At 40.1% G+C, this 245679-nt stretch overlaps 10 protein-coding genes and 1 non-coding gene across 23 annotated transcripts; 6 read left to right on the top strand and 5 right to left on the bottom strand.

The window, feature by feature from the left end:
* Window positions 1–7469: 7469 nt before the first annotated feature.
* Window positions 7470–9374, top strand: LOC134204963 (protein Peter pan). The gene is made up of 2 exons (XM_062679785.1): window positions 7470–7932; window positions 8157–9374. The coding sequence occupies exons 1-2, from the start codon at window positions 7591–7593 to the stop codon at window positions 9318–9320; spliced, it is 1506 nt and encodes a 501-aa protein (XP_062535769.1). The 5' UTR covers window positions 7470–7590; the 3' UTR covers window positions 9321–9374.
* Window positions 9375–9506: 132 nt separating this feature from the next.
* On the bottom strand, window positions 9507–12853 carry LOC134204962 (WD repeat-containing protein 36). The gene is made up of 2 exons (XM_062679784.1): window positions 11151–12853; window positions 9507–10749 (listed from the first exon to the last, which is right to left on the bottom strand). Exons 1-2 carry the CDS (start codon window positions 12685–12687, stop codon window positions 9560–9562), a joined length of 2727 nt encoding a protein of 908 aa, XP_062535768.1. The 5' UTR covers window positions 12688–12853; the 3' UTR covers window positions 9507–9559.
* Window positions 12854–13029: 176 nt separating this feature from the next.
* On the top strand, window positions 13030–30137 carry LOC134204964 (probable elongation factor 1-delta). 9 transcript variants are annotated; one of them, XM_062679786.1, is made up of 5 exons: window positions 13030–13217; window positions 13505–13615; window positions 27971–28492; window positions 29165–29245; window positions 29323–30137. In XM_062679786.1, the coding sequence occupies exons 2-5, from the start codon at window positions 13526–13528 to the stop codon at window positions 29935–29937; spliced, it is 1308 nt and encodes a 435-aa protein (XP_062535770.1). In that variant the 5' UTR covers window positions 13030–13217; window positions 13505–13525; the 3' UTR covers window positions 29938–30137. The 9 variants fall into 9 exon arrangements, with proteins under 9 accessions (XP_062535770.1, XP_062535773.1, XP_062535772.1 ...); XM_062679789.1 differs by having other exon boundaries at window positions 13034–13217; window positions 28019–28309; XM_062679788.1 differs by having other exon boundaries at window positions 13034–13217; window positions 27971–28309.
* Window positions 30138–34702: 4565 nt separating this feature from the next.
* LOC134206430 (uncharacterized) lies at window positions 34703–36147 on the bottom strand. Its single transcript, XM_062682146.1, has 2 exons — window positions 35982–36147; window positions 34703–35763 (listed from the first exon to the last, which is right to left on the bottom strand). The coding sequence occupies exons 1-2, from the start codon at window positions 36145–36147 to the stop codon at window positions 34703–34705; spliced, it is 1227 nt and encodes a 408-aa protein (XP_062538130.1).
* A 3981-nt stretch (window positions 36148–40128) lies between these two features.
* Window positions 40129–45369, bottom strand: LOC134206429 (uncharacterized). The gene has a single exon (XM_062682145.1). The coding sequence runs from the start codon at window positions 45367–45369 to the stop codon at window positions 40129–40131; it is 5241 nt and encodes a 1746-aa protein (XP_062538129.1).
* Window positions 45370–50948: 5579 nt separating this feature from the next.
* Window positions 50949–52657, top strand: LOC134206427 (uncharacterized). Its single transcript, XM_062682144.1, has 2 exons — window positions 50949–51098; window positions 51158–52657. The coding sequence occupies exons 1-2, from the start codon at window positions 50949–50951 to the stop codon at window positions 52655–52657; spliced, it is 1650 nt and encodes a 549-aa protein (XP_062538128.1).
* Window positions 52658–54224: 1567 nt separating this feature from the next.
* Window positions 54225–57202, bottom strand: LOC134204960 (T-complex protein 1 subunit alpha). The gene is made up of 3 exons (XM_062679781.1): window positions 56994–57202; window positions 55744–56432; window positions 54225–55623 (listed from the first exon to the last, which is right to left on the bottom strand). The coding sequence occupies exons 1-3, from the start codon at window positions 57064–57066 to the stop codon at window positions 54712–54714; spliced, it is 1674 nt and encodes a 557-aa protein (XP_062535765.1). The 5' UTR covers window positions 57067–57202; the 3' UTR covers window positions 54225–54711.
* A 520-nt stretch (window positions 57203–57722) lies between these two features.
* LOC134204961 (protein lin-37 homolog) lies at window positions 57723–59064 on the top strand. The gene is made up of 2 exons (XM_062679782.1): window positions 57723–57906; window positions 58238–59064. Exons 1-2 carry the CDS (start codon window positions 57867–57869, stop codon window positions 58849–58851), a joined length of 654 nt encoding a protein of 217 aa, XP_062535766.1. The 5' UTR covers window positions 57723–57866; the 3' UTR covers window positions 58852–59064.
* Window positions 59065–65007: 5943 nt separating this feature from the next.
* Window positions 65008–229961, bottom strand: LOC134204958 (3-hydroxy-3-methylglutaryl-coenzyme A reductase). 5 transcript variants are annotated; one of them, XM_062679779.1, is made up of 7 exons: window positions 228878–229961; window positions 228740–228758; window positions 141555–142260; window positions 96482–96569; window positions 95705–96277; window positions 66163–67818; window positions 65008–66019 (listed from the first exon to the last, which is right to left on the bottom strand). In XM_062679779.1, the coding sequence occupies exons 3-7, from the start codon at window positions 141886–141888 to the stop codon at window positions 65893–65895; spliced, it is 2778 nt and encodes a 925-aa protein (XP_062535763.1). In that variant the 5' UTR covers window positions 141889–142260; window positions 228740–228758; window positions 228878–229961; the 3' UTR covers window positions 65008–65892. The 5 variants fall into 5 exon arrangements, with proteins under 5 accessions (XP_062535763.1, XP_062535760.1, XP_062535761.1 ...); XM_062679776.1 differs by lacking the exon at window positions 228740–228758 and having other exon boundaries at window positions 228878–229339; window positions 229568–229961; XM_062679777.1 differs by lacking the exon at window positions 228740–228758 and having other exon boundaries at window positions 228878–229339; window positions 229641–229961.
* Trnaa-agc (transfer RNA alanine (anticodon AGC)) lies at window positions 170882–170956 on the top strand. Its single transcript has one exon. It is a non-coding gene; the product is annotated as a tRNA-Ala (tRNA).
* Window positions 229962–231832: 1871 nt separating the features above from the next.
* On the top strand, window positions 231833–236257 carry LOC134204957 (protein O-GlcNAcase). Its single transcript, XM_062679775.1, has 5 exons — window positions 231833–233214; window positions 233470–234344; window positions 234413–234486; window positions 234556–235079; window positions 235145–236257. The coding sequence occupies exons 1-5, from the start codon at window positions 232065–232067 to the stop codon at window positions 235969–235971; spliced, it is 3450 nt and encodes a 1149-aa protein (XP_062535759.1). The 5' UTR covers window positions 231833–232064; the 3' UTR covers window positions 235972–236257.
* Window positions 236258–245679: the final 9422 nt, after the last annotated feature.

Raw genomic sequence — 245679 nt, 5'->3', positions numbered from 1 at the left:
TTAAAAAAGGTGTAAAACACCTTCGTTTTCAACAATAATCTTGTATTCAACAAAAAAAATGCAATTTGTCTTTCACAATCCTCATGATGCATCAAAGAGTTGTGACGATGGAAATTTGATACACAGTTACACATTATATTCATATGAGGTTTAGGTTCGGTAAAGATTTTTTTTTCTAAATTTCATCCGTATTCTTTACGGACGAACTATACTTTCAAACGTTAACAAGAATATGGATTTCCGATTAATAGAACATTGTACACATGTTCTTAGAAAATTAGGTTTATCATCATTGTGAAATGGTTTAAATAAATACGATACAGCGGAGATGTTTAAAAAATTTACGTAGAAATCGTAATTTTTCTGCACCTTTACAAGGCCTTGTTTACAATTCCTTCCAGAGATTTGAAATGAGATATAAGTTTTGGATTAAAATATGTTCACAAGTTGTATAGCAAATTCAGTCTTGAAAGGCCCTGTTTCTGATAGCGCATTGGTTGACACAAATAAATATAAATTTGAATAATCTATTAATAGAAGTATTCATGACAAGTTTCCCAAAGCAATCAAACTATACCTAAGCTTTGTGGCTTTTTTGAAAAAGTGTATATAATTCTTTTTAAAATGTTTAATACAAATTTGTTACTATATTATCTATATTTCAATTATGTATAAAAAATCCAACCAAGATAATTTGAAAAAAAAAACTCATAACTTAGAACGCATGCCCGATTTAAACGAAATTATGTAGGGCATGGGTTCCCAAACTGTGGGTCGCGACCCCCAGGGGGGTCGTAGGCTGATCAAAGGTGGGTCGCGAAAGACAATGCTTGATTCATACCTTTGTCACTATTTTGTCCCACAAATCTATACCAGTTTTTAGATTACGATCCAGGTAATGATTCGATGATTAGAGAATATCAAACTTGACGAGGTCAATGGCCTTCTTTTGTTGCGCGATATTTGTGCAAATAGTTCAAGTTCAATACAATCCACATCTAATCAAAATCCAATCCAGAACTAATCCAAATCAAATCCAATCTAAATCCAAATCATATCCAAATCCATATCAAATCAAAACCCAATTCAATTTCATATCAAATTGAAATACAATCTAAATACAATCCAAATCTAATCCAAATCTAATTTAAATCTAAATCTAATTCTCATCCAATCCAAATCTAATTCATATCCAAATCCAATTCAAATATAATTGAAATCAAATTCAAATCCAATCCAAATACAATCCTAATTAATCTAAAACCTATCCAAATCTCAAATCCAATCAAATTCTATATCCAATTCAAAAAGAAAAAAATGCAGTGATGGGATATGAAGCTATTTATTATGATTTGTTCAATGTAACGCGTACTCATTTTTATCCAATTTATATAAATCAATGCATTTGTACCTGGTGGGTCGCAGCCAATTTGGGATTCTGCTAGGTGGGTCGCATATCCAAAAAGTTTGGGAACCGCTGGTAGGGGAACTGTTCCATTTTCCATCTCACTGAACATATCTAGACCAACATTTGAAAAGGGCGTAACAGCCAAAATTTATTCCTTCTGATTCCTCGTCTACATATATAGCTATATATGTGGACGAAGAATCAGAAGGAATAAATTTTGGCTGTTACGCCCTTTTCAAATGTTGGTCTAGATATATTCATCTCATCGTAAAACAAAGAAATACAGCACCAATCTTGTCGCTTCTTTTTGCTACCATACGTGCTCACTGCTAAAAAAAGATCACAATATGAAAAACAAATAAAATTCCTTTTCATTGCTTTGTTTTTGATGGGATGGAAATGGGAGCTATGAGATGAAGTGCCGAACCGTTCTCCTAGATACGATCAACCGTTTTGATTTGTGTTATTCGTTGCTTAATGCAGGAATTTTACGTTCTTGGCATAGCATATGTGATAATATTAAATATGTGAAAAAAAAGTGCTTATTTGTTAGTTTTAAAAGCTTGTTAAAAGAGTTTTTGTTATGACAAATAATTGAAATGATAACATTTTGCATGAAAAAATTCAACCGCGATATTTTTGCAATGTCTGAATAATTTGTCATGAGCTCATATTTACTTGAATAAAAAATCAAACTAATAAAGCTAAAAAAAAGTATTGTTTAGGCTAGCAAAAATCACTCTTCTGCATTTAAATTTTGGCAGTTGCAGTATAATTGTTTATATGGAATTTTTTTTTCTATTTTTAATATCTATAAATCCGTGGGTTATTTCATTTTTTCTATAATAGTTATATATTTTTTGTATCGGGAAATTTTCCATAATACCGGGAGAAAACCGGGAAATAACCGGGAATTTGAAATTCAAAATCCACTGGGCACCCTGATTGAAGTATTAAAATGATTTTTTGTATTTTTTGGGTATTTTTTAAGGTATTTTTAGATGCATGTATTTATAATTCAATTGATTTATACAGTTGATCGCCCCTCGTCTTTTCCTATGTCGATGGTTTCCTTGGCCCCTTCAATCTACATACATTTGTGTGTTCTACATCTCGATAACCTCCCTATCTCGATGTGTTCTGATCATATTTTGTTCTGGATTCACTCTCCTTATGTCGATGTTTTCAAATTTTTAGGCTACTAGACCATCTTTTGGATAAAAACAAACAGATCAACAACAAGAAATGGCATTTGTTTTGTTGTCATTTTTCATAGCAACGAGCTCGATCTCTCCTTATCTCGATGGTCCCTTCAATATCGAGATGTAGAGAGGCAACTGTATCTTCAACAGTATCTCACTGAACTGGAATTCTTAACTAATACTAAGGACACACCTATGGGATTTGTACCACGGTCAAGGAGTGTTATTGATCTTTCCCGTCAAAAATTTGTATTCGCTTAATCGATTATTTGGCTTATTTAAGGTCAACTCGATCAACTTTCCTAAAGAACCCATATTTTTTTAAGCCTCTAACTATTTGTAAAATCAAAAACAAAAACCGAAAAAGTGCTGCACGTATGAACCGGCCTGCCCGATTCTTATGGATCCTGTACACCTCCGGTGGTGCAAAGGGCTGACTTGAAAGATCTTCATCCTGAGCGTTGCCCGGCTATCGCTTTAACCTGTTGCCAGGTTAGATTTCGGTCGACTTCTTTAATTTCTTTATAGAGGCTTCGCCGCCATGAGCCTCTGGGTCTGCCTCTGCTGCGATGTCCCGCTGGGTTCCAGTCTAATGCTTGTTTACAGATTTCGTTTCCGCCCCTACGTAGAGTGTGGCCGACCCAGCCCCACGTCCGATCCCGAATTTCTGTTGCTATCGGCCTCTGGTGACAACGACGATAGAGCTCGTTGTTTGAGATCCAGTTGTGAGGCCACCAGGCCCGAATTATATACCGCAGGCATCTGTTAATGAACACCTGCAGCCGTTGAGTGTTCTCCACTGATACACACCATGTTTCGCTAGCGTATAACAGCACAGATTTCACGTTAGAGTTGAAAATTCGTATTTTGGTGCGTTCACTTATCTGCCTGTTTTTCCAGATATTTCTTAAACTCGCAAAGGCAGCCCTTGCTTTCTTGATCCGTGCGCCTATGTCGATCTTGGTACCGCCGTCTGACGCCATTTGGCTACCAAGATATTGGAAGCTTTCAACATTCTCCACTGGTGCTCGATCATAACTTTTTCTCGGAAGAAACAACCGATTACCTTCAACTACTGCCTGTTCGGAACGACTATTGAAAGAGTGCACTGTGTGAAAGATCTCGGTGTTCTATTGGACTCCAAACTGACATACTCGGATCACATTTCATATGTTGTTGATAAAGCATCTAGGTCTCTTGGATTTGTGATCAAAGTGACAAAGACTTTCACAGACATCTACTGTCTGAAAACACTGTATTGCTCTCTCGTGCGATCTACGTTAGAATACTGCTCTGCGGTCTGGAGTCCAAACTATAATAATGGTGTCGAACGCATCGAATCCGTTCAACGTCGATTTATACGGTACGCACTCCGCAACCTTCCCTGGAGAGATCCGCTACGACTTCCTCGCTACGAGAGCCGTTGTCGGCTGATCAGCTTAGAACCTCTGTGTATCCGAAGGAATGTATGCAGAGCATTAACCGTCGCTGATATTTTGCAAGGAAGAATAGATTGTGACACTCTTCTGCGGCAAATAAACATCAACGCACAACCCCGACAACTGCGGAGTAACCTAATGCTAAGACTTCCTTTTCGTCGCACAAACTATGGGCTGCGTAGTGCTCTCCATGGTTTGCAGCGTGTCTTCAATAGAGTGGCGTCGGTGTTTGATTTCCACTTGACACGAGATGTCCTCCACCGGTTCTTCACATCATTTTTTACCGACCAGAACAATTGACGCACATAGACTATAGTTAATGTATTTGTGATTCCCACGTGACCTTGTGAACCGGTCGATGAGGGAAGAGCGATCCCCCGATCAGCATGTCGTTATTACCACAAAATTCTGCGAACAGCTCTCCGTTTTCGCTCATTTCTCCGATACCATGGCGTCCCATAATGCGCTCATGGTTCGAGTTGTCGGATCCGATCTTCGCATTGAAGTCGCCCAAACAGATCTTGATATCACCCTTCGGAATTCTATCTACGACGGCATTAAGTTGACTGTAGAAGTTCTCTTTGTCTTGCAGATCGGCAGCATCGGTTGGTGCATAACATTGGATTATAGTAAGGTTTCGGACCCGTGTTCTAAATCTGGCAACGATTATCCTTTCACTTATAGGTTCCCACTTCATTAGCGCAGAGTGTGCCTGAGCGCTTAGAAGGAAGCCAACTCCGCGATGCCGGGGAGCGTGTTCACCTCGTAAACCAGAGTATAGCAGAACTTGTCCCGACGGCGTTCTGCTAGGGTTAAAACGTTCCATGTTCCTATTCGTGTCCGTTGTTTCGCACTAAGAGTCGTCGCCGTAAAATCAGTCCGTATTCTTTCATTATCGGATTCTCGAACAAATTGATGTTTCGGGAACAGTAGGTTGTTGGCCCAAGGTTCCCTATCCACCGGGATGGGGCTGCCATCTTAGGTATAGCTTCCGGGGAATAGCATTTCATACACAGCCGCTGGATGCCAGAACAGACGCTGTTGGAGCCGCACCTCCTTGGTGGACAGACGCTCGATCAGTCGGGTCAAATTTGTTTAAAGTCCCACCCAACACCAGGACTAGGCTAGTGCGCTTTGAGCGGCACACGGTCGCTTTGATAGGGCTTGCTTGGGGACACATGCAGCTTTTTATAGAAGTTCAACAGAGCCCACTGTCGAACCCCACCACATCCTAGGTAGACCCCACGTGAATGAAAATTTCATTAACCATTGCATCATGACGTCATATGACTTCTTTTTCACTCGTGTTCAAATGGCGAGGTAAGTTTCATGAGGGCAATGTTTACATTTTTTATATGGAGTTTTTGGCTCGTGCAATCGTCTATGATAGAACAAGTTACTACACTCCGAGTCAGTGACGGGAAATGTCATTTCGATGTCATGGGACTAATTTGCTAATAACTTTTTTCACACATTATTTACAATTGTTTTTTATATAAACATGTAGCCCTCAAAAGACCCTATAACTTTTTCTAATAGGTCATTTTTCTAAATCTGATATTGGCGGAGTGAGAGCCGAATTAGTGTCAAATGACATTCCGTGATATTTTTTTAGTTTCGTTCTCATGGCTTAAGGTTGGTATCGTGTTCAAAAGAAATTTCTTTTTCTATCTCAATCACATGTTAAATTCCGTTTACTGAATCGGAAAAGTAAAGAATCGAAACAAAATTCTTTCAACAGTATCCACCTGACAAGAACAAAAAATAAAATTGGAATTTGTAAGGTTCCCACGCAAAGTAATGGGAGCTGTCACTTTACTTTCGGAAAAATATTCTGCTCGATTATTCCGTAAGTACAAGTGACATTTTGCTCCATGCAGATCAGTTGTCAAAATTCCGCTTGGTAATATTGAACAAAATTCCGTAACCTCTCTACTTTTCAAGTCGATACTGGCCTTTAGACTTTGTATTTAGAACATTGATCTGTTCGACAAGATCTTGAGCATTATATGTTCATCGAAAAATCCGAATTTATGAAAACTCATATGTGAATATGTACGTTATATGTGGAAGATATTGATTTGGAAAATGTATTGGAAGTAACCACTTTCCCTTCGATGGGACTCGAACCCATGAGCCTAAAGTACGCTAGACTGGTGCTTTAACCAACTAAGCTACGAAGGACCTCCGTCGGCCTTCGCAACCTAGCGGCTACTGAACGAGCTCGAGATTCCCAAATTGGACGCATAGTCAAATCACTCGCAATCCATTTCTCAAGCCAACACTTCCAACAAGCACCAGTCTAGCGTACTGTAGGGTCATGGGTTCGAGTCCCATCGAAGGTAAAGTGGTTACCTCCAATACATTTTCCAAATCAATATCTTCCACATAACGTACATATTCACATATGAGTTTTCATAACTTTGTAAATTAACGTCCAAGTCGGGTGGTTTAATCCCCGGAAATAGGCAATTAACTTTGATTGAACTGAAATCCGAATTGTTAATAACCTCTGAAAAAAGTTATTAGCAAATTAGTAATTGCAATCCCATACGACTTTTTTGACATTTCCCGTCACTGCTCCGAGTAAATAAAACTGAGCTAAAAAATTTTGTCAATAGGCCTTTTTATGTGACACTGCTGAGACTGCACTTGTTTACAACTTATTTATAACCGCTGGACAGGCCCGCAAACTCAAAGCTGTCATTTTCATATTGTCGGGCCACCACCAAACCGGACCGCGCGATTGAGCACTCGCGCTGCGACGCGAGTCGCGACAATTTGAAATATCTCATTAGTAGTGCGCATCATGCACGCACGGATGTACTATCATGCGCACTAATCAGAAATGAGTTGCGACGTCTGATAACTGCAGATATTTCATTTTATTGAAAACAAATTTTCGATTTTCTACTATACACGGAATAGAAGCTGATGATTGTAAACGTCTCGTGAAAAGGGCTATAGGCCCGTCGGTTTATTGGGTTTACCTGTGTAGAAAACATCACGGTTAGAAAAAAGTACCTAATATTAGGTACTTTTCACTCAAATCGGGGGTTCACTGAAGGAACCCAAAATTAAGTTATTTTTTCACGAAATTAAGTAAAATTCACTTAATATTAAGTAAAATATACTAAATTTTAAATACAAACTAACCAAAAGTTAAGTAAATTTCACTCAACTTTTGTAAACATGAGATTACTCAACGTTGGGTTCCCGCACTTTAATGCCCTTGTTGAGTGGTTTTGCTCTTCATTTTATGACAACAAAGGGAAGAGGGAGGAAGATGCAAGAGAAAAAAAGTACCTAAAATTAGGTACTTTTTTCTAACCGTGTAGACGTAGTGCCACGCCAATAAACTCGAGTTTGGTGTCGAATTATTTATTTTACACAGGGTACAGAAACTTCACAACAAACGCGTGTGTTTTCGATCATCAGTCAGTTCGGTCCGGTCAGTTCTTTTTGTTTTCAGTTTACAGAAAAACGCGTGTTCCTTATTTTGTTGGGAGAAGTCTGCAGTTTGATTTTAATTTAAAGTAAAATGCGTGGCAAGGGACGTCGACATAAAAGAGCTCTCAAAGTAAAAGTAGATGCTCCGGATGCTTTCGAAGAACCGACAGCGGTCAAAAATGCCCCACACACGTTCGTGATCCATCGAGGTGAAAAGTGCTCCTCGGTGGTAGCATTGTCGCGAGATTTCCGTCGCATGATGGAACCGTTTACCGCTAGTGCGCTGAGGGAGCGACGCGTCAATAAGGTCAAGGATTTCGTTCATCTGTCCGGATTCTTCCACGTTTCTCACATGTGCCTATTTTCGCTGTCCCCGCAAACGCTGTCGCTGAAAATAATTCGGATGCCTAAGGGGCCGACGTTGACCTTTCGGGTAAGTTGCGCTTTGCGCGTTTATTGCCTTCTACACCGGTGAGACGGACAAACATTTAGAATGGGCTGAGCTTAGGCGCTAAGTAAGCCGAATCCCATCTAACAATGAATATTTGATACAAAAAACACTAACTAAGACTTTGATTAATTTGATTCCAATGAAACTATTCCACATGCTCTAATAATTTGAACACTGAACTAAAGCTTATTTTTTATGATCCACAGGTGACACAATACACTCTTGCCAAAGACGTAATTAGTATGACGAAAAAGCAGTTTGTCGATGAGGAGTGCTTCAACACTGCCCCGCTTGTCATTTTGAATAGTTTCAGCGGCGAAGGAAGACATCTCAAACTGATGGCATCAACCTTCCAGAACATGTTTCCTCCCATAAATCTTTCGACGGTAAAGCTTTCAAGCCTGAAACGTTGCGTTCTCCTGTCGTACAATCCGGTTTCGAAACTGATCGATCTGCGCCACTATTCCGTCACCGTAGTACCGGTTAATTTAAACAAGGGCGTCAAAAAGGTCGTCACTCGAAACATACCCAACATGTCCAAGTTTGACGACATTGCCGATTTCGTCGAGAAGGGTCATTTGCTCTCCGACTCCGAGTTTGACGATGAGGAAACCCATGTTGTGTTACCGCAGAATCTAAGGCGCGGCAATCTGGCGGACAACAAATCTTCGCTGCGACTGCATGAAATTGGACCCCGTGTAACGATGCGTTTGATGAAGATCGAAGAAGATTTGCTCACTGGGGAGGTCCTTTATCATGACTACATTCAGAAAAACGCCATCGAAGTGGAAGAAATGCGTAAGAAGCGCGCCGCCAAGAAGCGTCTCAAGGAGCAACGTAAGGAGAAGCAGGAGGAGAATAAGAAAAAGAAGGAAGTTAAAAAGGTGGAACACAAGGCCAAGACGTCCGGTGGAACCGGACTAACCGAAAGGGATAAGCAACTGCTCAAGGATGCGGAGGAAGCAATTGGTGAGCAATCGGACGAGGATGACACGCACTACTACGAAGATGCCATCGGCGAGGCTCCCGATAAGGAATTATTCGAGGGTCAAAGCGGTACCAGGAAAAGACCTTTCATTCCAAAAGGATCGAACTATTCGTTGAAACCGAAGAGGCCCAAATTGGACAAGAAAAAGGAATATGATGAAGACGAGAGGGATGATCGCCGGGGCCGTGGAGCAGCAGGCAAGAAAGGTAAGGGTGGCTTCAAAGGAAAGCCGAAGGGCGGAGCGACTAATAAAAGTGGTGGTAGGATATCTGGCAAGAAAATAGGCGGAGAGTATAAGGGAAAATCAAAGTATGCCGGTAAGAAAGTGGAGGGCAAAGGTGGGAAAGGTCAGAAGAAGTTCAAGGGGAATAAGAAAAAATAGTGGAAAAAAAACTATTTTTTAAATAACACATAGAAATATATGATACTATACAAACTTATTGTTTTCATTGGAGTTTAGTGAAATCCCTTATCATACTCTTATCTTTAGCACGTCGACAGTTATTCATTATTGGAACATTTTACATATTTATCGCATGATTTCTTTCGAAATAACTTTGGCTCAATATCGAGAATTTTAGTGGAAATCTCTGTCATCCATATATTTTGGATAAAATATCTTCAAACATTGAAATTTCTTAAACTACTTACCACTCCCATCCCGTAGAGTAATCGTTCTTCCAGCAAGTTCCAGCCTTTGGCCTGCGCATGTTGCACTTCATCCAGTAGCCCCCTAAGTTCCTCGTTCTCAACAATGGTACGACCATGGCTCTTCAAAAACACACTTAACCAACTTTGTCCTAGCTCAAATCCCTGGTTACTCTCCAAAAGCGCCACGATCATACGCATAAATGCAAACATTAACGAAACGCTTCCGCTACCACCGTCCAGCGGACTGAGGCTTCGAATCTCAAAATCTACCATAGAAGGACCCAGCTTCTTGAGGAACTCAATCGCCTTGCTGAATTCTTCGTTGCCGTTCAACGCAGCATCCTTCAACAACTTACCAAAGTTTGTCAACTGCTCGACTTGATTCGGCTTCACAATCTTCGATGTATCTTCCGTTGATGGGTTTTGTGCGTTTTCCAAATCGAATTGAAAATCCAAACCCGACACTGTCGGCAGAAAGAATGGTGCCGACTTGGGCTTTTCCGGTGCTTGCCTCGGTCGATTCCGCTTCTTGATGATGTCCAAGTCGAGTAGGTTCTGCCAGCGCGAAGCTGCCAAACTGGACATGGTGATTAATTCTTGTGAAAGCTGTGGCGGACTTTCGTAGCTTAGATTGATATCTTCCATTGCATCTTCCAAGTCGTCAATTTCATTTTCGGACACGAGAAGCGCTGTCGCGTTTTCATCGCAAACCGTCGATGGAAGATTAATCAACGGTGCTTCGGCATCAGATTTGATCGCTCGGAAGGATATGTGGGAAAACAGGCTTTTGTTCGCCCACAGATAAATCCCGTTGTTGTCCACATAAGTCGTCGCGAGGAAATCTCCCGTTGGAGACATACTCAATGAGGTGCAAATCTGAGGCATTCGGAAGTGATCGACTAGGTAGGCCGAAGGTATGTCCCACACTTTAACTGAACAATCTCTACTTGCCGTCAACAGCCATCGACTGTCCGGCGAGAAACACGCATCCGTTATAGATCCTTTGTGGCCAACAAATTTTCTTACAACTGCTCGACTGTCGATATCCACAATAAGTACAGTGAAGTCCTCTAGTGCGACCGCAATCATGGCACTTTCCCGGTGGGTGCTAAATAGGGACACCGGTTCATCCAGTTGTACGCTGTGGACGGACTTATTAACTGGAAATAGGAGAAAATTGAAATAACGATAAGTTTAGAATCAAACCAGTTTTGCACCGAGAAAATTCTTTATATTGAATATATTTGTCGCAAACATAAATTTTTGCAATTTGGCGACCCAAATATATGCAATTTGTACCCACACATAAATTCAATAACTGCATATTAGAGACCACACATACATTTTATTTGATTATAGATTATATTTGTACTTCGCGTGGAGAGACGTTATGTGTGCACTAATTAGAATCATGAATTAAATTAATGGATTTTTGCCAATAAAAATGTGTGGAATTTTTGCAGTGTGGGTATTTCAGCTATTTTAAAATCATACAGTGACAAAGCAATTACAAAACATTACTTGAAACTGAAAAATTAATTTGAATTTAAATCTAACTTACCATTTTGCTTGAAGTTCCACCATTTTAGTTTTCCTTCAGCTCCACCCGACACCACAAATTGGTTCAAATTGTCGAGGGCTATTCCACGTACCGCTACTCCATCATGCGCCGGTGGCTTCCCATAACTGGCTCGATGTATCCCACTTTGAATGTTGAACCGCTCCAAATGGCCACTGGTGTAGCCAATAACAACGAAGTTTCCACAATGACTCAAACAAAGGGCGCTGACGGTTACTCCAAAATCTGTGCGATTCTTATTATGGAATACCTCCGGTACCAATTTCAATTCGCCCATTCTACACTTGTCGAAAGACCATGTAGTGACCTGAACCAATCCACTGTGGGATGCTGCAATGCTGTCCCATTCTTTATCACGAGTGGTCTCGGATGTGAAACAGCTAATCGCTGGCATTCGGAACGGATCATCTTTCTTTCGGTGTTTCTTCGAGGCTTTACGATTGTAACTGGCTTTTCCCAAACTTTTGTTTAACGTCTCCGATACGGTGCTGAAAATTCTTAGCGAGGAATCCTCCCCTGCCGACAGAATATTTCGACCGGAGGAACCGTGGTAGCGAATATAAGTTGGAGGAGCAGCATGGCCTTCCCGAATTCTCAACAGGCGAGCCCCACCGTCTGGTAAATCGAATATCCAAAGCTTCATAGAGTTATCAGGAGAGGTTGTCAACAGCAATGGTTCGTCAGGAAAGCACTGAAGCGTGGTAATTGAATCGTCATGCGCTTGCAAAGTTGACACAATCACCTGCTCTTCCAAATTCCAGAACGTTATTTGTCCATTTGTACTAGCCGTTGCCATAATAGGGTGTCCATCCGTGCGGAATGTGATTCCTGTAACAGGTCCCCAGTCCTGCGTTAATTCCATGATAGTCTCCTCATATTTTATGTTCATTACTACGATCCTGCCATTCTGCAGGCCAACCGCTACCACGTCTATAGCTGGTGCCTGCGATAGAACCATCACCTTACTGTCGAACCCTTCGAATGTATGAACCAATTTGGAACTTTTTATATTCCAAAGCTGCAGACCACCCTGACTGCTTCCCAGCAGAATTTTGTTCTTGTATGAAGCCGGGTGCATTAAAGCCGAAATTTCGAACTGCTCATTATTGAACAGAATTTCCAAATACACTTCCTCTGTTCCAACATGCCAAATCTTCAACAAGCTGGTCTCGTCGACCGACAGCAAATGTTTTCCAAAGGCCAACAGCAGGTGCACTTTCTTCGTGTGGCCCCGATAGGTTTTGCGCAGCTGGGTACTTGACCTCCAACCGTAAATCACGTTCCCGCTAGCAGCATAGGTTAAGAATCCGTCCGCCGCCAGGCAAGTTATGTCCTCCGGGTGTAGCCCTCCAACTCGGATCAAACGGAAACTGTTGGCCCCGTAAACATGGAACGAGTTCCCAACGCAGGTCGTAATAACATTCTCATTGCGTTTGTCAATGAATCGCACGTTGGCCGGTACGTGATTGCTCACGTAACCCAGGGCTCGGTTCTGCTGAAAGATAACACTTCCGCGCATGTTCTGTTCACAGTTACGAAGCAAATGAACTTTTTAGGAACGTTCCGAAATAATATTGTCTGTAAAGTTTGCAATTAAGTTTAAACAAATTTTCGTTCCATTCACCAAAAATGTTGAGCGCGTGCCACTGACTGATCAAAAACAAAAACACGTTTCGTTCATCTCTAATCACAAAAGTCCTTTCCTCTCTAACAGGGTGACCAAACCACTTATGAAAATAGGGCTTTTCAGTCAACCCAACAACTGAGTTGATCCAGGTTAGCGTGTGTAAATTTGTCATCATCCATTTTCCTTTCTTTTTGTTTTCCAAGACTTCCACACTTCGTTTCCCATCGCCACCGCAACAGAAAATCTCTCTTGCTCAGCCAACACGGCACGCGCGACCTCGTGTGTTTCTCTGTAGGGACTAAAATCAGTGATTTTTATCGATTTTTCCCAAAGCCTAGTGTGAAACAGCCGCCATTCTGTAGTTACTCGCTAACTTCATCTAAAGAATCTATTGGTTTTCGCTTACGATCGCAGTTTTCCAGGTAAGTTTCATTGTGAACGTTCGCGTTAAAAGCCGAGCAAAGTTCATCAACCCTGCCGCACCGACTGCTGAGTCTGCATATCCTGACAGAGGAAAATGGACACTGCGGAAAGCCAGGATTCCTTTCATTCCATCATCGCCGTTACTTTTGGGTATTTTTGTCAAGGTTCCAAGGTCGCGAACAGCGAGCAATAAGTGTCGGCACGGGTGTTCAAAAATAAACCATTATCTGTATATGCTTCAATATTGCTATCTAGAAAATGACTCAATCCAACTTTTCATTGCCAGATCAAAGCCCCATAGCGAAATATGGCTTCCTCACTGGCGTACGAGAAACACTGGGCGGATAAATCCAACCTTGACGGTGCCGAGAAGAAGTACTACGAGTACTTGGCTCAGGTGAGTTCCGTGGAACGGGTTTGCTTGATTATATGCTTTTATTATAAACCTTTTGAGAGCCAGAGTGGTAGATAGGGACACAATATTATACCTGGTGGAGGAGGGCTTGGAGTATTCCTACTCTAAGTGAACTTAACTAGGTCTCGTAATTAGGAAACTTGTATTCTGTATCGACTTTTTTTCCCATACTCAGAGGTCCTGTACACCCCGAGTAGGACAAGGGGTCGACTTGAAAGATCTCCATCCTGGGCGATAGCCCACTATCGTCTTAACCTGTTGCCAGGCTAGAATTTGGTCGACTTTTTTTACGATCAGCCATTGCTTTCAAAAGTTATGAAGCAAAATTTGCTCTCATTTAATGGTACCGTGACATGCCCTATTACCGTGGGGTTAAGGACGTGTCCACAATAAATTCGCTATATAAAATTCAATTTGTAACAATCACCCTTGAAAACTATGTCGCTTTAATCAATATTAAATACATTTGAAGGGAAAAATATGTTTTGTACTTCAACTCATAAAAAAATGAAGAAAATAGTATTCGACATTTGACTTATGAATATGCCTAATACCGCGTACATTCCGAAGAAGATTCCAAATACCGCGCAGAAAATTGCCTAATACCGTGCCCTGTCAAACAAGCTCAAATGATGAGCATAAGAGCACATTTACAATAAAATATGTAAATAATTGAATCATATACAAATTTCAATTAAATTATTAGGTCATACATACTAAAAAACGTCATAAAAATTTACTATTTTACACAGATACCTACTGGGAAAAGAATCATTTCCTTGGGAAGTTAGCAATTTCTCAATATTGACGGTTTAAAAGCGTTTAATTAATTTTTCAAATAATTTATTTCACATTTATTTAGGTTTTAAATAGATGATATCCAATCGAGTGTCTAAGTAGATTTGAAGACAATGGGAGGATTTGTATTCAGATGAAAAATACTCTACCTTCATTTCTAGAGGAAACTGCATAGGGAAAATATTTACGCTTATAGTCTGTGGTAAATATCGCATAAATGATATTGTATTCGTATGTGCTAAACGACACAATAAAGACGATTTGTATGTTCATTAGATGTATACCATCTTCAAGTTTTCCAACAGAAGTTTCTCTTTGGGGAAGTATTAGAATAATACATATTGCAATATGTAATTCATCTGAATGATGCTTCCCAGTAATCCTACACATAAAATGTCGTAGATATTTAATATGAATATTTCAATACCTAAACGATATTGTCTAGTGGTCTATGTATTCAATGTGATGGTTACGTTTTATTTTTCTGAGTATCAACTTCAAGGTATAGCCTAGTCACGGTATTAGGCACTACTGGCGAAGAAGATGGCCTAATACCGCACCAATTGTTTTGATCAATAAAAATGCAAAAACAAGAAATTTAAATACCATTTCAGTACCCAGCTCATTTTTTATAGCTGTAAAACTGGGCTCAATGAGATATTGGAAGTAAATATCATTTAAAAATCAAGTTACATGACTTGGACATATAAACATAATTTTAATCGTTTTGCTAAGCGGATGCAAATTTTGGCTGGTCGAGCCATACATTTTCACATTTATTTTTTAGCGCCTAATTTACGTCACAAATACCCACAATAATAATTGGCTAACATTTCCTGATATATATTTGTGTATTTCACCAAATAATGTGATGTGTATGACAGACAGTACCTCTATATTCATAAATTTGGATAAAATCCACGGTATTAGGCAATGCGCGGAATTAGGGCAGGTCACGGTATATCGAACCACTAAGCTTAGTGTCTTGGGTAAATGCGAGAAAGGCAGTATTACTACTAAGTGAAAATATAGGAAAAACATCTATTAGGCTGAACCCACTTTTCTAATCCCGGCCGGTCCTATTTTCTTATTCCCATTCCAATCTAATAATCTAATTTTTGTACATCGTTTCAGATCTATATACATATACTTACTATCTTGTTGGTGATAGAAAACAATTTATTCTTCTTAGTTCGTGAAAACTTTTTTATCCGCTAATGAAAGGTTTACAAATTCCTACAATTGAGTAAATATTGAATTAGGGTTCTTACACAGACAAACAGACATAACACATTGAACATTTACTCATCAAATTCATCGTCGTTCAAACACTAACGACATCTGTGGATTTCAGTTAGTTGAGCAAATCACGAACCAGATGGCGATAGTGAGCAAACGTCAAACTCGAGCAAATCCGATGAGCGCGCCACGAGTGATCGATTGGCCAACTAATGATTATTTGAATTGACCAGTAAATCAGTGAACGATGGAATTTTGACGAGTGTTATGTCTGTTTGTCTGTGGTTCTTACTTACCCCCTGAACTTAGTATTCACATTAGTATAGCTCTCTGCTATCCCTCAACAATTTGAAATGAAATCAATTAGGGATTGCTTTGTAAATTTTTTTGAGTATTCCCTCGTAAATTCTTTAGGAATATATTAAAAAATACTAAATTAGTTAGGATTTTCAAAGCAATTCCTGGAGGAACATCCGAAAGAATTTCGGGATCAGTTTTCCAAGGAATATCCGGAGGATTTTTCATAGAAATCATCTGAAGGGATTTTTGAGAAAAAAAAAGTGTAAGTGATTTGTGAAGAATTTTTGCTAAAGGAATTCTTGATAGCCGAAGGAGTTTCTAAAGGTATTCTCGACGAATTTCCAAAGAATTCTTAAAAGCAAAATATCCGGAAATACTCCTCCAGGTCTTTTCTAAATTTTTCCTCGAGATACTTCCGCATGAGTTCCCAAAAAATTCCAAAAAAAAAAATCAAAAGAATACCCGAATCATTTTCCGAAGGCTTTTACAGTAAAGCCATAAGCACTAAAACCCAGCAATCTTATATTTTTGCATCAACACATTTTCTGATGGAGTTTTTGCTAGAAGTTCTGAAGGAATTCCTGAGGCAGGCCTGGTAGCGGGTCACTTTTTAGTGATTTGGTCACTTTTTTCAAACAAGTCACTAAAAAGTCTCTTTTCGATCTCAAGTCACTAAAGTCACTTTTTCTCGCAAAAAGTCACTATTTTGAAACTATTGACTATTACTACTATTGAATGAAGCTTTATATAAGTCGGATGATGCTTTGTTCATGGCGGAAATGAAATTACGGATCTAGGAAAAATGATCGCTCTGAGCCAGCCATTTTACTCGCTGCTCTTATTGGCATTTCACCAGTAGCTAAATGACCTTTCCCGTCAAAAATTTGCTCAATCGATTCTTTATTTTATTTAACCCTTTATAAGGCAGTGGCAACTATATTGCCACCAACAAATTATATGTTTTGCTATTTATTAACAAGAGATCTGCTTACTATTTCCCATGTAGTGGCTTTATTTGCTTCCTAGTAACACCCCAGATGAATCTGAGCCATAAAAAAAATGAAATGTCAATTTGAGAACAGTTTTTTTTACGTACAGATCGTAAGTTTCGAGTGGAAGAAGGAGTTTCAGTTATAATTAGTTAAAAAGACGACATAGATATATTTTTTCCTGTGTTAGATTATTACATGATTAGCGTGAAAAAAGCTTTGCCTTTCTGCATATTTGGTTTTTGGATTTTTTACGAAATTGTATTTTTTTCCCAAGGGAACAAAAGCGCAGAAAATTTGTTCTCACTTATAATGCGTTTTTCGACTAGGACTCTTCACCAAAAAATGTAACGTGCCTTGATTTGACTGGTTTTACGTAAAACCTAATTTTTAAAAATCTTTTATTTATTTTTGTTGTTGCCTGTTTTCCCGCTTGCCAGGCAGTGGCAACTATATTGCCACCAATGTTGTCCCGCTTAACGGGCAGTGTCAACTTTTTCATTGTTTCTGAACTGTTTAATGTATAAAAAAACATACATTTGAGTTTAATACCATGTCAGCATTGTGTCCTATTGTTGTTTTTGCTAATTTATTGTTTAGATTCGTCTGCCCAATAAAGGGTTAAAGTCAACTTTCCCAAAGAACCCATATTTTTTGACGCCTTCAAAACCTTTAAAACCGCCTTTAAATTTAAAACAAAATATTTAAAAAGTTGTTTTTCAAGATTGGGCTAACATTCACCCGATTTTGAACGAACAGCGGGTGAATTTATCAGACCGGTTCAAACGTGCAGCATTTTTTCAACTTTTGTTTTAGATTTTTAAAATAGTTAGAGGCTTGAGAGACAGTTGAAAGAAAGAGAAAGTTGACCTTAAGTAAGCCAAGGATATAGATATTATGGGGATAAAGTCTCCCCAATTTTGAAGATTGCATGCGCTGAGATACATCGAAAATGAGAAAAGTGGATCAAGTCTGCCCAGTCTCCCCTATCAATTGCACTATTGGCGGTTAGGATAAATCTTTTCAATTTTAGATATCCATCCTGGTGCTTCAGGGAAACAAACATGCTTTTCAATTTTTTTATAACAGAAAATTGTTTTATCACAAATCTCGTGCTTAGAATCATAGGGGCGTAACTGCATTAATCCATTGCTCTTCGTCGATGTTTTCTTTTTATCATTGTAGCGAATTGCGGTAGTTTGCCGAAGATTTAATGGTTTGATGTTTTTTTTCTTCCTAAGCAATGGAGGCGGAATCTGCTCAACAGACATCCTGGGTTGTCCAGGAAGTGCGGGGTTAGGGGCCACCTCCAACAGCAAACGAGGGAGGCAGGACTGCATCCCCGACCCGCTAAACCGTTTCCATTGCCGCCAAGCCCATCGTCCCTTCGGTACAACCAGAAAGTAATGCTTCAAAGGGGGGCCAGTGCATAACGCACCCTCGAGGTTAGCTGCGTGTCCTTGCAGCATCGAACATCGTGACTCGCTTTTTTAGAAGAAGCGTGCCAGCGCATTGCCGGCTTTCCAGGTGGCTTTACCACGCCCTACAGTGACCTGCATAATAAAAAGCCCACTAGCCGTTTTTCATACAAAATGGTCAACTTTGGAGATCTAGATCTCGATTGCGTGTGTACGAATTTTGCTGAAAATTTGACCAGAGCTCAGATATAACTTGAATTTTACCACACCTGAATTTCGACCATATTGATTCATAGGGTAAAACATTATCGCGGTAAAACCAAAACGATTTTTTTGGCAGAAAATTGATTTTATAATATCTTGAAAACTACAACTCTTAGTGTACAAGTATATTCCGCAAACTTTTTTGTATTGCCAAAATACGCGTTTTTGCTGAATAAGTCATCAGTTTACAACCTATAGAATTCAAGATATTTAAAAAATAATTTTTTGCCAAGAAATTCATTTTGGTATTACCGCAATAATTTTTTACCCTATGAATCAATATGATCGAAATTCAGTTGTGGTAAAATTCAAGTTATATCTCAGCTCTGGTCAAATTTTCAGCAAAATTCGTTCACACGCAATCGAGATCTAGATCTCCAAAGTTGACCATTTTGTATGACAAACAGCTAGTGGGATTTTTATTATGCCGGTTACTGTATGTCCTCGGAAGGTGGGAAAGGTCGATTTCGCGCCTGCTTCCCTCTGCACGACTGGTATCAAGAATGATGATGGCGCGTACACCCCGAATTGACCTCCCTGCGACAGGGTCTATTCGCCAGTACACAGAGGGACTTGCCGACGAGGTGCCTACGCCTGCCCCAGCCTTGACGAGGACCCCTTTCCGTCCTCGGGCTCGGAACCCGCCCGGTTGACCGACGCCGCGAAAGCGACGATACCATGTTGTTCTTCGCGCGGCCACTTGTTCGGTAAAAGGATCGAGTTCGACCACAGAGCATGACCACCGGTATGACCCATGAAGCCGACTCCGATCCCTTGGACCACCTCTTATTTGCGCCTGAACTAGCCATCCTTGAGTCCACGCGCCACCTTCTGTGTAGCTTCGAGACGATTTGGGCGATAGCCGATAAAACGGCGTTCCAGCCAACTTCATCTTTACACATCCTCCGAACTAGGTTGTCCGGGGTAGTGTCCAGACCACATGTGGCAAGCAAAACGTGAGCACACGAACAACACGTGTTCCGCCGTTTCCTCTAAACCTGCGCACACCAAACACTCGGGCGAGGCCGAGCAAGCCAGCTGCGTTACCTGCACTTTGATTTTGCAGCACGCTTAAACGCCGGGCTCATCGAACCCCCCATGGGGTGCTTGCTGTTCACAGCTTTGCTGGAACAAATCAAACAATTGGGAGGGTTCGTGCAGCATTGTGCCTTATGTCCCTCCAATCCGCAGCGTCGGCAGAGATTGCTTCTGTCAGGGCCTTTGCAGTCCCATTGCTTGTGCCCTGGTTCCAGGCACTTGAAGCAAACTTCGGGTTGCTCGTATATGCGCACAGGGCATACCGACCATCCCACCTTGACGCTCCCTAACTTAACTACCTTGGAGGCGTCCGCTGCAGATAGCCGAACCAATGCTACCTGCGTCCCTGCCCGACCTTTCCGTAGCCGAACGGCTGCGGTGGGCGTCTCCACTTCACACTGTCGCCGCAGTGCCGTGACGAGCTCTTCGACTTCAGTGATCTCGTCCAGGTCTTTAACCCTTAGATTCACCTCCGTCGTGAGTGGCCTTACCTTGACCGTCTCGCCTAGGACCTCCTCCGCCAACTTCTTGTAGGCGGCGCCCTTTTGCGAGACGCCCCGCTTCAGTTCGAGTATCATCTCGCCCATCCGGGTACGTCTTATTCGACGTACATCGGCGCCGAGTTCACCGAGCTTGACGTCACTCCTCATCGCCTTCAAAACATCCGAGTACTTAGCCTCGTCCGCCGTGATGACTAGGGCATCGCCCCTGGAGCGATTGGTGCCTACCCTAGACTTCTTGCTACCCTCATTCGCCTGGGCCTTCTTTTCGGCCCTTGACGTCTTCAGTTTCCTCTTGTTCTTGACCAGGGTCCAGGAGGCGTCACCCCCCTCTATTTCCCTGGTCTGGTGCGGCTGAGAACTTTCAGCCTGCCGTAACCCCTTACCACCGTCTTTCCTGAGTGGACGGACCTTTCCAGGTCCTTCCTCCCATGGTTTTGGAGGTACACCCGATTCTTTTTTTACACGGATTATTTTCACACGGATTTTTTTACACGGCTTTTTTTACACGGATTCTCGAAATAACACGGATTTTTTTTTGCACGGTTTCTCGAAATAGCACGGATTATTTTTACACGGTTTCTCGAAATAACACGGATTATTTTTACACGGATTTTTTTCACACGGCACGCATCCCCCGTGTAAAAAAAGAATCGGGTGTATACCTGACCGGGGTTCAGCTTCCCAGCCCCACTACCCTTGTTCCGGGTAGTAACCCTCCGCGTTTTGGAGCGGCCCCCAGGGAGCTCATCCTCTGGAGACTGTCTCCCCCGTTTTTGTGTCTGCTCCGTTGGAGCAGTCACCCCCGACGTACCCGCAAATACTTAAGCCTCAGTCTGGGTAGACTTTGGCACCACCGTCTTCGCTGGCACGCCTTCGGTCGATTCGACCTTGCCCGAGTCCGCGAATCCTTGGGCCTCAGTCTGGGTAGACCTCGACTCCACCGATTTCACGGGTTTACACTTGGCCGTCCCGACCGCCCTCTCCAGCTTGGCGTCCTGCATCGACTTTCGAAGTTTCTGCAAGCTCCTCTTGAGGTCCTTGCTGATATTATGCTTCGATGACGCAATTCGGTGATGGCGTCTAGCTGTTCCGTCGCCACCTCGAAGGCCGAAAGCCCATCGCGTTTGCGGTTCATCGCCTCCACAAGCCATGGGCCGTCAATAACCCCTACCGGCGTTTTTCTAGCCGAGAGGAAGGTTGAGTGACCCACGCTGGCGCTGCGCACTGAGCTGCCGACTATTGCCTCTGGCCTCCTAGGCGGAGACCTGAACAACCCACCTCTTGCGAAGGGGTTGTCGCCTACACTACTACCACTAATTGAAGAATTGACTTGGTTTTCCATTTTGGTCCCACGAGTTGCTCGGGAAAAGAGGTCCACCACGCCAGAGCCCAGCATGACGCGGTAAGGGAAAATTACTGTGGAGGGTGCCCAGGTACCCCACATGCTCCGTTAAAGGCCTAGCTTATTATTTCACCCCCCTGGCAATGCATCCCCTCGGCAGGGGTCGCTTGACGCCTTGGGATTAGGGGTTAGGGACGATGGTCCCGGTCTAACTCGCAGTGGCCATGGGGAGGGGTCGTCAAGCCCTTGGACAAAGTCCCTGCTGCCTGCCGAAATGGTGTGGTCGTACTCATGGCCAGGAATAAGCACAATTTAAGGAAACAGTTATTGAATTCTATTTACACATTTACAATTTATTTACACATCTGACGATATTTATAAATGTACACAATTCTGCACCTTTACCCATACCGATCCATGGGTTAAAGGTACGAGGGACGAGCGAGCGCGCGCGGCGCGAGGTTCGCCTATGCGAATGGACCGTACTGGCCGGCGGTCAACTATAGTACTGCTGTTGTTTCTACTGCTACCAGGACTGTTGCTTGCGAGGAAAGGTTGGTGGGGAGAGGGGCACAATGTCTCTGCAGACGATCGGCCAGAAGTAGGCATCTAACTATTCTGCCTCATATATCCATATATGATTGGTGTGAATAATGAATACAGTGGAAAAGTAATAAACGCACAAAACTATTGTCTCGTTGTGGCCGGTGTCCTATAGATTCGATGCCTCATCCTGAGAGGTAATAATGATGGATTGCACATTGCACTATGGGCTATGTCGGGATTCCAGTGTGATTAAAAAATGGTTTACGTTTGGCGTGAACAGGCCGTTTTTTTTAACTAAAGCGAAATACAACCAAATGAAGCATCCACCGGATATAGTAATGTCTTCGCTATTGGATGATATAGTTTTGAAACAAAAATACTTCCCCCATCCAGCTGGAGACTGCTTTTTCTCCTCGGTGGGTGGTTTTATTACTGGCTGTCTTTCTCGGCAATTACTGGTAGACCTGTGCGCCGCCGCGCCACGCCGCCGCCGCCGACACTTATTGACGTACGCCGGCGCCGATCAAGGTGTCGGCGGCGCACCATACGCCGGTTGGCTCACGCCGCCGAAATTCGTTGTTCACGCCGATGATTGGCCAACACAAAAATCACAGTATGCAGTGCGTTTGCATCTGCCGAACTAAAGGAACTTATCAGGCAATAATTAAATAGCTATTAATACCTTTAGCAAATTTGCTTGCTTTTATTTCTGTTACTTTTACCCGCATTGGCGTGTTAAATATTAGATTATCCAAGATCTTCTTGGCTACAGAATACAATAATGGTAACTTGGCTTCTGAAGCTGGAGCACGATGGGGTACGTGACCCATCAAATTGAACATTTTCTCCACTCTCCTTGTACTTAAATAGCAAGAATTGTTCTAAAAATAACGGTTTCGATTTATTTTTTGGAATTTCTGAATGTATCTCCGTCTGGAAGATTTTCTGAAGGAATCCCTGGAATTCTTGGAGGAATGTCCAAAGAAATTCTTTAAGAAATTTAAGCATATTGGTAATTCCTTTAGGAGTTCTTTTGGAAATCTCTATAGGAATTCGTACGGAGATATCTGAAAATTCGTCCTAGCATTTTGGAAGGAAATAGCGGAGGAAAGAACTACTAGATGAATTTCCGAGGGAATGGAATGTCTTAACTGGAAAAATTCCAGTGGAATTGTTAAAATAATGTACGAAGGAATTTTGTAGAAAATTTTCAAAAGTTGGTATGTATGTATGTATGTAGTTATGCACCATCCTGACTTGAGTCTTGCTCTGCATACGGCTCCATCCAATATTACAGTCGAATTTAATTGCCATTCTGCTTTCAATGCACTGCTGTGTGAAAAAATGCCAAAAAGGCCAAAAATGGGGGTGGCGGACCCGTAAGCAGAGATACTTACGCGAAACCCGAGGGATAGAGAGAATCTCCTTCCAACAATGTAATCCAACAGACTAATAAATAGATTCGCAATCTTTTTTGAGCTGTTCAATAGATGGCTTTTTTGAGGAAGGGTGCGTTAAATCCATTACAACTGTGGGGAAGTGTACCCATCTACATGGGTAGAAATTTTTAAAGGTGTTCCAGAAAACAGTTTCTGAAGAAATTCGTGATGGAATTGTTAGAATTAATACTAGGATAGTTTTTGAAGAATCTCCAGAAAAATTGGTTTCATTTGTGGAGGTTTTTTATAGGAATTCCTGGAGAAATTCCCGATCGAATTCTTGACGGCATTTTTAAAGGTATACCATAATGAGTTTCTTTATGACTTACCGAATAAATTCCTAAATGTATTTCCTAACGAATTATTTAAGGTATTTACAAAAAAATCTGTAGAAATTTTCGAAGGAACTCCTGCAGTAAGTTCCCAAGAAATTCTTGCGAATATTCGAATATCCGCAATCACGATATTTTGGGAGTTTTTCTTGGCATGTAGTTTTGCTTCTAGAGTCATAACTGAGTTTGTTTTACTATTGTCCGGATTTTTTTTAGAAATTCCTGGAGAAAATGAAAATTTACATAGGTAAATTCCAATAGCTATTTGGAAAATCTTTTCAAAATTCCATTGTAAAGTACTTTAGGATTTCCTTCGAAGGAAAAGGAATATCATTTAAAATAATTTAAAAATCGAACATCTTTTCAGGTTCTTTTCCGGTTTTTCCTTCAACAATAGAGTCGGCAATTCCTCCAGGAATTTATTCAAAAATCTCCTTAAAAAAGCCACCAAAAATTAATTTGGACATTGATCCAAGGATTTCTTCAGAAATCCCTCAGGAAAGGCATTTGTAATATTTCCAGAAATTCTTCTGGAGCTTCCTCTAGAAAGTCTTTAGAAAATTCATTCAGTAAACCATACACAATTTCTGCAGGAATAGTTTCGGAAAGAATTCGAATTAGGGGAAATTTCTAATGGGTATTAAACTTATTTTCAATTAAAAAACCCTTTAACAACGGTTGAATAAAATGTAGGAATTTACAAACTAAATTTCCGAAGATTTTCCAATAGAATTTCTGAAGAGATTCCCGAAAGAATTCTTAAAGTAATTGAAAATGGAAATTTTCGAAGGTCTACAGGAAGTTGCCAAAGGAATATCCGAAGGGATTCCTAAAAGAAATTCGGAAACAAGTCCTGAAGAAAGTTCTAAATAAATTCCAGAGGGAAATTTCGAAGAAATACCGAAAATACCTTCCTAGAGTTTTCAAAGATTTTTTTTTTGTGGAATTACTGGAAGATTTTCTTTTAGAAATTCCTGAAAAAATTCGAAAAAAAATCCTAAATCAAATTCTGAAGGTTTTCTCCTAAATGGATTTTCGAATGTATTCCTAAAACTCTTAAAGGAATTTTCAAAGGAATCCTTAAAAATAGTTTCGAATGAATTACTTAAGAAATTCCCAAAAGACTCCGTAAAGGAATTTCCGAAGCAATCCCTTAAAGTAGAAGGAAATTCATGAAGAAACTTTTGAAGAAATTGCGGAAAGATTTTTCAAGGGCATTCTTGGCGGAAGTTCTGGAGAAATTCGTTGGGGAAATTCTAAATTAATTCTTAGAATTCCTTTCTCGAATTTTCTGAGGAATATCTTGAGGAACTTCCACACGAATTTCTGGATATACATCCGAAGTACTTTCCAATGAACTCATGTGCTGTAAATGCGGAAATGTCCTAGTGGATGATGTAATAATGTACACTTTTGCTGTGGAGATACAGGCTATAGCTATTAGGATGTTCCCCCCATAAGTATGACTGTAGCTAGCAATTGTACAAAAAACCCTAAAATTTATTCTCAGCTCAAAATTCTCCATGCCGATTCACACCGCCGCCGCCGCCGCCGCCGAACATTGCTTACGGCGTGACGCCGCCGCCGCCGAAGTAAAAATAGCCTTACGCCGCCGCCGTTCACAAATACTTCGGCGCACAGGTCTTATTACTGGATGATGGTAATTTGAGCCTTAAAGACATAGTTGGAAGAGTACCACGATGGCAGTCAATATGGCCTTCCACGGGTGAATCCCACCCTCCCGCACTCCTCTCCTACCAGCATTCGAATGCATCGAATAGCATCGAACAAAAGTTTAATATTCAAATTACTAACCTGTTCACAGCATATTTATTTACTTCCCCTGATAATGAACATATTTCTTCAAAGAGTCCTTTGTACTTCGACTCGAATTATAGCAACAATTTAATGGTCGTTCGCGATTTGGTCGTTTTATCGCTGCACTTCACTTCTTCTCAATTTTTATATTTATTACCAGACTAAGGCCGGAATGGCCTGTGCAATACATAAAAGTCTTCTCCATTCGGCTCGGTCCATGGCACTTCGCCAGCCACGCAGTTTGCGGAGGGTCCGTAATCGTCCTCCACCTGATCGATCCACCTTGTCCGCCGTGCACCTCGCCTTCTTGTTCCCGTCGGATCGTTGTCGAGAACGACTCGATACAATCGGCAACGACCTAGGCGACGAATAAAGATTCACGATTGGAAGCACTTCTTCTCAAAGGGCATTCAAAAAATCAAGTTTTCACACACTGTTACTGTTCATTTTATTTTACTTAAAAGTGACAAATGTTTGAGTGGATTTGTGTATGTCTCACTCCTGAATGTTCTGTGTTTGGGCCTGAAGATAGGAAATTCAAATTATAGATAGAGAAATCCCCAGACTTTGTATTGCTGGTGCCACATGGCACAAATTACTTAAAGGGGCCCAAATAGGATCAGAATCCTAAACGAAAACAAGCTATGAATACAGCAACAGGTTGTTGTAGACAAGAGCACAAAATGCGATAAAAATATATTTTGCGGGATTTGACTGATGGACCAAAATATTTAAGGAAACCTCGTCATATCTCGCAATGGGCAACACATTGGACATTTCTGTCGAAGCACGGAAAGATCGTCAGTTATTTTAATTTGTCAATTGTTGTGTTAACTGTTTAATTTGTAAAATCAAATAATTTTATGTTACATGGCTCCCAGACGAAAACATTGTAACTCAGGTGTTGAGGACAGGATTCTTCACTTACGTAGTTGCAAGTTAAGTAATTTCAAGTTCTGTCACCAAGTGTGATGTTTCTTTCCTGTTTTCTGGCATCTGTATGTAATGCGTCAGGAAAAAAAATCGTTTATCGCTTTTTGTTATCGTTACCGTACCGTTAGCAATGCTCGAAGTTCCATCATTGTATGGATTGATTTGTTTGAGATTGCGTAATTTAAGTTAGATTAGGAAGTAATCGTCCTCATCACCTCCCAAATAGGATCGGAACCCTAGACGAAATCAAGCTGCAGCAACCAAATTGCTGTAGACAAAAGGCAATACGCTAATCAAATACATTTGCGGGATTCGACTGATGGATGAAAACCTTTAATGAAACCTCGTCATATTTCGCAATGGGCAACATGGGCAAATTGGACGTCTCTCTCGAGCCCTAGAGAGATCGTCAATCATTTTAATTTGTTGATTGTTGTGTTAAGTGTTTATTTTTGTATGTTTGTAAAATAAGGTTAAAATTGATTACCGATTGTTGGAACGATTGATTGAGGGAACATCCTTAAATAAGGTATCGCTTAGAAGGGAGAGGGTGGTTCGGTTGAAGTTTGACGATCCATACAGAACTTCCTTCGGAATGTTGTTTTCAGCTATGTGGGTTCTCTTTTCGCCAGTGTTTGGAGGGGAGGTGCTGTAGTCAGTGTAATGAAAGGTTTAGTTTCCCATACTAGTTTTCATGTATGTGTGTGTGTGCAAAAAAAATGTGAGACACACTTTTTTGTACTTAGTCTTATCCAATTTGCTTGCAACAGATTGCATTCGACGCGGAATCCTTCCTAATTTTTTGCTATTGAAAATTGGTCTAATCGTTCCGAAGTTATTAAAAAAAAACATTGTTTTTGTCCTAATTTATCCCAAGGGTCCCTCCTCCTTGTAAAAAAATACAAAATCGATTTTTTTTTCAAAAACTGCTGCAATGCATGCAAATGAACGCAATTGATGGAAATAACTGAATATCTATCTCCCTAAAGTGCAATTTTGACCTCTCTTATATGCTTTTTTTGTTACTCTAATGTGTTTTCTTGTTTTATTATACACGATAAAGGCACCGTCACCGCTAGGTGCATTATTCTGGGTTTTTTATAAATACGACACTAATGCTACTACCAGTATTCTGCCGTGTATCGCATATTTGTCCCATATGAATAGGAAACCCAGCATATGACAGTTTTTATTGTACCAATACTTTCAAAGCTTTGTTTGGGTACTCAACCCACCTTCACCTTAAAAGTAATCCACTCTGGTTCCATTAGGCTTATAGAAAAAATAAAGATCGCTACAATAGACTCCTATAATATTAATCTTAAGAACAAAACTTCACCACATTGTCAATGTCCCCATTTTGTCCCAAATGTACAAGCTTTCACAAGGAAAACAACCTACATGTCCTAACGTATTTTCGTCGAAGGCTGTTGTTCCGGTCATCCAGCCCAAACCGGCTGCTGTTTCCAACAAAAGGGAACAAGCTCCAACCAAAGCAGTTGTTCCTCCCGCAGCAGCAATTTCAGAGGCCGACCAAAACAAGGCAAAGAAAGATAAGAGGAAGAATAAGAAAAACAAGAAAGATGCTTCCCAATCGCCGGATCCCGCAAGCTCTTCTAGCGTTAGCGAATCGGTAAAGGTACACCCAGAGGCAATAACACGACATAACACAGATTCTGCACTCGATGATGCTTCCAAGGATCAATCCAAAAAGAAGGCAAAGAAAAACAAGAAGAACAAGGCCGGCCAGGAAACTGCAGGCGCTGCTAACGAAGCGACTGCCCTTGTGCATCGTACTAACAAAAAGTTACTAACCCAAAAGGAGAACACCAAAAATCTTAAGGAGAAGGAGAATCTGGCACATAAGCTGTGCGATAACATAACCGAGGAATTGAGCAAGGTTAACCGGAAGTCCCATTGGTTCAGGGCGTACACTTTATGTTGTGATATTCTCCTTTTCTTCGACTTTTCTGAGGAGAAATGCTTTGTTTTGGCAACTATCTCCTAATTTATCCGCAAAGGATCTCTTTGAATAGAGTGTGCTCTAGGCATAAGCTTGCATTTTTGTTTCTGTTTTGAGTAGTGGTTTCCTGGCTGTAGGTTTTTGGATATTTGTGTGACATATTTATTAAAGTCAGAAATTCTTACTTTCCATGGTTATGCTACTTTTTCAATTTGTCGTTTCATAATTACAAGTTCAAATCACTCCTTCCTTATCATTATTCTGCAATGTTTCTTGCATTTGAGCCATCCTTCTTTATCCTGTATTACTTATTAATAAACTAACTGTTTTATCGTTTACACTATCCTATAATATTAACTTCTTTGTGTCGAGCAACATTCAGGAGAAGTGGCATAATCGTTACAGATGAATTCCATTGTATATAACTCATATCTATCAATTTCCAGAAATTGAATCTTATCAAAGCAGATAAGTGTTTTAGTGTTACCTTTCATTTGCAATGAAGCCCACATTTGTTTGTATTCTTGTGCACTTTTTGTTTTAGATATTTCATAATTACGTGAGTCACTAACATGAACACTTTTCTGTTCTAACCCATCCACTTTTTAGATGAGTTCCTTCCCGGCACAGTGCACCCTGGCATCGGAAATCTCCAAGGCCAGACAACACATCAAGAATTCTCTTGAACGAGTATGTGACCACTCTGTTGTGAAAAAAAAAACCGTCCATCACATTTCAATGATATCATTTTTCCTCTCACTTCCCAGATGGATGGAATTGCCGCCCTAGCGGCCAGCCCCGGTGCCGAATTGCTGGATCGTCTATCCACCGTTGAGAAAGAGAACGACAAGCTTCGTTCCGTTATCGATGGCCTCAACAATCTGGTAATCGATCTGCATGCTCGTGTCAAGGCACTGGAATCCGGTGCTGCCGCACCTGCCACGAAGTCCGCCGCAACCTCTGCCCCCGCTCCAGTCGCTGACGACGACGAAGATGACGACGATGTCGACCTTTTCGGATCGGAGGACGAAGACGAGGACAAGGCAGCCGCTGAGTTGCGTGAGAAGCGCCTTGCCGAATACGCCGCCAAGAAGTCCAAGAAACCTGCCCTCATCGCCAAGTCGAATGTCATCTTGGACATTAAGCCTTGGGATGACGAAACCGACATGAAGCAGATGGAGGCAGAAGTTAGGAAGATCACCATGGATGGACTTCTGTTGGGAGCTTCGAAGCTGGTGCCATTGGCTTACGGAATCCATAAGCTGCAACTGAGCTGCGTCATCGAAGACGACAAGGTGTCCGTCGATGAACTGCAGGAGAAGATTGAACTGATTGAAGACTACGTCCAGAGTGTGGATATTGCTGCGTTCAACAAGATCTAAATTTCTTTGCGGCGCAACATCAGTCTCAACAAATAACCAACACGTACCAACTGCGTATTCATCTATCACACCTCTTCCTTTCAAATTGAAAGTTTTACAGCATAATAGAACGCGTTTAACTTGAACAAGAATAAAAGATCTATGTACTCAGCAAGACTAAGGGCATCATGAATGTTCAAAATAAAGTAAAGAAGAATTTATGAACTGTGTGATTTTTTTATCTTTTGAGAAACTCATTCCGTTTCCTTTGTTCCATTGGCTCTTTCTGATACTTATTTGAAAATTGTACTCTAATCGCCTCACCAACGTTTCCAACGTAATACAAGAATCAGGTTTTTAGTTACCCTTTGGATGGCTATTTAGATCTCTAGCAGAGAATGAGCTTCGGTATTGACGCGTGTTATTCGCCACACTGTAAGCAGAATCATGCCGAGGTGCTTAGTGATGAACTTCTACACATCAACTCAGAAGTAGACAGCTATCGTCTAGCAACATCAGCTCAGTGCTACGATGTTATTGTCTTGATCGAAACTTGGCTTGATGATCGCACACTCTCGAGTCAAGTGTTTGGTACTGAATACAAAGCGTATCGGTGTGACCGAAATACTGAAAATAGTAGGAAATCTACTGGTGGCGGTGTCATCATTGCTGTACGGCGTGGTTTGAAGGCAAGGCTAATTGAGAAATCCACGTGGCAATGTTTGGAGCAAGTCTGGATATCCATCCAATTGAAGAAGAGCGCAATTTTCCTTTGTGCCGTGTACATACCTCCAGATAGAACACGTGACGTTGACTACTTAGATGCCCAATACCGTTCCGTCTTCACCGTAGTCGAGGGTATGGCAGCGGCGGATGAGCTTCTTGTCATTGGCGACTTTAATCTTTCCGGTGTTTCGTGGAGACCGTCTCACAATGGTTTCCTCTATCCCGATGGACATCGGTCAGTATTTCACTCGGGTGCTTTGCATCTTCTCGATGACTACAGCACGGCGATGCTATCTCAAATCAATCATGTAGCGAATGAGAATCAACGTTGCTTGGACTTATGTTTTGTGAGCAAGCAAGATGTCGCCCCGTTCATCGCCGCAGCTCCAGCTCCCATGGTTAAGCTCGTCCCTCATCACCCTCCTTTAGTTGTCCGAATTCCGGTGAGCCTGGCCAACGAGTTCAATGTATTTCCCGCTTCCGTATCATACAATTTTCAGAAGGCCGATCATCAAAGCATTGTCGACGTACTATCTGATATGCCTTGGGACGCTATACTTGCCGATAATGTCGAAAATGCTGCGTCGACTTTCTCGCATATCTTGGCATACGTTATTGACCGACATGTTCCCAAAAAAGTACACAAGAATAGCACTCATCCGTCCTGGTACACTCGGGAATTAAGAGAACTTAAAACTGCCAAGAGAGCCGCCTTAAGGAAATACATTAAATACCGCACGTTTTCCTTAAAGGATCACTACGTCAGACTCAACAACGCCTATAAACGGGTCAGTCGTATATGCTATTCCCGATATCAAAGTAAGATCCAAACCAATCTCAAAACGCATCCTAAACTGTTTTGGAATCATGTCAACAAGCAACGCGGGGAATCTGGCCTACCTTCCTCTATGACATTTAAGGGCGAAACTGTATCATCACTGCTGCAGGAGATCTGCAGACTGTTTTCGCTAAAGTTTGCTGACGTTTTTACCGATGAACAGCTTACCGACAACGAAGTACATCACGCAGCAGACAATGTTCCCCTATATGGCCATGTACTAGGTGTTATCGACATCAGCGAAGAAATGATCTCCTCTGCTGCATCAAAACTAAAGTCATCGATCAAACCTGGTCCCGATGGTATTCCATCCAATTTCCTGAAAAGACACATTTCCAGTTTGCAGTATCCGTTGCTCCTCCTGTTTCGGCTTTCCTTATCCAGTGGCATCTTTCCTTCATGTTGGAAGATTGCACAAATGTTTCCTGTGCACAAGAAAGGGAACAAACGTGACGTGGACAATTATCGAGGAATAACTTCGCTGAGTGCAATATCAAAACTGTTCGAACTCGTTGTGATGGATCCTCTGCTTTCCCACAGCAAGCAGTATCTGTCTGAAACTCAGCATGGATTCATAGCCGGTCGCTCCACTAGTACTAATTTATTGTGCCTTACATCTTTCATCACGAACAGCATGACGAAAAGAGCTCAAACAGATGTCATCTACACAGATCTGTCAGCTGCTTTTGATAAGTTAAACCACTGCATCGCTATCGCCAAATTAGACAAGTTAGGAGTAAATGGCACTCTATTGGAATGGTTCCGATCATGTCTATCCGGCCGCCAACTAACGGTTGCTATCGGCGACTGCAGGTCTGATTCCTTCGTGGCTACATCGGGAATACCCCAAGGAAGTCATTTGGGTCCGTTAGTCTTCCTACTATATTTCAATGACGTGAATTTTGTACTCGAAGTTCCCCGCCTATCGTATGCTGATGACCTGAAAATGTTCTTGCAAATCCAATCCATCGAAGATTGCTATTTCCTTCAACGTCAGTTAGAATCCTTTGCCAATTGGTGTAACGTCAACCGTATGATAGTCAATCCGGCAAAATGCTCGATGATCACCTTTTCTCGGATTAAAAATCCCGTTAGATTCGACTACACGCTTTTGAATACCAGCATAGAACGTCTGAGTCATGTCAAAGACTTGGGCGTAATTTTGGATTCCCAGCTGACGTACAAAATGCATATCTCATACGTTGTAGGTAAGGCTTCCAAAACCCTGGGCTTCATCTTTCGGATGGGTAAAGAATTTTCTGACATTTACTGTCTAAAGTCTTTGTATTGCTCACTGGTGCGGTCGATACTGGAGTATTGCTCCGCCGTTTGGAATCCCAATTATACGAACGGTGCCGAACGAATTGTGCCGAACGGTGCCGAACGTGCAACGACGCTTCCTACGATTTGCTCTGCGTAGACTACCGTGGAGAGATCCATTACGCCTGCCAAGTTATGAAAGCCGCTGTCGGCTTATCGATCTGGAGCCGCTAAGAGAACGCCGTAACACCGCTCGAGCTGTACTTGTTGCAGACGTTTTGCAAGCCCGAATAGATTGTAGTGACATTTTGGAACAGATTAATATTAACGTACAGCCGAGAACACTTCGCAATAACGCTATGTTAAGAATGCCATTTCGTCGGACTAACTACAGTATGAACGGTAGTATTGAAGGATTACAGCGTATATTCAACAGGGTTTCTACAATATTCGACTTCAACCTGCCTCGTCAGACGCTGCGTCGAAGATTCAAAGAATTTTTCACTTCGCAATAGATAGCTGTTTTAGTGTTTGTGTCCATTTTTTTAAAAGTTTTTGACGATATGTATACTTATATCTCATATCTTTTTTTTATTACCATCATTAGGACATAAGTAGTCTGTTGATGTAGGCCTTAAATAAATAAATAAATAAATGAACAAATCACTATAATAACAATAAAAACGGATTTTTTTTGTGGCATGTGGTGGTGGCCTGGCTAAAATTGGCTAATATTCCAGGTCGTTCGTTCTTGAGCTGCCAATCGTCAATCACAGGCCGCAAGCGCATCTTCCTCGATAGCTGTTCAGGCCCTCCGGGAGTAAATGAAAAACAATTTCCCAGTATGTTGTTCCAAACGATACTCAACGAAAAATATATGTACAGTATTACAATTAACATTACGTTACATTACAAACTACAGACAAACGAGCTTACAATCTATTTTTCTTTCCGGCTACAAACAGACAACCATCTATCTCCGGGCTCGCGGCGACCTAATTAGCTAATTAAATTGAACAAATTATCACAAACGTTCATTTACGATTTAAACTTAAACTCACAGTTAGCAACAACAGTGAACAAACACACGTACTGTGCGGGAGACGGGCGACTAACGGCAAACTGGAAATAATATTCAACTTTCGATCACGAACAAATTACGATGGACGTTGATCGACCATCCATTTCGACCTTCTGTTCAAGTCAAGGTAGGCAGATACTCCAACGGTCCCAAAAACTATTCGCCAAAAACTGCGCTCATTTATAGCTGCTCCGCAGCGTATCAGCTAACTCCACCGAGTTCCTCAGAAACCGGACGCCCGCGTCAGAAGTGATTTGACGTCAAAGCTTCTTGGTCCTCTTTCACGTTCGTTAACACGTATGTGAGGGGACGAGAGTTCACCAGATTCTACGCTTCCATCAGCACGGTGTGTAATATTTCGTCCGTCAACTTTCTGCTATCGATGAACGCCTTCATTGCCTCCTTCACCAAGCATACCATTGTCTCCCAAGCTCCGGCCATGTGTGGATTGAACGTCCTCCTGGTCTTCGCACTGGTAAATGTGTCTGCACATCCCGCATTCAGCTCTCTTATCAGGTCTCGATTGGCTCCCACGAAATTCGTGCCGTTGTCGGAGAAGATTTCGGACGGACTGCCGCGTTGCTCCACAAACCTCCTCATCGCTATTTACACGACTCCGTCGTAAAGCTGTACGCCACCTCCAGATGTACCGCACGCGTTGTAATACATGTGAAAAGTGCTACCCAGCTTGTCTCCTTCCTTCGTCCAATGGACACTTCCAGCGGCCTGAAGTAGTCGATACCTACGTAGGCAAACGGATCGACCCTCTTGTTAAGCGCTGCCTCGGCAGGGGTACCATTCGCGGCACAGATGGCTTCGACTTCCGAATACTGCACCAAGTACATGCTTGCATAACTTGTCGATTTGTACCCGTAGCCTGGTTATGTAGAACTACTGCGAACTTCGTTCACAACACTCTCCCTGCTGCTGTGGCCATATTCTCGATGGTAGTGCTCCAGCAAGCTCGTCGTCACTACATGGTCCTTAGGTAGAACGATCGGGAACCTGACGTCGAACGATGCATATTCCGCCGCTTCGGTCCTACCTTCCATGCGAATAACTCCATCTTCATCCAGGAATGGTGCCAGACAATATAACGCACTCGATCTTTCAAGCGGAATTGCTTGCGAGGTCGACAGCTCCTTATTCCTCCACAAGGTCTTCACTTCATCGGCGAACTGGTCCGCTTGCACAGCTTTCCCCAAAAGATTCTCCGCCGCCAGATATTGTTTCTGTTGTAACGGCACTTCAACACTCGGGAACCCTCGTACTCCGGATCGCTTGCTACTCCTCCATAAAGCTTCAATCAGCTTTTTCTGTACACGGCGACGGCAGTTCACCACGAAACGGAATACCGTAGCAATCGTTCGTACCACCACTGGCCAACGCGATATATGGCACATCCTCTCGATCAGACTATCGGGCAACACAATATGGTGTAGTAGCAGGCTCGCTCGGAGCTCTTTGGCTACTTCTATTCGTAGACGATCCTGCTTCGGCCACTCTTCTGCTCCTCGGTATAGGAAATCAGGTCCACGGTACCATCGGCTCTCCGATTTGATCTCCGTTCCGTTCCCCCACTTCATCAAGTCGACGGCAGGATTACACTTCGTTCCCACCCAATACCACTCTTCTGGATTTGTGATGCTGACTGACCAGTGAGCGACAAAGGGTTTGTACCTTTGTTGGTCGGACTTTATCCAGGAAACCACCGTATCGGAGTCACACCACAGGAATCTTCTCTTCACCGGAAAAAAATGGTTTTCGCAAATCGAATTGACCAATTGTGCACCCAGGACCGCAGCTTCCAACTCCTTCCTCGGAGTGGACAAGTACTGCAACGGTACCACCTTCGCCTTCGCTTCGACGAATGTGCAGTGAATGACTTCGCCGTAGTCGAACCTAAAGTAGGCGACGCACTCATACGCTACATCTCCAGCATCTGTGAAAACGTGAAGTTGCACCCCTTTGTATGCCTTCGAATCCAATCCTCCGAGATAACATCGAGGAACTCGTATTTCGTCGATAAGATAGAACAACTTTGTCCACTGCTGCCACCGCTTGTAGTGTTCTTCTTTCAGCCTTTCATCCCAGCCGATTTCGCTACGCCTATGATTCTCCCGTGAATCAACAATGGAGCGAGAAACATGCTAGCTATACATCTCAATGCAATCATCTTCGTTGGCCAGGCGAGAAGGTGAATATACGGCTGCAGATCTTCTCGAATCTCGGTAGAAAAATCGAAAGCATCTTCTTCAGGATCCCAGAGCACTCCGAGGATTCTCTCCGCTTGACAACTCTTGTCCACTTCTAGCGACTTCACCATACTATTCGCCTCTCCGAGCTGCCACAAAACTTCCTTCGAGTTACTGACTGTTTCCAACACTGCAGCAGCGAGAACATCTGTGACGTCATAGGCGTCCGAGATAAAAGTTGCCACGGCGTCGACGTCTGCCGCATCCACGTGTCGTCATGGTAATCAAATCAACAACCATCGAAGTATGCCATGCATGAAAATCTAGAAAAATCTACACTTTTATCAAGAACTTCAAGCCATCCAGATGCAAATTAAATGTACTTAATCTAACTTATTCTAAAATAAAATAGTATAGTAAAACTTATAAGTTAGTAATTATTAGCGAAAAGGTGAGAAATTGCCAATAGTAAAGTGCCTGTCTGTTAGCTTTGTGGTATTGTACTTTGAGGTTTGTGAGTGTCCGGTGTCGTTGGCGGGATCCTGAAAATGGCCAAACCTGAGGCTCCACCCTCCGACGCGCAACATCCTGAAATCGTACAGTCTTCCCCCACAGACAGGTGAGTTGGTGTGACGGTGCTTCTGCTGTGCCCGTTAGCTCACTGAACGCGTAATTTACATTGGTCCTTCTCCCCCGACAGGTGAGTTGGTGTGACGGTGCTTCTGCTGTGCCCGTTAGCTCACTGAACGCGTAATTTACATTGGTCCTTCGAAAGCCACCGACCGGCTTATATGGAAAAACAGGTACGTTGCTCTAGTCGTAAGAATCGTGGTATTGCACCCAAACGGTTAGACAATTACGTCGTCGAGATACCGAAACTCGGTGAGATGCTTCGTACTCCACCAAACCAGCAGAATCTGAATACCCACCGGAACATGGACGTCGCTGCCACCACGACCATTACAGGAGATCAGGTCGATGTGCCGGAGAACAAATCGGTCGTATCCGATGCCGCAAAGATGATGCTAAAACTGGGTTAATATCAAACCGATCCGGAACCTCGCGAAGCAGCAAACTGACAGTCAAATCAAGATCTTGGAGTTGGAAGAGCAAAATGAGGTGGCTGAGCTGCGAGCTTCTATCGAACGAGACAGAATCGAAGCAGAAAAACGACTAGCGGAGCTGCAGATTCAACATGATCTGGCATTGAAGACGGAACAACGGAAGGCTGAATTCCAAAAGCGGAAGATGGAACGTGATATAAGAAAGATTGAGCTGCAGTCGACCTCCAGTCATCGATCGAACACCACTTACGGAACGAGTATGTATAGCAATGCATCGCGACGTATTGTGGATTGGCTTGCTGATACAAAGAGGGACAAACCATTGGACGTTGATGAGTCACCCTATCGAATGGATCCACCGTTTCATGGAACACGTGGTGCATCTGGTGCGCCACCTGGAGCGAGGAACGTATCAGTAGTCGGCGCTAATCAAGCACAAGTCGCCATACCTGACGTGAATGGCGTTTTGTCCCAAGCTTTCAAAGCACTACAAAGCAGAAATATGAAAGATTTGCCATTCTTTACAGGCGATGTTATGGAGTGGACGGTATTTGAGAATGAATTTAAAACGTCTACCGAGGAGTTCCAGCTTACTGATCGTTACAATCTGAGACGATTGAATAAAGCGTTGCAGGGAAAAGCACGTAAGACCGTAGAAGCCCTGCTCTCGTCTCCCGACAATGTGAATCAAATCTTGAGAATGCTGAAGTCCAATTTCGGTCGCACCGAATGGGTAGTTGCGAATAGACTGGAAGCGTTGAGAAATCTGAAGAACGTTAAAGAGGGAAGCAAAGAATCCTTTCGTACCTTTTACAACGCGGTAATCGGTACCAAGATTGCGATGGCAAACGCGAAGGCGGATAACTATTTGATGAATCCCGAGCTCATCTGTCACCTGGCTGATAAACTGCCTGCTTTCAGCAAACAGATGTGGGTTCGACACAAGGCCGCTTTGATGAAAGAAGGCGAAGTCATCGAGTTCAAAACTTTCTCTCGTTGGTTGGAGGATGAGATGGACAACCAACTTGCAAGTCTCAACCCTGTGTTCAACGCCAAAAAGTCCAGCTACCAACCGAAGCAAAAACCGATGGTACTAAACATTACCAATCGCAACAGCGAAGAAACCATAAAATGTCCCTTGTGCTCAGCAAGTTCTCACTGTGGTCTGGAGAAGTGTGAACAGTTTCGTAAACTGTCGGTTGCTCAGCGTCGATCGACTGCAAATTCCAGCAAGGTTTGCTATATATGTCTGAAGTCGGACCATGCCAGACGGAACTGCAAGTCCGATAAGAAGTGTTCGATCTGTAAGAAGAATCATCACGAGCTAGTACATTCCGACGAATCCACAAGAAGTCCGAGGTACCATCGCACCGAACATCAAGAGAACGTATGTAACGTGAATGGGAAGAATATGAACACACTGCTCCGCGTCGGCAAGGTAAAAATTCGAGGACCAAAAGGTGTAGAGGAAGTGTTCGCGCTTTTCGATGAAGGCTCTTCGCTATCAATGATGGATGCTGCTGTTGCTGAGACTATCGGACTACGAGGACCGATTGCACCCGTAACGTACAGATGGACGAACGGAATATTGCACAAGGAGGAGCAATCGATGCTGCTTTCATTCCGTATATCTGGACCATCGGAACAAGCGAAGTGGTACGAAGTGAAGAATATTCAAACTGTTAACAATATAGCTTTACCTCCGCTGAAATTCGACATGGCAAAAGTAAAACGAATGTATCCAATGCTGGATGAGGACAAATTAGCTGCAATTCAAGGTGATCGTCCCTGTATGCTGATTGGGTCGAACAACGCGGGTCTGATCGTACCTCTGAAGACTGTGCAATACTTGCTCAACGGTTTACAGTTGACACGATGCCACCTGGGATGGACTGTACATGGAGTAATTGACTCTGCCGTTGCTGGATCGGGCGTAGAGTTTCCATCCCGGGACAAAAAATCCCGGGATGTAGGAAATTTCGGGATTTCCCGATTCCCGGGATATTATTTTTGAAATCCCGAAAATCCCGGGATACCCGGGACAAAAGGTGGTGTTTCATTTCAAACAGTGTAATTTTTCTTCTTACAAAAGTTATTTGTTTTGAAAGCGAAACCCAACTAAGGTGATAAACTCATATCATATTTTTATACCTCCCATCAGACATGATTTTTTTCCAAGTTCATTTATTTGGTAGGCTCAGGCATGTATACGGAGCCAATGTTCTTTGTGTTCTTTGTGTTCAATGTGTGATGCACAATCGATATCATCTTATTATTAAATTAGTGAGAGAGGAACAGACATGAAAATATCGGAGATAGTTAATAGAACACCTTCACAAAAAATATTAGATTCGTCTATACCACTCAATGGAGGGCTACTGACTGATACTTTTTCCAGCAGCTACTAGCCTTCTATTAATTAAACGACAAGTATCTACAGTACAAGATCAGCTACATCTACCCATCTCCTGTCTACAACGAGGTTGTGCACACTAGCTGATATTCGTCTTGCTAATCTCCGCGCGCCGCCCAAAATTGAGTCAGTCTTTCTGAGCTTCATGCCTACAAAACAATTCTTGATCCAATTCATGTCCTTCCAATCGACGTTCGTACAACAAACTTTCCAGCACATGCGCAAGTATAAGTGGTCCGACCCTGTTCGTGAGTGGACTGTATGGGAAACCTCAACATAGGCGGACCGACGGAACTCTCCGAGAAAAACCAAACCACGGAAATCGGATACCGGATAAAGAAGTCCTTTTCTTAATTTAACTTCAACGATAATTTATTTACAACTAATTTACATTACTTCGTGATATTCAACTTCACTTCTTAAATTTGCAACACGTCTCAACGAGTGGGAAGCACGGCGTACAATGATGGTGTCTCTCTTCTCGGGTCCTTTTTTCCATTCCCTTTTGGCGCGCTCCTTGCGCGCTCATTTCGCGCTGTTGCGTTGTGGCTGCGTCAAATTCTGCTTCCTTCGTGCAGCTGCGTGTGGTTGTGGAATGTATCGCAGGCTGCGGTTGAGCGATACGCTGTATCATCTTATTCAGCAGGGACGGCTCGAACATCCTCCCCCGCGGATTCCTTGCACTCATTGTCCAGTATAGGCAAAGGGGCCAGTTTGTGGATTGGACGCTTTAATAAACCACCTTTGGTTCGAATATCCACAACCCGGACGAATCCATCTGATCCCAAATACGAGTTTTCCACCTTGCCCATTTTCCAATATTGTGGTGGTAAGTTGTCATCCTTGATCAGGACAACCATTCCTGGTTTAATGTTTCCTTGCCTCTTATTCCACTTATTCCGTTTTTGAAGCTCCAATAGGTACTCTTGTGACCATCGCTTCCAGAAATCTTCTCGCAGACGCTGGACATACTGCCAACGAGACAGACGATTGACTGGAATACCCTCGCAGCTTGGCTCCGGAATAGCCGTCAAAGGTCGATCGATCATGAAGTGACCTGGCGTCAACGGCTCAAGCTCCGATGGATCCTCGGAAGGAGCATACAAAGGCCGCGAGTTTAGCTGAGCTTCGATTTGGCAAAGCAAGGTTGAAAACTCCGACGTGTTTAAAAGACTCGATTGACATTTCTTCTTCAAGATAGTCTTAGTGCTCTTGACTCCTGCTTCCCAGATACCACCCATGTGCGGCGCATTTGGTGGAATCATCTTCCATTCAATCTGCCGAGGCTGACAGAACTCAAAAATCTTGAGAGTTGTTGCTTGCTCCTTAAAAAGCTTATATAGCACGTTAAGCTCGTTGCGAGCCCCGACGAAATTTGTCCCATTGTCGGAGAAAATCTGTTCAGGGACACCACGTCGAGAGACGAACCGCAGCAAGGCAGCAACGAAGGCATCGGCTGACAGGTCTTCCACTAATTCCAGGTGAATGCCCTTCGTTACCATACAAACAAAGACACTAATGTATCCCTTTACAGGTGCTGCTTTTCTTCCAGTCTGCTTAATAAGGATGGGGCCCGCAAAATCAACGCCAACCTTCACGAAAGCGGGAGCTTTATCACACCTTGCAACCGGAAGATCCCCCATGAATTGAGTGGCACACGGAGGATTTAACTTGAAACATCGCACGCAATTTCGGGTTACCTTGCGCACAGCAGAACGAGCTCCCACAATCCAAAATTGGCGACGTAATTGAGCCAGCAAAGCCGAAGGTCCAATATGCAAATTCTCACGATGAATGGCTTCAATCAGACGCTGGACCATTTTATCTTGATTAGGCAAGATCCACTGGTGTTTAACGCCATAGGGCAAACTCGAATTTCGCAGTCGGCCACCAACACGAATCATTCCATCGTCAAGAAAGGGGTTCAATGTAGAGAATCTTTTGCAGTACTCACCAGACTCGATGATGCCAACTTCCTTACCAAAATGCTGCAACTGAACCACCCTGACGATGAGTTTCAAGGCGGTACGCATCTCTATCACTGTTGGAAACCGCTGTGTGATTCTCTGCTGCTTAACCTTTTGTTTCGCGTTCTGGCAGAAACGCAAAACATATGCCAAAACTCGCTGCATCTTCCTGAAGGACTCGAACTTAGAAAATACAGGCAACTTCTCCAACAATACCACCGCAGAAGAAATAGTGGCACGCCGTAACTCTGGAACCTCTTCATCGGAAAGTGGACCTGGTACCACCACCTGATATTCTTCACTGCGCAGGAACAAAGGACCATTCCACCAAAGATCATTCTTCTCAAGACTACTAGCAGATTGGCCACGCGACACTATATCGGCTGGATTATCCAGCGTATTCACATATCTCCACTTATGTCCAGTAGCGGTAATTTCACTTACCCGGTTTCTCACAAACACTTCCAAGCGTTCCGGGTTTTTCGCTAGCCAAGCTAGCACCACTTGATTGTCTGACCACATAGTAACATCCCGGAAGGGCAGCGCTAATGCTGCCAACACCTTTTTCACCAAACGGTTCAGCAAAAGCGCTGCTAAAAGTTCCTTTCTTGGAATCGTCAGCACAGTCTTAGGGACGATTTTGGACTTTGCACACAACAACTTCATCACCGCAGGTTGTCCAGGTAGAATTGATCTTATGTACACACAGGCGCCGTATGCTTCCAATGTTGCGTCACCAAACCTATGCAGCTCAAAAGCAATGGCCCCAGTGACCACCACGTGACGAGAAATTCGCAGATTCGTAACACCACTTAACGCATTCAGGAAATTATCATAATGTTTCTTCAGTTCACCTGTGAGCTCGTCATCCCACTCTAGCTCTTCCTTCCAGATATTCTTCATTAGAAGTTTGCCAATTAGAATAACCGGCGCCACCAGACCCAAAGGGTCAAACATTCTGGACACGAGCGACAGCACTTGTCGCTTCGTTGTATTACTTTTACTTACTGTTGAGAGAGACACAAACTGCAGAGCGTCCAAATCTGGGTTCCACATAAGGCCCAACGTTTTAATCACTGCACTACCACCTTCGTCGATGCTGACCAATTCGTCCCGCTCATTCTCAGGAATCCGCTCCAACAGCGTAGGATTATTGGAAGCCCACTTATGCAGAGGAAATCCACCAGTTCCAAGCATATCAATTAACTGCGTCTGGGCTTTGCTTGCTTCACCCAAATCATCGAAACCGAACAAAGCGTTGTCCACGTAAAAACTATTCTTAACGATGTCAGCAGCCAGAGGATACTTTGCGCCTTCGTCGATGGCCAGTTGCAGTAGTGCCCGTGTCGCCAAGAATGGGGCAGACGCCGTACCATAAGTTACGGTTGTCAGCTCAAGGACACGGAGTGGATCGGTGGAACTATTTCTCCAGAACACACGAGTAAGCGGTGTATGTCGCTGATCCACGAGAACTTGTCGGTACATTTTGGCCACATCAGTAGCCAGCACGAATAACGGGAAACGAAACCGAAGAGCAATGGATTGCAAATCACTTTGGATTATGGCACCAATTTTCATTACGTCATTGAGTGACCGACCAGCTACCTTGGCAGACGCATCAAACACAACACGACACTTAGTGGTTGTATTTGAAGGCCGCAAAACAGCATGATGTGGTAAGTACCACTTGAGGATATCATGCGAATCCTTGCGTACATCAACCTCCTTGCAGTGGTCAAGACTCTCGTACTCAGCCATAAAATCCTGATACTGCTGTTTCAAGTCTGGATGCAACGAAAGTCTTCGTTCAAGTGCATAAAATCTCTTCAGCGCCAACGACCTAGAATCAGCCAATTCGCTGACGGATTCCTTAAGCGGCAGCTCCACGATGTATCGCCCAGATGCATCTCTTCGATGAGTCTCTCGGAAATGTTCTTCACATTCTGCTTCTTCACTACCACATTCTTCTGTATCTGCAACGTCTTCGACTTCCCAAAACCGTTGAATGGAATGGCTTAATTCATCCATGGTGACTGTGTGCGTGTGAACCGCTTCATCTGGAAACGCACCGTCATCGAACACACCACCCACGACCCAGCCAAATTGGGTCTCACGCAAAATTGGCAGACTGTCACCCATTGCTATTTCACCAGGCAACAACAACTTAAGGAACCATTCGTTGCCCAGTAGCATATCTACCTTACTTGAGTTGGAAAATGTCGGATCAGCTAGCTGAACATTAACGGGAAGCTCCAACGCGCTGACATTGATGACCGATGTTGGCAAATCCGATGTCACCTTGTCAGTTACCAGACACTTAACGTTTGCATGGAAATCATTGTACCTCGACGACAGATTGACCACACCACAGTTGGATGAATGAGTCTTCGTGTTATTCACCCCCAAGACCGTGATGTTCGACGAACCCAGCTTCAAACCCAACAAATTTACTGCTGCTCGAGATATCAAATTAACTTGGGAACCACTATCCAGTAAAATTCTGCATGGGTGGGGGTGGTAGTTTCTATCCAAGATGTCCACTACCGCTGTAAGCAGCAACACTTGCTGCGTACGAGATGCCAAACTGGAACACAATGCAGTCGTCGGTGTTGCTGATGTTGACGGGCCCTCTTGATCTGTTGCTAGCTTCGGAGTCGGCTTAATTGATGATTCCAAAACTTGCTTGGGTTTTTCCTCAGCATGAAGGAGAGTATGGTGCCGACGTTTGCATCTTTGGCACGATTTTTCCGACGAACAATCGACACTCCGATGACCTCTGCGTAGACAATTGAAACAAACATTTCGTTCTCGAACCTTGACCAATCTTTGCGGGACAGTGAGGGATTTAAAGTCGGCGCAGCTATGATTAGCATGTGATTTTCCGCAAAATTCACATTTCGTTTCTGTCTCGCTCGAAGACACAACTGCATGAGATTTCTGCACCGACGACTTGTTCGTTACAGAAACAGCCCTAACTGAAGCCGAATATGACTTCTGACTGCTAGCCTCGACTCTTTCCAGGATGAAGGTCTGTTCCTTCAGGAACACCAGCATGTCTTCGTAGTCGGGCAGCTCTCCATGCTTAACGGTTGACTCCCAAAGATGACGCACATCGTTGTGCAATGCAGCTGCCAGTAGATGGATGACGAAATCCTCTCCTACTCCTTCGAACTCTCGCTCCAGGAACTTAAGACCTTCAACATGTTTGCTGCACTCATCCACTAGAGCCCGTAACTCAAAATGGCTCTTCTTCACCATACGCTTCAGATTCAGCAGACCGTTCACATGAGAGTCGATGGCATGGCGCTTATTCTCGAACCTCTCTTCCAAGATTTGCCACGCGTGGGCGTAGTTGCCCTCGTTAATGGTCTTGGCATCAATCAGACCAGCTGCACTTCCGACCAAGGATTTATCCAGATGGTATAGCTTCACTGCTGGCGGATCTGGACCCTTATCCACGAGATCCTTGAACATGGCCTTGAACTTCGGCCAACTTTCATACCGGCCATCGAATGTGGGCACCGGCATGCGAAGCGGTTGATGGATAACAACCGGTGCTTGTTGGTTCTGGTTACCTATCCTTGCGACGACGTTTGCGGCCATCTTGTTAGCATCGAGCTTAGTGAGCTGTTCCTCCAACAAAATGGAAACAGTATCGTGAATGATGTCAAACTCCTCATACTGTTGCTCATGCTGTTCGCAGTCATCAGTCAAAACTACATCCATGATTTGGTCGTGAGCAACGTTGTACTCCTTATAGGCTGCTTCCAACTTCGTCATATAGACCTTTACCTCAGCTTCCGTCAGCTGAACCACTTCATCCCCATCTGGGCGGATAGTATTGAGGATGCGAGACACCTTACCTTTTGCTGCGCCACGACGGCGGACGAGTCGTTGGATGTTCTCCATGACTGTTAACTTTTCCGTCAACTTCAGTTTTCTCTTCTGCTTCTTGCTTAACGGAGTGGAGGAATCTAGAGTAGACTGCCCAAGTGCAGAACTAGCTCCAGAGTCTCCGGTTTTTGCTGCTTCGAAACACTTTCTTCCGGCATGCCACTGTAGACACTACATCCAGCCAAGCCTTATGCTCGACGTTGGTTGGGAACACAGCCAAGTCTATGCTCACGCAACCGGTCACTTGGGAATCCAAGTGGCCAAACCAGAACACTAGCTTCAAAGCAACTATCTTCACTTACTTCGGGGTACCCTACCCCACGTGTTGAGCACTTAATTACTCGCTTAATTAGTTTTTTCGATGGATAAGATCCATCAGCACTTTCAAAATGGCGACCGCACACCAGTTTTTCTTCACAAAATGGCGGCGTCGCACAATCACTGTACTTCTTCGATGGCGGCCATTTTGCTCACACCATCACTGTTTGAATTTTCCGACTTTTTCGGAATCCACTTTCAGTTTTGCACTTTACGGTTCTTCATCCGGTTCCGGAACAGTCGGAGAGACACTACACTATACTCGATCCGGATCGACTGGACCAAATTTATGTTCGTGAGTGGACTGTATGGGAAACCTCAACATAGGCGGACCGACGGAACTCTCCGAGAAAAACCAAACCACGGAAATCGGATACCGGATAAAGAAGTCCTTTTCTTAATTTAACTTCAACGATAATTTATTTACAACTAATTTACATTACTTCGTGATATTCAACTTCACTTCTTAAATTTGCAACACGTCTCAACGAGTGGGAAGCACGGCGTACAATGATGGTGTCTTCCTTCTCGGCTGGAAAAACATCCTTTTTTCCATTCCCTTTTGGCGCGCTCCTTGCGCGCTCATTTCGCGCTGTTGCGTTGTGGCTGCGTCAAATTCTGCTTCCTTCGTGCAGCTGCGTGTGGTTGTGGAATGTATCGCAGGCTGCGGTTGAGCGATACGCTGTATCATCTTATTCAGCAGGGACGGCTCGAACAGACCCCGATGCTCTGCCTATTTTTTTTGCTACTGGGCAGCTCCTGACCAAAGCTTCGCTTGGACTCCTACTGACCAACTAGCATGCTACCGAAAGCTCAAACCTCCCACTAAATTCTGTACGGCGCTACCCATGACTTTCGCAGCCAATGCATTATCCCACGATGCCAAGAGACTTATGCGCCCGATCCATGGATCACGGACTGCGATTACGTTTCTGTGGATAATCCATCGACACTATGTTTAAGGTCACTCCTGACAGAATCCAAGTTGCGTCGCAGCATGCGTGAAAAAATAAAAATGACAGTTGTGCGTTGCTTCCGTATCGAGTGGTGTGCCCCCGAAAACGCGAGCAGTTTTTGGGGGCACACCACTCGATACGGAAGCAACACACAACTGTCATTTTTATGTTTTCACGCATGCTGCGACGCAGCAAAGCCGAATCAACAAAAATGACAGTTGTCCGCCGCCTAAGTACCGAAATCTTCCAGGACCATAATCTGTTCCAGGGTCGATAATCAAAAAAATATTTATCGTCGTTAATTTAACGCCAACTTCGATAACGATAACGGTACGATGATGTTTGATTGATGTTGATTTATCGATAATTATCAAGTTAACTGTAACAGACTGTAACGCATACTACAGTTAAAAGTAGGTACAAATATTCTCAAGTTGGTTTTGCAAAACCTATTTCAAGCATTGGATCGCCTTCAAATATTCAAAATCGCGTTTAAATCATGGATTTAATTGGAATTCGAGAAGGTCACCGAATTTACCAATCTTTAAACTTCTTACAGTCTTAGTTTTCCATAGTAAATAATCAGAGAATATTTTTAATGTCTTAACTGTTTAGTTTAGTATTATTAACAAAACTTCTATTTTGAAGATGCAAAATACCCAGTTAAACGATTATTGTATGACCAACAGTGAGGACAAAATTCCTCAGCCTAACCGAATCATACTGAATACGGGATGAGGTTAGTTCTCCAATTTATTGAGAATATTTTTACTCGGTGCCAGTATGCTAGATGCCAGTAATGCAGGTCGCTGCATCAAATATTGTTTTAGAGCTTTCTAAAATATGAACTTTACTCCTGAACATTAAATAAAATCGTCCTTAAATAAAAAAATAAGTTTTCTAAGGAAACATCGAAAAATCCCGGGATCCCGGGATTTCCCGGGATATACGAACAAGTTCATCCCGAATCCCGGGTCAACGGAAATGGCCGGGAAATGGAAATTCTAATCGGGCGGTCAACATGCGTTGCTGTGTACCGATAACGATAACATCGAGCTTACAGACCTGGTGAAGCAGATATATAAGGTAGAAGACTTTGGTATCTCTGGTCAGTCGACGGTAATGGCTGATGAAGATCAACGTGCACTAGATATCATGAATCGCACAATCACACGCCGAGGGGAACGCTTCGAGGTAGGGCAGATTTACAGATACAACAATTTCGTCTTCCCGGATAGTAAACCTCTAGCTCTGCGCCGGCTTCAAACCATTGAGAAGAAGATGGACTCGAACCCTGAATTTGCAGAAGAATACTGTAGCAAGATTCAAGACTACCTCGATAAGGGTTATGCCAGGAAACTCGAGCCTGAAGAACTGTCAGAAAAATTTAACACCTGGTATCTGCCTCACTTCAGCGTGGTGAGTGGAGAGAAGTTTCGTTTGGTCATGGACGCGGAAGCAAAGTCGCATGGATTCTCTTTGAACGATCTGCTCTTGAAGGGTCCGGATTTCGTTCCTCCGCTGATTGCAATCTTGGTACCGTGCTGTGCCCTTATTCCGTTCACCTAAGACAATGCGCTATGTCTAAAAGCTCTAAAAAATAGCCGATTAGTATTTTGAAGCTGTAATTTCGCTACATAGTGTCATTTGCTATATACAATTGAAAATAAAATATGTTGGGATGCATTCATAGACTTAGGCTCCACTAGCGAAAAAAACATTGACAAATTATGTGGTCCTAACTCCAATCATCTGAAATGGCATTGTTCCTAATTCCGTTCATTCGTGTTCCTAATTCCAATCACCCGAAAAACATTTGATTTCTTGAAGATGCTGATACCAGGCATCATTTTTCTCAAAAATCCATCTTTTCATTTATTATAATATTGCAAATAAAAAGCTTAAAATGTAATTTCCTTCCAAATTTGAAATACAATGAATGATTTTCCTTAGTATAGCCAAGTTGAGTGTTTTTTCGTTTGTTTCACTTACCATTCGAGATATATTCAACATGAACATTGATGCTAGCTGCCCAGTTGCATCAGGTACCACAGAGAAGGCCAGATACTATTCCTTATCAAAGTCTTACACCTTATCCTCAACGTAATTTTGACTAGAGCCTGGATACTAGGCCTTTAATTCTGACCTGAACCTTCCAAAACATTGTCTCTGTTTGTTTGGAATTGTTCGTACCACTGTTTTGTTGAAATTGAATATTCTTTAAAGTTCCGGTTCTTTATAGTACCGGATAACCCTACTTCTACGAAGTATTCACGAATTTCGGTAAAACATAAGCTCAGAGAGGGCAGTGTTTTTTTTTATAGAAATTCGCCAAGAAATTTCCGGAAAAAGCTTTTAAACAAGAATGCCACAATTATGAATTGTGCTGTTTAAAACTGTCCGTATTCTCCGGAAACCCTTTCTTAACATTGTCCAGCATTCACTTTATAAATCATCATTAAATCATTAACTGAAAAAACTGTATTTTCCCGGCACGAGTTGAAAAAGGTACCATAACCTGTCGTTAACGGAATTCCTTTCGGTCTGCCTGCTTGCGGGATAGAATTTCAAATGTTCACCATTCACCACTCATATGGCTTCATGTACGATGTACCTTTTCTTGCTCATAGATTAGATTCTCAAACACAAAACTTTCGGAATCCATCCTCCAAACCCAATGAACGGAATAAGGAACGAGTAGATTTAGATGTACCCTTATTCCGGTCAAGATATTTTTCACTTTTCAGCATTTTCTATCGGGAAAATACAGGCAACAATTTGGTAATACGCTATAATGTTACCTGTTTTGTCTTGTTATGCTGCTGTGTTTGAAATCCAGGACAAATTTTCACTTAAAAATGCTTAAATATTATGACAGACGTTCTTAGCAAGTGGGTTAATGAAAACAGTCAAAATGGCGCTCGTAGTGACGACCAACAAATTTTGTTTAAATTTTCACTATTAATCGCTAAAAATGACGCTGGTTTTCATTTCATTTCATGCATACATAACCATAGAAAAGTATAAGGAAATTTTTTATGCTGTTTGTAGACAAAAACTCTTTATTATTTATCATTTTGTCTTGCGTGAACGGAATTAGGCGCTGATTGGAATAAGGGCACAGCACGGTACGAGCAAGGATGAAGAAGATAGCTTTTGTAGCTGACATCCGGGAAATGTTTCACCAAGTGCGCATCCGTCCTGAAGATCAAAATTCCCAACGTTTTCTATGGCGTGGTATGAACCGCACGGTTGCACCAGATGTATACGTGATGAAGGTTATGATATTTGGCGCGGTTTCGTCCCCATCGATGGCACAATTCATAAAGAATTTCAATGCAAAGGAACTGGAAGAAAAGCATCCTGACGAGCAGTTGTTAAACAACATTATGTCGACGATTATTTCGACTGCGCTGACACTGAAGAAGCGGCAATCGAACTGATCCAACGCGTGATAAATGTTCACGAGCAAGGCGGATTCAAGCTGGCGAAGTTCTCTTCGAATTCCAAAACTGTGATCGACTCGCTTGATCCTGAAATTGTGGCCGGCTGTAGAGAAGGTGAGGTCCGCGTTCTCGGAATTAGATGGGATCTGCAGTCCGATGAATTTGTTTTTCTATTGACTTTCTCAAACCTGGATGAGCGCTTCCAAAGTGGCGAAGCCATTCCAACAAAACGGCAGCTGTTGAGGTTCATGATGAGTATCTTTGACCCACTTAGTTTTCTCAGTCCAATAACGATACAACTGAAGATTATCTTCCAAGAGCTGTGGCGGTTACAATCCGGTTGGGACGATGAAATTCCCGACGGACTAGTTCCCAGATGGACGGATTGGTTGGTCAAAACTAGGAAGTTAAACGAAATTCGTTTCTCAAGGTACTATTACCCTGCGGTTTCGTCTTTTTCCAATGTGGAATTACATGCCTTCTGTGATGCGAGTGACAAGGCGTTTGCTTGCGTGGTATATATGGTTCATCGTAGTCAAGGTAAAGTTCATGTGGCCCTGGTATATGCCAAGTCAAGAGTGGCGCCCCTAAAGTCACAAACTGTACCACGCCTGGAACTACAAGGATGTGTTCTCGCAAGTCAGATGGTGAGCGTACTACAAACGGAGATGATGGTGGATATTACCAGGGTGTACTTCTGGACCGACTCTAAGATCTGCTTGAGTTGGCTGAAGACAGGTCAAAAACTGACCGCGTACGTTGGCGCACGTGTGATGCGGATTAAAGAAAATGGACACGGAACCGATTTGTGGCGCTGGGTTCCATCACAGCTGAATGTGGCGGTTTGGCCATGAAATGTTCAAAGTTTGGCAATATGCATGAGTGGTTGCGAGGTCCAGACTTCCTTCATCGCGACAGTATGTACTGGCCTACTGAGGAACCATTGGCGATGTCTACTGCAGAGCTGGTAAATTTTCAATCTGAAATCATCGTCGATAGTAGCACCAATCTGTTGGGTTACACTGTACACGAAGAAGCATCGATTGAGCTGCCCGACATTTCAAGGTTCTCAGATTTCAATAGGCTGATCAGATCAACCGCATACTACCTGAAAATGAGAAAACTGTTAGTATTGCCAAGATCCAAAAACCTGATCGTTTGACGATATCTGTTCAAGAAATATCCGACGCTAGAAATAATTGGTACAAGAAAGTACAAGCTGAAGTCTTTGGGTCAGAGCTGTTTAATCTGAAGAAGACAGGATATGTGAAAGCTAACAGCCGATTAAGAACGTATTCTCCATTTCTCCACAATGGAATCATCCGCATGCGAGGTCGTGTTCAAGATAACAACCAGTCGTTCGAAGTAAACAACCCCGTGATTCTACCTGACAATCATCCGTTTTCAACATTGATTATTCGTATGTATCACATTGCGAACGCGCATCAGGGGTTGGAGGCTATCATCAATAACGTCAAGGAACGCCACCGTATACTGAAGATCCGTTCGCAAGTAAAGAAGTATGCACTGTCTTGTGTGAGGTGTCGAGAACTGAGAGCGAAACCAACTGTTCCGCAAATGGGAAATTTACCACCGGAAAGAACGACTCCGTTCGCGTATCCGTTCACCTGTACCGGAATCGATTATTTCGGACCGCTATCTGTGAAGGTCGGCCGTCATCTAGAGAAGAGATGGATAGTGCTGTTTACCTGTATGACATCAAGAGCAGTACACCTGGAGATTGTGCCGTCACTCGATACGAATAGCTATTTAATGGCCATACGATGTTTTATGGCTATCCGTGGTCTATCGCAGTTCATCATGACCGATAATGGGACTAACTTCACCGGTGCTGACCAAGAGTTGAAGACACTGGTAAAAACACTCGATCAGCCGCAGATCGAAAGTTCCTTGAGCGTTAGAGGTGTGCAGTGGAAATTTATACCGCCTGGCGCTCCGCATTTCGGAGGTTGCTGGGAGCGACTAGTGCGTTCAATCAAAACCGCTCTTCGTGCGATGCTGCGGGAACAACACCCTACGGATTTAGTGCTTCGAACAGCATTGTGCGAAGCAATGAATATTGTCAATAATCGACCGCTAACGTACGTTGCCGATGACCCCCTGGATCCGGAACCGTTAACGCCAAACATGTTACTACTGGGACGTAACAATATAATTCAGTTTGATCACGATTTCGACGAAAGGGATCTGAACTGTCGTGCTGCCTACAAACATTCGCAGATATTTGCTGACCTTTTCTGGCGCAGATGGGTATCAGCGTACCGTCCGGAGCTCATCCGGAGTCGCAAGTGGCCCGACAACAGATTGTATCACGAATACAAAGTTGGCGACCTTGTGATGATTGTGGACGAATCATTACATCGTGGCAATTGGCCAAAGGGTGTAGTGGAAAAAATCTATCGTGGACCAGATGGAAATATAAGAACTATTGAAATCAAAACGTCCAAATCAACCTATAAGCGACCTATCAGCAAAATCGTGTTGCTTGAAGCCATCACCTCGGTTCCTGGGCCGGAGAATGTTTCCAACACTGCAGCAGCGAGAACATCTGTGACGTCATAGGCGTCCGAGATAAAAGTTGCCATGGCGTCGACGTCTGCCGCATCCACGTGTCGTCATGGTAATCAAATCAACAACCATCGAAGTATGCCATGCATGAAAATCTAGAAAAATCTACACTTTTATCAATCAATCAAGCCATCCAGAAGCAAATTAAATGTACGTAATCTAACTTATTCTAAAATAAAATAGTATAGTAAAACTTATAAGTTAGTAATTATTAGCGAAAAGGTGAGAAATTGCCAATAGTAAAGTGCCTGTCTGTTAGCTTTGTGGTATTGTACTGTGAGGTTTGTGAGTGTCCGGTGTCGTTGGCGGGATCCTGAATGTGGCCAAACCTGAGGCTCCACCCTTCGACGCGCAACATCCTGAAATCGTACAGTCTTCCCCGCAGACAGGTGAGTTGGTGTGACGGTGCTTCTGCTGTGCCCGTTAGCTCACTGAACGCGTAATTTACATTGGTCCTTCTCCCCCGACAGGTGAGTTGGTATGACGGTGCTTCTGCTGTGCCCGTTAGCTCACTGAACGCGTAATTAACACTGACCCAGTTCCTGATCTCAAAACCTCCTTTGGCATGTACATTCCGCTCATCGGTAGCTCTTCTCACTGCTTCCGCTTCAGTATCCGCGCAATCGAAGTAATCTTCGACGTAATGTTTCCGGATGATAGTCGCTTCAGGAAACTCACCAGCATGCTATTGGGCATTCAGATTCTTCACAAATTGTGACGAACAGTGTAAGAAATTATATCCAAAAATCACGACGTCCATCACGAAGATTTACACTTCTCCATTTGAACCTGGGAAAAGGAACCGCTGTGCCTGCCGATCCTCCGGACGAACTAGGGCCTGGTGAAACAATTCCCTTATGTCATCTCCGAACACGATTCTTCGCTTACGGTAACTGTTAATCACGGCCGATAATGCTGCAACCATGTCCGGTCCTTTCAGCAACTTCATCCACCAAGCGATGCGATGGGTGATTGCATCGATTGCAACCGACACCACTGCATCCGACCTTTATCAAGCATAGAATGACAAAAAATACTTCCTCTTTTTTCATGCATATTCGCATACTCTTCCGCTGGCGACTGCATGCTGTGTACGTAAACACAGCGAACGAATGAGAAAAAAATGCGCGAACGAAAAGCGCTGCTGTCACAAACTGGAATGACTCGCACACGGCAAGCACTGATTCTTTACACAAAGATAATCTTGCGGTGGACCAGAAGGCCCGTGACTTACATCATTCTGATGTCCGTGTTAGGAATGCACGGGATTAAATACATATAACTTTTTTGGCTTTGACAAGAATTGAATTTTTAATAGTAACGCTCACGATTTTCAAAAATTTAAATGACACCCAGTATAGTAAATAAATATATAAGTCCTACGTTCAAAAACTCGTATAAAACTGCGGAGGAAAATGCGTCTAAATCCCAATCTTTGGGTAAAAATAAACACGCGTTAAAAAGCCAGACTCCAGTATAATAATTCAAATAGGCTGATACACTACGTAAAACAGTTTGGCTTTCGGTATGCTTTTATTAAAAACAAATTCTTGGGGGCGCATTTACCATTAGGTATTAAATTATATTAGAGGTGAATATGATTCTTTAGATGTAGACGAATGAATCAGATGAATCCGCATGTAATTTGCCGTTCTGCCTTGCGATTTTTTTCTAAATGTGTTATGCAAATACGCTGCGGCACATACCGGTTAACCAGGGTAGGGTATTCTCTACTTCTAAAGCCGCTCTAATGAGACTTTTGTGCATACACACTGTGATCATAAAAAGGGTCAAGTAGCAACACTGTCGAGTAATTCTGGAATAACAATGGAGCTATTTCCTCTTTTAGGGAATCAAAAGTCTCACCCTACCCAGCTATTAGTTGAGTTACAAAAATTAGAAATCAAAGTGACTGTTTGGTGTGCTGAGAACTGGGGAAACAATGCCATTGTTGGGTCGACTTTGTGAGTAACAAGCGATAGAGTCAGCAAATACGAGCAAAAAGACTTATTTAAAACGAATCTAATACAAGAATAATGAGATGCTTCTTAACCGTCCAACTCACCCGCGGCACACGCATCTCCGTAGCTTTTACCTTGTTTCTCCTCGGGATTCAACTTGATCATATCGTCGATACGCAGAATAGTAATGGCGGCTTCGGTCGCGAATTTCAGTGATTTGATTTTGGACATAGCCGGTTCCAGCACACCGGCTTTCTTGTTGTCTTTTACTACTCCTTCGATCAAATCCAGTCCGCACCACTTCAGGTGGGCGTGATCCACCTTAGTCTGGCTAGAGTTGTGATAGGCACGGAGTTTTGCCACCAAATCGGTTGCGTCCTTTGCAGCATTCACGGCCAGCGTTTTGGGGATTACAAGCAACGACTTAGCAAACTCAGCAATTGCAAGCTGTTCCCGAGAGCTCAACGAGGTAGCAAAGTTCTCCAGATAGATCGAAAGGGCAGCTTCCACGCAACCACCTCCAGCAACAACCTTCTTGCCTTCCAACACTCTTTTAGATACGCACAGCGCATCATGAATGGAGCGTTCCATTTCATCACAGTAGAAATCGTTAGGGCCACGTAAAATGATCGAAGCGGCAGTTCGGGCCTTGGGTCCACGAATCATGATCAACTCGTCATCGCAGATAAACTCCTGCACGACTTCAGCTGCTTCTCCGACGTAGCTAGCCTCAAAGCTCTCCTCACCGTCCATGTTGGTGAGCGAGGTCAAAAAGGCAGCACCGGTGGCCTTGGCGATTCGCCTCAGGTCGGACTTTTTAACGCGGCGGACTGCCATGGCACCAGCCTCGACGAAGTACTTCAAGCAAAGATCATCAATTCCGCCACTGCAAAGTACGACATTGACGCCGGTCGCCAGGATCTTTTCGATCTTCTCCTTGGTGATGTCCAACTCGCGCGAACGGATGCCTTCCAGCTTTTCAGGATCGGTGATCAAAACCTGTAAAATTGTGAGAGAATTAGTTTAGAATTTTTATACGTCCTGAAATTTATTATTTTTAATTGATATATTGACATCGCCCATTCTCAATCAAGTCCAACTTAAGTCTACGTTTCTTACCTGCACTCCCATTTTCATTTTGGTCTTTTGCAGCGAAAAGTCCAGACATGCCACCTTTGCGTTGGTTACTTTCTTCGGCATTTGTTGAGATGCAATCGTGCAGTTTAGAGCATAGCCTTGCACAAGAACGCTTTCACGCGCTGATTTGCCGTGCGCCTTCAACACATTCACCGCCTTGATAGGGTACATCGGATTACCCTTTGGGTCAATAATCTTAACGGCCTGCGCTGCATCAACCACCATAGCCGAAAAGAAATCTGCATCGGCTCCGATAATTTTAGAACTCATCGAAGTCTTCGCCACATTGACCAGCGATTCACGACCCAACTCATCAACTGGGGCTGTCAGGTGCTCCGAAATGTACTTGCAGGCTTCCTTACAAGCTAAACGGTAGCCAGCAATGATTGAGGTCGGGTGGATCTTCTGTTTGACCAGCTCGTCGGCGTTCTTCAGAAGCTCAGCCGCAATAATCACCACGGAAGTGGTACCATCCCCAACTTCCTCGTCTTGCAATTGAGCCAGTTCACAAAGAACTTTGGCGGCTGGATGTTCCACTTCGAGCATTCGCAGGATGGTTGCACCGTCGTTGGTGACTGTCACATCTCCAATGTCGTCGACCAACATTTTATCGAGTCCCACTGGACCGAGAGACGATTTGACAATATTGGCGATGGAGGATGCTGCCATAACTAGGAATGAACAAAAAAATGTCGATGTCTTGTTAGTCTGATGCGACGTCTGCACTAGGGTCAATTATTTGCTTGGAATAGTTACTACCACAGGGACCATGTCACCCTATAATCCCTTATTTTGTTATGATCTGCAAATCTAACCTCAAATCTAGGTGAGTCATTGAAAGGTACGAGAACATTCTTTTCTGGAAGTTTTTCAAAGTAACAAAAGTTACTAATTCACGGCTTAACATATAAAACTAACAAAATCTAAATTCTTTTAAATAATTCAATCTACAAATAAGGAAAAAAAATCAACAAGCGGGTGTCACAGGAGACTAACAATTGAATATTTACATCGCTATGTAAACATTTAGGATAATTTGTAGTTTATTGTTTAAGTTTACAATTTAATAATAGGTCTAAACTCATAAAATCATCAATTCTTCACTAAAAATCTTGTTAAACGATCAAATTCGTAGCATGTGACGGTAAGCCACTGAAGGAAGCATTTCCATAAACATTCGAACATAAATTTGCTGGTCCCATGCCGCATGTTTCATCGGAAGGAAAACTTACCATTTTGAGTACGAACCGGAGCACCGGATGTCCGGGTTCCTGCCAGAGAAAGGGCGCTTGCTACGGTGGACATTTTTTCACGTTTTTCTGTGGGTTATACACAATTTATTAGAAACAAGATAATACAAATGAAGCACCAAAAAGCGAACTCCGTTTCTTCACTGCTCGAACAAGGAACGAACCGAACCGACGAAAGTCATTTTTCGTTTTTGACAGTTTGCATCGTGATTCGCACGGGCCTTTTCATTTGACAGCCGCTACAGCTAGGGGTGTTCAACAAATTTTCAACCAAAATATAATATAGGCCTTTTCATGTGACACTGCCGCGGGACTGCACTTGTTTACAACCGCTGAAGAGGCCCGCAAGTCCAAAGCTGTCACTTTCATAGAAGAAATGTCAATTGACGGTAAAACCAGCTGATTTTAAACGTCTCGTGAAAAGGCCTATAGGCCTAATATTTTTTTTAACCTAGTTAAGTTTGCCATTTTAGGGTGTTTTTATGAGATATTGGGAAAAAAGATTCGGCTGCCGGTGGGACAGTCCAACTAGGGATCCTATAATGAGAGATATGCGAAAGCGGCCATTGTATACAATGTGGTGTGGTGCTCCTTTTGCGGGAATGGGTTGTTTCTTATTTAGCGTGTAGTAGTTAAGTTCATCGTAAAAAGGCCTTTGAACGTGTACTGTACCTGATCGTAATCAATACTTTGTAACGCGTTTACGAATACGACACCAAAACAAAATCAAATCAAAGCCTGAATGGAACTCGGTCGAACGAACGGCGTTTGAGGCTTTGAATTTTTGTATTTAAGTTTGTAAAATATAGAATAATATATCTGTTTTGTGAATCTTTGTATCAATTGTCGTCCACTATGTCTAAACGCCGTAATTTACTAGATTCGGCTGAGAAACGTAAGTACATTTGTATCTAGGTGAGATGGACCGTGATCGGTCTTAGCCGTCAAATAAAAAAAAATACGAGAACATAGGGTAAGACGGCCACCTCGTTTTTCCTTTTCACGTTCAACATGAATTTAAAAAAAATGGTTTAGGATGTTTGTTTTGTCTTTATTAGCTAGACTTTCAACTCAAGGCTGGCTCGTCTCGTAATTAGGATGTAATATTTATACCATATTTTTCGACCGTATAAACTTACTGCTCCACACGATCCATTTCATAAAGAAGCGTTTATTATGTTCAAGCCTATTTTCTTTTAGTTAACTTGAAATGTTGTTTGTTCCAGGTCGCTCCCTTCAAAACGTAGCAGTAGCCCGCGGTCGTCTCAAGGGGGCTCTGGCCGACATCATGACCCACAGTGATGACGAGTCAGATTCCGATGATCCCAACACTACTCGTCAACTGAAACGATCGAAGACTACAAGTTCGCTAGACCCAATACCAATCCCTCACCAGTCATACATTATGAAGCTGTTCGACCGAAGTGTTGATTTGGCACGATTCGATGAGGCAACCCCGTTGTATCCCATTTGTCGCGCATGGATGCAAAACCAACCGAGAGCCAACCCGAAACTGCTTCGTACGCCGTCACCCGTTAAGCGCGAGCGAAATCCACGGATGGTTGATCAGTACCTAAGTGGGGAATTGAAGGAAATTCGGGCGATGCCTCGGCCGGAAGTCAGTGTGGTGGATCGCTGTCCCTTGCCATTGCCCAGTCAAACAAGAACTTCCAAAGAGCTGCTAGAGGTGCAGCCGATGTCAAAAGCAGAGCTGTTGGATGAGCATAGAAAGCGTTGGTGTCAGATTAGACACAATTGGGAACATCACGGTTCCATTCGAAATGAGCGTCATGCGGCTAGCTTCGAACTGTTGGATGCCTTGCTTAAAGGAAATGTTTGAAGGGAAGTGCTGCATGCGAATCGTAAGTGCATGGTTTTATTTAGTGTGCTACTTGTTCTGTCACCACCCGTTGGCCAATATGAGAGGAATCATTTTTTGATACATTTTTACTTCGTCAATTTCGTCATCTCCGTCTAACTTAACGTATGTATTGTAACTAAGGATCGCTATGTCAATGTTAAAGCAGCTATTATATCCTGTCATAAGACGAGTTTGAACAATCCCATTGAATTCCACCACTTAATTGTATCCTGACAGATACGTATTTCGACCTCAACAGTAAGGCCGTCTTCAGTGTCTTGTACTTGACTCGACTCGAGTCAAGTACAAGACACTGAAGACGGCCTTACTGTTGAGGTCGAAATACGTATCTGTCAGGATACAATTAAGTGGTGGAATTCAATGGGATTGTTCAAACTCGTCTTATGACAGGTGAAAACATTCCACTAAAAAGCTCAAAATAATTTTCTTATCAGCTATTATATGTTTGTCGTGTCGTGATTATTGGAAACAATCGAAGGACAAACTAATAGTGAAAAAGCTTGTACTTACATGGAATAAATATAAATCATGATAAAGGATTTTTTTAACCCCATTGTGAATGCCCCTTATGGTTTGAAATCTAATTTTTTATGAAGTTTTGGAATCAAATATTTCATAGCCAAAACATGAATTCGATAAAAAACATCCAGCAACGAAGTGAAATTCATTCCAGATTGTAACCCTAGCGCGTACGGACGGACGTGCTTTTTGCTCGCGCATTTTTTCTCGTTCGTCCGTTGTGGTGGACGTTTTCGTCTCGTCGCGTTGGCGTTATTTTCTCCCGGACCCGTCATGGAAAACTCGGTGGCCGACTCGGCCGCGAAAAACGTGCCGAAGCGCATTCCTTTTGGAGGCGCGGGTAAGCCCTCCAAGCAGCTTTTGCAGAGTAATGTAAATTCGTCGTTGCCATTAACGATGCCGGCAATCCGCCGAAGAAACGTAAGAAGCAGCAATCGCAGGTGCAACCAGAGCGGAAAAAGTGCCAGTCCGGTTTAATAAAAGACGATCCGCCAGATTTGCGCCCGAAAATTCGTCAGTTGATCGATAAGGGGCTGAAATGTACAGCTCTGTAGCGAGAGCGTAAATGTGATGCCTGTAAATAAGGACCACCATCAGTCCGTCGTGGAGTTCCTCGAGGTCCACAAATATGAGAAATATATACTCATGACCATCCCATCACGAAGCCGCTCAAGGCTTTGCTGCAAGAACTCCATGATATGAAGGAGAAAGTTGCGGACTGAAGCCGTGCACAAAATCGCTCGTTCGACCCCACCACCTGGAAGGACCTGAAGCTGGTCGGCGTTATAAATTACACGGTCGTTGACTGGGAGCGCCAACTGTGGCGACAAGCATCCACAAACGGCGGCCCAAAGCAAGCGGAGTTCCTGGAAATCCGGAAGAAGGCTTCCACCAGGACCCTGCCGAAGAACAACCGTGTTCCTGCACTCAAAGAGGTGAACTATCCGCCCATGATGGCTCCTCGGCGACCGATTTCAATCCTATCACTGTTATAACCGCACAAGCGACTGGAAGCAGTAGCTGCGTCGGTTCAAGCTCCAGCATCACCGGCTCCATCCTCCAGCGTATGGTCCCCGCTCCCTCTTCCTGGATCCGTCGGCAGCAGAGAACGAAAATGTCCCACCGGAAAAATTTGCTCCGCTCTACACTCTGGAGTAACTGTTACCGATTTTTGCGCAGCTTGCAACTCGGCTGCATGGATGTAAAACCCGTTTCAACCAGGTCTTCACTTTTGTCATGTCCATCATTGAAAATGGTTACTAGGGTGAGCCTGGTCAACTGGAATGCTTGCTCGGATTTCTTTGAGATGAAGGAAATAGACGTGCCGTTCATCACCGAAACGCACCTAAAACCGGAGGTGAGCGTCTGCATCCTGAACTTTCGCATCGTGCGACTCGACCGTAAGGTGGTGTGGATATTACTTTTCGCTACAACATCAGCTGTCGCCTGCTGCCAAGCTTCCAGCTGAGCATCATCGAGGCCAACGGTGTCGAAGTTACTGCCTCTGTCGGCATAATCACGATCATCGCTGTTGGGCAGAGAAGAGAACCCCCTCACAAAGAATAACAATACTAGTGTTCCCTCTCACTCCACGGCAGACTACTGACTGATACTTCTGCCAGTAGCTGCAGCTCTCTTTATTTTAACAATATATACAATTATCAATAACAATATACCTAAACTATACCCAAGAGCAACTACAACTAACCACGCCTGCTTCTTAACCATTTACGATCTACTGTGAAGCGTCGCACAATATCTGATATTCCAACAATCGCTGCGTACTGCCCAACTCAAGCCAAAGCAGGCGATGGTTCATCAGCCGCCCTGCGAAGAAAAACATTATCAAGCAAACTCGGAGGCAAGGTCAGTATATCAAGCTTGGGGCAACAGTCGCGGCAATCGAAACGACACCATCTGGAGCTGCGATACGGAGGAAGGCCACTACACGATCACGAGTCCGGCTTCCACCACTCGACAAAGTCGGTCGGGAGTGCATGCTATAATTGGCCTGCTCATCACAAATATGGACGATCACATTTCGCAGCAGGTTGTCTACCAAGAGCTCAGCCCAGACCACTATCCGGTGGTGGTTAATCGGCATCAGTTCCAGCAGGTCGTCAATTCCATCATCAACTACGAGGCGCTTCTCGAAACTTTGGAGGACATCAACTTGCAGCTGCGCTCTAAAAATAATAAGGCGCTTTAATGGCTCGGGAGCAGCATCGGCAGAGCCAATCCAAAGTCTTCCAAAGTCATCTCCATCTTGAAGCCTGGGAAAGATCATTCCTCTCAAAAGGTCATCGCTCCATCAGTCTTCTATCAAGGTTATCCAAGCTGTTTGAAAAGGCGCAGGGCAGCAGGGACTATGTCCAAGGGCTTGACGATCCCTCCCCAGGCCATCTGCGAGTTGTGGGGCTTGCCTAGGATGTGGGTTTGACAGTGGGCCCTGTTAAATTCCTGTAGAAAGCTGCATGTATCCGCAAGTAGGCTCCGCCAAAGCGACCGTGTGCCGCTCAAAGCGCACAAGCCCGAGTCCTGGTGGAAAACCAATAATTACGAGCAATATAAGAGATAATACGACTCGATATAATCGGCAACGACCTAGGCGACGAATAAAGGATCACGATTGGAAGCTCCACATGGAACTGCAAGTCGCTAGGTTTCGCAGGTTGCGACAGGATTATCTACGATGAATTACATCCCCGTAACTTCGACATCGTGGCGCTGCAGGTGATTTGCTGGACAGAACAGAAAGTGTGGAAAAGCGGGAATCGAGCGGCTACCTTCTTCCAAGCTGTGGCACAACCAACGAGCTGGGAACCGGTTTCATAGTACTGGGTAAGATGCGCCAACGCGTAGGCAGCCAATCAGCGCAAGGATGTGCATGCTGAGGATAAAAGGCCGTTTCTTCAACTATAGCATCATCAACGTGCACAGCCCACACGAAGGGAGACCCGACGACGAGAAAGAAGCGTTCTATGCACAGCTGGAGCAGACATACGATGGATGCGCACTGCGGGACGTCAAAAATGTCATCGGTGACATGAACGCTCAGGTAGGAAGGGAGGAAATGTATAAACCGGTCATCGGACCGGATAGTCTGCTCACCGTATCAAAAGATAACAACGATGCATAAGCTTCGCAGCCTCCCGCGGAATGGTAGTCCGAAGCACCTTTTTTCCCCGCAAAAATATCCACAAGGCCACATGGAGATGGAGATCACCTAACCAAGAAACGGAAAACCAAATCGACCACGTTATAATCGACGGTAAATTCTCCGACATCACGAACGTCCGGACTTATCGCAGTGCAAATATTGAATCAGACCACTACCTGAATCCGTTGCAGTCTCAAAACTCTCGACGGTGTACAACAGTCGCACGCCGCGGCTTAACATTGGGCGGCTACAAGACGGTAGGATACGCGCAGCAGCTGGAAGTGGCACTCCCAACGGAAGAGCAGCTAGGCGCAGCGTCTCTTGAAGATGGCTGGAGAGATATTCGATCCGCCATTGGTAGCACCGCAACCGCTGCATTTGGTACGGTGCACCCGGATCAGAGAAACGACTGGTATGACGGCGAATGTGAGCAGTTAGTGGAAGAGAAGAATGCAGCATGGGCGAGATTGCTGCAACACCGCACGAGGGCGAACGAGGCACGATATAAACGGGAGGAAAAAGCGCCAGCAGGAAGATCGAGACCGTGAACGACGGAGCAACTGTACCGCGCTAACAACACACGAAGGTACTATGAGAAGTTGAACCGTTCACGTAAGGGCCACGTGCCACAGCCTGATATGTGTAAGGACATAAACGGGAGTCTTCTTACGAACAAGCGTAAGGTAATCCAAAGGTGACGGCAGCACTACGAAGAACACCTGAATGGCGATGTGGCAGACGAAGATGGCGGTATGGTGATGGACCTGGGAGAACGCGCGCAGGACATAATTTTACCGGCCCGGGATCTCCAAGAAATCTGGAAATCCAGGAGGAGATTGGCCGGCTGGAGAACAACAAAGCCCCTGGGGTTGACCAACTACCAGGAGAGCTATTTAAACATGGTGGTGAAGCACTGGCTAGAGCGCTGCACTGGGTCATTACCAAGATTTGGGAGGAGGAAGTTTTGCCGCAGGAGTGGACGGAAGGTGTCGTGTGTCCCATCTACAAAAAGGGTGATAAGCTGGATTGTAGCAACTACCGCGCAATCACATTGCTGAACACCACCTACAAGGTACTCTCTCAAATTTTATGCCGTCAACTAACACCAATTGCAAGGGAGTTCGTGGGGCAGTACCAGGCGGGTTTTATGGGCGAACGCTCCACCACAGACCGGGTGTTCGCCATTCGCCAAGTACTGCAGAAATGCCGCGAATACAACGTGCCCACACATCATCTATTCATCGATTTCAAAGCCGCATATGATACAATCGATCGGGACCAGCTATGGCAGCTAATGCACGAACACGGATTTCCGGATAAGCTGACACGGTTGATCAAAGCGACGATGGATCGGGCGATGTGCGTAGTTCGAGTTTCTCGAGTTCTCGAGTCCCTTCGAAACGCGCAGAGGGTTACGGCAAGGTGATAATAATAATTGAAAAGGCGCTTCACAGCCGGTTTCTTGAGTCTGCCGAATACAACAACATCTTACTCGAGGAACAGTTTGGTTTCCTTCGTGGTCGATCCACCGTGCACCAACTGACCCGAGTTGCCAACGCCCTCAGACGGAACAAGTTTGCCTCTAAAATGTGCGCCATGGCCTTACTCGATGTCGAAAAGGCGTTCGACAATGTATGGCATGATGGCCTGTTGCCTAACTGCCTGGTGAAAATCATCAAAAAATCATTACCGGGTCTCAATCATCGTGTGGACATATAGAGTTGTATAGACCTCGAGACCTATACTGCAAAGAATTCTTGGGAGACAGGAACAGTTATTAAAGGTTAAAGGTCCAATTTGATTCTACGGATTAAAAATGGCATGGACCATTTTCAAAAAGATTTAACAGCCCTTTGGTAGTGTGTGTAGACCTGAAGGCCTTTACTCCAGGGAATTCTTGGATGACCAAGGATGAAACAATGTTTTCTTACAGGTTTACTTTTGGACGTCAATAATGCTTAAAATTATGTTTACGTCACGTGTGGTAAAAAGGAGAACGTAAAATGAAGTGACGATTGTTGATACACAAAGAGTCCAATTTGAAACTTGCAGTTTGTTCTATGATGTCTATCTTTTTATTGGTTGACTGTATTTCAACGGAATCTAATAGGGAATTCTGAAAAGACACACAAACAGTGTAGTTAAATTGCCAGGTAATAAATGCACATTCAGCACGATAAGAGGATTACCCCCATCTGTACCGAAGCGAGGGGAAGGAAATGTTGAAGAAATAGTAATTTCTTCCCTAGACTCCTTATAAGTACCACGAAGTTGGATATTAGAAAGGTATTCGTTGTTAGGATTCATCTGTAGCTGGCAATGTAATCATGGTATATTTTACATTTTACCCCGTAACACACCAACCCAGCCTTACGGGTCAAACTGGATGGCAACGAAGTTATGGACAACTTTCTTTCTTACCATGCATAACCAAGTTTGCAAGGATTTTCTCATTTTTATTTCAATATCTTGCAATTAGCACCAAAATATTCACTTCGTTTAGTAGTTATAAATAGTAATTTATCCGTAACAATAGTCTCATTTAGTATTGAAAATCCCTAACAAATGATCTTTTTCAAAGAGTCGATATTTAGTTCTCTGCCTCTCACGCAAGTCCAGCTTTTATGTAGGTTTGTTTAGCATGTATCGAAAGAACGTGCGTTGCATTTATTATGTCTGCAACTCGCACTAAATTGATTCAAATCTTCATTACCTTTATGTTGCTGCAAATTGTTTTCTCCACCGTTGGAAACTGCTGTTGAAGCATCGATAGATGTATAAATATTGTATGAGTTCTTATATAAAGCCTACATTATGTACAAGAACGATCGGTCTATTCGATTGGAAATGTAGTTCGAGTGCTTTTACGGTTAGGGTTAAAAACATTCATCATTAAGTTATCATATGTACACATGCTTGCACTTGGATCTAGAGTTGGAGTTGGAGATGGAAAATTGGCCATTGTATTTATTTTCACGCGTCCTTTCAAAATTATTTCTATAATTAATAATTTAATTTCCGATTTAAAAAGGTCTACGACGCTACGCAGTATGCTGCGCCAAATGATCATTCTACATTACTCCGAATGTCGATATTGTAACCGACATTCTGAGAAATGTAGCACAAATCCTTATAAAAACAGATCCTTCGATCTTGTTTTAGGTTAAAAGACCAACGCTGTGGCGTCGAGAGGCTGCCCTCGATTAATTAGCAAATACCTGTTACAATCTACCTTATCTTGTTTGATCGCTTGACTAAACGTTCTTGTCTAATCCACTCCATTCGCGCATCCTTGAGGTAGTTCCTATGAGTAGTAAACGTTATTGGTTGGGCGACAGTGTTGTGCTTATACTGCTGATTCCGCTACTGCTGCTGGGCGTGAGCAAACTGGGAGCAGACTGCTGTTGAGCGGTTGCTGGAAATCCAGGGTTTACGGCTACCGATGATCTGAAAGCGTACGAATTGTATGTATGGGTTAGTATCGAGTATGAACAAGTAGTACCAACATCAACTTATATCGGTTATTTTCCGTTTGTATTCCAGGCCCTCATAAAACAATAGAGTCGATTTCATAATCGCTTTTCACGTACCTGTTATGTCGCATGTGGCTTTTGACTAGATCACTGTTGACCAGGGCGGCCATAAGACTAAGTTCACCGGCCATAACGGTGGCACAGATGAGGCGGGCCAATTGTTTCGAATTTTCGGCTGGGTGCGTCGGGTGAGCGCCCCGCACTCCGAGCATATCGAGACAAGCGCCCTGCCCTGGCAAACCGGTACCCCCACCGACGGTTCCCACTTCAAGCGATGGCATCGTGCAGGTCATGTACAAATCTTCTCCAGTGTCGCCGTGCGGTTCCATGTTGGTTGAACAGTTGCTACTGGTGACGTTTTGTGCTGGGTCTTGACCGGTGGCGATGTAAATAGCTGTGACCATATTCGCTGCATGCGCATTGTTTCCTCCTATGCTTCCGGCGACAGCTGATCCTGTCATATTTTTCAGTTTATTACACTGCACCAGTGTGCGAGCATTGGTCTTCAATATCGTTCGCAGTTTATCCGCAGGAATGATGGCTTCGCAAATGACACGTTTTCCACGTCCCTTGATCCAGTTTATTGCAGCGGGTTTCTTGTCCGAGCAGAAGTTTCCACTAAGAGAAATAATTTGCATCTCTGGGAAACTTCGATGCACTTCACGGAGAGCCATTTCTGAACCCTTAGAAACCATGTTCATTCCCATCGCATCACCAGTCAGTGCACGGAATCGAGCATAAAGAATTGGACCGTCCATGGCAATGTGGAGCTCCTGCAGGCGAGCAAATCTGCTAGTCGAGTCAAATGCCTTTTTAATGACCGCAAAATTCTCGGGCGTTTCCATCCACCGCTTTGCTTGAGCCGCACGCAGTACATTCGGGAATTTGATGCAAGGTGCTCGCGTCATACCAATATCTTCTACGAAACTTGTAACGCCTCGGGTGGAAATGGCCTTGCAGCCTCGGTTCGTACTAGCAACAAGTGCACCTTCTGTAGTCGCCATAGGCACGTAGTACCGCACACCGTCCAGAATCAACGGACCGGCATAGCCAATAGGAATTTGTACATAGCCTAGTACGTTTTCACAACAGACATTCATCACTTTGGAGTAATCGAAATTCTTGTAGGATAGATGCTTGAAGGCGTTGACTGGCAAATTAGCTTCCTTTTGAATAAGATCCCGTCGAATTTTGACACCACGCTCAGCGTCTCCAATTATGCTTTCAATCTTATACAGTGGGCAGTATCCGTTGCCAGCTCGGACGATCATCTTGATTTCCTCATCAGTCAAACCAGCCGCCCCATCGTCGGTTTCGTTCAAGATCTTCAGGCACAAATCCAACGATCGGGGTTCACGTTCCACAAGCTCATCCTCCAGGTCCTCGAAATTCAGCTCATCATCAGCACCCATGCTTTTGGCCCGTAGATTTCTGCCTGGGAGCAAACAAAGCTCGCTTTGGGTGGCCTTTTCCTCGACTGGGACAGCTTCGGCCAGGGTGAAAGTCGCCACCGGCTCTTGCCTATCGGTGGCGGCATTCATCGCCAGCTGCTTTTGTTTTTGTGCTGCGGCAGCAGCGGCCGCCGCCGCTTCATTCGCTACCGATAGCAGAATCTGATCCGACAGATTGTGACGGTCGAAGAATACGAACTTCACGCCTAAGGCGATGATCAGGATGTACGTCACGATCTGCTCGGTGCTGATCGAGAGCCACCTGGAATGGAAAGAAAGGAAAGAAAAATTTGTTAATAAAGTGTGTATAATTCGTGGGCTGATCAGTTGATGTTAATGTCAATAAAAGAAATACCTACCTAAAAAAATACAGATCAACTTAGTTATAAACAATGAGAAAATCGGCCTCGTGAGCTTAGTGATTTCACGAATGTTTTGTAAGACGATATGAGAACCCAATCTTCAAAAAAAAAATGAAGACATTGGATCTGGCCACTCATTTATTCGCAAAGCTATTTCGGTGTAAACTTGAGTGTACGATCATTCTAGTTCCCAGGACTTTGAAAGATAGAATTAACTAATTTGATAAATTGCCTCCTATCTCGTAAACTAAATGTATGGCCTTTTTGTGATAGTATTTTACATACGGTTGAAATTCATTGTTTAACAAAATTGTAATTGATCATATTTTGCAACCGGCCGTCTGCCAGGACTCAGGAGCTCAACTCGGTTCACTATTTGCAAGTTTTGTAGGTGGGCCCTTCGGTCAACCGGCATCAGCAGTTTCGAAGAAATTATCACGAAGTGAACTTGTAACGGTTTGTACAATGTGTTGACCCCGTCGACAGGCCGTGAAGCTCGACAACACGTTCTAACGGCCCTTTTGTTAAGCAACATGGTATCAGTCGTCAGTATCAGTAAAGACTGTACTCGATGATAATAGACGAATCCAAGTAAAAACAAGAAGAAGACACACGACGGTGTTAACTTTGACAGATCCTACAGCGCAGCATAGGAAGATCATTTTAAAATGCTTATAATAAATTCTAGACAAATTGTAATTAAAATCTGATTAATGTATGATACGGAAAAAGTTTCGAAGTTTATGATAGATACATTTTTGGAAAATATACAAAAAAATGAGATAAGCTTCCAAATAAGTACTTGAGAACTTTTTCCGTATCGTACATCAATCAGATTTTAATTACATTTTGTCTAGAATTTATTATAAGCATTTTAAAATGATCTTCCTATGCTGCGCTGTAGGATCTGTCAAAGTTAACACCGTCGTGTGTCTTCTTCTTGTTTTTACTTGGATTCGTCTATAAGACACATTATGAAATTTTGACTGAACCTAATTAAGAGTGTAACGTTAACATTGGCAGAAGTTTATCAAAATCTTTCAAGTGCTATTAAAATGGCATCGAAACAAAAGCAGATCCACCAAAAAGTTTTGTGCCCCGTCGTGGAAAACACGTCTGCGTCCGACAAATGGTTCGGTGCGGGCCCCAACAAACATTGGAGTCGTATAATGCGCTTATATAGCCAAACATATCCTTTTCAGCTAAAAACATCTCAACTAAAAACTAGCTTGTTTACGGTCAGCTTAAATTGTTTTCTGTGGATCCATCATTCGACGGTGTCACTGATTGATGAAATCATTCAAGAAGACGCAAAAGACCCAGCGCAAGCGGCCGCCAGGCAGCGCCAAAAAAAAAAATCGAGGACAACTAATCCAGAGAAAATAATGAAAAGTATTGGCAAAGAATGTAGAGGGTTTCGTCTGGTTTGTCTGGCACGATGAAACGTGCCGGTCTCCATACGTCTATAAGGTTAGTAAGGCACCAAAATGGAACGACAAATAAAATACGGTAGCCAAAAGGTGCACCGTGAGGGACGACGAGACTTACCGGTCACAAAGCAATTTCCATAGCAGGAGTTTTACGTGCGTTTGGTGATAGACTGCTCCAGAGATAACAATTATGGCTCATGCGAATCCGTCGACACACATGTTACCCAAATAGTTTCTACTTCCCCAATTCCGTTGGATTCGATATTATTTGACCCTTAATGCAACCCTCCGTGCACGCGTTTGTGAATGTCTGAACACACGCTGAAGGTATCTTACTCAAACCGCACATTCCCCTTCTTTTCTCATATAAAACGCAAAAAAAATCTCACATAGAGACCGATCAATTACTGGCACCCGAAATTGGTATTCTCATGTACGCTAACACCGCCAATTGGATACATGAAATCCATTTTATTAACCAAATCAATGCTCTCAGTACTTTAAATTTTCTAGATCGTAAACCATTTTTTGTAGTCTTCCATACGCACTTTGTAGTATTACAAACCGCAAATGATTCTGCATTTCCAAACCACAAACCATTTTTCTTTAGTTTTACAAACACGTTAACTTATCTTGAGAAATCAGCGACACGATTCTGGCAAGATCGCCAACATATGAGGAATAGGTTGGAACGTTGTTGTTAGCTGATGATTACGGCCATGGATAGCACCGGAACAGCGATCACCAGCTACAGCATCAAAACTAAGCTTCTTCAATACAGGCGGCGGACAAAACAGTATTCTTTGAAAGAAGATATTAACCAGCCGGGAGATAGCAAAGCATAGCCGACAGGTCGGCTGAGAAAATGAAGGGGCCGAAATGCAAAAGATGTCATAAATTTGGACAAATACATTGGTGTAACTAGCCGCGATGCCTAGCGGGGCTATGCCTCTTCATCTATTTTCTCTACTTTGAGCTTCTTTTCCAAAATTCTCGAACATTTTACCACCTCATTAAGTTATCTTAGTGGTAATGTGATAAATACGGTCCAACCGCCTAAGGCAATTGCGGATCAATCACACTGATCCATATTCTCTTTTCTTAAGCACGTGCTTTCTATTGTAGCTCACAGAATATCGAAGTGTAATCTTTTACCAGCCGATGATTGCTACAATGACTCAAGTTGATAGCGTATGACTATTGCCTCTAAGTGTAGTAGCGTAGTCAAAGAACAATATGTGACGAATCGTCCAGACGGAATCTCCGGAGATTTCGACGGGAATCCTCCAAGCATATCGAAGGGAACCTCCAAGGATTCTGAAGGCAATCCACCAGGGATTTTGGCTGGAATGTTCTACGGAATCCGACGAAAATGTTTCAGGGATTCCACTGAAAATCTTCTAGAGATTCCGAATAGACTCCTCCAGGAATTCTGACGGGAATATTCCAGGAAGTCCGGGAATGTTCCAGGGGTTTCAATGGGAAGAGACTAACGTGAATATTCCAGGGATTTTGTAGGCAATGTTCCAGGAATGTAGAAGCAAATCGTCGAAGAATTCCGAAGCAATCTGTCGATGGATCCCGAAGCAAATCGTCGAGGGACTCCGAATTAATCTTCCAGGGTCTCCGTAAAGAATCCTCCAGCGATTCCGAAGGGAATCTTGGGGAGTGTTGAAGCAACTCTTCGAGGGATTTCGAAGCAAATCATCGAAGGATTTCGAAGCAAATCGTCGAATGATTCCGAAGTAAATAGTCGAGGGAGTCCGAACTAAATCTTCGAGGAATTTCGAAGCAAACCGTCGATGTATTCTGAAGCGAATCATCAAATGATTCCGAAGCAATTCGTCGAGGGATTCCGAAGTAAATAGTCGAGGGAGTCCGAGCTAAATCTTCGACTAATTTTGAAGCAAACCGTCGATGTATTCCGAAGCGAAATGTCGAATGATTCCGAAACAATTCGTCGAGGGATTCCGAAGCAACTCTTCGAGGGATTTCAAAGCAAATCATCGAAGGATTTCGAAGCAAATCGTCGAATGATTCCGAAGTAAATAGTCGAAGGAGTCCGAACTAAATCTTTGAGGAATGTCTAAGCAAACCGGCGATGGATTCTGAAGCGAATCATCGAATAATTCCTAAGCAATTCGTCGAGGGATTCCGAAGTAAATATTCGAGGGAGTCCGAACTAAATGTTCGAGGAATTTCGAAGCAAACCGTCGATGTATTCCGAAGCGAATCTTCGAATTCCAAGCAAATCATCAGAGGGATTCCGAACATCCAGGGATTCCGAAGCAAATCATTGAGGCAAAACGTCGAGAGACTCCTAATCAAATATTCAAGGGATTCCGAAGCAAATCGTCGAAGTATTCGGAAACAAATTTTCAAGGAAAGTCATTACCACATGTCTTAGACTGCAGGCGAAGTACCACGTTTGGTTTGATTGATATTTTGGTGGCTCTCCATTGCTATCTATCAGGCTTACTTTAATGCTGTCAAATCAATTAGATATTCCCTTTATATAATTAACACGAAGTGCAATTTCACTGCCACACAGGAATCTTTCTGAGAAATGAGAAACAAGCCCATTTGTCGTCCACTTATTCTATTATGATAGGGTGAATATGAGAGATAACTCTCTTGTCTTCAAACGTTCAGTAATCCATTATATATAGCATATATAATGCAAAATTAATATCACCGCTAACTAACTTTTAAAATCCTAGGGGGTGCTAATTTTTTTTTCTAGGGAGGGCTAAGCCCCCCCTAGCCCTCCTTATTCAGGTCATTGACAAATAGTAAGAGATTTGAAGGGGCCCTCCTTAGCTTAGCGGTAAGATGTGCTGCTATAAAGCAAGGGTGGCTGGTTCGATTCCCGGTGCCGGTCTAGACAATTTTCGGCTAGGAAATTGTTTCGACCTACCTGGACATAAAAGTATCAGCGTGTTAGCCTCATGATTTACGAATGCAAAAATGGTAACTTGGTATAGAATGCAAATATGGAAACTTGGTAAGGCTAATTTACAGTTCGGAAAACGTGTACCGGGATTTGGTCCCCACAGTGTTGGTAAAAACTCAAAATCTCAAAACTCATGGACGATTCAAATCAAGCGTGAGTTGAAACAAAAGATATTTTAGTTACCAGATAAAGATTGTCGCTGTCGTCGCTGTCCGGAACATCTTTTGCTGGCGAAGATAGGGGAGCTAAATGTCAAAGAAGGAAAATCCATACGATTTGACAGCTTGGTACCCAACATGTTCCGGACAGCAGAACAAAGAGAAACGAAGCGACAATCTTTATCTAGTATGTAACTAAAATATCTTTTGTTGAAACGCACCCAACTCAGCACCTAAAAACACATGGATGAGTTGAATCATCCATTTGAATCATCGTAGATTTTCTTTTGTTCTCCTTCGTTAAAAACATTCTTCCATGTATTTATAAGCATAAATTGATTTCAAATGTGCTTTTAAACCAAAATGATTTTTTTGCAGATGAGTGAAATGATGCGTTTTAGCATGAAAAAATCAAGCGTGATGCATTCCTTTAAAATCGCAGACGATTTCGTTCGCATGGGTGATTTTACCGACACTGGTCCCCCATGTATTTTCCAAGAGGCGGAAAATTCCTTTTTCGTGCCCAAATTCAGTAAATCCCGCCCCTTTAAACATGCATGGGGGACCAAATTCCGTGACACGTTCTCCGAACCCTAATGTGACCAGCAAGCGTCCTGTGAAACGCGGGACGCCTATCTGGATTGCGTCACCGGCTCGAAAAAAAAATTATAAAAATATTTGTAAGGCTGTATAAATTGAAATAAATTTGTAAAATGAAGTTGAAAAATGCAGACGTTTGGTCACATTGCCGAACCCCCATCTCAAAAGCACCCCAAGTAAAGAAAATCCAATTAGCGAACGTTCACTGTATGTATGTATAATAGACAGAAGAATGAAACATCTGAATATCGGCAGTTTGAAACAATTGGCGCTTCGATGTTGCACGAAGAAGAAGAAGCAGAAAGATGATGATCGAAAAAATCTCCACGGACCATACGGAGAAAGTTTTTAAAACTCTTCTCAAAAACTTCTCTAAAAGCAATTTAATTAAAAACTGTAAGCAGTACGGGGTTGGACTTTTCTTATACTGTGTTTTAAGTGTAATATTAGAAAATAAAATTTCGAATAGAAATATTGTGTTTAATATACAAATAATTTTCAATTATGTCTCCATCTACTATATATCTTTTGCCCGAAAATATCAATTTTAAATAAATTCCGCAAAAAATAAGATTCGTCAAAACATTCTTCAACAGATTCGGTGGAAAGAACATTGTGTGTTTATTTAGTGGAATGTCTTCACTTGTAATGAATTATTTAATTCCATTACTTTGCATTCTTTACAAGTATACGTATTTCGACCTCAACAGTAATGACGGTAATGACGTCTTTAGTCTCTCAAGTCGAGTCAAGTATGAGACACTGATCAATGTTTACAAATTATTATTATTATTTATTCAGACTAAGGCCGAAGTGGCCTGTGCGGTATATAAGAGTCTTCTCCATTCGGCTCGGTCCATGGCTACACGTCGCCAACCACGCAGTCTACGGAGGGTCCGCAAGTCATCTTCCACCTGATCGATCCACCTTGCCCGCTGTGCACCTCGCCTTCTTGTGCCCGTCGGATCGTTGTCGAGAACCTTTTTCACCGGGTTACTGTCCGACATTCTGGCTACGTGCCCGGCCCACCGCAGTCGTCCGATTTTCGCGATGTGAACGATGGATGGTTCTCCCAACAGCTGATGCAACTCGTGGTTCATTCGCCTCCTCCACGCATAGATGGTGGTACGCAGCAATTTCCTTTCAAAAACTCCAAGTGTACGTTGGTCCTCCACGAGCATCTTCCAGGTCTCGTTTCCGTAGAGGACTACCGGTCTAATGAGCGTTTTGTAGATTGTCAGTTTGGTACGGCGGCGAACTCTATTCGATCGGAGCGTCTTGCGGAGTCCAAAGTACGTACGATTTCCAGCCACTATGCGTCTCCGAATTTCTTTGCTGGTGCCATTTTCGGCAGTCACCACCTCGATTTCGTCACCACCGATGCAAACTCGCGGTGGGTGGCTCACATTGTCTTCTCTTGAACCTCTTCCTATCATGTACTTCGTCTTCGACGTGTTGATAACTAGTCCGATTCGCTTAGCTTCCCTCTTCAGTGTGATGTATGCTTCCTCCATCTTCTCAAAGTTACGTGCCATAATATCTATGTCGTCGGCGAAGCCAAATAGCTGGACGGACTTATTGAAAATTGTACCACTCGTGTTAATCCCTGCTCTTCGTATTACCCCTTCCAAAGCGATGTTGAATAGCAGACACGAAAGACCATCACCTTGCCGTAACCCTCTGCGGGTTTCGAAGGGACTCGAGAATGCCCCTGAAACTCGAACTACGCACATCACCCGATCCATCGTCGCTTTGATCAACCGTGTCAGTTTGTCCGGAAATCCGTGTTCGTGCATTAGCTGCCATAGCTGGTCCCGATCGATTGTATCATATGCGGCTTTGAAGTCGATAAATAGATGATGTGTGGGCACGTTGTATTCGCGGCATTTCTGCAGTACTTGGCGAATGGCGAACACCTGGTCCGTGGTGGAGCGTTCGCCCATAAAACCCGCCTGGTACTGCCCCACGAACTCCCTTGCAGTTAGTGCTAGTCGACGGCATAAAATTTGGGAGAGTACCTTGTAGGCGGCGTTCAGCAATGTGATTGCACGGTAGTTGCTACAATCCAGCTTATCGCCCTTTTTGTAGATGGGACACACGACACCTTCCATCCACTTCTGCGGCAAAACTTCCTCCTCCCAAATCTTGGTAATGACCCAGTGCCTCACCATCGTGTTTAAATAGCTCTCCTGGTAGTTGGTCAACCCCAGGGGCTTTGTTGTTCTTCAGCCGCCCAATCTCCTCCTGGATTTCCTGGAGATTCGGAGCCCGTAAGATTATGTCCTGCGCGCGTTCTCCCAGGTCCATCACCATACCGCCATCTTCGTCTGCCACATCGCCATTCAGGTGTTCTTCGTAGTGCTGCCACCACCTTTGGGTCACCTCACGCTCGTTCGTAAGAAGGTTCCCGTTTATGTCCTTACACATATCAGACTGTGGCACGTGGCCCTTACGTGAACGGTTTAACTTCTCATATAGAACTTTCAACTTTCTCATAGAACATTGTTTACAAAGTGATGGTAATAAATGGAATAGTTCGTCTTATTACAAATGAAATCTAATGAGTTTGTTATATTTTATTCCTTTTAATATATTTTTTTTGTTTTTACGTCCCTTTCACCACTGGAAAAACGTAATTTAGGGCAAGTCATACAAAATAAGGTGCATTAATGTTTAATATGGGTTCGAACTTCGAAAACGGAAAATCTTCGCTTAAGTGTGAAAACGCCACTTTTTTATGATATAGAAATATATTTGAATAATTTTTCGACATTGATTTAATTTGACTCACAAAGTTCATAAATCTGAAACCCAACAATCATCTCGAAATTTGAATTGGGATTCGTTCAATCGAAGACTGAATCGTGTTTGTACGTGCGGAGAACAGGAGAAAAGTTCACATACATCCTCATATATGTGGATGATATGGTTATTGGTACCCAATCCTAAGAAGAATTCAAGTTAATTCTGAAGCACCTTGAGCAAGAGTTTGCTGACACAAACCTTGGCGATGTGGATCATTACTTAGGGATTAAGAGATTTAGAGTACAAAATGCCAAACTGGCGAAGATTTTGCTTGATTCTAGCTATTCGCAGCTAAAGGTAGAGGAGAATGACCAACTATCGAACAACAACTATCATTCGAGTCTAATTGAAAAGCTACTTTTCGTTGCACATACTCGCCCGGATGTAGCAGTCAGCACAAAAAATATAGCTGTCCCACCCAACAAAACGGGAATGAAGCAAAACGGGTGCTGAGATATTTGAAACCAGTCACTACACGTTGAAACTAGGATGTACGAACGAAGGTATATCGATGTATGCAGATGCCGACTGGACAGGAGATCAACGAGATCGAAAATCGAAGTAGGATTTTCATATTTTGTTCGGAAGAGGCATTATTCAGTGGAGTCCCAGACTCCCAGAAAACAGTCTTGGATAAGTAGAGAAGACACTAATTAAAGACACACTCCTGATTCGGGGCAGTCAAAAAGGTTCATTATACTTAATATTTGTATAGCCCGTAAATCCTAGAACTAACTAAGCCTGGCAAATAAACGAACTGATTAAACAGAACGACCAATGTTTCATCATCTTTCTCAATACCTTGGGAAAATTATTTAGGTACACCCAAAAATAGTTATTTTTTATACTTTGTAGGTTTATTTGAAACCCAGTAATCTTGGTAATAAACTGACTATAGTGATTAATGAGTTCTGGGGCCTCATTGTGCATCTATTGACTCGACAGCATATTCGTACCACACTACCACGTACACACTAGGGTGGTCTAACCGGTAGTACCGAAACCGGTAATACCGGTATTACCGGCCAATTTTGGGTACCGAAAATACCGGTATTAGATACGGAAAATACCGGTATTTTCGGTATTTCACATTTTGCTGTCAGAATCAAAAATCGAGCAAAAAATAGAACAATTAAATGTGCGCATGAGAAACTTTGCCCAAGTAAGCATCATTGACGACGTTTACGCTACAACAAAAATCGATCGACATCATCATTAATCATACCTGTTACTTCATTCTCTTAGCCATCTGTCAAACTGCGAATGACTTTTTCTTCAATGAACATTGTTGATATCGTCGAGAATTTTCTCGCAATGTATGAAATTGTGAAAAAGGTACGAGCCCATAGTGCTTTTCCGGAGATCACCTGTGAAAAACGCTTTTCTGCAAAAATATGTCCGTTCTGAATTCGGAAAAGAATTTGAATTAGTGGCTGATGCCAAGGCACGCTGAAATAATTCAAGCCCTCGAACCTGTACAAGCTGTTGTGGAACTACTGCTCTGTGAGTTCTGCACTCTATATGAAGCCGACGTGGCGTTCCAATTTACCTTGGAACTATTATCAAATCAAGCCACAGCCATTTCTGCCACTATTTCGATGCTTTTAAGGAATGAATCCAAGAGAGTCGATCCAAATACGCCGATCTTTTTGTTTTTTTTTGAATAATTCTGCCGTGAAGCAATTAATCAGAAACGATTTTGGCATTTCTTCGAGGCATCCAGAGCTACTTTGATTAAGCAAGCGTGTGGGATCTATCCGACGATCGGTACGAAAAAGATGCCTCTATGGATATTTTTCTGGTTTATCGGTTAAAGAAAAATTTGTGAAGAGACTGTAGCGTCACTGGTGGCAAATACATTGACGCCAGAATCCTTCAATACAATCCGTATGGAATTCTCCTTCTATGAATTGGAAGGGATTAAGGGTAAGTATTTAATTGACACCAGGGTTTGCAGAAATCGCTCTCAACAGATAACGAACAACGATAAAAGAGAGGCAAAAACTGTTCCGAATCATAACAAGCCATGATAACAAATTTATCAAACTTGTATATAAGTGCGAAAAAACAGAATCGGATAGGCAGCCCCCACAGAAAAATGGTGATTTTCGCTTTGTTTTTATTCCTTTCGTGTTGGTTACTGCACAGCTGTGTAGAACAAGTTGAAATGCATCATCAGAGCCAGTGCTCCCCACATTTGGAGCTTTCTAAAAGAAATTTATCATGGGGTATAGCTTCCAGAATCAGTTCTCTATCATGACAGCTTGCGAAAAAAGTTTTTCGCGGTATGCTACATATCGTAAATGTATACAGAGATGATAAGTGAGAGACTTACTCTTTCTCTTTAGGATTCAATCCCTGATTGACACTGATTTTCGACGGTCTTGGAACCATGCGTCATACTTCGGTTGAACCAGAGAGGGCATTCTCAGTAGTTGGCAACATTGCCAACAAAATCCAATGCGGATTGGGAGATGAATGGCTCAGTATGTAATGTCTACTTAAGTTTCGCTTTGCCCAGCTCAACAAGCAATGATTTTAACATTTGAAGTTGGTCAACAAATATTGTTTTTCATCAAAAACTCCAAATCCAAAGTTTTTCTTTTACAACTCGAAATTTTCACAAAAACCGGTATTCTACCGGTATTACCGGTATTGACTCCACCAAATACCGAATACCGGTATTTGACAAAAATGGTCAATACCGACCACCCTAGTACACACATGCTACAATAGGGGTGCTCAGGACACATGAGTGAGAGAGTGAACAAATTTTGTTTTATATTTTATTGTGATTTTTAAACTTAATACCCGCTGGATTTGATAAATCCGGAAGTTTGTCTATGGATTCATTATCCAATAACCTTGAAGTCATGACGAATCCGTGGTCGCATGATGAACTTGCTGCAAAGTTGCCTCTCGAATAGAACGTTCCAAGTATCTGTAGGCAGACATGTCTCGCGTATATCACATCTTCCGAGTAGTGCCGAGAACGGTCAACACGCTCATGTACGCGGACGATATTCTCCTCGTAATACAGGGTATGAGAAACAAGGGCTTACACCAAAAACCACAAGCCGTTGTCTAGGCTGTCGACAACTGGGCGTTGGGTTTGCAATCTCAGCTCTGACTGCCATCCGAATAGTGTTCAAAAATCTAAACAATCAACCCGTAATTCTGATTTAACGGACATCGCATCGCATTCAAGAATTGACCAATTCAACGCCTCCCGAAGTCAACCAGCTGGCTTGGATAAGTGATTGTGTAAAACATGCCCGGAAGCCAACTATTGCGTAGGGCGTGAAAAAGAGCAAACTCACCGGCGAATGTTCTATCAATTGTCCGACAACTGCTGGAGACGCGTTTTCAGCGCTTGACTATCGTATAGTCATAGGGTTCTGAAGACGGTTCCACAGAAGGAACCACTTTTACAGCAACGGTCTCCCGAAAGAATGTATGGCCTCAGGATGGCCATCGCCTTACGGAATTACGGAAATAAATCGATAATCCCAACGGATTTGGCCAGCTGCTTGATGGTCCGAGAGGCAGGAAATTCTTGACACCCTTGGCTACAAGACAGGAAATTCGGCTCGAACCATTTTAGCCACTCAGATTTATATCTTGAAAAGCAGTATCACATGGACATGGTATCCACATTGGGGGTCGTACACTAATTACAAATCTTCCCTACGCAATAAGTGTGAAACATTATGGCTCTGCTAAAAACATTTGGAACAAAACGAAGTGTAATTGCATTAAAGTGCTCACATTTTTTGGTGGATAATGAAAATGATAGAAGAAAATCAGAGAAAGCGATAATGAGCTCAGCGAAGAGCTTGAAATCGAAGTCATTGAAATTATCGATATGATAAATACCATACCAGTCCGGCTTTCAGAATCAGAATCGATAACATGTTACAAACATACAGTTTGAACAAAGTATTTGAAAAAGAGTTCGCCGCTATGCTCTAGCTCGTTGATCAAACACTGCCTGCTAAAAATCATTGCTTGTTTCACACATTGGCGCAACTAGCCCCAATGTCTAGGGGGATATTTTATTCTTAAGGAGGAACTAGAACCGTTTTAGTTAAAGAAAAAAATCCAAAATGTCGTAGAACACTGAAAGTGGGCATATTTGGCGAAAGTATTTAGTGGTATTTAAGTACATCACGAATGAATTTTTAACGCGCTTTAAAAAGCATGCACTGGTTTTAATGTATAGGATTTGTCTTCATTTTAGAATTGAACTCAAAATAAATGTTGAAGTAACAGTTCAATACTTCTTGAGCAAATTTACTTCTGAAAGGCTTTGGAATAGTTTTTGATAGTTGTCTTGTTGGGAAGCACAACGATTTTCATGGCTGGATAATTGATTAAAATGAATAAATTAATATAAACTCAATTCGGGAAACGATATAGAGACTTAGTATACACATAACCCCGAAAGTGTTATTTTGAGAATCACTGCCCAAAGACAGATCATTGACCTTATGAAGACTGTCAATTAGTGCTAAATCCATTACAAGGTGGCAAGGTGAGCCCCATATACCGAATCACCATTTGTTTGCTCTTAGCTCTGAACGCTTCCTCTTTGAATTCGTTTGGGAAGCCGCGGGTTCACATCTAAGAAACGGGTTTGTCCCAGCAAGTTTGACGCACATGCTTGCAAAAGTTACGCAAGTTTCATTAACAACTTTGGTATGTCTACCGCTTTCAGTTTGTACATCGTCCACTTTTGTGCCGCACTAGCTTCATTGAAAACTAAAAATCCGCGTGAAATCCCCAAACTTTATCCACAAAGGAAATCCCAGTTGTTCTCCCTTGTAAGTTTGAAATTCTTTCTGCATTGAACTCTGACGCATTTCATCTTTGACCTTGTTTCGAAGGATTGTAATGCAGTAATGTTATACCAATTCGTTAATTTTGTTGACGCACTAACACCAGATATATTTTTCAATCACGATTTTTGGATTTCTCTTTCTGTTGTCGTCAAATCAGTACATTCAACTTTTTTTCCCGTGATTTTGACGACATACGTTGATTGCAGGCGGTTGGATATGACGTCAAAGAAAGTAAGCTGCGCGTGGTTCATGTTTCAAGAATTGGCATTTAGTAGCAACCTACCAGTCATTGTTTTGTCTTCTTATGAATTCCAGCATGTTTCTTCCTGGTTAAAGCCTCTTCACTGCAATACTTCTTCATTGAATAGATACATTCGATACGACTCTATAGACACTACTGGCATCATATGTGACTGGTGTTCAGATTCGCGCCTCGTCTACAGAGCCGCTATCAGCACCGCACGCGTGACATTCGGGACAATTTAGCACAATATGTGTCGAAGTGATAAATAGTAAAAAATCTCGTAGAATGCATTAGAGCTAGTGGCGCTTGGGAATGTATCATTAGGAAGAGAACTTTATATACACAGTAGGAACAGATTGATTTTTGGTCAACGTGATTCAAATTAACAATCGATCATATTGAAATTCAAGCCAAATTGTCACGTTGAATGCGGGTACTGAAAAAGTCAGTGATCAAAATTTCAGTTTTCCAGCTTAATAGCCTGTTTAGATTGCAAGTTTTATTACGTGATACGTGGGCTTCGTGGCCGCGCTGTTAGCGGCGTCAGTCGTCATATGTTCCATTACCACCCTGGTAGGGAGAAAACTTTTCGTAAAGCGGAAAATTCTTCACTTGCCCACTGGGTGTTGAGTGAATGTCCTGCCCGTTGTCTTATGCTAGGTGTTATGCATTGAGCCTGTACGACCTCTGGTCGAAGACGATGATCATGTCTTTTGTCTTTAATCTCGTACAGGTCGGACTCGATTATCCGGAGCATTTTTTTCGGGATTTTATTTTGATTTTTTTATTTCAATGCTATAATATACAATCAACGCCGTAGCGTGCGGTTGGTCAAGGGTGCCAGGGCTAAGGCCCCAGGCCTAAAATTTAATTTTACATAAAGTTCTATAGTCCCTTCAGAGTTTAAACTACCGACCTAACCCATCTAGATTTGTATTTTTCTTCATCCGAATTGGTCTTATGACGACTTCGGAGACCATCCAATCCATTCCTAAGCAGAGTTTTTCTTGAATCGACTAGGTCCCATATCGGTCCGACTTGAGAGTTTGATTTTATCGGCCAAACTAGATCCAGAATATTGGAACATATGTGGAACAGATTATAGAGGCTTATGAAGTTAATAAAGAAAATTTGTTGATTTTGAATCCTGCTCACGCCATTTGTTTTGGAACATCTGAATTTTTCAAAAATTCCCTCCTTTTTTCTCTGTAAAAAGGGGGTGCCCTAAAAAGGTTTCGCCAAGGGCGCTAGAAGCCCACGCTAGGACTCTGTATAAATATGATTATTTTAACAATATGAGTCGTATTCAGGATGAGCGATTGGGGTTGAAAGAAGGGTTATTTTGTACTAGCTATATGTACCCGACTTTGCTCGGGACTGAAAAGTAAATTATGCAATTAAAATGTTGCATGCTGTAGCACGAAACGTATCCATGTATCGATCTATTTTTTTATATTTCTATCTATGGCCCTTCTACATCTTTCAAAAATAGAGAATATGTGTACCAAACCTGGTTGGAATTGGTCTTGGGGGTTGTGAGTTACACTGAATTGGTTTCTAAAGACAACCCCTTCCCCCATAAGCTCACCCTTTTGCTATCTTATAATTAGGACAGAGAATGTGTGCACCACATTTGGTTGAAATCGGTCCTGGGGGTAAGGAGTTACACCGATTTGCTCGTTTTCTAAAGACAACCCCTCCTCCTTTTTTCAATGACCATCACACCCTCTTTGTTATCTTCTTCTTAGGATAGATAATGTGTTATACCAAATTTGGTTGAAATCGGTTCAGGGGCTCAGAATTTACTCTGAATTATCCGTTTTCTGAACAATACCCCTCCCTCCAAACTCCTCCTCCTTACCGAAATTACCGTCCCTGTGTTATACAAAATTTGGTTGAAATCGGTCCAGGGGTTCAGAATTTACTTTGAATTATCCGTTTTCTGAACAATACCCCTCCCTCCAGACCGCTCCCCCTTACCGAAATTATCCTCCCATATGATAGTCTTCTCATAGTGAATATGTGTACAAAATTTGGTTGAAATCGGTCTTACGAGTTTAAAGTTACACAGAACTGTTCGTTTCCTAAACAAAACTCTCCCACTGTTAACTTCTCCTGAGGATATAGAATGTGGTGTGTACCAGATTTGGTTGAAATCGGCCAAATGGTTCAGGAGCGGATAGCGAACATACACAGTGTGTATTACACTCATATGTACATAGATTGGTTTTTATATATACAGAAGATTATTTATACTGCCGTGAATCGCATATTTGTCCCATATGAATAGGAAACCCAGCAAAGATGGGGCAGATATGCGATTCACGGCAGTATAGATTTTAATTTTATGTATTCACGCAAAAAAATGTTGCGGTCGAAACTACCATTCTAAGGGTTAATTTAAGAATACGCACCGACGATTTTCAGCAGACAACAAACCCGTTTAATTTTACCATGCGCGCAGTAAAAATCAATTGTGGTCCTGGTGGAATGTTGTTACATGAACTGAATCAGTGGTGAATTTGTCCGAATGCATGGTTAATTTAACTGAAAATTTGTGGTTGTTTTAAAAACATGGCGTAGTCTGCAAAATAGTAATTGTTACCATGGAATTTTTTTCTGTGTAGATATTGAAAAATTATTTTATGCTTGTACATCAAATTCAGTGATGTAGCCACGGAAGGGGGAAGGGGTTGGCTTTAATCCCACCCTCAAAGCCAAATTTGTACAAGAAAAATTTCGTTCAAACCCTCATATATTAAAGGTGATTTATCGACTTTCAGTGAGCAAATGTATTCACCTTCATTTCTTCAGCATTTTGTTTATTGCAATGCTGCCATCTGTTTATAAGCCCAGTTGGTGCTGTTCTGGGTTGTAACTCAATGTGTTGAGTCAACAACGAGACATTGAAGACGAATACACCTTTTATGTGAAAATACTTATCGTAAAGCTACAATCAAATTATAAAATTGAATGAAAAAAAAAACTTTAATGTATGAACTATATTTGATCTATGAATTTGGCCTTCCGAAACTCGCAAGATACTGTGTCCAAGCCAGCCAACTCGATGATGCTGTGCTTTGTACAATGCATTGTAATGGTTGAGTTAGTTTGAATTAAAATTCACTGTAAATTAGATTTGGTTTTGCCTATACTTTTATGGTGCAAATATTTTGGTTTTTAAGTCCTTTGTTGGCGCCCTTAACTACCATGCGGAATGTTTGCTTTGGTTTTTAGGCCGTTCACTTTATATTGTTTACTAGTCGACCCGGCAGACGTATTCCTGCATAGTAGGCGAAAATGAGCGTTGTGCACTGCCCAAGCGAAATTTCCATACGATTCTTAATTTTAGTTTTTCACGACTTACTCAACTTTACTAATGATTTTCGATTAAGGAAATATCATATAAACCCGTCGGAAACTATTACGAATGTAATGCTAAAGGAATGAAGAAAATCCATCCAGCAGTTTTCGAGTTATGCGGATACGAACATAGACCATTTCATTTTTATTATATAGAAAGAAGAAGATGACTAGTCGACCCGGCAGACGTTGTCCTGCATAGTAGGCCCTAATCATATGTTGCTCGAGAAATTCATGAAAGTAATATTCTATCATAATATGATTACTTGAAGATGGGCGGGACCGAAGTAGGGGTTGGTCTATATAACATTTCCACGAACTTTTCGTTTCAAGAACTTTTTCAAGGAGGCCCGTTTTCATCTGTTGAAGTCCGTTTCCCTTTGTTGCATTTGAGGAAAAATTTCAGATTTGTCATCTATAAATCAATCTAATGTGGTTCCAAAACTGAAGCATTCGCTCGCACGACAAATAAAAACCTTGCCATCATAGAACGATGTGTTTGGCATAACAAGGATTGCAGAATTTGATCTGAATTGATAATGACCGACGATAAACTTGTAGTATAAGCCTCTTTATCACAGAGAATATCTCCCCTAAGGTAAAATCAATTAATTACGTAACGGACTATCATTACTAATCATCTAAAAATTGTGCATGGGTTCAGGTTTAGTCAACAACAGAACCAAATTGTTGGATGGAAACATGGCGATCTTCTTCTTTCTTCTTATTGGCATTACATCCCCATACTGGGACAGAGCCGCCTCGCAGCTTAGTGTTTATTAAGCACTTCCACAGTTATGAACTGCGAGGTTTCTAAGCCAGGTTACCATTTTTGCATTCGTATACCATGAGACTAACACGATGATACTTTTATGCCCAGGGAAGTCGAGACAATTTCCAATCCGAAAATTGCACTGGGAATCGAACCCAGCCACCCCACAGTGTTGCTTTTTGTCGATTTCGTGCGCTTTTTTAATAGCATCGTTTCTGTTGATTTTTTCGCTGTAGTTTGTTTGGAGGAAACGTTAGATATCATAAAGGGCTTTTTTTGAGAAAATCTGTGAAATGATTAATCCACCTAAAAGTGAGATAAAAATTTTACTTTTTCACCTAAACCGTATATGCGCCTAGTGTCTTCGAGAAAGTTGTAGCGGATGGTATTTTAGGCCACTTTGCCAAACATCATGTATCTGTGACTTATACTTTACTAGATATGTGACATTTACCGTGGAAGGCCCCTAAAATCAGTTTTTTGAGCATAACTTTTTTTATATGTTTCAGGCACTTTTACATCCTTCTTCCATTGAAAAAGTCACATATTTTTTAAAGTATAATAGTTAGACATGGGGTGTCTTTGGCAATATGGCTCAAAATACTATCCGCTACAGCTTTCCCGAAGACACTATGTGTATATCTAGTCTTAATAAAAAAGTCTTTTAGTTTTGCACTTAGTGTACGAGAAAGGCAAAAAAGGTGTCTTTTAAATGTCTACACATACACACATACACTCATACACACATACAGACATCAGCTCAGTTTATCGAATTTCTATATAAAACTATGGGCTTATGGGCCACCATCAAATATTGGTTTTAGTGCGATCCTATAGCCTATACATAATCTTAGTGTACGAGTAAGGCCAAAAACAAGAAAATTTAAAATCTATATAACTCGTTTGTAATTTCGTGTAAACACAAGCTTCAATCGCTAGGCAAGAGTCAACATACAGCAGCTTCAGAGAACTAAAAAGTTGTCTGCGCCATTTTGCGCCGGACCAAGTTATACGATTCTCAAATACCCCTAGAAAAAACATATTTTCTCAAATAACTTATCAATTTTAAGAGATAGAGCTTCGCAATGTTCTACAAACGTGTATTTTTATTAGCCAAACAATTTTGTAGAAGGGTGTAAAAGTGCCTGAAACATATAAAAAAAGTTATGCTCAAAAAACTGATTTTAGGGGCCTTCCACGGTAAATGTCACATATCTAGTAAAGTATAAGTCACAGATACATGATTTTTGGCCAAGTGGCCTAAAATACCATCCGCTACAACTTTCTCGAAGACACTAGGCGCATATACGGTTTAGGTGAAAAAGTAAAATTTTTATCTCACTTTTAGGTGGATTAATCATTTCACAGATTTTCTCAAAAAAAGCCCTTTATGATATCTAACGTTTCCTCCAAACAAACTACAGCGAAAAAATCAACAGAAACGATGCTATTAAAAATGCGCACGAAATCGACAAAAAGCAACACTGTGCACCCTAAGCATGGTCTTGCTTTGTAGCCGTGTGTCTTACCGCACGGCTAAGGAGGGTCCGGCGATCAGTTTATCTGAATATCTGAGGATTTTTTTAATTTCCAGGTTATGGCAGAATTCAAAGCCAAAATACTATTTTTTCTATAATACACCAGGAAGTCTGGTTCCGCTAGGTGGATTAATATGGGTTTTTCGTAAATAATTTTTAGCTACGCCTCTGGAAATAAAATAAAACATAAGTTTTTTGTTATTTAATGGCAGATTCAATTTTTTTGGTGATTCGATTATTCGGAGGATTTGATTATCCTGAGTAAAAACAATAATCCGGATAATCAAGTCCAACCTGTATTAGATAAAAATTGGACATCGTAATCTGAACAGGTTATAAGAACATATAAAATCGCCTACCGATGATATGACATTTTCGTGCATTATTTAAAGCAATGAAAAACAATAAAGGGAGCCACAATTAATTGCATTCTATTTGACGAATCGGTCGTACGAACAATCATGTTAATAAAACTTGTGCAATGTACAGTACATGTCTCGAAAATATACAAATTGATAATAAATTTGCGAATAAAATCTATTTGACAGGAATGGGTCTCTTTTAGTTTCTAGATAGACAATAAAGCCCCTACACAATAAGACTCTACACTTAAGGCCAAGTTCTTTATCACTGATTAGAGCTTAAATCAGATTCAAGCATATGGGTAAGCTAGCACCGCTTAAGAGTTAAGTGGAAGTGAAGTGGCCCTTAGTAGTTGCAGAAAACGCATCTAAATTCGAGCACAACCGCATACCGCAGTTAGCTATTTGTTGCTAATTGAACATCTTTTGGATGCTTTATTTGTCCATCCATTATGAACCAGGGGTACAGAATTCGCTCTCTAATAATTGACGATAGATGAGAGCCATAGTTCTTTCTTAATAAATTACAATCCATGAACAAGTATTTCGCAACCTAGTGCGAGTGCGATCCAAACAAAATACGTCTCGTTCACGCTTATTTTTTATTATTTTTGTTCGCATAAGCGTGTAAAACTAGTTGAAATACTTAATCGCCATTGATGCCCCCGCATTTGATCATTTTTGTATCAGCTACACTGTCTACACGATACACTACTTATCGCGAGTGTGTGCATAGATGAAAAGTTAGAGAAATTTTAATATCTATCTGGATTCAAACTCTGGTCAGTCGGTTACATTTCCATTTTCTCTCATGTTAACTACAGAAGAATGAAAATAATAACCCAAATCCGATTTAGTCGTTAGCTCCGCAAGTGCAACGTGGTGTTTCAATGACGAGCTATATAAAGGCAAAAACCGTATAACTACTCCAGCCGCGGGTAATGAAACGGCCAAATTCAAGGAAATGGACTGCGGGACACAGTCTTTGCTGGTGAGCCCAATCTCTGGCGAGTTTTTGAGAAATAGATTAGTTTCAGGAAAATATGTTCGCAAGAAAGTATGCCGTAAATCTAATCAGGAAGTACATCAGGTGAAGAAACTCCGATTCAAATCTAGAAGAAAGTGATAGCTCTACAGCTCTAGGATCTCTTCAACGATCTTCTCACGACAGTCTTAGATAATTCGCCGGGAGAGAAATCGACGTACGAGCTCATGAACACACAGTTGCTGAGTCCATCACCCAGCATCGATGAGACGATGAAAAACCAAATACTGTTTCTCTGGAGATAAATGGAAGAGACAAAGCAAATGAGGCTAGACTGCTGGAAGATGACTAACGCCGGTTCCAGTTCTGTCGTGCGATCGGATCAAGTTCAGCGTTTATGGCAGACAGTGCCCCAAGCATGATGCAAAACACAGTGCAAAGTTAGATTTTGAATAGACACGAAGCGTTTTTCCCTATCCGTAGCTATGAATCAACCTGTTTACATATCAAGCGACGTAGCGTAATATGGAAAATCCCTATTGACCTAGAAAGCAGGAGCTATTAGCAGCAAGAGCAATGGTGACCATGAAAACATTCCTATACGTTCGGTTCCTAGGGGACAATATCGTGTCATTAAAAAATGACGAAAGCATTTCTTTTCATCGACAACTACATAGGTACGTGACGTTGAATCTCAACAGGAACACAAAACTGATCTTTTGCTAGGAAACTTTTAATGCTGTGGAGAGGCGGAAAGTACCAATCTCTGGCACCGTATGGCCACACTGGTACGTGAGAATCTTGCCTCTGGTCACTGCACTGACTGGTGTGTTCTCCGAGTAGAAGTGTGCGCTTGTCCGAAAATCGTTGGCGGCGTTTGTCGTTAGTTTGCTCGACGGCGACAGCGTAAATCGGCGTAACGCCCAAAGCACTTTTACCCAGCGTCGGTGTGAATCGACGTGGCGATTTTCTTCACGAAGACTTCATTCAAATTTTCATTTGAACTACGAGAAAACTTCTTCTGAATATCACGAGAAATTCTTTTGAATTTCCAAGAAAATTTGTTCTGAATTTTCGATGCGATATTTTTTTGAATTTCCATGAGAAATTATTTTAAACCCTCACGATTTTTTGAAAAATTCCATGGAAAATTCTTTAATTTTCAATTCTGCGTTTCGACGAGTTGGATGTTCTGAGTTTTGACGAGAATTCTAAGATTTCACAGTAAGTTATCACGAGTTTCAGATTACTTATGGCCTCTGCACTGCCGTTGGACGCATAAATGTCTCATGCTACAAAACTCGAAAAAAATCTGAAGTCAATTTGTCACATTCGAAAAAATGGACGCATACTTGTCACACCGGGATAAATGGACGCATATTTGTCACACTAAAAAAAAGAGATATAACAATCACACAAAAAGACACATAGCACTGCTTGATAGGTCCTGGGGACCGTCCATAAAATATACCATGCTTTCAGGGTCATCTACAATCCACGTGGATAGTTTAGAAGGATGGCATGCAAGGTCATTCCCTCCTTTCAGAATTTATATGGACGGTTGTCCATGAAAGAAGAGGAGAGGTATTATATTATCTAGAACCTCTCCAAGTATAACGTGAACGGCCTCTTGGGAAAAGATGATATGAAACTGTGACATAATTAAATTTTCAAGGCCTGTAAAAAAGTGATAAAAAGGAACCCTATTTATGTTGTGACATGTCATGGCGATAAAATTTATTCAAAGTATGAAACGAGTACAAAGATTAATCAGAAGCTTCTTGCTTCATCACAAGATCAATGAAAAACGATTTTTCCTTTTCGGTAACAACAGGTTGAACCATTTTCATTAGAGAAGTTTTCTTTTCTTCTTCAACTCCTTGAGGAGCATTTTGCCAACGTACATTTGTATCAAAAGAGGATGAATTCTTTACAACTAACTTAAATTGCTTCTTGGAAACAACTTGCAGTATTTAAGGTCTTTACTGTATTGTTTGCATATCCAAGTTCATAACGGCCTTTTTCAAACACCACTTTTTGCATGGAAGCCACACACGGGCGTGGCTTGCAGTGGTTTATCGTATACTCCAAAACGGTGAGCATTGAAGAAGTCAGTTGCTTACATATTAAGTACGTCAACATTGTTCTTTGAATTGCCAATCACAGACTTGAACTGACGACATGTTCATGGCGCATTTTGGAATCAAACGCCGCATGGAAAGAGTCATCGGCCATTAACGTATCCGATTGAAAGTTCTCCAACAGTATGCGCTCGACCTGAATTTCATTACTGTTTATCAGTAGGGTAATGTGATGGAATAAATTCCAGTTCTTATTTTGCGAACAACAATTATCCAACCAAAAGATAATTGTCTTCAGGTCAGCGTACTTCATAATAACTTTGAAAAAACAGCTAAGGATTTCGTTGGCTGTACGACCCTTAACTGACTCGGACCAAATGCACGCAGACAATGGGAATGCTCGTATGTGAAGGCCAACAGGCGCAAAGCTCTCATTAAAGACCAGCAGCCTTTACGTTAATGCTCTTGAACCAATCCAACCGTGGAAGCCGTATGACCTAAAATATAATATATAAATAATTGAGAACTTTTTGCAAATCCCAAAAAACTGTTTCATCTGGTAGAACTTTGTCACCATCATCTCGATAAGACAGTCGTGATTCCTTTGGACGTTGAGGATGTTGTGTATGTCCTTGTCCCGGGCAAGAAAACTACGCCACTGCTGCTAAGAACTGGTTGGTCAACCTCTGGGACCGGTAATGGAACGTTCGCCGGCTCCGCAAACAAAACACGATCACCTGTGTCATTTTTTAAATCGAACTCGAGGAAGTCCTCTTCCGATTCCGCCCCATTGGATTGTCTGTATTGGATATTCCATTTCCGGTTCCACTTTTACCGACAGCGAAAAATCACACCAAAGAAATACAATCGTCGCTGGCGAAATGTAAAAACAAATTAACAACAACTCTCTCTCAGTGCACGGTGTGACAAATATGCGTACATTTTTCGCCTGGCCAGTGCATTTCGCGGCATAAGTGTCACATTCGGGTTTTGATTGAAAAACGTGGGAAAAATAGTTGTTTTTGGCAATGTTTGAGTCCGGCCCAACGAATATGAATATTCTTCTATAGTTTATTGGGTTAAAGTCAATAAAAAAGCAAAATTTTGCGATAACAGGATGAATGCATTCAAAATTCATTCAAATTCAAACTTCAAATGCGGTTTTCTCATTTTTCTCGTTTGTAACATGTGACATTTATGCGTCCGACGGCAGTGCAGTATATAAAAGTTGTTTCCTTCAGCTCGGTCCATGGCAGCACGTAGCCGACCCTGCCGGTTTGCTTTCTGCCGAATGCAACATGATGCGAAAAAATCGGATAAGGATTTATATATGAAAAGTTGATTAATTGTTTTTGTTAATTTTTTGTAGACACACAAAAGTCGATATAACACTATGGGTATCTGAGCCTCCTATAACTTGAATGGCCTAAACCAAGCACTTCTTAAGCTAGAATCTCGCGAGAAATGAAAAAAAATCTGAATAGAGACGTTTTTCTCAAGAAGTTCAATTTATGGGGTTCCCTGGTGCTGATGATGATGCATTTAAACTTATTTTACAGAGCTGTGTGAAAAAAATCATTGTCCCAAAACACATTTCAGCAAGAACGATGCGTTTTATCATAGCTTTGTCGATAAATAGTTGTTTCAGGTTGCGATAATCTTGTTTTCATGGCTTGTTATTATTGAGAGAGGTTTATACCTTTCGTTTATCGTCGTTCATTATCAATTGAGAACGAATTCTGCAATCATCATTTTTTACGTGGATTCTCGCCTGATGGACGGAAGTTATCGAACAATCGAGAAGCTGAAACGCCGGCTTTCTGATGAGTTCAAGACTGTGGATAAACTGCATGTTTTTTACGTATTCAAAGGTAATCAAAGGTAATCAGACTGTTATCAAAGGTAATCAGACTGCTTATAAGGCGTACCGTCAGCTTCTAAGCAGCCTAATTATATGTTAGTGCCTGGATCTTAAGGACAATAATTACTGGCTAGCGTGTAGTCATATACGTTGAGGGAATAGTCACCACGGGAAGGAAATAGAGATCATCCAACATAAAAGATCGTATGTCGATGAAAGGATCTTATTTTAAAGTGTTTGGCTTAACGTTGTTTTTGAGAAACCATGGTGTTTAGTACCGCAGTATCTAATGCTATATGAGCTTCGTTTGCAGGAGTATTGGAAGATCTCAAGAGCTGCCTAGAACGATAGTTTAATTTTTGTTTTACGAAAACCATTTTGCCGAATTCGCGGAATAATATTTAACGGATTGTATCTTTTTGCCGAATCACTTTTGATAGAATTTATCATTTCATGGAATGCCGTTTGGCGGAACTCAACAGTTTGTCGTTTTCTACGATAAGAATGGTTTATAATAGCAGCAGTATTGAACATTTTGAATCCTTCATACTAATACTTTATTATGTTTGGCAGACGCGTTCCTTTGAAAAATGATAATCTGTTCTTCTAGGCGCGCTGACAGACTTGTTTTTTTTTAATAAGTCTTCACCTCCTCTTTCGTATTATATCGGGTAAACTTAAAGAAGACATTATCTTGTCCCTTTGATTAAGACCAGGCAAATGCGTTTCAGGCCGACGCTCATTAAAAAAATCTAATCTTTTTTTCCACAAAAAAAAGATTTCTCTTACAAATCATAAATTAAAAATAAAAACATTATCTCAGAAGAAAGAAGTGACAGGGAGTAGTAGGAAGTGAGTACTAAGAAATAAGAAGTGAGTAGTGAAAAGAGAGAAATGGGTGAAAAGTGAGAAAGGTGAAACGAGAAATAATAAATGACGAGTAATGACAAATGAGAAGTGAGTACTGAGAAGTAAGATATCAGAAGTTGCAGTTTGTAATTAGAAGTGAGAGATGATAATTGGGAAGGAAGAAAATAAAAGAATAAAGAAGAAATAAAAAGGAAAAAGAAGAAAGGAAGGAAGGAAGTAGAGAAATAATATAACAGAAGATAGAAAGACGGACAAAAAAGAAGAAAGATGGAAATAAGAATGAAGAAGAAAAAGAAGGAATATGGAGGAGGGAGGAAGGAAGAATAAAAGTAAAAGAAGGAAGATTAAAAATCAAGAAGAAAGAAGTACGAAGGAAGAATGGTAAAGGGGAAAAGAGAGGAATAAGGAAGAAAGAAAGGAGAAGGAAGAAGTACAAAGGAGATAGGGAGAAGAAGGCAGAAAAAAGAAGAAAGAGATTAGAAGGAAAGAAGAAGATGAAAGGAAGAGGAAAGGATGAAGGAAAATGGAAGAATGAAGAAGGATGAAATAAGAAGAAAGAGTTCGACAGAAACAGAGAACAAGGAAGAAGGAAAAATAATGAAGGAAGATAAAAAGACAGAAGGAAAAGGGAAAATGAAGTAGATATAAAGAATAAGGAAGACGGAAAAAAGGACTAATTTCTCACTTTTCAATTCTCATTTTTGGTAACCTTTGACAACTAACTGTTTACACTTTACTCAGTATTTTTCACTACTCAATACATTTTTCTTAATTATTGACCCTTACTTTTCATTTCTACTCATTTCTCACTTCCCTTTTCCCATTTCTTATTTGTAGCTTCTCAATTCTTACTTCTTTACTTCTCACATCTTACATGTAATTTTTCACTACTCTCACTTAACACTTTTCACTTCTCACTTAATATTTCTTTCTTCTTTTTTCACTTTTCTCACTTTACATCCTTCACTTCTCACGCTTCATTAGTTTCTTCCTTATTTCCGCATTTGACCACATACCCTGACGCCGCGAAATCCGCGTAAAAAAAACTTCATCGAAAATATTTTTTTCGTGGTTTTCTCAAGTTTCCCGACCTTTTTGACAAACTGCGTAATGAAGAACTTTTTAGAAAAATCCGCATAGAAAACGACCCAACCACATTTTATTTGATGAAGCATTTCCACCCACAGTTCGCGTGTAGACAGATAGCACAAGGTGGGGAATTTATTGGCATTATCTTGCCCTTTCAAGTATTAAAACCAGAACTACAGAAATAAATGTATAGGCAAACAGTATGTGAAGAGTAAATTGAGATAAGATAATTCAGAGATGATTATCCAGGATACAACTGTGAACAACTGGTGCGATAAGCGGGCAGTAATGTTTAAGTGGTTGAGTAATGGATGAAGCATCATTAATAATTCATACATTTTCAGATAATAACGGCCGCAGCCACGCCCAAGGACCTGTGGTTGCATCACGATTGTTAGTTAGACTCTGCATCTCCACTGTCTTGTAAAAATTATAAATGTTATTTTATCTGTATTGATTTAGGCAATAATACGATCTAAGGAAAGGGATTATCAGAGCGACGGATCGTAACTAATGAACTGGTTTACTAAGCGACAGATCATTCTAATCCGTAATCTCGTATTTAAAAAAAATCACTAGAAAAAAATTTCGTTATACAAACTTTTAACCGTTCATCGTCCCTGTTTCGATTAAAGTAGACTGCACGTGATTTGATATATAGTGGGTTGTAATGTAATGTAGTATTTACAGGACTAATAATTACAAAATGATAAAAAGACGATACAACACTAATAGTGGTTCTAGTCTTAGTAATTGTCAACTATTATATTCGCAGATGTGCAACATTTATTCCTTCAGTTGTTATGTTGTTAAGGATTTTTCCTGAAAGTTAATCTATAAATTAGCACCAAAAAAATCGACAGTGTCAGCTAAATTTATTTGTCTATTTGTCTGTCTGTGTTTTAATCCAACATGATCTATTGCGCTCATTATTTCACTTGTTAAAAATAAGCTGAGAGAACGCAAAGTTTCTGAATCATTGTATTTGAACGACGTCAGACGAAAAGTATCAGAGATGAAGTAAAATTAAAATTGCATCATCGAACGAAATTCGGAACCGCTCCTTTGACTCATTTTCTGTCTACGCCAAAATCACCAATTATGGTTGTGTTCTCTCGAAGTGTTTTATCTGACCTTCATACAAATATTTAAAACTTTAATTCAAGTGGTGTTTTTGCCTTTCTCGTACAACTAAGTTGTACCGAAAGGCTATCATTTCACTCCGAAAACGAACTTTTTATAGAAGCCTCTGAGACCCATAGTATTATATACCAATCGACTCAGCTCGACGAGCTGAGCACATGTCTGTCTGTCCGTGTGTATGTATGTGTGTATGTGTGTGTGTATGTGTGTGTGTGTGTGTGTATGTGTGTGTGTATGTGTGTGCACAAAAGCTATAAAAACATTAGACAACTTTTCATATAGAAATCCTTAACCGATTTTCACGCAACAAGTTTCATTCGACAGGGGACAAAGCCTTGTTGATCACTATTGAATTTTAAAAAGATCGGTCACTGCGTTTAAAAGTTATGAAGAAAATGGTACATCGGACCATATAAACCCCGTATAAGGTTGGTGTCTTAACTAAATGCGAGAAAGGCACTACCAACGCTAGGTGGATTAATCTGGGTTTTTTCTATCAACTTCATATTGCTATTGAAATATAAAATTTTACTAAATTATATGCAATATGCATTGGCTCAACCTGTTCAAGTGCCCATCGTTATGTGCACTTGAACCTGCACCGCGCGTATTTTCCTCCGAAGCAACGTAAGAAACGATTCCATCAAAAGTAAATTAACTAGTTGCAGCAGAATAAAAACAAATCACCTACCTCATAATAAACTCGGAGATCTCGTTCGGTTCGGTTTTGTTCATGGCGGCCAAATGTTCGTGCGAGTGTGACGAAATGATATGTTCGGCGGAGTCGGAGTCTTTCTCCGAGATTGCAAGTCGGCTGAGCACGTGCACAATCATCAGCCCACTGGACATGATCAGTTTCACACGTTGCACCACCGGGTTGGGTTTCTGGTCCTCTTCGGTCAGCACCCGGACCAGTAGATTTTCTTTTTTGTTCTTTTGGATCAGATTACCGGCGTTTCTCGAGAGGTCCAAAATCAGCGATAGGCACGCCGGGTAGAACGTCATGAAGACAATATAGTTTACGATTGCCGATAGGACAGCAAATCCACTGAGCAGCTCCAGCCGTTGTACACCGGACAGAGTTCCAACTCCAATGACGAGGGTTTCAACGAGGGTGTCCAGTGAGATAGCTGGGCCCAAGATCTCCATACCACGGGCAATGTTCATGGTTACCTCCGATTGGCTGGACCCGCACAGAGCCAGCTGGGCAAGAATGGCAGCCTTGGAGAGGTCGATGAGCAGCAGGAAGAAGAATAGCGCATCTCTGCAGATGAAACAAAAAATAAATAAACATAACTAACAGCAGTGAACCCGGAAAATCAAATGCTTCAATTATACCATTATTTGCACTGTATTTAATGAGTAACCGCTTTACAAATTATGACGGAAGGTCATCATCCTTCCGGCAACATCAAATATCCAAACAGCACCACCATTCGATTGATGATGATGGTACATAGATACTCACTTGAGATCGGAGACTTCGCTGCCGAGGAAGTTGATCACAGTGGACGTGAAGATGAAGCTGGAGAACACCGTGAAAAGACCGGCAATACCTGCGGACAGACAGAAAGAAACACAAAAAGAGAGATGAAAACATCTGACTTTATCGCGGACAACAACGCAACGGCCGGGTTGGTGGCGGCAGCGGCCGGCGTATGGATGGGGTGGACGCCGCGATCAACCAGCGGCAGTTGTTGTTGTTGCCTCAGTGATTGAGCTATAATGTTAAGTATGACGGGTAGGCGGTCTGTAGAAAGTGAAATGAAAAGCTTCAAATGCCGTGTGAAACGTGATGAGATTATCGGGGATTAGCAGGGCATTTGCAGAACCGGTTAGGGGAAATTATCCGGTCCTTTATGTTATACAATCCATTAGAAACCGTGGTATGTAAACAAGAGAGATGTATTTCGCGGGTCATCATAGATGTGTTGATCGGTTAATGCCCTTTTTATTCTGCTGAATGGAAAATATACAATTAACCTGTTTACAATTGAAATGTAATTTGTCTAACAGGGTGACCTCAAAACAAGATTAATCCTTTTCATAATTAGCTAAGACACTGGAGCTTTATGGATTTCGTCATAATTAACAGATGCGAACTACTACCTAATTTGGGTATCATTTACCGGTCAGGAGTTCGGAAAGGGTTCAACATGAACTGATGATATTTATCTACTAACATACTTCCACCAAAGACCTGTCCATGAACTACATTGGTTGACCGGGTGAACTTATTTTGATTCTGACATTCTCATATATATCTTTGGGGTGCTATTATGAGATGGCAATAATTGGCGAGTAATTACCCCTGGAACAGAAGGTTGAGCCTGCAGTGCGAACAAGAATTCTGAGGCAACAAAGTCCATTTGTTTTGGCTTAGAATGAGTCTGCTGTTTCGGAACTAACCACTAGGTCTCTTTACCTTTGGTATTTATTCAATTGAGATCTGAAGCATGGTTTTCAACCAGGTATAATCTAGCGGGTTCAAGATTTATCTTTCAAGGAGCAACTGGTTTTGAATTTCCTACTTCCTTGTGGTTAGTTTTGACGAAGTAACCGTAAATGCATATTCTGCTGACGTAACCAGCAGCCAGTATCTGCAAGTCAGCTGATCAAGATCACGACTGTTTGCTTCGCACACACCAATGTCACTTTCACTGCAGTTTATAGGCGATCGTTTATGGTTACTGCTTCCTTATACATCTATAAAAACACTGAACATGACAACACGTTATCGTAAACAAGTGGCAAGTAAACAAGTGTGCTACACAGCTCACGAGAAAACATTCATTCGATTGTGAAAAAAAATCATGATAGACGCACGCACGCTGCATTGGTTTTAATTTGGTTATATCTTATGAAACAAATGCTTTCATAAACTATGCCTTTTTCAAGGATCAGTACCACAAGAACAAAATGAGACACATTGATTTGTTGTTTACAGATTTTTAGCACGTCCGTAAATATTGATCAAATTTTAAGTGAAACTAGTTAAAAGTCGCCTTGTTTTAGCCGCCGGTTCTGGCAGAAAGGTCCTTGGCCAACAATAGAACAGTAGTTAGATGACTACATATTGCTGAATTAGCTTGGGTGAGTGTTCAAATAGTGTATTCTCTGCGTCTCGTAATAAATGAAATGATGGATGGATCCAAGACTATGAGGACAACGGCTTATTAACGGAAGCGCAGCGCACTAAGTGTTCCGGAAGTTCAGTGTTGAACACCGCAATTGTTTCGTCACTGTGGTTATCTACCAAATGGAGTTTGGTAGACTGTTGACTAAAATCAACAGTAAATTCACTCAGAAATAAACAACAAGCAGTTTATAACAATATTTGCAATCCCATAATCAAACCCGACCTAAATCATTTATGTATGGTCTACATCCGGCGTATCCAAAACCCTGCCAGCAATATCTCGACTAGAGTCGAATTAACATCCGAACGTGTCCTCATACTCGCTATACGACTTTTGAGTCGCTAAGCCCAAAATAGTAGCTGATTGCAGTATCTTTTTCGAGTGCTTCCAGTTCTGCGACAAATCCTTGGTTAATCGTATTAGCCACGTTAATTAATCTTTATTCACGTTCATGGTGTGGTCCAGAGTACTGTCTTTGACTGCATTGCGGAATCTACCATTTCCATCCCTAAATTCTGGTTACAATTGGAATAGTGCTTAAAAGATCGTATTTGAGTGCGCGTCGGTTCGTTCGATGGTACGCGTTTCTCGATATGTAAAAGTTACCAAGCTTACATTGTGCAACATTTTCTCTTTAGTGCGGAACAATCTACGTAATAAATAAAAGTTGTTAGCGCGTGCTTCATTAGTACGCGTCGGTTCGGTTGTAGAAGCGCGATCTTCAGTATGTAGAATCCACAGAATCTGCATTGTGTTAGTTCTCTCTTGGTCGCGGGACCATCAAAGTAAAAGAGTTTTTAAATTGATTAGTGTGCGATAGAAAGTGTTCCTTTGAAAGTAGAACGGTCTCGAGACCACGGATTTTTGTTCTGCTTTGTGTGGTAAGTTTTGCAAATAATTAGGTGCGTGATCGGATATGTTTATTCAAAACAGAACGGTCTCGGGATCACGGAATTTTTGTTCTACTTTGTGCGGTCAGTAATTGAACTAGTTAATCCGCGATAACCAAACCACACGTTGTACACAGCATGCCGTTTACCAAGACGAACCTCGCTACATGCCCTACCCCATATATCCAACATCCCAGTGATTTCTCGTGGAAGTGCAGATGACTCGTCGGCTTCCATCAAAGCGAGTATCACGTCAACATTTTCCTACCCATTCCTTAATTGACCTGCATTCGAACACGGCCGGTGCTGGTATTGCTTTATATTGGGTAACCAGTTTTTACACATTGAGGATGATGTTAGTCTCAAATATCATCTGTTGATTCCCTGTGTAATTACAGCTGACCTAGCAATAACGGAGTAGCAACCGTGGGCGGTCAATCATGCTCATGCTCATGCTCATTCACGTTCATGGTATGGTCCAACATGTATGAAGTTTACCCATAATCTCCATGCACTTGACTGTGCTTGAAAAGGACCATTCTTGCGCCGAAGTTCTTCAGCCAATGAAGTCACAGCCCAGTTGCTAAGAGCACCCGATCGATCTGCATTTTGATGACGAATCAGTTGTTTCTCAGTAACTTCCCACAGCGACTTGCAAGAAATCGGAGTAGAGTAAACATGTACATTAGGGTGGCTCAAATTAGTATGGGAAAAACTTTTTTCAATTTTTTTGATGGGCCGCCCTCTTATTCGGTTCTTATTTGCTCTGGACAAAATTTCAGCCAAATCGGTCAACGTTTGGGCAGTGCTTAACTCGTTGGAAGTTTATATGCAAAAATGTATGCAGAAACATCCCAAAACAGAGAATTACAGTTGGACGGCACAACTTACGATGAAGAACTATGATACTCACTCAGATCTTGAAGAATTTAATACAGTGGTGATGGTGGACATGATAGTTTGTTTGCCTCTGTGCGGTATTAAAAAGTTAATTATTTCGTGTGAAATTGTGCTTGTGCCACGGGAAAAATCTATTTAACGTGTGCCTATAGTGTTTTTTAATCAGGATAAGTAGGAGATATAATATCTCTGTGACTCATTTTCATATAATTTCGTAATTTATTACTCAACACAGCATCCCGCGAAGCCATAGTACAACCTATAGTTTCGTGCGGCAAGCTGTCGTTGTCGTTTTGCACCCTTTATTTTTGCTTGTCTCTGTGTGCTGTGTAGTGTATCGTTGCATGTTTGCATCCACTGCGGTGTGGCGACGATATGGAATGTGAAAAGTGTAAAGTGGGGATCGCTATCAACGATTTCCCGCTGCGTTGTTGTCAGTGCGATAAGCACTTTCACGCCCGCTGTTCTCCTATCGAGAATAAGGCAGCAGCGAGGCTGATAACGGAGAACGTAAATGTGCTATTCAAGTGTTCGGACTGTCTGTCGAGTCGGTTTTGCGACGGACAGAATGTAAAGGTGTCGGACGTTACCCGCATTGAGGAAGAGATGAAGAAAATTTCTTCTCTCTCCGAATCGATTGGTGGCATCCGAGATCACATTACTGCCCAGATAGACAGCGCGTTGAAGCTCGGTATGGAACAATTGGCAAGTAAATTGAATTGCGTTTTGGGTGAGGCTATTAGTGGCTTCCAAAAATCTGTTGGTCAAGAGTTGGAAAATATGAAAAGTTCATTTTTTCAATTTAACTCGAATAAGAGCTTAGCTGCAATGAATATAATGCATGGTACATCTAGCACGGCTTCGGAGCCTGGTCAGAATCCCAGACCTAAAAAGCGTAAGGTTCTTGATGACGTTAGCGATGCGTCGGAAAATTTGTTGACAGAAAACGTTAGTTTCGCGGATGTTGTGAAAAGTAAAACTGGGAATAAAGTTAAAAGTACGAAAAAAATTGCTGTAACGCAGGAAGCGAAAAGTAAACGTAAGGCTCGCCCGGTTATTGTGATTAAACCTAAAGAGTCCAACCAGAGTAGTGATGCTACTCGGAAATTTTTGAACGATAAATTAGATCCAAAAACACACAAAATCAGTAACTTTAGGAACGGGAAAGACGGCTCTATTATTGCTGAGTGTGCAACAGGATACAATGTAAATGTTGTGAAAGATGGCATTCAAAGCGATCTGGGTGAAAGCTACAATGCTGTTGTTCCCACATCGGTGCCAAGGCTTAAAGTGATGGGCATGTGCGATAAATTATCCTCCGATTTTAAAAAATCAAAATGAAGACATCGCTATAAATGAAGTAAAGGTTATCAGGACGTACGAAAATCCACGTTTCAAGTACAACAAATACAATGTTGTGATTGAAGTCGATAAGGATACTCATAGTTGCTTGCTGACCGCGAAGAAAGTGAATATAAGGTTTGATCGGTGCCTTGTAGTTCCCGAAATTAGTGTTCTAAGATGCTTCCAATGTGGAGAATTTGGGCACATGAGTACGGAATGCAAGAATAGTATTGCGTGTTCTAAGTGCAGTGAAGGTCACAAAACATCTGATTGCACGTCAACTGCTTTGAAATGTATCAATTGTTTGAAAATGAATAAAGAACGTAAAATGAATCTGGACGTAAACCACGGAGCATTTAGTACTGAGTGTAAAGTTTATAAAAGGTTATTTGATCGTAAAAGAGCAGCTTACGTTTCAATGAATAGCAACCAAGTTCCAGTAGAAATGTGAATAATTTAGATATTTTGTATTTGAATATTGCTGGTTTGTCTACAAACTACGTTGCACTACGTAAGATTGTAGAAGATAAACGTCCACTTTTAGTATTTCTATCTGAAACTCATATTGTTAACTTAGAAGCATTTGATCAATATAGTATTCCGGGATATAGTGTTGCTGCTTGTCTATCACATTCGAGACACACCGGCGGAGTTGCTATTTATGTCAAAGAATCAGTTCAGTTCAAGCTTCAATTGAACGAAGTTTGCGATGGCAATTAATTCTTAGGCATTGCAGTTGTACGTGGCATGAAGTTGGGTAATTACGGTATTTTATATCACTCTCCCAGTGCTAATGACCAGCATTTTTTGGAAATTTTTGAAAACTGGTTAGAGTCGTTTATGGATCCTAGTAAATTAAATGTTATTGCTGGCGATTTTAATATCAATTGGTGTGACGATGCAAATTCGAATCAGTTGAAGCGGTAAGGTGACTCGGTTAATTTAAAACAAAAAGTAAATGAGTATACGCGTATTTCTCGGCACAGTAGAACTTTGATTGATCATGTTTACTCTAACTTTGATTCTGTCACTAGTGTTACGAATTGTGATTTAAAAGTAACCGATCATGAAACACTAGTCATTAGCATTACAGATGACAGTAGTAATAATAACGATTTGGTAAAACTTAAGTGCTGGAGAAAATATTCGAAACAAGCAATTACGAGCCTTATCGAAACAAACGTGGATTTTCGAGAAAATACTGGTAATTTAGATCAAAGAGCAGCTGTTATCACGAGCGTCTTAAAATCCTGTACCAATCAGTTAGTTGAACAGAAATTAGTAACTTTGAATAATTCAAACAGCTGGTACAATCTAGATCTTTTACGTCTTAAACGTAAAAGAGATAAGTTGTACAAAAAATGTCGTAAAAGTAATAATGAAAATCATTGGAATAGGTACCAGGTTGCGCGGAATAAATATTCGCAAGGGAAGATCCATTAATTACGTAACGCAAAAATTGGGCATTTTCAACCCCCCCTCCCCCCTATGTCACACTTTTTGTATGAAACATCTGAAATTTTTGTATGGACCGTCACACTTCGCTCAACCCCCCTCCCCCCTCTAAGCGTTACGTAATTTGTGGACGATCCCCAATGTTTAAAGCATACTCGATGCGAATATATACAGAGGAAAATTTATCAGCATCAAAACAACAGCAAAGAGTTATGGAAAATATTAAAATCATTGTTAAAACCTAGTTCTTGTAAACCGCGATCCATAACTTTTAATGGCACATTAGAAGAGTCAGAAGAAGTAATTGCGTCTAAATTTAATGATTATTTTGTCGACAGTGTTTCAACCATTAACCGATCTATCGAGTTAGTGGATGAACCTGACGAAATAAAACAGCCAGTTAACAGTAACTTGAGATTCGAAGGTTTTCACCCCATTACATTTCAAGAACTTGAAACGATTTGTTTTAATCTAGGAAAAACGGCTGGTATTGATAATGTTAATGCTAAAATTATACAAGATTGCTTTCATGTCATCGGACACAACCTGCTGGACCTGATAAATGAATCATTGCAAACTGGGCACGTGCCGCAAGTTTGGAAGGAATCCTTAGTTATTCAATTCAAAAGTTGCTGGAATGATTCAAGCTGAAGGGTTTCGTCCCATCAACATGTTGCACACAGTAGAGAAAATTTTATATCTTTTTGTTAAAGGCCAGCTACTTATGTATTTAAATATTAATAACTTGTTAATACCGGAACAATCGGGATACCGGGAGGGTCACTCCTGCGAAACCGCTTTGAACTTGGTATTAGCTAAATGGAAAGAAAGCATAGAGCATAAAGATACGATTGTTGCTGTGTTCTTGGATCTTAAACGCGCTTTTGAGACAATTTCTAGGCCCTTGTTGTTGAAAACTTTGGAGCGCTTTGGAATTTCGGGTTCTGCATACAATTGGTTTAAAAGCTATTTGTCTGACAGAACTCAACGGACTGCTTTTAATGATTCTGTATCTAATCCCGTGGAGAACACCCTCGGAGTGCCACAGGGAAGTGTATTGGGGCCCCTTTTGTTTATTATGTATATAAATGACATGCGACGGGTTTTACGTTTTTGTGATATAAACTTATTCGCAGATGATACTGTGTTATTCATTGCAGCTAAAGACTTAAAAGATGCGATTGAACGCTTGAATGAAGATTTGCATTCTTTAAGTAGATGGTTGAAGTACAAACAGTTGAAATTGAACATTAGTAAAACAAATTACATGATTATTTCGCGAAATCGTTCAATTGATAATGTCTCGGTGAAAATTGATGAAGAGACACTTGATCGCGTACGGGAAATTAAATATCTTGGCGTGATTATTGATGATAAATTGAAATTTGATAAACATATTGACAATGTCATCAAGAAAATAGCCAAGAAGTATGGAATCCTCTGTCGACTGAATTAAATATTGCTAGCAAAATACAGTTGTACAAATCAATCATCTCTCCTCACTTGGACTTTTGTCCTTCCATTTTGTTTTAGCAAATCAGACACAAATATCGAGATTGCAGCGTTTGCAGAATAAGATTATGCGTTTGATTTTGAGATGTAACAGATTCACTTCCTCAAGTTTTTGTTGGTTGCTTTGCAGTGGCTCTCAGTGAAGCAAAGAATTGTGTATTTGACAATGGTGTTCATTTTTAAAGTAATTAACGGATTGCTGCCTCGATATTTGTGTGATCGAATTGAAAGAGGAAGTGACATTCATAGATATAACACTAGAAACGCGGAAGATATAAGAACACCATACTTTTTGCATGGAGCTTCACAAAATTCTTTGTTTTTAAAGGTATCAATTATTTCAATTCGATGCCTACACATATCAAACGTGCAACGACATTATCACAGTTTAAGAGACTTTGTGTTTCACACGTAAAAGCTGCCTTTTAAGCAGCTACTTAGTTGACTTTTTATAATTCAATAAATTTTGTATCTTGACGAAGTTTGACCTACGGATTGTTTGTTTGGACAATTGTATTTTTATTTATTGAGGCCCTGATAAACTGTTTTGTTCGCCTGATGATGATGATGGATTTTATATATATTGACGTAATTGTAATCTGATCTTTTTTTGTGTAGTCTACAAAAGTTTGAGTCTCGCGCGCGCAAAGCAGATATGGATGATTTTTAAAATTTATGTACAGACTTGCGCATTTTCAACTGTTTGAATGATTCTTCGGATTAGTAATGGGCTATCTGGTAGAGTTTTGTTCCCGTGGTTGATACCGAAACTTTTGATATCGACGGAGCGGTAACACAAGTTTTAGTTTTGTTGACGACTTAGATTATTAATTTTATTGATGCTTACGAGTGATAAACGTGGTCTTGTATAAACATGAAACGCGATTCTTGGTGGAACTTTTGAAATCTGTGCGAGAGGTATCACAAGTTTTGCATTTTAGTATAAGCTCGAAGTATCACTACCGATGCTTATGAGAATCTGTAGATGAAAACAACAGTTTTTTTTAATTTACATTTTTTGCTGGATAGTAATGAAAAGTTATGTAATTCATATCTGTGATGGTAATCAGATCGTTTTTGTTTTTTGCAAATCTGATTAAATTGTTATTATATCATTCAATTAATTATCTTAAAGATAAATCGTCTAGCTCAAACCTTTGTAGGGGTATGTGGCGGGACCATCATCATCATCAATACAGAATGTTATGCAGAAAATCGCGAGAAGATTATTATGGTTATTGGTTATTGGTAATGGTGCAAGAAAATGGGTAATTATTCATTGGCCCTTGTTGCGATTTGGCAGAAACCCGACCATATATAGGAAGAATATTTAATAATGCTTTAAGAATGTTGTTAACAGTGCTATATTGCCAAACTTTTAAATTTTAGGGGTTAGAATAAAAAAACTGCATGTTAGATAACTGATAAAAAATATGTTTAGCAATTTCTGATCATGTGGGTGCTATAATGAAAAACCAACATTGGAACAGTATTTAGATCACTTTTTACATTTTGCTGAATTTTCTTTGGTGAGTTTTCAAATAGTATTCCCTACGTCTTGTAATAAATGAAATAGGGGAACAGACGGCTTTGGCAGGTTTTGTTCTATTATTGGCAGGGGGTTTTTGTCGACCGAATTTTATGAAATTTGGCCACAATATTCTTTGATATGCAAAGAATGTTTAGGCCAAATTTGAGCAAAATCCGTCATAAAAACCCCCTGCCAATAATAGAACAAAACCTGCCAAAGCCGTCATTCCCCCTAGTTTGATGGATACGACATCAAAATTTTCCAAAGGCAAGTTCACCTATCGCTTCATAAGATGTCAGAACATAATTTATTGGCAAGAATGATCATGTGGATTGAATTCGACTGCACAATTTTTTTGGTATAGATTTATCATAATAAAGCCCATTTTTTGTCATTGCTAAAAATAGCGTGTGCAACTCGTTGCAAAACTTGATTTTTTGCAGCTAGTTGCACAAACTACTATTTTTGATCAATGATTTTTCAGCACTTATATCTACGTTCATCCAACAAGGCTTACTGGATGCTGAAAACAGAACGAGTTTTGCAACGAGCTGCGCACACTTTTTTTGCAATGCATAGAAATTGACTGTAATTTGATATTCACGTCCAAAACACTTCTGTCTGATTTACGCCGCATGAGCATTCTAGTCAAAAGTTAAATTGGTGCAGAGAACAAAATTTGATGATTGTTAACCATTCCAAGGACAAGGAGAACAGCTTAACGGACTATGGTGGGATAGCGATAGGACTTCTTAAAAAAATTATACCCAGAGCCCTTAAAATACTTCATGTTATTATGTGACGTAGAGGACACACTATAGAAATATCACCAGATTCTCGAAAACTTTTGCTCAGAGTGAATTGTTGTAGGTACGTGATCTATACACATTTTCGTTTTCGGTTCAAAACGAAAAATACTCAAATATCATAGCATGATTAACAAAATCGAACAGAAATTGAAAGATAGAAAGTCCATTTTTTCATTGTAATCAACCACCAGACAATGATCATCTGTCATCAAACGCAAATAAAAACAGTACGTATGTATGTACCTTCATTTAACCCATGATCACCATGCATGGCAGCATATAGCCACAGCATGTACTGTTGCCATCAATTTGTGCCTAGATTCAGTAATCAACAGACATTACGTAAAAGCGCAACCGGGCGAGCGCTTTTTTTCTCTTTCTTTTTCATTTAACTATGCACTAAGTTTGTTACAGGCGACTGATGGAGTCTTCATTATCGTCGGCATCCTCCTAGGGCCGGGCCACGGCCGGCCGCAATAACCGTCAGCATCTGGTTTCAACGTGGAACGATCCACACCAACCAACCGACTACGGCTTTGTAGGCAGGCAGGCAGCAGGTATGTAAACATTAGGCAAACTACGTTTACGTGGTTCAAAGCATAGTTATTCGATTACGAGTGAAACATGAGCTAAACTTACCAAAGTTTGTATGCAGTTTGCGTTATTAGTGTTATGCATCGTCAATTGATGCAACATAGGAGAATGAAAGAGTATATGGAGGTCAAGTTCGGCTTTGAATATCGCTATCGCGTGACCACTTTAGGAAGGGAGCTAGTATCTCTGTTAACAGATAGTTATTTTTAATGAGAATGATAGATGATTACATTTATTGCTTGTTTACCAAAAGAAATTAACTAACCGATAATTTTTCCTTTACTATTTTGTCGAATTGTATGTTTTGAGGAATTACATGTTTTAACGAATATTAGATTGAAATAATATAATAATATTATAGGAAGTTCAAATTTTGAGAGAATTTGATAAATATATGAATTATGACATTATTGTACTTGACAAACCTATTTCTGGTCGTGACAAAATGAACTCTCTAGCTTGGTTGTCAGTATTGTCAGCATCATGCTTGCAATACATAATACAAAGCATGTTTCGATTTTTTTAGAACGGAAGATATTCCATTTTGAACATAGATGTTTTCCCATATTGGGAGTAAATTCCCACAACAGCATTTCACACTGTATGCTCTTCCATAAACGAACAAAACGCTAGGCAAACTTGTGAAACATTTTGCGTAAAGCGGATCGAAAACAAACGCAGCGCCGCCGCCGCGCGTGTGGTACCCCAGTTTGGACGAGCTGTAAAAACGCTCAACTCTCTCACTACTGAGTCAATGTCAATAAACTTGATCTAGATTCAAAGGTCGATGATTCATGGCTCGTATCTCACCTGTGGCAGTCGTCGCTAGTTGCAACGGTATGGAAATTAGACAGAGTTGGTTTTTGTGTAGAAAATCTCACTATTTAGTCACTAAGTTTTTGTTTTATGCTAAGTAAATGTGTGGAATTTGGTTTTGTGACATTTCGTATTGCCACTAACCGCAAGCCAGTTCCATCTGTATATTGATGCCATATACAGATGTGACTGACTTGCGGTTGGCGGCAGTATAGCTATGAAATGCAGCTTAAGTTATACTGCCTATGATCGCATATCAGTCCCATCTTTGCTGGATTTCCTATTCATATGGGACAAATATGCAATCATGGGCAGTATATGTTGTCAAAAAACGATTCTAATCTTTTTTTGCTTCACTATCAGTGTTGGATGGGAAATCAATTAAATTATCCTTACTGTTCCAAACCAATTTCTCTTTGTTGAACTAGTCTTTGAGTTTCATATAATTAGGAAAACTTTCCAGATTTCTCATGCACTATATTTTAACAGTCATAACACAGCAAGTAATGACATTTACATTATTATAAGAATACTATTAGATCAGACCCTGCGTTGCTGGGGAGCAGTAGGTACTTTTGCTTTCCGAATGACAAGTATTGCAGCTTTGCACTCTAGATCGATTTATGTAAAAATGATTTTGAATTTCTTTGCCTTCTCACTACCTTTTTTGTATTTCGTGATTTCCAACTATCTCCGTGAAAATTCATATCTTTTTCTATATACATATAAACACAGTCCTACCTAAAGCAAATAGAACCTTACATAAATCATACTAACTGGTCCATCCGTTCGTACAATATAACCTCAAAGGAAAAGCAAACTCATTGTTATATATAGAGATAAAAACTGTCGATGTTAAAATTACTTAACGAATTATCACTAAAAAGCAAACTTAACCAATCATTAACTTATTGATATACATTTTCTGAATCACATGTAGAAATAATGACGAGATCTACCCAAATCTCAACAATTTTGTTTCACTCAATATTCTGTAGAAGACAACAACTTTCCAAATCACACAAATTATGATATATTCATTGATATCAATCTCATTCACCGTCCAGTGACCGAAATCCAAATCAAACTGAACACCGACTAAAAGATTTTAATTTTTTAACAACTTCGTAGAAGACAAATTTTCAAACTCACAGGCTCCGAGATTTTTGTTTTTTCAACTGGCAATTTTGAGTATACTAACGCCTCTAGGATGATGAATTCCAAACCAAGCTTGATTTAATTTTTATGATTTTCTCAACAACTTTGAAGAAACCGACAACTTTTCAAATCACAAAAAATTTTATCCCAAATGGCAATATCTTACACACCGCGCTACCAACCGGATGAATTCCAAACAAAACTGATGTTTAACTTAATGTTTTTAATTTACTCAGCAACTGTATAGAAGACAACTTTCAAAAACTCACAGAGTACAAGACATTTATATCAACACTTAAGCCACTAAGATTAATTCCAAGTTAAATTGCTTGACTACGACATTGCGTTCGCCGTAAGTGGAATGTGAAACACGACCTTGATTTTTAAAGGATTTATTGATTTAATTCGAACATAGAATACATTATAAGTTAAATATTGGCTAAATTAGTTAGTTAATTTGTTTTCTTCGGATTTCAATTCAGTGGTCTGACAATTCCTACGAGGTTCCGAACGGCGATCTGGCCACAACAAACTGTTAGAATAACTTATAGGATGAATAAAAACAATCAATTCTACATTCCAGTACAACTTATTTGTCTTTGATTTTCAATTTAATTAAAAAAATAGCAACAAATCAACTTATACGAACAAATTTAACAAATAATTTCAAATAAACTGTCTGAGAAGCTGCAGGAGTTGCGACCTAACTTCATTTTTACGCCTACTGAGACATTTTCACTGGTTACAGCGATAGTAGGAGCTTAGATAAGTATGCGGAGTTTCTAAAATCCATCCGAAAGAATACCAAGTTCTTTGTTATACAACTTTTAGTTGTATCTCTCCTCGAAATCTCCTTGAAATCTAAGCGTTTTACCGAACCTTTCTCCAATCTCAAGAAGCCTATAGTGATTATTAAAATGCGCTGCATCTTTTAGGTTTGGCTTTAGTTAGGATTTAGGAAGCTAAAGATCATATGGTCGATTTAGATAACAATTACTCACAAAACGCAGGAAAAACTTGAAAATCTTAAAGAATTGATTATTTGCTGATCAAATCCGATGCAAAACCAGGAATTGTTAGAAAATCTACGATAATCAATGCAATAGTAAGCATTATATGCCATTTGAAACTAAGGCAACTTTTCCAAAATTTGATGTTTACTCAATATCAAGACAAGTTCAGTATTTTACTCGAATTTAGTTCATCCAATCAAAATCTTAGAAATTTCAAAATCTTGTAAATGATATCTGTCAATGATGTAATGTCTAATTCATTCTTATTGCACAATAATAGGCCAAACACAATTGGTACGTTTGCGTGCGTTTTGACAGTTTTCCCATGGGAAAACTGTCAAAACGCACGCAAACGTACCAATTGTATTTGGCCCATACACGCTCGTTCAGCTGAACTCAAATTTGGGTCAGATTAACTCAAAATCGTAAAAACTGGCTCAAGACAAAATTGAGTTAAAGCCCCTTAACTCAATTTTGAGTATCGACGGGAGATATGAATTTTGAGTGACGTTTACTCAAAATCATAAAATCAAATATTTAGAATTTTGAGTTTGTCAAATCTAATAAAAACAATCAGGCGCAGTATAGAGAAAAGCTTTTCGAATTAGATTCATAAAACAATTTAACATTTATTACAGCTTAATTAGAGAGGTTATAAACTACAGAGAAAGGTCGGATCCTGGGTTGGAACATCTGTTGCTGATTTGTAATAGCTATAATAGGAATTACATTGCAAACTTATGTACCCAAGTATGTACCCAATTTGTTTGTACTCCAGGAACAAACTTTTTCTCTAGTTTATATCCTCTTTTATCATAATACATTTTTAAACTATTGTTTCATAATAATAAATAGCGGTCCTCAAATATCACCGGCGGTCTCTTGTGATGGTACGTCTGAGAGCTCGTCTGGAAGTAAAAAAAATGTGATAGGAGACATTCTCTGCTATGGTTCTTACCGCGGACATGGACAAACCAATAACTTTCTGAAACTTCTTACCTGGTATAAGATCTATATAATCTATATCTGTTTAATCTGACCAATAGTGGCCACTGTAGAGGCCACAACTGGTAAACACACAGCAGATGAAAATCATGAGGGCAATGACGAAGTCTTGCAAACTGATGTTCGCTATTGTAACATCTTCAAAGCTTAGTTGTTACTGGGGTATTTCCAAACGTATAGTTTCGAGCATGCACTTCGATGTCCTCGTCGTATAATTCTGGAACGAGAAATGGATAAATAATCTAATACTTTAGAATTTAGTTAATCAAAACTTACATGAAGATCTACCAGCGACCGTTGGACTTCTGGAAATTTTCACGGTGAACTCATTTTTGAGTTCGGGCACTATTTCTGCAAATATGAGTCAAAGCTACTCAAAATCATAACTCTCTGTTACTCAGAGTTTGACGTTTCAATAGAAGTTATTATTTTGAGTTATGCTGACCCAAATTTGAGTTCAGCTGGACGAGCGTGTAAGGCTTTATCGCGACCAAATCTGGACACAAAACATTATTGTCTTTGAGACAATGTCAGTTGTCAATTGTCAGTTGGATAATAAACAAACAAATAACAATAACAAATAACAAAAAACGATGTCGATGCTTCGATGTATGCACTAAAGCTGGTGGCAGAAAGATTTGCTCTCCTCTGTATTTGTTTCACTTTCCCATCCTTCTGGTGTTTTCCTAAATCCGTTCTTGTTTCTATCCTTGCCATTCTCGTTGTTGTCAAAGAAGCAACAACCTATTTCAAGACTCTATGAACAGCGCTTACATGGAAACAAGAGCTTTTTAGCGAGATTTTAAATCGAAAGGCTTAGATTTTAATGGGGGCTGCGCACTATTGATTTTCGAACCTACTCTACTTTCGACACCATTATCCATTCGGTACTTAAAACCCCCTTAGCCCCTTATGTAATCAATGGTTACCTCGTCCGTTCCTGAAGAAGGCCTAGTCCAAAAAGAGGCATATTTTGTCCTATGCTATCCCGGGCAGAAGCCATGAACGGAATAACAAAACATGATAAGGATTTGATTGATATAAGAGATAAAAGAACAGGCAACAATATCAAAAAATTGCACCGAAATATCATTTGAATAGCAAGATATGCTATGGATAAGAACAAACTAATGGCACATGATATTGATCACTTTTTGCAAATAGCATAACCAGAGCCGTAGCGTGGACTTTCCCGAGGAATCTCCAAAGCAAATTTCTGAATGAGTTCCTAAAAAAATCCAAAAGAATTTCGGAAGCATTTTCCGAAGGTATTTTCAGTGAAGGCATCTAGTACTTATGCGCTAGTGGCACTGTAACCATTTAAATCATTTTGCCAAAATATGCGTCTAAAAGCTTAACCGTTTATTATTCGTAAATCATGTTGTAGTTCATGTTTAGGTTGAATCATCAACATTGATTTGACACTACCCGTAGTGATACTATCCTCCAAACAAACTAGATGTAAGTCACGTGCACGGAAACGACATCAGCAATCTCATACTGTTTTTCCGTCCGAACGAATTTCTAAACGGATTTTTAAAAGAACTCCTAAAGGAGTTTCCAAAGGAATTCCTTAAAATATTTCTGAGGAAATTGCTAAAGGGATTTCTGAAGAAACTCTTAAAAGAATTTACAAAGGCATTCTCAAATGAATTTCTGAGGGAAGTTTTGAAAGAAGTTCCAAAGGAATTCCCGAAGAAATTCTCAAATAAATTTTCGGAACATTTCCTTGATAAGTTTTCTGAAGTTTCTCTAAAGAAATTTACCGAATAAAAATCCAAATCTCCAAAATATTTTACGGAAATAGGTTTTTTTCGAGGATTTTTTTCAGACAATTTTTAAAACGTTCCCTAAAGGAAATTTCTAAGGAACTTCCGGAGCAATTCCTTGGCATGTTTAATGAAGTTTTTGTAAATATATTTCTGAATGAAATCCTGGAGGAAGCTCGAATTCCTGAAGAAAATTCCTAAGCAATTCTCAGAGATCCCTTTTTGAATAAATTACTGAATCCATCCTTTTCGATTCGAAGGAATTCCTGGAAGAATTTTCGAAGGAACACTTGAGAGAATTTCTAATTGAATGACTGCAGCAGTTTCTGGATTAACTTGTAGAGCATTCCTAGAGGAATTTCCTTAAGAATTTCTTAAGTAGTTTACGAGAAAAAATGTTATGAGACCAGCAATCGTTTCTTTTGAAAAACGTTTTTCACAATTTTTATTTGCTTGAATTGATTATTTTGCTGCTAATGTAAATCACCTGGAAAATCAGGGAATTTTGTTTTCACAGATGAGTGGACAACCTGTCTTTGCATCTTACTGGCATTATAACCGGACAATGTCCAAGTAGATATCATTTGAAAAATATTGGCTAGATTAAGAATGATATCTGTCGTTTCTGTAACATAGGACATGAAACCTAGGATTATCTGCTCTGCAGTTGTGATGCATTGTACAAGTGTAGATCTAGTTTACAAAATAGTGGCTTTATGCAACCAGGAAAAAAATGGACTGCAATTCCTGGAAAGGTAGTGGGTTTTATTAATTCAATTTGAAACGACTGGGAAAAGACGCATCTTAGCTTGTTTACTTGACAATCTTCTTCTTCTTGGCATTACATCCCCACGCTGGGACAGAGCCGCCTCGCAGCTAAGTGTTCATTAAGCACTTCCACAGTTATTAACTGCGAGGTTTCTAAGCCAGGTTACCATTTTTGCATTCGTATATCATGAGGTTAGTACGATGATACTTTTATCCCAGGTAAGTCGAGTCAATTTCCAATCCGAAAATTGCCTAGACCGGCACCAGAAATCGAACCCAGCCATCCTCAGCATGGTCTTGCTTTGTAGCCGCGCGTCTTACCGCACGGCTAAGGAGGGCCCAGGTAATCAATCTACAAGATGCGAATAATTCATAGTAATCAGGAGTATACCATCAAAGTTTAACTCAATGGACATAGTGGTTCTACGCCCCAACAAAAAAAGGACAATCAATTTTAAATATGAAATTTGTCCTTCGTTGGGCGAACCGCTACCGGACGTTGTCGAATCAAGAAAACCTCAACTTTGGAGAGGATTGAATGATTTTCGGAATCGCCATGAGACCTACTTGGATGAATACAAATGGGCTTTAGATAAAATTTGTAGTGAGTTGGTCAATGGTCATTGATCGAAATAACGATAGGACCTAGTCGGATCAAGAAAATCACGAATCGGTTTATTCGGATCGAGATAAATCCATTTCTGGAGTGTGTCTATCGGTAGTTTAGAATCACTGGTGGACTTGGTTGGGTCTTAAAAACATCCAGCATTTTGAAATAGAACTCAGTCTATTAGTTCTCTTATCAAATCCTCAGTCATATTCATTGTTAACTAGTATAATATGACAAGAGGATATGTCAAATTCAAATTATGTATTACTATTCACCAAATATTCAACGACTTCGCTTTATTTTTTCATATATATGAACTCGTACAAGTTTCTGATTTATTCGAATCGGATTAAATGGATTAAATGCGGCCATAATGGTCATTTTTCGAAACACAAATTAATAGTTTGTCTGAATAAAATGTGGAAAATTACCCATTTATTATCACATCCGAGGGAATTGCTTGCAACCGGAATAACTTGAAACTAGTGATCCATTTGACATGTAATGCTGTAAATATAAAGATATATTTTTTCGTGAACTAGATTTTTCAAAATATCTTTTACAATACTTTAGGCTTTGTTGTCGGTTTGTTATTAATTTCCCCTTAACTTATAAATCTGATCTATTTCTCAAAGCTGAAATCTTGATTTCGGCGCCCCCTAAGGCCTGGCGCCCTTGGCGGGGGCCAACCTGGCCAACTTCACGCTACGGCGCTGAGCATAACTTGATCTCCGCATGATTTTTTTAGTGCAAAATATTGATATTGTCGTCTGATATTTTATCTCTTATATCAATCATGTCCATATCTCATTTTGCTATCTTATCAACATTTGATATTATTTAGCTATTTTCGTCTACTCGGGATGCTATCCTAAAAATCTTCTAGTCCATGGTTGCCGCAGTTAATTTCCACTATTTAATTCAAACAATGTATTGCGGGATTCCACTTTTTTCAGAAGGATTTAAACTCACGACCCCAGAAATTGTGAAAGTGATCATCCCGAATGATGTTTAGAAAATATTTATTTTGAAGTGTAGTCTTCCTCACCAAACTGATCATATTTGGATTTGTTCAGGATATGAACTACCGTGCGGGACCGAAATCCGTACAGCACCGAAATCCATCCACCTCATGAGATATCGATAAATTAAATGAGGTTAAAAGTAATTGATGTAGTAATAATTAATCTTATCCTGTTCAGATACTTGACAGTAAGCTTTTGGGGCATAGAATTTGGAACGAAGGCTTTGAAATTAAAACAACAAAAATCAAAAACAAATCTCCACCCAGAAACGCGGAGTTGCACCAAAATTAACTGTGTTTTAATCGCTAATTGCAAATCGTTACACAAGATAAGCGGAATACAAATCAATGGGATCGCTTCTCAAGGTGCGTATCGAACTATTTACATTGGTAGTTTAGTCAATCAGACTGTTTCAATTTAAATATTTAGTTAAGAAATAGCTGTACGGATTTTGATCCTTTGATTCGAAATCCGTCCACGGTGGATGACAAACGTTTTATTTACATTCAATTCCTATTTTCTAATGACTTTTTCATATACTACGGTGCTTAAGTGTACGGATTTTGATGCCCCACGGTACCTCACTATTCTATCAGCCTATTACAGGGTTCTGTATACCGTGTGTGTGGGGGAGGGGCTCAAGCAGCACACGTCAAACATAAATGGTTGCTGCAACTTGATTGTGATCAAATCTGGTCACATATGGTTGCAGTAACCTACGTGGTTCATGTGTGCTGCTAGACTGCCGTAATCTGGAAAAGTAACGTAACAGCTATTTTACAACATGCATGTTTTCCATTTTTCTGTTAAAGAGCTCGATGAGTAGTACTCGTTAACACCATTTTTGGAAAATGGCGTATACGTGACTTTTTCAGATTACGGCAGTAGAGAAGTAAAACTTTTTGGATTTCAACACAATTTTTAATGCAGTTTTATAATGCAAAACTACTACAATTTAGTCTGCGTTTGGTTAAAACTTGATTAATCAAGCGCAATCAACAGGTTTCTCAAAAACTTATGAATTGTTGTTATTTTCAACAGAAATTATATAACTGATGCTAGGATTGAAAGCCTCACATTTCAATTTATTTAAACTCCTGAATTCATGGAATTTCATCGCAATCGCAAATGATCCCAGGTCTATCTGACTGTTTTCGCGCTCTTTGCTCAATCGATCATACATATTTGCTATTTTAATATTCATCCTAATTTATCAGATAGTGTGGTTGTAGTAGTCACTCTAATGGGCATGTTTCAATATTTGAAGTGAACGTTTTTTGGGGATTTCGACTGGATTAGTTGCTAATATTCAGGATTTTTGGCTTTCAGTCACATGCAAATGTTGATAATTTCAAATCATTGCCAACGTTTTGAACTATTGAACAAATCGAAACGTTGGCAATGATTTGAAATTATCAACATTTTCATGTGACTGAAAGCCGAAAATCTTGAATATTAGAAGTGAACGATATGCAGTTTATGTGGATCTGTTTTCCAATGTGTGTTGCGATACTTGGATATAGAATCTACTGAAATTAAAAACATTGGATTCTGATCCATTATTTTGTTAAAGCAAATCTTATGCATCAAGCTGAGGTTTCAAACAAAAGTTATGAAATCGATCTAATGATTCAACCTTTATAAAAAATGTACAACTGATTTTAGATTAAACATTTTGAATAAAATGGATTAACAAAACTATTAACAGCAGATTGACCTATTTTGTTTCAACAATGTTTTAGATTGCAATGCGTTTAAACTCTTAAGTATTGTACCGTTCATAAAAAATCTACTCCTCCGCTTATGTTTGGTCGCAACGCAAAATAAGCGCCGGATACCCGAGCAGCACAAGTCAGACACTATCGGTTGCAGCAACTGGTTTGTGACTAAAACTGGTTACAACCGAGATGCAGTAACCTAAGTGGAATATGTATGCTGCTAGGGTAGTCGCCTAAGAAAAAAATACCTCAAAAAAAAACTTAAATTTTTGAAAATTTGGCCGCCACGTGGTGGATTTTGGCGGTGAATGCTTTGATAGTACGCGTGATTTGTGTTACGGATAAATTTTACAGCGCTATGGAAGCCTTGGAAAATGATCACGAAAGTTGTCATTTTGTTGAAAGGCACAATCTGTAACAGGAAGTAACAGGGTGACCACTTAACTTCGTTTACAGAATTCCCGCATTTTTCCCGATATTTATGGAAAAACTGGATTCTGTTTTTACGAGATTTACATTTTATCAATTTTGCACTTATCCAAAATGTTTAATGCATATTATTTATCATGTAATTTTCAGTTGATTTATTCAGGATTTTTTAAAACATGAAACAAGATTTTGGTGGTAAATTGAAGTAACACGATAAAAAATACAACCAAAAAAAAAAATCGTGTATAAAAAGAATCATGTGTACATATCAATATTATAGCAGATATTACTTCGTTCACATAAAAATCAATGAGAATTCGAAAAAATCTTCGTTCATAGTTTTAAAGAGAGACGGAGCATTTTAAGTTTATACAATAAACTACCAGTTGTAAATTTACTCCCAACCAGGTCCTATTTATGTTACCACTTTGATCATTATGACTCAACGTATTACTCTCTCGTAACATGATGCTGTTGCTGGCTAGATTTCAAACCAACTTGACGTAGGCTCGTGTATCATATGTTTACCAACCGCTAACCGACATCAACCGGTACCGAGCGCTATCAATTTAGACACGGTGTCTGACGTTGACCGACTGCCTATGGGCGAAACAGGTATCTGGTCGCCACTCATACTGAGACCCTCAAGGGCGCCAATGAAAACTAACAATTATGACTTCCAGGAGTAATACCAATGATCTAATGCTCAACGAACAACCAACATTTGTAGAGTTTGACTACAGTAAGGTAGACTGTTATTATCAATCGATCGTTTAAGATGAGGAACATCATGCTCGGTTGAGCGCAGCCAAGTCTAAACGGTTGTCGTTAGTCAATTTGGGTTGAGAAGGGTTCTTGGACACGCTCAATCATATGATTTCATGTGGTTAAGGAAGAACTGTTGGCACAAGTCTAGTCACCACTTGACGCTCGATTGTTTGATCCGATATAACACAAATTGGGACCGGTAAGAGTTGATTCTGAGCGGCCTTGACTCGTACATACTTCCGCAAATACTTCGTTCCAAGCCGGTTGTTTGCAGACGTTACATAAGATGGGGCTTTTTTGCTTTCAGTTCATTGTTTGCTGAATGAGGTGCGATCGTGGCCATAGAACTGGACGGGTAACCCCACGATACGGTTAGGTTAGCTCAGAATGTTTTACCTAAATGGGCTGCCTTGTCGCAAAGGACCACTACCGGGCATTTGTTCCGCCATCCGCCGTAATAGCACATAAGCGCCGCACCATAAGTTGTCTCAACTGGACGGGCTGGTAATTAAGGTTGCGCACAAGGCGTAAACACGACAAGGACAATCCATTCATCCCAAAACGATTGCCATGGGGAAAGTGTGCAAGTTTGTGTATGTACTTATGGGCTACGTAGGTACAAGTTTGAAGCTATCCGCCAAAAGCAATCGATTCAAGCACTGCACACTGCTGCGAAGAGCAATAATTATAAACGCTTACTGTTGGGGCCGAGGGTTTGACGCTTGGCGAAACGTTGAAATCGTTCGCTCTGTTTTTGGCATTTAACAGCCAGCGGCGGCGTGAGCGGAGCTTTTTGATGACATGTGCGCTGATAGAAACGTGCGAGTGCATGGATCAACATTATTCGTGCGTCATAACTAGCACCATCGTAAGTATTTAGTTTAAGGTGAAGGTGGGTTGAGTACCAAAACAAAGCTTTGATAGTATTGGTACAATAAAAACTTTCATATTCTGTAGTAGTATTGGTGTCGTATTTATAAAAAACAAAGAATATTAGTAGGGTGGTTCAAAAAACGACCCAGCACCACCATGCTCACTCGATTCCGTCCCATGCTCCGAGTGTCCTCAAAAAACCGATTTGAACAAAAACTGGTTGAGCGCAAGCCGGTTCAAGTTTGTATGAAAACTAGAATGGGAAACTAAACCTTTTATTACACAGGCTACAGCGCTTTCCCTCCAAACGCTGGCGAAAAGAGAACCCACATAGCTGAAAGCAACATTCCAGAGACTTCAGTGAACGAAAAACGCACAGCAGGAAAGATCCATTGATTACGTAACGCAAATATAGCAATTTATACTCCACTCACCCTTATGTCACACTTTTTGTATGAAGTATCTGCCCCTGGTACGATAGTGTAGACTAGACTAGACTAGAAGTATCTGCCCCTGGTGCGATAGATATCACAGACAAATTCTGGGTATTTTGTTGAATTGCACGTTTCACTGATGCCTTCTGAGAAGCCTAATTATCATGCGAAAGAATCGCAACCTCGATTATTTAAAATCGACTCCCAACTATTGGAACGACCATTCAATATGGATTGCCTATGGAGTTGAAGCTCTTAAATATTTCATCCCGTCATATGGTCTCCCCCCTCGCCATCGCCCAATGACGTAGTGCCAGAATCAGAATAATGTTAAATTCAACCTCTCCATATCAACTGTCATACAAACCTGAAACGACCTGCGCACGGTAAGCCTCTATTCAAACCAGCCCAAACCATTGGATGACACCCAAATTATAAATCATACTCAACTGAACGTGGCAAAGCAAAATTATTTTTTGAGCCACCCTACTTATTAGTTTGCTGCTGCCGGTGCCAGTGCACCGCGGTGTTTACATTCGCTCCGCGATCAGTTTTTAGTCATTTTTTTCGGGCAAAACTAGCAGTTTATACTAAGTTTTCGGTTCAAATAAGTGACTGATTTCAAAAAGTGGTGTTTAATTTGCATTCTATCAACATTTCGGGCTGCTCATGTGCGGAGCAGTGAGTAAAAACTTGATTTTTCCAATGCCCTTTGAGAAGAAGTGAAGTGCAGTGATGAACCCAACAAATCGCGAACGGCTATTAAATTGGCACGAAACTGCTGATTTATGCTACAATTCGGGCCGGAATACATAGGATTCATTGAAGAAACATGTTCATTATCACGGGAAGTAAGGAAATATGCTGTGAACAGGTTAGTAATTTGAATATTAAACTTTTGTTCGATGCTGTTCGATGCATTCGAATGTTGGTGGGAGAAGAGTGCGGGAGGTGTGGGGTTGGCCCGTGGAAGGTCCGGTGCCATATTGGCTGCCATCGTGGTACTCTTCCAACTATGTCCTTAAACAATGTTGAATGACAGGAGTGTTTATACAATATATAATAAAGACAAATGTTGCGCCAAAGGTGAGCAATAACGATACATTTATTGTATTTCAAATGTATTTTCAAGAGTAAAACGGACGAAACATTCATGAGTTGTGGACAAAACTGTTTGGTTGCTCAATTAACTAACGGGTGATTCCAAACTTGTATCCGAAATAAATTCTACATGCTTATCAATACTTTAGTGATTCACAAATCCAGATTATTCCGCCGTGGTTCTTTAGAAACTATCTATAAAAGAGCTATGAAAAAAAATTAACTTTAGGATTTTTTATATCATACAATGACCAACATTTTTGTTTAAAAACTTATAAAATAAAAAAAGTAGGGTATTTCATATACAGCAATTATGAGCGTAAAATCGAGGAATTATTAATTTCGTTAAAACAGGATTTCCCACTATTTTAATATTCATAGCATTACCTACATAATTATGCCAATCAAATCATAAGTCGAGTCAAGTACAAGACACTGAAGACGGCCTTACTGTTGAGGTCGAAATACGTATCTGTCAAGATACAATTAAGTGGTGGAATTCAATGGGATTGTATAAACTCGTCTTATGACAAGCAAATCATAAAGTTGAACATGTATTGGAAATTTATGGATCGTGCTTCAATCTATGTGTAAGAAAAAGTTTTGTCTTTTCCCTAGCTACCGTTTTCAAGGAAAATTTCATTTGACTTGGACTACGGGAAGGTTGTGCTATCGTAAATAACGTAAGCGATAGTACCTACGTGGGATTTTGTCAGTGGTCGGTGTTTGCTTGGTAATGTGGGTGGGACTGGGGACGCTAAAACAATATGGAATGCTAATTACACACTGAATGAAATCGAAATTATGCTTGAGGTGAATACAAATTACTTTTTTGTTTGTTTGTATGGTTCCGCGCATAAGAAATCAAATCGTAGGTGGCGAGGCATCAGATAGTTGGCAAATGTTATGTTCACAGTACGGGCTTGTAATATGTTGTTCGCCTATCTTGAAAACATTTCTCTTGCCGGTAATTTGAATGACATGTTATTCAGTTCGTAGTGCAAACATTGTATAAGGGCTGTTTCTTCACCTCCGCTTAGGCCTTGAACCAAAAAATGTCCACAAGAGCCCATTTTTTCACCTCCACCTGACTCTTAAGCGTTGCTCACCTACGCTTACGCTTCAACCTGGTTTTGTGCCTGAGCGTAGATGAAGGAATTAGTCCAAAGGAAAAAAGCGAAATAGCACTTCGAATTTGTACTGCGCATAAATTCCGCCTTGGAAAATAATAATTGAAAAGTTATCATTGGCAAAGTTATTCGGGATGTCAGATTCGGGGAATTTTGGAGCGTAGTACTTTTATCAAACTTGAATGGTCGGAAAAGGTCTTCTAAATGTTTGCTTTGTAGTCAACCTGCTCTAGTGATGCAAAGAATGGTATGCGTTCATAGAGTACGATTTTGGTCATTCAAGAAATTCTTTCAAATACTGCACATGGTATTACGGATATAAAGATCAGAACGCATCCATAGCATATGTTTTTGGTTCAAGAAATTCCTGCAGTTTTGGGCTTTGGGTCTACCCGCGTAACCAATGACCAACCAGTTTCTTTTAAATATTATACATGGTCTTCTTGGTGATACCATTTTTGCAAATTTTTCGAAAAAGCCCAGACAATACGAAATTGGTCAAATGATAAAAACGTTTTTTGCCTTTCTCGTATACAAAGTAAACGTAAAGGCTATACGTTCGTTTTAGAAACGAACTTTTTATAGGAGGCCCGGAGACCCATAGTGTTATATACCAATTGACTCTGCTCGACGAACCGAGATGATGTATGTCTGTGCGTGTGTATGTGTGTGAAAAAAAAACTCACTCATTAGGTGCTTATTCTTAACCGATTTGCTCGCAACAAGTTGCATTCAACGGGGAATCCTGCCCCATTGTTCCTATTGATAATCGACCCGATCGCACAAAGGGCTCAACAGTTATGTCCAAAATATATTTTTTATTCGAGAAACCAGTACAATAATCTGACTCATTTTTGGGCACTTGACCTCAATCGATTTGCTTACAACAAGTTGCATTCGATAGGAAATTTTACAATGAGTATGAACAAATGTGAAAAATGAAGTGTTATTTTAGACTTTTCTTACACTATTGAACGAACGGGAAAGACATCATCAACGCTAGGTGGATAATGGAACAGGATTCCCCGTCGAATGCAACTTGTCGCAAGAAAAACGGGTAAAGATAAGGTGCTCGAAAAATTAATGAACTTTTTGCACGCGTTTAGCGTATAAAATTGTATATTGGCGATCACTTCTGACCCCATAGTCCGACCTGTCTAATATTCAATAAGGAATAGTGGAACACTATTTTGCGTCGAATGCATCCTGCTGCGAGTAAATCGGTTAAAGACAAGTGCAAAAAATGAGTGAGACGTTTTAACGCAAACTCCTTTTTGCATACAAAATGTATTTTGACCATAATTTCCGAGCCCATAGCTCGATCCGGCCAATTTCCAATAGGAAACAATGGGAGATGATTCCACGTCGAATGCAGCCAGCGTCGAATGCGAGCAAATTGGTTAAGTATAAGTGCCTGTAAAATGAGTGAGATTTGTTTGCGCACACACAGACATGCACAGATATCACCTCAATGCATCAAGCTGCGCCGATCGGTATGGTTCTCCGGACCTCCTATAAAAAAATTGTTTTTGAAGCGAACATATAGCCTTTGCGTATACTTTGTATACGAGAACGGCAAAAAATAGAATTCAACGCAAGTTCATACATAGGGGACAGAACTAATTTTTTTATTGTTTTGTAAATATTTCCTCCGTAAGTGAAATCATGGCTTTTTTTCATATTTTTAAACAAGTATTTCTATATGTAGAACGTATGAGGTTGTATTTCTTGATAATTTTAAACTTTTTTTTAAATGTTTTGTCGAGTTTTTTTTATTTTTCAATTTAGGGTAACTTTGATCGTCGAACATTTCAATGATTTATCTCTAAATCAAGCGTCTGTAAACGCCTCAATGAAGGCAATTATAATTGGAATCCCTTACACTGAGGCGATGTGCATCGATTGTTTCGAGAAAGGCATCATCACTGCTAGTGCAATTATCTGGTTGAAAACCCAATAAAAATCAAAATTTTGACGCCAAAAAAAATTGGATCAACCAAGAAAATAAGGCTACTTATCACACAATTATGGAAACGAGCTTAATTTTTTGTTATTATATTATATTATAGGGTGTCCCAGACAGTATAAGTACAATTTAAAAAAACATTACGAATTTGTTTTTTGAAAGTATTTTATTATTCTTTCGCTAATATGTCCTGTACTATCCTTCACTGTAATTCAGCATCACTTATCTGAGATCCTTTTAATCGTACGCCAAGGAGTGGTATTTTGATCAGATGGTACCCATTAGCTTCTGCACGAGCTGTTTGTCAACGATTTAGACTACATTTTCAATCTTTAAAAAAAAGTGATGATGGAGTCCGCTTCCTCAAAGTGCTTTCACAAATGTGCCTTTGTCAAAGCCCAAAAAGTTTCAATAGAAATTTCCTGGGAATGGTTTAGGATTCGACTCCTTTTGCTTTATAACAGATTACTGTGTCCATCGTGTTATACACTGATATCAAAATAAGCCAAAATAGTACTGGGTTATGATGCTTTCGGATAATGGACAGTAACCGCCGCTACAAGTATTCTTGAACGTACACATCAACTGTTATTGTATCGATCGCTCCAAATAGATTTGAGAACATTCCACACATACAAATTGCTTACAAAATCATTGCTTTTTTACAGTTTTTTTTCTAAATAAACTTGCTTATCAACATTTTTTTGTTAAATATCTTGGCTGTGCATATGCACAGCATATGTTTCGAAATGGACAAATTGATATGAAATTTGCGAAAAAGAATCCACGTGTCTTGGAGGGACTCGAACCCTCAACCTCCTAGTAGGAGGTTGAGGGTTCGAGTCCCTCCAAGACACGTGGATTCTTTTTCGCAAATTTCATATCAATTTGTCCATTTCGAAACATATGCTGTGCATATGCACAGCCAAGATATTTAACAAAAAAATGGTTTTCGTACGGCCGAGTTGCCGAATAATATGCAATTAATTGTTATCAACATTGTTAATACTTTACCAGCACGGATCATATTAAACTGGGCCTGTGGAAGCAATTTTATAATTGATTTTCACTTATGGTTCATCATCATCATCACCTTGCTTAATGATCTTCCACACAAAAGTTTATCGTATAACTTATGGGCCCAGATTGTGACATATGCGGCATGTTATTGATTTCTATTTTTCTTCTTCTGCTGAAAGTCCGTAATTCATTTTGTTTCTTGTTCGGTTGACTTTATTTTTCGATGTTTTCAAATTTTTCCAAATCTAGAACAGACGAACCATTTTTAAGGGAAAAGATTGAACAATTTTCCCATCGACCAAATAGCTCATAGAGACCGATTTACGTTCAGATTTTTTCATGACCTGAAATGAAAACTCCTCACCATACTTCCGAATCGCATTGCAAACTGCTCTGATGCTCTTCTATTTTCGCCATCTGACTGATGAATGTTGGAAATAGTGCACCATTCGTGCAAGGTCTGTTTGCGCTTTTCAAGAAAAAAGCTTCGCATTTCCATAAAAACTTAACCAAATGGCACTTTTGAATCACAGAGCGACAGATTATAAGGTAAACAATGATGTTCAGTAATTACCTGTCATTTAAATTTCATCAGAAAAAAAAATTGAGCCTTTCAAAATCGTGCTTATACTTCCTGGGTCACCCTATATTATAAAAGGCACTCAATTTATTTGCCGTTTGCTGTGAGTTCAGAAATTAATGTTGATTTTATCTTTCAAAATAAATGCAAGCAATAAATGTGCATTCCTAATTCATCCGAAGGTTATATCATTCAGCAGCAATTTTAGTCAAGATTAAAATAACTAACACACAATAAGTACTTGTAGTAACTTAAAAAATCCGGTAATAAAGTAAAACAGAAAATAATAAGTAACAGAAAATAATAATTTATTAATTCCTTGAAAATGGTTAAACTGATCAATATTACCCCGGTGATAAAATTTCCACCGAATTCCGGTACTCTAAATAAGAAGAATCGGTTGAAAAAGCATGGCAGCTGTTCAGAGTGGAATATTGTCACATTGGCCGGGAGCACAGGCAAAAGGTAAATAGCATAATCCACCTCATAGTTTTTGATGAACACATAACGCTTGAGTAGGCAGTTCCATGTTTTTGTTTCATTTATCAGGTAAGGAAATAAGTTCGGTTCTCAACCTGGAATACATGTACACCTAGGGGAACCTTCGCTAGTGCTAGGGGGTACACAAATGCGTAATGGCGGACGTATTACAATTACAATCCAAACTAATTGATAAAGTTTTGATTATTTCAAAACTTTATCTTGCACATAATATGCATTATTTATTTATTTTCAGACTAAGGCCTGAGTGGCCTGTGCAGTGCATAATAGTGTTCTCCATTCAGCTCGGTCCATGGCTGCATGTCGCCAACCACGTAGGCTGCGGAGGTTCCGCAAATCGTTTTTCACCTGATCGATCCAACTTGCTCGCTGCGCACCCCGCCTTCTTGTTCCCGTCGGATCGTTGTCAAAAACCACTTTCACCAGATTACTACCCGACATTCTGGCTACGTGCCCAGTCTACCGTCTTTTGACATTCGCCAAGGAAGCCTCCTTTCAAGAGACCTGAAAGCCGTCTTGCAAGAAGCCCGGAACCTGCTTTCAAGAGGCTGGAAGCCTTGTCTTAAGGCGCTACTTTCAAGAGGCTCGGAAGCCGCCTTTTAAAAGGGTCGGAAACCTTCTTTCAAAAAGCTCGGATGGCTCCTTTCAAGAGGCTCGGGAATCTCCTTTCATGAGGCTTGGAAGCCTCCTTTCAACAGGCTTGGAAGCCTACTTTCAAGAGACTCGCAAGCTTATTTTCAAGAGGCTTGAAAGCCTACTTTCAAGTGGCTCGGAAGCCCCCTTCAATAGGCTTAGAAGTATACTTTCAAGAGGCTAAGAAGCGTCCTTGCAAGATGTAAAAGAAGCCTCCTTTTAAGTGGCGAAAGCCGCCATTGAAGAGGTTCGAAAACCTTACAAGAGGCTCAGAAGCCTCTTATCAAGAGGTGTGGAACCCTACTTTTAAGAGATTCAAGGGCTTGGAATTTTTCTTTCCTGGCCTGGAAGCCTACTTTCAGGAGGGGGTACCTCAATTAATGCAATAGTTCGAAGGGGTACCTCTCAAGAAAAAGAGAGAGTTGAAAACCTTATGGTTTAGGAGAATAACGCTTGAATTCTAAGAAATTCATTAAACAATGTGTTTACGAAATAAGTTAACCCCAAATCGCAAATCGGTTCCGATTCTCCCTCTCACTCCTCAGACTACATATTTACATTTAAGAGCTACATAAGTTCTTCATACCTCATGAATTGATATCAAGATTCTGAAAAAAGTTCTTGGAAAATTATACAAATGAATGTCAATGATATTTTACAACACTGTTCATAACCGTGTTGTCATGTTGCTCAATATTGAATATTTTTTTTGATATAGGATGACAAATACGCATAATTATCCTATGTTTACTCGAATTCATGTGTACATGAGACAATTATGCGTATAACGGCAGATTATACAAATCAATAGATGTAGACAACATATATGTTGGTGTAAATAATTCTACGTAGCAGCTCTTTTGGATGGAAATTGAATGGGGAACATGGAATTGTTCGCTACTCTCCACTACTCGATGCATATTAATTTCGCAGTCGGTGACCGAAATTCGCAAGCAGCATTCCAATATTTTTACCGCTTTCATTCTTCTGTTTATAGATGTTCACATTGCTTCTGAGGACAAAAAAATCTCACAAGAAATGTTTCTTTCTGTTTAGATTTAAGCTCGTCTTTACATTGAAGGTCAATAATCTCCATTTGAAATATTTCAAGTACATTATTCATACCCAGTACATGTGTTGAGAAAATTGAAAATTTTGTTACTGTGTTCTCAAAAAATTTAAAATTCCAGAGAACTGTTTTCAGCATGAACTGTTTTCAACAAGATGTTTTCAGTAACCAACTGTGTTAAAGTGCTAATTTTATTTCAAAAGCTTTTATATTGGATAACAAAAGATCGACGTGTTGATTCTTGCCTTGCAGATTTATGTTCAAGTCATTAATATGTTTGGTTTTATGTTCAAGTAATTGAGATGTACTAGAAAAGCTATTCATTCACCTATTCAGCATCATTCAGCGATTTCCTTTCGAAGAGAATAAAATCTAAGTCAACAAACTTCCCACTAATACAGAAAATCTACGTATTCTGCTTTCATTTGTGTCAACATCATATTTTGGATTTGGTGGTAATTGAGCTCCCGCGTGTTGATAAAATTGATTGCCGAGCGTCAAAACTTCTAGAATATTGTTAGTACATATATTGTATTAGTAAATAATGCAATGGGGAGGTGCATCGAATGAACATAATGACGTTTGGATGGTGCGCCGTTTACTAAATGAACACTCTTTCATACATCGAGTTCATTCAAAATGGATTCCTGCACTGCTCAAACGTCAAATAATGAGCCTATACACTGTCCCATGTGCATGTAAATCATGCACATCATACACTTGTGATTGGTTCTTCTTTCTTAGAAGTATCATAATGATAGTGTTCTTTCTTATCATTGCCGGTGTCAGCTCCATGAGTTGTAAGGCCACTTAAGCTTGAGAGTCCAAGCTCCTTCATACAACTTTTCTCAAGTCTTTTCCGGTAATCGTTCCACTCATTGGAATCAATGTGATTTGAAGATGATCTACAATTCCCCTTAAGAAGATAGCCCGCCTATGCCATATTTTTCACATCAGTATTTTGATCGATTGCGAGAATAAAGAATCTGAAGCAGGTATCTTTTTCACGTAACGTAGTTTTTAAATTTTCTGCGGGAACTTTTAACCTTCACGGTGTCCACGACTGAAGGAGGCTTTTTATTAGGGCACACGATGTTAACAACAGCCGAAAAGCATTCCTAAACAAGTTCTCCGTCTAGGAATGGTTTCATCCGCTTTGTCAAAATTTAACCAACAGCAAAAATATTTTTTCTTGATCCAGTGTAAATATCATATTTCGAACCAGTGTAAATATCATGGTCTCGTAATGTCGTTAAAATTTCTTCTAACTCAAATCAAAGATGAAATTCTCTCAACATAGAAACAGTTTCCGAACAAATTAAGCAAATCGGTTTTCTCTTTGCAATCTTCATTGGAAACGCGATGTTTCACATCAACGAACCTTTCGTTTCTAGGGGTCACTAAATACAGCAATTAAAAATTGTAAAGTAATACTTCTTATTTCCATCCATTCCATTCAAATTAAAGGGTTTTGTAGCGCGTACCTTGATTTAAAATTGTCGTTCAGCGCAGCGCCATAATTTTCGTGTTTATGCTTGACTTCCAATTGGATTTTTCTTTGAACACTGCTGCATAGTGATGTCGAGTTAAAATATATTGAAGCACGATGAACTCGAATAACAGATCTAGAAGTTTTTTTTTAACAGTATTTAAAATCAAATAATAAAAAGGAACTTCTCGAGCAAGAGAACTTGCGGGCCGATGCAAAATTAGCTTTCTAACACGCCGCGGGCCTCAACAAATGGAGGCGATGGCCGCATCCGGTCCGCGGGCCGTACGTTGGGCAACCCTGCTCTATATTCTACATGGAAAAGGCTTTGAAAATTTTTTGATATTTTTTTGGACAGCAAAAAAAATTACATAAAGAAATATAAATTAAAAAAAATGGGAAATTGCCTTAGTGGACATCATAATTTTTTAGGGGGAGTTTTTATTTTAGTAATTTCCGATCTATCCAAAAAACACTACGTATCATCTACTTTTTGAAATTATAATGGTAAAAGTATCTTAGCATAATATGTGCATCATCCGTTATGATGTACAATTGAATTATGAATTTCACGGCGCTCATCATGTAGTATTAACGAATAACACTTACAAACCGATCTTATCTTCAAATAGACATAACTCAGGAGTTCGGACGAGTTCGGATGAGTTATTGTCAGCAATAGAAACGTTGAGAAAATATCCGGTACAATTTTAAAATGTTATTTTATTTTAATCACAACTAAAACTTTATTTTTTATATTTTGTGAAATATGGCGAACGTGCCCAAAAAAATTGTGAGAAGCATGCTTAAGGTGCATACAGCACACATGGAAACTTCGATATTTATGCTTGATATGGTCACACATACATATACAGTGAATGTTTGTTGGTAAATTCCTTCAAATTTATCGGTAAATTGATTGAGCACATTTTTATTAGGCGTATTGAAATAGAGAAAAACATAATAAATTGTTATTAAAAATTAACAGATTTTTTAACGACTATTTATCATTGTAAACTTCATTATTTCGTTTTAAAATAGTCGTACGGTTATTCTACAGACTAGAAACGATGAAATGGAACTATATTTGTTTGGGTTTATTCGTTTTCATATTTTTAGTTTAATTACTCTAATTTGACTCTAATTACTCATTTGTGCGCTGCAAAAAATGACAATTCGTCCAGATAATAAAAGAATGGAGCTAAAAACGTGAGAAATTATTGATTCAAGGCATAGGTTCCACAAACAGTAACACTTACATCATTCCCTCGTGCGAGCATCATCCTCGAAGTGCGTCTGGTTAAGTATAGATACATAGATGTTATCAACCACCCATGGTATGGTGTGTTTCTCTTCTTCTACTTCTTCTAGGCTTCTGCAAGCAATTTGCTTATAGCAATTATCTCACAGCCGAATCCCAACTTTGTTTTTTGAATGTACTTTCGCAATTCCTAAAGCCCTCGATGTCAATCAACGCATGATTTTTTTTTGTGATAAGCTCTCTCTATATAAAATAAAATTCCCACCAAAAAGACCCTCTCGTCCGGACCAGAAATCGAGTCCGCCACCTCCGGCTTGGTAATACCGTGCCCGCTTTTACCGACTGCTAGTCAGGTCCCCGATAGTGGTGCATACTTTCTGAAACATGCACCACACCTACTGCCCGCCTATCAACAACCCGCGGTGGCACCCCGCCGTGTGCATTGGTGGGCTGATACTGCTGACCGCTCTGGCGAAACAAAGAAGAGGAATGTTTGGGTGGCCCGTTAAAAATAGATAAAGCGTGCTTCGCAAGCGGCAACCGGTTTCGCCATGTTCTCCAATCGCACCCTGACCAATAACGGCCGGGGCGCATCGTTCGCTGGCCACCGGACTGTTCATATACATATTCAAATATGATGACAATGTGCAAACAAGATATGCACGGAACGCGGCGAACATTTAAGATGGAAAGTGTTTCCAGAATTGGATTAGCTATAAGGTTGACTATTTAGCGCAAACGGACGAGGCGATCCTCCCTCGGCCAATAAATTAAAACAAGGATCTAGTTTGTGCTTCGCGGGTGAGATCCGGAGAAGAGTCATTAATTATGTTATGTAAAATACACATATACACAAACATCATCTCAATTCGTCAAACTGAATCGGGTTCGAGTGATAGGTATATGAAACTTTATTCGTGGCTGTTTAAACATTCCTTATTCTCTTAGGGCCAATTTCTTTACCTCCGCTTAACTCTTAAGCGGTGCTTACCCATGCGCTTAAACCTGGTTTAAGCACTAAGCGAAGGTGAAGAAACCGGCCCTTAGACGCATCACTACTGACTAGAGTAAAAATCTGTAAAAAACTACCCCATTATACATGCTCATTTGAGTTTCTAATCTTTTTTAAGGATAAACATTTCAAGCATTCCAAAATCTAAAGAAAGTTCGCATAAATTCTTTAAATGCAATCGTTTTACACATTCTTTAATGTAACGAGCTCAAGGAAAGCTACATACACCTCTTTCGTAACACTGAGGTCACCTCTTTGAAGAAGGGATGACGTCAAAATAGGAGCGCCAACTGTTGTTCAGTTAAGAATGCACTTTCATACATGATGCGCTTGAAGATGCAAGTGCGAGAACCGGTTCACCCCGGCGAACGATTGCAAAACCCAGCGACAATTCCCGCGATTATGGTTGTTGCATATTGCTATTAAAAGGGTGGCCGAGGAGCTGGTACGCTTTGTGTGTTCGGCGAAGACTGCACTTGCGTGAAGCACTTGTCTCATGTCTGCATGCATCCATCGCCGGCGCAGTTATACGAAGTTGGCTGCACCGTGAACGTCAGTTGCCGCCATCAGTGAAGGTATTATCTTCTGGATGGCCTTGAACTCATATGTTATATTGGCGCAAACCAGCATCAGAATAATGCTTGGGGAAACCCCACTTCAGGAACATGATCCAACAGGAGTACCATTATAACTGAAGATGATAGCCGTAGATTACGCTTTGACTAATGGTGATAGTCGTGTTCGCAATAATGATTAATAAAATTGCACGTCAATTGAACAACTTGGTTCATACAGCAACACAATACTACGAGTTTAGTACGCATTCCTAAGAGGTTAAAAAATATTACCTGACTTACCTGAACTAGGTTGTGCTAATCACATCACCAATATAAAAATAGAACATATGAAAGCAACTCTTACCTCTAAGAAACAAAAGTGGAGGTGTTCAAGCTACAATGGGTTGTGACGTTTTATCGTCCCGCGTGACAATATAAAAAGTGAATCACTAAAAAACAATAATATTTTGAAAACCACGAATTCGATAGGAACCTCAAATAACAACTTTGATTCAATGACAGCACCACGAATATAGATTCACACATTGCTAATATTTACAACGCCACCTACAACTAATAGGATGAATAATCAATACTATAAGCTGTTGACCAGCCAACAGTAGTAGCAGCAGCAGCAGCTGCGAAGGCTACACATTGAAGCCACCGAATCAGGGACAGTTAGTTTAGCATCTAAGCTCGAAAGATCACCGGAGTCCAAAATCAAGGCCAGTTCAGTTGTCTTCGTCCGGCGGCGTATGTGCATGGCAAAGCATTCGCTGGTTGGTATATCTTTTCTGGATGTACGAAAATCACAACCAGCTGCCGTTGTGTTGTGTGTGATCGACCACTTTCTTTCTCGACAGTCGTCACGTGACCCGCGCTTGTGCGCGCTGCTGCATCGACATACGCACGCGGGCATTGGAAATCCGTTCGGGATGGCTTTCATTGGTAATATACATGTAGCTGCCGTAGGCAGAGGCATGCAACGGGATAGAGCTGTGGCTCGCATGTGAAACTAATATTCTTCACTGTGTCACACTAATTATTTCTAGCATGATTTACGAAAACGTCGTATGTCCAAAAGAAAATTATAATTCACAACACATTTTTTTTCTGATGATTTTTGTTCTTAGATATGCGAAATTGTTGGTTCATCCTAAACGAACTTAAACGAAAATTTATATAGGCGGATATTTTTTTCACGACTGTTACTGTCGTAATTATAATGATAGACCACTAATGATAGCGAGCACCATTGCGATATCACCACCAACTAATATTGTTGACATAGCACAACTCTGAGATATAGATCTGAAACATATTTTCAATACGAATAATTTCACGGATTTGGTTTATGAACAACAAATGGGGCTAAATAAGGTTTGTCTGTTCCAATGTCACACTAATTTGAATCGGAATGCGGAAAGCGGCGCGATGTTCGATTCAGAATAGAATTTTATTATGCTATCGACACAAAAACTTGCTATAGCAATCATTTTCCGGTTTCTATGCGATGCAACCAGATCAGAGGGTAAATAACGGCTTAAAGCGGAGGTGTCCAATTAATAACAGGGGGTATCGTTGGTTAAAATTTGTGAAACATTGTCGATGTTGATTCTTTGGTACACTTGATATTTAGCCCAAAGTGGGCTTGGATAACTCCCAATAGCTGAGAAAAACATTCTGATTAATCCCCTACATTGTAAATTTGACCGTTTGTAAATCATCTAGATTTAAAATTATATTAATGATTGTCGAAACTGTCATATCCCACAGAGTGTCATTGCCAAGTACTGAATTGTTTATTAATAGATCTGGAAAATTTTGCGATCCAGTTCATAATTTGAGGCCATCTGGTCTAGGATTTTTTTAATTGCGCATGAGAGTAACGTGGTTGGATTAATAACAAAGAGGCACCATGTCAATGTTGGAACAGCGCGTTTGCTGTCCAATCGCTTGTTCCAATCGAGCACAAGGTTTATACATTGTGGAAACACTTTATATGAGAGTATCTAAATGATAGCCTTTCGATAGGGTAAAAGTTCCGAGAGTCGTAAATATTTCTATAGTTGCGGTAGTGTTATTTGGAACACATATTCTCTATCCTAAGGAGACGATTATAGTTGGGATGGGAGGTTCATTAGGAAAGGGTGTGAGTGTGGGGTAGAGGTATTGTTTAGTTAACACACAATTCTGTGTAACTTCTGATTTGTGCCAAATTTGAAGATAATGTTTGAGCTCTTTTAGTGGAATGACTTCACCTGTCATAACACGAGATTAGTACCCTGACACGACACGGTTGTTGTTTAAAGAAATGAATAACGCTTTCCATTGCAATTTCTTGTCTATTTCGACCTTTTGTTCTTTTTGACCTTTTGTCTCTTTCAACCTGTTGTCCCGTTCGTTTTTTTGTCCTTTCGACCTTTTGTCTCTTTTGACCCTTTGTCCTTTTGGACCATTTGTCCCTTCGACCTTTTATATTTCAACCTTTATGTTTTTCGACCTTTTGTCTTTCGACATTTTGTCCCTAACCACCCTGATCCTGCAGGGGGAGGGGTATAATGTTCAGAAAACGACCAATTCAGTATACCTTCTGAACTCCTCGACTGATTTGCACCAAAATGATACAAACATTCTCTAATCTAGACAGACGATTATAGAAACGAAAACATCACTGACATCATTAGGCGTCATTAGGCGTATCTGACAAAAGAGCGTTGAACTCTTTCCATTCGGAGAGTTTGGACTGCCTGGTAAGGCGACCAAACACAGACAGCATGTTCCAAAATGCTGTGAACGGTTGTATACTATTTCGCCGAAAAACATTTCGCGGAATTTTTTTTTCGCGGTAGGGTAAATGATATATTTTGGACATGTACATATTTTGGACAAGCCTAAGCTTCTTCGATCAACTGGAGATAATGTGTAGGAAATTTTTTATCGAAAGTATGATCATTGCATACTTTTACCTCAACTCTAGCGGCTCCTGATGAAAATTCACAAATCAACTATTATTTATCTTTAAAATTATCTAAAATGTAAAGCTTTCTACCAAAGTGCCTGCTGGACGCCAGTATGCAGGAGAACATGCATTATAGGACTCTTCGTAACATGCACCTGAAACACGTTTAAATTGGTTCAAACGGCAATCTTGAGGTCCTGCGGCCAAAGTTTAATTGTAATTGAGATACTAACATATTCCAATCGCTTAACATGAACTTGAGACGGATGAAAAAGGAGTGACCAAAATGAAGTTATGTTTTTATGCATCAGACATTTATTGGTCACCCCATGTACATTTTCTAATGAATGTCCTGCGCTTGTCCAAGATACATCATTTACCCTACGACATTTCGTGGAATGTACCAAATCTCCGAAACACATTTCGCGGAGTGCACCTTTTTTCCGAAAGATATTTCGCGTAATGTACCTCTTCACCGAAAGTCATTCCGCAGAATACCATTTGGCTCAATTCAGTTAGAATAATTTTCACTTAACTTTTCAAAATGACCTAAGTAACATTTTTTCATGAATTAATTCGAGTACTGCAATCAAAAGTTTTCATATTGGTCTGTTGATTGCAATATTCAAAATAATTCATCAAAAATATGTTACTTAGGTTCTTTTGAAAAGTTAAGCGAGAATCATCATTGAAATATTAAATGAATTCCTCTTAATTACATGCAATCCGGTCCTAATTCTTTTGGATTGTGATTTAAAGTAATGAAAGAACTTTCTTTGAATGACCACATCCGGTCGGTGTATAAGGCAAAGTGAGGAAAGAATGTCTTCTTTAAGAACGCGTCTGCCCGGTAGAAGGCGAAGGGAAGAGTGACGCTTTCTTAAAATTGATGCGCCTGTCCGATATGATAATGATAATGCCTTCTTTAAAAGTACGCGTCTGCCCGGGATAAGGCCAAAAATGTAATGCCAAAAAAACACATAAAGTTCAAAAAAATGGTAGCGTCTGCCCGGTACAAAGCAAAGGAAGGATATAATGCTTTCTTTAAGTAAGTATGAAAAAAGGACCTGAAAACTAACGGGACATATGGCACTCCAAAAAGTTGTCTGAAATTTGTGCTGTTCCGTGAAGTTTTTCAATTCAAATAAAGTTTATACATACTCTGAGGACATTTTGAAGCTTCCGAGTCTCTTAAAAATAGGCCTCCGGGCCTCTTGAAAGTAGGCTGCTTCCGTGTGTCTTGGAAGGTTGCTTCCGAGCCTTTTGAAGAGAGGTTTCAAAGCCTCTTAGAAGGAGACTTCAAAGCATTTTGCAGTCTCTTGAAAGATTTTTCCATGTCTGTTGAAAGCAGGCTTAAGATCCTCTTGAAAGGAGGGCCTCTTGAAAGGAGGCTTCCGAGCCTCTTGAAAGGAGGCTTCCAAATCTCTTCAAAGGAGGCTTATGAGCCTCTTAAAAGGAGGCTTCTGAGCCTCTTGAAAGGAGGCTTCCGAGCCTCTTGAAAGGAGGCTTCCGAGCCTCTTGAAAGGAGGCTTCCGAGCCTCTTGAACGGAGGCTTCCGAAGCTCTTGAAAGGAGGCTTCCGAGCCTCTTGAAGGAAGGCTTCCAAGCCTCTTGAAAGGAGGCTTCCGAGCCTCTTGAAAGGAGGCTTCCGAGCCTCTTGAAAGGAGGCTTCCGAGCCTCTTGAAAGGAGGCTTCCGAGCCTCTTGAAAGGAGGCTTCCATGCCTCTTGAAAGGAGGCTTCCGAGCCTCTTGAAAGGAGGCTTCCGAGCCTCTTGAAAAGGAGGCTTCCGAGCCTCTTGAAAGGAGGCTTTCGAGCCTCTTGAAAGGAGTCTTCAGAGCCTCTTGAAGAAGGCTTCCGAGCCTCTTGAAGGAGGCTTCCGAGTCTCTTGAAAGGCTTCCGAGCCTCTTGAAAAAGGCTTCCGAGCCTCTTGAAAGGAGGCTTCCGAGCCTCTTGAAAGGAGGCTTCCGAGCCTCTTGAAAGGAGACTTCCGAGCCTCTTGAAAGGAGGCTTCCGAGCCTCTTGAAAGGAGGCTTCCGAGCTTCTTGAAGGGGCTTCCAGGCCTCTTGAAAGGAGGCTTCCAGCCTCTGGAAAGGGGGCTTCCAGGCCCCTTGAAGGAGGCTTCCAAGACACTTGAAAGGAGGCTTCCGAGCCTCTTGAAAGGAGGCTTCCAGGTCTCTTGAAAGGAGGCTTCCGAGCCTCTTGAAAGGAGGCTTCCGAGCCTCTTGAAAGGAGGCTTCCGAGCCTCTTGAAAGGAGGCTTCCGGGCCTCTTGAAAGAAGGCTTCCAGCCTCTTGAAAGGAGGCTTCCAAGCCTCTTGAAAGGAGGCTTCCGAGCCTCTTGAAAGGAGGCTTCCGAGCCTCTTGAAAGGAGGCTTCCGAGCCTCTTGAAAGGAGGCTTCCGAGCCTCTTGAAAGGAGGCTTCCAAGCCTCTTGAAAGGAGGCTTCCGAGCCTCTTGAAAGGATGCTTCCGAGCCTCTTGAAAGGAGGCTTCCGAGCCTCTTGAAAGAAGACTTTCAAGCTGTTTGGAAGGAGACTTCAACACTCTTGCAACGGAGCTATTTAGCTTTTCGGAAAAAAAAACCGTCATGCTTCTCAAATAAAGGCCTTCGAGCCTTCTAGGTTCTAGATTTCAATCACTGATCACCATACATATTATGTACAATACAAATTTTTGGAGTAAAAAAATTCACAATTATGAATAAGTGGTTATTGGAATTGTAATACATCCGCCATTACGCATTATTGTCCGAGGTACCCCCTACGGCCAGCGAAGGTACACCCAGGGGTACATGTACCCCAGGTTGAGAACCGCTGTTGTAGTGAGTGGTTTAGAGATATTTATTTTTTTAAATAAACCTCTTCGGACAAATACACCATGAAACGTCTGTAAAACAACCAGTGTTGCAGCGAATGAATCTTAGAGCAGCCAAAGTCTTGGGTGTTGTCATATTGATGTGCACGTTAAACCTAAGCTTGGTATTTATAATTACACCTAGGTTCCGAATTGATTCAACGCGATCAAGAGAAACTAAATTGATAAAATATTCAAACTCTATCCTCTATGGATTGACGACGTGAAAACGATATTACGTTACACTTTTTTGCATTGAGCTCCATTTCGTTTTCCATGCACCATATCTTTGAGGTTCTTCCATATCGTTCTGGTGAGCCTGGCAGACGAGATGTGAGGATATTGCCTTGTAGATTTTTAGATCATCGGCGTACAGCAGACATGCCTTCGGAGCACAACTCATTCACAATGAAGCTGAAAGTCAATGGTCCCAGCACATTACCTGACTTCAAATGGAAGCACAAATCGTTCACAATCAAGCTGAAAGTCAATGGTCCCAGCACACTACCTTGGGGGACACCTGACATGATGCTAAAGCTGCGGGACTGCGTTGACTTTCACAGATGCAGATCCTGATAAATAAAAATGAAACCATTCAGTTATCCAATCGGGGAAGCCAAGGTACTTAAGCTTGTCAATCGTTAGATCGTGCGGAATCTTGTCAAACGCTTTCGAAGAATTGAAGTATATGATTTTCCACTCAAATTTATTTTCTGAAATGGGACAGAAATTCTTTTACGAGATTCTCCACAGAGTTCTTCTGACAGTTGTTTTCATAAAGTTTTCAAGAAATTGGTTTTAAAGCGAAAACTCTGGAAAATTCGCGGTCTTTCAAATTCTACTCCAAATATTCGGGAGAATTGTCAAACACTTTTGTATGGATTCTTCATTAAATTTTAAATTTCCAATAAATCAGATGTTCGCGCTTTTAAAGTTTGAGTTCCATCAGGTGATTGCGCTTTAAAAGTTTATTTTTTAGATTTTCTATCAAAGCTCATCCCAGACTTCCTGATTTCTGCAACTTGCTTAGTAAATTGCTTAAGATTTTTATGTAATTCATATAAATGATTCTTTGAATTATATGTTCTATTCTATATTTATACGTAACTATGTTTTATCTAGAAGTAGGTATTTGATGAATGTGTCAGCTGAGTGGTAAAACTTATTATTTCCTGACGTGTCATAAATATGAATATTTAATAATGTGTCCCTTGGTGAACAAAATTCCGGAAGGCATAACAAATGTTTCGAATCTTTTTCTGTGTCACAGAATATCATTTTGAAGTTTTCCTATAAGCTTTAAATGTTATCGATTTGGACAATGACCTGTAATGAGCCCCATATACGTGCTTAGGTCTCTTTTAGATAATTCTAAAATGTTGCGAGCCATGGAAACATTTGGAGTTATAAAAGGTTTCTATTGCTTGGCATTAGTTGCGTTCCTAAAATTGGTTTCTATTTTCATAGATTCCCATGCTTTCAGCTCCGTACGAAGAGAAGAAATTGATAAGCTGCAAAATGGTTCTGGTCCTGTAAACTGTCTTGATGATCCGATTCTCGCCAGCATATCGTCTTTTTCGCTACCATCTATTCCACAGTTTCCTGGAGCTCAAATATAAGTTAACTTGATTGCGGAAAGACAGTTTTTGGAGTGACTGAATGCATTCCCAAATTTGTTTTGAAGTGCATGTTGCCGACTTGAAATCATTGAAAGCTGCTTGGCTGTCGAACATTATGCATATATTTAAGTGTCTGTAATTTCTACGAAAACATATTACAGAACATTCTAGAATTGCGTGAACTTCCACTTGAAATACGGATGGTCAACTTCCTATGGGAATCAATATATCTATCCCAGGAACAGTAACTACTGCTCCCACTTTCAATTACGTTGAACAGTCGATTAAAATTGTATTTTTTTTCTCCATCCAGTCTTCATTGTTTATTACTAGGGAGTTTATACTGAAGCCTTTTAGAATGTTAAGATGATCCATAAGGTCACCTCCAAAGAGGTTTTCGGATCTTCTGATTCTCTAAGCACTCTTTTCAGCTTCTATTTGTACAATTTAATGTAGGGGAAGCATGTAAAGTAAATAATACATACACCAACGGGTTTATACTTAATTCTAGGTTTCGCGATTAATTTTAGGTTAATTTTTGCATTCATAAAATCAATTCTTATTTGCACAGATTGTCACTTTTTCCGGTGACCATTATAATACAATAGAACTAATCACATTGAATATGTAGTAGTTTGTACCATAAAAATAAATAATTTCAAGATTTCACACTTACCCCCGGTATCACACTGCGGGGGAAGTAGGCAATGTTCTAATCACGCAAATTTTCCCTTTCCTTCAGGGCTCATTTCGATAGCTAAAAATCTCAATATTTTTCTTCTTTGATATCATGGTGATTTTAGTGGTGATTGAGCTAATATAAATAAGCAAACACCTGATTAATGCAGCTATCGGTATTGATGCCTTTCTCGTGTTTTAGATATACAAAAAACGTATGTATAGGAATGACAAAAAATAGCACTGATAGGTGAATAGATTCCATTATACACATTCATTCATAGTCATAACAAGTTTCGCAGTTGAATGTTGTTTGTGGCGAACGACAAGTGTTTTGCGCATACACATACATACAAACACGCACATACAGACATCATTTCAATTCGCTGAGTTAAGTTACTGGGTAAGTGGAAGAATGACTCCTAATTTTGAAATCTTTTTTCATAAATTTTAAAGTGACCAAATAGGTTTGCATTAACGCACAGTTGATACAGAATTGCGTGTTTTTGATTGCCCATTTAGATCATTTAAACTGGTTTTACACTAATTTAAACATGAACTATCGATTTTTCCTTTTCCACTTTCTGTACCTTAATTGAAAAAAAAAAACTCGACGGTGATATTAAGCACCAAATTTCCATAGACATATGAGATTTTTTTTATAATGTGCGACAAATAGAAATTTTTAATGTTGAAATTGCTTGAGAAAAGTTCATAGTTATCCTATCAAGAACAAAAAAAAAAGCCATGCGGTTTGATTAGCATTATTTTAAGCATTTACTGGAATGTATTCACTTGTCCTAAGACTATTCCATTGATTTTTTTAGCAGGTTGAAAAAATAATCGATTTTTAGAGATAAGATGAATTTGTTTAAGTGAGTTCCAAATTCAATATAAAGAAGAATAAATTTCGTGGAATGATTTTTTTTCAATTTTCATTGCAAATTTAGATTTTTTTGTGAAGATTAAATGTTGCTATCGTTTCCGTAGCAAGCTTATTCGACAGACATCCATCAACCACTGCACACACCTATGTCTACGGAAAAATGTATTCTCATGCATTCATACAGCAACGACGGTCAGTAACCGAAAATCGCGGTCAATTTACCGTCTATGCAACGCGAGAGTGCAAAAAAAATTTCGATATCAATTTAAAGAGCTGCGGAATTAAGGAACAAGGAAATTTGGCTACCCGTTTCATACGTTGCCGTTGCCGGTGGCAAACGTTTTCCCCCACTCTTTTGCGCCACTTACTGTACGCGACAATCGCAGCCCGCGTGGTTCAAGGCTTTCCCATCTAGACTGGCTGACGCTTGATTGATCGAAGAGCGGGCACCGAATCTGAAGTTTAATCCGTTCCGAAAACGAAACTTTCACAAAATGAGCCGCTTATGCTAATTCGATTTGAGTGGATTTCCGATTTGTTAGGTCCACCTATTCGCCTTGACAGAGGTTTTGCGACCGAAGTAAAGGTCGACAGCTGCTCCGACAACTCTGATCGTGACAGGTTTTATGGTTTTATGAATGAAATAATTTTCGAAGAACTTACTCACCCAAAATATACTTGGAACCGAGTTTCTGGAGGTTGCAGAAATGGTAGTAACAGTAGAGAATAGCCGAACAACGCACGATGGTCATCAGTATCACGTCGATTCCATTCTGTTCGACCTCTTCGCACCGGAACGCCTCATCCGGGCTGACCGAACTGAATCGCCAGCTGGGGCAGGGTCTTACGGAGCCGGAGCGGGAACTTTGCTGGAACGGATCCGCACTTCCTTTATCGAATGTTATAATGCACGCCGTTAAAGTCACCAAGGCCACTATCACTTCCCATGGGTGCGATGCACAAAATTCACCGTGCGCCCGAAATAACCGACCGACCTTCATGTTTCTTCCGGACCCGAAGCACTTTTCCGCGTAGAATTTTCTTCGAGCAAGTCAACGGGGACAATTCGGAACGCACTTGGTTTCAATTCAAATATTTGAGCATACACTGGACCGGACTGATCGAGCTTTAGGAGTGGGATTGGTGGACACTGCACTTAGGCGACACACAACTCACTCGTTCACACACGCGCTCCAAGCAACACCGAGTAGCACTTCTTCACTGCAGCACTGCTCAGGTGATACTGAAGAAGAAGATGCCGCCGAACGCGTGCAGGCGGGTTCGCGAATTGGTATGGATGGTATATGGTGCCGCCACCGCTGCTCCGGGCCGCATCCACTCAGAGGCAGGAGAAACTGCCGCTATGAGGCTGCCTGTGAAAGAAACATAGACCAGATCAGTGGCTGGAGGCTATAGGGTGGACCACATTCTCAAAAAGAAGTTTTAATTAACATATGTTCATCTGTACGAAAATAATTATATATTCAACTCGACAAATTTAGGTTATGGAAATAACAAGAATATTGTAATTTGAAATGAAATAAAATATTCATTCATAGTTATCGCCAGGCCACTTAATTTCCATCTCCGAATCTCCGGTTTTTCCTGTTTACGTCGTGTACGTAATGTTCTACCGTATCACATTCGATAAGTAAAATAAGGTACACTGGGGGAAGTGGAAAAAGGGGGTAAGTGTAAAAATCGATTCAAAAAATTGGAATTGTACATACTTTACAGTTCTTACCACATCATAACATTATGCAAGAATATACTTTGATGCTCACACTAATACTATGTTGAAATTTGTATATAACATACACTAACACTGTTAACGCTTGAACTGTAATTTTCAGGTTTCGCGAAAAGCTGATTTTTGCATTCATAAAATCAATTCTCATTTGCACCAATTGTCCCTTTTCCAAGTGAATTTATATCACAGGTGACCATTATAATACAATTAAACTAATCCCATTCAATTGGCAGTGGTTTGTACCAAGAAAGCAAATAATTCAAAGATTTTACACTTACCCCAGGTATCAAACACTGCGGGGGAAGTGGATAATGTTCTTATTACGCAATTTTTTTCTTCCCTCCAGGTTTTATTTCGGTAGCTGTGAATCTTAATATGTTCCTTCTTTGTTATCATTGTGATTCCAGTGGTGATTGGACTAATATAAATGAGAAAATGCCTGATTAATCCACCTATCGGTATTGATGCCTTTCACATGTTTTACATATGAAAAAAAGTGTGTAAGAAAGTTAAAAATAGCACTGATAGGTAAATATATTCTATAATTCACATTAATTTTTATTCATAACAAGTTTCACCGTTGAATGCAATTGTTTTGCGAACAAATTGGTTAAGGACAAGTGCTTAAGAATGACTGATAATTTTGTACGTGCTTTGCGTACACAAATACATAAAAATACGCACATACAGACAGCATCTCAATTCGTTAAACTAAGTTGATTAGTTTATAACCCTGCAAGTTCCATTTTTCCTTTAAAAAGTTCATCTTTTTGGCGAACATATAGATTTTTCGTACACTTAGTGTATGAAAAGGCAAAACCAGCCCTCCCCTAGCTATTACGAGAATTCCTTGAGGATCTATTCCGTTAAGGTAATGAAATTATTTCACAAAAGATACTACGAGCAATTATCATATTGATTTTAGTTATATGTAACTACTCATCACTATTGAAGGTCAAGGTAACATGGGTTTTCCACTTACCCCATCCCACTAGGGTAAGTGGAAAAACAACTCCCAATTTTAAAATCTATTTCCATAAATTTCAAGCGACCAAAATGGTATGAATTACCACACAGTTGGTTTTTGATAGCCCATTTTGATTGAACGCATTTTGATCATTTAAACCGGTTTTACACTAATTCAAACATGCACTATCGATTTTTCCTTTTCCACTTCCCCCAGTGTACCTTAATATTAATTTGATAAAACCAAAAAATCGTATGTATTTGTTAGGCAAACAACTTAAAAAAAGCATAACGGGTTCGACAGGAGATGTGCTTTTTATTGTACTAATGAAAGAATGCGAACTTTAATTCCATGGTATAACTATGTTGATTTTTTTTGTAGCGTTTATTACCCTATCAATAGAACAGTCCTATAGAAATTCGGAAAATAATTATTTGAGCATTAGGTAGAATTTTATTTGAACATTTGAATGAATTTCTTTTGGACATTCCGGAGTTTTTTTCGGACATTCGAAGCATTTCAAATCACTAAAATTTTCTTTAAAAATCGGAAAAATTTCCTTCGGGAAGTTGAAGGAATTTTCTTCGTGGATTTGAAAGAATTTTCTTCGGACATTCGAAACAACTTTCTTCTTAAATTTTGAAGAATTTCTTTTAGATATACGAATAAATTTACTTCTGACATTCGAATGAATTTCCTTTGGACATACAGAAGAATTTCTTTTAAATATTCGGAAGAGTTTCTTTCTGCCATTTTTAAGGATTTCCTTTGGACATTCGGAAGAATTTTTTTTCGGAAAGTCTAATGAATTCGAACATTTGAAAGAATTTCTTTTGGATAATCGAAAAAAAAATCCATTGCAGAAATTTGAAAACATTTTCTTCAGATATTCGAAAAAAATTTGTTCGGAAATTCGGAAGAATTTTCTTTGAACATTCGGAAAATGTCCGTTGTAAATTCTTTCGTATTAAAAAGGAGAAATTTTTCATCCAAATTTCCAAAGATTTTTTTTTTTAATTCCGAAGGAGAATCATCTTAATTAAAAAATGCCGGTAACTCTTTCAGATTTCTTGAAAAAATGGTACAAGTTTCAATGGGTTATTCATCCGAATTTCCAGGGAAAATTTATCGATGTTTACGAAAGAATTTCTAGAAGTTCATTCAAATTTCCAAGTGAAATTCATTAAAATTTTCAAGAGAACTTCATCAACATCTCCAGGGAAATTCATTCAATTCTAGAGAAATTCATTCATATTTCCAAAGGAAAGTCATCTAAATTTCCAATATTCTAGAAGTTCATCAAAATTTACAGGGAAAATTTATCCGAATTTCCAGGGAAATTCATTTGAGCTTCCAGTGAAAATCATCCGAATTTCCATGGAAATTTATCCAAATTTCCCAGAGAAAAATCATCCGATATTCCAGTGGAAGTTCATTCGAATTTAACAGGAAAAATTCATCCGAATTTTCAGCGAAAAATTTATCTTCCAAAAAATTTATAGATTCCAGGAGAAATTCATCCAAATTTCCAAGGGAAATAAATCCAAAATTCCAGATGAAATTCATTCATCCGATATTCCATACGATTTCCATCCAAGTTCATAAGATTTTCCAGGGGAAATATGTCCAAATCTCTAAAGGAAATTCATCTGATATTCCCAGGGGAAATTCACCCGATATTCCAAGTGCCAAGGAAGTTCATTCGAATTTCCATAAGAAATTTATCTAAATTTCTCAAGAAGTTCATCCGAATTTTCATGAGAAATTCATCCGAATTTCCAGGATAAATTCATTCGAACTTCCTGAGGAAATTCATTCAAATTTCCGGGAAAAAGTCATCCAAATCTCTAGAGAAAATACATCAGAATTTTCAGAGAAAATATATTCGATATTCCAGGGGAAATTTTTCAGAATTTCCAATAGAAGTTCATCTGAATTTCCAGGGGAAATTCATCCACATTTCCAAGGAAAATTAATCCAAATTTCCAGAGGAAGTTCATCCAAATTTCCAGGAGAAATTCATTCAAATTTCTATTCCATTACTAGCATACCAGGGGGGTCCATAATAGGCACGAGGAATATGTGGGAATGGAACATGTAAATATAATATATACACGTATATAAACAAACTTGACGTTCCGTATTATGGACCCGGGGGTGGCCATAATAGGCATGCTAGCTATATCATTTTAAAATGTTTGCTTTAGTAGTAAAAATAAATGTTTTGACTAGCTTTATGTACGAAACACGTTGCTTGTCATCTTGAACAACAATTTATCAAGAGACTCGCTCTAGCGAAGCGACTGAAGTAAATTTCAGTCGGGGTCCATTACTAGCACTCTTTCCCTACTTTCTGATAATAGTATAAGAAAATAAAAATGATGTTTTTGCGTTTGAGACATTTTAATACATGTTTTGAGCTGAACAATTTTCGTTGCTGAAAAGGCAACACAAATTAACCATCAGCCCAAAACGACAGGCTCATATATTAACTGCCAAACTTTTGGTTAAGTATCTTTTGGTGTCTTGCTAGTGCGTTTGAACCATATTATACCATTTTATTGTGTACATCAAACAAAGAAGGAAGCATTTCCCTTCTATTTTCAAATTTCAAGTTAAACTAATGTTTCTTTTCGACTTCTGAGTCGGAAAAAATTTGACGCGTTAAGAATAATTAGCATTATCGTTTCCTGAAAAAAAAGAATATCGATTTTCCATTTAGGATCCAAATTCATTCAATTTTAGGAAAATTGATCCGATATTCCAGGGTAAGTTCATCCGAGTTTTCTTAAAAAGTTCATCCGTATTCCCAGGGAAAATTTATGCAAATCGTTAAAGGAAATTCATCCGATATTCCAGGGAAGTACTTTCGACTTGCTATAAGAATTTATTTATTTTATTATTTTTTTTATTTATTTATTTATTTTCTTTTACTTGCTCTAAGAAGTTCATCCGATTTTCTAGGGGAGATTCATCATAATTTCCAGGGGAAATTCAACCAAATTTCCAATGGAAATTCATCTAAATTTCAAGGAGAAATGTATCTAATTCGCCATGGGAAATTCATCCGAATTACCAGCGGGAATTCTTCAGATATTCTAGACGAAGTTCATCCGAATTCCGGGGAAAATTTATTCGGGTTTTCAAGGAAAATTTATCCCAAATTTAAAAAAATGTCCGGATTTTCAATTTTCAAGGGGAATTCATCCACATTTTCAAAGGAAATTCTTCTCCATTTCCTATGCAAATTCATCAAAATTTTCAAAATATATGAATTCGAGGAAAGCAAATAATACTTGATTGTGCATGTGCCACAAAAGTTACTTACTACACCCAAAACAATGTTTCGTGACATTTTTTGGATTAATCGCTTTGTATCAATTCTCGCATGAAATTCATCCAAATTTCCAGGGGAAACTCTTCCAAGTCTCTAGAGGAAATCATTCGTATTCCCAGGGGAAATTCATCAAATATTCCATAAGAAGTTCAGATGGTTTTGCAGGGGAAAGTCATTCAAATCTCTTGAGGAAATTCATCCAATATTCCATAAGAAGATCCCTCCCCTCGGATATGTGATCTTGCCGCGATGGGTGGGCTTACGCCATTAGCACTGATATGGCAACCAAAGACATATCCTGTCGTGGTGGTATCACATGTTGACTATTTTTGTTCAATGCCGCGTCACAATTTGGCATTGACGCACTGATTTTACGGATGTGCATGTGATCCAACAGACATCATCGTGTCTTGGAGCCTGGAATAGTAATGCAGTGACTAACTTCTAACTAACTGGGCTTCTTTCCTCAGTAATAATGAAGTGAGATCTCCTTCTTTTTTGCAATACTTTTCTGATGTGTTCCCTGAAGATGATGAGTCGTAGCTACGCTTAAATCTAGCTAGGTAGGTATATATAGAGAAATGGTAATCAACTTTATCGACATTAATAGGAAATTGACATTATTAGGAATGGGATTCATTGATTAGAGGTTTTTCCAAAACTAGGAGCGTGGCGCTTTATTATTTTGTTATGTCCAAATTAAAGAGCCATAATATAAAATACCACACTTGACAACTATGGTATACAAACAATCTAATAATGGCTTCATTCTCGATAAATTTTATTAACAGATAGGGAATAGGCGTGATGAAGCTTTATTTTGCCACCGAAAAGTGAATCCTATAGCTGACCACGACTTAGATAATGATAGTTATTTTACTTGTAAGGATTTAAGACGATTAGATACGGTAGGGCAAATTTCATTATCTTCGCTCAACTTTAAAGCGATGCTCTTTAAAACTTTAAAACTAGGTTTTCCATCTATGCAGAAACGACCCTGGGGCTGGGAGATTACTATTAGACAAATAAAATGAAGGAACGACGCAACATAATCTACAATGAGTATAGACTTAAACTAAATTACGTAGAAAACAAAAAAACTAAGGAAGACAATGTGATAGGTAAATAAAAAAGATAAAACAAATGACATCTTACGAAATACTTGACAACATTAGAAGTAAACTTATTGTTTGACTATTAAAACTTGTAATACCAGACATCACTGCAATTGGTAGAAGACATAAAGATAGGCACAATTCTCCAAACTACTTCTTTAACCGCATCAAAATATGTGAGAGAATGTATGTATGTTATTGTGACTGTGTGTATATATCATCATCTGAAGAGTGTGTTTAATCTGTAAATCACACTATGAAGAACTGAATGTTTAATACGCTCATCAAGCTTGTTATCATTAATTAAGTGTGTTTTCAAATATTTGGATCTTCTTCAAGAACAATAGCATAAAATTTGATTTAGGAAATGAGAGGAATATTATGCTGAAGTTATTATTATTATTATTTATCTTTATTAACGAGATTTTCGGCCCTTGGCCGGCTCCTCTCGTTTATGCTGAAGTGTTTTGGGTGATGACTGAGAAGTGCAAAATATAAATAATGTACAAATTAATGAATCGATGTATAGATGGTGTATGCAGTCATGGATCTACATTAAGTGAATCAACTCATCATTAAACACACGACTGCAATATATGTTCAACAAAATAGTAAACAAGGACTTATATACTTATTAAGGAGTGACGTGAATTTGGAAATGTTGTACGGGATTTTGACCAAGGATGGTTCCGAAGATTTAGTAATTTGATTTTGACCGTTTGGTGATTTTTCGGTGACCCGTTTCTGGGGATGATTTTCCTGCCTAAGAGAGTTATGATAGTGAAGGAGTTGTGAAAGTGAAGAAAGAACGATACGGTGATAGTGACCGCAATATTGTTGGTGATCACGATGACTGTGCCAAGATTTACGTAGTGATAGTAGGTGAATAGGATGAATGATTTCATTTCTTATACTGAGTGAAGTGACTGAGGTGATTAGTAGTGTCAGAAAAACTTATATTTTTTTAAAGGTAAAAGAGAAGAAAAGAGTGATGTTGATGTTAGTGATAGTAGCCAATATGGGCGGGGTACAGTGTAGATTAATAGCAAGGGACAGCTGCCATTGTAACCACCACAAAAAAAAAATTCCATAAGAAGACGATTTTGCAGGGGAAATTCATTCAAATCTCTTGAGGAAATTCATCTGATACTCCCAGGGGAAATATTTCAAGGGAAGTTCATCCGAGTTTCCATAGAAAGTTCATCCGAATTTTCAGGGGAAATTCATCCAAATTTCCAGGGGAAATTCATTACAGTTTTCAGAGAAAATTCATCCAAATCTATAAAGGAAATTCAGGTAGAATATCAGCTAGGGGAAGCTCATCCGAATTTCCATAAGAAGTTCATCCGAAATTCCAGGGGCAGTTTATTCAAATTACCAGGGAAAATTCATCCAAATCTCCGGAGGAAATACATCCGATATTTCAGGGGAAGAAAGAAAGAAATCTCTGGAGGAAATTTATTCCATATTCCAGGGAAAGTACATTCGATATTCTATAAGAAGTTCATCCGAATTCACCGGGGAGATTCGTCAAAATTTCCAGGGGGAAATTCATCTAAATTTCAAGGCGAAATTTATCCAAATCACCAGAGGAAATTCATCCGATGTTCCAGAGAAAGTTCATCCGTTTTCCCAGATGAAGTTCATCCGAATTCCAGGGGAAATTTATTTGGATTTTCAAGGAAAATTTGTCTTAATTTCCAAAAAAAAATCCAATTTTGAATAGGAAATTCATTCAAACTTTCAAGGGGAATTCATCCACATTTTCAAAGGAAATTCCTCTGCACTTTCTAGGCAAATTAATCAAAATTTCCAAAAGATATTACTCCCAGGAAAGCAAATAATATTTGATTGTGCATATGCCACCTAAGTTACTTACTACACTCAAAACAATTTTGCGTGACATTTTTGGATAAGGCGTTTGGTCGCATGCAAACCGATCAAAGAATGTCATACTTGTTATGACAGTTTATTGCATTAACTCGGTTTATTTGGTTTCGATCAATACATCTAAACGACTCGTGTTGGCTTCTTTTGGAACAAGTATTTGGATCGAAAACCACACTATCTTTCCGATTCCATTTAGTTTGATGACGGAGAAGGGCACAAATTTACATGGTGCCAATTCCACTCGTATCACCCATTTATATCTTAGTTGCCCTTCTACTTGGGATTCTATGATAATTCTCATATCCACATAACATACAACGTGGATTATGATAGTCTTTGATCACGCTGCTGTTACTCATCGTAATCGACGAGATTCTGGCAGGTGCCATTGACCATGAAACAAACTGCGGGCTGCTATAGTAGCCTAAACGACTTCAGATTGGCTGAGTATCGTCCAGGTCTCACCGGTGATTCATTGTTTACTCTGAGTGCGCAGTTCGCCAAGATTATTCCCGTTAAAGGCGATGAATGCGACAGTCCATTAGTCTTCCTCACTGCCACCTTCCGGAATATTTAAAGCACGAGTCTCCAGTTCTTCAACGAAGGATCTTTACAAAGTGGCATCTTCCAGGCGGCGTGTGTTAAAAAGTCGTCGAAATCTTTTCTCCTGCTTGCGCGGCGTATTTCACCGATGATGAGGTGATGATTAGGCGCGATATCGGCAATTTGTTTATTCCATTTTCGGCTGACGCAGATGTGGTCGATTCAATCTTATGTAAAGCCGTCACGGGAAGCCCACGTGACCTTGTAAACCGGTAGATGGGGGAAGAGCGATCTTTCGATCGATATAGGTAGGTAATCGATATTTAGAACGCAACACAGCATGTAGACTGAAGGGAGCGAGCAAACCATCGACATAGGAAGAGATATATAGATATAGAACATCGAGGTGTATGGAGTCGACTGTAGTAAGGTTTCGGACCCGTTTTCTAAATCTGGAAACGTCTATCCTTTCATTTATAGGTTCCCACTTCATAAGCACAGAACATACCTGGGCGCTTAATAGGAAGCCAACTCTGCGATGCTGGGAAGCGTGTTCACCTCGTAAACCAGAATGTCCCGACGGCATTATGTGTTCTTCAACATTTGGCAAACAGACTTAACTCAGTCCCAGGACTTCATGCGGAGTATCTCATTGGCAACTGCTGAGCTAGGGTTAAAACGTTCCATGTTCCTCTTCGTGTTCGTTGTTTCGCGCTAAGAGTCGCCCAACAAACATTGAAAGTGGGTAAAGCGCTTATATAACTAAAAATAGTCTTCTTCAGCTAAAAAAAAACTAGTAAGTGTTGGGCGTTGCCATAAAATCAGTCCGTATTCTTTCATTGTCGGATTCTCGAACAAATTGAAGTTTCTGACTTTCTGGAACAATATGTTGTTGACTCAAGGTTCCCTATCCACCGGAATGGGGCTGCCATCTTAGATATAGCTTCCGGAGAATAGAATTTCATACTCAGCCGCTGGATGCCAGAATAGACGCTGTTGGAGTTGCACCTTCTTGGTGAACAGATGCTCGATTAGTCGGGTCAAATTTGTTCGAAGTCTCACCCAGCACCAGGGTTATGCTAACGTGCTTTGACGGCTTACGGTTGCTATATTAGGGCCTGCTTTTGTGGATACATGCAGCTTTTTATAGAAGTTCAACAGAGAAGGACAACTGTGCCCAAGTTACACTACCAGCTAAGCACGCAACCGTTAGCTGGCGGTAGATTGTCATCGGCAGACCAGTGGAAGTGTGAGAATTTGAACTTGTGAGTTATGACCTATGAAGCTATGTTGGACGCTCCTTCCCAGATGTCGTCTTATCATTTCGTTGCCCACACTAACATGTTTCGAAAATAGGAAAATTGATATGAAAAAATGGGAAAAATAGTCCACGTGTCTTGATGAGACTCGAACAAACAACTTCCTACTCTCTAGATCGGCATGATAGCTTTTACACAACAAGACCTTTTAGTGGTCTGAGCACTTGGAAGCCATCTGAATACGAGTAAAACCGAGTACATACAATACACATTATTGTTTATTATCGAGAACATTCAATCACTAGAACCTGGGTAATAAACTTAGAGCATGTATATGTCTAACTCAAGCAAAAGATCATAGAAAAGGTGGATGGTTATTTGGACAACGAATGAATTTTACACACAGGGAAAATAGGACGGCTGTTGGAAATTATGTAGGAATTTATGTTAAGGTTCTTTAGCAGTTGGTTTAAGAATACTAACATTTGGCCAAATAAATGTTTTAAAATATGTATTACCCATTTTATTCAAAACCTAAATAATGACAATGACATATCGGTTTTAACGAAGAGTACTGTCGCGACCGGCCGTATTCTCGACAGTCCATTGTTGACTGTCCATTTTTGCGGTGCAGGTGGATTTGAATCCACAGAGAGAGCGAGGCCGCACCGGACCTGGAATGCCGTCTCTTGTCGTTGCTGCCGGGTTTGAATCCACAGAGAGAGCGAGGCCGCACCGGACCTGGAATGCCGTCTCTTAAGGGTGCTGTCGGGTTTGAATCCACAGAGAGAGCGAGGCCGCACCGGACCTGGAATGCCGTCTCTTGTCGTTGCTTCCGGGTTTGAATCCACAGAGAGAGCGAGGCCGCACCGGACCTGGAATGCCGTCTCTTATCGGTGCTGCCGGGTTTGTATCCACAGAGAGAGCGAGGCCGCACCGGACCTGGAATGCCGTCTCTTGTCGATAATTTCGATAATTTCGACTCTCCAAACGATCTTGATAGGCAACTGCAGATATTTTCACCGTCTCATTTTTGCTACGAATTTTCTGGAATTCCTCTTCATTACTTCTTTCCATTTCACGATCGCGTACAAGATCAATAAGGTCCTTCATTGACCCTTGTTTCACCCAGTTGCGATGAGCAAGTACTCGAACTCTTGCATCAGTAGCGTTCTTGGTGATAACTCTCACAACGGCTTCCATTTCTTCATCCGGGCCGTAGTTACATAATTTCGCGGATGATCCTACACGACGCACGAAGTTAATACTGCTCATCATAAGCTTCCCTCCTTGGGAAAGAGTGTACGTCCTCGAACCATAATATTCATCTAGGCGAGCCAAGGCATTTGAAAATGGTTGAGTCTTCTCATCAGGCATTCCCATGGTAGTAGCTGTAGCTTGAAAAATTTCGCGTAACTTCGGCCCCGATTTAATTTTGAATACGCCGAATTTCGTTTGTTCATCCACAGCATTAACAAGCTGAAGTGAGGAAACAAGTATGTCTTTCCAGTATTCGAATGCCTGTTTATCTATCTCAGTCTCGCCCGATGATGGAACACACTCTGGTATGTTGAGGGTACCCAACGTCCATTTGTTCATCGTGGAAAGCAATAGCGAATCTTCACGTACTGTACTGGAACATGCTTCACGTAATCCATTGCCGAAACTCTGTTCTGTACCAGTCGTAAGCCGAACTACTTGTTCACGCAAAGTGTTGTTCTTTTCGATGACTTCTGTCAGTTCCCGCATTATCTGTTTTTTTGAGATCTTCCTGTAATAAAACAGGTAAAGAGAAAAAAAACATTTATCAATGTTACTTGCTCACATGTATCGGACATCGTTTATCCTGCATTCCGTATTCAAATGCCGGATGCAAACTTATTGGGTGCTCCGTCTATCTCCACCGGAGCACCCCGCTTAGCAATACTCTGCCTATCTCCATCAGAGCATGCTGCACTCCGTATGCAAATACCGGATGCAAACTTATTGGGCGTTCCGCCTATCTCCATCGGAACCCCTTGCTTAGCAATACTCTGCCTTTCTCCATCAGAGTATGCTTTTCTGTTTCTTTGAAATACTTACTTTGTGGGAGCAGTTGGATCCATCGCTACGCCATTGTCGCGACCGGCCGTATTCTCGACAGTCCATTGTTGACTGTCCATTTTTGCGGTGCAGGTGGATTTGAATCCACAGAGAGAGCGAGGCCGCACCGGACCTGGAATGCCGTCTCTTATCGTTGCTGCCGCGTTTGAATCCACAGAGAGAGCGAGGCCGCACCGGACCTGGAATGCCGTCTCTTGTCGTTGCTTCCGGGTTTGAATCCACAGAGAGAGCGAGGCCGCACCGGACCTGGAATGCCGTCTCTTATCGGTGCTGCCGGGTTTGTATCCACAGAGAGAGCGAGGCCGCACCGGACCTGGAATGCCGTCTCTTGTCGTTGCTTCCGGGTTTGAATCCACAGAGAGAGCGAGGCCGCACCGGACCTGGAATGCCGTCTCTTATCGGTGCTGCCGGGTTTGTATCCACAGAGAGAGCGAGGCCGCACCGGACCTGGAATGCCGTCTCTTGTCGTTGCTTCCGGGTTTGAATCCACAGAGAGAGCGAGGCCGCACCGGACCTGGAATGCCGTCTCTTATCGGTGCTGCGGTTTTGTATCCACAGAGAGAGCGAGGCCGCACCGGACCTGAAATTCCGTCTCTTAAGGGTGCTGTCGGGTTTTAATCTCCAGAGAGAGCGAGGTAGCACCGGACCTGGAATGCCGTCTTAAGGGTGCTGTCGAGTTTTAATCCCCAGAGAGAGCGAGGCCGCACCGGACCTGGAATGCCGTCTCTTGTCGTTGCTTCCGGGTTGGAATCCACAGAGAGAGCGAGGCCGCACCGGACCTGGAATGCCGTCTCTTATCGTTGCTTCCGGGTTGGAATCCACAGAGAGAGCGAGGCCGCACCGGACCTGGAATGCCGTCTCTTATCGGTGCTGCCGGGTTTGTATCCACAGAGAGAGCGAGGCCGCACCGGACCTGGAATGCCGTCTCTTAAGGGTGCTGTCGGGTTTTGATCCCCAGAGAGAGAGAGCGAGGTCGCACCGGACCTGGAATGCCGTCTCTTTTCGGTGCTGCCGGGTTCGTATCCACAGAGAGAGCGAGGCCGCACCGGACCTGGAATGCCGTCTCTTGTACCAGTTTTCCTGACTGGTAAGTGCTTACTGCTTCGTTGCTGGCTGTTGGTTGCTTCTGTCTGCCTACGCGTCCGTCGAAAAAGTGAACGAAGTATGGCAAGCGCACTTGTATTTATACCCCTTGTCTGCTGTATTTGTTGCGTCGCACATGCATGCGACATTCATGTATGTTGCACGGTTTTCCCTCCAATTTTGTTTTGACATTTGCACAAATAGAATTGGGCGTCATTGATATGTTGGTTTTCGATATTTTTGAAAATGAGAACACGGAGAGAGTACCTTTTTGAAAATTTATGATTTATTCGTGCATGTTTTGGTTTATATATTTATTTCAGCGTCCGTTTTTTTGTTTTAATAATATAATTCGATGCTGATCCTACAAGTACATACAGCAGTACATCCTGCAATACATGAAATACACCCAGTTATTTTTTTACACGAGTGCGTTTTAGTTGATTATGACCTTTAGCGTTGATGAAACTATGAGTTATTAAAAATCACAAAAAAATCAAAGAAAATTCAGATGGTATTTAAAAAGCTGTGAAAAATCAAATTAATCGGGGAATCAAAGAATACCAACCGTGTAAAAAAATTGGGTGTATGTTACGTACGGTAGTAAGTAGCAGACTAATTTTAAAATCAAGAAAATAATAAACTGACGAAATTTTAATACTTTGCATTCGAACAGTCTATCGCAAGCTTATGATACACTACGCCTAATATATGATTATTAAAGTAAAACCACCCTATTGACACTCAGTTTCAAGTTTCAAGAGTAGCTAATCGGTTCGTAAAATAAGATAAATATATGACGAAAGCTGCGACATGTCGCGGAATCATTTATGGTGTACTTATAATACACGGGCGAGCCAATATGGGATTGGCTAGATGCGGTTTTTTGATTTTTCATTGATCGCCGTTTTATTTTTTCTCGTCGGGCTCGTGGCGACCGAAGAATGTTGGTACGGAACGGATCTGGTCGCTTGGTCAGTGAGGTAAGTTGTTGTAGACTTGTCAATGAACGCTGGCTGGTCCAAAGCTTCAGGGTCACGAGTTGAATAAACATACAGACGGAGTCTCATAAATGCGTGGCGATCAGATGCCAGTTACGAAACTTTACATAACGCTAATCAGATACACCTGAGGTTAATATGAATAATTTGAAAAAAAAAATGGTCCCGGATACTGCTATTTTAAGAAGATACGTATTAAATAAACGATAAAATATGATTAGTATTCTGCGACTACATTTTTAACGACATAGTATTTTACGACTGATAAGTTCCAAAAATAAATATTTTAGATAAATTGAGACTATTAAGAAGAAGTGAAGGTGAAAAGATGTCTCCATTTTACTTCAACGGGAATTAAGTTATTGTGATAGCATACCGGAGCATTCGAATCAATTAATACCAATAAACGGGTTCAACACGAGAGAGCTTCCATCTTCCAACACCACGCGGAGGAAAGCAAACAAAGCGCCAAATTGTCCACCAAAACTTGTCTGCCTCCAAGTCTAACGTGTCACACGCTGAAAACCGGTTGCTTCTTGGTCATACACCGTCCATACTGCCCAGGTGTCCCCGGCCGCCCCACGGACTGGTTCGATCCCGTTGACACGTCGTGCAAAAAATCGAAACTTCCTGCTTTTAGTCTAAAATTTGCAAACGAGAAATATTGCCTTTGCCAAAAATGGCACTTATGCTAACCGAAACCCACTGGACTGGTCGAGGCTGTGTCAGACGTTCGCTGGTGTCACGCGGCCTACGGCCGTTCGATGCTGGGCCGCTCCCGATCAAAGGTAAAGCGAATCTCGTATTTCACACGTTGTTGCTATGGGGCGGAATCACCACCACTCTTGAAGAAAGTTTGTATAAGTCCCGAGAGAATCTTGGAGCTTGCGTGTGTTTCGCATAAGGTTTTTATGTAGACAGCAGGTTTGGAGTATGTAAATAAGCAAGGAAATCAACCGTTCGCTCATTCGAACACCTGCGAGTTTTCACTGTTGGATTATATATTCTGATGGAAATTAGTAGAAACGGTCATTAGCAAGAGCGTGCACAAGTTTCAGACATCAAATGAGTCAAGGGGTTGTCCCTTGATGTACAGAATGATGAAGGAACATGTTGTAAGCTGTCTCGTACAACGAAGCTGCGATGAAAGGGTATGGAATCACATCAAAAACAGACTGTTTATGAAGATTAGCAATGGAGTTCAATATCGTTGCTATTGGATTCAATTCAAGGAGTGGGAGAGGGCACTAGCATTTTAGTTATGCAGTTTAACATAATCACAACTATCTTGTTGCATCATATGGCAGAGCTTAAAGCTCTCGGCGGTTAACAACACGTATCGAAGCTGAATGCTGCGGCTGAACATTGAGCGACTACAAAACGGTAGACTAGCCCAAGACTACACACAGCAGCTGGAACTGGCACTTTCAACGAAGGCAGCCAGGCAAAGCTTCTCTAGAAGGGTATCAGGCCATTAGGCTGAATGGTAATAAGGCCGAACGGCCATTAGGCCAAAATGAAAGTGAGAAATCAATTCTGCCTTTTTCTTCTTTATCCTTCCCTCTTTCTTCATTTTTCATCGTTCTTTCTTCCTCTTTTTATTTTTTTGCCTTTCAAAGTATACGTAAAGGCTATATGTTCTCTCCAAAAATGAACTTTTTTTATCCTTATTTCTTCTGCATTATTTTTTTCTTCCTTACTAGTTTTTTCATCTACCTTTCTGCTTTTTCTTTCTTCTTTGGAGGATGGAGGATGTAATACCAATAAAGAGGAAGATTAACCCAGTGGAATAGTGATATGTTTTACGTACGGCACATGTCATTCCGGACTTAGTTTGATTTTTTTAAATCCTACCAATTCTAGTACGATACTGCAAACCGTACCGAAGGCAAACGGTAAACGATGTGTATGGGTGTACGGAATCAAATTGCATCACTTTGAACTACTCGCCAAAAATTAGTCTATCAACCGATTGTCATGAAATTTTCAGGGACTGAAATACAATATGCAACCTTTGACTACGTATAACTGTTTCACTGTAATTCTTAAATACATCCAAATGCTGAAGCTTTTTTCTTAAATGAGCTCATAAGATTTTGTACATGTCCTTAACTAACATTTTTCATCCTGAAATCTATCTCAACAAAAAAAATACCTAATTTTATTGTCTCAGTCGATTATTTAACTTAATTAAAGTCAACTTTCCCAAAGAAACCATATTTTTTGACGCCTCTAACTATTACAAAAATCGAAAACAAAACATCAAAAAAGTGTTGCAATGTGAACCGGCCTGAACAATGAGATTGATGCTCTCCCAAAATCTGACAAATATCAGTCCAAAATTAAATTTCAGCGCTCTTCCTATTTTTTTGATTTTGGTTCTTTACTATAGAAGCGACGAAACAGAATGTTTTTTGGAAAGTTTACTTGTATTAGTCGGATAATCGAAAATGTTGACGTTGGAGTTAGAAACCAATACGAAATGTTGACGCGAAAGGCTAAATCAACATTTTCTGTTCCGTAATGATCAATTTCGGAGGCTTCCGAAGCTCGTGTTTTCATTCCAGACCAGTATCTTTCGATCGGCCGCAATTTTGGTGATTTTGGGGTCAAAGGCACATAATTGGATTACTAACATATTTTTATAAGATGTGGAACATGGAGGTGAATGCGCAAGATTTATTTGCAAACGTCCTATTCCTTCGGCTGTATTTTCGAAACTACTGGAAATTTTGTAATGAAATTCACGCAGTGTGAATAACACATGCTAGCTGAAGCCGTCTTCCACAAAATTTCGTTAAAATCACCCCAGGAGGCAAAATGTTATCAACTTTTGAAAGTGATGCTATTTGATTCCGTACACCCTTTACTGGTAAGATGGATCGATCAAGTGGAGCACATATGTGGGCCTCACGTGAACTGTTGAGCTGGTGATCACCAAGCTGAAATTGTATGATCAAAAGAGTTCACTTCTCCTGAATGAAAAAACTGATAGAGAATGTATTTTTTTGTCGAGACTCACATAGAAGCGTCAGACTCATTTAAGATTCAAATTGTCGCGCGTGCCGCATATGTGATAATTAAATTAGGAACCTCGTAGCTCATACTTGTGGAAGCGCTCATGGAAACAAATAAACTAAGCTGTGAGTTGGCAATGTCAGAGTTGGATGATGCAATACCAGTACGGCCTTATGGAAAGTTTAATTTTCTTATACTGATATATCATAGAACATTTTATGCAAAGTCAATTTTAGCTTGAATGAGCTATATTTTTTTGGAAAACATTAAGATCGTAGACCAAAATGATGAGAATGAAAGATTTGGTACGAAAGTGGTTTTTGAAACACCCTAGAATGAACGTTTGCGCACAAATAAAAAATAACTCACTTTCATGACACTCCTCCTTTGCAGATTTGATTGAACTCGAATGGACCGGATCTGCATATGCGATTAAAAATTATGACTAATTCTTAACGTAAATCGCATATTAAAAGAAGAATTGCTTCATCATTCCTAGATAGATAAGTCTGGGTTGTTGTGGTCAGAATTGGATCTAGATTTTCAATTGTTTGTTTATTGAATAGGAACCTATTAGTAGATTTGAGAATCATCCCTTAGCTGCAGCGTTAGTATGTTAATAATGCTACGATACTTCTCAAACGCGGAAAAAATATTTCTGAATCATATGACAATTAACAATATTATCACATATTTGGCATTAGCGTGAGCGTCTACAGGGTGCACCAAAAATCTAGAGCAAATAACATCAAAGTCAATAGTTTGAAAAGATTGCACAATCCATTTGTTTCGCCTAACGGTGTAATTTTCGAAAAATTAGTAGATCTATTCACTATATTGCGGAAGCGTACTCTAGCTAACTATCGTTTTGAGTCGAACCCAAAAATTATTTATATTTCGAACCGAACATTAGTGCTCCAAGACCTTATAATGCAAATTTTAAATGGTGTTCAGTGTGGAGGATCTATAGCTTATGAAAAAATATTTCTTGAAACGAATATGAATCAAAAACAGCAGCTACGAGTTTGTTAAAGGATGATGCCATAAATTTAGTTGCAATGCTTGGGACATTAAATGGACTCTGCAACAATGTATTGAGCAGCGCTTGCTTTTTGGAAGACGTCTACGATCTGAATTAACTAACAATTACCACACAAAGTTGCATAAAGACTAATCATATAACGGGCAGGTGTTAGGTAATAGATACTAGAGCTAGAATTACATGTTTCGTAATTAAACTATAGCGATGTTCGATTTCGTATAGGATCTGAACATTCCGAAAGTTGTAGTGGTATTTAGTAGAAGTTATTACATTAGTAGTAAATAAGAAGAAGCGTTATTATTGATAAATTATACAATAAATGTCTGCCTTTTTTATTGGTTCCCCTGTACAATGTTAACTTTTTTAGCATCATCCGACCCACCTTATGATTACTTCGATGGTCAATAAAGGGGCTTGAGGTACGTTATCGATGACGACAGCGACGACAAAGATACAAATGTACGACTTTAGATATTTCTTAATGCGCCGACACCACCCAGTCAAACGAAACAATTTGAACGGCTGCTGACGTGAACGTGGATGGACTTTTCAAGTGCGTTTACACTGAATGATTCCGGGTTGAAACGATCGACTTGGCGACATGGGTTTTTGTGAATGGCAAATAGCGTCATGAGCAGAACCCGATCAAGGAGCAGATAAGCTTGAAAATAACCAAGGGGACAAAGGTTATACCGGATGTCGAACAAACATCGCAAATAGTTCAAACAACCTGGATCACTCGTGCATGCTGGCTAAATGCGCTGGAAATGAGCCGTTCAAAGTGACAAAAATAAAACCCCCCGTGCTTGTGATGCAAATTAGCCCCCAAAGTTGACACATGCGCCACTATTTTCAAATGCCGAGATTGTATGAATGGCTGATAACATGTATGGGGGTTAACCCTTTCCATTCCAAGAGGATTATTAGTATGTGAAATGATGAGAATAATATACTTAGAATATATTTTGTTTTAAAGCTATGGTAAGCAAAGGTACTCGAGTATTTGGATAAAATTTAAGACAAGTCTAAATGGCGATACGTTTATATATTAAAATCAACCATTTTATCTGGAGACAAAATATTTAATTATCAAAAAAAGTCAAAGTGCATTCACCTGATTCGGGACTGATTTTCAGCCAAATTCCACAACCGAAGGTCAGTCAATATGGATTGTTTAGAAAGTTGAACGTAAAAATTGAAGGAATCGATAACACAAAATTATCTGCCTAGATGTAAGCTAAATAAATAAAATGAATAAAACAAAATAAAATATTGTCGGAAAAGGTCAGGTCCAATTTGGTTGCAAAACTTTAATTTATTTGCTATCAGTCCTATATAAATCTCAGTAACCGGTTTACATATTTAAAAATAGGACTGAAAGCAGTCATATTGAAGTTTCAGCGACCAAATTGGAAAGTGTGTTGCTCTGAGTGTCGATTAGCGAAACCAAATGACCAACTTGATCAAACATAGTTTCAGGGCTGTTACAAACTAGCCGAATTCCAATCCGCGAAATCCGCGACAAACAAAAATATGGGTTCTTACTTATAATTACACGTTTTATAATTATAAAAAATTTCAATATTTTTGCTTTTAATCTATTGGCATATTCGTCAATAGAAAACAAAAAGAAAGAACATTAACTAATTTATGTAATATCTAAAACTGCATAGTTAACAACCGTAACGCTGGGTAGACACCTTTCCGTGGTGCGTTACGGAGTAAGATCTACCATGGTTATATTGCCAGCTACAGGCAAATCCTGACCCAACGAATACCTTCCTCATTATCCAAGTCCGTGGTACTTATGAGGGTGTCGCTAAGTCGGTGGCCTCTCGTTAAATAAGTACCACATCAACACTTCCAACCACTCTCTAGTTACGGTGAAGATGGGCGTGGCCAGGAGTAGTAATCCTCATGCTTTTGTTATTTTTGTTTAAGACTGGAATCAAGGACTCCACTCCCATTCTTGATTTCTGATATCATTCTAGATAAGGATCTCAAAAGTAAAACATGAGTATCACTAGTGTCCAATCTACGAATTACACCGTAACAATGCTAATGCTAATGCTAAAACTGCATAGTTAACGCTTTAACCATATCATGAGCCACAGAAAATATATGTGCAGCGTTGAACTATGCCCGAAAGTAATTCAATTTTTAATGTTGCCGGGAAATCCCCATTTGAATCGATGTTGTATCATTGCATTTCTTTATAAGTAAGTTTGCAGATGGCAGTCTGTTGTCATAGGTAAATACCAGTTAGATCAAGCGCTATATTTGAATTATACTTTTTAGTACGCTATATAGTATTCTTCTAATCTCTACTTGTAAAACGGGCTTGGACGCATCAATAATCCGTCAAGCTATTTATTGATCAGTCATTGCATTGTGTACTTCCACAAATCCGCCAGTTAGGAAATAATATAAGACCATTTTTTTTTAAAGCAAGCGATTCTCTACAGAACTCTGCAGAGGCCCGAGTAAAGCCTGACGAATCTGATTTAAAAGCACTCAGGCGAAATGAAACCAGAGGTGGACAGAAACGGTTCTAAGGCCTGTGAATTTTTAAGAACTTGGATAATATTCACGATTTGAAAAATTATGTCATTATCACTACGTATGAGATAATGGATGAGTATTGCTAAGCTTATACAACACGGCAGACTCGACACGTTGTTCGTTCACGGAAGAGCGTCAAGCGAAGATAACATGCACTAGACATCCCAGAAGAGGCCGTAGGCTTCATGGTAGGCCGCTTACACGATGGCGTTTTGCCATCTATAGTGAGCATTACAACGTCGAATGTCCTATCCATCGTAGGATTCGTTTGGAGTCTCAAGGCTAAAGTTCAGTCAGACAGTTTGCTGCAACTGAGTAATCACGAAAGAACTCTCAATGGATATAAGAACAGCGAGGAATTTTGAAGCAAAGGTAATGGAACAAAAACTAGCCTACCAAAAAGCTATTGGAATGCATAATAGAACAAAGGATGAATACTGAATGGTTTGAATGAGATGCCTGCAATAGTCATTGAGCATGGTACAAAACTAGACGCAACTGATGGTCAGGGCCGGGCAATTAAAAAAAAACTCTCGTTCAACCGACGATATTCGGATTTCTGAATATCGCCCCAACCATTGAAAGGCAATCTGATCCTTTCTCACAAAAAGAATGGTCGAACAATCCACACGGATTTTCTGTTTGGCAGCTAATATTGGCGAGAATGGTCTAAAGGTGGCATTTCCAACCTAGACATCAATCCTTCAGCTTCAGCAGCAAGTTAACATACAACCGGAGAACAGATAACCATATTAGCACCACCCTAAGAAAAAAAAAGCTATACAAAGCGGCAGGAGGCCCACAATTCCAGTCCTCAGGGAAAAGCCGGAGCCGTCGGACCCTATCATCGCAATTATTGTCTATTTTATTAGTGTTTTTGTGTTTTTTTCTACCAAATTTTATCCTTACAATCATTTTAATGTGGTAAATTTTAATTCAAATAACTGGCCCTTGGTTGACACGCAAGACGGTCCTTCTGGTCCGGCCTTCCTCTTAATTAAAATTGCTTACAATTCCTTACCTCATTGGCGTTGAACCTGAAATTATAAATTTCAAAACACCTAAATAAAGATAGCTTCGATCAGCTATCAGTTCCGTCCCGGCAGTCGCAGGTGTGAATATTACTGCGTTTGATCCAACTTTATCGTCGACCCTCTATGCAGTGCAAGTAATCATAATTGTAATTCCGCAATTAGCGGCACAAAAGTTCTAAGCAATAAAATAAATAGCTCTCGGCATTTCGGTAATCCAGAAATTCAATATGATCGATCTGACAATTCGACAGACTTTCTATGTGTCCACTTAAACCAACATCCATACGACTATTGAAAGATTATTCAAATACCATCGACGGGTTGCCTATTTTGCAAACGCCCACATAAATGACATGTTGAATTAATCCTAAAATTGAGGGAAATCGCGATTTTCGCGAGAGTGTAATTATAAATCCGCGATTTTCGCGACAATATTTGACGGACACGCGATTTTTGCGACTGGAAGGGTAAATCCGCGACAAATCCGCGAAATTCGCGAAATCTGCAACTGTTGTAACAGCCCTGTAGTTTCAACTCCAACACAAGGTCGAATATTTCCTCAAATAATGTTTTCGTTTTTCTCGCAGAACAAAATTTTTGTTCACTCCAAAAGCGAACTATTAAAATGGTGTATCTATGTCACATATCAGTTGACTATGCAGCGAGAAACTAACAGCGGAAAAAATCCCCGTCGAATGCAAACTGTTGTAAGCAAATCGGATAATGCTAAGTTCATAAAAGAGTGCTTTTCATTTTTTGTAGACTAGACACACATACAGACATTACCTAATTTTGAAGATCTGATATGAAACACTAAGGGTCTCCGAGCACAAAAGTTCTGCACCAGAGTGATCCTATCTATAGGTTCTACGTACACGTGTTTACAGTACGAAAAAGGCAAAATCACGGTGATGGAAAGGGTTACTGAGCTGAAGACTGATGCCCATGTCATTGATACTGCATATGGAAAATCTTTTTGGGCAGCACCCCCAAATCTCGGCCCGATCATTATTATTCAGCTGTATATCCAATCTAATCTCCTGAATGTTAGTGCGTGACAAAAATCTATAGACCTCTGGTGATATACAAATATCGAGGCATTTGACCAGTCAGCTACTCAATGAGCTAAAACGGGGAACACATTAGAGGTATTGCCGAAAAAGAACCTGTAGATTGCCAATAAAAAATACACATTTTTCTTTTTCTAGCCTTCTCGACAGCATGTTGCTTTGCCATCAACTTTTGAGCAGATAAAGGCTTGTTTAGCTAAATTGATAATTTAAGAAGTAAAACAATTCTGGTTTTTGTGTTGCTGATAGATAAAAAAATGAAGGAGAGAATACTAGCAGCCATAACGGCGCATGTCGTATAATGGATGCATGTCATATGATTTGGGTATATAAATCCTGTACTAACTATAGTATACGAGTTGGAAACACAATGTGGAGGAGAATCTCCTCTCGTGCATAGGGTGACCATATGATCAACTAAAGGAAGTCATGCACTTCTTTTCCAAAAAATATCGTTTCCTTGTAGAGCCCTACTTTGGGAAATGTTGAGAAAAAAATACTTTGTCGTAACTCGTAAGAGAAAAATTATAACAATAGAAATGCCCTTTACCTTGTTACTCATATAAACTCATATAAACGCATGTATGCATTGTACGACACAAGTTCAGTATCAAATACAGTCAGAATACATATATTTTTTGAGAATAAATTAAGTTGAAGGTTGGTTGAATATTCAAAACAAAACTTTGACAATTATTTATTACATATTTACTCCGACTAAGGCTGGAGTGGCCTGTGTAGTACAAATCTTCTTCCACCTGATCGATCCACCTTGCTCGCTTCGTACCTCGCCTGCTTATACCCGCTACCGACAACCATTTTCACCAGATATTGTCTGTCTTTCTGGCTACGTGTCCGACCCACCGCAGTCTTCCGATTATCGTGGTGTGAACGATGGATGGTTCTCCCAACAGAATTGCAAATCGTGGTTCATACCCTTCCTCCTTGTACGGTATTCCATCTGCACCGCGCCATAGATAGAACGCAACACTTTCCTCTCGAAAACTCCAAGTGTGCGTTGGTCCTCCACGAGTATTATCCAGGTCTCGGGTCCGTAAAGGACAACCGGTCTAATGAATGTCTTGTAGATAGTCAATGTGATACGGCGGTGAAATCTATTCGATCGAAGCGGTGTCCAAAGTACGTGCGATTTCCTGCCATGATGCGTCTCCGAATTTTTCTGCTGCTATCGTTATCGGAGATTACCAGTTAGTCAAGTTGACGAATTCTTCAACCTCCTTGATTTAGTCACCACCGATCCGCTTAGCTTCCCTTTTCAATCTGATATAGACTTCCTCCATCTTCTCAAAGTTATGTGCTATAATATCAATGTCGTCGGCGAAACCAAGTAACTGGACGGACTTCGTGAAAATCGTATCAATCCTTGCCCTTCGTATTACTCCCGATCCATCGTCGCCTTGACCAACCGTATCAGTTTCATAAAAGTATCATCGTGTTGGCCTCATGACAAAAATGACTTAGAAACCACGCAGTTAAGAAATGTGGAAGTGCTGAATAAACACTAAGCTGCGAGGCGGCAATGTCCCTGTAGGGCATGTAATGCCAATGAAGAAGAATATATAGCCTTTTTGGTATACGAAAAAGGCAAAAAGCGCAACAAATGGTACTAGTTTAGTAATTTTTTCCATGAACTGTCGTTGATAGTTTGAAGAAAACTTTTTCAGTTATTTATTATTCTTCTCGCTACTATTAAAACTGCTACTATTAAAACTGAAATAGTAAAATTATTTGAGAACTTGTCCTTCGTTAAATATTTTCATCTAATACAAGTAAATTTATCTTATTCTAACTTTTATTCAATTAGGCCATATAATATTTATAATATTTTTAGCAGTCTCACTATTCAGCACATTTATTTTTTGCCAGTCATTCATTATTATATTTTTCGAATAAATCATTGAACAGAACTTCCTATGTTTTGAAATAACATTTCACACCTGGTGTATAAATACAAATGATTTACTAAAAATTGCATTGTCATCCTCCGGTAGACCTTTTATTGCATGATTTAGCAGAAATCAGCTCCGATATTGACAAATAGCAGCAGTAAACCTTGAAATATTAACGTCTATGCACAGGGTGTGATACACGCAATAAAAGAACCATACGTAGAGGAAGGCAGACTAATTCGGGCGCAGTTCGAACACGATGCATCAGATATTTTTTTCAGTAATTTTATGAACACGATATGTAGTAATGTGGATTTGTTATACCGGTCCATGGGCCTTCTTTTGACTTTAAAACTTCGAGCTTTATTTCAATTAATTTTTTAAACAAATGATTATATTAGTGCTGTCCAATGAGCAGCTCGAAGCAGCTCGAAGTTGTTCACGCCCTGCTCGTCCTTTTTTGTCAACAGATGGACATGAGAAGGGTGGGAAAAACTTTGAGCAACTTCGAGCTGCTCTTAGGACAGCACTATTATGTCAAAAAATATACATCTAACCGAAGATTGGATCCAGCAAAAAATGAAGAAGAAAAACTCTTACTTAACGCTCTGCATATCCGCACGACATGTAGCATATTTTTAGAGCCTATAACCTATAACAAGAATGATTAGATTTAGAGGGAATTATTCCATGGTAAATTCCTTTGAAAAAGCTCTAAAGACAGGGGCACCAGTGCTGATGATGCATTTAGCGTGGTTTACAAAGCTGTGCGAAAAAAATCATTGTCCCCAAACGGCAAATAAACGAGAACGATGCGTTGTATCACAGCTTGTCGATGAGGTTTGCTTCTTTGTTTCTGTTTTTGCTTTTCTTTCAAGTTTCGATAAGTTTGTTTACGTAGCTTGTAACGATTGTGTGAGATTTATGCCTCTCTTTTATCGTCTTTATCTTTTTCATCTTATTCTTCTATAGCTCTACATTTTTCGCGCGAATCATTTGTAATCCAATTTAATGTGGGATCAACAGAGTTAGTTTAGTGTAGCAAAGATTTTTTTGTCTTTATTAAAGAGATTTTCAGCCCGAGGCTGGCTCATCTCTTGATATAGCAAAGAATCTGATTATAGGACAATTTACCAAGACTCGTTGGCGTTCAGATAAATTTTGGTAGGATTCGCTACCGTTTATGAGGTTTTAGCTTTTTTAGATTTGTGGCTTAGATTATGTTTCCAGTCTGGTAGTCCTCTAGTCAGATTTTTCGTCACTAGTTGGCTTAAATATTTTTCATGAATCGATTCTCCGATTCATGAAAAATTTTGCACTGCCTTTTTGGATAAGGTTGTGTTACGATTTGTTTTATTTTGATCGAACAATTGTTGATATTCGATTGAGTCTGAGTCATATGTGGTCGGGGTTCAGCCAAAACGCACTAAGCGCCAACGAAAAATTACCCAAACTTTCGTTTAACTTTAACAGATTTAATTGATCGCAAATCGTATTGGATATCCCTCAATCCAATAAATGAGGATATCCTATTGCAAATGTACGCTTGAATTGATATGAAACGATTTCCGTTGTCCTTGTACGAACAAACATCACAAGTCAGTCAAAAAGCCGCTTTGTGCGTTTTGGCTGAACCCCGACCATGTGTTAGGTTGCGTCAGTTTTGTTTGTTGATTATGTGTCTGGATTCAAGTAGAAAGCCTTAAAGTAGGCAATAAAATGCTAAGTAGTGACAGACACAGACATCGAATACGATAGGTATCCTACGCAAAAGCTCAGCTATGAATAGAGCAAACTAATTGCTGTAGACAAAACACACAATACGCAACAACAGTGTTGTCCTACACTCAATGCAAAAATTCTTCTCTTTGATTTAACTCCATCTAAACGATTTTATAGTTTTAACTAAGTTCAACTAATAGAGGGAAAAACGGATAGGTCAAATTTAGGATTGACCACTTGATCCCGGAGTTATTCCGGGTTGTACTGGTGGTAGTTTTTTATTGGTAAGTATGTCTGACTGCGTCTTTAGTCTAGGCTGTTAAAATACCTAATACTGCGATTGGTCAACTCTAGGATGTATATCGGACTAGTTCGATATAGTTTTCTCTCTATGCAGTGATTCTTACAAGCTGGTGATTGATATTTTTCACAAGTTTGCAAATGTGTTGCTTCGTTGCACATGTTGGAAGAAGCAGTCGGGCTTGTGGTTGGTCCGTACAGTGCATTGTAATTTTCAGTAAAAACATTCATCAGTGTCACTACATCACTGTGTATTCCAAAAGAATTCTCTTTTCTTGCTTCAACGTAAGAAATGACAAGGTCTTTTGCCAGCGACTCGATGTAGCTTCTCTTCGATATCGAAACTGAAGGACTGGCCCATTTGAATACGAATTAATCTTGAACCGCAATATCCATACCGTTCTCAAAGACTGCTTTCGACCACCGTGTAGCGTGTATTTGTGACCTGGTCCGTTACATCAACTCCTCCTTTATAATTGTTATACTCTTCCCCGACAGCGAGCAACTGTAATAAAAGTTTTTATAGTACCGCGTCGTGAAAAAATACATTGATGCATTTAACAATTAATTCATACGATTTGGGAAGATCATACCTGCTGGGGATCCGAGCCTTCATCTTCAATCGGCGTGTTGCTTGGATGGCACCAGCATTTGATATGTTGACAGCATTAAAACATGTTTCAATTCTTTCGGGATCTATGATGTCATAATTAACTCTCCATTGTAGACTTGGAGGCACAACCCTTCTTTCCTCTCCCAGTTTTGCAACGCTGTTTGAAAGACATCTAGAATTTCCCGTTTGTTTGTGCGGAGCTGGGTAGGTTTCTGGAAACCTATTCTTTGCAAAGGGAATTCGAGCCGATACAGGGTCTATGAGCTGAAGGACTACTCTTCGCCCTTGGCCCACTCCAGCTATATTGTTTACCTACCCGTTGACTTTACCTACCCGTTGACCCGTATAAATATCAAAATATGAGAAGTAAGTATCGGACAATCCAAAACTTATAATTCCGTAAAGATCTGGTTTACCCTTGCTGAAAACGCGAAATACTACTCTTCCTTTGAAGCTCACAATGCGTTCATCAACTGACAAATTATTGTCAGGCAAACATCAGTCGTGGATTTTTTTTGAAATATTTCGATTATTGGGCTAATTGCCGCCAGTCAGTGGACTTGGTGTATGTTGCAGACTGCTGTCCAACTTTTCGAGGCGTCCTCCGAGACACCGAATCATCAAATCCGATGAATCGAGCAATACTATTATACCGTTTCAAGGACATAACGGCTCGAAAAAATCCAGTGCCATAAACGGGACAAGGCTTTCAAACTAGTATGGTTAGCACCCACCAAACCAGCGTTTATTGAGTATGATAGTTGAGCCAATAGTTCTTCAACCGTACCTGGTTTAAAAGTACAATGTTATGAAAACTCATATGTGAATACATATGTACATTATGTGGAAGTTAGTGATTTGAAAAATTAACCAATGAGCTCGAGACTCCCAAATTGGAAGCCTTAGTCCTTCATAGCTTAGTTGGTTGAAGCACCAGGCTTGGCTACTGTAGGGTCGTGGGTTCGAGTCCCATCGAAGGGAAAGTGATTACCTCTAATACATTATTCAAATCACTAACTTCCACATAATGTACATATTCACATATGAGTTTTCATAACATTGTAAATTAACGTCCAAGTCGGGTGGTTTAATTCCCGGAAATAGGCAATTAACTTTGATTGAACTGAACCTGAGTTGCGTGCTCTTGCCTACGCAATGCGGTCGGGTCTGAGCTTGACGACCGACTGGCAAATAGCTTACACAACCTCACTTGATCAGTACAGTTTCTGATGAAGAATGTGTACAGCCGCCAGACATTCTAAATACTCACGCTCCTCTAATGTGGACGTGTACTATACACATGTGGAAGTATTGGCTTGAGAAATGGATTGCGAGTGAATTGACTATGCGTGAAATTTGGGAATCTCGAGCTCGTTCAGTAGCCGCTAGGTTGCGAAGGCCGACGGAGGTCCTTCCTAGCGTACTGTAGGGTCATGGGTTCGAGTCCCATCGAAGGGAAAGTGGTTACCTCCAATACATTTTCCAAATCAATATCTTCCACATATAACGTACATATTCGCATATGAGTTTTCATAACAGCATAACTGATGTTTTTTCTATCTTTATGGGGGAGACTTTCAGCAAAATCCTGGTTCGTCCTAAAAAAGGTAATTCTCTGTACTGAAAATTACTTATAATAGTTCAGTAGCCGCTAGGTTGCGAAGGCCGACGGAGGTCCTTCGTAGCTTAGTTGGTTAAAGCACCAGTCTAGCGTACTGAGGGTCATGGGTTCGAGTCCCATCGAAGGGAAAGTGGTTACCTCCAATACATTTTTCAAATCAATATCTTCCACATAATGTACATATTCACATATGAGTTTTCACAACATTGTAAATTAATGTCCAAGTCGGGTGGTTTAATCCCCGAATATAGGCAATTCACTTTGATTGTACTTATAAAAGTTAACCTATCGGAACGGAAGTAGTGAAGAATGTATGCCATTATTTACTATTTACTTCAAATTTGTAGTAATCTTAAGCTATTTCTTTACAATCATAACCAATCAATTTTAGAGAACAACATGTTGATTTTTCATAGTTCAATACATACTGATTGAGAAAAACCCGTTTTGGTATCTTTATCTAATTTACAATACAATAAACTGTACTACACTAATTGCAATACAAGGAGAATCAGCTCATTAGTACAATAATTGGGTACAACCTGGTGCCACAACTTATAATTTCTCAAGCCCACACCTACACCAGCTAATAATACGTCATTTGACATCAATCAATCGGCGATTGCTTTTGTGGAAATGTGCCGGTTTTATGCAAATCGTTGCACCATAATACTACACATACTGACTCCCAAACGATCCAAATAGCAGCAACAAATATATTTTATCGGTTACAAGGTCTATAAAGCGCCCGCAACAGTCCGCCCCGGTACCGGTAAGGTACCTAAAATACAGCGTGGAGAAATGTAGTCCAAACAAAACTCCTGCGATCCGATTGCGTCGTCGTGGTCGTGGTATTCGTCGACGCCGCTCGCCGCTACTCGCTGTGTCGATCGATAGCTAGTCGACAGCAGCGGTACTAGCCAGAGTTCCACAGTGGCGCCCAACCAATGTGACAAAACGAGAAATACACTTTATCCAGCTTTTCGCGCATGGTTAATGGTGGTTTTCATGGGTTCGAAAATGCACATAATAGCTGCAATTTTGACAATGAATTGGTTAAGGTTTCACACACCATTTATTGTATTCCACGACGAAGAAAAATTGAAATTTCATACCTTGGTCACGTGTAAAAAAAGACTTTTTTACACGCGGCCAAGGTATGACATTACATTTTTTTTAAGTATAACGAAGTATGCATTATTTGAAGGACAAAACCCCGTTGTGCAACAATCCTGCATGAGAAGGGCTCGAACTGTGCCTCGATGAGGCCAATGACTTTCGCCGGGACTTCCTTGCGTCTCAGGGCGTCCAACATATTTTTGTGTTTGACACGATCAAAAGTTTTTTCGTAGTCAATAAAAAAAATCGTTGATCTGTACCAGAATGATACGGAGCACCGCCAAACAACAATCAGAAGTTAGAAATTAAGAGTAGCCATAGTCAGCGCGGACGAACAAAAATTGATGATCTCATATAAAATAATACAAACACTATCCTTAAATTAAGAATTGGCATTGTTATTTATCGCCCATTTACTTTGAACTATCAAACTGTGAACCATTGGGGAAGGGAAAATAAGACTAAACCACTGTTCATACGCTGTTAAGTATATCATAAGTATGTATACCTTATGGGAGAATGGTAAAAATCACCCCAATTCCCCAATCGATTATACTAAATTTCTGAGCAAATATTTTTATTACAAATTAATATTAGTTATTCATTATCGAGTTCAAACAACTCATATAATTGTGTCATTTAGTGCCACCTTTTATGCATTTCACACAAGTTCTTTTTACGCATTTTAAATGCATTATGCGGTGGAAAGTAGTGAAAACCTAGTTATTCTAAGTAGGAGATCATTGTGATATGTGACTGGTTTTGTACATTTTGTCTATACGATGGAATTGTTCAGAATTGTCTCAAACATCGATAAAACATAAGGGTGGTATATTGGACCATCCTCTCTTACATATGCATTACCAGAAAGAGGCGAAGAGCATTTTCTTTGCCTGTTGAAAAACGCAAAACACGTGTTTTTGTTATGCACCATGCAGTGCAGAATGTTTGTAAGCAATTTTGACATTGAGATAAAATCTGGATTCTTGAAATGGAATTAATTTCGATTCAGAGTGGCTTTGATTGGGAAGTAAAATAATTCACGTTAGGCTACGATGGGAGTATACCGTTCCAAAAATAGGTATTTTCCTGTTTAATATGTCGAGTTCGTAATAAATTAGCTTGAAAGGGGCTCTAACTGTAATTAGGCTGATACAAATATTGATCAAATTATGTCTTTTGATTATTTTTTTCAAATAAAAAATGTCAAGTTAACCTTTAGCTCTATTGTGATTCTTTGGAGATATTATAGAGCGGTTGTAATTTTTTTTTGTTATTCTGATACAAAGGTAAAGCACACCCGGTTGATGAAGTCACCATTTAATGTTTGGTTTTCTCCAATTTCCCAGGAAAAGTATGCATTTCCTCAAGTAGCGGAGAACAAGAGCAAACAGTCTATTTTTAGCACAAAACGGGAAATTTCCCATCGCTTCCGTCTGATTGTAGTGTGGTGTAGCAATTTTTCGCGAGCAGTGATTAGTAAGGTGCGCGCGAATTTCACAGAACAACGCAATAGCTTGTTTACTTTCCCGTTCAAGTATTGTTTGTTTGTGTTACATGGATTGATTAATTTGAGAGCCGCCAATACAGCGCGATGCAACTGGAAAAGTTAAACCCTTTCTCGAAATCGAAAATAAAACATCCAATGTTTACCGAGTTTGTCAATTGATGCATCATTCTGTCGCTGAATCTTGAAAGCACATAAATAAGGCATTTATCAATCAGACTTTTATTTATTGAATAATCAATCTAGAACAAATACGGATATCTTTAACATTGTGTCAATTTCTTTCTTAATAGTTTTAGTTCGTTTTTTATTAGTTCTGGCTGATCCCTTCTCTTATTAGCGATTTATCACCACAGTGGACTGCAGCTTCAATTTTGAAAAATGTTCATGTTTTTACAATAATCCAAGATAAAAACTTCAAAAGTCGAGTCAAGTACGAGACACTGAAGACGGCCTTACTGTTGAGGTCGAAATACGTATCTGTCAAGATACAATTAAGTGGTGGAATTCAATGGGATTGTATAAACTCGTCTTATGACAGGTGAAAACATTCCACTAAAAAGCTCAACATAATTTTCTTATCTTCAAAAGAATTTCTTCTGGATATTCAGGAAAAATCCAGAAAAGAAATTTCCTGTAAAAACTTTGACATTACTTCATACAATCCTGATAAAGTGCTGCCATTCCGAATGATTTTTGAACAATTCTCTCTGAAAAATTTTGCTACAAATTGTTAATGAAAAAAAAAACAAAACATCTCCAGTGTAAATTCCGAAAAAAAATTCCTTGAAACTCGGAAAAAAAAATCCATGTGAATTCTGTCTGAAAGTTCAAAACAGTCCCGTGGGAAATACATATAAATTTCGGTGGAATTTTTTTTTCGTATTTTCATATTTTTTTACATTCTAATGAATTTCTTCGATAAGTTCTTCCGAATCTTCACCAGAAATTCTTCTTCATTTCGAAAAAAGAAGTTTTTCGAACATTTTAAGGAGTACACTTCAAAATGTTCAGTCTCCAGTTAGCCTTGCGAGCAAATTCTCGTTCCTGTCTAGGATGTTTTCGGGTGGGAAACATTCTCGACACCCTAGGTATAGTGTATCCATTGTACTTGCTACACAAGTTATATAATCGTGCAATGGCTGGTATATTAAAACATTCAATTTATAACTGAGGAAATGCTAATAGAATATACTAAGTTGAAAAGTAGACCAACTTCCAGTTGGCATGTGAAACCATAGAAGAAGAAGAAGACTTCTAAATTTTTCACGAAAAAATCTTCTGAATTTCCAAGAGATATTAAACAGCCAATGCCACATGAAACACTTTGATATTTCCGTTGATTTTTTGTTTTTGGATTTTTTTTTCAAATTTGGAATTTTGAAATGAACATTTTCCGGAATACTTTTTTACGCTCTTTGTAAATTCTATCACATTTTTTCAAATTTCCAAGTATTTTTTTATTCGAGGCATTAATTAAAATTTCCACGGAAGAGTCTATGGATTATCTTCAAAAAATTCTTTGGATTTTCAAAGAAAAATTCTTTAGAATTCTCAAGGTCTATGTTTTTTTAACTTGCACCAAGATTTTTCTTCCAAAATTTCATCGGGAATTAATTCTTCATCGAGAAGTCATTTTGATTTCTTTGTAGGTTCAGCTAAACATTGCTTTAAATCTTTACCATGCAAAGATGCACAGGAAATAATTTAGAAATTTTTAAGAATTTTCACTGTAAATTACCTAACTCATCAGAAATTTTTTTAAATTTTGATTTAATTTTTTAAGGAATTCGTACTGGATATGCTTTAAAAGTACAACATTTACAAGTACAACAAAAGTACATTTTTCCCTTATTTCCACTAGTAAAAACATCGGAAATTCCTCGGGAAATTCATTATTGGTGTTTCAGATGAACTTTTTTTCCATTTTCTACTGGAAAATCTTAGAAATTTCCATCGGCAATATTTTGGCATATTCCGAATAATTTCTTTTGATAAATGAAAAAAAAATCCATTGGAAATTTAGAAGAATTTCCTTTGAAGATTCATTAAAGTGGCCCAGGATTTTGAAAAAAAAATCTTTAAAGATTCTGTAAAAAAAGTAAGCTGATTTTTTTTCTAATTTATACTGGAAATTCTTCGGAATTTGATGTTTATTGGAATTTTCATCGTAAATATGCATTCGGATCCTACTACGGATTCCTCTAGTTCTTCAAAATTTCTACCGAACATTTTTCGGAACTCTTCCACAGAATTTCGGAAAAAATGTCGTTGAAATTCTAAAGATTTTTCCGAGGAGACTCTGAAGAATTTCTTGTCAATATTCCGAAGGGTTTCCCTTGCAACTCCAGAATAATTATGCTTGAAAATTCAGAAGATCTTGGAATTTAAAATTAATCCAAGCAATAAATGTAGGCAATAATTCAGTTTTTATGATATTGAACAATTAGGATAATTGATCGAAAAATTTAATAACGCACCTAAATGTTCTAAATGCACAAAATTCTAGTAGTGCGTATGAAAAAGGTTAGCTTGAAAAGAAGCTTGCATTTAAAAAATCAACATGAAATTCTGAATAATAATAATGCTTTCTAAATTCAAAAAAGGGTCTTAGAACTAAGGAGATTCCTGCGATATGAAAAAAGTGGCAGTGTTCCAGAAATTTTTTTAAAATATTTGAAACAATCTAGGTTAAAAAATAGTGTTATAATAACGATTGAAATTGGATTCCAAAACAAATCTCAACCCTTTCAGGACGGATGGGTCATATATGCCCAGCGTTTTGGATTGTCTACAAAATCACAAAAGAGAGCTAGGCCACCATTTCCTCGAGCAAAATTGTTCATCTAGATATTAGCTTTATAGAAAAAATATGGGAGCTCAAATTTGACTGACCCTGAAAACTCAAATATCCGAAACCTTGGGAAGATTTCGATTCTAAGAGCATGCAAATGAAGTTGAAATGTTTGAATCATTCTGAACAGTTAGATAAGATGGGTCATCCTGAACGTTAAGCCAGTGATTAATATTCAGAAATACAAGATGCTCAAGGTACTCCAAAACGTTCTCAAGTTCAGCCCACGATATCTACCAGATCAATCAAGACATTTGCAATGTCCTCATCATCGGTATATACCCGATCCGATGCAATAAGCATATGATCCTATTTCCCATTAACATGAGATCCAAGAGACAAGGTACTTAAAATTTATCTTAAGTCAACATCAATTTGCACAATGACAATGAGGTTTGCAAACTTTTTTTATAGGGCCTTAGAAGCACTTCCAGGACGTTTTGTATAACCTAAAAAGTCTGTAGTACCACATATAAATAATAATTGAAGTCATATCAACCCAATGAACCTACTGGGATATTATATACATTTATATACATATATACATTTTCATAAGTTGGTTAATTGGATAAATCGAATGATCTGAACTCCAAAATAATAATTGTTGTAATACATTCATTCCTCTATGAGTCGCATATGAAAGAACCATTGACTGAAGCATATTCGAGATGTGGAATATAAGTTCCTTGGAAAACTATTCGAAAGAACCATCAGAGTAACCGAGAAAATATTTTTAGTATGGGATCTGCCAAAAGACCACGATAAACCATATGGGGGAGGGGGTTGAAAATCTTCAAAAATATGACCACGTGGTTTCTGGATGGCCCCTAACTGGTAAAAAGATTTGTTTTCTTTCATCCATTGGAATATTTTCATTGGCAATTTTGTTAAGCGTTGATTTTAAGCCATTTCGAATAAGGTAGTTGGTTGTCGGCACCCAAAAAAAAAACACTCAAAATGAAAAACTATGAAGTGGGAGCGTTATGGCTGTAAAGATCAAGATTTATTGTGTCAATAGCAATGAAATGTATTACATTTAAGTACATTATACACATTATATCAAGATTTTAAAAATCTTTAGTTTTGCTAACAATTTGGCTTATAGCCTGAAATTAGGCAATAAACTGATGATTTCCCTTGATAATCACCGGGGTGCCGACAACCGAAATAAGTAACCATTTTGAAAAGTGGAAATATTAGTTAAACTGCGACCGCTACGGTGGCATTCATTTATGAATCACAAAATATAGTTAAATTGCTTTGTAAATACGTAATGCGCTCACCTTTCGATCGTTTAATTTCGGTTTATAACACTAAGCAAATTAGCATTAGCATTGAGCAATTCGCACAAATTCGTAGGTGGTACAAGCCAAGACTATTGTACGAGAGTAGCATCACCTTCATCCGTTACCACAGATAATGATTTGGGACTAATCACTACCTCTTAGATGGAAGCAATACACTCTCCAATAGTCGAGATCTGTCCTGGCCACGTCCTTGCGAATGCTGAGGAAGGGGAAGGATGGTTAGTTGGACACCTACTGCAGAAAAGTTACGACGGGATGCCGACAACCGACCAGTGCCGGCAACTGACCACTTTCCCCTACATTGGCAGCGGATTTTACTGTTTCAAAATAATATATTCATTCAAACGTATCCGTAAAGCTACTGTGATGTACAATAAACTATTTTCTTATCTTCCTTGGACGTCCTAGGCCATCCAAACTATCGTTGAGTTCAGGACTTGAAATCTACAGCTGCAAAAAAGCTGTTTTTCGTTTATTTAAGTATTCAACCGTGTTCATTACATCTTGTAGAAGGTGATAAAAGCACCGCAAGGTAGTTCTGAGATATGCTGGGTTATCCAAACTATTCTTGAGTTCAGGACTTGGTTCAGACGTACAGCTGCTTAGAAGCTTTTTTCGGTACTGAAAGCTTCGATATGCACTATATTATATCCGTTACATCTCCTTAGGGATCAACAGATATCGTAAGATCGTTTTGGGATATTCTGCGTTATCCAAACTGTCCTTGAGTCCGGAACTTGAGATCTACAGCTGCAAGAAAATCGTTTTTCAGTACTCAAAGTTTTTTATATCTTTATTAACGAGACTTACAGCCCTAGGCTGGCTCATCTCGGACATACTCAAAGCTTCAATATTCATTACACACATTACATTACACATCCCGGGGCGAAAAGTAAGATAGTTCTGCTACATTCTGGGCGATCTAAATTGTTCTTGAGTTCGGGACTTGAGATCTACAGTTGTGCATTCAATTATATCCATTACAATTCCATGAAGTCAACGAATATCAGTTTATATAGATAGTTTTAAGATATTCTGGGCAATCCAAACTGTCCTTGAATTTGGAACTTGAGATCTACAGTTGCAAAAACATCGTTTTTCAGTACTCGAAGCTTTAATGTACATTCAATTATATCCATTACACCTCTCGGGAGACAAACGGATATCGTAAGATAGTTTTAAGATATTCTGGGCAAGCCAAACTGTCCTTGAGTCTGATATTTACAGCTGCTTAGCTTCAATGTGAATTCAAGCTCAAAGCTTCAATGTGAATTCAATTATATCCATTACACCTTCTGGGAGGCCTACGGTTATTTTTATACCTTTTTACCTTCAGCCCTAGGCTGGCTCACCTCAGACCTACGGATATTGTAAGATATTTTGAGATATTCTGAGTCATCCAAACTATCCTTGATTTCGATGCTTGAAATCTACAGCTACGAAAGTAACTCTTTCGTCACTCAAAGTTTCCTTATGCAGTACAGCTCCTGGATGATCAATATACATTAGACTATAGCTGATTTGGAGACTGAGTAGGCGTTTTTTTTTTTACTAAAATGCAAAAGAAACAGTCGTCACACAAACAGCTAAAAAATATTTTCTCAAAGTCATTTTTTTTAACGAAATTGTTTTTGTAAACAAGTGCTTCTCACGTCACTGGATATAAGCAGCGAACACTCTTCTTTCATTAAATGATGCTGGATTGCGCGGGTGGGCACAAATAAGCCCACCAGCGACGTGAGAAGCTCTCCTTTACAATAACAGTTTCGCACTTTTGAAATGTTGGTGCCGATATATTGGAGCTTTGAATGACGGAAACCCCAAGTAACCATTAGCACTATATTTCGCTATATGAGCAAGTATAAAGCATGTTTGCACCGTGACTGCGTCATAGTCGCACGTACGGATTACGGTTACCTGAAAAATCTACTGCTGTGGCATTAGATCACAAGTTCTGGACTCAAGGACGGCTTTGATGACCCAAGATATCCCAAAACCATCTTACTATGTCCCTCGATCTTCAAGAATGCATTATATATATGGTTAAACACATATACAAGCATGAAGCCACGAAAAAAGCTAGAGTTGTGAATGAAGATCGCATGTTCTGAAGTCAAAGAGAGTCTGGATGACCCAGGATATCCCAAACCACCTAACCATGACTCCTGATCGTCAAAACTATATAATGGATGTAGATGAATACATGGGGCCCTCCTTAGCCGTGCGGTACGACGCGCGGCTACATAGCAAGACCATGCTGAGGTTGGCTGGGTTCGATTCCCGGTGCCGGTCTAGACTATTTTCGGTTTGATAATTGTCTCGACTTCCCTGGGCATAAAAGTATCATCATGTTAGCCTCATGATATACGAATGCAGAAATGGTAACTAGGCTTAGAAACTTCGCAGTTAATAACTGTGAAAATGCTGAATGAACACCAAGCTGCGAGGCAGCAATGTCCCAGTGGGGGATGTAATGTTATTGCAGGGCTGGTAGCGGTCAATGCTGCTCAAAATAGTGACTTTAGTGACCAACACTGGCGAAAAAAGGGACCAAATAGTGACTTTCAGCTGCAGAAAAAGTGACCAAATAGTGACTTTGAATTTCATTTGCAAATGACAAAAATTGACTTTATATGAAGTTAATAAGGCTATTCTAACGATACTAATAATTTTCAAATAATTTTTAATTATGTCTTCCTCTACTATCTTTTGGCAAAAAATTCAGCAAAAATTATGGATTGCCAAAACATTATTCATCAGATCCGACGAAAAGAAAATTGTGTGCTTATTTAGTGGAATGTCACTTGTAATGGATTATTTAGTATACATATTTCGACCTTAACAGTAATGACGGTAATGACGTCTTTAGTCTCTGAAGTCGAGTCAAATATGGGACACTGATCAATGTTTACAAAGTGATGGAATTAAATGGAATAGTTCGTCTTATGACAAATAAAATCTGATGAGTTTGGTTTATATTATTCTTTTTATTATTATTTTTGTATTTTCGCCCCTTTCACCTTCACCACTGGAAAACACAATTTGAGTCATACAAAATAAGGTGCAATAATGTTTAATATGGGTTCGAACTTGAGCATGAGCATGAGCATGATTGACCGCCCACGGTTGCTACTCCGTTATTGCCAGGTCAGCTGTAATTACACAGAGAACCAACAGATGAAGTTTGGGACTAACATCATCTTCAATGTGTAAGAACTGGTGACCCAAAAATAAGCAATACCAGCGCCGGCCGTGTCCGAATGCAGGTCAAATGAGGAATAGGTAGGAAATTGTTGACGTGATACTCGCTTTGATAGAAGCCGACGAGTCATCTGCACTTCCACGAGAAATCACTGGGATGTTGGATATATGGGGTAGGGAGTGTGGCAGGGTTCGTTTTGGTAAACGGTTTGCCGTGTATAGCGTGTAGTGTGATCTAAAATAAAATCAATCGACCGAACGTTCAGTATTTTTATTATATCGACCGCAACTACACTTTCAATTTCTGATGAATTTACTCTCCCGCACAATGCAGAACATTTCGGTGACCGGCCGATCGTTTTGCTTTCCGCACAAAGCAAAACTTAATTTCGACGACCGGCCGATCGCTCTGCTTACTGGAGAATCACGATTACGAATTACGATTACTTTACTCACCCACACAATGCAGAACAAAATTTCCGGCACGAATGCGAGTGGTATTGGGGCGAAAAATACCGTGCGTCTCCACCGAACTGGAGGAAGTTCGAAAGAAACGTTTTGAGAAACGCGCACTCGTCGTCTACGGTCGCCGTTGGATGATCGGTTCGATGGGTCACCAGATGCGGCCCACCGCCACCCAATTTTTGAGCGGGCTGGACACGGGAAAATCTTTTATCCTCGTTTTTAATACGCGCGTTCAACCGTCCGAAAAAATCGCATCCTATCAGCTGAAACTGGTGGCGTCCCCGCTGAATGACGTCACGGGGCCCAGCGCACTGATACCGGGAGAGGGGGCGTAGCACCGACTGCCGAAGGAACGCAAGAACACGCACCGAAAACAACCGTCACAGCAGTTGTCGAAATCAGGGGTGGAACACTAGTTATCCGACACACTCGTCGGGAGATGACAATTCAGAAGCACTACACTCGTCTTATGCAGGGTATAGGTTTTGGTAATAATACATTAAGAAGGAAGAACCGGAACGTGCTCACCATTTTTGTAGGTCCATCCGCTATTTTTCATCATAAAGGACCTCAGAGGCAGCCCTGCCAAACATCCGCAAAATAAGCACCAGCACTGAGCAATAATCCCACGACCAACATGCTGTGCTTTTCCATCTTCCCTTCTTCACTCCGCATGGTCAAACCAGCTGATATTTTTAAAGGAAAACACTGGACACACAAATGTTGTCAAGAAACACGACCACTCGCGATACCATGCCTCTCCATAGTTCTCCATTAAACCAACTTAAAAAAAAAACAGAATTATAGTTAACTTTTGGGAGTTATCGGCAGCCAAAACGAAAAAATCACGCTGTGAAAACTTTTGACGTCCGTTCGTCGCGCGCCGCACACTTCGTTTAATATGGGTTCGAACTCCCAAAACAGAAAATCTTCACTTGAGTGTGAAAATGGTTTTTTTTAATATAATAAAAAAAATTAATTTTTTTTTATTTAAATTTAATTTTTAATAATAACTCACAAAGTTCATAAATATGAAACCCAAGAATCGTCTCGGAACCTTAAGAATTTGTTCAGAATTCCAAAAAGCCTAAGCAAGAATTTACAATGTTGTGAAAACTCATATGTGAATATGTACGTTATGTGGAAGATATTGATTTGGAAAATGTATTGGAGGTAACCACATTCCCTTCGATGGGACTCGAACCCATGACTCTACAATACGCTAGACTGGTGCTTTAACCAACTAAGCTATGAAGGACCTCCGTCTGCCTTCGTAACCTAGCGGCTATTGAACGATCTCGAGATTCCCAAATTGGACGCATAGTCAAATCACTCGCAATCCATTTCTCAAGCCAACACTTCTACATGTGTATAATACACGTTCATATTAGAGGAGCGTGAGTATTTAGAATGTCTAGCGGCTGTACACATTCTCCATCAGACTGTACTAATCAAGTGAGGCTGTGTAAGCTATTTGCCAGTCGGTCGTCAAGCTCAGACCCGACCGCATTGCGTAGGCAAGAGCACGCAACTCAGGTTCAGTTCAATCAAAGTTAATTGCCTATTTCCGGGGATTAAACCACCCGACTTGGACATTAATTTACAATGTTGTGAAAACTCATATGTGAATATGTACGTTATGTGGAAGATATTGATTTGGAAAATGTATTGGAGGTAACTAAACAAGAAGTTCGAGCTACCAACCGATGAATCAAACTCAAAATCAAAAAATCCAACTATTCTCGATGGAATTTACAAAGTTTATCCAGTTTCGAATGTCTAAATTATCACCAGAATAGATCTTGGAAATTTTTTAAGTTTTTTTTCGGTGCAGATGTCGAGAGACCATTCATTGGCTCCTTACGGAAAAAATATTTAAAAAAAAACTTTCTATGAGGGATCCCTTACGTAAAAAATGTTCCACTTCCAAAGTACTTTGCAGTATCAAGCAGTGATTCAAATTTTTCCATTCTGTTTAAAAAAAATCTTATGTTTCAAAATACATAAAAATAGATGTTTTTGTAAGTAAAACATATATGTTATAAAATTGGAACAAGCTATCGATCACTAATGTTTTCCCCGAAACAACAGGGAATGCATCTAAACTTGTGTAGTATTAAGATGAAATAAGGTTTCATAAGGATCATAAGGATAAGGTTTGATAAGGTTTCAAATTTTTCAACACTTTTTTTCAGTCCGCGACGATGTTCTTGGTGAAACCAAGTCGATAGTTCTAAAATAGTTGAAAATAGTGACTTTTTCCGAGAAAAAATGACTTTAGTGACTTGAGGTCGAAAAAAGAGACTTTTTAGTGACTGACCCGAAAAAAGTGACCAAGTCACTAAAAAGTGACTCGCTACCAGGCCTGATATTGAGAAGAAGATATTCTAAAATACTCCTTACTCTGGGCTGAAAGTCTCTACAAAAATATTTAAAAAAATCCTTTAATTTTTAATTGGATACACATATTTCCAAGAGCTATTTTCTACCTTTCTAATGTCTGTGCGTACATGGTCGAGAGCTACTTGAAGCGATACATACCTAAAACAGCTTCTTGGCGGATAGAAAAATAACCAAGACATAACAGCAGCGAATCTTTTTACAATATTACCTGAAAAATACAAGAAAAAAAATCTTATTAGTTTAGATGTTTGATTCAAGGAGAGCAGCAAGTCTAAACATTTGTTTCTGTTTCAAACCAGTCTACATTTCTGTTCAAAACCAGTATACGTTTATAGTTTAAAACAAGTTTTCATTATACCGTAAGCCGAATATATTTCAGCACTTACCACGAATTCATGCGGAATTTTATTGGAAATTTTGGAGGTTAGGTTTTATGGCAGAGGTTCGTCTTGGTTAACGGGTTATCAATGTTATAATTAAGCAATTGATAATAGGAGAGAACAGTGCAAAAGACACCCACGACGGGGCAAAATGACCTCACTAATATTGTGTAGGATAGGTATTTCTGAGCGAATGTTCATTTTACAATTGAACATTAGTTATTCATTATTGAGCAAATTTAGTAAAATCCCTTCATTCTCACTCAAATTTTAAGATTTGCGATTATTTCACCTCACCGTAAGATTTTCATTCAATCCATTGACAAAACAAACAACCATGCGTTCACCATTGTTTCACATACAATTGAGTAATTTAACTACCGACAAATTTTACATCACCATTCGGGCGTTTTGCCAACAAAGTCACGAAAGCCTTGTTGTTTTGTAATATTGTAAAGATTGTCCTTGTTACTGATAAGCGGTATTGAATAACTACAGCGCCACCTAGAAGTAAAAAAGTGGATGGCGATCTCATACCTATATTTTGTCGATTTTTCCATATAAACTTCATGCTCTTTGAGCGCCCACTTAGACTTGACGGATCTGGCTCAAACTTTTACAGTAGTTTCTGGGAGCAAAGCACTTTACTTTCAGGGGTTCTTGAAAAAATATTTTGGTTTTATTAATTCTTGTCTCATTTTTAAGGGCCACAACTCACCGTGCCTCATTTCTCACACCCAATACTAACTTCCGCGAAAAAAAATTAGAGCTAGCTACATGCAACTTCAATAATAATCGATAATCGATATTTTAACACCATGCCATACGAATGTACCTATACGGCAAATTGAGTTTTCAACTACAAATTGCAACGCGTTGTGAACTCCTCACATTACAAATTAGCACTCCTTTGCTGGTGGAAAAACGGGCTTGAAAATGAGCTACCCACCAATTCCAAGCCCCGGTTTACAATGCATTCTTCTGCCTGCAGTCAGTAATGTCAGTGCTGCAAGCTAATTTCAACAGTTGCATGTTCTTTGTTTACTCTTTCCAATGATTTATGTAATTTTTTTAGCCACACTCAAACGATTTCAATTTGGCAACACAACACCTGCACATAGTTGTACTCATCAAATGGGTCGAAAATGTATTTAGACGTTTGGATGATTCTCTCGTTATTATCAATTGAACGACCAATGTACGAAGTACTTTATCGTAGAGCTTAGTAACGCTTCACGGTTATAGTGAGAAGGTTTTTGAATTGATTAAAACCGGATAATTTTACTGGTAGAAAATTTGGATTGATTAGTTTTACCTTCACCTTCGCATTGGCTCGATATGGCTGACGGCCGGCGCCGACGCGAATTGTCACTCTCCCATACCTATATAAACCTACGCTTCTAGGTCCCGTCTAGGTGACCGTGATTGTGGTCATCGTTAGCGAATAGTGGATCTATGATACGAACATAAATCGAAAGAAAATATCGCATCAACGTATTTTCCGCCGTAGAGAAATCCGGTTGTAAGGAATCTATTGTGAAGTCAGGGTCATGTTTGGTCGTGTTTGGAACTAGGTAGGATTTGGCAGTTTATGCATTAAGATATGCGATTTGCATATCTTAAACACTGATGATTTGGTTTCTGGTCAGGGATTAATTAGATTGTAAACACTTCTAGTTTAGCGTGTTTGAGTATGTATTTGAATGCACATTATGTTTCGCTAATCATATTTACCCCCCAGTTAGCCTTGCGAGCAAAGTCGTAGGATTGCCAATCCAGAGATGATGAGTTCGATTCTCGATCCGGACTAGAATTATATTGAAGATATGGTATTGCTATGAATTACACTAGTTGAAAACACGAGAGAATCATCAAACAATCTACTGACCCTTGTGAAATACTCTAGAAAATCAAATTATGTCTAAACCAAACAGGTTGATGCATGGTTAGTGTCTGATTCTGACTGCTCCCCTTATTACCTAAGCTGCAGCGGATGGTAGTTAGGCGGAATGGTGTTCGCTCGGATAGGCTGTGGCCCTCCAGTGGATATTATACTAGTCAACTATCCACTTCCGACCTTCCGACTCGGCCGGCAGAAAATGCGTGCAACCGCCGGGTTAGCGAATACGGCATGCCGGTCTGAGCGAGCTGCTCATCATCTGAAATTCCAACAAGTTCCAAATAGAACCAAAATGAGTGTTACTGAACGATATGCTGATATCTGCGAAATGTATCACAAAGTAAGAATCAGATATCGACAGGCACCTCGATTTCTTTATAGACCCTCGGGTTGATCGCGATCTTGCTCAAGCCCAAGATGAGTGGGATGAGCCCATCTCAGCAGAAATACTTGGACAATGGCAAAGGTAGGTTCAGCAATCTGTCTATGCTGAGTCAAAATCGAATCCCTCGTTGCTATTTTCACGGATACGTTGGAAAAAAAATGGTGACGTTGCAGCTTCACGAGTTCGTGGACGCGAGAGATCGATCAGCCACTGTACATAACTTGCCTCTAGAGCCAAAGTGATTACGTTGAAGCTTTGGTTTTGTTCTTGGACCATACTTCCTCTTTCAACTCGGAGAATTGATGGCCACAACATTAGGCATAAGCGAGCAGTACCGAAGAAAAACTTTGTATGTAAATGTAATAGGTTCTCCAAATGATGCTTGTTGTGACCATGCACCAGTTGAAGCTAGAAGACTCTGTTTCAGGGGATACGGCCTTGTGGCAGATTTCATAAGCGGACGAATATATCGAAGAAATTTAACAGAGATAGCTCTATCGCCAACAATCACTGTTTTTAACCCTTTTAGGAAGGATGGGTGATACATGGTCAGCGTTTTGGATTGACTGTGTAAAATCACAGAAGAGAGATAGGTCACCAATTTCTTCAGCAAAATTGTTCAGTTGGCTTTTCAGGAAAAATATCAGGGGTCAAGTTTGACTATACTCTGAAGACCCAGATATCCGAAACCTTGGGAAGATTTCGCTTCTGAAAGCATGCAAATAAATCTGGCATGTGTGAATCCTATATCACATTGTTTGATAGTTCTGAATACTCAGATAAGTTGAGCCATTCTGAACGCTATGCCTGTGATGAGTTCAGCTAACGGTATCTACCGGACCAACAAGGGTTATGGCAATGTCCTTATCGCCGGTATAAACCCAATCCGGTTCAATAGGCATATACGCATCATGCAAACGGAATTTTCGTGAAAACGAGATGCTCAAGGTACTCCAAAAAGTTCTGGAGTTCAGTCCACGGTATCTACCAGATCCATCGAGGCTTTGGCTAATGTCCTCATCGTCGGTATGCACCCAATCTGGGTCAACAAGCAAAGCATATACGCATCATGCAAATTCAATTTTCTTGAATAAGGGATGCTCAAGGTACTCCAAAACGTTCTGGAGTTCAGTTCACGGTTTGTTTGGTTTATTGGACTATAGGCTGTAAGCCCGTTACCCTGCTTAAATATTATACACAAAATTAACGTTACACATACAGTTGTCCTCTTAAATATGATCTTAACTTATTATGAATCACTTCTGTTGTCATAGTTGTGGAAATAACATCCTGTAGTCTGTTGAAATCGTTCATGAACCTACTAGTTGGCTCATGCTGCGTGTAGTTCCTCGATCTGAATGGAAGATCAAAGACTCTCCGACGACGAACAGTAACCGGACTAGTGTTGAAGTGAAGCCGGTTGCAAAGATACGGACTGCTGATCCGTCCTCTCAAGATGTTGCAGAAAAACACTATGTCAGCGATCTTGTGCCTGCTATTGATGGTGTCGAAATCAACCAAATAGCAGAGATCTTCATACTCCGGTAATTGTTCTCTCCATCCAAGATTTCTCACAGCAAATTTCAAAAACTTCCGGTAGCCGAAACCGGTAGGGGAAACCGCCAAATGTTGAACGGCTAAAATTCTTGCCTATTGTTGAACGCCCATAAGAAATGCACGTGCGTTCAACAACAGGCGAAGAAATAAGCCGTTCAACATTTGGCGAATTACCCTATATATTGTTAGGATTGCGTGAGGATCGGTAAGATCACGGCCAAACCGTCGGTATCTATCAGATCAATCAAGACTTTTACCAATGTCCTCATCGTCGGTATTCACTCAATCTGGTTCAATAAGTATATACGCATAATGCAAACCCAATTTTCTTGAATACGAGATGCTCAAGGTACTCCAAAACGTTCTGGAGTTCAGCCCACGACATCTACCAGATCAATTAGGGCTTTGGTCAATGTCCTCATCGTCGGTATACACCCAATCTGGTTCAATAGGCATATGCGCATCATGTAACCCCTATTTGCTTGAATATGAGATGCACAAGGTACTCCTAAACGTTCTGGATCTACCAGATCAATCAAAGCTTTGGTCAATGTCCTCATCGTCGGTATACAACCAATTTGGTTCTATAACCGTATATGCATCATGTAAACCCATTTTTTTTTAATACGGGATGCTTAAGGTACTCCAAAACGTTCTGTAGTTCAGCCCACGGTACCTATCAGATCAATCAAGGCTTTTGCAAGGTCCTAATCGTCGGTATTCATCCAATCTGATTCAATAAGTTTATACGCATTATGCAAACCCATTTTTTAAAAAACGGAATGCTCAAGGTACTCCAACTCGTTCTGAAGTTTAGCCCACGATACCTATCATATCAATCAAGGTTTTTGCAATGTCCTCATCATCGGTATTTACCAGAACAGGTGTAATAAAGCAAATGATCCTAGTTTCCATGAACATGAAATCCTGAAATCCAATGTCCAAGGTGCTCCAAAATAATCTTGAATCAAGATGCAAAATGACAATAATATTAACCTGCGATTTGTTCTACGTACACGGATTTGGATGATCAAGTACAATCAAACCTCCATGAGTCGATGTTCTAAGACTATCGACTCATGAAAGCAAATTATGCCATATTAAAAAACATTTTCTGGGTTACTGTGATAATCCCTTCAAACAGCCCTCCAAAGATTTTCTCTTCCACATCTCGATATTTCCATAAGACGGCCATAAGGACCCTTCAATATCAACTCATGGAGATTTGACTGTAGTTCAATCGTAACGATTTCCAGGACGTTTTGCCTGACATAAAGGGTCTCTATGAGTCGCTAATGAAAGGACCATTGACTCAAGCATAGATTGAGATGTGGAATAGAAGTTTCTTGAACAATTGTTCGAAAAAACTATCAGAGTAACCGAGAACATAATTTTAGTATGGCAATTTTAGTTAGTCGATATCGAGTTGAAGAACATCGAATCATGGAGGGCCTATTGTAGCTTGTGAAAATAAAGAATGAAATCGTATCGACTCAATGAACCTGCTGTGATGTTTTGCGCTAAACAAATACGTCGTTCAGGACGTGGTTGATCGGGTAGATCGCTCGTCCTGGACTCAATGTCGGTTTGAAGAAGCATAATGGCCTATAGTAGCTAATAAAAGTGTTGAGTGAAATCCTATCGGCTCAATTGACCTACTGGACTGTTTAGCGATGCACGTATACATCTTTCTGGACTTGGTTGATCGGGTATATCGAATCTTTTGAAATCCCAGGCATTTTGGAAAATCAAAAAAAAAATTAGTACCAAATAACCATAATGAGTAAAATTTTATCGGCTCAATGGACCTTCTGGAATGTGATGTTGATGTTGCACGAATACATTGTTAACGACTTTGATGATCGGGTAGATCGCATGATTTGAATTCCAGAACGTTTTGGAAAATCAAAAAGGCCTGTAGTAGCTTGCAAAAGTAATGAGTGAAATCTTATCAGCTAAATGGACCTGTTGGGATGGTTAGAAATGCACGGATACATTGTTCAGGAATTGGTCGATCGAGTTGATCGCATCTTTTGAACTCCCGGGCGTTTTGGAGAACCGTAAAGGTCTGTAGTAGCAAGTAAACATAATGAGTGAAATTCTATCGGCTCATTAGACCTGCTGGGATGTTTAGTGATGCACGATACATCGTTCAGGGCTTAGTTGATCGGATAGAAGGCATGTTCTCAACTCCAGGACGTTTTGGAGAATCAAAAAGGCCTGTAGTAGTTTCTAAACGTAATGAGTGAAATCTTATCGGCTCAATTGACCTGCTAGGATGTTAAGCGCTGCACTAATACATCGTCCAGGTTGGTTGATCGGATAGATAGTATGTTCTGAACTCCAGGCCGTTTTGGAGACCCTGAAATATGATCACATAGATATTTTTGGACATATTATCAGCTTTAGACATTTTGATTCTAGAGATATTTCTGATGCATTCGAGGATATGTACTCCAGAACAGTTTGGACGGCCTAGGACATCCGAAAAAAATATTTCAACACCTTTTTAGTTCTTTCTATACTAGTTTTGGCAGGATCGAGCGGAAAATCCCAAATCTGTACGTTAAATCAATGTAAAAAAATCGACATGAAAGGGTCAAATGAGGTCCGGGTGGTTCGCATGGAAGGCCACACAGAAGTATCTTCACTGACCACATACTACGCAGTATATCGAGTAACTACCAAAAAAACATCGTATTTCTTTATGAGCTGATACCGCTGGCAGTTCGACCATCATAACAATGAAACTGTGATCAGCGAAGAACGCTATCTATGGTCTTTTTTTAGTTAATATACACAAACTTGTATACCAAATATTTGTTATACTTGTTATCAAAATCCACTAGGTGAGTGACTTTGATGAACACCTGCACAGGTCTAAAGGGAAATGATTCGAACAAATCGGATTCATTCGAAAGTATCAATCGCACGTAAACAAGGGGTGTAAGGTACACTGGGGGAAGTGGAAAAGGAAAAATCGATAGTGCATGTTTGAATTAGTGTAAAACCAGTTTAAATGCTATGTCTGAAACTTGATTATGCATATGTACAACATGTGATAGATTTAGTTCGGAAAAGGTATTGGAGGGTAACCGCCCCTTCGGTGGGGTTTGATCCCACGACCCCAGTTTGCATGACAGGTGCTTTCCCTACTAAGCTACGAAGGACCTCCGTCGTCCACCGCAGCTTAGCGGGTACTGATGAAACCAAATTCCCAGCACCAGGTACCAGCCGATCTCTCGCAATACATTTTCAGAACTAACTCTCTCAAATGTATTTTTGTACACAATGTCAACCAAGTAGGATGAGTATTTAATATTGTCCGGCTCCTACACACTTGCTTCATCAGCAACGGCGCTCAATGAAGTAGGGTTGTGTGAGGTTGTGCCAGTTTGGTCGTCAGATCCCAACACGACCACACAAGCGAAGAGAGATCGCCACTCGAGATCAGTACATTCAAAGTTAATTGCCTATATGCCGGGTATTAAGCCACCCGGAGTGGAAATTAATTACTATGTCTGAAACTTGATTATGCATATGTACAACATGTGATAGATTTAGTTCGGAAAAGGTATTGGAGGGTAACCGCCCCTTCGGTGGGGTTTGATCCCACGACCCCAGTTTAAATGATTTAAATTCTTTCAATCAAAATGGGGTATCAAAAACAGTCAATTTTGCACCAACTGTGTGGTAATTCATACCATTTTGGTCGCTTGAAATTTATGGAAATAGATTTTAAAATTAGGAGTTGTTTTTCCACTAACCCTGGTGGGATGGGGTAAATGGAAAACCCATGATACCTTGACCTTCAATAGTGATGAGTAGTTACATATAACTAAAATCAATACGATAATTGCTTTGAGTATCTTTTGTGGAATAATTTCATTACCTTAACGGAATAGATCCTCAAGGAATTCTCGTAATAGCTAGGGGATGGCTGGTTTTGCCTTCTCGAACACTAAGTGTACGTAAAGTCTATATGTTCGCCCCAAAGATGAACTTTTTAAAGGAAAAATGAGACTTACAGGGTTATAAACTAATCAACTTAGTTTAACGAATTGAGATGATGTCTGTATGTGCGTATTTGTATGTATGTGTGTGCGCAAAGCACGTACAAAATTATCAGCTATTCTTAAGCAATTTGTTCGCAAAAAAATGCATTCAACGGCGAAACATGTTATGAATATAAATTAATGTGAATTAAACAATAAATTTACCTATCAGTGCTATTTTTAACTTAATTATACATTTTTTTCATGTGTAAAACATGTGAAAGGCATCAATACCGATGAGTGTATTAATCAGGTATTTTCTCATTTATGTGAGTCCAATCACCACTGGAATCACAATGATAACAAAGAAGGAACATATTAAGATTCACAGCTATCGAAATAAACCCTGGAGGGAAGAAAAAAATTACGTAATTAGAACATTATCCACTTCCCCAGTAGTGTTTGATACCTTTGCATTATTTGCTTTCTTGGTACAAACCACTACAAATTGAATGGGATTAGTTTAATTGTATTATAATGGTCACCTGTGATATAAATTCACTTGAAAAAAGAGCAATTGGTGCAAATAAGAATTGATTCTATGAATGCAAAAATCAACTTTTTGCAAAACCTTAAATTACAGTTCAAGCCATATTAGTGTATGTATTATACAAATTTCAACATAGTATTGGTGTGAGCATCAAAGTATATTCTTACATAATGTTATGATGTGGTAAAAACTGTAAAGTATGTACAGTTACAATTTTTCGAGTCGATTTTAACACTTACTCCCTTTTTCCACTTCCCCCAGTGTACCTTCTACGATTTATCGAGCTAGAATTGAAAATCTCAAAAGTCGAGGAAAGTCAAGAACAACTCCTACAGGACCGAAGCCGCCTCTATACCCTATATGTTTGATACATCGCTGTGACACATCAGGATTAGGCATATTGTTGCATTGTCCAACAATGTAGCAGAAGCTACTGGCCAGTGACATATATTCAATCGCACATGGCTCCATGGCTGCAAAACCAATTACATATGTATAACAAAACAATTTACTGTGCAAAATTTACTACAGCGTTTTTTAGATATAATATTCAGATGGTAGAAAAATAAGAATATTTTTATTTATAATTTTAATTAGACCTTCAACATTTTAAAATTCATTTATCTCGTCACTGAGTTATCACTCGAAATACTATGCTAATAATAAATCAGAAATATCTTGGACTTATACCAAACCATGCCCAATTTACTTCATTCGTGATTAATTTCCTACATTTGCACAACAAAAACGAATTAACATTTTTTGAACAAGGGAAAATGCCGTTTCAAGTTTGATTTACGAAAACGACAAATGCCAAAGAGATGGTTCACTATAGTTTAGATACTGCCTAATTAACGAACTTGATACCCGGAATGGTTTATGTTTCCCATTTCGAAGGTTAAAAGGAAAGCTCAATTAATTACGTTCCACAAATGAGCAACACACAATATATGATCAAATCATATGGTATCGTCGATTTGGTTTCCGCTACCCGTCTGACTCAGTCATCAACACATTTTAGTTGTGTATGGTATTTGGTATTGATGAAACTGCCCCTCCGCCCGGTGGCTACTCAGTCAGACAGGAGCTAAATCTGGGCCACCGGGGCCAAGAGAAGTGGTTTAACATTTTTACCCGTTTTCGTTTTCAATTTCCCCTTTCCGCGATTCCGTGACGGCGATCTTCGTCACGTCTTCGCCACCGCTTACCGCTCAGCCAAAGGAGCGCCGCCTATCCGCCGATCGATGAATGCGAATGAGAAATCCGGCTTCGATCGACTCCAAAAAGGCATCGATGACGGCGGACATGTGTGCTCGGATGGGGAGAGGGTTGTTTTTTATTTTCGTGATGAAATTTTGTAAGTTCTGCGGTGTAGCCTACATACCGTGCTCACTCCTTCACACTTTCGGCCTCTACATGAGAGGGAGGTTTATTTCTTTTGAATAGACTCGAGACAAGACTCTAGACAAGGCTCTGTTCGGTTCGGTTTCGGTAGCAGACGTTGCTGCTGGGTGGTACGGAATTGACAAATTGCCAAGTGTGCTCAAGAGAAGTGAGGGTAGGTACGTGTTTGGGTAAACGAAAAAGGCCGTTTAGCAGGTGCTGTTGCGAACTGCCAGCATCGAGTTTCGCGATTGGCAAGACGGAATAAGATATTCATGAGAGGTGATTGCCAAGAGTATTCAGGAGGGCATTGATGCAATATGCGGTAGAACGGAATTAGGAAATGGTGTTTGTACCCTCTATGGAAACAGCATCAGATCAAGAGCAATATGTTGTCACACGGTAGCCTAGTCCAACTGAGATGTTAGGTTTGTAGGCGACAAAATCTGGACACCCGTGAATAACTTTTGAAATACTTTGTCAACGAGTGCAATATTTCGTAGAGTGAACTTATGTCTGTACAATCTGAGAATATTTCTTTTAGTAGTGTTGGAATACTTAATAAATAATAGCATCAAAGGAAGAACAGGTTCAAAAATCAATTGTGAGCAATCGCAATAAAAATCCGAATCTCTCAATCCGAAAATTTGCTAAAAAAGCTTTTGTTTCCAGATGAGCACATCTAGAACGCCAGATAGTAGAACAAAAAAGGATTTTGGGAACCACCAGAAGGGTGATAGGATAAAATAAATACTACAGAGATTTACGTACACTAATTTACTGGTCAATTCAAATATTTATTAGTTGGATAATCGACCACTTGAGGTGCGGCAATCGATTTTGTTCTAGTTTGTTGTTTCACTAGCGACCCTGCGAGGTTTCTAAGCTAAGTTACCATGTTTACGTACGTATGTCATGAGGCTAACACGATAATACATTTAGGCGGTCATATTTGAGGATGGGCCGTTTGGCCGAATACCACTCGGCTGAACGCCATTCGGTCGAATATACCATTTGGCCGAACAGACCATTAGGCCGAATATTTCATGTGATCGAATAGGATAGCTGTCCGAATAGGACATTTGGCCGAACAGGACAGACGTCTCGCCCTTCTTACTTTTTACAGTGAGAAGTGAGAAATGAGGAGTGAAAAGTGAGACGCCTCACTACTCACTTCTTATCTCTCACTGCTCACTTTTAAAAGTGAAAAGCGTAAAGTGAGTAGTGAGACGTCTCACTACTCACTTCGCGCTTCTAACTTTTTACAGTGAGAAGTGAGAACATTGAGACGTCTTACTTCTCACTCCTCATTTCCCACTTCCCACTGTGAAAAGTGAGTAGTACGAAGTGAGAAGTAAAACGTCTCACTAATCGCTTCTAACATCTTACAGTGAGAAGTAAGAAATGAAGAGTAAGAAGTGAGACGTCTCCATTCTCACTCCTCATTCCTCACTTCTTACTGTGAAAAGTGAGTAGTGAGACGGGTCACTACTCACTTCGCACTATTCACTTTTTACAGAGAGAAGTGAGAAATGAGGAGTGAAAAGTGAGACGTCTATCCTATTCGACCAAATGTGCTATTCGGTTAAATGTCATATCCGGTCAAATGTCCTATTTTGCCAAATTACCTATTCGGCCAAATAACCTATACGCCCAAATGACCTATTCGGCCGGATGACCCGTTCGGGCAAATAACTTTCAGTCAGATGCGTTTCGGACCAATGGATTGTTCGGCCTAGTGGCATTCGGCCAAATGGCTTTCGGCCGAAAGGGTTTCGGCCAAACGACCCTTCCCCGTCATATTTAACATGTTGAAGCCTGTATCGGGAAAACATGGTTAATGCTAACAGCACCATTAGCATTCAAGTACTTATGCTTCTAATAGTGACGCACGGTCGTACGAACGCTAACTTTGTTGGCGATCATCGTTTTTCGTAATTTGTTTCACCAGGTCCAACTTATGAATTAACGGCGAGGATTTCAAGCCAAGTTTAACGTTTGATTCATTATCAAGAACATGCCCTTACATTAATCATATTCGCAAAAAAGCACTTTCGACTAAAAAAACGACACATTTTTTATTGCTATCATGCATCCTTAATGCTGAAAAAATCACAAAAATAAGAAACAAAACAATTCGTGATTCATTTTTTTTGTTTCGTTTATGATTGGTGTGAGCATTCTATTGCTGGGTTGCAAAATGGTGAGCTGACAAACGACAAATTCGACAACTGCGAAGACACATTCTATGGATGCCTTTATAAAGCTTGAGAAAAGTGCTAATGCTTAGGTTATTAGAGACGACTTTTTCCATGTCATATTGGTAGAGAAAGCCATAAATTCGCAACCAATGACAACGGCCTACTACTACATCTACTATACAGGAAAGAATATCCAGAAACACATGTGAAGGCACTCAAAAGAGGAAACTTGCAACCAGATAGAACATGTTCCGGAAGACGGGCGGCATTTCTCGGGTAATGTTGAAGTGCGGACATTCAAAGGCCCAAACGTCGACTCTAATCACGATCATCGTTGTCAGTAGAATTCGTGCACGGTTGCCAAATGTATCGAATGAAAGATCGAAGCGAACGGTGCGATACAACATTCAGCAGTTGTCAGCGGAAGTTGGATCGGCTGACTATCGCCAGAGGCTCGACGAACAGATAAGTGCAATCAATGTAAGCGACAGCATCTACGAATAATATGTATAGATATAGAATGTCAGAGGTCGGATGTTTGTGTCGGTACCTTGAATAGATAACGGTACGAGCAAGAGCGGCCGAAAACAAACTAGCCGTAGCAAGGATTTTTTTTTGTTTTGAAAAACGAGGCGTACCCCAACGATGGTGTGCTGAGGTTGAAGCTGTCGTCAGACGTTATGGTGATTATACAATGAAGGTCGTAATGAATTTCAAATGCACCACACGTTTATCTACATACATTTCCAAAAGCCCAAATCTGGCGTAATAGTTTTCGTACAATGCCGAAGCTTAAATTATGATTGTCCAGCATAACTAAACAAACGATCTACCATTATTTCAGCCACATACGCGTCATGGTTCTTTTATCTCGTGCTCTTGAAAAAAAAATATTTGAAAAGCACGTGGTTTACAAAATGGCCGATTTCTGGCTTTATTGTATAATCACCTTAAGCTAGTGGGATTCGCCGATTATGTGAACGGAGAGTCCATCGAGTAGATCGAATTGACTGCAACCTATTCGATTAGTCTGGTCGAGAAATGGTTGCTCAGCAAGAAGCTACAGCGAGATTATAGTCGTCAACAACCGGAAATCTGCGTGTTTCATCAAGCGCAGGATGCTGGCAAGCGTGACAGTTTCAATACTGCGGTACGGAAGTCCAATCTGGGTGTCGGAGTTGAAACAATAAGCTGATGTGCCAGAGAGTTATCAGTCCATACCACACCGTATCTCGCGAGGTGGCATGCGTTCTTGCGGGCATGATGCCCATCAAACTGGTGGTCATGGAGAACGAGCAGTGCTATGCCCTCAAGGGAACCGGTAATGCCCGAAGAAATATCAAGGCAGTAAAGGTAGCCAAATAGCAGAGGGAGTGGGACAACTCGATTAAGGGAAGCTGAACCCATAGCCTAGTTCTAAGTGTGTCGGCCTGGATCAGCAGACTTATCTAACTAATCTTTGGATTGACCCATTACTTAACAGGCCTCGGCTTCCGCCGCATGCTTAGATCTTGAGCTGATCTATGTACATGCTGACCAAGGGAAAGAGTAGTGTTGGTAACGTAATAGTCATCTACGGATGTGGGTCGTCGGTATCGAAGAAGCTTCCGCCGCAGGAGGAAGAGATCTAAAGGGCTCGGAAATTAAGCACACTGTCGGAATAAGGCTGAAGCGTGTCGTGTTATATCTATCCCACAGAAGTAATACTGAAATGCAGTCCCGAAGAGAAATTATGGTTGAAGCCCACGGTGGATGTAGTGAGTATGGTCACGGCAAGATGAGTCTGCGGCAACTACCATAGCATGTCTGGGTCAGAGCATAAATAAGCATAAAGCATGCTTTTCACGTAAAAAGAGGCCACAAAACGCATAGTGAAAATTAATTCGCTAGACTTATGTGAGGAAAGAAGCAATCAAATCACTGACCCTCTGCAGAAAGACGCGGTATAGAATGGCATCGTACCCATGGATCGATAATAAGAGCGAAGGACGACGGCTGATAGCAAGATAGAATCAGAATAGCGAATGCATTGATTGATGACATCGAGTTTTATATTGATAAATAGTTTAATTATTTTATTATAATTATTATAATTCATGTTGGACCACAACAAAGTGTACTAACACGGCTGAGCCTAGGAAATAAACAAATTAGGCCGACAAAAATAAAAAAAATAATAGAAAATAAAAAAAACGAAATTATGTTTCCCAGATTTTTAAATTTTAAGGTTTATCAAAACATTCCAGTCTGGGTGTCGGAGTTGAAACAATAAGCTGATGTGCACAGCGTTTTGATTTTTTTAAATATTTATTTGATATTACCATCTGAAATTCTCGCTTAACTTTTCAAAAGGACCTAAGTAACATTTTTTTCATGAATTAATTTGAATAGCGCAATCAACAGAACAACATGAAAGCTATTGATTGCAGTATTCAAATTAATTCATGAAAAAAATGTTACTTAGGTCCTTTTAAAAAGTTAAGCGAGAATTCCTCCTTCAAAAATTGCTCTAGGGATTCCTTTGAAAAATCCTCCAGAAATGAACTCAGAAATTCCATCAAATATGGTATCCTAGGAATTGCTTCGAAATTTTGCCTTTGAACTCCCTCCATGATTTCATTCAGAAATTTCTTTAGGGACTGCATCAAAAAATTCTCAAGAAAATCCCTAGGAAATATCTTCGAAAGATACATATTAGAGGATTTCTTCAGGTATTCTTTTGAAATATCATGGATAATTCTTCGAAAAATTATTTAAGAATTCTTTTTAAAATTTCTTTATAAATGCCTTTCGATTTTAATTCCGTTATTTATTTAAAGAAACTTTCCAGAAATTAGTTTGGCAATTTCTTCGGGAATTCCTTCAGAACATCTTTTAGAAAAAACATTAGGGGATTCCTTTATGAATTCCTTCAAAAATTCTTTTAGTAATTTCCTCGGAAATGTTTTAAGGAATGCCTTTGAAAACTCCTTTAGGAGATCGTTTGAAAATTTCTTTAGAAACTCGTTCGGAAATAGGTACAGTTGATTCAGAAGTGCAAGTATATGCTCATGTTCGCGTAACCAACATCTAGTTTTCTTGGACCTAGCAGCCAAAGTATCGATGCTATAAATGTCAAACCGAAGTTTGTGATAAAACCAAAATTGCACTACAACTTGATCGGCAACAAATGCCAAGTTAGGCTTGGCAAAAGTAATTTTAATGGCTACAACGACACTAGGATTGTAGTATGCATGCTTCTATTGAAAATACCTTCGTAAAATGCTTCAGAAAATTCCTTGGATTTTTTTTAGAACAGCGGTTCTCAGCCTGGGGTACACGGGGGTACCTTCGCCGCCTTCAAAAATTCAGTTGCTTCGAAAGCCTCTTTCTAAACAGCTCAGAGGATTCCTTTCAGGAGAATAGGAGCAATCCTTTCAAGAGGCTTGGAAGTCTCCTTTCAAAAGTTCCGGCAACCTACTTTCAAGGCGTTCAGAGTCCTCCTTTCTGGCTGGGAAACCTACTTTCAATAAGCTCGGAAACTTCTTATCAAGTGGTTCGGAAGCATCCTTTCAAGAGGCCCGAAAGCCTCCTTCCGAATGCCTCCTTTCAAGAGGACCAAAGCCACCTTTCAAGAGGCCCGAATGCCTCCTTTCAAGAGGACCAAAAGCCTCCTTTTAAGAGCCCCGGAAGCCTCCATTCAAGACGCACGGAAATCTTCTTTCGAGATGCTCGGAAGCCTACTTTCAAGAAGCTCAGAAGCCTCTGTTCAAAGGGCTCGGAATTCATCTTTCTAGAGACTTGGAAGCCAACATTCAAGAGGCTTAGAGGCGTCCTTCCAATATGCTTAGAAGCCTCATTTTAAGTGTCTCTAAAGCCGCCTTTCTAGAGGATCGGAAACATCTCTCCAAAAGTTCGATATAATGAAAATTTCAGCCAACTTTATGCAGAATCATAAATCCCGTTAATTTTCAGTTCCATTTTACATATCTCTTTTGAGTTACACTCATTCTCATTTACAGCTAAAAAAATAAGGGATGCCTCTCGAGAAAAAGGTTGAGAGCCGCTATTTTAGGATATCATTCGGAAATTTCCTTACACAAACACTTACACAACGCTGCGTCGCAGCATGCGTGAAAAAATAAGAATGACAGTTGTGCGTTGCTTCCGTATCGAATGGTGTGCCCTTGAAAACGCGAGTACTTTGAAAATTGGATTCCGTCGGGAGTGACCTTAAGGAATGCTTCCGAATATTTCTACAAAAAATCCTGTAGAGATTCCTTCGGAAATTTCTTTGGAAATTTTAGAAAATTTCTTTAAGACTTTCTTCGGAAATTATTTCTTGAATTCCTGAAGGAGATTGTTCCAACGATTTCTTTGAAAATTTCTCCAGTAATTTTACAGAAATTCCTTCGGACATTTCTTGAACATGTTTGTCAATAAATCTATTCAGAATTTGTTCGTAAATTTATTTTGGAATCCATTCGCGAAATCCTTTTACAAATTGTTCTAGCAATTCTTTCTAGAATACCTTTAGAAAATCTTTTGAAAATTCCTCTTGGAAAATCCAATCGAAATTCCTACGGGAATCATTTTGAAAATCCTTCACAAATCACCTTCAGGTTCTGCTTCAGGAAATCCTTAAAAAATTTATCCCAAAATTCCTTTTGATTTCCTGAATAAATTCTTAGTTTTCTATAGGTATTGCTTCGGGAATCCTTTTTTTGCCCATAGATCGGAACGATTCAACAGATTTTCAATTGTATGATTTGATTGATACATTCATTCAAAGTTGTGGATCATTTTTAATAGAGTTTCACTTATGATGTATTGATCACCGGGCTTACTATGAAAAAAATGAAGGGATCATGTTTGAAGTAAAGAATTTTTCCAGGAATTCTTTCGGAAGCATATTCAAAGATTATCAAACATGCGGATTTTTTTCGGAAATGTGATGTTTACTAGTGATTTCTTGTGGTCTGATCTAGACATTGCTTCTTATGGTCTTAGATGCAGGCGTGTTTTTTGGGATATGTATGAATTTTGTTATATTTGAAATTTCCCTGATTGTTTCAAGTATTCCCTGATAATTCCAGGTTTTTAAGGTTTTAAAGTAGCGTCACTGGAGTGAAAGCAAAGCACTTGCCGGTTTTTTTTGCTTTGTACTTAGTTTTGCCTCTTCCACGCATGGGTGAATTTGAGTGAAAGGAACCCAAAGGAGAGATGATTCCTAGTTACGTGTAGCGTTGGTCTAAATTATTCCATCTTACTCATCCTTAGCTTAGCTTGATTGACTGTACATATCGTAGTTGCTAGTCAGGATTGGCAGAGAAATAACAAATATGCACAGCTCACCACTGAATAGTCTTCTTGAGACTAGAAAGATATTCTCACTGTACATGCTTCAGAGTTTCTTTAATTCAAAACCAATAACGACACTCATTGCTACAAGAGACCGAGGAATGCTCTGCATCTCCATGAGCGCACTGGGAAGGAATAGTATGTTGGGAAGGAAATCTATTGGAAATCGCCTAGGTTAGCGACTAATTATTTATTTGAACGACACCATATTCATGATGATACAAAGACGAAAACGTATTTCACTGATTCGGATCTTAATCATTTCGCGACGACTGAAACACGCATTGTACTGACTTGCTCGATGGCTACTACAAACTACAGAAGATCGCGCTTGTGACAACCGGAGAAAAGCGCAATACAAGCGCATGACCCACTCTATATTACTTCATCTTACTCATCCATGCATTAAAATCACGTCAAAATCGCACGAGGTTGAGGGAACAACTGCACTGCCGGTGCAAACGTGGATGTCCCATACTTATATGGATTTCATTATTAATGTGGAACATTTGAGTTTTTAAAGTCAATCCACATGAGAAGTAATTTTACGTTACCTATGCACAATATATAAGCAAGAAAATAAACGCAAATTTGCAAATTATCAGTTTTGAAATTAATCAATGAATTTCGAACGACGAACTGAAAATCGGAAAGTTTTCGCCAAGGGGGTCCTTCAGTATATATAAATTATAAGTTTGTAAATTGCGTACATTGCCGATTTCGTATGAGAATAGTCATACTTATCATTAACCAATGGCAATGTCCTTCGAAAAACGGCATGACAACGGCCAATTTATCAAGTATTTTTTTGTCAGAAAGACCCTTATCGATTCGCATTGATCACAATTGCAGAAATCATTCAATCTTTCATCTTTTATTATATCTTGTCGCTCTGGCCTCAAGTGGCCACAGGCGTAAAACTTGACCCTATACGAGCGAAACAAAGCAATCAGAAAAACTCGTGACAGACCAGACAAATTGAGCCGGATTCGAAACCATGCAAACGAAAACATAAAGCATTTAACCCATTTTCACTGATCGAACCGGCCTACGGAAAGCACAATGCGAGATCGATGGCGGTGTGTGCTTTCATCTTTGCGCTCGTCCCAACACAACTGACAAGACACATTATGTAATGTCACGTTATTATTCATTATGAACTACCGTTTTGACTCAAATCCCGTCCTAAAACTAAAACTTTCATCGGTTTTCTGTACTGAGGATCAAGATTACAAACGAATTCGAGTCTTTTTGGAGAAAATTTAACGAATAAAGCCAAATTGGCCATTTAAAAGCGAGTGTTCGGAATATGAGCCATGTTCGGAATTTGAGCCGAAACGGTACCTACTGCGTCCACAGAGTGCAGTAAAGCAAGGTGAGAGATTTTTTAACTAACAATATGTGTTTCAATAATTTTTCAAAGTAGAAATTGCAACAAACCATATAGATTAAAAAACAAAATTCGCGCTTAATATCATAAAGGCGTAGCTGCATTGGTTGATTTCTCTTCAACGTAGTCACGCCCTTACGATTCTAAGCGCGATCACTTTTGATTTGCCATTAAAACACTCCAATGAGTTCTACAAACATTATGCAACTCATTTGAATGTTATAATATTCATTATTACACGCTTTGCTAAGATCTGAAAAAGTTGCCGTTTTATTGTATAAACAAGATCTGTAAAACAGGTATTCTGTTACGGATGCGAAAATACGATTTTCAGTTGTATTGATCAACTATTTATTGAGATTTTGTGCCATCAAAAATGTGAGGTGAAGGTCGGCCATTTTTTGGATTCCGTAGCGCTCGTCCTTGGCCTAGATATTTGCTTGATTTATGCAAATTACCGTACAACATCATAGAAAATATTAAAGGGGTTCGTTCACTTGTGATTTCGAGAGGTGTAGAATGGTCAGTTTCAACATAGTTAATACTGGACAAATAACTATGTAGCAATAGTCTTAACACGAGACTCAGCCTCTCCGATATAATGCTAGTGGCGGGAACGATATATAAAACCCGCTGCTAATCGAGGTCATCACGTTGCTAAGTTGTTTTGTTATGGCATCGTCGTGGCTCTATCCATTTAATCGGCCATAGTCGCATCGTTCGCAGTTGCGCTCGAATCACAAATGATGAACAAACAAGACTCCAGTAGTTGCTTCGTACCAGTGCCGAACCAATATTAGGGCCGCTTGATAGCAGGTGTAGCACATGTAATGGATTCGCGAAACATGCGTATCCAAATTCTAAGGCATTGGTTTACTGTGGCTACGATATAAATGAATCGTACAGTGCGTGGGCTCTAATCGCGAGTGAGTTAACGCATGTTTTTGTTTGCAGAGCAGCTGTGTCAGCATAACGCATTTTTCATGTTCAAATGTTGTTAAATTTAATTTATATTGAAGTTGGATAATAGTATAAATCGGGTAACGCATCGCTGGGGTATGACAGCTTCTGGTGAATTATTATGAAATTAGTCTCCTTTTTTACACACCTAGGTATTTATTTTGAATATTTCAATTATAAATAAAAAGATACATATATCTGATTGAAACATGGTTTTAACTCATATTTTTACCAAACCAATAACTTCTCCAATAGATTTCAAGACCACACCCCCTACACCAACCCCCACTCACCCCCCCCCCCCTCCCTTAAATCTATTATTACTATAGAGAGATTAATATAATCTTATGTTTATGTGCACCACGTTCACGGCTCGAGTAACTATTTTCTGGTTTATCCTAAATAATATGTTATTGGAAAATTAACGATGCACAAACTGGATAACCACGCGTCTCCATCAGTTTACACATGTTCATCACTCTTATAACTGTCAGCCGCTAAGACCGCTTTATTTTCTTTTGCAAACGAAACCAAACGTGTGAACATCAGAGATTGTACCTAATTCGAGATCAGAGATCGGAATTCTCCCGGAAGAATTCTACCCTACACTTCGGAGCAACTGGTTCCGATTTTCGCGCAGTTGTAAAACACGATTTTATCAGACCTTCACTCTTGGCAGGGCCTAGTCAACTGGAACGTTTCCGCGCCTAAAAGCAAAGGTATATAGGAAAAAATAGGGGAAGAGGCCCCAAAACGCCACCCCCCGGCAAAACGCCCTAGTGGCAATAACCTACAAAGTACTTGCGTCTCCACGGACTATCCATACTAGAATGCTGATTTGCCGACGCGTGGTACTTTGTTCCCTAGGAGCCGCCAGCTGAAAGGCGTTTTGCCTCATAAGTTTTCCGGCAACAAAATATCACCACTTTTTTGAAATGTGAATATCATCAATATGATTGAGATTTTTGACAATTTTTGAATGGCATCAACTAGCTATCTTGTTTAACTGATGCATAATGTAAAAATACCCATGAATAGCGTTACAAATAAGACAATAGAGCAGTGTTTGCTTAGCTAGGGCATATTGCCCCTCCTTCCCCTACGAATTCTTATCAAGACGTTCGTCAAATTTAAAAAGCAATTTCTATTATACGCAATGAAAATGCTTTCATTGGCAACCAGACATTAAATTTGAATTCTGTTAATGTATTAGCGCAATTTTCTGTTTGTTGTTGAAGAAACTCACTAATATTAACGTGGCGCACGCTTATGGCTCCGGCTCAAGATAAACATTTTATTTGTGGCTTTCTTATAAACTTTGGGTTATGCATTCAGATAGGCTAAACACATTTTAAACACTTTGCAATCCGGGGCACCTTGTCCATTATATATTTTGAAAGTAGGGGAAAAGACGGCTTTGGCAGGTTTTGTTCTACTATTGTCAGGGGGGTTTTTGTCGACCAAATTTTATGAAATTTGGCCACAATATTCTTTGATATGCAATCAGTCATCAAAAAAACCCCTGACAATAATAGAACAAAACCTGCCAAAGCCGTCATTCCCCCTATATCTAATCGTTTTAAAAGAGATTTTTTTCCTATCAAAAACAACACCCAGAATGATACTAACTACTCAATTTCATTGAAAGAAATGCCCTAAACAATGGATTTTCTTTACTGGTCTACTGGGTATTGTCCATTGTCTAAACAACCATTGGTTGAAGAAGATGAAATTGTTTTTTTCAATCATCGGATGTTCCAGGCGTTTTCCTGATTTTGTAGATTTTTAGTCCTTTCTAAATTTAAGGATGCTCCAGATTCTACATATTTTAAAATAATGCATTTTTATATTCTGACGCCGATTCATATTCTTCCGCATCAGATATTTATCATTAACTAAACTTTTTTGCTTTTCTCTTACAACAAAGTTGTATCGGAAGTCTATATGATCACTGCAAAAACGGAATTTTGAAAGGAGACCCGGAGACCCATAATGTTATATACCAATCGACTTAGCTCGACGAATTGAGGTAATGTCTGTATGTGTGTATGTGAAAAATTTTATAGACACACTTTTTAGAACTTGGCATCGTCCGAATTATTCGCAACAGGTTCCATTCGATGGGGAATCCTTGCTATTGTAAATTAGCTAGATCGGACTATGGGATCAAAATTTATGCACAAAACACTATTTTTAAGTGCAAAACACACTATAAAACAATCATTCATATTTTTTGTCATTACATCATTCCTCAAGCTCAGTAAGCCCTATAGACTGCCCAATTTTCCCTTTCCTTCTGATTGTTCAATTCTGTTACATTTTCACATCTGATTTTCTTACAAATTCATTATGGAATACGGGACTTTTTCTGGGACGCTTGGCAATAACTGAATCTGAATATTCTTAAATAATTCCACTCCATCCGGCTTATCCCTCTCAATGAAAGATAAAAAAACTAAATTGGTAAAAAAAAAATTCTATGTATCCAAAAAAGCTATTATATACCAATGAGTATTAATGTACCAGTTTTACCATTACCATTTAATGTACCAGTTTTGGCCATGTTCCTAATTTGGCCAGTTTCTCGCATAACTCCAAAAGTAAAGCAATTTTTGAGGGTTTCATTAGCTCTAACAGGAGACATATCCCTTATATTTCTTGGCTGTTTAAACTGATCGATATTTTTTGGAAAATATGCATTTTCCAGAGTTGCCCAAACATTCTCTATACCCTCCAAGACCCTTCAATTGATCCAGCTTTCAAATATTTCCGCATGATCCAGAGTCTGACAAATCAACTCAACCTTATTTGATCCTTTAGTTTTTAGTATGCATAGACTCTTTAACACCTACGAAAAATTGTTTAATTTCTCAAAATTATTCAAGTCTTCATTCGCCAAGCTCAGTAAGCCCTAAAGACTTCCCAATTTTCCCTTTTACCTTTTGACGTAGGACTTACGTTTTTCTTTACTATACTAGATGTCATTTAGATTTTTGGAAATCGAGAGCGTTACGCTGAAAGGGAAGATGTCGAACGTTACTAGCGCTTTCATCTTTCGATGGATTTTGAAGATTTATATATCAATCGACTCGGATACTCTCCAGAAATTTGCCTATTTCATTGAAACTTAAGATTATTGACGATAAGCTATTGAAAATTTTAATTCTTGTCGAAGCCATAAAAAATTCATATGTAATCAATCCCGTGCATTCCTAACACGGACATCAGAATTTTTTGAGTCACGGGCCTTCGGGGTCCACCACAAGATTTTCTTTGTGTATAAAAGAAGCAGTGCATGCGGAAAAACGCGGAGCAAAAAGCACGTCAGTACGCGCTGCTGTCACAAATTGTAATGACTCGCACACGGCAGTGCGAGTAAATAGGGGCCTAATAGTTAGAAACAAAGGAATTCTAATTATGTATTTAATTATTAGTTTTATTTCCAGAAGTTTTGAATAAACAAATTAATAATTCTACGCAGCATACCTATAACTATAATCAAACTCCATAGATCCAAAAGTTAAAAGTTATATGTAAATACGTTACGTTTATACAAGTTCTACGCCTACTCGCGGTTATGTTAAACCCATTGCTTTTTTTCTTACAAATTCATTATGGAATGCGGGACATTTTCTGGGACGCTTGCCAATAACTGAATCTGAATATTCTTAATTCCACTCCAGCCCGCTTATCCCTCTCAAAAAAAGAAAAAAAGATTAAATTAATGAAAAAAAACTTTCTATGTTTTCAAAAAATCTATTCTATACCAATGAGTATTAACTAGCATATAGGGTTAATGTACCAGTTTTGACCATGTTACTAATTTGGCCAGTTTCTCGCATAGCTCCAAAAGTAAAGCAATTTACGAGGGTGTCATTAGCTCTAACAGGAGATACATCCCTTATCTTTCTTCGCTGTCGATATGTTTTGGAAACAATGCAAAATTAGGCCAAACTAGGCACTTCCCCTATCAAAATATTGAAAAAAAAAAATTTTAAATACGATTAATTTCACAAATTATATATTCATTTTTTTGCGCGCTGTTGTATTACACAGCACGAGCGAGCCTGCATGAACGTTCCAGTACTGCGCACGTGCTGAATGGTTAATCATCCACCGAAGGGAAATGATGAAAACAACATGAAAAATATGGTACATTGGTTATTGAAACCTAAACTGTCAGTCATGATGATTTATAATATGCTTTAGCTATATTAAACATGTTGACTTCAATATACCAAGATTTTTTTACTAGAAAGTTATCGAAGAAATTAATTTTCTTGTTATTGTGTTTTTTTTTTGTAAATTAAAAATAAAATTCAATATTTTGGCATCCATTCTATAAGAAATTGAGGGCACGAAATTGATTTAATTACAACAGGTTTCAAATCATTCAATAATAAAAATTGCCATGATTTTAATAAATAGCGATAAAAATATTCATCGATTTTTTTCAATAGCAAAACAAAAAATATCATTTTTTTTTCTACCACCAAACTTCTTCTTCTTCTTCTTCTTCAATGGCAATGCTAAATGTCATTTGGTATTGTTTGGGTATTAGTAAGATTTATATTTGTATAGAAATATTGTTGTCTCTTGCTTCCAATATCGCCGGCGACAACTTGCCTACTTTTCTCACCTGAAAAATTCTCAAATGAAAATCTGCGTATGATTCAGCACAACACTGACTTTTCCAAACTATGGAAACTTCATGATTTCTGTGCCCAAAACAGACATATTCCAGGGCTGGTAGCGACCGAAGCCACTCAAAATAGTGACTTTAGTGACCAAAGCTGACGAAAAAAGGGACCAAATAGTGACTTTCAGTTGCAGAAAAAGTGACCAAATAGTGACTTCCAATTCCAGTTGCAAGTTCAATGAGACGAAATCAAGCGTTTTTGAGTCGAAGGAGAATAATTTGTGGCGAAAAACATCTTTCACTCACCACTCTTTTCTCTTAGAACAAACTCAGAAGAGAAACGAAAATCGTACCGGCTAACTTTTATATACTCAGTGACTAGGTAAAATTGTATTGCCTTCTCTTTTAACCCCACGAAAATTTTACTCAATATCAGTCAAAAGCAGGACTACTCAAAACTATGAGTAGACTCGCAAGCAAATCAAAGTTTTACGCCACTGGAAGTGAGCGAAATATGGTTATCACTCATAACATCTGTTTTCTTTCCCGAAAATGATTTCTCGGCGAAAAGTTTTACGCCACTGGAAGTGAGCGAAATATGGTTATCACTCATAACACCTGTTTTCTTTCCCGAAAATGATTTCTCGGCGAAATCTGAGTGAATGAGCATTTTCTTCTCTTGAGAATGAGTGAAAATTACGAATATTGGATTAGCTGAACACCTACTTTAGAAAGATGCAGAGAATTAAACGATTTGTCACTGGTGCTACGAAAGTTTTTGTAATTTTTAGTGCGACAGGAACAACAGTACGGATCGTTTTGGTAGCCAACGAAACAAAAAATATGAAGATTCATGTACAACGAGCCTGGGATTGAACGCTCGACCTCCTGCTTGTAATGAGGACCATGCTCTCTGAACTTTTAAATTTTTTCCTCCTTACGCAGATTTTCCGACCTGTTGTGTTGTTCATGAACGATTTTGCTATGGAATTCGGCAGCGCATGCAATCTTCAAAATTGGGGAGACCTGATTTCCTTTCATCTACTCAATAAATATTTTTTACAGCAAACCCTTCATTACATCTGTCCAATTACAAAAAACAAATTAGACAAATTTTTATATTATACTAGCGAAAGGAACCTAGCTTTGCCCGGGTGTTGCAAATGTTACAATGAACTGTTTGCAGCACCGCACTCTAGATCAATTTCTGTGCGTTTGTTTTGTTTTACTCAACAGCTGACCCAAAAATATATTCTAATGTTTTTTTTACATTTCCCCGTTAAAATCATCAACCTTTTATGCATATACAAACCTTGCGGATCCCAAAATGAATCGATTAGGGAAAAAATCTTGCAAATCGGGCAACACCTCAACACCTCAAAATCCAAAAGTCCTGAAATTTTGGTGGAGTTATGGCATTTTTATCTCTTCATTAAGCATATTTATTGATTTTTGCTGTGAAAAAATTATAGCATTTGGTCATTATCAGGAGAAGTTGTTCAAATTTTGCGTGGCCACTAAAAAATCTTTAGAAGGAACAAAACACAGTAAATAATAGAGTTTATAAGGCTGTCTATAAAAAAAATAACTCGCCACATAACGATCATTTGCCTCCCCATCTTCCCATACTGTATAAAGAATGAGTTTTAAAAAAATCGACAGGTCGTGACGTAAAACACCTTCATTGAAATGGTGAAATTCCAATAAGAGCAGCGAATTAAATGGCTCGCGAAGTTTTCGAGCGATAATTTTTCCAAGATTCGTAATTTCATTTCTGCCATGAACAAAGTGTCATCCGATGGATACATAAAGCTTTATAAAAAAATCTTGGTCAATAGTTTCAAAATAGTTGAAAATAGTGACTTTTTGCGAGAAAAAGTGACTTTAGTGACTTGAGGTCGAAAAAAGAGACTTTTTAGTGACTAGCCCGAAAAAAGTGACCAAGTCACTAAAAAATGACCCGCTACCAGGCCTGATATTCCTAAAAGAGACTGATGATGATAAAAGCTTTTCGCCCATCTGGGACAAACGATGGAAGAATTGTATTTTTCACATACAGAACATACAGACGCTATTCGATTTTGGCAACAAAGCCATTCGATTTTAACAACGCATTTTTTTAAATCCAAAAACAAGCGGAAAATTGCGGAAAAAAATTATTTAAAGAAAAAAGCTTAAGTTTAGAAATGTGTGTAAAAAAGTGTCACTGTGTTTCAATGTCACAATAAGTGAAGAAATGTGGAGTACCATTCGATTTTTGCAACATTTCAATTTGGCAACATACCGAACGTGTTGCCAAAATCGAATGAGGTCTGTATAATAATTCATATCAACACTGTACGATTATATATAAAGGAATCATCAGGGCACCCGATTGTAGCGATTTGGAAAGGAAGAGTGAGATTGGCAAAATCCTAGGGTAAATGATGTATTTTGGACATCTGAATATATTTTGGACTTTTTTTCGTGTTTTTCTGCTTAGCTTTCTTGAAATAAATAGGAACCACGTGTCTCTTTAGCCTCTTTCATAATCACATTTCTAACCATGTTTATGTAGCAAATTAAACAATATATAACAAAAAGCCCAAAATATATTCAGATGTCCAAAATATCATCATTACCCTATTCTTAACACTTCGTGGATAAAAGGCCAATCTGGGAAATGAGGGCTTGATTACATTTTTATATGTATTAACTTTTTTCAGGAACGATATTCCCCAACTCTCCCGTGGATTTCGCATAAGTATATCTGCTTATGGATCCACCTCAACCATGTAGTCCCGTTTATACAAGAGTTTGATAAAATGCAATCGATAATAAAAACTGGATCAAATCTCTTTTAACTCTTATCCTAACTATTTACTCAGGATCAAATCAGATATAACCAGTGAATAGGCGTGTGCCTTTCTACAATAGATGGTAGTACACTGGATTCTGTTTTTACACGATGAACATTTTGTCAATTTTGCACTCTTCCTAAATGTTTAATGTATAATAATTACCATGTGATTTTTCTTTGAATTATTTAGGATTTTTTGAAACATGTTGCAAAGACTTTGTTGGCAAATGGAAGACACACGATGAAAAATTACGAGCGAAAAATAAAATCGTGTAAAACCCTGTGCATAGTCATAAATGTTGTTCACCTTAACCATCGAGACTATCGGTGTCGAAATCGGAACTTCGGCGGCACAATCAACCTCAGCGGAGCTCAGCTAAAGGCCGAAGCTGGTTTATCGGTCGCCTTTCAGAGGGCCTCTGTCTCAACGGCAAGGTCAGTACCTCATTGCTCGGAACCAGAATGCAAAATATCAAGCCTGTGGCAACAGTCCGGCAATCGAGACGATATTGCAATCACGACATGGAGGAAGGTCACGAGCTCAGCTCGGATCAGTATCCGGAGGTGCCGAAAATGGGTTCCTCGGTTAACCAAATAGGCTCGGTGGCTCGTGAACAACACGTTCCAACAACTCGTCAGATAAGCAACATCCTAACCATAGGTCGAGGGCTGCAAGTCTCTCTAATAAAAACAACAATAATAATAATCCTAACCATTGATACACTTACCAAAGATAATATCATATTTGGATTAGTCTGCGGAATGTCACATGCAGGCAGCATCAACGTACTGGAATACCTGCGTTTAAGACACGTTGCAATCACATGACATAAATTATAATTATAATTATAATTATAAAGGCCAGAATGGTGGAAATCAAAAATAGGATTTCCAACTAGATCCGTCCTCTTCCAGAATGTGCTAAATCGTTCTGGAAATTAACCAATATTCCAAAATAAAAGCCTCGTGGCCTCATGGCACCTTTGATTCCATTAGACAACAATAGCTCTAAGATGGATCGCTTGATACTCCAGCAGAGAAGGCCGCACGAAATAGGTCACCTCTTCGTCAGCTTATACAGCCTTGAACTGAACACCGTCAACCCACATGAAACAGCCGTTTACGAAAACGCTCCAGTCATTGCTATCAGGCATGTCCCTTGAAGATGCGCTCTCTTTATTCTTTTGCCACCACACAAGACTTCCATGAACCAAAATTGATCGTACAACTATTGTGCCAATCCATTCACTCAAAGTTTTACCTGCTTTTTGAAAATGTTAAATAGTTGATTATTTGCTGAAAAATTTCTCTGAAAAATCAGGATTTGTTGGTGATTTTTCGGTAATGCATTTTGTATCTGATAGTAAAACAATATGTCCAAAATTGTTCGCTATCTCAAAAACCCTGATTAATCCACCTAGCGGTGATGGTGCCTTTCTCGTGCATTATAAAAATAGTATTTTGGCCATTACTTTTGAGCCCATAGTCCGATCTGGCCAATTTTCAATAGGAAACAATGGGAGAGTATTCTGCGTCGAGTGCAACATGTTGCGAGTAAATCGGTTAAGGATAAGTGCCTGAAAAATGAGTGACATTTTCTTAGACATTTTTTTAATAAAAAAAAGTGGTATTTTGGCCATAACTTCCGAGCCCATAGTCCGATCAGACCAATTTTCAATAGGAAACAATGGTAGACTATCCTGCGTCAAATGCAACTTGTTGCGAGTAAATCGGTTAAGGATAAGTACCTGAAAAATGAGTGACATTTTTTTACTCATTTTTTCTATAAAAAAGTGGTATTTTGGCCATTACTTCCGATCCCATAGTTCGATCTGACCAATTTTCAATAGGAAACAATGGTAGAGTATCCTGCGTCGAGTGCAATATGTTGCGAGTAAATCGGTTAAGGATAAGTGCCTGAAAAATGAGTGACATTTTTTTACTTCTTTTTTTATAAAAAAACCCGACTTAATCCACCTACAGTGAACGCAACCCTTCTTACACTTTTGAATGGTTGTGTGCGCCCAGTGCATATTACAATTTCTATGCATATGACCTTCAATTGAATGTAAAATAACTGATATTATCATGCTTTTAACGATTTCAAAAAGGGATATTTCTGGAAATTTAACAATTTTTAAAAAATACAAAAAGACTGCAGATTTGATTTGCCGCCTTAAATGGCAATATGACAGCTTCTATTTAAGCCCAAAGAGTTCAAATCGGGTCATAGACGGCTGAGATATTGGTGTGACAATTCTTCATTAGTAGTCTGAAAATATGTCTCATATTCGTATTTCACAGATATCTCTGAAACAGAATTTCCAATTGCAGAAAAAAATGAATGGGTCCAATGACAAAAACATAGCTTTCGTTTAAAGATAAAATCGCACAAATCGGTCCAAGGACGACTGAGATCTTGATGGGACATATTTTACCAATGTGTGAAGTTGATACGTCTAATGCTTTATGTTCGTATTTCAGAGATATCTCCGGAACCCAATGTCTAATTGCAAAACAAAATACAATGGGCAAAGTCATAGCTTTCGTTTAAAGATAAAATCATGCAAATTGGTTTACAGACGGCTGAGATATTCATGTGACATTATTTTGTTAGTTTTCTGAAAATGCACTTCATGTTCGTATTTCTCACATATCTCTGGAACCAAATATCCGATTGCAAAAAAAATTGAACTCGTACAATGACAAAGTCATAGCTTTCGTTTAGTGCTAAAATCGTGCAAATCGGTCCACGGACGGCTGAGATCTTGATGTGAGATTTTTGTAACGCACACACATACGCACACACGCACACACGCACACACACACACATACATACATGTGCTCAGTTCGTCGAGCTGAGTTGATTGGTATATACGACTTGGGTCTCCGAGCCTCGGATAAAAAGTCAGTTTTTCAAGCGATCTTTATACCCTTCTTAGGGTGTAAGAAGGGTAAAAGGGATATTTCTGAAAATTTAACAATTTTAAAAAATACAAAAAGGCTACAGATTTGATTTGCCGCCTTAAATGGCAATATTACAGCTTCTGTTTAAGCCCGAAAGAGTTCAAATCGGGTCATAGACGGCTGAGATATTGGTGTGACAATTTTTCATTAGTAGTCTGAAAATATGTCTCATATTCGTATTTCACAGATATCTCTGAAACCGAATTTCCGATTGCAGAAAAAATTAATGAGTCCAATGACAAAAACATAGCTTTCGTTTAAAGATAAAATCGCACAAATCGGTCCAAGGACGACTGAGATCTTGTTGGGACATATTTTACCAATGTGTGAAGTTGATACGTCTAATGCTTTATGTTCGTATTTCAGAGATATCTCCGGAACCCAATGTCTAATTGCAAAAACAAAATACAATGGGTTCAATGGCAAAGTCATAGCTTTCGTTTAAAGATAAAATCATGCAAATTGGTTTACAGACGGCTGAGATATTCATGTGACATTATTATGTTAGTTTTCTGAAAATGCACTTCATGTTCGTATTTCTCACATATCTCTGGAACCAAATGTCCGATTGCAAAAAAAATTGAACTCGTACAATGACAAAGTCATAGCTTTCGTTTAGTGTTAAAATCGTGCAAATCGGTCCACGGACGGCTGAGATCTTGATGTGAGATTTTTGTAACGCACACACATACGCACACACGCACACACACACACATACATACATGTGCTCAGTTCGTCGAGCTGAGTTGATTGGTATATACGACTTGGGTCTCCGAGCCTCGGATAAAAAGTCGGTTTTTCAAGCGATCTTTATACCCTTCTTAGGGTGTAAGAAGGGTAAAAAGTGGTATTTTGGCCATAACTTCCGAGCCCATAGTCCGATCTGACCAATTTTCAATAGGAAACAATGGTAGAGTATCCTGCGTCGAATGCAACTTGTTGCGAGTAAATCGGTTAAGGATAAGTACCTGAAAAATGAGTGACATTTTTTTTTGGGTGGGGTGCGCACAGACACACACACATACACACACACACACACACACACACACACATACACACAGACATCACCTCAATTCATCGAGCTGAGTCGATCGGTATATAACACTATGGGTCTCCGGGCCTTCTATAAAAAGTTTGTTTTTGGAGCGATCATATAGCCTTTACCGTATACTTAGTATACGAGAAAGGCAAAAACATATGGGGCACGGCTGTGCGAATCTTGGTTAAAACTTAACATTTTGCTGAGATCCCGATAAAAGAATTAAGTTTGTAGTATTACTATTATTATCTAAGTTTACTCAGTTCGTCGAGGTGAGACCATCTTTTTCAGAAAATGGCCACCCTTAACGTAACGAAACGAAAAATTACCAATTATTTTACTATTTCTACCGATGTTGAGCCCAATTAGCCCAATGCTCTCTCAATAAACAATTGTAAATAATTATTTTATCATGTATCATTTGGAGTGAAATTGTATTCTGTTGGTACGACAAGACGAAAAGGTTTTGCGCCCATTTGAGAGGGAATAAAAAGAGTTCCGCGCTCTTCCTTTTTCCTAAAAAAAAAAAAACAAACTGATTATACTAATCATGCAATTTATAATAGCTCAAAAATGTATTAGCTGACGGACTCTAAAAATCCGTCATTAAACTATTAAACCTGAGATATAGCCAGACTCGGTCATCTAGTACTTCCCGTATAACCCCTGAAGTTATTCTATATGGAAATCTTTCTACTACTCACGAATTGTTCCTCATAAATCACTAGAAAATTTGCATTTTGAAAAGAAACATTCATGCATTTTCCTTCCAATACAAGTGACAACGTTATCTGTATCCCCACCTCAACTGTATTCAACCGGCCAGGTGGTCATTCTTGTGCACCGATCATATGCTGAGATATCGTATGTAATCATTCGGCCCATGCGGAAGAGATAAAAATAGACTGCTTATGGTTTTTGTTTGTGTTTAGACTGGCCGAATGTGCTAACTAGTTAGTTGCGCATCCCACCGGCTAACCTCGACCATAATATGTCCGTAAAAATTTGAAAAGCCCATGGAACTATGAATTATTTATCCGTGATGATGGTTGGTTACAACGGCGATGCGGTTGATGGCATTGGCGATCCATCTAGCCGGTCTAGACTGCTTTTTTCTGTTTCTGTTCCTTTATCAGCAATTCGTTTCAGAATTTTGAATAATGGATGACCTTAATGGATTTCTCTTCAGAACATCAACAGAACTGATCTGCCTCAACATTTGTTTTCGATTCTAAAAAAATATCTCAATATTGCATTCATGAAACCGAACTAGTCAAGAATGTTGTGGCTAATGAATATCTCTTGGTGTATGACGATCTTGTTATAAAATTGAATATTAGCTTATGGATCTAGGCTTAGAGTGACTGCACGTATCTACGGTTGCTACTATACTGATCTCCATAAAGATCACGTGAAGAAGAAAAAATAAGTTTCGTTGTTTTGACTAAAAAGCCGTTGGCGTGATAATGACGTTTTCTTTTATCTCAAATATTTGGTACTTGAGCTTAATTAACTGCTCGTTGCTACTCCATTATGCCCAGATCAGCTGTTCTTGCAAATAATCTTTTGTAGGACATTTGTACGATTTGCGAATCTTTCACCGCACTCGTAAGATTGGCGTTAAATCTATTAAGATAGAACAAACAACCATGCGTTCTCCATTATTTTACATGCAATTGAGTCATTTTACACCACTGTTGGGGCGTTTTGTCGCAGACTCATTTTACAAACTTATTTTAAATGCGTCATAAAAACCTTGTTATTTTAAATCTGAGATCATTGTGAAATGTAGCTAGTTTTGTAATTTATGCATCTACGCGTTGAATTGGTTCGATATTCTTGTTTACAATGGTGAAAACATCGAAAAAGCTTCGAAAAAAGGGGTGCAGCTTTGTACTGTTCTTGCCTACCTCTGCAATTGCCACGAGTCATGCGAAATTTATTGGAATTTTTGGTTTAGGTTCGAGCTGCCATTGTGATAAGAGAAAGAAATTGATGGAATTTTTATATATGATGTAGGAAGCTTTTTTCGTTAATTTTCAATTCAATTCTAGGAGAATGAAATGGACTTGGGATTGAACCCACGACCTCACGCGTATGAGGCAGAAGCGGTAGCCATTTATTTGTCGTCTTTAATTTTACAAAACTAGTAACAGCCCTGGCCATGTCCTTACATTTAATATGAATAAGAACGGTTCAACGCATGCTGTTACAGCCGTTACAGCAGACCAAGGAATCTATCGCATATCCACAAATATCAGTCACAGGAGACGGGATAGTGTGTGGAGAAAAAATAGACCTACAACATGAACAGTAGACCAGTAGAGTGATTCAAATTTCGACATTTTCGCTCCCCTTTGCTTAAACGATGATATTTGGGGTTTTAATAATCCTTCTAAATTTTTACAGGGTGTCTACTCATCTGCAAAAACAAAATTCCCTGATTTTTCCAGGTGTTTTACATTAATTTCCAGGTAAAAACAAACTTGCCATATATAGATTTTAGCATCAAAATAATCGATTCAAACAAGTAATTATTGCGAAAAACAATTTAAAAAAAAAATTGGTTGCCTCACATAAGCAATGTTGTAAATTACTGAAGAAATTCTTCCAGGAATTCCTTCGCAAGTTCACCCAGAAATTACTTCAGCCATTCAATCAAAAATTACTTCAGGAATCACATAGGAAATTCCTCCAGGATTCCTTTGAACATTTCTCCATAGATTTCATCGGAAAATCCTCCGGAAATTCCTTCAAAAAGGGAACTTTAAGAATTGCTTCAGAATTTCCCTTAGAACTTCCTCCAGGATTCCATTTGAAAATTTCTTCGCAAAAACTTTAGAAAACATCTCAAGGAATGGTTCCGGAAATTGCTTTAGAGATGCATTTGGCAATTCCCTTACGGTTTTTTTTAAATTATTTCTTTGGAAATTTGGTTAAAAAATCTTTCGAAAATTTCTTTGAATTTTATTTCAGCTATTTCTTTTTAAAAGAAACTTAAGAAATCCTCTCAAGAATTTGTTCCGGAAATAGGTTTGGGAATTTACTTAGGAATTCCTTCAGAACTTCTTGCGAGAACTTCTCGCGAGAATGTGTTGATGCAAAAATATAAGATTGCTTGGTCCATGACGTTAGGCATAAGGACGTTAGGCGTAATACGACCTTTTTTATATCGTGGGCTGTTTTTTGGGCATTTTATGCTTCCCATCCTTTATGCCTAACGTCCTTATACCTGACACGGAGTATATACCCGAGATTACTATTGTTGCTCCTGTTCGCGTGTCCAGCATCTAGTTTGTTCTAGTGTGTGACCAACATCTAGTTCGTTTAGACCTAGTAGCCAAGGTAAGTGTCAAAGCGGTCAATTTATAGCCTATTCAGATAACGCCTTTTTTGATCATAAATATTCTGATAAACAACAACCTGATGGCATCCCGATACATTCAATTCTCTTACTTCACTTAAACACGATATTTTTTACGATAAATAATCTAATTGTAATCTGAGTAGGTTATTAAGCTTATTGAAGCATATTTTGGCAGAATAATTTAAATGGTTATACAGCTCCACTAGCGTTCTATTACTTATGGCTTTACTGTAAAAACCTTCGGAAAATGCTTCGGGTATTCTTTTGAAAGAATTTTTTAGGAACTCATGCAGAAGTATCTTGAGGAAAACTTTAGAAAACACCTGGAGGACTTTTTCCGGATATTTTGCTTTTAAGAATTCTTTTGAAATTCGTCGAAAATACCTTTAGAAACTCCTTTGAAAAATCCTTCGGCTATTCTTTCAAGAATTCCTTTAGCAACAATTCTTCATAAATCACTTACACTTTTATTTTTTTTAAATCCCTTCAGGTGATTTCTTTGAAAAATCCTCCCGATATTCCTTGGAAAACTGATCTCGAAATTCCTTCGGAATTTTGATATTGATATTATTCTTTTACGTGGTAAATTGAATTTCGCACGATTTAGTATTTCCCTAATAACTTTTCTTACTATCTTCAAATCCTTTCGCAACAAAGACGATCTGTTCCCTTGCAAGATTTCCAATGTTGCCTACGTATTTATATATTTTTAGAGCTTATTGGGCAACGTTGCGGAACGGGTTTTTACAAAAGTAACTGTTACTTTTATTACTTTTACTTTTCATACAAACTTGAAACTACTTGTGCTCATTCAAATTACTACCGAATTAGTTAAAAATTCCGGTGCTTTTATTAAAACAACACTTATCGTCGTTTAAGCATAAGGGAGCGAAAGAATCAAATTTGCTACCCAAATAACTTAGAAAATCTAAATTAGATTTTAGTTTAATACGTGAGAAGAATAGACCTTCCCCATCAAAACCAACCCTCAGACTTCCCAATTCTTAAAAAAAAAACAAACAAAAAAGTATTCTAACAGCATACACTGACCCCACAATCATGTGTCACACATGACAAAGTAATCCATATATGAATGTGGGGCGCATCAAAAAATGTTTCGATCCGATCTATCGATTTTTAATTTATTTAAGGTCAGCTTTTCTAAAAAATCTATAATTTTTGACGACTTCAACCATTTAATAAAATTAGAACAAAAATTCAAAAAAGTGCTGATTGTCATGGTTTGCCCAACATTCTCCCAACATCAGACCAATTATTCTGGCTAGTTCACACGTGCACACTTAGTTTTTATTTCTGCAGCTTGGCAAAAATCCGCACAGCCGTGCACCAGCAAAATGAAAAACTGATATTCCGGCAAAAATGTCGTTTGTTAGCTGATTTTCGACAAATTATTTGCTGATTTTCAGCAACTTTGACAGAAATCTCGGCAAAAAACATGTTTGCTGGGGCACGGCTGTGCGAATCTCAGTAAAAGTTCAACATTTTGCTGAGATCCCGGTAAAAAAAATTAGAAGGGTTGTGTAGAAGATACGACCGCACGACGTAAACTACGTTATACGTATAAAAAACCGGTGCATTCAAAGTCTAAGTAAAATACCACTAACAGGGGGTATTTTACCACTGTTGGGTATTTTACCCTATATTCGCGAAGTCGAAGCAAATTCTGCTCTTCCCTCCTACGGGAAATCCCATTGCTATCTGTCAGAGTTTGAGTGAAACATGGCCGCCATCTCCTCCTCTCTGTTGCTCTACTGTAAAAACTGTATAATAAAGAACTGTCATTGTTTATGTGAAGAATTTTGCTTCGACTTCGCGAATAATGTCGTCACATTTCCATGTTTCTACTTTTTCTTGAGTTTTATCGAGGGTCAATGATGAAGGAAGCACTCCTATTCATACATCATGCATCATTCAATAATAGATAATAGCCAAAAAGTAGGCAATTACCTATGATTAAAACGCGCTATGTACGGGATTGATTGGTTCTGAAATTTTTACTGGGTATAGAAAAATAGAATTTTTCAATAGTTTACCGTTGATAATCAATAGTTCCAATGGATTTGACAAATTGTTGGAGAGTTTTCGAACCGATTGATAAGAAAATCTCGAAAATCCATTGAAAGATAAAAACGCTATTAACGTTTGAAATCTATCCTAATTTCGTGACGGTCTTTGTAAATTTTCGTTTTACACCCTGTATCCGAGTCTTCCCCTTAGACGTAGTTTACGTCAAAAAATTAAGTGTGTGCAGCACTTTTTCATGTTTTTTTTTTAATTTTTAGATTAAGACCTAAAATTAAATAAGAGGCCTTAACAATATGGGTTCTTTGGGAAAGTTGACCTTGCATTAATCAAAGAATCGACTGAGACAATAAAACGAGATACGATTTTGAAGGGAAAGATCAATTCAACTACAAAGACTAATGCAGAATGTTAGTTCTATATGTAGCACATTGTTTATAATTTTCTTAGTTAGTTTACATTGAAAATTGTAAGGAATCGATAGATAATTGTCCCTTTCCGTAGGAAAAAAGAACTTTCGCTAAATCGATTTAATTAATTTATTTTAGACATATTTTCTCAAAGAACCCACATATATTGACACCTCTGACTATTTTCAAACAAAAAAAAATCCAAAGGGGCCAATTATTCAGCCCACTAAGTTTTGTTATCTATACAGATACGTATTTCGGCCTCACAGTTGAGGAACGAGAAGGATAACTTAGGACAAAATCTTGTTATTGTCCTTTCTTCAATAAGGATGTCTCAGCTGAAGGTTGTCTGCAGTGTCTCTCTCTGACTTGACATGAAAACATAGCTTATTATACTATTCAATATGGGTACAAATGTATTGCAAGTTACAACAACAGTCTTCCAATTTCGCAGTCCCGCGAACGATTTATTTGAAATCGGACGACACAACGGCTACAGGTGACGCCAAAACCAACATCGCAGGCGGTACTCGTGCCAAAATTCGAAAACAAAAATAAATTGAAAGGCTTCATAAACAGGGAAAAATAATCAGCCGACCAAAAGTTACTTCGTAAGTAAACACGCTGCTGGCAGTCCAACCCATACATGGCGCAAGGTTTAATCATTGTTCCACCGCCACCACGAGTCCATCGGCCATTCAGCCAACAACCAGCAGGTTTCGGAGGAAGGAGAAAGTGCAAACAAGCACACTGGTGCCATCATAGGCTGCGAGTGGTCAGTCAGTCGTAAGTCGTCCAATCCAAAGATGCTACGAAACGAACCTGGGCGAAGAGTGGTCGGTCACCACTGCACTCACCAGTCTGTTACTATTAGTAGAGTATACCAACGTATTATGGCAGCGGTTTTCAACCTGGGATAGATGTACATTTGGGGATACCTTCGCTGGTTTCAAATGGGAACCTAAATCAAAACTGCGCAATGGATGTAAAAAAACTAAATAATTTTAAAAAAAATGCTACGTTTCGCTACATGACAAACTTAGTCATCCCGGAGATTTACAATACAAAATAAAGGCAGCGACACTGCAGCGTCGACCAACGGTACGCAAAGAGTAAACAGAAACTGCGAAATCGAATTCTATTTGACTACATGCTGATGCCATATAAGACAACTAAGAGCCAGTACTCGTCGATAGAAACCCATTCAGCACGCGACGGACCACCTTCCTTTTGTCAGTGAAGAGAGATCAGTTTGTATTTTTGCAGAAGAAAGGTCATGCGATTTATTATATCAACACCAAAATTGCTCCTCGCTCGCTTCAAAATCCACCTCTGTATGAACAGAACATTCTTCATGCTTGCTGTATCGTTGCGGAACTATGAAAAGTGAAAAGAAGGAAATAAAAAATAGATAAGATGATACGAAGAAGGAAAAGCGGATGAATGATCCAAGAGATTAAAATCCCACCACAAACAACAACAACAACAACAACAACGAAGAAGGAAGGATAAAGAAAGAAAACAGAGAAAGGAAGAACGAATAAGAAAGAAAAGATGTAGAACATAATAGAACTATATAGTACGAAGAAAGAGGAAAAAAATATAAGAAAAAAAAAAGAAAGATGTAAGTAGAAAGTAGAAAGCAAAAAAAAAGAAAATTTCAAAACGAAAAAAAAAGTTGAGAAGGAATAGTACGAAAAAGGCAAAAAGGAATAATAGCTTGTTGGTACAACTTTATTGTACGAGAAAGGCAAACAAAGAAAAGACAAAAGAAGAATAAGGAAGGAGGCAGAAGGAAGAAAGAAAAAAAAGGAGAGGTGGTTCTATAGCCTTTATGTACACTGGTGAGATAAAAAACGGGAAAACAAAGCTCATATAATTTTCCTTCTATTTTCTCCCTTCTTCCCTCTGCCTTTCCCATTCTTTCTTCTTCATTATTATTTATTGCATTTTCTTCTTCCTTCTTTCTTCCTTGTTAGTTTCTTCTTCTTCCTTCATTCTTATTATGGTTTCCTTCTTCCTTCTGCTTTTCCACATCTTCCTTCTTCTGTATTGCTCCTTTTTTCTTTTTACTCCCTTTCCCCTTCTTCCTTCTTACTACTTAACTTGCTTTTTTCACACGTAGGCACGCCTAAACAGCCGACGACCAATTCATCTTCATCTTTTTCTTTTATGGCTCTCCCTTCCAACTGGAACTTGGTCTTCTTTTAAACTTAGTATTCTATTAGCATTTCCTCAGTTATTATTTGAACGCTTTTCTATGCTCGCCTTTGCATATACATCAATACGTATCTTGTGTGGCAAGCACAATGTATTTCCAATCCGAAAACATCCTGGACCGGACCGCGAACAGAACTCACCATCTCCGGAGACCCCGCCGACGACTAAGGTCGTTACAAATATTTAATTTGAATTATGTCCTACTGGTTTCCGGAAGGTCGAAGGGGGGGATAATAAAAAATAAATATTAAAATTAATATAAATAAAAAAACTCATCGGATTTGTTAAAGAATGTTTTGAAAATCCTCAAAATTGGCCGAATTTTTTATTTGACCCCTGAAAATATTATTTTTGGGCGAAAAGATCCGAATTGTTTTTAAATATCTGTAACGGCCTAATTGCAATATAATAAAAAAAACTTTTCAATCAAGAAAAGAAACAAGATTACTGAAATATAAAAGACATTTTCAAACGATTTAGTTATCAGACCTTCTAGATGTATATGAAAGTGATGGCCCCATCTCACCTCCAACGACGAGTTTAGCTAATCAACCAGACCTTTTATAAAATCAGTTCACTTTCAGAGCTGTGATAATAGATCAGTAGACATATTTGGGAAGCAGATAAATTTGTCCAAATGATTAAATCTTTACCAATGATGCTTTTCCAGTTATTTCCCGAATATTTTATTTATTATCAGACTAAGGCCGGAGTGGCCTGTGCTGCACATAAAAGTCTTCTCCATTCAGCTTGGTCCATGGCTGCACTTCGCCAACCACGCAGTCTGCGGAGGGTCCGCAAATCGTCCTCCACCTGATCGATCCACCTTGCCCGCTGTGCACTTCGCCTTCTTGTTCCCGTCGGATCGTTGGCGAGAACCATTTTAACCGGATCACTGTCCGACATTCTGGCTACGTGCCCGGCCCACCACAGTCTTCCGATTCTCGCGGTGTGAACGATGGATGGTTCTCCCAACAGTTGATGCAACTCGTGGTTCATTCGCCTCCTCCACCTATCGTCCGCCATCTGCACCCCACCATAGATGGTACGCAACACTTTCCTTTCAAAAACTCCCAGTGCGCGTTGGTCCTCCACGAGCATCGTCCAGGTCTCGTGTCCGTAGAGAACTACCGGTCTTATAAGCGTTTTGTAGATAGTCAGTTTGGTACGGCGGCGAACTCTATTCGATCGGAGCGTCTTACGGAGTCCAAAGTACGTACGATTTCCAGCCACTATGCGCCTCCGAATTTCTCTGCTGATATCGTTATCGGCGATCACCAGTGAGCCCAAGTACACGAATTCTTCAACCACCTCGATTTCGTCACCACCGATAGAAACTCGTGGTGGGTGGCTTACATTGACTTCTCTTGAGCCTCTTCCTATCATGTACTTTGTCTTCGACGTGTTGATGACTAGTCCAATCCGTTTAGCTTCGCTTTTCAGTCTGATGTAGGCTTCCTCCATCCTCTAAAAGTTACGTGCCATGATATCAATGTCGTCGGCGAAACCAAATAACTGGACGGACTTCGTGAAAATCGTACCACTCGTGTCAATCCCTGCCCTTCGTATTACTCCCTCCAAAGCGATGTTGAATAGCAGACACGAAAGACCATCACCTTGCCGTAACCCTCTACGCGTTTCGAAGGGACTCGAGAATGTCCCTGAAACTCGAACTACGCACATCACCCGATCCTTCGTCGCCTTGATCAACCGTATCAGTTCATCCGGAAATCCGTTTTCGTGCATTAGCTGCCATAGCTGGTCCCGATCGATTGTATCATATGCGGCTTTGAAGTCGATAAATAGATGATGTGTGGGCACGTTGTATTCGCGGCATTTCTGTGGTAGAGCGTTCACCCATAAATCCCGCCTGGTACTGCCCCACGAACTCTCTTGCAATTGGTGTTAGTCGGCGGCATAAAATTTGGGAGAGTACCTTGTAGGCGGCGTTCAGCAATGTGATTGCGCGGTAGTTGCTACAATCCAGCTTATCGCCCTTTTTGTAGATGGGACACACGACACCTTCCATCCACTCCTGCGGCAGAACCTCATCCTCCCAAACATTGGTAATCACCCAGTGCAGCGCTCTAGCCAGTGCCTCACCACCGTGTTTAAACAGCTCTCCTGGTAGTTGGTCAATTCCAGGCTCTTTGTTGTTTTTCAGCCGGCCGATCTCCTCCTGGATTTCCTGGAGATTCGGAGCCGGAAGTCGCATGTCCTGCGCGCGTGCTCCTAGGTTCATTACAATATCGCCACCGTTGTCCTTTGAAAACCCCGAAAGCTCTCCAGTCCGCCTCTTTTAACGTCTATGTTCTTGTCCATAAAGGGCCACTGGTAGAATCTAAGTTTTGTATAGAACCGATTTCTGATCAGGCTGTAGTTGAAGAATCTGCCCGTCATTCTCAACACGCAAATGCGGTCGCTTATCGGCTTCCACCGGATAATACGCTTCATATGCTTCCCGATCACCATGAAGCCAACTCCTCGTTCTGCTCTGTCACCGCCGCTATAGTAGATGTGGTACTTGAATGAAGTATGCGCTATGGGATCCACCGCCCGGAATTCACGTTCTCCAGTTCTGGGCCACCGTATTTCCTGGATTGCTGCCACACTCATGCCGACCTTCTGCAGCTCACGAGCCAGGAGCTTAACACGTGCGGCCCGCACGGTGCGGGTTCATTCAAAGTTCTCACGTTCCAATATTCGACGTTCCAATCGTTGTCCTTTATTCGTTGCCGGGTCAGTTGCCGTTGAATCAATCCGTTTGCTCTACTTTTGCCTTTCTTGGTAACTGTAGAATCTTCGGCAGGCTACCTTACCAGGGTTGCGCTGGCTACATCGCGTTGAAGGGGCTGCCTTCTCGATGCTGACACGATGCAGCATGATGTGCACAGTTTAGTTTAGAGTACCCCGTTGGCACGACACTCGGACGATGATCAGCCGCCCCTAACATGGGGAACAGACGCTGATTAAATAAGATCAATTAAACGATAATTAGGGAAGATCCATTAATTACGTAACGCAAAAATAGGCCATTTTCAAGATCCTCCCCTCTCCCCTGTCACACTTTTTGGATTGTCACACTTCGGCCAACCCCCCTCCCCCCTCTAAGCGTTACGTAATTTATGGATGCTCCCTTAAATAAGATCAATGTAATCTGTATAAACATATTCCAGACAGCTTAATTCATAGCACATTCATAGGGTTCAGGTCCGGCGAGCTCGCTGGCCGCTCTTAGCTCAAAATGACCATCGAGAACCCATTAGTTGGGTTTTCTTCACTTTTTGAGCCGGTGTCTAATTCTGTCGTAAGACCCAAGCTCTGGTATCAAAATAACGACGTGCCCACGGCTCGACGACGTTTTGTAGAACTAATTCCCAATGAGTAGTTTGTATTATTTTATTTTTATTCACTTATGTATCAGTTCAATTGCCAGACCCTGTATTACAAGTTGGAAAAAACTGATTCGGATAGGCGGCTTCCACCAAGGGGGTTTGATAAAACGCCTTGTTCTCGCTCATTTTATGATGGGAACCATGTTTTTTCGCACAACTGTATAAAGCAAGTAAAAGCAAGTTGAAATGCATCTTTAGAACTGGTGCCCCCCGTAATTGGGGCCCAAATCAGTTCATTATCGTAACAGCTTCCGAAAAACGTCTCTCACGGTATGCTACCTATCGAGAGTGTATACATATTTACATACAGACATATGATAAGTGAGAGATTTTTTCATTCTCCTTTCGATTCAAATCCTGTCCCTAATTTTTACTGTTATCTAGATCCTGTACTGTAATCTAGAGCCTTTCTCATTGCTCTAGTACTTCTCATTCTCATTCATATCTTCTTACAAGCTTTTACAAGATTTCACTCGAGACGTTTCGTTTATAGTTAATGAACTCTCATATGTCTATGCCAACCAATGCAAGAGTTAGCACTCTAATGCCCAGAGAAAACAAGAAAGATTTCAACCAAGTATCCCCTCGACCAGACCGGAAATCACACCCTATCGGTTTGATAATACCTGCCTTTATCGTCTAGCTAAAGGCTATCTGGGGTTTCATATATTATTATCTTCCAAAACTTTCTCATATAAATTTTATTTTTAATCTTGAATATTATATGCAAAAATCATATGAATAGGGTTACAAAATTAAAATGACATTTTTGGCAAATCAAAATAAGTTGCTCAATCAGTGGCGTAGCCACAGGGGTGGTTTTGTGTATAAAACCCCCCCCCAAAGACAAAATTTTTGGAAGAAATTTTTTTTTTTCGAAAAAAAAAATGTTCAGAAAACCCCCCCCAGACCAATTTTCTGGCTACGCCACTGTGCTCAATCGATTCTTTCGCTTACTTAAGGACCTTAAGTTAAGGTTAACTTTGCCAAACAACCCTTGATTTTTAGGGTCCAATTTTTTTAATCCATTTTCAAAGGGCTTGCACGATGGAACTTGCAAAATAGGGTTCAAATAGCTCGTGTGACGTCTCAGACTTCAGGATTTTACAGAACAAGGATGAAAATAATGTCTTTATAATTCTCTGGAACATCAGCTTAATGCCTCGTCAGTTACCCTTTTGGGGCACCTTCATTGGGACACGCTGCATCCAAGAAAAAATGTCAATATTGAACGAGTAGCTGCGGGTCAGCTTTGGCCATTTCGGCTGAGATATGCGATTGATTCTTGGCTTTGATGGCCGTTCAGACCACTCTTGATGATGGAGCTTTAGTATTGATACATATGAGGAATGGATTTATTCACTAATTAATTATATAACATTTAAATTGTAGCGTCTGTTCAACAAGGATTCTGTTGCTCCCAATATATGAAATATGATTAAGAGATCGCCAGAGCAATATTAAGTATTAACAGCAGCGTAAAACAATAAACAAGAATCGGAACAAAGATACGGCTCATTTAAAATGTTGAATATAAGCCCATCCATCAGTTTTTTGTTACACCTTATTTTTCCATCAATTGACTTTCATGATCCTGGTTTTGGCCTAAACTAAACTAAACTTTTGGTCTGTGATCCGGTCGCATGGATTCACCGCATACCATTTTGATTCATGCTTTCCTACGCTTCAGCCTGCATACTGCCTGTCGCTGTAAAAAATGTTAAGGAACGATAAAAATGCCTTGAATTATGTCCTGTTGCAAACCTAACCGAATAATTTTGTTTTACTGGGAAATATTCCCACAGACTAATACCTTCTTGAAATCGGTTACATCATTCGCAAATCATCTGTATGAAGATTTTGATATAGGTAGCTGAGTTAATACTTGGTAGAGTCGTATAATCTTTCTATGTAATTTGTTATAATCGACCATTTCATTCATATCTATAATGACTTAGTTAGGATACATAAACCGTATAGATATTGACACTTCAATAAATAAAAAAAAGACAAATTGATACCTATTCTCGAAATTAATAGCACATCAATTTTGCAACAACTCCAATAAAAGTGCAGGTATTAAATAATCACATTACCTCGTTTGTGCACAGTCGTCTAGGGGTAAAAATGGAAGGTTAAAAATTTGATAAGAATGATGCAAATGAGTTGCAATTTCTTAAAGATTAACTAATACTTCTAAAATTCATGGGGTTAAGGAGATCATCAAAACTTACCTGTACAGGGCAGAGTATCTTATTCACCAGAGCTCAACTTTCACTTTAATGTTCTTGATAAATTCCGTAAAACTTCCTAGTTCCTAGCAATGATTACGAAAATTCTCACCAGAACAGCTGTCTATCCCACTGCTCTTTTCTATTTGACGTCTTCTCCCCACACAGACGGTTCAGCAAAACTCCGCTCCACAATAACAAACTAGTACTACAGACATGTGAGACCACGGACACTGATGTCGTTCTAGTACTGCACTTTTGACACAAGACTAATCTGCATCCACTTTTACTTTCATTTGTCGTAAAGGAATATTTTTGTTTTGATCCTTTCTTCCTGAAGGAATGACTATTCCAACTGGTTCATATCAAATGAAATAATCGAATCCTTAATTCGGTATATTCACAAATGTTATTTATAAAGCTTTTCGTTCGTAAAACAAGACAATCATATGACTATGGCTATACCTATAATGAATTGAGTAAGCTATTATGTAAAATGAAAATCTCTTCGTTCACTTGTCCACGTTCGACAGCGGATTTGTCGATTTTTATACACCAAAAAAATCACAATCCACTTCTATAGTCAGGAACTGGTATCCCAGAATCTTGTTGTCCAGATTCTAAAGCCTTCGTTCAGGCGTGGATGATTGGGAAACAGTATCGGGAGAAATCTTCCTCCAGTCAACACCATACACTTGCTCCACACACTGCAAAAGGCTCTGTAAGCTGATCCTGGACCGCTCAGCTGAACCACAACAGTACTCACGAAACGTCCGTAACAGACTAAAGTTGAAAGTTTCGTCTTACTCCGCACGTAATCTTCCACGCTGGCCGTCGCCGTGATTCGTGAGTGGCTCCGCGCTAGTGACGGCCATGAAGCATGCAGCGATATTTCAGCAGTTCGGCTGGTTGAAGCTGGTCGAGCAACCAGTCAGTGCGAAAAGGAAACCCACTGCTGCCTGCCACTGGAAAGCCCTCTCGTCGGCCACTTGAATGTTGTTTTCATTCATCTCTGCTTTTCTTTCTTTCATGTGTTTCGATCCACACACTACTATATGCTGATTTCCCAAAAAATATGATTATACGAAGTACAACAGTCTGCAGGGTACAAATGCAATGCATGTGATGTGTCTCTGATGCTGCTCGTTTAGAGATGTCGTAAATTAATCGATTACTTTGATTATTCGATTAATCGTTGCGATAATCGATTAATTTTGAATCGATTACCTCCCAACGATTAATCGATTCATTAATCGACAAGAATCGGGAGTAATCGATTAGTTACTAATCGATTACTCGGGATTTTACGACAGCTATAAGATGTCGATTACTTCGATTAATCGATTTATCGTTGTGATAATCGATTAATTTTGAATCGATTACCTTCCAACGATGAATCGATTCAATAATCGTCAAGAATCGAGAGTAATCGATTAGTTACTAATCGATTAATTGAGATTTTACGACATCTCTATGCTCGTTCGCATTATAGATACTAAAGATTCCATAGTTCAGTGAAAACATCGTTCAGTAATTTCATTTATTTTAGAGCTTTTTTATGTTTATGTTTTATAGTATTTTCCGTCACAATTTCTATTTCTCAAATATCAAATAGGTTGAAGTTATTTCGAATTAGCTAACCTATTAAATCTACAGTATCTATAATCTGGCATCCATTATAATCACTATCATCACTATACGCCAATGTTAGGGGCAAGCCAGAGTAAACGCGACGTGCGATGCGACGCGACGCGACAGTGCAATTTGACAGCCTGTTGATAATGATTGTTATTCTTTTACATGAGTCGCATCGCTCGTCGCGTTTACTCTGGCAGGCACCTTAGCTACTATGGAAAGATCGATATTGCTACGAACACGTGCACACTGCCATAACATAAGTGCTAAAAATAGTACAACAGCCAGAATGTCTGGTTTAGTACATGGAATCAATAACATTTTGAATGATCAGTTGAGTTGGTTCAATCAATAGAGCAGGTCAAGGTGTCTTAACTGATCTATTGAGTATTTCTCTCGAGGTATTTGTCAAGGTAGGTATATGGTCGGAGTTCTGCCAAATCGCACCAAGCGCCAACAAAAAAATACACATTTTGCCAAGCATGTTTCTGCCCAAGCTTTCATCCAGCAGATTTAATTGATCGCAAATCGCCTCGGCTATCCCTAGACCTCATAGCTGAGGATGTCCTGCAACAAATGTACGTATTAATTAACATGAAATCACTTGTCATAAGACGAGTTTGTACAATCCCATTGAATTCCACCACTTAATTTAACCCCTGGTTACGTCATTCGTTACATTCAGTCCCATTGTTCTCAATCGACTACGTGCTTAATGCTACGTTTTGACAGGGCAAGTGAATTGAACAACTCAGTTGAATTCAATTGACTTGCCAAAAGTTGAACATGTTCAACTTTCTTTTCGTTCAAGTGAATTGAATTAAGGTGTTTACACGTTCAGTTCGCGTTGGCTGTGAGCCATTCCACCGATTCGTTAAACTTTTAGTTAAAATTTGACATTTCGATGGTTATTTCGCCGTGATTAAAAATAACCCTGCTCAGGAGCATGGTTAGATTTGACAGTTCGATAGTTAAATTTTGTTCGTGAGAAAATTGGCGCCAAGTCCATTTCGTTCCCAATATTTAACTATCAGTCTGTCAAAACTCAAATGGATTGGCTTCGGAGTAAAATTTTAACTATACGATGCGAAAATAACCATTATGTGTCAAATTTTAACTAAAAGTTAAACGAATCGGTGGAATGGTTCACAACCTTAGTCGTTTGGCAGCGCAGTATCATCACATGACACTTTAAAAAACTTTCAAAACGTTACTACCAGAAACTATGGTTTAAGCCATCTTCAAATGTTACGCGAGCTTTTGTCACAAACACATCACAAACACCTTCATAAAGACAAAACGTCAAAATAAATAATGGTTATTTTCCGTTCCAGTCGTCCATCAGTCATTTTCGAGCTCAACGTAACATAAACATACTAATTTTGTTCATTAAAATCGTCTAAATAATAATGATTTTATTCTAAAATAAGTGGGAATATATTATTCGAACAACAATAACAACACGGTTAACGCAACAGTCAAGAAGTATAGCTTTGATTATTAACATTTATAACATATCGTGAAAAATTGTGTTGGATCTGCTGCATAAACAACAATGGCCGAGACTGCAGTTCAACTACCGCAACCATCATCCCCAATTAAACCGGACAACTCGGAACAATCAGTGATTATTGCGGATTCCTGTTCGGAAAAGCAAACAGGATTTATTTGCGGCGTCGTAGAGGGTTTCTACGGTCGCCCGTGGACTACCGAACAGCGGAAGGATCTGTTCCGGAAGCTTAAACAATGGGGCATGGATTCTTACATTTACGCCCCAAAAGATGATTACAAACATCGAGCTTACTGGCGTGAACTTTACACGGTGGAAGAAGCAGATCACTTGACGGGTCTGATAACGGCTGCCCACGAGCAGAACATCAACTTCTACTATGCTCTCTCGCCGGGACTGGATATTACGTACAGTAGCAGCAAGGAAATAGCCATCCTTAAGAGAAAACTGGATCAAGTGTCCCAATTCGGATGCAAAGCATTTGCCTTGTTATTTGATGATATTGAGCCAGAAATGAGCAAACCCGACAAAGAAGTATTTCAAAGCTTCGCTTATGCACAGGTTTCCGTGACTAATGAAATCTACAATCATCTCAATAACCCGCGTTTTCTATTCTGCCCCACTCAATACTGTAGTTCGCGAGCTGTTCCAACTGTGAAGCAATCTGAATACCTTAATACGCTTGGGTCGAAGCTTATTCAAAACATTGACATAATGTGGACTGGTCCAAAAGTTATTTCAAAGATACTCACTATTGAGGGTATCCAAGAGATAACTGAAGTTATAAAACGACCCCCCGTTATCTGGGACAATCTGCATGCGAACGATTATGACCAGAAACGCGTTTTCTTGGGACCGTATTCAGGCCGGTCTCCTGAATTGATTCCGCTGTTGCGCGGAGTAGTCACCAATCCAAACTGTGAATTCCATGCCAACGCCATCGCTATTCAAACGCTTGCCTTGTGGAGCAAATGCAGCGCGGACACCAAAATCAGTTCGTCAATTTCATCCGACATCAAGTTGGAGACGGAAAACGAGGAAGGCATATGCCAGGAGGACGCACCGGCTTTCCTGTCGGAAAATGTGTATCACCCAAGGCTGGCGTTAAAGAAGGCTATCGCCAACTGGTTGCCGGAATTTTATCAGGAGAAGGAGGCGTGGGGTCCAATCAGTAAACCGCAACCTGCATTGACAAGTAAGCTTGGAATAATTTACTGCTATTATATGTAATGTATTTTGCAGTTAACATCCTATATATGCAATATTTCATCGTTTTTTTCGGTTTCAGAGCTGCCTAAGTAAAATAAGAAAAAAAAATCAACTATCAATTCAAAAAAAGATTTTCTGTCTCTTTCCCGTTTTGCTGGTCAATCTCTAATTTAAAAGCAAAACTTAGATTAGACGAGAAGAATACTCAAACTGGTCCTACTTTTGCTGTTTTCATTTACAGTGGTTATGCCTATCATCCCGATCATTCCATCCGTGAATACCTGCATGACCCTCACATCGACGAACACCACAACCACAACCAGTGCAAATACGATGACAGTACCCGAAGTTAACACAACCCAGTTGCAGTTATTTGCCGACGTTTGCAGTACGGTTAACAGTGCTCCGGAAAACGTACCGGCACCCATAATGAACTCCCTGGTATCGGCCACCAAAGTCATTACCAATGAATCTCTGCCGAATCCGGTTGCTGCGGCGGTAACCAACATGTCCATCCCGTCGACTATTCCGATTTCGAGCATTCCAGTCCCAATTATGAGCATAAAGGCCATCGATGGGACCGAGATCGATGGTACTGGAATCGCTTCTGCGGAGGAACACTTAATAATGGAGAAGCCTGATGTGAACGAAGACACAGTAGAACACGCTGATAGTAAAGGCAAACCTCTAGAAGAGGACGCTGTTATTGAGAACGATCTGGAGCAGAGAAAGTTGGATGAATCGAGCGAAAAGCGAAAGTCTTCGTCATCGGAAGTTCCTCTGGTGGAGGACGAAGAATTCAAAACAAAAGAGGAGATCGATGGAGAAGGAAAAGAAGATTTGGAAGTGAAAATGTTGGATTTGGAGGAAAACGAAGTGCGGATGGTAGATGCAAGTGAAGCGGAAGAGAAAATGACGGACGGGGACGAGGTGGTAGTAAATCAGATTAAAATCAACGTAGAGGACGAGGATGTTAAGGTTGATGAAGTATTCAGCACATCGAACCCGTCGGCAGTGACGTGCGCGGAACCGATGGAGTGTGGTAGTAATCTGACTTCCCCGAAACATGTAATGAAAACGCATTTCGAAGATGTAATGATGTCGGAAACTACATCGGTAAGTGAAGGAGAACGATAAATAAACAATGGATAGATAAAAATGATGTACAATTATTCATATTGCAGACAAGTTCCGGGAGCATGCAAGTCGAGAGTTCAGATACGTCTTTAACGTCTAATGCAGAGATGCTTGAAGTCAAGTAAGTAAAGGAAAATTAGTAATAAATCACCTTCAAATTATTTTTAATCAAAAACATTTTCATTTTCAGATGCCCCAGCGACAAGGACATTACCGCCTCCGACATTATGTTACTGTGTGACCTTTTCTATCTACCGTTTGAGCACGGTAGCAAGGCCCTCCAGTTGCTCACAGAATTCTATTGGCTAAAAACCAATGCCGTGGTATTGTGCAAACAACGTAATCGTAGAACCAGTTCAAGTTCCAATCACTCGACCTGTACCAACTCCGAGGATTGCAGTCATTTGAATGGTACTGCTGCGGTGGTTGGCACCACTGTAGCAATACACGCCGCCGATCTAAAGGATGGTTGCAATAAAAGTGAGGTGCAAGAATGGATTCGGCGATCGGAGTCTTTCGGAAACGCTTGCCGAAACATATTCCATCTGGCGCAGAAAATTGCTCGCTGTGTTAATAAGGAGCTGTGCTACGACTTGTTCTCCTACATCTGGGACATTGTAGCTGTGCTGTCGCTTTTGAGTGCTTACGTGAAGTGGCTTGCTTTGGGACATTTTCCTCCGACCATCAATTCACACACACATGGCGGATATACCTGTTAGTATACGATGCTATTGATAAAGATGAAAAATAATTGATTAATTCTATGACATATTCAACAGGGTTCAGCAAAGGATGGAAGGAAACCTTCATGTCCGGCGACCAGGAACCGTGGGTATTCCGTGGTGGTTTGATGGCGGATCTGCAGCGGCTCATCCCATTAGATGCTGGTAACGATCTCTTCCTATACAAACTGCCAGAAACGTCCGCCGTTAACCTGTACTCGTTTCGACCATACTGCTATCCCGATGAATCCAGTCTCTATAGTGTATGCTACCGAACGATGCAGGATGGCGATGAGTTTGTCGAAAGTTGCCCCGAAAATCTACGGAATGTTTTGGCAGATCGTTTCTTAGGACCATTCCTGACGCTATCGCCTCAATTTTGTATGGTAGTAGAGGACAACCACTCGGAGATTGTTGGCTATGCCTGTGCCGCGATTGATGTGAAAAACTTCATCAGAAATCTTGAACAGTGCTGGATACCGGAGATGTGTCTAAAGTATCCGCTATCCTTGTTGGAAGAACCGGAGCCCGATGGAAATAAATCGCCCCAAGAAATGTCAAACACCTCTCCACAAGCCGCCCGCGAAAGTATTATGTATTTTCATAACTTTAACAACGATTACCCTGCCTGTGTTATGAGTTCCCACCCGTCGGTGATTTGCTGTCGCATACTAAAACCGCACATAATCGAGGACGAAACGGTATGCAAACGTGTTATCACTCTCCTGCTAGCGGCACTTCGAACGCATGGCACTTCGTTTGGTGCACATGTCTGCGTCAACAAGGCGGATCGTTTCCTATATCAATTGTATTCCAAGTTAGGTTTTGTCGAAATCTACCGTGATGAGTACGATCCGGTTGTCTATTTGGGACGAAACTTCTGATAAGCGTATTGGTTAATGGTACCAGATGGTTTTCTCTGTCGTGATTGATGCTGCTTGGCATTCGGTAGGTACAGATCAAATAGGATAGCTTACGACTATAAACTCAGTTCTGGTAATAAGTAGTGTTGTAGTTATAAAATGCTTGTGTCTGATTTCTGTATTCTTTCTTTATAATTAGAGACCACATAAAACTATTGGCGATTTACCGATGTTGGTATAAATAGCGCAACAGTAAATTCTATAAAAAGGCTTTGCGAATGAACGTAATAAACTGAGCAGAAAGTTATCATGAATTTGCAATAGGTAGTGAGAATGTCACAATAAAATTTTGTCCTCAATCTGTAATTAGAAAGCTAGAATGGTACATATATGCCGCTATGCTTTGAAAGAACTCTGTCGGCCTTTGCTGTTTAGGAAGATGTAGTGTGATCGCATCCCCGGGCTATGACCGCTATGACCAATCTATGTTGTATAACACTAGGCAATACGTTTACACTGCTGGCTTAAATTTTCAACGTGACGAATGCACTGTTCTCATTAAAATCAATGTCAACTCGTGGAAAACTTATTCCAGGTTATCCGGATTTCGTGATAGTCCCGTTATCACAACGGACCTTTCCATCCACTGACCACTAGGCTCGAGCGTCCCATCGTCTGCTTCTTACCCATGAGGGGTTGAAACCGTTCAGTTTCCTGGTAAAAAAATGGTGAGAGAATAGAATATAGCGGCGTTGTCGGAAACTGGCAGCACGGAGTAGTCAGGCAGACTGTCACCTAGAGTAAGATGTTACTGGCAGCCATTTTTAAAGTAAACGTGCTGTAGAAGATGATGCGACTACAAACCCCAGCATGCCATGACTTTTAGGCGTGCCACAAATGTAAATCAATCTATATACATAAAAATGAATTTCTGTCTGTCTGACCCTTATAGTCTCAGAAACTACTGAACCGATCGACGTAAAAATTTGTATGCAAAGGAATTTAGGGCCGGGGAAGGTTCTAAAGATGGTTCGAGATCCCTCTCCTCTTTGGAACGGGGGGCTCCCATACAAATGAACCAACATTGTCTGTGAAGTAATTCGTACGACGAAGGTATAACGAACACGAACAAAGTTTTATTCCAAATTACAGTTATACGTCTACACTTCAAGAAAGCCTATTATGGAATGATCAACAAAGTGGAAAACGGATGGTTGCTAACGATCGCTTCCAGTTGCCAGTTCCAATTGCCAGTACTTCAAGTTTTCCTTTAGCGACTTGATCTCGTACAAAATGGTAACGGATGTCGATATGCTTTGCACGTTTCGATTCATAGTTTTTCGCCATACCGATACATCCATGGTTATCTTCAAATATACTCACAGGTTCAATATTACGAACTCCCAAGTCAGTAAGGATTCCCGTCAACCAAATTGCTTCGGCAGCTGCACAACTCAATGATATATGCTCAGCTTCACTTGAAGAGAGCGCCAAGCTTTTTGCTTGACCATGACACTGCGTTATAAAAACTTTGAAAATAAAGCCGCTCACTGACTTACGGTCTGCCCAATCTGCGTCTGCGAATCCGGTAAGAGGTTTTTCATTTTCTTGTCGTTTGAATTCAATCGACATGTTCTGAGTACCCTTTAAGTATCGTACTACTCTTTTTAGCGCTGTCCAATGTTCTTGACCAGGTTGTTGTTGAAACCTTCCAAGGTACCCAACAGAATAGCAAATGTCCGGTCTAGTGCACATCATGTAGTACATTAAACTTCCCAGTAACTCCCGATAAGGCTGTTGAATCACCTCTGTTGTGTTTATATTGAGTTGTAACCCCTTCTCCATTGGACTCCTACTGGAATTGCACTCTTCCATCCCGAACTTCCGTAATATTTTCTCCACAGTACTCTTTTGAGATAACGACATTTTACCTGTATCGTGCTCATAATGAACTTTAATTCCAAGGAAGAAATTCAATACGCCACAATCTGTCATTTTAAATTCTTGAACCAATTGTTTCTTCAATGTTTCTATTATTTGTGGAGTGATACCAGCAATCAATAAGTCGTCGACGTACAGTACCAGATATATAGTTTCTTCATCACACTTTCCAATTCGAACATACAGACAGTAATTCATAATCCAAGTTTCAACTTTACTTTGTTAAACTTCTCATTCCAGCAGCGTGGTGATTGCTTGAGACCATATAACGACTTCCGTAGTTGACATACTTTTCCATGTTTTGATTCCATATTGTTCACAGCATTTTGGTTCTCCCCCTCTTGCTCATAACGTACTGGAATCACTAAACGGTTGTCCTCCAGTGAAAGTTCTTTTGACGCAAACGGTAGACAGGACTCATCAAAACGGACATCTCGAGCTATGAAAACTTTGCGGCGCAAGTTTGCGCAACGATTTATCCCATAAACGATATCTATTGGGAGCGTATCCTAGCATCACAGCTTAACATCTTTTTTCATCCAACTTTTTCCGTAATTGATTCGGTATCCATGCAAAGGCCTTGCATCCGAAGATTCGTAACTTACCAACGTCTGGTTTAGTCTTCGTCCAACATTCAGCCGGTGTCACTTTTTCTGCGATAGCAGTAGTTGGACTTCTGTTGATCAGGTAAGTAGCAATAAGAGCGGCTTCGCACCACATATTCTTGGGCATTCTTGAGTCAATGAGCATACTCCGAATCTTCTCCACCAGTGTACGATTGAACCTCTCCGCCACGCCATTCTGTTGTGGCGAATAAGCAACTGTCGGTTGGATTTGAATTCCCTTCTCCTTGTAAAATTTCCGTTGATCATTGGAGCAATACTCTCTTCCTTGATCTACAGTCAGCTTACTTATTTTCAAGTTCCAATGGGACGACGCCAGCGCTTCATATTCTTTGAAACATTCAAACACCTGCGACTTCTTCTTGATGTTGAAAATTATGGCGAAGTGACTATCTATATAATAAAAGTGAAATGGTCTGTGTTCGTATCCGCATAACTTGAAAGCGGCTGGATGGATTTTATTCATTCCTTCAGCAGTTATATTCGTTATAGTTTCCGACGGGTTTATATGATATTTTCTCATATTAAAATATTAGAAAATTTGAGTAAATCGTGAAAAACTTAAATAAAGACTCCTATAGGAATTTCGCATACATAGCCAACAACGCACATTTTCGCCTACTATGCAGGACAACGTCTGCCGGGTCGACTAGTCATCTATAAAGGACACGAAATATCGATATCCTTCCCAGCCTGATGGGTCTATCGGTCCACACACGTCTGAGTGTACTCTTTCCAGTGGACGGGTTGCTTTTCATGACTGTTATTGAATGGATCCCTGCATTGTTTACCTTTAACGCATGTATCACAAAAGCCGATGTCCTTCAGCTTACCATTGATACCAGTAACCATTTCATGCTTGACTAGCTTGTCCATTACTTGCTGACTTGGGTGTCCAAGGCGACGATGCCACAGCGAACTCACCTCCACCGCACACAGATTTATGGAAGGCACAACGGAATCTGCCACCAACTCAAGCTCGTAAAGATTACCTCTCAGGCGTGCTTCTACTATTACTCGACCTTCATGTTTCAGAATAGCTGTATCTCTTCCATTTTGATTGGTGAACAGCAACTCGATCCCCGACTTGGATAATTTCTTGACAGACAGTAGGTTTCCACGGAGATCTGGTAGATAGACCACATTCTTCATTTCAAAATGCACTCCAGCCGGTCCCGGTCCACAAACGCCAGAGGTCATACCCTGCTAGAGTCGCTAGCGGTATTGAACGTAGTCCTGCTGAATGAAGGCCAAGTGCCAACGTTCAGGGGACCGAACGGTGATTCATGCATCGATGTGACCTTCTGCAGCGCGGGATGGACGGTGGAGCCAGAATGGGAGGTTCATGAGGGGTATACCTCCAGCGATCATCAGGAAATTCGTTTTATGATCCGGTATACCCCCGTAGCAACCACAAGGCGGATCGGCAAAGCCGATCTAGGATGGCGCACCTCGCAGTTCAACCCAGAACTCTTGGAGGAATCACTACGATGGGAGACGCGAACAACGGGATTAAGTGGCGACGAGTTAATCGATGTACTAACCCATGCATGCGATGTGACGATGCCTAGGAGGACCAAACCTCCCGGAAACCGGCAACCTGTGTACTGGTGGACTGACACAATTGCAGACCTTCGTAGAACCTGTCTTCGAGCAAAGAGAAGGCTGCGACGTGCCAGAACAGACGCTGATAAGGTCGAGAGACGCAGGGTGTTCCAGGCAGCGAGCAGAGCTCTGAACTACGAGATCAAATGTAGTAAGAGAGCCTGCTTCGAGCGGCTGTGCAGGATGGCAAACGACAATCCATGGGGAGATGCATACAGGATGGTGATAACTAGGACCAATACCACGCCACCTGAGAAATCTCCGGGGATGTTGGCAAAAATAGTCGGCGGGTTGTTTCTGAGGCATGAATCATCGAACTGGCCCGCTACTCCGTACGAGTCAGTTGACATGGTACCGCTAGTGACTAACGAAGAGCTTATCGTAGCCGCAAGAAAACTTAAGCTCAATAAGGCGCCAGGCTCGGATGGTATTCCAAACCTGGCCCTTAAACACGCCATTCTTGCCAATCCAGATTTGTTCAGGAGCTGCCTCCAGAGATGCATGGACGAAGGAAACTTCCCATATCGATGGAAACGGCAGAAATTGGTGCTATTACCGAAGCCTGGCAAACAGCCGGGGGATCCTTCGGCATACAGACCAATTTGCCTACTCGACACAGCTGGAAAGCTGCTAGAGAGGGTCATTCTGAATAGATTGTCGGCTTATACAGAGTGTGCTGGTGGCTTATCTAGCAACCAGTATGGCTTCCGTAAGGGCCGTTCTACCATCGAAGCAATTCGAGCGGTAACGGATACGGCCAAGATAGCGAGAGGTTTAAACAGAAGAGGTATTAGGTACTGCGCGTTGATTACACTTGATGTAAAACACGCGTTTAACAATGCTAGCTGGGCAGCAATTGCTGACTCCCTGCATCGATTGAGAGTTCCAGATTACCTGTGCAGGATACTGAAAAGCTATTTTCAGAATAGGGTGCTGTTATACGACACCGATGCCGGTCAAAAGTCGATCGTAGTGTCCGCGGGTGTTCCACAGGGATCGATCCTCGGACCGGTTCTGTGGAATATTATGTACGATGGAGTATTACGCCTAAGTCTCCCGGCCGGTGTGAAAATAGAAGGCTTCGCGGATGACGTAATGCTGGAGGTAACAGGAGACACTCTCGACGAAGTCGAACTGAAGGCTTCATACGCGATTGGCAGAGTGGAGGAATGGCTCAACTCGAGGAGGTTGTCCCTTGCACATCACAAGACGGAAGTCGTGGTAGTGCATAACCGTCATGGGCTGCAACAGGCGAGGATAAGAGTAGGGACCTGCACAGTTAACTCCGTGAGGTCTCTCAAGCATCTGGGCGTGATGATCGATGATAAGCTCAATTTTACGAGCCACGTCGATTATGCATGTCAGCGGGCTTCATTGGCGATAAAATCTCTATCACGAATGATGTCCAACAGATCGGCGGTGCATAGTCAAGTGAGTAGACTGATAGCTGGCGTAGCATTGTCTATCATCCGTTATGGCGTGCCGGCATGGGCCGTAGCACTAAAAGCCGAGTACAATGTAAAGAAATTGATCAGAGTACACCGGCTGATGTGTTTACGTGTCGCGAGCGCATATCGCACCATATCATATGAGGCGGTGTGCGTTATAGCTGGAATGATGCCGATCGACATACTCTTAGAGGAGGATGTGGAGTGCTACAACGAAAGGGACTCGGTGCAAGTGCGACGTGTCAAGAGAGCAGCTTCGTTGCTTAAATGGCAAAGAGCATGGGACACCGCAGTCAAAGGTCGTTGGACCCACAGACTGATTCCAGATGTGTCCAACTGGGTTGATAGGAAGCATGGTCAAGTCAACTTCCACCTAACACAGGTGTTGTCTGAACATGGCTGCTTTAAGAAATTCCTACACAGGTTTGGCTTCGCAGATTCTGCGGAGTGTCCTGAATGTGTAGGTGAGGTAGAATCGGCAGAGCATGTGATGTTCGCATGCCCGCGATTCGAGATAGAACGCAATGCCATGCTGCTTATTAGTGGTATGGATACAACCCCGGGCAACCTCGTCGAGAGGATGTGCCGGGAGGAAGCTATATGGAATGCGGTGAACACAGCATCTCAACAGATTATGTCGAAACTGCAGCGGTGGTGGCGTCTTGAACAAAACCAACGTGTGCAGTAAGGGCACCTGTGATGCAGTGAACACTTTGCTCACCCCGACAACCAACATGTCGCGGGTGGGCTGCGGGGACCTCAGTATGTAGATATAGAGGTCATTGCGGTTCACGCGCGGTGGTTGTTGTCGGGGTGCTCGTCTCCAACGTGAGATTATGATACGGACCGTTAGGTTACTATCATAGCTTGCGATCGACGGGTGGTGAGGTAGCCACCCTTGAAGTCGATGTTGTGTGTATTGACGTCAAGTGCGTTAGCATAGGCGTGATCGTTCTCAATAGTCCCCCCTGATGTATTGCTTAATTGCGGGCCGGGGGTACGGACTGGCGAAAGGGTTTTGGTTTTAGTGGGTCGGGTAAGAGTTACATGACATACCCATCCCCACACTACCTGAGTACCTCCTCAGGTGTCTGGTTGCAGATTTCCGTTTACCCTTGCTCAAGAAAAAAAAATGCACTCCAGCCATAGTAACGCCTCGAATTTCTCCTTCATATTGACCGACCGACACGCCGTCCTTCGCAACATCTACTATGAACGGCTCATCCATGGACCTTGAATCTACTATGAACGGCTCATCCATGGACCTTAAGCTTTGCAAATAATCTCTACTGTTCACTAAGTGATCACTGCATCCGAAATCCACAAAGAATACTAGTTTATTGGACTTGCTCATTCGCATGCTGCATTAGCTTCACCTTGTACTTTCTTCGATTTTTGACGACAATCGCGCTGCATATGTCCAACTATGCCGCACCGGTGGCACTTACCAGTGAACTTCTTAGGCATCTTATCGAATTTCTTTCTCATGCCACCTACGAAGGCTGCAGCTTTTTCTTCTATTGGATCTACATAACGATCAGACCGCTTCATCTCTTCAGCTAGCAATCTTTGCTTCACTTTTTCCAGAGTTAGCTCATCTTCGTTCATGTTTTCCAACGCTGTTACCAGCGGATCGAAACTATCCGGCAATGTAAGGAATAGCTGCGCCACCAGATCACTTTCCTGTAGCTTGGCACCCACTGTTTTCAATTCTCGCACCAGTTCATCGAAAACTTGAAAATGACTTCGCATCGTCGAACCTTCTCGCATTCTGAGTCTTGCTAATTGCTTCCTTAAAACGGTCTGACTTGCAACTGACTTCTTGGCAAAAGTATCTTCGAGCGCTTTCCACATCGCCTTAGCTGTTTGCTTTTCTCGAACGATCTCCAAGCATTTATCCGTGATGAAACTTACTAGGGTAGACTTCGCCTTACGATCTATCTTGAGGAACTCTTTTCGCTCAGGATCCGCAGCAGGCACATCTTTTTCAAGCGATTCCGATACTTCTACGGCCTCCAAGTGTAGTTTAACTCTGTACTGCCAGTTCGCAAAATTATCGCCTCTTAGCTGAGGTATTCCGAAACTCTCCTTCATCGTAGAGCCCATAACCTGAAGTAATTCGTACGACGAAGGTATAACGAACACGAACAAAGTTTTATTCCAAATTACAGTTATACGTCTACACTTCAAGAAAGCCTATTATGGAATGATCAACAAAGTGAAAAACGGATGGTTGCTAACGATCGCTTCCACAGCGTTGGTATCTTCGATTACAGTCTGCATAACTTGAAAACTAATCAAAGAATTACTCAATTTTAGCCGAAACAAAGTTCGTCGGGTCTGCTAGTGTAGAAATAAAATTTAGTTCTGATTTGAACGTCTAGCAACAAAGTCGTTTTAATGCTTTCGGTCCGACCTATGGCAATTTCCCATAGGTTATGGGCCTAGAAGTTTAGGAAACAGATTTTCATCGTTTTTATCAAGTTCCCAGTAGTATGCACGGAAGCAAGTTTGGCCTGGAAAAGCTGAAGAGTGACGGATACGAATGCTGGCAATTTAAAGTGGAGATGCTGTTGGTGCGTGAAAATCTCTGGAAACACGTGGCAGAGGCCGCCCCAGTACCTCCGACGGACGCGTGGAAGGGAGGAGATGCCAAAGCACGGCCACTATTGTTTTGCTCGTTGACGACAGCCAGCACCCGCTGATTTAAAACTGTAAGACCGCCAAGGAAACCTGGAAAGAATTGAAAAAACACCACCAGAACACGAAGATGTGCACCCGCGTGTCGTATTTGTAAAAGTTGTGTAAAGCAGAGTATACCGATGACGGAGACATGGATGGCCATTTGTTCCTCATGGAGGAGTTGTCTGCATGCCTCGCGAACGCAGGACAGGAGCTTGAATCCATTTTGAAGGTAGTGATGGTGTTGAAGAGTATGCCCGACTCGTTCGATACCTTAACCACAACATTGGAAAGCCGATCCGACAATGAGCTCACCATGGAGCTGGTGAAGCGGAAGCTATTAGATGAAGCACAAAAGCGAGCAGAGAAAACCCATCCAGGTGAGTCTAGTCTGCGTGCCGGTGGTGACAAAAAGTCTATTGTCTGCCACAACTGTCACAAACCGGGGCACGTGAAGCACGAGTGCCCAGTTTCAGGAACTGGAAGGGAAGCAAGCGATGGAGCGCCAAGCCGCATTTGGAAGAAAAATTCAAAATCTAAAGCAACGGTTGACAAGGCAACGCATTTTGCAAGCCAAGCTCTGCGGTTTTCATTACGTTGGCGGATGGAAATGAAACGTTGGAGAAAGGAGTTGGTTCCGGATGTCTGTTTTGCCAAAACGAGAATGGAGACCAACAAGTGGTTACTCTTTCAGACGTCTACTACGTCCCAAATTTGGATTCAAACTTGATATCGGTTGGAAGATTGGTTGCCAAGGGAGCAGAAGTAATATTAGAGATTGCGTGATTCAACGTGACGGAGTCGTAGCGGCAGTAGCGAACAAAATTGATGGGCTGTACCAATTGAAACACGGTATGTTGGCATCTTAACATAAGAAGAACTGTATACACCACTGCCATCGAAAATAAGGTCACCGTGACGTAGAAGTGATACAGCAGATAGTGGCAACCATCGTCATCATCCAGAAGTGTGGCGTATTGAAAACATGTGAGTGTTATGTTGAAGGAGAAATGGCTCGACTGCCTTTTCCCAGGAAATTGGACAGACAATCATCCAAAGTATGGTGAAAATCGCTTTGAGCGGTGTCCGACAGTTATTCGTTCCGATCAAGGTGGCGAATATAAATCGAAGCGATTGGGACGATTCTATAAAGCAAATGGAATCGCTCCCCAATATACAGCCGAATATGCACCGGAACAAAACGGTGTCGTGGAAAGGAAAAACCGTTCTGTCGTTGAGATGGCTCGGTGCATGCTCATCGATGCAAAAATGAGTTATCAATACTGGGCGGAAGCAGTCAATACGGCGGTTCATCGGTTCAGGAGGAGAACGAACGTGAGTATGAATCAGATTCATCTTCATATGATTAGACTTGTGATGCAGTCAAAGATGACAACGAAGAAGAAAAAATTATGAAGTAATGACGCCAA

Source organism: Armigeres subalbatus, chromosome 1 (assembly GCF_024139115.2).
Source record: "Armigeres subalbatus isolate Guangzhou_Male chromosome 1, GZ_Asu_2, whole genome shotgun sequence".
Taxonomy (NCBI): domain Eukaryota; kingdom Metazoa; phylum Arthropoda; class Insecta; order Diptera; family Culicidae; genus Armigeres; species Armigeres subalbatus.
The sequence above is the reverse complement of the archived record's forward strand: the minus strand, read 5'-3'. Positions and strand labels throughout refer to the sequence as shown.

Bases quoted from the DNA above. Each gene is read 5' to 3' on its own strand.
- LOC134204960 (XM_062679781.1), bottom strand. From the start codon at position 57,066: ATGTCCACCGTAGCAAGCGCCCTTTCTCTGGCAGGAACCCGGACATCC. The intron at 56,433-56,993 runs GTAAGTTTTCCT...GTTCATTCCTAG, and splicing joins TCCGGTTCGTACTCAAAATG to TTATGGCAGCATCCTCCATC. The intron at 55,624-55,743 runs GTAAGAAACGTA...ACAATTTTACAG, and splicing joins AAATGAAAATGGGAGTGCAG to GTTTTGATCACCGATCCTGA.
- LOC134204963 (XM_062679785.1), top strand. From the start codon at position 7,591: ATGCGTGGCAAGGGACGTCGACATAAAAGAGCTCTCAAAGTAAAAGTA. The intron at 7,933-8,156 runs GTAAGTTGCGCT...TATGATCCACAG, and splicing joins GGCCGACGTTGACCTTTCGG to GTGACACAATACACTCTTGC.
- LOC134204962 (XM_062679784.1), bottom strand. From the start codon at position 12,687: ATGCGCGGAAGTGTTATCTTTCAGCAGAACCGAGCCCTGGGTTACGTG. The intron at 10,750-11,150 runs GTAAGTTAGATT...TCCTATTTCCAG, and splicing joins GTGGAACTTCAAGCAAAATG to TTAATAAGTCCGTCCACAGC.
- LOC134206429 (XM_062682145.1), bottom strand. From the start codon at position 45,369: ATGGAGAACATCCAACGACTCGTCCGCCGTCGTGGCGCAGCAAAAGGT.
- LOC134204957 (XM_062679775.1), top strand. From the start codon at position 232,065: ATGGCCGAGACTGCAGTTCAACTACCGCAACCATCATCCCCAATTAAA. The intron at 234,345-234,412 runs GTAAGTGAAGGA...TTCATATTGCAG, and splicing joins TGATGTCGGAAACTACATCG to ACAAGTTCCGGGAGCATGCA. The intron at 234,487-234,555 runs GTAAGTAAAGGA...TTTCATTTTCAG, and splicing joins GCAGAGATGCTTGAAGTCAA to ATGCCCCAGCGACAAGGACA.
- LOC134206430 (XM_062682146.1), bottom strand. From the start codon at position 36,147: ATGGTGAAGTCGCTAGAAGTGGACAAGAGTTGTCAAGCGGAGAGAATC. The intron at 35,764-35,981 runs GTATAGCTAGCA...ACGTTTTCACAG, and splicing joins GAAGATGATTGCATTGAGAT to ATGCTGGAGATGTAGCGTAT.
- LOC134204961 (XM_062679782.1), top strand. From the start codon at position 57,867: ATGTCTAAACGCCGTAATTTACTAGATTCGGCTGAGAAAC. The intron at 57,907-58,237 runs GTAAGTACATTT...TGTTTGTTCCAG, and splicing joins ACTAGATTCGGCTGAGAAAC to GTCGCTCCCTTCAAAACGTA.
- LOC134204964 (XM_062679786.1), top strand. From the start codon at position 13,526: ATGGCTTCCTCACTGGCGTACGAGAAACACTGGGCGGATAAATCCAAC. The intron at 13,616-27,970 runs GTGAGTTCCGTG...CAAATGTACAAG, and splicing joins ACTACGAGTACTTGGCTCAG to CTTTCACAAGGAAAACAACC. The intron at 28,493-29,164 runs GTTAACCGGAAG...TCCACTTTTTAG, and splicing joins TAACCGAGGAATTGAGCAAG to ATGAGTTCCTTCCCGGCACA.
- LOC134206427 (XM_062682144.1), top strand. From the start codon at position 50,949: ATGCATGAGTGGTTGCGAGGTCCAGACTTCCTTCATCGCGACAGTATG. The intron at 51,099-51,157 runs GTACACGAAGAA...AGATTTCAATAG, and splicing joins CCAATCTGTTGGGTTACACT to GCTGATCAGATCAACCGCAT.
- LOC134204958 (XM_062679779.1), bottom strand. From the start codon at position 141,888: ATGAAGGTCGGTCGGTTATTTCGGGCGCACGGTGAATTTTGTGCATCG. The intron at 96,570-141,554 runs GTGAGTAAGTTC...GTCTGTCCGCAG, and splicing joins CGGTTCCAAGTATATTTTGG to GTATTGCCGGTCTTTTCACG. The intron at 66,020-66,162 runs GTACGTGAAAAG...GTACGCTTTCAG, and splicing joins AGCCACATGCGACATAACAG to ATCATCGGTAGCCGTAAACC.